At 43.3% G+C, this 206,871-nt stretch overlaps 11 protein-coding genes and 2 long non-coding RNA genes across 24 annotated transcripts; 6 read left to right on the forward strand and 7 right to left on the reverse strand.

Annotated features, from left to right (window-relative positions):
- Window positions 1-8,121: 8,121 nt before the first annotated feature.
- On the reverse strand, window positions 8,122-10,619 carry LOC128754386 (early growth response protein 1-B). The gene is made up of 2 exons (XM_053856967.1): window positions 10,311-10,619; window positions 8,122-10,226 (listed from the first exon to the last, which is right to left on the reverse strand). The coding sequence occupies exons 1-2, from the start codon at window positions 10,441-10,443 to the stop codon at window positions 9,031-9,033; spliced, it is 1,329 nt and encodes a 442-aa protein (XP_053712942.1). The 5' UTR covers window positions 10,444-10,619; the 3' UTR covers window positions 8,122-9,030.
- Window positions 10,620-23,891: 13,272 nt separating this feature from the next.
- On the reverse strand, window positions 23,892-29,325 carry mogs (mannosyl-oligosaccharide glucosidase). The gene is made up of 5 exons (XM_053856122.1): window positions 29,249-29,325; window positions 27,750-28,107; window positions 27,406-27,629; window positions 27,141-27,334; window positions 23,892-26,620 (listed from the first exon to the last, which is right to left on the reverse strand). The coding sequence occupies exons 2-5, from the start codon at window positions 28,090-28,092 to the stop codon at window positions 24,856-24,858; spliced, it is 2,526 nt and encodes an 841-aa protein (XP_053712097.1). The 5' UTR covers window positions 28,093-28,107; window positions 29,249-29,325; the 3' UTR covers window positions 23,892-24,855.
- Window positions 29,326-29,767: 442 nt separating this feature from the next.
- Window positions 29,768-43,510, reverse strand: pdcd4a (programmed cell death 4a). 3 transcript variants are annotated; one of them, XM_053857097.1, is made up of 11 exons: window positions 43,215-43,510; window positions 37,407-37,670; window positions 37,243-37,340; window positions 35,378-35,491; window positions 35,081-35,302; window positions 34,904-35,001; window positions 34,721-34,835; window positions 32,863-32,970; window positions 31,672-31,782; window positions 31,040-31,179; window positions 29,768-30,959 (listed from the first exon to the last, which is right to left on the reverse strand). In XM_053857097.1, the coding sequence occupies exons 1-11, from the start codon at window positions 43,258-43,260 to the stop codon at window positions 30,908-30,910; spliced, it is 1,368 nt and encodes a 455-aa protein (XP_053713072.1). In that variant the 5' UTR covers window positions 43,261-43,510; the 3' UTR covers window positions 29,768-30,907. The 3 variants fall into 3 exon arrangements, with proteins under 3 accessions (XP_053713072.1, XP_053713071.1, XP_053713073.1); XM_053857096.1 differs by having other exon boundaries at window positions 37,407-37,673; window positions 43,215-43,509; XM_053857098.1 differs by lacking the exon at window positions 43,215-43,510 and adding an exon at window positions 42,509-42,548.
- Window positions 43,511-44,589: 1,079 nt separating this feature from the next.
- LOC128754990 (uncharacterized) lies at window positions 44,590-52,902 on the reverse strand. 2 transcript variants are annotated; one of them, XM_053858050.1, is made up of 6 exons: window positions 52,550-52,902; window positions 50,816-50,860; window positions 50,562-50,606; window positions 50,146-50,263; window positions 49,302-49,463; window positions 44,590-49,131 (listed from the first exon to the last, which is right to left on the reverse strand). In XM_053858050.1, exons 1-6 carry the CDS (start codon window positions 52,598-52,600, stop codon window positions 48,218-48,220), a joined length of 1,335 nt encoding a protein of 444 aa, XP_053714025.1. In that variant the 5' UTR covers window positions 52,601-52,902; the 3' UTR covers window positions 44,590-48,217. The 2 variants fall into 2 exon arrangements, with proteins under 2 accessions (XP_053714025.1, XP_053714026.1); XM_053858051.1 differs by having other exon boundaries at window positions 50,146-50,260; window positions 52,550-52,901.
- Window positions 52,903-68,420: 15,518 nt separating this feature from the next.
- mxd4 (MAX dimerization protein 4) lies at window positions 68,421-84,749 on the forward strand. Its single transcript, XM_053857215.1, has 6 exons — window positions 68,421-68,670; window positions 69,162-69,264; window positions 71,292-71,321; window positions 81,469-81,583; window positions 82,557-82,719; window positions 83,180-84,749. The coding sequence occupies exons 1-6, from the start codon at window positions 68,607-68,609 to the stop codon at window positions 83,350-83,352; spliced, it is 648 nt and encodes a 215-aa protein (XP_053713190.1). The 5' UTR covers window positions 68,421-68,606; the 3' UTR covers window positions 83,353-84,749.
- Window positions 84,750-87,290: 2,541 nt separating this feature from the next.
- LOC128754669 (PRELI domain-containing protein 1, mitochondrial-like) lies at window positions 87,291-93,279 on the reverse strand. Of its 2 annotated transcripts, XM_053857469.1 has the most exons (7): window positions 93,113-93,279; window positions 91,809-92,003; window positions 90,812-91,037; window positions 90,411-90,524; window positions 89,563-89,641; window positions 88,535-88,560; window positions 87,291-88,384 (listed from the first exon to the last, which is right to left on the reverse strand). In XM_053857469.1, exons 2-7 carry the CDS (start codon window positions 91,898-91,900, stop codon window positions 88,349-88,351), a joined length of 573 nt encoding a protein of 190 aa, XP_053713444.1. In that variant the 5' UTR covers window positions 91,901-92,003; window positions 93,113-93,279; the 3' UTR covers window positions 87,291-88,348. The 2 variants fall into 2 exon arrangements, with proteins under 2 accessions (XP_053713444.1, XP_053713443.1); XM_053857468.1 differs by lacking the exon at window positions 88,535-88,560 and having other exon boundaries at window positions 87,299-88,384.
- Window positions 93,280-93,689: 410 nt separating this feature from the next.
- On the forward strand, window positions 93,690-95,779 carry ndufb6 (NADH:ubiquinone oxidoreductase subunit B). The gene is made up of 4 exons (XM_053857470.1): window positions 93,690-94,054; window positions 94,423-94,515; window positions 95,396-95,440; window positions 95,622-95,779. The coding sequence occupies exons 1-4, from the start codon at window positions 93,875-93,877 to the stop codon at window positions 95,685-95,687; spliced, it is 384 nt and encodes a 127-aa protein (XP_053713445.1). The 5' UTR covers window positions 93,690-93,874; the 3' UTR covers window positions 95,688-95,779.
- Window positions 95,780-96,599: 820 nt separating this feature from the next.
- Window positions 96,600-99,784, forward strand: toporsa (topoisomerase I binding, arginine/serine-rich a). 2 transcript variants are annotated; one of them, XM_053856723.1, is made up of 2 exons: window positions 96,600-96,745; window positions 97,327-99,784. In XM_053856723.1, the coding sequence occupies exon 2, from the start codon at window positions 97,330-97,332 to the stop codon at window positions 99,544-99,546; it is 2,217 nt and encodes a 738-aa protein (XP_053712698.1). In that variant the 5' UTR covers window positions 96,600-96,745; window positions 97,327-97,329; the 3' UTR covers window positions 99,547-99,784. The 2 variants fall into 2 exon arrangements, with proteins under 2 accessions (XP_053712698.1, XP_053712697.1); XM_053856722.1 differs by having other exon boundaries at window positions 96,601-96,755.
- Window positions 99,785-100,039: 255 nt separating this feature from the next.
- Window positions 100,040-109,508, forward strand: mtap (methylthioadenosine phosphorylase). 4 transcript variants are annotated; one of them, XR_008413898.1, is made up of 9 exons: window positions 100,040-100,161; window positions 101,499-101,585; window positions 101,693-101,751; window positions 102,001-102,168; window positions 105,441-105,543; window positions 105,610-105,849; window positions 108,286-108,408; window positions 108,523-108,713; window positions 109,134-109,508. XR_008413898.1 is itself a non-coding variant. In XM_053856436.1 (8 exons), the coding sequence occupies exons 1-8, from the start codon at window positions 100,138-100,140 to the stop codon at window positions 109,170-109,172; spliced, it is 843 nt and encodes a 280-aa protein (XP_053712411.1). In that variant the 5' UTR covers window positions 100,040-100,137; the 3' UTR covers window positions 109,173-109,501. The 4 variants fall into 4 exon arrangements, 2 of the variants coding, with proteins under 2 accessions (XP_053712411.1, XP_053712412.1); XR_008413899.1 differs by having other exon boundaries at window positions 108,580-108,713; XM_053856436.1 differs by lacking the exon at window positions 108,523-108,713 and having other exon boundaries at window positions 109,134-109,501.
- Window positions 109,509-110,074: 566 nt separating this feature from the next.
- cdkn2a/b (cyclin-dependent kinase inhibitor 2A/B (p15, inhibits CDK4)) lies at window positions 110,075-111,875 on the reverse strand. The gene is made up of 2 exons (XM_053857493.1): window positions 111,625-111,875; window positions 110,075-110,894 (listed from the first exon to the last, which is right to left on the reverse strand). Exons 1-2 carry the CDS (start codon window positions 111,745-111,747, stop codon window positions 110,613-110,615), a joined length of 405 nt encoding a protein of 134 aa, XP_053713468.1. The 5' UTR covers window positions 111,748-111,875; the 3' UTR covers window positions 110,075-110,612.
- A 53-nt stretch (window positions 111,876-111,928) lies between these two features.
- Window positions 111,929-139,724, forward strand: LOC128754692 (uncharacterized). Its single transcript, XR_008413951.1, has 4 exons — window positions 111,929-111,946; window positions 119,097-119,192; window positions 137,014-137,133; window positions 138,731-139,724. It is a non-coding gene; the product is annotated as an uncharacterized LOC128754692 (long non-coding RNA).
- Window positions 123,880-129,735, forward strand: LOC128754691 (uncharacterized). 4 transcript variants are annotated; one of them, XR_008413946.1, is made up of 4 exons: window positions 123,880-124,021; window positions 125,101-125,383; window positions 127,738-127,864; window positions 127,968-129,735. It is a non-coding gene; the product is annotated as an uncharacterized LOC128754691 (long non-coding RNA). The 4 variants fall into 4 exon arrangements; XR_008413947.1 differs by lacking the exon at window positions 127,738-127,864; XR_008413950.1 differs by lacking the exons at window positions 127,738-127,864; window positions 127,968-129,735 and adding an exon at window positions 126,265-126,313.
- An 18,818-nt stretch (window positions 139,725-158,542) lies between the features above and the next one.
- Window positions 158,543-189,339, reverse strand: cxxc4 (CXXC finger 4). Its single transcript, XM_053855051.1, has 3 exons — window positions 188,972-189,339; window positions 184,468-185,406; window positions 158,543-159,345 (listed from the first exon to the last, which is right to left on the reverse strand). The coding sequence occupies exons 2-3, from the start codon at window positions 185,290-185,292 to the stop codon at window positions 159,301-159,303; spliced, it is 870 nt and encodes a 289-aa protein (XP_053711026.1). The 5' UTR covers window positions 185,293-185,406; window positions 188,972-189,339; the 3' UTR covers window positions 158,543-159,300.
- Between the last annotated feature and the right edge of the window lie 17,532 nt (window positions 189,340-206,871).

A 206,871-nucleotide genomic window follows, 5' to 3' on the forward strand; every position in this document is an offset into this window, starting at 1 on the left:
CAGAGAGTCAGGTGACCGAGCTGAAGTCCGACCATGAACAGCTATAGCGGAGCTGAAAGTGTGACCTGAACATTGCTGGCGGTGTGGAGCTACTGGCCTCGGTGGTGCTGAAAAAAAGCCGAAGAAAAACTTCTTCAAACACATTCACCGTGTGTTGTCGTTGCTGCAAACGTGATTATTTCACCTGGATATTCTGTAATGTGCTGAAATAACTGCTGCCATGGAGAAGGCGCCCTGCTAATGCTGAAGTAGCGACGTTTTGCATACATCTCCCGTCGCTCCAAAGTGACGGATAATTTAGATGCAGAATAGACATTGTCGCTGGCTGCTGTGCACATGCAAATCATCGCCCTGCTTGACGGGAGGCTGCTGAGCATTTTCAGCCCACTCAATTTTTATACTACTAGTCTTTATGTCCCAGCCCAGCCTCCTCTCTCTGATTCCCATCTTGGCAATGACAGACACACACAAACACCCTCTCTCCCAGGCCTCCTTCTCACTTCTTTGTCCCAGTGAAAACACACATGCGCACACTTCCTTCAACACTGCGCCTCTATCTGGGTGAGCCATCATTATCTGGAGAGAGTTGCCAGTGTTTGGCCACACTGTGCTTCCTTCCCAGTGTTGGAAGTGAACAAGCCAGACAGTGGCTGCCGCCGGTGACACATCTGTCAGAGACATGCCTCATTACCGCCGTAGCAAATGTCAAAGCACTGAAGTAATCACTCAGGCCTCTGCTGGACACGTGCCTGTTCTCTGGCTTCTGTTGAACAGCTGTTTGCGACGTGCTGATAGATATTTGGCTGCATGCTAATGTGACAGCGGGTGTAGGGGAATTTGCGACAGGTAATATAATGACAGGCATTTTATACGCTGCAAACTTCCTTCAGAGTCATTACTGTCAATCCGGGATGCATGGATTCCTGGGTTCCTCAGGACCACAACAGGAAGAAGAACTCAGCCTCTCAGGCTGCGGCGTGAAGTTGGAGGGTTGTTATAGAGGTTACAGACAGATGAGTGAACAGCTCAGGCCAAAAGTTTCATGCAAATTCGGGATTCAGCGTTAGCGCCAGCTCGCAAGTTAGGCTCCGCCCACATGCAGTTGTAACGTCGTAATAATTCAAGACTTTATTTATATCGGTTCCAGGGAGTTTGAGTTGTGAATCCTTTGTGAAAACATGTGGCATTTTCACCTTACTTCAGTCCAATCTGGACCGTGTCCACTTCTGATCTCAGAGCTGAGATTTAAATGTGTCTGCATTCACACACTAGACGAAGATGGAACAAGACCTCTGGTGTAAACCCGAATGCACCAGGAATTATTTTCTGTCCAGAGCCGACCTGGCAAAGTGCAGCTTGGGGACCACATGCATTCCTCTGCCTGTATTAGTCTGGGTCTCATGAAGTCAGAGAGAAACTGAGCAGAGAAGTTTTGGACACTTTCTGTAGTGATGTTGAAGGAGTGAAGCTATTTCAGTTTATTACCATTCATTTTCTACCTCAATAAAATAAAAAAATAAACCCCATTTCAATCATTTATATTTATTTTAAAGCTTTATTCTCTGTATTGTTTTTTTTATTTTATATTTTGTATAGATTTATAGATAGTTTATAGTTATAGATTTTTTTGGTTAAAATAAATGTAACAATACTGACAGGATTGATTTCCCATAATTTTTTCATCGATATAATAAATGTGAAAAGATATGCTCTGTATCCAATTAAATTGTCAGTCCTAACAAATAATAGTCTGATTTATTTTCCTGTTAGTATTCTGGATTCTGTTCATTTTATTGTTTTTCTTTGCTTCGATATTTGATTTCCCAACTTCATAGATTTATATTGACAGTCATTACAACGATTCCCACTCACTGTGTTTTACTCCCCCCCCCAAAAATATTCCTTTGATATGTGTACATGATGTACTAGCAGTGGCTCTACTAGCACATCATGTGACCCCTCTGGAAATTGAATTGCCCACCTCTGGTCCAGGAGATGTCATACACGTGCATTGGTGAAATACTAGTTACCTGGAGGTAACTCCAGTTCTATGAGGGGGCTACGCATGGTTTACCCCTGAACTGTTCAGTCACCGGGTCAGGTAGGAGAGTGAACAGCGTCGTAGCAACACTTTGGTGCATTTGTCGCGGTCTCATATCAAACAAAGGCACCGTATTTTGCATCAGAGTTGCCAGAGATCGCAATGATTCAGATCTTGTGTATCGTCATTTTCTGAGGTGAAAACCTTTGCCTTGATGTGTGTGGTCTTATGAAAATGAAATCAAAAACAAAACAATATGGGAATAAAACATGGATTATAAAGACAACAGAATTGCTTTAGTCACAACGGTTTTAAATGTTAACATGAGTTGGCAATAGAATAAAGGGAGTTTATGGACACCCTGATGTTGTGCAGCGTGATCGGTGTTTGTGATGAGAGAAAGTTTCACCTTGCCATGCCAGTTTCTGAAAGCTGTGTTTACAGATGTTCAAGCTTTTAGTCTTTCATCTTGTGTAATGAAATGTTTAGCACTTCAGCTGCAACATGTGCGACGGTGTCTTGTAAGTTGGACGCTCACTCTTCACTGCTGTTCCTGGCTGAGAAGAATTTAGATTTTTTTTTTTTGGAAAACATCTGCCTGCTTCTACAGGATCAGACTCAGAACCGAGGAACCATGAACTGCTTCTGAAGAGGGAGGACTCTTCACTGTGACCTCCAGCGAACATATATTTACAGATACTAAAAATACACTGCAGGAATATTGACCCAAGCTGCTTTTCACAGTCGTTTCTCCGCGTCTCAGCGTTCTTCTGTGTGCGGCTGCAGACCTGCTGGGATTGTCGTCAGCGGTCTAACTGAGGTGGACCCCTGCCGTCGCTATTGAGGGGCAACATGAGATGAAATACCTCTTTGGTTTTCCTTTCAATTCAAGCTCTTAAATACATTGCATTCATGCATATTTTGCCATCTTTTGGATAAATACTAAATTCTGTATGGCCCCTGCATGAAGGAGTTGGACCCCCCCAGGGCACCGAGGGTGCAACACCTGGTCTCCAGGCTTGCAGCATCTCAGAACTTGGGTGGGCCTCACTCAGGTGGCTTCGAAATATGAGGTGTTCAAGCGTGAGCTGAGAAGTCGTGCGTTTTAAAAACGCCCTTCAACGTCCTGTAAATCATTCAATGGTTTCTCTTCCACTCACTGCTACCTCTCAGACTTAGTAGTCAACTACTTGTACTCTCATTTCTGCGGTCCCGAGGTTACCCAACACGTAGTTTTCGGACTGAAACTGATGTTTAAATGTGGAGCTCGAACAGAAACGTTAAGGTTAACTATCAGTCTTCGTAAGTCGAGCCACATTGTGTGCACTCATTGCACTTAGCGGAGAAGTGCACTCTGCATCCTTAGATATAGTTACCATAGCGATAGCGTGCACATTAGAACTACACTCCTTGACCTGAGGTTTGACTTATAGTTGGAGGGAAATAAAAGGGAAAAAAAGCTTTTGACTGTCTTGTGTTCCTGGCGAACCTAATGCAAAACATGGAAAGCGGAACAATGAAGGGAATTAGGTTCTTTCAAATGTTTGCATAACCAGGCCCTTCTCCAGTGGTTTTAATCACCTCGCCTCTCCAGACCACCTACACCCTTCTTCATGGTCCCGGGCTGGACCACGAGCCGATGAATTAATCCGCCGTGTATGATTGCTATTAGCGCTCCGTGATTATACACCTTGATTGGCGAGTTTGCCCGACACGGCGGCGTTCATTCTTCAGGCGCGCGCGGTGATTAGCCGAACATCCAGCCGACGTGTCCAAACACCAAGTCTGGAGTGGCTCTGTGATTATTAATGGGTGCTCCAGGTCACCTGATACCTGAAGCGTGGACCCTGGAAATCCTTCATCTAAGCAAATAAATGTATTCTGAATGTCATTATAGGATTAGCGGTGTAGATGAGGCTAAAAGGCATGATGGGCCCTCCAGAGACGACGGGGGCCGCACTTGTTACTCTCAAGATGGTCTTCGAATGTTCAGATGGCTTCGATGTTGGGGAGCGAGCAACGCTCTTCTGTCATTTACAGCCACAAGAGCTTGTCTGTCTGCAGTGGACGGCCCTCAGGAAAGCCTCGGGAGGGAGTGTGTCATCTTGATCTTGGAACCATTCTGTGCCATTCTTGCCTTCTTCATTCTTGACCTGAAACTGTTCAAATCTGGCCTCCATCTTTTCAAGTTCTCCTCCTAAGTTGGGAAATTCAAAGTTCTATTAGCTCCCCATGCTATCGGTACTTTTGGTCGTAATACTTATGTGTTCATTTTCCTATTGGTGTACAACAAAAGTGAAGAGGTCATGTGACTCGCGCCATCCCAGAGGTGGTGCAGTCAAAAGTAGCGACAGAAAAAAATAGGCCTCAAAGGGCCACATGATTCAGCAGTGCATTGTGGGCGGCCAGTCTTTTTTTACATTCGTTGTAGACAAACTGACCAATGGAATGAACAAAAGAAAAAGTCAATGGATCAATAGACGTGAGGTCAGGTGACAAAACAAACCTGGGGGAGGATGACTTCAGACTATCATAGACCCATTTACGCCATCCAAAAAATAGACTCTCTGACAGTTGCTCTTAGCTCCACCTACATCAGAATGCAAGTGAGTGTTCATTTGGAAAACAAGTTTTCAGTTCTAAATCTGTCCGGTTGTTGCGTGGTTGGTTGGTTGTCAGAACCAGGACTGTGTAACTGTGAACTGAAGTTCTACCAGATCCCCACGGGAACAATCACTGTTGCTGTTCGGGTCACGGAGCCTTCTTCTGTTTTTGCAGAGAAAATTAGCGATTCCACACTCGCATTGGAGCAAACACATTTTCACTAAAACTAAGGTTGACATCTGTTTTTTAATATTGTGTTCACATGTTTGGGTGGTTTCAGTCAAACCCATGGCAACTGCAGCCACAGCCCTGACCACCACCTCTATAGAGAGGGGTAAAGTAAAATATGAACATGAACTGTAAGAGCCAAGGTAAATAGCAGAACGTTGACAATATGATGTATCACTATATGCAACCTCAACCTTTGTTTTGAGAGGTGGTGGGGGGCAAAAACCATTGGCAAAAGTGACCGTTGAGAACAGGTGGGGACGATGATCATAATGGGATTAGGCTGCTATAAAACAGATTTTTACTTCTGTAAATATCTATCCTTTCACACAAATCCTTGTTCAGTGAGATGTGGCTTTTGTCCATTTCAGGCCACCGTAGATCACGGTACTTGCACTACCGACTTGATCTGATGAGGTTGAAATAAACGGGGATTAAACATTTCTTTTACGTGTGACGTCATAGCTCCTGTTTACTCTCACTACTTTCTTCAGCCCTTTTGCTCTTTCAGGTGGAGCGTAGATCTATGTATCTCGGGTCTTGTGTGGGTGGAGTGTCGGAATTTTCTATACCGCTGACAATACGATGGAATACTGGATGTGTGTGATGTGGGGACAAAACAAAAACAAATCTGGTTTGTGTTTCATCTGGAATGCAAATTTCATTCAAATATTTGGCTTTTAGAACCTAAAAGACTGTCCTGTAGAGAAGTGCGTTATGGGACATGTCAAGCTAGAGGTGGAAGTGTCCAAATGGAGCCAGAACTTGACTTTGACCTGTTCAAACACTTCCTTTTTCCCTTGTTTAATGGATGACCGTTTCTTATATCAAGCTACTTTGCTATTTATTCTGCTCTTGACCGCAGTCTGCAAATAGATCGTGTGACTTTTTGGGTTGGAAGCAGTTATCCATGAAGGACAAAAGAGATGTATCTGTGACTCTGGGGTGGACAAACACAACAGAGGCAAATGCAGGTCTGAATCCCTGAAGCGCAGAGCTAAAAACGTTGGGTTACAAGAGAAATCTAGCGAAACTTCAGGCAGCCAGCGAGCAAAAGTACATATCATTCTGTGTTGACATTTATCCTCAAATGTCGCTCCTGTCTAATCCCTCCCAGTGAATTTGAGGATGCTTTCCTATTTCATCGCGAGCCAAAATAGTCATTTGGTTGAGCAGATAAATAGTGGTATTGACTTATCCTGAAGCAATCCTGCATCAAGCGATTAATTGGATGAGACAATGAAGAAGTGGAATCTCATCTTTTTATGATTCGTCCCTGCTTCCACGGTGAATGCATCAGTCACACACAGACACACGGGCGCACGCGCGACTCTCTTCCCCTTTTAGAGACTTAAATGTTAACATGTTTACATTAGTAATAGCACGGGAAGGTTAATGGACTTAATGTGGCACTATTCACAGCAGAGGTCTGCCGCCTGAGAAATCATAGATCTCAGTAGCGATCACACGTCCTTCCTGCTTGAGTGCTTAATGGCTGCTGCAATTATGCACATTGACTTGAATTGAAAACATAAATGTCAGTCGCGGAGAAAGAACTGATTAATTTTTTTGTTAAAGATTCAGAAAATTCGGGAGGTAGAGACGTGCAAGCGACAGGCTGAAAGAGTGAAACACGCATGCTGTAAGCACCATTGACTGTATGCAAATGGGAAAAAGTGAGCCTCTGAATGCACAAAGGCAGAAATTCCATCAGTGGCCAGAGTTCAATAACTCTTCAGTCTTCAAGTGTGGAGATAATGGTCACTGCGGCGAAACGTTAATGCGATTCCCAAGCGCAAATATCCATCACCGGACCACGTTTGATACCAGTGAGAGTGAACGTGTGTTTTGTATCGATGAGCGATGTAAACACGAGCGAGGGATAGGTTGTGCGCCTCCTTACTCACCATGGTGGTCAGCAGACAACTGTTTACCCGCCGGCATCTCACACATTCAAACACAGTCAGTCAGTCAGTCATTCATTCTCTCTGGCTTTCAAAACTAGTCGTCTCCAAACCAGGGAAGCAATGACTGACTTGCATTTTCAACGACCAATAATACAAATTTAAAATGGTATAAATAATAATAATAAAATTGTATTTACTATTTTTTTGCTATTATTTTGTTTGATTATTATTTTAAATAAATGTATAAAACCATAACAAGAAAAATAAATTCCATTAAATATGGATGAATTTTTTTTCAGATGCCATTAAATTGACTGAAATCGGGATGAAGAATTGTGTATATATATATATATATATATATATATATATATATATATATATATATATATTTAGAAATAACAGTCTTATATATATTATATTATATATAATATACATTATATGATTTTTTTATGAGAAATTTAGCTGGTTTCTTTGTATTTAAGGCATGTGTTAGTATTTATGTATATAATTAAAATATTGAATAAACAGTATTTTAAAAAATCACTGGAAAAATTCCGGTATGAACTTAATATTTTACTTGGGTTCAGTGAAAATACGTCATATAACATATTAACAACTGGAATGTAAATTAGATGAAAGATATGACAGTGTTCACAATACTAAATAAATACATGTAAAAGGCATTTTCTACTAGACCATAATTTTTACTAAAAGGTTTAAACAGTCATTCCACTCAATTCTTATGGCTTTGAAAAGCCCTTATTTTTGTCTTCTATTATTCTTTCATTTTGAATGTTTGAATGTATTTTGAATGTAAGAATACAGCCGCATGCGTGACTTTATGACCTTGCTACACGTCCTAGCAACAGGCACTTTTTTGACCACGTGCTGCTTTAAACAAGTCGCCTGCTTGAGTGATGAAGACTGTACAGAGATCACATCCTGCAAACAAACACACAGCGAACGGTGTGATTTCCTGTCGAACAGATTTTCCGCAGAGAACCCAGCTCTTTCTGTATTTCTATATTCATAGCATGCGAAAACAGTTTTTCATTCAGATGCCACTGAGTAATATTTACTTTAATGTGTCAGAGTCAAAAGCCCAGTGAGTCAGAGGAGCTGTGAAGCCTAATGTTGGGGCTGCAGCGTGGTGCCACAGGTGGCCTGTTAGCATCTATATTTTGGGATGGAACTGACTCATCCTTATGCTATCTTTAGGTAAAGTGATCAATCATATAAAAAAACAAAAAACACAGAAGTCCCTGTTTTCAGAAAATGTTTATTTTTTTTTGTTCATAAACTTTTCATAAAAATAACAACATCAATAATTTAATGTAGAAAGTGTGTATGTACAAAAAATATTGACAGTTAATATAACTTAAGGCCAGTTAAATAACCTTTTTTGCAATACTTTTTGTGACAATCTCACAAACATTTTTATTTTTATTTTCAACGATCTGAACATTTCAACACTGTATCTTCAGTAAAAGATACCAGGAGTCAAAAAACGATGCAAAAAAAAAACCAAAACCTTGCAGCAATGTGTGCTACCTGATTACTTAAAAGCAATTAAATGATGCTAGCTCACTCTAGCGTCTGTACATACTGTAAAATACTCTTGTGGAAAATCTATTACACCACCAGTGCACGGTTTGGTTTCAGAGAAAAGAAAAACAAAACCGTCAACGACAGGATGAAACTGCATCTCAAGTCAAATAAACATTTAAAATTTACTCAACAATAGCCCTCGAAAACATGTCACCTTTAGAAAGGACGCAGAGTAATGTAAAATATACACTCAGCTATAAAAATACAAAGAGGTACAGTCATACAAATATATTTATTTCCCATTTATGATATATCTTTCACAATCGATATTAAAACACAACACAAAAGATGGTGGATGAATAAATATGGCGGCTTACATTCATCTCACCGTGTAGTGTGAGTAGCTTGAAAATAAAACACGGTCATTAACATGCATTTTAAAGTCCGAAGAAGCAGGAAATATTAAGTGCAACTCCTCGCGTGGAGAGGAGGAAAGAGCTGTCCAGGTGCTGAACAGCTGTCATGCAGAAAGCTTCACCACCGGCAACAGTCTTGCATGACGTCATCAGCAGGAAGTCTAAGACCCTTTCTCCAGTCGGCCCCTTCACACGAGGCACCGAACTCGCCAGTCGCTTTGTTGAGCCGACGCATCTTCCAAGACGGAATTCAATCTGGTGAAACCCAAAGACGTCCATCTTCAGCTCAGATGCCCTCAGGAAGAGTGAAGGGCCAAGTGGCGGGGGTCCCCGGGTGCTTCAGCTCCATCTTCTCCTTCTGCTTCTGGTGGACTCGCCCGTGCCGTTTCCGCTCGTCGCTCCGGGCGAAGCGCTTGCCGCACACGTCGCAGGAGAAGGGCTTCTCCCCTGTGTGAGTCCTGGTGTGGGTGGTCAGGTGGTCGCTCCGGCTGAAGCTGCGCAGGCAGATGCGGCACTGGAAGGGCTTGTGGCCCGTGTGGATGCGGATGTGTCGGTTGAGCTCGTCCGAGCGGGAGAAGCGGCGGTCGCAGCTCTCCATGGGGCAGGTGAAGGGCTTCTCCTTGGCGGGGCCGTGGGAGGCGGCGCTGGGAGTCTTCCGAGCTCTGGGGGGCTTCGCTGGACGGGGGGTGTAGGTTTGCGAGAAAGAGTCTGGTAGCAGGGAGGAGTAGAGGATGGAGTCTATGGTGCTGTGCGCGTACTGGTTGGACGGCTGAGGTTCAGAGAAAGGCTTGACGTTGCTCATGGGTGGGGGGAGGTAATTGTTATAAAGGGGGCTCGAGTAACTTTGAGAGCAAGTCTCGGAGAAGGACGGCTCCTGCTTGATGCCCCCTTCCACTTTGAACTCTTGGTTGTGGCAAATGGGGAAGGTGTCCAAAAGTTCCTTCACGTCCACCTGCTGGTCAGGGGGGAAGTCATTGGACATGGGGAAGGTCTCAGTCTGGAAGGTGGTCTCCAAACACTCGGGCTTGTTAAAAGCCCCCCACTCGTAGCTCTCAAACTCGTTCTTGACCACCACAGGGAAGGAGGCCGCCTCAGACTTGGGCTCCGACTTCTCCTGGAAGGTGGACAGGTCGTGGGTTTGACCGCTGCTCTGGTCCCCGGCGAACCTCTGGTCGGTGGAGTAAACCTGGGAGGTTAAAGGCTGTCCCCGTTTGTCCCCAAAATGTGCCCCCGCGCTGTCCATCTGGTAAGTTCCACGGCTGCTCTGCACCTCAGAGATGGGCAGAGTGGAGATGCCCACGATCTCGGTGATCATGTTGAGCAGAGTTTCGGTGCTGCACGGGGCTCCCTGAGTGGCCTCCACATAGAAGCTGCCGGAGTAGGCGAGAGACGAGGGGGTGTAGGCATCTTTCGGACCCTCGCACGGATTGAACGCAAACTCGGAGTTGGAGGCTTCAGTTTTCAGTGCAGCGGGCGCTCCGTCTGTCAACAGAATCGACATGAAAACTTACAACTGCGCACATATTTTTCCCCCAGCTCAACAGCTGAATTCCGCGCGTCACTCACCGTGTCCGAACTGTGCAGGGGCCCCCCGATCCGCCTCGACAAACGCCTCCTGGTTGTCTTTCCCCAGGGAGGAATTGCTGTCAAACTGAGGATAAAAAGAATCTTTCGCGTTCAAATCCATATTGTTTAACATGATGCTGTGAAGTCCGCTCTTCCAAAATATTCTGCTTGGTTTCAACTCCCGCCTTGTCGGATGGATTTCAGTCAAAGATCCCAAGCGCTTGTTTGTGTGCCTTCAGTAAAGAAGTAATAATTCCGTGCGCTCTCCGCTCCTCTGTTGCGCGCTGTGGATTTCACATCAGCGACTTCGCTCCTCGCCGCTTTTATACTCTCGAGCTGCACCTCGGTCCTCCTCCCCATTCATCAGCTCCACTGAGAGGATTCCCCGCTGCGTGTAAACTTCATGCCCATATAAGGACAGAGGATGTGACGTGGCGCCCCCTCCTCCCCGCTGCTTTGATGGAGAGACCGAGTCTGACGTTGCAACAAGTGGCAGGAATGTGGCCACGGCGGCGTCTGAGGGCACATTGATCGTCTCATGGAGCGACGTCCAGATGAGAGCGACACCAAAATATCACATCGGGGTGGGGTGCGGCGGCGTCACGTGATCGCATGACCTCAGACGACCAAGGGGGGTATTCCGGCTCCTGAGTCAAGGCACTGAGAAGCATTGGATGTCTCGGTCTCAACGGACTCCTGAGCAAATATCAGTTTTGATCCTCAGCATGAAAGAGTTTGACACTCCTGAGCCGCTGGCTGAAACAAGAACCCCTTCTGCTTCAGTGTGTGTGTGTGTGTGTGTTTCGAAGCTTGGTCACCTGTGAGAGGCTCTGAGTAGAACCACACTTCAGGTATGATTTAAAGACACTACCCAGGAGTAAAAGAGGCAAAAGGTACATCTTGGATACGTCACCATTCAAGGACAGGATCGTCACAGCACCTGTTTTGGAACCATAAGGGCCCCGAATTGAACCCATTCTTTGGACACCAGTTGCATTTGTGCTTTGTTAAAAAAAGAAAGTAATAATAAAATAATAATGTCAAATTACATTACATTACAAATAAAGATAAAAAGACAAATAAATAAAAACAGTCATGGTCATAACCCCCTAATAATATGGCCCTGGCGTGAAACCGTATTATCTATATACTGCATACACATGCCACCCCATGGTGGACTACATGCACTGAATTTGACACATAATGCATCTGCAAATGCATTATATACTTTTTTCAAATTTGGTCATCAACATCAAAATATCACAAAATAGGTTTCTTATTTGAATAGCATTTTATCACCTGTTACAGGGTTATGGACGGTTGATATCTGTACAATGACTGCATCTTCATGCATTTCATTTGAAAAAAAGCTTCATTTGACTATAATTTAATTTAAAAGCTTTTCATTCATTCTGTTGAGAAAACACTGATGGCTGCTAAACAGCTGGCAAAAATGAATCACATCATTGTTGGGGAACTTGCTTGAGTCTCGGCCTCCTACGAGGGTTTGAGTGATGACCTCTGCAGTGACTGTGATTCCATAACATCATTCCAGTATCAGTCAGTTTTCTAGTTTGGTCCTACCGGATGAGACGGTGATGTGATGTCAAAATAAGAGCGCACCGACAATGTATTTTGGTTGAGCGCTGCAACAAAACAAATGGATTCGTCAAGTGTCGGTTTCAGTACAATACTCTTTGTTGTTCATTCAATTTTCTGGTTTATACCTATGGGGTTGTAAAAAAAATACATATTTTGATTTGATCTATTGATTGTTTTTTTTTTTTTTTTTTAATAGAGCCATCTTGAGCAGCAGTCAACCGCCATGTCCTTCTTTCCAAACTCCACTGTGTGGACCAGATAATAATAATAATAATAATAATAATAGCTGAGATTAATTAGAGAAAATACATTTCTATGATACTGATAATACAATAACAAACATACAATAACTTGAAGGGAATTATGGAAATTAAAACCATAAATCTAATGACTTATGAATCGATCTGCTCCAGCCTCAGAAGAAAATATGACAGTGACTCTCAACATAAAGGACCTCACCCAGACACAAACTTACAGTTACACACAACCACTAGAAAGAAAAAAAAAATGGAAAAACGTGCAAAGAAGGAGCATAAATTAATAAAACAGTTCTCTCTTTCCTTTTCCATCTCTATGAAATGTAACAAGAATTATTGACTGAAGCATATGGAATGGCCATAATGTAGTAGTGTTAGGTAATGGACATATAAATATCTCATGTATTTATATTTGTAGTGTGTTAGAGGAGATTGAAACAGACATTCATTCATTGACATCTGAAGGTTGTTCAACGTTTGAATGCCGTGCTGCAGACAGAATCCCTCCTGCCTCCGAGAGTCCTCCGCTGGACTCCACCGTCTGCAGGTTCACAGTTTAAATGAACACATCTCGGTGTCACCCGGCGGTCAGATTGCCTTTAACAAACTCACTTCCTCCACGGTGGTTGTAGAAAATTGTGGTCAGTCACACCGCCAGATGGAATAACTGCGGCGACCGGTGTACGCGAACCATTGGCCTTTGAAAGCATTAAAGGGAGTCAATAACACCCCTGAGTTGTTCAATGGTTGAACCCAACTGTTCACATGACATTTCATCTCCCAAAGCGCTTTCCCCTTTTCACTTCAGTTGCAGGAGGCATGCGGCGGCTGCACTTCCTATTTCAAAAATACTCTTTCAGCTGTGGACGCGGCTCCGGGTTCAGCACCGGGGACAGCGCCATCGCACTCCCGAGGAACACCAACGTTCACCCTCCGCGCGCAGTTCGAGGGAGTTTAATCTGAGGCATCTGCATAAATCAATCCGCCCCAGACTCAGAAGACGGTGTGAAACTGTATGATGGAAACACTGGCCTTGAGGTTGGAGTCCTACAAGACACATTCTCATTGTCAGTGAATAGCCGATGAATAGTTGTGTGTAATTAACAGGTTTAAGAGCAGTTCACATGTCGACACAGAAGCTTGGCTCATTGGAAATCAATGAACATGGAGAGCAGGACCACAGCAATGGAACTACTTTCACAATCTCAGTAAATTTTGGAGCAAATATTCAACCCGTTTTGTAAAAAGTCGTTGAAATTTTATACATATATATATATATATATATATATATATATATATATATATATATATATATATATATATATATATATATATATATATATATATATATATATATATATATATATATATATATATTTGGCGACAAACATGAAGTGTGCTACTTCTGAAGAACTAAAAACTCAGACTAGAAATATTTGAAATATATAGATTTTATGTGACTCAGTAAATATTTTAAATTAAAATGTGCTTGAACTATCAGCTACGACTTGTGTCTGAGTCCATAAGTAAATCTACAGTAAGGATAGAAAAGGAGGAAAGCATGTTTAGCTCTGATGCTAGTTTGATGTCACACCACTCCATTCATGGATCGATGTTTAATACGCACCTTCTGTGGCTTTCCTGGATTCCCACAAGTCCTATTGAGTCTGTCCTGCCGATATGCTGAGCAACTTTTCAAAGAGAAGCCAGTTTGATGTGCCTTTCGCTCCATGTGTACCCAGTGACCTTTTCGGCTCTCCGTATTTCTGTCCGCCGTGCTGCATCAGGAGAGCATAGACGGCACACCTGGAATCAACAATCTGCCGTGACATTTCTGCCGGGGAGTGAGCGATCACCTTCTGTCCCGTCACCTTTTTCACTGTACATTTATTTTATTTCAAAAAGCAAAATGTCACTTTTTACCTAACACTACTTTTACCGAAACAATTTCCGCTCCTGGAAGGCTTTTTTTGCAGACTGACTTTGTACTTTTTAAGAATTGCAAAATTCGTGCTGGGGACGTTCAAGACAATGATTCTCAAATTTGGGTGAAAATTGAACATGTTGAACATGAAGATCAAATGATTTTCGTCTTTTCATCGGACCAAAGCAATATTCTATAAAATAGTACCGAAATAATCTTTCTTCAACTCAGATTCCCATTGTGCATTGTTGAACACCAACGCTACTTTGTTAGCCATCAGATGCTAAGTGCAAAATAGCAGCCAATTTTTTTCAAGGTGACCGTGGTGAAATGAGAGGAAAACAGCAACAAAACGTTGCACGTGTGCCAACCTTGCATGTTACTACAGAGTAAAAGAAGAAGGTTATATGAAGTTTATATTCCTTTATATTATATTGCAGTCACTCACTGAAATGAAATCTCTGTGACACATCGTTCGTTGCTACATTTCAAAGCTGAAACTTCAACGTAAAATGTAGCCGAAGGTGTAAGGTTCTTTTAGCAGGCCACGCCCCCTTGCTGTGTGCTGCAGCCAAATGCGAAAATGATTTACTCACACCAAAAGTCAGACTCGAACTACAGACTGAATTGTTGAACTGAACTGATGGAAAGGTACGTCGACTTTGAATGAGATCATGAGGTGATTTTTGTTTTGGTGTTTTTGGTGTCAAGAAAAAAATCCTCAGGTTGACATCGGAGGACATTTTCCTAAGTTTGAACTTTAGACTGCAGCGTTGCCCTCTGCTTCACGGGTTGATGAACGCGCTGTACGGCTTAACTGCGTTGTTGTACTTAGAATAGAAATAAATATCAATAAAAATGTAAGTAGATTGTCATAAACAATTACATTCTGCTAAATGTTGTTTGGGAACTTTATATTTGAATTAGAATTGCTCAGTATGTGAGGTGAAAGGTATGCGTCCTTTGATGTGTCCTTTGATGTACTTTCTATGCTTCACGACTGGTCGACTATTGAATGGTGCGTTACAGTTGACTATGTCGACCAGTCGCAGCTGCCCTATTTCAAGGCTATTGTGTCCGACGTCAGACCTCGATTAGCGTTTCAACACCATGTCATTTGGAGATTTCTCCTCTCCAGTCGACCACTCTGCGACTGGCAGACCTTTTAAAATCAGCTCAAAGTTTTCTCTAATTAACTGGTCAGGCCGAACGTGTCGCCTGAAACCATCCTCCCCGACACCTCTGCGGCGGCGTTTTGATGTAACTCAGAGCAGAGATGGAAGGAGGAACGCTGCTTGAATAACAGTCTGTGTTTGATCCTCAAACAGGAATTGTCTGTGAAGCAGAAAACGATGACAAAGCGGCTATAATAAACAGGCGTCTGTCATTACCGGACGATGGAAGCTGTATCTGGGCATACGAGTCTGGGGTCTGTCATCTTCTTAAGGTAGTGTATGATAATAGCATATGAGCTCTTTGGCTGCGCTGCTGACATTCTCCGGCATAAATCGCTTTCACCTCAGATGTGCACTCTCGATGTTTAGCTTTGACGAACAGCCTTCAAGTGATCGAGAGTCTATTAAAACCAATCTGATCACACAAAGTTCAGATCAGGGGATGCTGTTATGATAACTGCGCTGTGACTAACCTCTCCTCCATAAATGCCACGCCGCTCAGACTAAGTAACACATTTATGTAATGTTAGCACTTAATGACATTGTCGTGCTGCCGGAACAATGTGCTGTGGAAGTTTAATGAAAGCCTTTTCAGCCTCCTTACATCTCCCAGACGTCCAGAGATTCCATATGTCGACTTAACGTTGAGTCTATTTTGAAAAGTCAATAAACATTTAACACGCCTGGGTATAAGAAAATTCCATTTTATGTTCTCATAATAATTTCTGGTATCATCTAGTATGCATTCATCATTGGTCAGAGCTTGTCCATCAGCGCCATCTCCTTTACTTCATCCTGGATGTTTTGGTGATCTATCTATCTATCTATCTATCTATCTATCTATCTATCTATCTATCTATCTATCTATCTATCTATCTATCTACTGTAAGTACTGTATCTCTCTTCCTATCTATCTATCTATCTATCTATCTATCTATCTATCTATCTATCTATCTATCTATCTACTGTAAGTACTGTATCTCTCTTCCTATCTAAAGTATCTATCTATCTATCTATCTATCTGTCTGTCTGTCTGTCTATCCATCTATCTATCTATCTATCTATCTATCTGACTGTCTGTCTGTCTGTCTGTCTGTCTATCTATCTATCTATCTATCTATCTATCAATCTATCGATCTATCGATCTATCTATCTATCTATCTATCTGTCTGTCTGTCTGTCTGTCTGTCTGTCTGTTTGTCTGTCTGTCTGTCTATCTATCCATCTATCTATCTATCGATCTATCCATCGATCGATCTATCTATTTATCTATCTATCTATCTATCTATCTATCTATCTATCTATCTATCTATCTATCTATCAGTCTGTCTGTCTGTCTATCTATCTATCTATCTATCTGTGATCCATCCATCCATCTATCTATCTATCTATGATCCATCCATCCATCTATCTATCTATCTATCTATCTATCATCTATCTATCTATCTATCTATCTATCTATCTATCTATCTATCTATCTATCTATCTATCTATCTATCTATCTGTCTGTCTGTCTGTCTGTCTGTCTGTCTGTGATCATCCATCCATCCATCCATCCGTCTATCTATCTATCTATCTATCTATCTATCTATCTATCTATCTATCTATCTATCTATCTATGATCCATCCATCCATCCATTTAAGAAACCATCAGATCACAACATGTCTCCACACTCAACAGTGGTGCGCTGCAATTGTGCTTCGCTACAATTAAAATCCAGGCTGCGAAAGTGCAGTGAAGCCACAACGAGAAAACATGATCACAGATCCAGACCTCTTCTGAACCCGCAAGGTTGTTTACCAGTGTGAATGTTACAATCGTCTCTGCAGAGCTGCTGATGGGATGGCAGAACGCTGCGTGCAGCTTGAGGGAGAGCAGCATTCTTCTCTGTAAACTGCACATGTAACCTGGTGGCCGTGTTATTTTCAGGTTCTCTCCTGGACTGGAAGTGGGAGTTCTGCTTGCAGGTGGGTGCCTGCTGGAGTTGAGAAGGCAGAGCGATATCACTGCCCTGCCAGAGCTGCTCAGGCATTTGTTTTGGTTTCCCTTCTCTCCGAGCAGCCCCCCGTTCGAAGCAATGACAACAGTATCTGGTGAATATAGCAGTGTGGTGGCCACGATGACATCACACGTGCCATTGATTCTCATTATCCCGCTCATCCCACTTCTGGCTGAGGATTAGCCAATGCTGTCGCCGGTAATCACCAGCTGCTCACATGGATCTTCAGCAGGCGTCTTGATCTATTGAGCAGAAAGCGATGAGTTTTAATGGCTGGTAAAACGCTGCTAATTAAACTCCTCAAACAAGGTCGGAGACATGCTGGCTGCGAGTCAATGGAATATCACTGAACATCCACCCAGGCGGAGAGATGGATGGATGTTGAGAAGAGATTCATCAGCCGGAGTGAGGTGGTCTCCTTGTTCGCTTGTTTGGCCTCCGGTTATCCCAGGACTGAGTGACGGTTCGGTTTTACTGTGAAAATATAGCACCTCAATAGGGACCACCTGATGAGTCGGCATTTTATTTCCAAACATCTTGCTCAATATCTCAATTTTATTGGTCATATTTATTAATATGTTTGTTTGAATTTTTCCCACTACATTTGCGCCTATGCTCTCCCAGCAATACTGCTTAGTTTTTCTATGTAAAGCATTCAGTATTTATGCCAATGTTCCTTTATGTTCTCATTTTTGTTGCTAGTTCATATGTCTCGTCTTAATGTCTTCACTAATTTCTACAGTTTTTCTGTCACATTTTTAATATTCTCATCCCTTCTTTTTTTCAACTTTCTTCCTTCCTCCTCGCTCGTGTTTTGTCAATCCAATATATTATATTCATCTATTAACATTGATAACTTAGTACTATTTGCATCTAATTTTCAATGTTTTATTTATTTATTATTTTTTATTATGTTTTTGAAGTCATAAAACTAGATGGCAACGTTCCATAGCAACAAAAGCTATTTGGATTCAGGTCTTGTCCAGGCACTTTTCAATGAATAAGCGAAACGTTTCTTTCTGTGTATTTCATTGTTTCAGAACTTCCTGTTTATGGTCAGGGAAGCCATCTTGGATTACGCACTATGGGTGCAGACGATTCTCCCACTTTCTTTCATGGAAATCCTACATCAGGTGATGTCACTGAAATTTCCAAAATCCAAGCACAACTGCTTCTCAGATGGAAGAAGGTCAACGGTCTGGTTAAGTCTCACCCACAGATCATGTATGAGGACTCTCCATCAGTCTGTCCTGGCGCAGGATGAGCTGAGCTAAAAGGCAAAGCTCTGGAGGTCCACCTCCTCTCAACTCTCCCCCAGTGGAGGAAAGTCTGACATCCCCTAAACAACAGCAGCTAATTCGCCTCATTCCAAAAGTACTTTGCCACCACTGACAAATGAAGTGTCAGAAATGGATGGCTCCAGCGCAGGACTTTTTGGACATTCTCCGGTTCTGATGGTTCCTTTTGTCGACCCGACTGTGTTGCCTGACGTCTTCAGCTCGACACCACTTTTCGCTTCGCACCGACGTCTCAGCAGACTTGGATTCTAAATGACTGCCGACTTTTTAAACATTATAAATAGAGAGCAGGTTTTAAAAGCTGTTGCACAAGGATCCAACCTCCTCCCCCAACATCACAGTCTGACATGTCTCACAGTCAAATCTCCCCCCGGGGCGTTTGATGAGGGAACATCTTCAATCCAAACCTGGATACAATAGGGCCTTAAAGACACGGCAGAAATGGATTGGGAGTGCTAACACCACTGAACAACCTCTGCCGGAAACACGACTTTCTATAAATACAAGACATTCGCCTCAGTTGCCAAATTGTTATGGTCTCCCTCCCTCCCCTCTTTCTTCTCCTCTCCTCTCTCTCTCTCTCTCCCTCTCTCACTCTGCATAGTTATATATATATACGACATCATCATTTGAATGTTGGGCAGAAGAGTAAGGAAAATGAAAGCGGCGGAAGCGTGGTCCCGCTTTTTGAAGGAGCGTCTCTCTGCTGCTCTTCCTCTGAGAGTGGGAGTGGGTTAGGGAAGCCCGGTACCAGGCCCCAATGCCGCTGCTGCCGCCGCCGCTGCCGCCGCCGGAGTGGCAGGTTTCCCGTGTGATCCAAAAATACTTTCATTCTCGCCCACTATGGTCCCCAGCTGCCTGTGCTATTTGGTTCTACAACAGCGATGGCTGAGAATCACAGTCAGTGCTGCGGAATGCCCCGGTGTTTCTTTCACCAGGATGCCCCCAGACTCCTCCACACACACTCGCCTTGCCCTCTGCTTTGCTCGCAGCGCTCTGACAGGAGAAATCTTGGGCCGGATCCAGCTCCTCTACCTGCTGTTACCTAACATTTTCCAGTCATAAAACCCACCAGAACAATTGGGCTGATTAAAGAACCACAACAAAACGTCTCCATGTTAGATAACCCAGATTAAGGTGCGAAAACCTACCCATATACAAGGAGTTTTCTCCTCCACAACTAAGTCACTGAATCCTCCCTGATGGCGATTCGGTTTGAGCGTCTTAAATGAATCGCTCAACATATTCCAGTCTCTGACTCATCTGCACCCACACGGCTACGTGCAGCTCTTCTCACAACATACATGTCAACAATATGACGGTCGCACGAGCAGGACTTGACCAAAGCGATAATGAAGAGCAGACGTGAGGAAACAGATGAAGAAGAATGTTAAGAGCTCGCAGCTAACAAAAGTAACTATGGAAACGGCCGGCTCTACATTGCACTAGCTTCCACAGCTCTCTCCAGAAATAAAATCTGTTGGGCTAAGAGTGAATCAGGTAAAGACAAAAGATCCCGGGTGAAGCTATTTATAGTGGCACTTACATAACATACATAGACCTATGTGAGCCGAGGCAGGTTCTGTGCTCGGATGCTGGGATCCTGGAGGGCATATACTGAGGGCTGCGGATCGGGGATCCGTTCAGGAAACCTTCAGAGACCGACTCAAAAGAGCAATTAGTCCTGAATGCATGATGGAATTCTTTTCATCAGAATGAAAACACTTGGGTGTCATTTTGAAAATGGAGGTGAACAGAAATGTTTAGAGGACGAGGAGGACGGAGAAGCTATGAGGGAGATGCGCGAGAAAGGGTCCAGGAATGAGGAGGGTTCCAGGTTAAAGATACACTCAGGCTGGTTACGGAACATCACAGCTTTATATAGGACAAACAGGTGGATGCACATCAGTAGGAAAGCAGCTGGCTGTGACTGCAAGTCGTCACCGAGAGAAAGGCATCTTCCCAGAGTCCATGAGAGAGCGCAGACATTTACATCCTTGTTTAAGGCTATTTACATGGATTTTATCAACATCATTTGATGCCTATTTCTGAAACGTTGTTGAGAGCCTGCTCCGTAGTGTGAATCATGTTTTTCTCATCCCATTATTATGGTTTCCTGGTCATTCCATGAAATCCCTTTGATTTATTTTGTGTTCTGTGTTGGAGGCAATTCACAACACAAACAAAAGAAAAACTGCAATAAATATGCAATTATTGGGATTCAGTTAATCTGTAGGTCAGAATTCAGTTTTATTACTTTGCATGCACATTTTTGTCCTTTTTATTTGAGGTTATTTAGCTAACTTAACACCGTTTTTTGTATTTATTTTTATACATGTTTATTGTTTGCTGATTGTTATTTTCTAATATATATATATATTTATATATATATATATATATTTTTTTTTTTTTTTTAATTCACCTACTTCCTCAGTTTTCTATTGTTTAGCCAATTTTGGGTCGTGGGGGCAGCACTGACAACAAAGACGGCCGGGTTTGCCTCGGTGCAGGAACCTCCACTTGTTCTATAGGGGCTCCCCATCAGTCAGACACAGCCAGAACACCACCAGCAGGGAGGCAACCAGACAAGCTGGGATTCGAACCCACAAAACCTGTATTATACTCAGAAGAGCTCCCTTCCGGTTAAAAAAAAAAGACAGACTCATAAACCTGAACTTTCATGTCCATATCAGGGGAAACATTTTCACACTTCTATCTTTAATCCAAAATCTTTAATCCAAACAGGGCCATGAGTCTAACTCCCCGCAAGAGTTCTCCTTAAGCTGTTCCACAGTCGGTAAACGTCAGTCAAGCTCTACTGAAAGAGTCATTTACGACTTTAATAATGAGCCGCCTCTCGCTCAAGTTTACACGCCGTCCATTCTTGAAGAATTCGGGAGAGGAATCGGTGGAGTAGCCAGTGAGATGAAACTCTGCACGGATGCTCGGTCGAGGTTAAGTTGAAATGCAAATCTGTGACTCATCTGTTTATTATTCAGTCATATTGGTTAGCTCGGATGCTGTTTTGCTATTACACCATTCCACGCCGGGACAAAAGAGGGTCTTGCTGGAGAGGGCTGGATTGTGTGATGAGTGCTTCGCTAACATATTCCGCTCTCTTCAACCATGTAAATGCATTTGTGGAATTCATTTCCTTTAATAGAAACGGCAAAAGGCAGAGGACGCGGCTCTTGTGAGTCCAAATCCCCCGGCTGGCACGATGTGTTCTCGCAGGTCCAAAAGGTCAAACGACCAAAAGATCACCCCCCTGTCGTCACCCAGAAGGTTTAGAATGGATCCATTTGCCTTTGTTTACGGTGAAAGTGGGCTGGTGTCAGGCAGATTATTCTGAAATGATTTTGAAGTTTAGAGGAAACTATTTCTGGCAGCTGTATTAGAGGAGACTGTATTAATGAAATGCATCTGAGAGGTTAGTATGCAGGAGAGCTGGAGTCAAGCCCAAGTCATACATTTATTATCTTCTGTTTAATCCTCTGATGGGTCATGGGGGCAGCCACGTACTGAGACACCCGACACAGGTCACCAATCCTTCACATGGTACTTTCAAAGCCACCCCTCAACTGGGCCAAAGTCTGAGGCACCAGTGTTTGTATTCCATGACCGTATGAATCTAAAGCTCTTGCGGGCCATAAAAAATGAGTTCGAGGGCCAAATTTGGCTCCCGGGCCATGAGTTTGACACATGATTTAGGGTCATCAGCTAACCTCTGTATTTTTCCTTGCTATGGGAGGAAATTGGAGTGCCCAAAAACCACACCGATAGGAAGCAGGTTCAATCAAAATCAGAACCGAAGTGGAACCTCATCTTTCGCACCTCCGAGTGAAAATAATCTGTGAAACCTCGAACAAAGACGCGGATTTATGATGGTTCATAACACTGACATCTCTGAGTGACCAAGAGGTGAACACCAGACAGACAGCACTAGAAGGCGCACACATCCTCAGACTCCTCCATCAATGGGGTTTTGCTCACAAACACCAGACAGCGCAACAGCAGACGCAGCAGCATCCAGTATTTATAAACCAGGGACAATTGTGCCGTTAGAACTCAGGTAGTATGTGAGGCTTTGTCACCGATGAGCAGGTAGAAACAGTCTTTTATATTTAGTGTCCAGATTTTAAATAAAACCACCGCCGCTCCATTTGTGTTTGTGTTGGAAGTGAAAGAGAATTGGCCACCTCTCACCTCCCTGCCTTTTCATGTCCGCTATAATTAAGCCGCGAGCTTTTACAACACTTTGCTGACCATGGAAACGGAGAAACGCTGTGAAATAAAAATGGCACAACTCGCGGCAGATTGACGTCAGCTGGGAGCCTTCCACTGTGGCAGATGACAAAAGACAGCAGACGAGCTGGAGCTGAGGTCACACTTCGCCAATACATGGAGCAGCACATGCTGCAGTGGCCGCCTGAGCGATGCTCACTGGATTCCTACCGACTTATATCGGTCACCACACTGCACCCAGCAGACCGACAGCAGAGACACCGTGAACTTAGGGAAAAGATTTATTTGTCTTGTCGGAACAGTGTTGCTGACTTCAGCGTCCCTGTCCGTCAAACCACGAGCCAAAACACTGCTGAAACCGGCCAATCAGACGACAGATTATTACATGGATGCAAGCTTGACAACGTCACAAAAATCTCTGAGAATAACAAGAAATAGAAAAGAGGGCCAAGCCTGTAACAAGTCCTGTTTCATACTTCACAACTGTGATCAGAAGACACATGTGAAAACACGTGACTGAATCCCATATATTAAATTCATATTTTTAGATGCATTATGGACTGGTTCAAAACACAATTTGTTTTATGGAAAACATAAACTTCTTAAATATAAATGTGACACCCTAAAGGTATGTTCACATATGCACAATCTAGCTACGTGCTACTCCAATCAATTTTTTTTTATTTAAAAAAGGTCAATCTGCTGGGGCTGGGACTACAAGTCAATAAAACTTGTAGCTGGAAATGCAACAAAGTCACGATCCTCCCAGCAGAAGGTGTCACACAGACCACTCGCAGGTGGTCGACATTGACTTGTCATGTACAAATCGCTCGCTTTTGTCACTTAAATCGTGTGTGTGTTGTGAACATACCTTCAGTCAAAGGTCACAGAAATATGTTTTTTAACAATATCCCAGGCCCCAAAATGTGTTTTAATGTAATTAAAACATAATGAACTCAGATATACGGGATTACAATTTCACCCAAGAGAGAAAGACATGACTAGACGATTTAAGAAAATGTAAATCGGTTTAGAAGAATAGAAGATGTATGTATATACGTATTTAAGAAAGATGTGGACTGACACTTGAAAATGACCTGTAATGAATAACAAAAGCCTTTACAAAAGGTTTTCTCCTTTTGACCAGTGTGTGAGAATACATTTGGAAAAATATGACACTTTTTGTACAGATACTGGAGGCATACAGCATTTATAAAACAACAAAAGAATAAAGTCTTCTTTTGGAAATTATATCAGACATCCAGGACAAACATGGCAAAATCATTTTTGTTGGCGTTTTTGATACTTGAGGCAATGCTAGCCACTGTAGCACCGTGCTGCCTAATTTGTCTGGGCTCTTTTTGGAGGAGGGCACTTTTGTTGTTGATGGATGAGGAGTGTGACACAGGCACAGAATGATGGACGAAGCCAAGAAGATTCATGCTGAAAACACCGTGTGAAACTGGTGGATGTTGACGGCGGTTTCCAGAAGATGACTTTTCCGACCCTGACGACTCAAGAGGAGAATGAACATGATGGTAAAACTGTAAGATGTGATTTTTAAATGCACTAAACAAGTCTCTGCTTCCGTCGTACTGAGAGGACAAAACAGGCACGCTGCCTTCACTGACCTTGCAGTCGTGAGCCCAGTGAATAAACATAATATTTATCAATGGTCATGTTCACATAGATGTAGTGAATTACTATCAAGAGCTGGTGGTGTGAGGGGAGTTTTGAAAACACTGAGACTCAAGAACCTAATTTCCTTTTAAATGAAAACATGTACCACTTAAAATAAAAGTCTCAAAATAAGCAGATTTGAGAAATTAAATTTTACGTGATCAATGGAGATGGAGCTGAGTCAATGAGGCAAACCTCGTAATTTAAGTATAATTTGTGTCTTGACAAAAGTGGTCATGATTGACTTCGGCTTTCAGCGACAAAGAACATGAGATTGAAATGATTGCGGACAGAACTGCGATGGTCTCACAGCTTTGTTGTTTTAAGGCAGAAATCTATGGATCAGAAGCTGCGTTTCCTGAACTCAGTATTGCTCCGCCATCATGAGCACAGTCAGCGCCGACCAGCCGGTAAAGGGGTGGCTGCCCTGACCTCGTCCGGAGCTGTCGCTGTACTGCTCCCAGACGTAACCGGTTTCCACGTACTGTCTGTAAACATTGGTGACGATGTTAGTCCTGAGTTCTTCATAGAGAGCAGCTGCCTTCTCCTGATATGGCCCCTGCGTGTTGCCGTAGTGATGAAGGGCGGTGACGGCCAGGTAGTTGATGTTGATCCAAACGGCCCCCCTCCAGTAGGGGGCGTCGTGCTTGGTGTTCCGCTTCATGTACAGCGGGTCGGCCTTGGAGAGCGACCGCAAACCGTAAGGTGTCCACAGCTTGTTGGGGTCTCTCATGTCCCGGAGAATGGGCTCCAGTTTGGGGGAGTCCGGTTCGAGGATCCGCAGTAAGAAGGGGAACAAGCTCACGTACCCCAGAGCGTTCACATATCGGAGTTTTGGCTCACTGCCCACCGCACGCACGAGCCGTGCCACGGGGTACTGATGGCGAGGTTGTCCGGGGGGAACGTAGACCTTCTCCTGCTGGAGGGAAACATTCTCAGTGTGGTTGCCAAAGTCGCTGAAGGCTTTGAGTGTTTCGGACCAATGGAGCTCATTCAGCAGACTGTTGTTGGTCAGGGCCTGGTGGGTGAGTTGGAAGACATGGTGCTCCTCACCAAGGAGACGAGCGATCTGCGCCATGATGCCCGAGGCCAGAGCCATCCAGCAGTGCAGGTCCACATGCCTCTCCTCAACTGACGGGTGCGACGCCCGAGGGTAGTCGTCCAGGCCCGAGGTCAGGGTTTTGGGATTAAGAAACAGGTTGGTGTCCTTGTCACGTCCTCGCCAGCGGTAGGAGTTTGGCTTCGGCCCCGCCTGGGTTACGTTGTACCAGCCGAACCAGGTTTTCAGTCGCGGGAAGAGCCGTCGGAGGAAAGGCAGCGTGGATTCTTCTTGGTCTGGATTGAAGGAGAGCTGTTCAATCAGCTCCTGCAGGGCCAAGAAGAGTGTGGGCGGGTTGGCGTTCTCGTTGTGCTGAACTACAAACTCAGCAGGGACTTTACTGCGAGCCTCGTCTCCCAAGATCTGCTCGCGGGGGATCCAGCCCTCGATGTTCATCAGATCTACCCAGTGGGAAATGGACTCTCTGGTCACCTGGGCATCCCACTTGCTCAGCAGCAGCTGGTGAAAGCCCTCATCCCACAGAAACCCTCTCGGGAAGAAGGAGCGTGACGGGACGGCTGTGAACAAAGCGCCCTCCGGATAGAGGAGTGGGTACTCATTATACACGGACTTCACCACCGACTGACCATAGAAGTAACCCATCCCGCCCAACATGTTGCTGAGCGCCGCCTTGGCAAACCGCACTTGACTCGCCTTGAAGCCCTTTTCCTCCAGGCCGAAGGTCTTCTTGAACTTCTCGTCAAACTCAGCTTTCCTCTGCTCCAGCTCCTGAGTCATGACGGCGCCGACCAGCTGGTTGGGGCGAGAGCGAAAGCTCGCCGACTCGAACAGAACCTCGATCTGAAACGGGGTCTGGACGGTGACCTGGTGCACCACAAAGTCGCTCTCTTTTCGTGGGTCGGCGGGCTGCTGTTGGTTTTGCCGCTGAGGAGGCTTGTAGGTGTCCACAGCAATGTAATGCCTTTTCTCTCCAGAGGGGGGGCTGTAGACGAACCTGCGGTTCAGGCTCTGTCTCACAATGTCAGTCAACTTCTCCAGGCCGGGGGAGACGGTTTGAAGGTGGTTGTAACTGTCGAGACAAGAGACAGAATTGCTGATGTCATCTTGTTTACAAACATCTTAATGCACCTTTGTCCTGATGGCTTCACTTAGAACTGCGACATGTTGAACATGACTCTACTAAAAACTACAATACTGTGAGATAATACAGCTAAAAACATTCTCAACATTAAAACCAAGCCACTCTCATCATCTTCAGAGTGACATCAAAGGTGCACGTGGTGAGTAATACTGTTCTCAGAGCCAAGTCACTGCAACTGCATTGCTGGCTTGTGCTCATCTCTCTCTAGGAACTGTTCATAGAGATTTGCGTTTCCTAAAATCAAGGTTACTTACCGTGAGTAACAGTTCCCATTTACCAGACCCACTCGAGGGAAAAGTTAATTTTGACTGCCATCTAGTGGTGAAACTCTGAAGTGTTGCTCTTACAGACTCGAAGCCAATAAGAAGTCATATATCGCGAGAGGTGCTTCACATGTTGAGCTTCTTCTGGCATTAACAGAGTGAAAAGCTTCCAGTCATGTCATTACCTGGCATATTTAGCGCTGGATACCTCCCCGGTCACAGGTTTCCCAAAGGTTATCTTGAAATTTCCAAGCTCCTCTGAGAACCCAGTGATGGAAGCAAGACGTTTTTTGTCTTCCACATGTGCTTCAAGAAAACCTTGAGTATCTGCTGCCGCATAGAACATCAGTGATATGACAGGTGGTTGAGGGGCGGAGCTCTAAGAAAGGCAGACATGAACAAATCATCATCGAGTCCGGACACTTGGATGACTTGCAAAGCAGGTCTCACATGCTGTTTTGCCGTGATCCTCCAGGTCCAGTCACCTCCGTGATCTCCACCCATCCTCTTCACAAACTCTGTGGTCAGGGTGAAGTCGCTCTCTTTGATTTCCTGGACCCCAAAAGTCAAGCCGTCATGCATAAGCCAACCGTAACCCTGCAACCGGTCTCCCTGCTCGCACGTGTGCCGCAGATTCACATCTGTGTCAGAGAACTGCCGCATCCACATCATGCCTGTACACAAGAGACCACTGTATGAGGTATAATCAATCCAGTATTGACCCAACAAATTCACAAGTAGCGAGCAAAATCGTATAAAATAGATTACAATGTAAGCAAACCCCCCGTCCTCACCTGTCACCATGGATCTTGGGCTCCTTGTTTTCATACCAAAGTACACTTGTGGCCTGTACGAGCCCCAGAACCTCTGTGGGGAGACCTTGGCGCTGCTGCTGTCGACGTCCAGGACGGAAGGCGAGGGGTGTAAGGTCATCACGCGTTTAGCTAGTGCTGAATGCATGTACAGGGCGTAGAAGAACCAGATGAGACTGAAAATGCAAAGGCCAATGGAGATGTTGATGAAAATTTTGCCAATATCAAATTTCTTTTTCTTGCGGTGGAGCGCAGGGGGCCTCTCATCTCTCCTTGGTGGGGGACCAGCATCGCTGTTCACCACCCTCTTCCTCTGCCGGCCCATCCTGCCTCTCTGAAGCTGGAGACACAAGGGAAGACTTATTTGGCGGCAGAAAACACTTGCAGGCTCTAAAAATGTCAACAAATCAATGACATTTTATTGGTGTTTTCTGCTGTTACTTGCACTGTTCCAACAGATTTCAAACCATTGCAGCAGCATGGAAACGGAAAGATCAATCTAACCTCCCACTGTCTCTTCTTTTGTGAACAAAACTACAGGACACCAACATTTTCTGTCATACTAACAAGCACACAAAAGCATCCAGTTAAGATGGAAAGGCAGTAATAGAACCACCCTCACGGTATTCTTCAGCAGTTGTGGCAGTGCCCATCGCACTGCAATTTTGACAAAACGTTTATACTCTTGAAGACAGGAGCCAAAGCAAAGCACTACTCTGACAAGTCGATTGCCCTTCATGCAGCTGGATTTAGCTGTATCTGGAGTAACTCAACGCCCATATTTTGCAATAATCTCAGGTAGAGGAGGATGACTTGCTGTGGCAACGTCTGATAATCATCAGGAATCATCTGATAATCAGGATAATCATTTTGATGTCATTTAATAGAAATGTGAACATTTTTTATTATTTTATTTATATTTTAATTTTCACTCAAATGTACGTATTTAAATGAACATTCTTTCATGAATACTAGGGTCTTACTTTTCTTTTATTCTTTTAAACACAGTATAATAGCATTTCTTTCTCTTGCACCTACAGCCAAATATTTCCATTTTATGTCTTTTACCCAACGAATGTTAAGTACTCACTGTTATCTTTCTACAAAGTTAAGACGGTATATCAATATCGATGCAACACACTAATATAAGACGTCAAGCCTGAAGAACTAGAATGAACAGACGGTTGTGTTGCTTGGCTGTAAACGAATGTAGCAACGTGAAAACAAGCCTTCCTTAAATCTCAAGTCACCACTCGTTTATCCGGAAGATGACGAGAGGTTGTACGTACTAAAATGCTTAAAAAGAAAAATAAAACTGAAGCAGATGAATACACGTCTCATTCCGGAGTGGCAGCATGTACGGTATGTCAGTCATTCAGAAACACGCTGACTTGAGAAGAAATGTTGTTTTCAGTTGCGAGCATTCCAAATTGCCGATACATGTTAACGGTTGATATTAATTCAAAGCAATGTTTACCAACCTGCCAAAATAGGAGCCGAGTCTAGTCAGTCATTACTGCTAGTAGCTTGTTAGCATTAGCCACTTCCGGGTTTAGGTCGGTGACGTGTGCAACACACAGTAACGCCAAAGGGCGTCCGGGTATTGACTACAAATTCAAATCGATTAAAAAAAAAAAAACAAATAAACGAAAGGTTTGTTACAGTCAAAGAGAAGGTTTTGCTGTTATATATATATATATATATATATATATATATGGCCCAAGTACATGTTCCAGTCGCTGTTATTTGTCTCACAGAAAATATGAATACAACCCCATCCGAGCCACATCAGATTTCTCAGTATTTCCGTCCAATAATAATATCCATTGGTGACCACATGTATGATACAATGTTTTTATTAAGAGACTCACCAAGTCCCGGCACCTTTAAATTACTATTCATCTTGATCAGCCCTTATGTTCTCCATGTTTCCATTCAATCACTTGTGTCAATGACTGTTTCATTCATTTCTCGACTAAACTGTTCGATGACTCAATAAAAAGATGGCAAAGACACTCTTTTGTTGCCTTTTTTTAATAATGATTTTTTTTTAACCAACATTTAAACTTTGGTCAACATGTAAGACAGTTACAGATGAAGAAAGTTCAACAAGTTTCCCAGAACAAAAGAAAAAGTGGCTTTCTTTACAGCCATATAAACAAATTGAGAGCACAGTCATGACTGACTTTGAAACAATCCAGACGACGACATCAAGCAACATCCAACCACAAAACATTCCTTACTATTTGTACTACTTTACAAATAGTCTCCTAAAACCAGCTGTCTCACTCCGGCTGCAACAATCCGGGATATTAATAAATGGCAACAAAAAAAAAAAATAACATGGAAAACAATATTCATTTCAAATTATTTGTGTCAAAAAAAAAAAAAAAAAAAAAAAAAAAAAAGAGTTTGTTGTTGAATTAAGTGCATCCCCACCCACGGCTCTGAATGAGCTCAAAGCGTAAACAAAAATAACGTGTCAAAAATAAACTGACACAAAAGACCCCTGTTGGTTTTTCTCACAGCTCTTACAAAAGACAAGACTGTAGCAAGAAGGTGAATGGTGCTCAACGTCCGGGTCACTGGTCATTCTGCGGTCGTCTAGCTGGTGCGTGTCGCGCTGCCATCATCAGGAGAGGAAGAGTCACATCACATAACACGCTCCTGCTTCACACTCCAGCCTTGCATCCTTGAGTCAGTAGTTGGACAAACTACGCTCGAATGCAGTTAAATTACAAGGGCTTTTAACAGCAATATTGTGTTTGGTACAATTTTTTTTCATCCACTGACATTTTCATATGTACATCATGAAAATAAATGTATATGACTCTAGAATAATGTGTATTCTGAATTTAGATGCTATAATAATGCTATAATACAAAAAGATATTCCTACACACAGACGGATCAAAAAGTTCCCTCGTAACCTTTTCCCTGTGTATTATTGGCGTTTTCTTGTACACACAGATGTAAGTGAATCTCCACTGTGGTATGAAATATATATTTATATATACGTATAGTGTTCATATAAAGTCAAACTGAATCACTCCTTCACTGGTGGCAGCTGAAACCAGGACTCAAGTGCATGTGTGGATGAAGCTGGAACTTTCCTGATGATGACGACCCTCTTCTGTTGAGCTAGTTCTTGATGGCGCCACCGTCGCCTTCACTTACAAAGCGTTTGCGCCCCCTAGTGGAGAAGATAAAGACTCGTAACTCAGAAGTGAAACCAGATGTTTTTTTTTTTTTCTTTTTCTAAATGGTGTGTACCTGGATGGGCAGTCGTCCCTGAGCTGTTTGGTGATGATGGACTCCTGGTAACAGAGGTCCACGAACGTCTCCATGATGGAGTGGGCATGTGGCACATCCAGGTTGATCTCTGGGAGCTCGTCGTACACGCGGCGGAATCCCTAAAGAGCGGTACAGGGGAAGGTTATTTGACGAAAGAATGGGATTTTCTAAGATCATCCACATCAAAGAAAAACATTCTCTGTGCTTCATGTTTCAAAGAGGTCATGAACATTAAAGCAAATGAATCCTTTGTTCTCTCAGTCTTGGTTTTAGGTATGAAAATTACAGAACGCTAAAGGTTCTGTTCATCAACAGCTCGCCCAATGACACCTACACACTGCTGAATTAGATCCGCAATCTGAAATCTTGGAAGCACCAACTGATGCTTGAAGGTCTTATGTAAGACTTCAAAATCAGAGACTATCGATTTGCCAACGGTGATCACATGACTCTGTTGAAAAACTACAGATGACAGATTGTTAAATTTGAACTCCACACGGAATCCAAGATGCTTATAATTTATTCAACTGCAGAACAGAGCCAGATCAAGTCCATCTATCTATCTAGCATCAGCCCCAACCACCGTCCTTGCCGTCAAATAACCGACTGACCCTGTTCATCTGATCCACGGTGATGAGTCCCGACTTCCAAAACGACTGCAGCAGCTTCATCATCATGTGACTGACAGTGTCTCCTTTGGACTCCAACACCATCACCACAGCCTGAAAGAAGATTAAGGACTGGAGTGACGCTGACGGAAATAAACACGACTTAAACATCAACACACATTCAGTCAGCAAAGCTCTCTCTCTTGCAAGACGGCAGGACTTTTAGACAAATGGCCCCGTGTCAGGCAAGTCACAGGGTTTGGCTGGACCCACTTGGTCAGCTGACAAAAAAGCAATTGCCAAAGCCATTTTGTTCCTTTACAAATAAGCAATGTCATCGTGAACACTCAGAATGAAGAAGATCCAGCAAATTTTCTGTCACAGATACCCCCAAAAAAATCTTAAAAAAAGACTATATTCAATTTTGATAATTTTGCAACCACTAGTTACGAATATTTTTTTTGGGGTGTTTAGAGCTTGTTTATCACTGGTAAAGATGGTGTGAAGGCATCTTTAACTTAAGGTTACAGGCTACATCACGTCATACCGTATAATATTCATGACCATGACACACAACCGTAATGCTCTGCAACAGTTGAAGCCCCTGTAAACATCAGAGCTAAATATCAAACGCGTTAGCCTTCTCCTTTTTATAAGGATATTTAGCAATACACTTTCATACAGGTGTGATGCAGGGGTCATTCAACAGTATCATTAAGGTTTTAATAAGACATTTATGAAGTCAGATTGAAACTTCAAAAGTAATAGTACTTTTCCAATTGTATTTATTTTAATAACTCCTTGCTATTTGAATTCAATATATCTGTATACATTACTGAAAAGTTACATTAAATATAACACATTAAAATAAAGAAAAGAAAATAGAAATAATACCATGTAAAAAGTGCCTTTGAGAAGCTTTAAATGAAAATAATACTGGAAATGATAAAACCAATTTGATGTGTATAACATGATGCCATAATTACATTATTCTTCCGTTTTCTTCCCTGTTTTTACAATGTTATGACGAAATTTAAATTAAATTTAAGAATATTCTTCTGCTCTTTTGGCTCAACGGCCTCCCACAATCGTCTCAATAATCAAGATGGTTTGTTTATCCCAAGAGCAACTGATCTCTTTCAAACAAAACAAAAAAATGGAGCATCCATTGTAAAAGTCAGATGAATCTCCAACCTCGTAGACCAGCTCATGGTGGAAATGTGGGACCTCCAGCTCCTTCAGGCACCGCTCCGCCTCAGGCAGCTCTCCTGACACCAGAAACTCCTTCAGCAGCAGGTTCATCTGATGGAAAAGGACAAAAATGCAATGAATGTTGTCGTGATTTCTCATCCAACATTGTTGTGTGCAGCCTTCAGGATGGAGCTCTGACGGCTGCCAGCAATTTCCTTTGGAATTTTGGAGCAAAGAATGTCAAAGATGATCAGAGACATCTGAGATATATACCACATGTTATGAAGGAAGCGCAAATAACACTTTGCAGTCAAAAATGTAAGCAATAAAGTTTCGTGAGGCACTGGGCGAGAAATCACCAGAGCTCAGCACGGCTGAATGAGACCCACTAAATCGTAAAAAACGAAGATCTGACTCAACTGTCTTAAAAAAATGACAGCAGGAGAGACGGCCTGAAACTCAGAAGGCAAGAAAGGCCAGAGCACAGGAACACAAGATGTCGGAAGTATGCAGAGAAAGATAAAAGATGAAATCAAAATGCAGAAAAAAGTACATGACGAAGAGAACTATAAAAAAAGCAGGTAATGAACATTACAAGAAAGCAAAACACTGGAAGAAAAGTCAAGAACAAAAAATTTAAAAAAAAATGAAGAAACAAATAGCTGGACGAACATGAATATGAAGAAATCATAGTCGAGACTGAAGGGCAAGGCTCGAGTAGAGAAAATTATGATTTATTCTGTGTAGGGATGCACCAAACATTTGGTGGATGAAGTGGAAAACAAGGCAACATACAGCTTGGGGGGCAACGTGTCATCGACAGTACTGACTCCGCAGCTCAGGGGCGCCCAGGCGGCTGCTGGGCGAACAGAAGGAGGTCAACTCAAGTGGAGATGATTTTGACTTTCCCACCTATGTGTCACACATTTCCTCTTTATTAGATCATTTCTTTGGTGTCCACAATGTCAAAGTATTAAGAGTGACGGGGGGCTGACCAGTGTCGTGGCAACGCTTCTGTATGAAGTGTGATCCAAAGTCGGCATGTGTGTCTTTTAAAGCACTGAAGCGTAAGAATGGAGTTGAGAATTGAGTGTTCAACCAAGTTATCTAGGTCCTTCTGTTTATATTATCAGCCTATTATACAATTGAAAGCTGTGTTGTGATTTTTAAAAATGATTATTATTTGAAAGTAAGATCTGAAAAGTGAAAAAAAAAAGCCAAAATTATTCCATCATCCCAGCGATGCTGAGAGTTCAATTTCAAGATGGTAACATGGAAACCTACCAAACTACAGAGGAGGAAAATCAAGCCTATTGGCACACAATCCATGGAATATGACAAGAATAAGGCGTAACGCTACACGTTTAGAAACAGTCTCAAGTCGACGAAAAATGGATGGAAGTGTAACGAAATGCCACTCACTCCCATTATGTTTTCCAAGTAATTCTAAATCTATCAACATCACTTCATTAAAGTTAACTTAGTGGACTCTGAATGGACATTGCAAAAGAAAAAAAATTTGGAAAAGAAAAACAAAAAAGGCAGATATAAGATTTTTTTCTCTCTCAGGTCCAGTGATCCTTGAAACAGCACCAAAATGGAAGAGTTGCTGTTGTCACATCCCATGTAAAATGCGACAGAAATAAGCCTCTATTGTTGCAACAAAGTGATCAGCCAGCGAGAAGAGCCTGCATCTTTTATGCCATTGCACTCGTGGTAGCATAGCAACAGGCTTGTGTGAGAGCTCTCTTTCCCATCATGCCTTTTGTTTAGATTACATAAAGGCCCAAGGAGAGACGGTGATGATGCGCTGACCTTACTTTTCAAATTGCCATCATCACCCAACCACAAGGATTCTTACCTCCTTAACCAGATGTTTGACCGGTCTGAGCCCCCCGCCGACACCCCAGACGTTGTCCAGGCGAACCATTGCCCTCTTCATAGACAGCAGCACGGCGGCCCGATCTAAAGCCACTCTGCACGAGGAGAGGAGAGTGTTTAGTATGACTGACGTTGTTGCGGTTAAACTCCTATGGTAGCTCACCGGGCATGCTCACAGTCCACTTTTCCCTTGTAGTTATCCAGGAAGGACATTGGTAGGACATGGTCGGCGATGGCTCGGGCTATGAACTGGCCCAACATCTGCAACAAACACAAGTGGGTCACTAAACATCACAAGGATTTTTTTTATTTTTATAATGATTTTTTTTTTTTTTTTTACCTGAGGTGCTTCGGGCGTGTCCAAGATGAGATCAGGCAGCTCTTTCAGCATTTTATCAAAGGCCCGTCGCATGTCATTTTGGGACAGCACCTTCACGGCAAGGTCGGACAGGAGGCGGGAGGTGAGCTCTCGGTGGCTGGCCTTTCCTTCCAGGGACAGAGACACGGCCATGGACGAGAACTCGTACCGCTGAGAGCCCAGGTTGAGCCCCTTCAACAATGCCTGATGAGAGAAACCACAGGGGGGGTTACTGCTTTGCACAACCAGCAACCAACACTTCCAGCATGAACTTCATACCTCCACCTCCTTGGTGTCTCCGTGTTCAAAATATTCCTGTACAATGGGGTTGACTATTTTCTCCAGCTCCTTCTCACTCAACTCAGGCACAACTTTGGCGTAAACTGTGTCTCCCTGGAAGATGAAGAATATCACTTGGTAAAGACATCAAATCAGAGATTCTTTATTTTTAGCAAACAAAGTACTCAAGCTAGGTCTTCCTTTTATATCTGAAACTCTTATCACATGGCTATGAATTTTATTATATTTTTGTCTTGAAGTCTGAGCTTTTAATATTGACCTTCATGGTTCTGTTTCCAGACTTTTAAACAAATGTTTTCAATCGCATCACTTTGAAAATGTAACTTCCTAGGGACACTCTCACTCTAACTTTAAGCTGATAATTATGATTTAGATCTAATGACTACAATCATCAAAGAGAGTGTGAGTTGCAGAACTCTCGACAACAAGGTAATTTCAAAGGCAGCTACTGGGCACAGACTCACAATCCCTCCTGACCTGAAACGGCTTCCCCTTCCAACAACTAAATGATCCACGCGAGCAAACATTTTGTCCTAGTTGCCTAATGACATCATTCCAAAGAAGGTTAGAGCCCAACCACTGTTCTGCCTGGAGGGAATCGCGGCGACAGACGCCCAATTCTCACTGAAATGTCGGTCAGTTTGCTCTGTGCTGGAGCAGCTGTAAGTGCTCAAGGACACAGATGGAGATGATTATGATGGGACTGGTGCATCTGGACCATCATGAGACCATGTTTCGGCAGGCGTTTCAGGACACTGGAAGAAGGTGTTACTAGCTGCAAAGCATTAATGGGACGTCTAGCACGAGTGCTTTTAGGGCAAGGTGATAGTAGACATGAAGAAATGGTTTGGAACCACTTGTCCAAAATAGTCAGCAACAGCACCTACTTACACAAGATAGACCACCAAATAACACAAGTCCTACTCTGTAAATAAATACTGTACTTCCTGTTTCCCATTAAAGGAGTGTCATGACTGATAAAACAGTGAATCATCAGGTCGACTTCTTGTGCGTACACTAAGGATGGGATATGGACCAAAAAAGTAATCGCAATAAATGTGATTTCGGCACGATAATTATCACGATCAATACATACATTTCATTCTATTCTATGTGTTGGACACTACAGTCTCTCTTGAAACTGTTTTATGATGAAAGTTATTAGTGGAGTTTGTCTGAAACATCATTATTTGTTGATGTTTAAATATAATAGTGGAGAAATTCAATGTTTATAAATGATCGCTTAGTCATAATCTATTCTGAAAATCGATATACAAACTGTCAGTCCTTTGTCTTGTGTGATGAAAAACCCTTTCACAATTCTCTCTCCTAAAATGCTTGTTTTCCATTGCCTTATTGAAGACTTCACTAATACTTTGAGCGCTTTAGAATAGAGAGAGTGAGTCATGTGTTTATCAAATTTATCGTGAGATGCAAAATTGTCATCTTGGAGATTGTGTTTGGCGGTATATCGTGTACGATAAGATTTCACACATCCCTAGTCTACACCAAGTGATACAACAAAACCTTGCTTATGTTGCTGAGAAAACACCACCAACCGAAACCACCTTACGGCTATGTTAGTGATGAAGAGTGTCAACAGAATGAGTTGTGAAAGACTCTTATTCAAAGTTAAATATCTGGATCCCTAGCCACCACCTGCTTCTTATTCTGCAACATATAAAATATTTTGAATATATTAGCTCAGAAAACATCTTGCCAGCACTTGTTTCATGTAGATTGAATGATATTTTATGGATGTATTCATTGTCAAGGCTGAGGTTGTGAGGCATAACTCAGTCAAAACTGCTGAGCAGCCATTTTGAAAAGTGTGGCAGACTAACCTGAGCTGACTCGTCATAATTGGGGTCCAACACGTCAAGTTCTTCATCTTCATAAACCATGCCTGCAGCACCCCACACACCTTTCCCACCAGCTCCACCTGCAACAGCAAACATAAAAAGTGCTATCTGAAGAAAACACCAGGGTTCCAGTACTGAAGACAAACCTTTCTTCGGCAGACCTCTCCCTTTGCCGGTCCTCGACTTGCGGTCATTGGTGGGAACTTTGCCTTTGGGACTGTTGGGGTCACCTCCCGCCAACTCTCCAGACTCCGAGAAAGAGTCGCTGGTGGAGTTGCGGGACGAGCCCTTGCGTTGGCGCCTCTTGGCCTTGGCTCTGAGTCGGGCCTCATGAAGAGCTTTCTCTTGCGGTGTCCAGTTACCGTTGACCTCCAACTCGTTCAGCTCATCATCTTCGTCGCGCTTGTTCTCTGCTGGTTTTAGAGAAAACACACTTTGCTCTTAGTACAGCGCCACTTACAGGACTGACAAGAGCACTACATCTCTATGCTCGTCACCCCGATCATTTTGATATGTTTATTAAAATATTAGGTTAAAAAGCAAAGCAAGCAACGAGCGTTTATTCAATTGATCCTTTGAGCTTGTATTTGTTTTGTGGATTAAAACATCTTTTGAGCTGAAAACACCCTGCTGTGATTTCTATCACAACACAACAACAACAATAAATAACTGTGATAGCACAAAGACAGTTCTTAACTTGACTGAAGAGCTGAACTGTCAGTAAAGTGCATTTCACTCAAGTTCGCAAGTTCACTCGGGACACAAACCTATGACCTTTGGGTCGAAGATCATTTCGACTCGACATAAACAACACATTCAGTCACATGGAAGCAGCTTTATTTCAGTGATTCCACTGTATGTTGTGCATTATAAAGTTGAGTTTATGCTCTATTTGGACACTGATCTTATTTCACTGTTTGGAATGGGACTTGATTTGATGAGAGAAAGTGTCGGTGTATCAGTTTGACACAGAGATGATCTTTGCTACTGATCACGGTGGATTGCAGCGATGAAGAAAAGGCATGTGCAAATAATGAAATCGTGTCCGCTAACATTGCATCATACTTTTAAGAGCATTCAGGGACAAGAGAGTGAAAAAATTGTGATTGCCACATAGCGGTCAGTTTAATCAGTGCAAACTCTAGACGGCAAAACTAAGTTCCTCAACCTGAAGAAAAGCTTCCAATCAGAATGTGGCACACTGCGCCATAAAGCTCACAACAAACCCACAATAGACCACATGGCAGCTCAGATTTACACCTATTGTTGTGACACGCAGCAGCAGCAAGTGTTTACAGTGCTGCTAAATAAGCTCCTCAGGGAGCAGTAGCGTGGTGGAAGTGTGTCAGGATCGGCTTGTTGTGTTTACAGACGACGGCAAGCAGGAGCAGCGTGTTCCTCTGGGCAGAAGGGAGGGAGGGGCCAAGCGGAGCACATGCCACAGAAGTGCTGATGCTTGCTTTTTCATCGAGATCTGGTTCCTCACGCGCTGACGGTGGAACCTACTACATATGGTATGGTTGGGAGCACGAGCGGTCATGTGACAGGCAGGGCGGGTTTGACTCTGAACACGTTCGGGCTTATACCAGAGCAGTAAACAGGGTGAATATATACTTTGTTTGTCAATGCATATGCGCAACAACAAGCTGACTTTTGCTTAGAATAAAGACCTTTGAGTGCACAGTTAGAATAATTTGAGGAAACAACCGGTGCGTAATGTCGACACCTTTATAGTAACTTGATATGTATAAAAATGAGGTCAGAACTTATCGGGTGAGCAGTCTAAAGTCAACACCTTTGAGCAGCAGGGGCAGTTCAGGATCAGCGTGCGCCACACCCAGGCTCTCATACCAGTACACAACAGTCCACGTGTCAAACTCCTTCTGGCCCTCCCTTTTCTGTACGGCAGCGGGGGTCAGCCTGCCAATAGCCACCTGACAAGTGCTGGAAAAGTGCAGTAAATGTTAAAGGGCAGGGACTGCAGCCAAGACCTGTTGCAAAACAAGGAAGAAAAAGACTAGGAGGGACTGGTTAACAGCGACCACTGCTAAACTAGAATTCATGTTCCATGTCGCCGTTATTGACCTGCTGATGGCGCACACGATAGCGGCCCTACTGTAACTGACATTCCTAGTTTTTAAATAGACTACACACTGTAGGAAGATCGGCTCATAAACAAACCTTTGACCTACATATGAGCGTACACCATGTTACTGCCACTGTGCACGCTTTCTTGTGAGACAGTGCTCCAAAGTTCCACATATCTGCACAGCTACATTGTATATTCATTGACTTATATGAACTTAATGGGGGTTAGTATGAAATGAGAAACACAGAACAAAAACGACTTTCTGGCAACATGCCCTGAAACGTTTATAATCTTGAATTACTGTGCGCTATTCGACAAAATTCCAGGCTAAAGGGTTAGAAGGTTAGGGATGTTTTACTCAGAAGTTTATTCTTACAAAACAATACATTCTTTTTACTCAGTAAAATAATACTTTTATTTTACGGACACTTTAATGAGATTCTCATCATCAGCAACTTTTACATTTTTATTAAAATTGCTCTTTGCACTATAAGAATCTATGAGTAGGAAGACATTTTTTATGTTTTTTTTCCAAAGATTGTTTCTCTGTTTTGAGCACCGATTGTGACATGCCAGGGTGGATTACAGTCTCATATCCATTCGTCTTGATGCATACGACTTTAAATCTTTGACATTAATCTGAGAGAAAATCAAAGCCACGTTGCCAGAGCTGAAGTGGCTAACGGGCAGAGACATGACTGCTCACATGATTAATATTACTGTAGTGCGAGTGTGCAGTGCACTGAAAAACAGAGGCTCATACTGTGTTGGTTGAGCTTCAGAAAAGCAGAAGCGATCACTGTATGAAAGGGCAGGTAGTAGTAACTTTACCATTTGTCTCAAAACAGTTGAGAGTTCACACAAGTCATTTCAGAGATCATTTGCATGTGGTGATTGGGACCAATCAGTGTCAGTGCAAGTTTTTCTCTTTAATAATTTATTTCCTCTGGTTCCCAGACTGAAATACAGGCAGTTTCAGTTCTGGTTGAACTACAAAGCATTCACAGGAGTTCCCTCTATTGTGCTTGTATGCACTCACCACTCTCAGGCTGATGCAGACACAAAAAGCAGTCAATATTCATGTTAAATTCAAGATGACTTTCATCCTCCATGAGGTCAAAAACACAGTGGCACAGGGGTATGTGGAGCTAAAACAAACTTCAGTTACACATTGCAGTTAAACCTCGCACATTAACCAGGTACAGGAAGTCGACCGTCTCAAAAAGCCGCTGATCAAGTTTGCCAGATAATTTTATCAGCTCGCGCAGTTCTGCTGAATGTGACTTTGCTTGACTACGTTCTTCAGCGTAGATAATGAGAAACAAAGGACACAAACGAAGTTATTTTCTAATGACCACGAAGTGTATGTGTACTAACAGGTTTTTAGACAAAAGGAGGTGAAAGAAGTTAAGCTAGGGTGAGTCCGCAGCAACGTGAGAAAGTGAGAAAAACACGAACAGATCCAGCTTTACAGTTTGATGAAACTCATGATATTTACAGGGAGTTACACATGTTTGAGCTGCTGGAAAGCACTTCCTCCTTGTGAGCAGCAGTAAGACTCAGCGCCCTTTCAAGAGGGAGAAAAGATACATTTGTTTTCAAGTGCAATGCATGTTGTATTCCACTTGAAACAAAAGGAAAACAATGGGATAATGCATCACGTGCTTTTGAGGCAGAAGACAGGTGCACGCCAGGTGAGTATGGAAGGCCAAACACTGGTAGTGGCAGAGATTCAAGTTTGGTTCTCTTTATGTCTGTTGGAAAACTAGACAGTGCAGAAATGGAGCAGCCGTCACAATGGAAAAAAATACTGGTGTCACTTGACCACGAGTCAGAAGATGTGGAGCACCTAGATACCAACACATCTTACACCAGAAAACATTCATTTTTATTTTGACAAAATTACAAGATGTTTTTCCAAGTCAGAGTGTGGAAGGCAATCAATAACTTTTCAATTGCGTGTGTGCTAACAGAATCATGGCAGCACTCATCTATTCAATTTATTCACCACATTATTCACAATTCAAAACGGGTTGTAGAAACACCTAATGAGCAAACTGACAAAATCGCTTGGCAGAAGAACAAACACTATTAAAGCCTGCAGTCAACTGTGTGTGTGAAAAGGTTGTACGTGAAAGGTTGAATGTTAATCATAATTAATTAATCGTGATTTTCCTTTTGAAGTGAGGTGCAGAACTGCAATGAAATTAGTTTAATTAGTTTAAACCAACTCTGCTATGTTTTCTTCCATTGCGTCTGAGTGTATTGGTCTCAGATGAAGCACTGCAACAATTCAGCTTCAACATTTTACCTTCCTTATTGCACACAATTACTTGGCGTATTTGAGAAAATAAAGTGTAATAACAATGCTAACTTGTACTCACTGAACCCTTGTCAAAAGTGTCGACAGAGATATCGGGCATTGATAGTGAGATATGGAGATATGGCCACATGGTTCAGCCCTAATGCTCCTGGTGGATGTCTCTGCTGAAGCAGGTCCTCCTCTGTTTAACAGGGATTAAACTGTGCTGAGACATTTAGATTCCATGGATTACATTGAACACACATAGAATACATTGAGTGCCTTCAAGCAGTTCATCAAACACTGTTCTATATGATTTTATTTCAGAAAAACACCCTATCTAGTGCAGACTTCCGTCAGGAAACAGCTTAACTGGGATAAAAAAAAAAAATAAAGAAGTTATTCTGTTACTTAACTCCATGGTTGTAAAAAAGCATAACATATTGTTTTATAATGTTATTTTATCTGCCACATACTTGTATTTTCTTATTAAATGTACTAATTAATGTGAGTGAGAGGGAAGCCAAAATACATAAAACATATGTTTAGACAATACCACGCCTACTGACGTCATAAGCATCACATCACAACCATTTTTATGTTTTGCTTTCATGCCAACTACTCTTTGAAAATACGTGACCAGGAGCGATTTTGGGGTGAGAACCTTTGCAAGGCTTTCTATTGACACAACAAACACACGTGACCTGATGTCCGTATGCACCACTATTGTATGTGGTTTCTGATGGAGGATGATACACGGCATTGCGTCCCGTTACACATCACATGCACGTGAACGCGCTTGAGATTCAAACGGTCAGTACGTGGAGCAGCTAAAATTTGAAACAAATATCACTCACCAAAGCCCGTCGCTTTTGGCGCCATCGATATATTTGTAGTGACTTATGTAACATTTAAACGCAGATATTACGTAATGCCTCCCTATTGACGCTTATAGTAGGGTATAAATGTTGACGTCATCGCCTGGGCTGAAGGAACACACGGATGTCAGTGAGGAAACGCTATGTTTGCTGACATGAAACCGAGGCTGACGCTAGAGTAGCATGTGCTGCATCCAACCTCATTCCGAAAAAATATATATTCCAAACGCTTAGGTCGGCGACGTCAAATAGTGAGGCTGAATTGCTTTTACAAATACGTACAAGTGGTGCACTGAATAACGTGATATGCCACTGGACGATACGGTGTTTTGGGTTTTTAAAAGGGCTTCGCCTCGTGCATGTTTGTGTACGCTGAACGAAGCGGAAGTGGACGTCGTCCAATCAGGAGCTTGAAGGGGTTAAAGCAAAAGCAGACTAAAAACATTAGAACATAAAAAACATGGATACCCCAGCGCACGTTTTCCTGTGTGTTGCATCGACGCTCGATACGTATCGCAAGGTCAGGAGTCGGGAACGCAACCGCGTCCCAAAGGTGTTTGCAAGTGTGGGTTCGGGAGCACATGGCGGCGCATGGCTGGCGCTGCAGCCCATCCCAGGAGGGGACAATGGTGAGCAGCAGCAGGCCCCGGGGTCGCCCCTGGTCCGACCACCGACAGCTACTCACCGTCTGCTGGGTGAGCGTTGGACCAGGTTTCCACTTCGGTCGCCATGACGCTCTGGAAATTCTCCACGCACAATCTGCAAAAAAGGCTTTTCTTCTTCCAGCTGCACAGCCACCGTTAACGTCTGCAATCTCCAGTTGGAGTTTTAACTATAACTATAGTTGCCCAGGTGTTGAATTTCTGCACAAAAATTGACTGAGGAAATCCGATTTGCTTGCGTCGAAATTGCGTGAAGGAGGGAAGCCGTAAACGTGTCAGCGAGCGCCCAGCAATAACAAAGTCTGTTTTTAACTTTGAGTGGAGCTCCGAGGTGGGTCATGTGACCAAGACGAGGCCGGGGATTGGACGGAGGAGGGGGTGGGTGCTGGTCCGTTATAGCCAATCAGAGGCCATAAAAATAGGACTTATTATTCATCGTGGGTGACGTCATAGTTTAGCGCGTTGCGCCTCAACTCCACTTTAAAACAAAAACAATTAAAATTGAGGGTTAAGTACTTTAGTTAGTAGCTCCTTCTCAAGTGAACCGTTTATGGAAGATAAAGGTTTGCTCCTGGTGTCCACTGTTTATTTACAATGTGGTGCCACCCTGTGGTTCAATAACAGAATCATAAAAACTTTATTAATCCCAGAGAAAATTGTGTTTGTAACATGCACTGTACACAACATATCGCAATAAATTAAAAAGATATAATATTATAAAGAGCAAAAAAATAAAAAATTACAAATACATTTGTCCCGGTGCTAGAAAAGTTTTGCTTGAGTATTTCTGTGAGCTGACTCATTTGTTTCAGCATTTCAGTGAATATTTTATGCATCCTTCTCGGTCTTATCGATCATCATCATGAGCTCCTTTATCACACCGGTCTCATGTACTACTGTTGTATAAACGCAAACCTGTGCTGCAGCATGAGCCGCAAGGTGCTGACCAATCAACGGCTCGAAAAGAGTCGGCGATCGGCCAATGACAAGCTCACGCTTCAGTCCGAACCGTTCTCATTGGTCGACTGTGCTTTGCCCCCGCCCCCCATTCGCTGTCTATGCAGCAGACCGGATTGATAAAGATAAAAACGTTTTTTTCTCTCGGGTACATAGAAGCGTAATTCGGAAACACGTTTTAGACCAACACGAAAGTGATGAAGGGTGTTTAAATGCGAGATTACACGTCTTTCTGTATACAATCTAATCTGTTTACACAGTCTTGGGCCCCAGACAGTGAAGTTTTAGTGGCTTGTTCATTATATTTGTTGGCTCTTGATTCGTCCTTCCTATCCACCATTTTATTTTTGTCTCACTGAATGCGCAAAGAATGCGGATAATTCACCAAACTGACTTAAAAAAAGAGACACAAGATACAACTGACTGATCTGTATGCACTTGGTAATTTATTCTGACACAAAATACACAGTTTAATTTGATCAAAGTAGCACAGATGTGAGTATCCAACACATTAAAACAACATCTGGTTGTAAGTTGTGGAAGTAGTCACACAATCTTGAGAACTAAAAAGGCGACAACACAGATGTACAGAACTAGATTTTCTATCAAGTAGTTCTATTCAAACACCACTATGGTTTAAAATGAACCGAACTGTTATGGTGATATAGATATATGAATATTCATATGAAAACACACAACGACAATAATAACATTTAGACTCAAAATAAGCGACATTCATTTTAACACTGCAGTAACAGCACGTCACACTGTTGAACTCTCCAAACGCCGTCACAGTTACTTCTAATGTAAGCCACATCTTTACATTTATGTACAGTTAGTAAACCCTAGTGTCTCAGAGGGGACAAAATAAAAACATATTTTCTCTGGAGACGAACAGTCATGAATGATCCTGAATCTTCGTATGGTCTTCTTTTGTACCTGTCATACAACTGTCAAAGTTAGTACAAATATAGTTCATTGTGAATCAAACATTTTTGCTGTCAAAATTGATAACAGTCTTATATCAGTCCTTGGCCTAGATTGGCATTGAGTTTGGGCTTTCTCCACGAAATATCAAACACTTCATCTATGAGACAAATGAAGCACCTACCACTGACAAAACTGCTAACCCAATATGAAAGTAGAACCCACTTCGGGTGATAAGAGCTCAGCGCCGCTGAAATGAAGGTCAATAAATATAATCCAGGATGATTATACCAGCATCCATTTAGTGTTTAACTCTGATTCTGTGCTTTTGATGATCACTTTTAAAGTTCAAAATAATGGCTTTGGTTTGTCCAAAATAAAACCTACTTTGGATAAAGTAAAGTGGAAGCAGCCAGCTCTCTGCATTTGACGCTTTAGCTGGCAATGCTACTGATGCCAACAGGTTAAACTCACTATATCAAAACATATTGCCCGCAATTTAATTCCGTAATGCCAAATACAAATGGTGCTTTAATAAACTCCACTCCACTTTCCCAGTCCACTCCAACAGTCGATGCTTTTTTGTCAGATCAGCATATTTATGGGACTAAATACTGATGGAACCTTTGGTAATACTTTTCCTATTAGAGTTGAGTTGAATGCCTTGTTGTTGTTGTTTTGCCGGACATAAGTTATTTCTTGTCTTTTTCTTTTGGCACCAGTTTTAAATATTGTGCAGGAGAGAAATGTAGTACTTTTTAAATAGATTAAAGATCGCTTTTATTTACAATACTATAATAATATTTCCAGTTATTCTAATAGTAGTCATGATCTCTGAGTCAAATAAATATAAAAGAACCTACGTAAGATAAAACCACAAAAGTTTCAACCTACAGGCGTTTCAAAAGCTGCCTCATACAATCACGGGCGACTGCCCAGCACAGCTCTTCAGCCAGCCGAGGTAAAAGATTTATTCACAACAGTTTGATTTCCTACCAACTGCAGAAGGAAAGAAAAGTGTGAATACTATTGCTAAATACACTTTTTGCATGTTTTACTTGAGAAATGCTAGATCAATAAAAACAGAGAGCACGAAACACACACACATAGCAGCGATCAACAGTCTAACTTCTTTTTTGTTTTCGTCGAGGCACCACAGACCTTAAGAACAAGAAGTGCTTGTTAGAAGGTTGAACCTCAGTTTAGACCAGAGGATGCTTTGCGAGGACAGATGTGTTGCTTGCGGAGATATGAACGTGGAGGTTGTGAACCAGCTCACATTCAGACTGCCCTGCCTCTAAGTCCATATGAAGTTTTCCCCTCATGAGTCAGAAAAAAAACAAATATGGGCCTATATGTTTGGACTTTGCTGTTGAGTACATGGGACGACCAAGCACCAGAGAGACTGTAAAGACGAACCACAACACCCATAAGAAGGCGCTCTAGTGTTGTGAGCAAGTTGGTTCCCAGAAAACTGCTAAGTGAATGTGGTGTCAGAAGTGGGATGAAGTACCGTTAAAAACCTCAGTGAGCAGGACCCGAGCAAAGGTGAATGAACCAAACCTACCAGAGGCCAAGCATTTGTGGGAATTTCCATGGCCTGAGTTTAGGACTTGGTTGAGGTATGTACAAATGGTCTAAGCAGTGGAGGTCAGAGGTCACTCCAGGTTTATGTTCCAAACCTGTGGGCCGGATCAACACAACAGAACACTGGAAAGGCCCTCCATAGATGTGTCGACCTGGTCAGACATGGCTTCTGAAACTGCTTAAACATAAAGTGGGCTATTTTTGTTAATGTGGGGTCACTGACACGGCTTAACAACACACCGTCCCACTTCCGCAAAAAGACAAGAATTAGTTCAGACTTGGAGCTGTGGTCCGTTACGTCCCAAACCCAGCAAATGTTTGCCATGCCTCTTATAGACTGACAGAAAGACCGTTGACTGCGTCGACATCCAAATTCAACTCAGCCACAGTCACCACCTGAGCATTTTACCCATCGCACTCCAGGAACACATTTATGATATGAATTGTTCTACTACAAAAGATCTACAATCAAATATAAAAGCTCCATCTTAAGCCAAGATATTGGTATAAATGTCTACGAAAGATTTATCACTTCAACGAACACCAGGCACGTGATAAATTCGATGAGAAAAAGATCACTTGGACGAACAACAGGCACGTGATTAATCCATTCAGAAACAGATGGATGAGTGAATTCTCATGACACTTGCTTCATGCGGCTGTTTGGTAAAGACTACCGAAAGGTAAAGATTCACCCAAAGACTCGCTCTGGTGACTCGCTGCGACGACCTCCCGCGTCACAGCAAGAACAACAGCAGCCCCCTGATTTCTTAATAGCCAAAACCACTACAATGCTAACCACCCGACATCCAAGGGCCGTAGTTTCCGGGGCACTTCTTCATCTATTTACACTCAATATACATTCATAACATTCTAACGGTTAACAGTACATCCATGGCTAAGTCGAACTGAGCAACTGAAATGAAACTGTCATTCAGTTTTCAATAAAGTGTGTCATATAACAGTCTTCAATGAAAAGGTACGACCAAGAGGTGATTTTAGTCACCAACTGCAACCCTTCTTTAAGGAAGAAACAAGACGCTTAAAAATGCCGGCAGGCAAAAGATAAAAATGATTCATCACGGAGCTGTGAATGTTTCATGAGAGTTGAAACTTTTGACTGAAGGCAGGTCACACAAATATTCAGCAATAAATAAATAAACCTTTTTTTTCCCTAAAACAGGCTGCAGAATAAATGTGTTCTTAAGATACTTTCGTACAGAAGAAGCTGCTACACACCAGGCCGGAACACAGAGAGACAGCTGCATCGTAAAGTGCGTTACGTTGAACTCCAAATAGTAGTCGTCATCCCCAATACGTTTGAGCAGAGAGGAGGAGTTGAGCGCAGAGCTAGGATGATGGCGGTAATCTGGGTTTAATCTCAGAAAACAAGAGGCTGTCTTTATTTAGATTTTAGGAGCAATATTCATCCAATTTCAGTTCCTCCACAGCATTCAGTCCAGATCCCTCCAAGACTTTACTTCAGTGAATTCCCACCTACTAGTCTTGATCTACAAATGCTGCTCAGCAAAGACCCTTGTTCTGCAGTAGCCGTTCACTCCACGGCGACGAAGGCTTCGCTGCTCCTCTTGCTGAAGCTGGAGGTTGAAGGGATGAAGCCGTGTTGTCCGGGTGACAAAGCAGCAGCTGCAGCTCGACTGTTTTCCTTCTCGGCCTCTTTTTCCGCATCTCTCTTCACGTGACAGCGGCAGACCTCGATACCCGAATCCCCGGTCAGACATCGATGTCGAAAGTGGTCCTCTTCCTCGTCCTCTTCGTCGTACTCGTTCCTGCCGAGCAGTACGACTGACATGTTGGAGGAGTAGCTCGCTTGGTTAGGAGGAGATGGAGTGCCTTCTTTTTGTTTCCGTGCTAAAGCGCCGAGTGGATCTGGGAAAGCCGGGGTTTGGACTTGCGTACCGGGAAGGGCCGAGAGCAGAACGTGCGGTGAAAGAGGCAGGCGATGATGAGAGGTATTGAGAGGCGGCAGCGGGAGCGTGAGAGGAGGCGTTGTGGTTGAAACCTCTCTGCTGCCGCTGTAAGAGGTTTTTGGTATGAACTCTGACGCCGATCGAACATCACAGAGGACTTGGGGCTGGGATGGGCGTCCAGAGGTGAAGCAAACGGCCAACGATGGGAAGACAGCGCTGTCGCCCCCTGTTGGGCTGGGTGAGGACACATGGCTGCTGTTGCACGTCTCGTCTGTGACCTGAACAGAGAAGGAGGTGCTGCAGGGGGAGCTGAGGGAGCAGGAGTCGCAGGAGCAGCTGGTGAAGTTGTCAGAGCTCTGGGAGGAGGCCAGGGTACTGGGCGCCAGGTAGGGAGGGCAGTGGTGATGTGGGTGAGAGCAGCAGGGGTCAGGAACGGCTCCCCCCCGCAGAGCAAAAACAGAGCTGTAGGGAGGAGGTGGTGTCTCTGGCTGAGCCGCCACCTCTTCATATGAGGGCAACTTGAGGGAAGATAGGAAACCTGAGGCAAAAAAAACAAGACGCACCCCAGAGGTACTTCAGTTCAACCGGTCTGCCAATGAAAATGACTGAAAGCGTTTGACAGACAGGAAGATGACTCTTGGCAGGACACGTCAGTGTTAAGTAAAGCATGCAAACAGACTGGAACTCAAACATTGTAAAGCCACATACTGAGGTCCAACATGGAGGGCGGGTAGTTGCTGGCGCCATTATACGCAATCAGATTGATTTCTCTTTGTCTTTGCTGCTGCTGAATCCTCAGTTTGGCCCGGCGATGACGGAAAGCACAGAGACAAATGAACAGGATCAGCACCGTCCACAGCAGCCAGAACCCTGCAGCCAGGGAGCAGATGCAATATGTTTATTTTGTTCACATAAACACAGGTCAAACTCAAATTCCAGGTATCATCAAAGGCTGAATCAAGCCGCGACCACTATGCACTGCAACAGTTGAAGTGTGTGAGTTTCTATGGAATCTGATTTGGGTCAATAATAAACAAGCAAAAGTTTGTACATTGCAAATTGAGAACTGCAAACAAAAAAATGATCAAAAGTTACAAGGAAGATTTTCATTGAAAGTAACGTTTCTTTAAAAATATATACATATTTTGTTGTTTGTGTCAAATTTTTACTTTGCAAAGTAAAACATTTTGCTCAATTATTATTGACCCAAATCGGATTTCCATACATGTCACCGTTTCCCAAATGATAAGGTAGTTTGAAAGTTAGCCACTAGAGGGGAGCCAATGAACGCAAATAAAAATTAAAAAAAACTATTGAGCACAGTTAAAATGCTTGTCACCTACTTGCACCACATTCGAGATGGGACATGAGAATGAACGCAGCAAAACATGAACAAAATAAAACACGGACCACGTGTCAACATCTGTCCATGTCATTTATAACAAAATTATAAACCATGAAATTATTTAACTCGGGCATGTTTTCAGGAAATATCGGAGTTATGCAACGTCTTCTTGCAGACTGATGTAACATTTGGAGATCAGTAACTCACACCAGAGCTCGTAGTAGTAGGTGCAGCAGCCACTCTCCCCGCAGCAGTGTCCCGTCTCACAGAGGTAACCAGGGTCGTTGTCTACACCAGGGCAGTATTTGGAACTGGCCACCACCTGCTGGACCATTCAGACACTTAGGAATGTCAAGTTTAGGCTGGTGAAATGTAAGATTCAAAATGTATTAAGTAAACTATCTATCTATCTATCTATCTATCTATCTATCTATCTATCTATCTATCTATCTATCTATCTATCTATCTATCTATCTATCTATCTATCTATCTATCTATCTGTCTGTCTATCTATCTGTCTATCTATCTATCTATCTATCTATCTATCTATCTATTCCATCATCCATCCATCCATCCATCCATCCATCCATCCATCTAACTATTTATGCTTAACCAGGTCACACCTCATTAACTGCACGAATGCCAGCGTCCTTTGTAGGAGTCGCCATCTGTGGAAGAAAAAAAACTTGTTTACTTGTAGTTTCAAAGAAATGTTCTTCACTACAAAGCACGAGTCACATAGGATCTACACACAACAGTGTGCAGGCTGACTCGTTACTATGGCAACTACTATGTGCTGAAGCAGATCTTAACACCACACAACTATTTTTAATCAACACATGGAGACAAGCGAGGGAAAAAGAGCCGATTTCCTTACAGTGACAGCTTTGCTCCGACCCAGTTCGATCAGAGACATGGTCATCTGAAAAACAACGCAAGGAAAATGCACAACAGATGAGAAAGTATAAGTGTTGTTTTTACAAGTCTTGTATTTATTTTCTATCTATCTTCTATCCCCATGAGTTCACACCGAACACTGTGACATGCTCCAAGGAAACTTGTTTCCCTCAGTAGAGGTGTGAAGGTCTAGCATCTTTTCAAACACCCACGTGTTTGAGGGACAAGATGATCAATTCAAAGAGTTGCTGTCTTTGTTGTTGTACCCGATTCCTCACTTCCTTCATGCCACCTGACTGAGGGGGGCGAACAACAGTGTCACTGGAGAAGTACAATGTGTGAACACCTGTCTCCTCTGCAGACGTGGCCCTGAACATAAAGAGAACAGACGGGACACAGGAAGCTGCCTGGATCCTGACATGCATCTCTGTGGTCCCACTCTCTTCATCTGTCATGAATATTTTATTAAATATAGCCAGCCAGCAGGTGATGAAACTGAATTTTAATTTTAGTGGAACCCTGTGGTGTGAGTTAAGAGGAAAACATCATGCGACTTTAACACATTCAACATATTGACCATATGAATATTACATTTTATGGAGAATGTGTACCTGAATATTCTTGGATATATTTTCAATATTTTTTTCCACAAAAAACTTTATCCATTAGTGAGCTATCTTATTTAAAGGATAAAATTTACAAGTACTTAAATATTGTCTGGCATTCCTTGACATTTAAAAGGTCATATATTTTTATTAACATATGGATCATGAAAAAATATGATCTTTATATTAAATTAATATTTTGCTTACCTTGACATGTCATGTAAAAGAAATAATAAATTAAGTGTAAAAAATAAATAAATAAAGCAACCAGATTACTACTACTACAACAACTACTACTTCTACTACTACTACTAATAATAATAATAGTAATAATAATAATAACAAGAACAACGTTTTGTGATTTGATACGATACATTTCAGACATTTAGAAAAGGAAACTTTGATTGTTGATCACAGATATTTTTTTAATTTAATCTGAGGCTACACAAATCGAAATACAATCATTTGGATTAATACTTTGGATTAATATCCCCAAATCTACTTGGGATGTGTTTTGGAAGTTGACATTTTTCACTAGAATGACGCTCAACGATTACACGAAGCAACTAAAGTACTACCGTCAGTGAAGCGCCACGAATTCTCACAGATGCCAAACTACCAACACACCGTTTTAATAGCAGCAGTGTAGGCGGAAGTGTAGTAAATGTGGAGCAGGTGAATCTCAACACAACCTCAGTAAAATGCACAAGAAGTCAGCAAACTCGAGTGCTACACAGAGTTCAGTTTTTTAAAGGCTTTGACAATAAATATCTTAAGCTGTAATATATCATGGGTGAAAAACACAAATTCAGAGCTGAAAAAAAAGCCTTTAATATAAAGATAAAACGTGAAAAGCATGCAGATTATGATACGGCGACGTGAAAAAAGCTGATTCTCCGGGTCACTGATGTACAAGTATCATGGGACAGTGTAATTACTAAGTAGTAATCGTGTCCTTCCCAAGTTTTAAAATGGAGTCACTGCCACAGACTCTCACGCATCCAGCACACATGTGATGAAAGGGTGGCATGAGTCTGCTTTGTCAACAGTGGAGACCCGAAGGCAGCATGGTACGTCAAGTGTGTGTAGGCGTGTGCGCGTGTATTTACCTCCTCAGCCTTCAGCCCGAGGCAGAACGTCAAGGTTTTGTCCGGATCCATGGCAAATATCAGTTTGAGATCAGAAGTGAGACATGGTTACTCTGATCCCCCATCACTGCTGTCCCACACTGAAGACGCGGTGGGCTGCGGAGCCGCCATTCCCCTGGACGGTCGCCCCCCGACTCGCCAGCCTCCCTCGCTGTGTGGACGGATGGACCCGCCTCGTTCAGCCGCGAGGTCGAGGTTGTTGCCGACAGGATTTTTCCTTCACAATATGTCAAGACGACGTATGACTCCGGCCGAGGAGGGTCGGGGCTGCCTATGATGTCACGCCTCTCCAGCCCCCAAACTACTAGGATGAAGCGCAGGGGCGGTGATTGGCCGGAGCTCCCAGCAACAGTCGGTTACAGCTCCACGCTGCTGACTTGCTCTCGGCCGAACTCAATGCAAAATATCAATCATTCGTATTACTCTCAATGAATGTGACCCAAAACGCACAGCTAGAATGAATAGCCATTCAGCGACATTTCATTAAAATTCGGTCGAAATCGGCGAGGTATTTCTGACGTTTTAATGAATATTAATGTGGAAGCATCTTGAAGTTCAAGTAAAGGCGCGTCCGATGTCTGACTCGCAAGCCATTTGCGGCCCATCATCTGATTTCACGGTCCCTGCGGCCATCCTCTTAAAACGTATGTAGTTTGTATTTGCCAACCACAGAAACAAACACAAAATAATAAATTCCCAGGATTCCTAGTCAGTCAAATGGAAATGTTTACTAGATTAGATGCTAACTTAATTCTAGAGGGAAAATCAAATTTGTTGTTGATAAAAACTTTATGTTTTAAACTCTGGATCAGGATAACTGAACATTAATAAAGCGTAAAAGTCATGTCATTTAGCTATTAGTAATCTCAATCGCCACAACGCTTACACGTCTGATTAAATCTCAAATAAATAAATGATACATAAATGTGTCCGGGGAAATCGAATGTGTCCACTGGACTGACTCTGTCTCTCAGGAGCCCTGGGAATGTTTTAACATGACCCTAAAATTGAGGGAGGCTGTAAATCCAACTCTGGGCCTCTTTGATTTTGGCTGGTGTAAATACAACCCACCCTCCATAATGGATGGAAGGATGGGCTGTGCAATCGAGCTCATTTTTTTAAAGCTTGAAATTGAAGATAGAAAGCAAAACATAGCAAGAGTCTGAAGGCAAGATATATTGATGCTAAAAAAAATAGTAACTTTGGAGACATTCTTTGTAGTATATTCATAGTATATATGTAGAGCACAAGACAAAAAACACAGAATAAGTTGTAGCATAAACCATCCCGTTCTGTGGTGGGCAGGAAGTCATATGACTCTTTTATCCACTAGAAGGCAGCAGACCCCAGTGTTTCACCAACCAGCCTGCAGGCCTCAGCCATCCACTGCTTTCGCACACACATTTACGACGCGCGTCTCGTTTCTCGCAACCAAACCACTTAGTAAAGCCAATGCAAAAGTTGTGTTTCAGTTTCATGCTCACTGTCAATCACTTTCTGACCTTGCACAACAGCTTTCATCTGAATCTGAGGGATGGAGCTCAGCACCTTGGTATCTGAGGCCATGACACTCCGTGTCATGTGGTCATCTGCATCCCAAACAAAGAGATCAATCTCTATTTTCTTTCTACGGCGTGTCTACTGCTGTCTACAACAACATTTCCTGTCAAGAGTTAAACTTTCCTCTGGGGAGTTCCATCAGAAAAACACAGCGAAATGCAAGCAACCACAAGCACAAACCTGTTCATAGTATTGTTTTGTTTTCGACTGTCAAATCCATCAATAGAAATACAAAAATATATACTTTTAAAAGTATGAATTTTACAGTGGAGAAGTGAAATAAAGGATAAAGCGTGAAACCCAGTTGATTTATCATCATTTAGACTGTAAAGACGGCAGCAGGACGTGGCACTTGTTGATGTCCTCTGATGACATGTCACTTGCACAACACACACACTGCTGTATTGTGCTTCACTGAAACTCCTCAGGTCACGTGTGGAGCTCCAGCAAGACAACAACTCACACAATTGTTACAGTCTGACAGCACAAAGATGACAGACCAGCAGTTGTTTGGAGAAGGATTAGACGCAGCTCGGCCTGAGATCAGGACCTCAGACTCTGACGCAGCTGTCAAAATGAAAGAGCCAGGAATGTTTCTTGCAGCTCCACGGTGGCTTGTGGTCCCCCAAGAATTCAAGAAGCTTCCTGTTGACTCTATGTATTTCTGGTAATTAATTTGTGTTTCATTTGACCTCTATATATGTAAATGATGATATGATGATATTTTATATCTTTATATAATAATGTAGCAAGCAGATGGTTGATGGGATAGAGGAGGGTCAGGGGATGTGGTATTTTTACATTAGCTGAGTTGGTCAAACACGTAGACAGTTGATAAATATATGGACGAATGTATAAAATATTAATTGAATTATAGAAACAGAATAATATATACAGAAATATATACAAAATACATAAATAATAGAAATAGAAACACACACACACATATATATATACATATATATATATATATATTCAGAATAATTGCTGCGGTCAGCAGATGGATGGATGGAAGAATGGATGGAGGGGTGGCTGATCTGTTTTTAGATTAGAGGAGGTGAGTGGACTGACAAATAAACAGATAGCCATGAAAAGATCAGTCACATTCAATGAACTAGCCCCATTTTAACATGTTTTTGTAAATGATGCCGACGATTCAGGGAACGAAACCTTGGAAAGTCTGAGGTTTGCTAACGCAGGAGCTGACGCTGGACTTGGAAGTCCGAACCAAAAAAACACGAGAAACCTGAGGGGACCCTCACGGTCAGACGGGAAGTAAGAACCAGAAAAACAGATGAGCTTTACTACACCGCGACAGAGGAAGCCCGCTCAGAAGCAGAAATGCTGGTTGTGCTTCCTCATCTTTCGTGAGTTCAATGACACAGGGTCCGACCGTGTTTGCAGCGGCAGCGTGTTCTCAATAGTTGACATTTTTGTCATTGTTCAAGAGGATGGATTGTCTCCTCAAGGAAATGAGGTTGCAGGGTTCTGGGCCGTGCTTAAGGATCGGTCCTCCTTACCCAAGTCAGGCCTCATCCAGATAATGTTTGGGTCATAGATCATACAATATGGTTCACCTTCAGATTCCACAGCACTGTTGAGGTGCCAAGTGCTGAACCTCAAAGAAAGAAATATAGAGATAAAGTTGCCCTTTACAGCAGTATAAAATCCTATAACAAGCTCTGAATTGAGCAGGTAATGCCCAAGGCTGCAGTGCTCAGGACCCCGGACAAGACACACCCAGCAGAGAAATAAAATAAGCTCACCTCTACAGATGCTTTCAGGAGGTTCATTTTTCTCATGAGTTTGAGATATTAAAAGCAGATAATCTGTGTGAGCAATTTGCTAAATGCAGGATACGACTCAACATAATTATTTATTTGGATCCATCGGCCTCTATCCCTCGCAGCCGTTCAGCCTGTTTGGTCGACAGGATGAAAGCCTGTCTGAGGTTGAGACATTGTGCAAACAAAATTAAACTTTCTATAATTTCTAAATAAACCTTCAGCCACTTGTTGCTTTCTCATTAAAATCCAAGACTCATTTTCCCGTCCTCTACCTCATCAGTCCTTTTTCCCTGAGACACAGTGACCTACTTCCAGTTCCTTCCTCTCGCAAAGAAAAAAAAGCAGAGTGGAAATGTTCACGCAAACGGCTAGAGTTTCTTGTTTTTGCAGCCACTTGGCAGAGCAGGCGCACTCCGCCTATACAATAACCCCCTTCGCTTATTCAAGCCTTTTCTTCACATGACCCGGGGACGTGTACTGTTGGAGAGTGGGAGTGGATAGGGATCTTTGCCATGAGTCATTACCCGGGGACCCCGAGCACTCAGCTGTACCCCTCCTCTGCATGCAAGGAATGCTGGCTGGATGTTTTCATGAAAAGCGCTGGTCATTTACATTCAACTTATTGGGCCTTCTGCAGAGAGCAAAGTTTAGTTTGAAAAGTGGCTTCCAAAGAGTTGTTGAGTGTCTGAAAATTGATAGTCTTGCGGGGGTTTATGAGGTGCTTTTCCTCTTTTTACTTAGGTGTGCACAGCTGCATTTCAGTGCTGTGAGAATGTTTGCAGAGCCACTCTGTCATTAAGCCCAGCTTCACACATGCGTCTGTGTTGGACTCATACCTGCATAATTCTGCATAAAGATAAAACCAAATAAGAGGGGAATATGTCTGGCTTTGCTTCGGCCTTTCTTCTTAAAGCCAGCGTCTCCTCCCACTTGTTTTTCTCCCTCAGTCCCGCTACCTTCCCCCATTGCTGAGTCTAGCAGGGGCGCGGGTTCAAAGATGCACGAGCTCCAGAATGTAGGTCAGTGCTGAGTTACCGATTAGAAACAGCTGTGCATCGGTGGACCTATTCTTTCTGTGTGCTGAAGCCAGCAACCATCACATATGTCCATTTATTGCAGCTGCATTTCCACTCACTTGTTTTTGAAGCAAGAACAAATGCGTTTGGCCAAGACGTGACTCAAAGCACATGAGCGCAGGCCCTTTCTCGCACCATCGGATCATTCGATGCATGTGAGTCGTAAATTATGGGCGTGCATGGAAATTGAAGTAGATCTTGGGTTTGGTTCAAAATTGAAGGAATCAGACTGGATGATATATATATATATATATATGGGGATAAATAGATTAAGGCAATTGGAGGAGACCAATTTGATTTGGACTTCTCAGTGGGGGACAGTGTCTGACTTACAATGCAGAAGTATTGTCTGTAGGAAACTTTTTCAGTGTTTGAGCTTTCTTCATGTGGCCACAAGTTACAGCTTGATGGTTTAAAAATAAAATCTCCCCCAAGAAATATTTTATGTGAAGCCACTGTCACTCTACAGTGAAGCCACACTACCTGATACGGATTATTGACGTGGGCCAGTGTGCCCCTAGTGTTATTGCACAGCAACATCACATGACCCTGGCAAACGTTACCGCAGGTATATGCGATTATTTGGGACAAAAGAGGACAGAGGTGCAATTATCTCAAACTTTAATGACACCATCACTATTAGATTAGATTATACGTCTTTTATTTGATAAGAAAATGTTTTCGTTGGACTCTTTATTTGGTCTCAGGTGATAAATAAGTCGTAAAAAATGAAGAAAAGGGAGACAAGACCACCTGCAGGTAAGCCCAGGTGTATTCTGTGTATCACCTTCAGTGTATCACTTTTCAGTGCATATTGTGTCGGGCTGTTGTTTGTCGCGGTAAACTCGCTAATCATGCTAAAAAGATTAATAATTTAAGCACATTGCTGTCAGTGATGAGGTCAAAGGTCTGTTTAATGGTGAAGATACAGGACGGCTGATGTAATCAATTCACCAACATGGCCGCTAAGGCTCATCTACTTCCCCCACTCCTCACAGAAGGGCCTTCAAGTCTTGTCTTAAGTTGGACAAAAGTCAAAGCTGAGCTCAGGTGATCCAGAGATTGACGCCTGGATTCATCCTGAATACAGCCACATAAACCAACAACCAAAGAAGGACTGGAGTTTGACTCTGGCAGGTATGATAAGGGAAATAAAACCGGCGATTAAAAGGCGAAAACTGTTACAGTAGGCGGCAAGAAAAACGCAATCACGCATGAGTTCAAAGTCTAAAGAAAAGGTGAGGAAATGTCATGCAAGACTATACAAAAGCATTTAATGTTTACGATGTAAACATAAAAAAACATGAATACAAGCCGCTTCCCATCTTTAATGGACAATCATCCGATATGGAATTAAAACTCGCAACTGTAGACTCTGCTTGTGTCTGAAAAAGAAGGAACTTCAAAACTGCTAGGTAGCACTGACTCACACTTGCATGACCACGTCATAGATACTGGTGTTGAAGCACCACCCTGGGGTAGTTTACCAGCGATGAGTAACTGGAGAAACACCTGAACAAGACAGGTGACGTCGATACTACAGCAAAACTTCCAGTTTGCTCAGATGGACAAACGTCAACTCCAACAAAGTTGACTTGTTTGCGAGGAAATGTTGTCTTGTTTTTGATTTGACAAAGTTGTTTTGACTGTACAAGATAAAGATTTGGACGAGCAGTCTTGTGTCAACATAGTCTTCGTGTAAAGCCAACACCCTTCTTTGCTCGTGCTACGCCCAGCTGCCGACACCTAACGTGTCAAATAAAGAACTAAATGATGTGAAATCGCTCCTTTAAACTTGAACCTTGGAAATGAGAGGCCTGTATTTGAAAGCAGTCATTTTTTAAATGTATTTTTATCCTAAAATTCAGTCATTATTATGCAAAATCATGTATGTTAATGATATACAAGCTGACTGAGCGCACATGTATCTTTATTTAAAAACCATTAACAGGACATCATTTCTCATATAGAAGGCACTTTTTGGCTTGATAATAAAAATTCACAAACTGCTGAAGATACTGCACATAACCTCATAGCATAAAATTTATTCCACATCTAACTTATATTATCGAGGTCCATGCCATCAAGAGCGTCCAGATAGTCCACACAGCCAAAGGTGGTGAAGGAAGCCAAAGACGGGAACGGGTCCACAGGCTTAAATAAAACAACCATATCGGCGTCCATGGCAACCTGTGAACTTGAGCTAATTCATACACTCAAACAGCAGGGCTCCAACAACAAACATCCTTCCTATAAGTATGCAAACAGCCCTATCTTCTCTTGTGAGTTGGCAGAGGGGACAGCGAAGGCGGACCACCCACCGACGCATGATTTTCTTTGTCTAACTAAGAAGCAATATTCGACGAAGCGCAGAGAAACACAGCTGAAGCTTCTCCTGCAGTGTGATAGTCAAGTCAGAGATCCCACTGAGAGTCCATGTCAGCTGTCTAGATTTACAAATCCCTGCTGCGCTGTTCTTGGACCGTCCTGAAATGCATTTGCCATGAAGTCTTTCTCACATGTTGATTTACTGTTTCTTTGAAAGAGAAATTAGAAATATGGAAAACGAAAGAAACATGTTTGTAACTTCAACGGCTTTGACTCAGGAATGCTCACAAACCAGAGAGGAGATTGAGTCTACTCTCCAGACTGCCCTCTTGACTCCTCCCAGGAGGGCATTTGGAAAACACACAAAACAATTGAACCGGTCACATTCTTTAAACATGGCTCCACATTAAAAAAAAAAGGTGATCGGGACCGAGAAGTTAGGCTTCTGCATCGGCAGAAACATCAAAGGTGAAACTACACATGTCAATATTTTGCTTTGGGATGTCAACATTGGCGCCATCTCGATGAAGTCTGGCTCGAAACCAGGAGATGTAAATGATATTCATCCTAACACAACATTTACTTTTAATTTTAACAAGATTGCAATCTTCACTACTTATTTGAATGATCAGAGAGCAAATAGAGACTTGAGAGTAAAGTAAACAACGTTGTTTCGTGGAGAGACACGTGTATTTCAGCAGTAGCATGTTTTTGATTTCTTGCACAACCTTGTTTGATAAACAAAACAAAAAATATTCCATTCTAAACGCCACAACTTCTTCCTGCTCTGCCGCAGTCATGTGAAGTGTCGCCTGATGTTGCCACGCCACACGTGACATCACGTCCTGGAATTTGATTCATCATCAAGTTGGTAGGTGTAATGACAGACAGATATAATCTGACTGAAGTCAGGTGGTTGCTGTCAGAGCCAGTCAAGAAATAGAAACCGATACTTAGTAATGCTCCATAAATCGCTTTTAATCGCCACAATGTGTCACACACCTGTAGGTGCCACACCCGCAAGACATACCCACGTTTGAGCATAATAAAAGTGACCAAGGGAGTAGCCTGTGGGCCCTTACACAAAAAATAATAATTCCAATTTTCATGTAATAAAAAAATAATGTTTTGTGTCTTAGCTAGCATCATACTTGAATGAATGGTGGGAGAGCTTCTTAAAAATATATCAGCGACCATAAATAACTATGTGGCTCACAGCCTCGGGCAAAGTAAAGGCAGAAGGTAAAGGTTGGTTTTATTGTCAATTCTGCCATATGTGCTGCATATAGAGGACTGAAATGTCGCTACTCTGCTGCCTGTGCGGTGACATATACTGTACGACATTGAACTATGTATAAAATACAACATAAATAGCAAAAACAACATACAAAAATACAAGTGTTGAGGTAACAATGAGAGTGCAAATAAATAAAGTGGGTTTGACTATGACTATGACTGGTGGGTGGTGTTGAGTATGAGGCCAATACTTCCCTGATGAACATCAGTCGCAGCACACATAGATTCCAAAACCTCCCACAGCTTCCGGTCTAAATAGGCCGCTGCAACAAACGTGTTGGGGCAGTCCAAATGTCATATCATGGACATGTGTTTGAAACTTATGCCATACATATTTGAAAACCACCATCGGTCTTGCAAAACTGAAGGTTACCGCAGCTTGTCAAATGCGACCGTAACATTTAGTTGTCCAAAAAACTGCAGTGTCTTGGTGTAACTATTCGCTACAAGCAAAATGTACTTCATTGCAGAGTCGATTGGACTCATAATAAGACTGTATTCATCGGAGTGCCCAACCTAAACGCACACAAGCATGGGGAGTACAGAGTCCAGTCATTTACCCGCTCCTTCCCTTCTTTTTAATCTTCCACGTCGCTACTAAAGAGCGGAAATGTGTCATTCAGATAAAGCAGGAACAAGCTGACAGAGCCAGAACGACTGCCCAACATACTGCCAGCTCAGCTCTCTCCGGCACAGCACCCGTGCTGTACCTTGCAGCTGTATGCTGAAAATACCCTCCGGGCAAAATAATGCTCATAGGCAAACACAGACACCCAAACACACACATCTACAGCGCACCAGTCTGAGCGCTGGCCTACGGGCAGCGTAAACAAAGCCTCACACGCAATGCCGTGTATGTGACGTGCTTGTAATTAAAGCCTTTGATGTGCTGAATATTGTCCTCCTGGTAGTCAAACTGCTCATTAACGGCACAGGCACGAGCTGGTGTATTCCTTTTTTTTATTTTATTTTTGGAGCATACACACTTGCCTCCGCATTAATTACAGGAAGAAGAGTAAACATGGGACTAAATATACTTCCACAGCTGCCAGAGCGGCACCAGAAGTGACTCGGGATCCTTTTGTTGAGTCTCTTCACGAGCGTATCACTTCCTGAACTCAGAATGAAATCATGCCGGTAGAGTGAACCAAGATACTGACCTTATTTTCCTCCGGAAAGAAAGAGAACTTAGCGAGGGAAGTGTGGAGAGCTGTTAATACTGTCTAGATAGTTCTTTTTTTTATTCATGCTTAGTAGTATATATTATTTTGTCTTTATTTTTAAATGTGAATACACTGTAAATACTCTTCAGATGGTTATTTTTCGCTTCGTAGTATATGTTATGTTTATTTTTATTTTTATCTTCCATGTTTGAGTAGCATTCCATGATAACTTCTCTCTCTGTTTTCTTTTATTTTCAGCAGGAATTGTGGTTGTAATGAAAAGCAATTTCCCCCCAGGTAAATAAAATGATTCTGACCTTGCCTATGAGCTTAAAGCTTCATCTGTTGCTCGAATCCACACCTTTGTTCACAAGCTTTGGTACTAAAACAAAATGGCAGGTACAAGGATTGAATACTAAAAAGATACAGAAAACCATTGTCCCCAGCAAGACCCTCCTCCTAAACGGATGATAGATACTTATTCTAATTTAATTCTAATTTTCTTCCACTGGTCCCCTGAATCACATGAAGATGAATGATGACATCAGTTTGAGAAATTAAAGTAAATGTGTTAGCTGTTTTTAGCTCCCTCACGAGTACATTTTGACAGAGAAAAATATAAGAAGTGCAGAATTATCATTCGATTATGCATCATTTTTATTTCATTGCAATCTCCATTAAGTCTCCAGAATGTGTATGAGGCGATACATTCATTTCCTGAACTTTTACTATTATATCGACAACATACTCCAGGTTTAAGAGTCACTGCCCATACAAAAACAAGCTTTTTAGGGTGCGACTCTTGCCCTCAACTGGCAAATTCTTCAACTGTTGTCATCATATGCCACCTGACTCTCAACTCACTATCATAGTCTCCTTGCATCTAATTAATTTTCCATGCAAACAGTTTCGGCCAAATAAAATCACACCCATAGTTATTAATTTCTGCAAAGACAGGGCAACAGACAAAGCCATGTAGATCATAAATCTTTGAGGTTCTACAGAGAGGGTTTCAATTTGAAGATGGACACGGTGGTGGGAAGGGAAGTGGTGGTTATATACATCTGTGACATTCTGCTGAAAAACAGCACAACAAAGAAATGGTTTAGGTTTTGAGGTTAGACATAGAGCGACATCAGATGCTTCAGCTGAAGTCTCAAATGACTCACAGAGCTTCTGAAAATGGCCCGTATACCATGCTAGCTCCCCGTCTTGGTGGCAGTTGAACGCTAAATACAAGCAACAAGAAAAGGTTTTAGAGACGACTCACTCACTACGAGCACATTTTAACCTTCAACTCAACACATGTGACGCTAATAATCAAAACACTCTCTTTCACTTGGGTTAACTCCTTATATGTGGACATCCTTGAGACATGATTTTCTCTGCAACTTCTATGTAACTTGCCACAAACAATCTAAGCTCGTGGTTTGAAACATGCATTAAATATCTGTTGCTGGTGGGTGTTAAGACTCTGAGTCATCTCTGTAGCTCCACCATCTGATAAACTTGCAGAACTTGAACTCAGGTGCTACAGAACCGCGAGTATGCAGGGTAGGGAAAAACATGGAGTGAAGGGGGACGTTTTTCCCTCATATTTATTAGTTCATCTACTAATCTTTTCCCACATGTACTTCCCATAAATCTTACCAAATCTATGCGAAACCTTCTTGCTGTGAGGCTGTCTTGTGCTCTTCCAAGTCCACATAGACAGAAGAGCCCCTGACCACTCAGGATCGGCGTATTGACCTCAGTACAAATGACCAAAGTGTCCTTGTCTGTTCAACTTTATTCGCCTTGAGATGGCTGTCACATAACTGTTGAGGCCTTATGCAGTGGACAGGGGTCAGCCCCAGCACCATGACAGGTCTGCAGTGTCCTGACCTCACGGACAAAGCTCCACTCACCACGCGCCTCAATAAGCCTTCCCTGAAGGTCAGAGTTCTGTCAACTGCTTTTCAACATTTCGGCTTCAAATGTAATCAGGATTGGGGTTGTTGATAAACACAGCCCCGCCAAAATAGCAAATGACCTCAATGGCGCTATACCCATCCACCCATACAGCAGCAGATTGAGCAACATTTGAAGGCCTATTCAATGTTAGGAACCCAGAGACAAAAAACAAGTCAGTTAGGCAAGCATTTGTTCTCACGAAGTGTTTGTGTAACTGGGCTGCATCAATCTGATCAGTGACTTATCACGCTGCCTCAGTGAAGGAAGTTAGAAACATGTGTTCCTGATAGTTGGTTCCTGAGTCATGACTGAAAATGGAAAGTGATGCTATTGAGATGATTCTTTTGAACTTGGAGTTCTGTTGTCTTAGCTGTTTCATTCACATGTTTCAAGAGATCTGACTGCAATGTTAGATTACTTTTAACTGTCCTTAGTTAAAAGTAATGGGAAAATACATGGCGGGAAATACATTTTTTGCATGAGAATTTTATTTTCTAAAGAGAAAACAGTACATCTTTCGACTTTGGGTATATAGCGGGTCGACTGGTGCAGGAATTATAATACAGTGCTAATGGCGAAAAGATGGAAACATGAGTAGAATTAGTCAGGCGGCTTTGATCAGTGCTCATGCAAATGATAGGTCTAAAATTAGAAACTGTGGAGGGGAGGGTGGGGGCAAATCCGAGTGACGTGAAGGTTAGTGGGATATCTCAACTTTTGATGGATGGTTAGGATCAAGTTTCCAGAGTTTCGGGCAAATGAGACCAAGCTGTTTGAGGAACTTACTTTCATTGTTATATATGTCGAACTGTATTTGTTTTTAATAAGGAGAGTTGTTTAAAATACGGGCAAAATAACATATAAATCAAAAGCACCAGCAGCTCACATCTGTGTAGGGTAAGTGCAAAGTTTACTCCCAGCGTGATTTAAGCGGCAAAAGCAACGTATTACCAGGTTATGTGGTTGCATTTTTGTCCACCACAAGTGCAACACGATTAAGGTGACAAAATAACGCAGTGTTTGCAGTCACATATGAGAGAAATTCATCAGCAGGTTGAAGAGTGTACACAATGGAGATGTGCTCGAATGATATTTTGCCAAACAAGTCGGTGGAAACAGGATGTTTTAGACATAGACATTCATTCTAAGAAACACATGCGTCAGCAACTATAGTCGGTTCAACACCTGGGCCCAGTCATGTTGGAGTTGGAGCTTCAGAGTCAAAGTCCAAGCAGTAGTTCTTTGCATTAAGGTTTACCTTTTGAGAGATCATGTTTGACATCTGTATTCTTGTAGCTGTGGCTGATTTTTCTAAAGCATCAAACACATTACAAGACCTAATTGTTTGGCCAAAATATGGCACACAGACGCCACTGCAGCATGTCTTTCCATGTAAGGTCCAGCAATTAGTTTGACTGCTTCATTCTAATCAACATGATCTAGCCGACATTTGTTTTCAGTTGTGGGATGTAAAAAGCTAAATGTGCGTGCATACCATCACGCTACATAAGAAAACACGCTGCTGATCAAAAGGATGTTTGCCTCAGATTCCAAATAATCCACAGATGCCTTCAAATGCCACATTAGTTCCATTTTGGAAGCAACAAGCAAGTACAAATGCTTCACTTGTAATAGCATATAATAGCTCTTCTTGTAGATGTGCATCATATGTGCTCAGAGCCAGATGTGTGTGTGTGTGTATTTCCATATTCCGAGGACCAGACGGCCTTTTTTTTTTTTTACTTGACTCTTGTTAACCACGGACTACTGGAACATGGTCTTCAATGGAAACTGCCACCAAAACCGACAGAATTGTTGAATCATGTCAGTTGGCTGTGACGGCAGGAGAATGATCTGGAGGCCACGTCCGAGTTGGTGACGCGCACATGCTGATGGAAGCTCACGTGCTTCATTACTTTGACCTGCGCTGAGGTCAGGTATATTTGCCTAAACTTTCCGAAAGCTGCGGCTGACTGCGAAACTAAATGAGCAACAGATGTACAGAGTTTAGTGGTGCAAAGCAATTACGTCAGCGCACATGTGAAAGTGAGATACCAGGCTCGCTATTTTTCGAGTTTCCTGGCCTGCACTATATTCTCAACCTGCTCTTTAAAAATAGGATTTTCCGCAGCAAGGATAATCTATAAATAGAATAAAAAATATTATCTGTTGGGATGTTTCAAAAGAGGCAACATGGTGGTGGTTATCGCTGCAGGTGAGCGTTAAAGTATGAGGCAAGCCTGGAGTTGCATGCAAATCTAAGTTGTGTGGAGACTTCCTGTGCTTACAGGGGTTGGAAACCGGCAACTTTCCACCCTGCCTGCATTCTCCTCTTCACCTCCCTTGATCAGTCAGGAGTATCAATTCCACAAAGACAAAATCCCAATGTTTGGTTATACTTTAGATTGGAGTGGGACGGTCTATACGCAAACAATCGTACTTATCCAGGTCTTGTTCCAATGACAATCCTTGGATAAAATGTACAGTATGTGTGCCTGTACAAGTGGCTCATAATTACATCATAATGAATAATGACTGGCTAATATGTTGCTAATACATATGCATGAATAAGTCATTTATTTACGGTAGTATATGTTCCCTAATCTAAAGTGTTAGCATTGTTGTTGTTATGAGATGGAAACTAAAATCAAGACGTTTCAAAAAGGTGATAATATTCCTGTTCCAACGTTACTTGAGTAGTGAGCGCAAACCACCACCAAGCAGCTGCAGTCCACGCCCAGCACTATCCTTGCAAAATGTGTTATGAATGTATGTGGCATTATGTATGATTATGTTTTGGCTCGGGGGTGCGTAGGAAAGAAAAAAAAAGATTTGTCAGCAAATATATAAATAGGAAAATGAGTCCCTGTCAGAGGCACGGGCAATGAGAATTTAAAAAAATCCCGGCTCCAGACGGGATAACTCCGAAAATTGAGTCATTTGTTCCTTGTCCCACATCACATATTTCTTGGACATTTCATCCAGATCTGTCGATAACTTTTCAAGTTATACTGAACACAGACAAACCAACACCTTCGCGTACAAAACCTCCTTACGGAGGTGATAAATCATTTGAGGTATTGCCAGGGTTGGGCAGCTACCATTCAGTTGTCAAAGGATGGGTGGCTGCCAGGTGTGACAAAATAAAAGGGCTAATTACATGACAGGAAACATCCTGCTAGAGACTCCGCAAGAGCAAAATTGAAACTGTCAATCCAGATTCACCAGTAGATGACAATGTTGCTAGGCATTGCACTGTCATGGCCCTATTGTTGGTGGGGATGGTGGTTGGTTCCATTAACCCACCTTAGCTTTTTGTCAACACAAGACAGACTGTTGATTCATGAAATATGTTTAGCCACTGTTCTAACAACAGCGCAGTCATTTTAATAACAACTTGGCCTCCTAATCTTAAACAACATTGTGACAATCTCTCGAAATTTTAAGGCTAAATGTAGCTTCATGTTCATTTATATAAACAAAATTACTCAGTAGTTGCTCCAATCAAAGTGATGACAACACTGACTACACTAAAAATGTCTCCTTAAAATTCCTTCACTTTTTTCATCTTGCCATTTATATTTAAAATAAGAGCAAAAACATACTATAAAATGTATGTCATTTTAAGATTTAGATTGTGTCACTGGTGATCCGGGCATCCTCAGTGCATGACATGCAACAGGAAATTCAAGGTTTTGATGGTGACAGTCTAAACAGAAGTGGCATGCAGAAACGTGCGAAACGTGCAAGTATGATCTCTATTTATGAATATCCCCTGATTATAAATGGCCAAGAACCTACTTTCAGTTTCATGCAGGAGGAAATACAATCCTCGATATCACTGTTGTGTGGTTTGCCTGCTCAGCAGCAGCAGAGTTTAAACAAATCACGTGAAACACAAGCCAAGTATGACAATAATGTTTGATACAGTGAACCTCCAAGGCTTTTTTTTCCGCTCTACATCAGTGCTTTCTCACAGCTGAGACATCCTTGCCATTTACTTCGAGTCAACAACATCCGGTTGTGGATACAACTGCCAGTATAACCCACATTTCACAGCTGCTCCCACTGAGATCTTCATGAAAATGAGGTTGGTCAGGTAATCCTGTCACTCAGTCAGACAATTTTAAACACAGCGTTGCTGAAAAACAATCATGAAAACATTTCTAAAGCAGCACTGACTGTGGTTTCAGAGACTGATTGTAGACACGGTTTCAGTGATTTTTGAGCAAAGTGTGGTCACAAAACAGTCATCACCAATGACCGCTGTCTTTTGAAACAAGTAATAACTTTAACCAACAATGAAGCACAACAACAGATACAGTTTGATCTTCCGCTAACATGAAAAAAACAACAACATGGATATGACGTATACCTTTGCGTCCGTCATCTCAAATTCACGAGACACATAAAAAGTATAAAATAACAAGTTTAATGGTGAGACACGCCACTTAAAATCTCACAACCAATCACATCGTCCTCTCCGGAAAATGAACCAATGAGCTACATAGAAGGCGGGCCAAAATGCTGTTGCTGGGATATGCCCCTGATGACTTTTCGACATCACAGCCAATGGAATCATAGCCCATCGCTTTGAACCCTGTTATTGGTTTAGGTGATGATAAAAACTCCGCCTTTGGGCTTTCTTGAGTGGACAGTTCCGCCGTCAGTCATCCCATAGAGTTTTACTTCGGTGCTGATAATAGTGTAGTTTGAAGTCTCCAGGACTTAGAACTGACTGTAGCGGCACACATCACCTGGTTACATCAAGAATTACGTTTATACTATTACACCTTTTGATGATTTTTAAATTTGTCTAAATTGTTGCTGTTTTTAATTCCACGTCAACGGCAAGATGGAACTTAATTCTCTTTTAATTCTGCTGGAGGCTGCAGAGTACTTGGAAAGAAGAGACAGAGGTAATTTAAGATTCAATGACAACATGACAACAGACCACAGCCGCGTATTTCAGACGTAGACAAACTGATAACACGGTAAATGAGCGAATATTGGCCTGACATTGCTTCGGAACAACAGTGTAACGATGCAAACGCGATGCCACTTTCCGAGTATTGAAGTGTATTAAGTTAGCCGGGCCATACGTGTATCGGATATTCGTGTTAGCGGCGTTGGCTGTTTGTGTTTTATACGCGTGTCTTGTTCACTCTGCTGTCGTGACATTGACATTCTGAGCCCGTTTACTGCACGTACATTCATACATTAGTAGTGGAAACACACCGCGTTTTGGTGTTGTATAGTTAAATTATGGGCTCATAGTACTCCGGAGCATTGATGGACGACCGCCATTTGTAGGAACATACTGTACAGCTATGTGCCGTATCGCTAGTTCGTGCGCTGTTTTCGCCCGCAGCTGATGTATTGATTCATGTGTGTCATGTCTTCTCAACAGAGGCAGAGCACGGCTATGCTTCTGTTTTACCGTACACAACAGACTTATCCAGGAAGAAAGCTAAAGCCAATTCGACCATTTCCAGAAAGACTCAAAACAATAGGTTGGTGCAAGATATTTTGGCTTGTTTGTTTGTGTACACAAAGTGTGTATGAGTTGTGTTTTCCGTGCCGTGGTGTCTGGGCTGGTCTCTCCAATAAACACTGCCACGCGTACACTGTCAACTCCGCTGCTCCCACACTTTTCAGTTTCACGCACACACTGAAACGGGTCCGAAGCACAGAGCGAAACACACCCAGCCTCCTCCACCAGACCCCTCCAACCCACTTTCACGGGTCTTACGAACTTACAAACTGACAAACTTCTTTCATCAAAGAGGAAGTGTCCTGAAATGCACCCAGACTGTCCCATAAGATCCACTGTCACCTCCTTGTGTTGAGAGTCTGCAACATGTTTTGTCGGAATAGTGTTTCAAATCTTTACAAGCCAACTTTCTGCTTACATTCTTGCTGATGTTTCCTGACAGCGTAACACAATTATACATGTGTGAGCTCTGTGCATGGGGATGTGGCAGGTGGGTGTGGTTGCTGGAAAAGACAGCATGCTTTGACAACACGTCCTCACTGAAACTGCGCTTGTTTCTCTCAGAATCCAGTGTTGAAGTTTAGGTTTCACCCCCTACTTTTACAAGCTTCCTTTATTATTGAGTGACAAGAATGTTGTTGTACTAAACATCCTTATTTCTAAAGTAATAATTTCTCCAAAAACAAAACCTGATTTGGTGAGACTGAAATGAGTGATGCAAAGGAGGATTCTGAAAGGTTATGATATCCCGATACATCCATGCTGATACTAGATTTACAAAAAGTTTCCTTCCCAAATTTGAAAATGTGCTGTCAACTTAACATAAAGAATAATATCTACTGTTTAATAGACAAAAACAACTCAAATATGACAAAAATATCCAACATACTTCACAGCTTTAATGTAGTGATTAAAGACTCCCAACTTGATGTCAGATCAGATGGTCACTTTGCATGCCATGCATTACATAATATTCAAAGGTGTGTGTGAGCGTGTGTGTACGTGTGTGTCTGCCCTTCAGTTATCTGGTATCTAATTTCCTGGCCACGCCCATGTATTAAGAGTTGCTTCAATCTGTATGTAATCGTGCAGCTTTTTGAGGGAAGTTTAAATTTAGTTCCAGAGCTTCCTGATACAGTAGCTGTCACGTTGGACCTGCTTATTATCAGACGTGAGACATCATCAGTATGGGCGGACTCTCCATTGCTTGCAGTTGTGGGAACCACTGCTTTACAAGCATAAGGGCCGTCCAACAAACCTTGAAAAGCCTTGTTGTCGCTTTGTTGCCGCTGTTTTTGTTTTTTATTGCCGTGGTATCCATGACACTCTCATGAACAGAGGGCCTGTTTCAGATGGACAGAGGCTGCTCTGCACATCATAATAGTGCTCCCATTGGAAAAGCCCACATGCTGAGGAATTCTGCAGCGTCTGGAAGTCCCAGACGTCTGAGTGTGTTTTTGTCAGGCAGTGTGCGGCAAAAGTGTGTGTTTGTTTGTGAGCCCAGGGGCTCACGTGCAGTGTCACTGATCCGCCCTCATTCTCTCTCTCTCCCTCGGTTCTCCTCTCCATGCACTCTGCCACCTCATGCAGAAGCAGGACAGATGAGTCAAGTCAGTTTGTTTTTGTGACTGCAGCCTCGGTTAAAAGTTCTCAAAGGGTTTTCAGTGCAAATTTATTATTTGGAGTGAAGTCAGTTTCTCATCAAGGATGAATATAGATCTGTATGTAAGCAATTGGACGTGACATTTTCAGGATGACATTAAATGATGTGGAAAAATTAAAATACAGCAGACGGGCTTGATTTAAATCGAGCTTGATGCCCGCCTCCATTTGGAAGGATCGCAGCGACCTTTCTCTGTCAACAATATTACTGACTAAAAAACACCTTCCTCTGAATTCCGTCAGTAGACACTTTGAGAGTAGATCCAAGACTGGATAATCTGGCTGAGGAACATCTCATGGCTGAAGCTCAAGTACATGCACTATTCATGTGAATCAGAATGCTCCTCTGCAAAAGTTAAACAGTCATATTGTTTCTCTTTCCAGATCGTCACACAATGAGCTGGAGAAACACAGGTAAGCTCTTTGCTTTTTACTGCTTTTGCAATGCTGATTGTGTTTTCCAGGCACACTCTTTGTGCCTGAATATGACAACTTTGGATACTTCAATCATGTGCTGCTTATGGGATGCTACTTCTAAGAGGTTTTCCAATCACATCGTGCACCGTAGACTGAGCTGTGAAAGAGTCAGCGTGCCATTTCACACCTCCACAGCTGGGACTCACCCTGGCACTGCAATCGCTACTTTGGGTAACACTAAAATGGGAAATAACACAGTCTTAACACATTCTGTTCATTCCACATAACATTTCATCGAGGAATCATGTTATGATTGATATAAAATGGATCTTATGAGCACAATAAGGCTATATATATATAAGATCCATTTTATATATATATATATATATATATATATATATATATATATATATATATATATATATATATATATATATATATATATATATATATAATAAATGGCTTCTGTGATTTTAGTTCCATACGTTTTCAACCTTGCTGAAACCCATTGCCTTGTTGACACAGATCTGTCATGCACTGCTTAGCGGAGGTGTTATGCCAGAGTCAATATTAAATATTAACAGTAAACAGCGACAGTCTACATTTCTGTAAGGAAGAGAAAATGGGTTAAGAAGAACGCGGAGTGTAATGCTGTTCCGCTACATCTCAGTAAAGATTACACTCAGAGGAAGGGCATTTCTTTCTCCAATGCTTCACCAAGATCTGACCTGAAATTATTAACAAGTTCTTGGGAATCGATCATCACGTACCTAGTAAGCCGTCCTTTCCCCTCGCCACCCGCCGCTTCTCAGAATTGTTCCATTGATTGTGTCGCTGTTGGCAATCTAGTAAAGGTAGGGATAAACCCAGAAAATGACTTCCACATGTGTAGTCGTGCATCCGGAGAGGTGTCTCAGCAGCAGTTTGCCTTGCTCTGTTTATTCTGAAAGAAGATTCACTGATCCTGCATTAATATTTTTGGTTTTTAGTTGGTATTTTTTATAAAACTAGTAATGTACTGTAGTTCCCTAAGTCAATCCTCTTTGCTTCTTCGGGATTTTTTATTTAATGTATTGAATTGAATACATAAACCGAATTTTAATACATAAACCGTGCAGTTTAGTTACAGTAATAACAAATATTAATTGATAATATATACAATTTATTCCTTATTTGTTTGTCGCAGCTGTAGAATGCCTACACATCAAGACGGGGTCAATGAGTTTTTCGAGGGAAGTTCAAGGACCAGGTGGCGAGATTACATCTCCACATACTTCACTGAACATTTCAGGAATTTTGCCCTTGCTAAGTGAAGTTTGGGGTTCCCTTTCAAAGCCATCGAGTGGCAGAAGGACCAGAGTGCGTTTTGTTTTTGCTGCTCCTCTGCAACAAGGTCAGTCAAGCTGCCATAAAAAAAAAAAAAACAGTAGCGCACCAGCCTCAGAGGATTTAGGACACAGCTGATGTGACTGTCAGCATGTGAGCGGAGGCCGAAATGGGAGTGTAAGGCTGCATCTGCGTGACACACTAACACCCACAATGAAGGATCGGGGGTTTGCCAGTCACATGTCTGTGAGTGGAGAGTGAGTAATGGGTGTGCGTGTCAACCAGCAAGAAACATGCCCAAGCATATTCTTCTTTAACCTAGCACACACACACTCACATACACACTGTGTGTTGACTAACAGCAAGGTGTTGAGACACAATAGCTTCCCTATGACGGATGACAGGCGAGGTCTGGTTGACGTAAGGTGACGTCTTGTCCAAAGGACACATTTCCAGTTGATTTTTCTTACTCACTTCCCTTCTCATCAGCCGCCACATTTCCAAAGACGTGAAAGACGTTTTTTTTTTGCGACATGCAGTGTTGTAAAAGTTGGTCATGACATTGAATTTAGTAATTCGCGTTTTATAACTGAAACAAACTACAATTTTCAAAAGGAAAATAATATTTTGATTCAATATTTAAATGTTACCATCTGGATGGATCAATGGACTTCCTTGTTTTAGTTATGTTTCAGGGTGATCAAAGGTCGAGTGCTCTCCATAAAATAGTGAAAAAAAAAATCACTTGATTAAGCAGTAGTGTTGCTGTTATTATGTTTATTGGTTACAGTTTATTTTGAATAACAGTTGTCATACATTTAAGGGCTTTGAGCTGGTGGACAGCCGTTAAAGGATATTTCATTTGGATGTTTATCAAGGCCTTAAAAAAATCTTCAACTGTGACACTACAGTGTAGCATCCCTTAGAAACACCCTTATCTACACAATCAAAAAAGCCTTGTTTATCTTCTATCGTTTTCATGTATCAAAAGTCTTCACTCGTTCAACCTGTTCCAGGGTTTCCGCCAGGATTTTCTGAAACTGTGGCAGAGCCCCCTGCAGCCAATCGGAGGCGAAAGAGAAACAAGCTGAGGGCAACATTTTGACATTTCCTGAAATATTTATAAATAAATATGCTACTTTTTAGTTATGAAAAGTAAAGCACTCTTCATTCTGCAGCCGTCCACAGGCGATCCGTCTCTCATATTGTCCGACCAGAATGTGCGACTTGAGTTCCACGAGCAACAGACTTTCAGTCATTATGACATTTCTTTTAAAGAATCAGATCCGATTTATTGCCATGGTCAGTGGGGATCCCACCAACTAGGAAAGTGCTTTGGAAAACGTGCAGTTAAAAACATAATAATAGTAATAATCATAGTCATAATAAAATAAAATAAAAGGCATGGCGGCTCTCATCATTTACATATAGCGGAAACCCTGTGTTCCGTTTTTGCGAATTAAAGTGGAGGTTGTTTAGTCACGTGTTTCCACACACACACTATTTGCTGGTCGCTACTGTTTAACTCCTCACTCATCGTTGGACACAGTGTCACTGTGCTTAATCTAGTATCATCGAGCTGTCCGTGTACTGTGTGTACACAAGGTAGCTGGTTCTGAGACCTTGAGTACAGTTATTATATTTGTAGATCGCAAATGCTACTCCCAGAAGGCTGCAGCCAACAGCTTTTGACAGCAAATCTTCTCATCAACTGCAAAGAATTGTGTGTGACTATGTTTGCTATAAAAAAATAGCAACAGTCAACCGCAGTTATTTGAGCGCCAGATGTTTTTGCGACTGAAAGAGGAGATAGAGGATTCTGTGATGTTGTCAATTTAATCTGTAGAACTGTGGAGCTCTTTTGCATTCCCTTCCATTTTTGACTTGAGTATAGTAGATTCAAATGACTCATGTGATGAGAGAAAAATGAAACGTGAAATTAGCAACATTTTTAGTCACTTGTGCCATAAAATCGACCCCAAACCTTCTGTGGTTCTTGAAGGTACTGCCCATCAGAAGCCCACATCTGAAGTAGTTTGACAACTTTTGACACAGTTATGAAGTTGCTCCTGCTGACAGGTGTGTATCAAGAAGTACATGTGAAAAAGGGCCGTCATGACAGGCAGAGTGAGCCATCTGCACGGGTGCTAGCGGCACCCCCTTGAGATCGTCTGTCCTGATGTGATCTCCTTATCAGCTGCAGCCTGACTGCGGCAGTGACAGCTCTGTGAAGCTAATCAATATGATGACTTTGCTACTTGCCCACCCCCTTCATGTCTGCGCTGGCGCTATAACAGCCTGCTGACATGTCTGTGAAACCAGATGCATCTCAGCGTCCTCTGTCTTCCTTCCCATTTCTGACTTCAATCACCCTCAATCACGCTTGTGACGGCTGGTCCATGCCACAAGCTTCCTTTTTTGGTAACACCATGACATTATGAAACTTGAGACGGTTTTGTTTTCCCACGTATCACCTATTTACAGGAAATTTGACTCTCTTGGTGTCAGCTGTGGTCTTTTTGCTGAGAGCAACTTGATCCATTTTTAAAAAAATACTGAGTGCATGAATAATAACGACAAAAATGTAGCTGTTTCCTTTTCTATTTATTTGCTTATCAATGCGGTTCTTTATGTGTTTTTAATTCCCCAAATTGAAATAGCACAGGACAGATCCCTCTGCAGCAACTGTGCAGCAGCACCTGTTGGAATGAACTTTAAATTCAGCGAACAGAGGAGCACTCCGTTTGTCACGCTCTAATCTTCTCTGTAATTAAATTTACTCTCAGTGTCTCCCACTCCCAGCTGTGATGAATGACTTATTTGGCTTTGAGGACAAGGCTCTTTACCCTTGAGTGGAGCTGCCCCCTGTGCACAGCCTTTACTGGACAGCAGCAGCCTCTTGCAGAGCTCTTGAGTTATGCTTCGTCTTCTCCTCTCCCTCTTTTTTTCCACATCTGTTTTTTTGCTGCTGTTTTTTTTCTTCTCTTCCCCATAAAAGCTCCTGAGTCAGCAGAAACCTGAGGAGGAGTGCGGCCCTCCTCGCACTAAAAGGGCCTTTATCACTTCTTCAGTCCACTTTGCCAAAACTCGTCGGGCCCACTGGTTTGTGGTCTTCGTGGTGGTGTCTTTACGGGCAAGACTGTGGGTGTTGATTGTTCTGTCAATCTTGGGGATCTTCCTTTTAATCCGAGTGCGAACTTTCAAATCTGCTCGCAATCGCAGGCGTTGAAGATCATATTACAATCTGAGTGTAGGAGTTGAAGAGTTCGACTCGTCATCTGAGCTTTTCAGGTCTGTTTAGAGAGCTTCACCCGGCTTAATGGCAAAGAGTAGTACTGTTAAGGAGTGGATTATTTTTGTGGTCTGGAGCCAAAGCTTTTAATAAAATCACATCATATATATAGGTCAGACGGAGTTTGTGTCGGAATTATATGATTACCGATTCAGTCAGACACATTCAAAACATGTATTTGTATGCATACAGTCTCATTTAATGTAGGTGGGAGAAGTAACACTAACCACATCCTTTAAGTCAAAGTGGAGTTTTGATTTTAGGAGGGTTGTGACATTCTCTTGTCAAAAGACAAGTTCCACTCTAAGCCTTTCACACACACCAAGCCAAGAGGGCCTTCCCACGCAGAACACAGTGAGATCAGAGTGTCATATTGTCACTTAGGTTGAGAGACATGATGACTTGTACGTACTGTCGTTCACTAAATTTCTGCTGAGGGCAGCCTAAAACATCTTTTAGTTGAACGCTGACAAAGCAGATGGATTGCAGTTTGAGGGCAAATCGTGGAAGCCACATGTGGAATTTGTTCTCTACTTAAAAGGCCATTGGAGTAAAGCCCTGTCGTTGTACTTCTTCTTTTGCTGTGTAAATATTCAAGTAGTTTAGCGCAGCCACGTTCGACCTGCAGGTGAGAACGATCCTGTTTCATCTCAGGTGTGATGACTTCAGGGGACAGACTTTTTCTGTGTCACTAAACCGGCCTCACAGCTGACGCCGTAAAAAACCTGCAGTATAGGATGGACTTTAACAAGGGGGGAGTTTCAGAGTAAGGAAAAACCATTAAACACAGACATGAACTGGCAAGGGAGAAAAGTGTGTTTATGAACCATCGTTTCGGGCAGGAGAAGTAGAGGCGAAGCTGACATTCTTGAACGTTGCCGAGAGCGGAGACAGCAGGCAGCGTAGAATGTGCCTGCTGCAGACAGCTTGAAATTCAGGTCAGCAGAGTATGCACACATACGCAGGAATGCAGTGTTAGGTAAGAGAGGCAGTTTAGGATCACCCAGCAACGCAAGAAGAACCAAACAAACTAGTAGACCTACTAGCACTCAATGCCATTGAGCTATTCGTGCAAGATTTTAATTTCCAGACTTGGCAAAGAAGAAATGATGTCTTTAACTTCCCTGTGTTTTTCTTGTCACTGAAACAGTGGTGTCTTATGAGTGGATTAAAAACCCTGCTTGGATTATAAACATCTCAGGGTGCAGCGACAGGAAGCTCTCATCATAATTCCCCCCAAAATATCACAAATAAACACTGTTTTGGAGTCGGTGATCCTCTCCCCCACTGCCGTGTTCTGATGTGTTAATCATTGACAAGCAAGGGCCCATTATAGAACCAGAACTCCCGGCCTCAGGGGAATGTGCTTACTGGTCTTGAGGAACTTGTCCCTGCTCGTCCATTTAGCATTTGCAGACGGCGCAATTACGGTCCAACTTTAATTGCCTGCTAATATAAGGGGGAAACTTTTCTTTAGCTCGTGTTTTCTTTCGCCTTTTCCAGTTCCCTCTGACTTGTGTTGTGCTGTTGCATGAGAGCAAGTCAGCCTGCGGCACTGAGGGAGAGCTTTTGTAATGAGCCGCTCTCAAACGCGTTTCATTAGGTTTCACAACAAACTTCAAGAAATCCGATCAGTCCCACTTGTCCACACAGTTTCCTTTTTCACTATGAAAGCGCATGCAGTAGTGTGTGTGTGTGCAGGATTCATTCTAGAGTTGTACAAGTTTTAAGCTGGGTTGTTCAGGCTGCTGCTGCAGTTTCACTCATGTTTGCTGCTTGCGTGAGGGACTGCAGTCATGTGAGGGAGAGCTCCACCTTCATGCCGTCGGGACACTGCGTTTATGTAGGACTCTTAGCCATCTGTATCCTCTCACAGTTGTCACAGCACACAAGGGTAGGTGTGGCATCCAACATGACTGAATGCAAACACAGAATAGCCCTGTCTGTTCTCCTTTTGCTACTCGTCTGCCTGAGTATATTTGCTTGTCCATAGATGTAGTCACGCTGACGGTCAGATGAGTTCGGCAGCACCATGTTATATTCCTGAGGTCATCAGATCGGAGTGCAATAAACCCTGTTGGGGTGGAAGGTTGTTGTTCAGCCAGAGTTCCTCATCACCTTAAGGCACCTCGGATTTGCCCCCACACATCTGAAACCTGTCAGCCAGATGTGGATTCACTTCATGGGCAACCCGTAATTCCCCTCTTAGAGGCCATTGAAGTTCACACTTGCACAGAATCGTCTTAATAGTCTAGGTCTCATGGCTGTAGACTTTCACGCAGAAAATTAGAGGTCTGCAGCCTTTTATTTGCCCAAAATGTTTTACAGAAGATACATCAAGACGTACCTCCACACTGTAGTCCAAGCTTGGTACGGTCATAGCTGTTCTGTTTTAATGTAAGTTAAGCAGATGTTGCTTGTGTTTGAAGAAATAAGAGAAACAAATGACTATTTTAACAGTGACAAAAATAGAAGATTGTTGTTTGACGATTGAAATTGAAAGTCTTCAAATGAAAACAATTGCCTGCAGCAACTCAGTCCCTCTGGAAACTGAAAACACCAATGTGTTCTTCACAGGGATTTACATACTCAACGGCATAACAGGGTGGTGTGATCCCATCACAAGATGCTCTCCAGATTTTTGCGATTGCTACAAATGTTCAGATACGCACATGAGAAAGTGGAATTGACATTTCTAGAACTTAAGCCTTTCAGTCAGCAGATCATATGTAGGTGTCTGAGGAGCTTAAGTCAGCTGGTTTGTCGTGAAGAACCGTGGCACTGGTTATTCAGGTGACCTTTAACCTTACTTTAGCTGCTTTGGCGGCTTGCCAGAGAGCCACTTCATTCTGTAGGTTGGGGTCCTGGAATGCGCTGGTGCGCTGTAAGCTCATTAACCTAGGCACTGAGTGAGAGGTGAAGTCCTGCTGTTTGCACTGGCACACCCGCCTCGGCCTTGCACCACTTTGTGACCATACTGCTTGGTTTTGGCACAATCTCACTTTGTTTGGAGCCTGGTCTCGTATTAGTCAAGCATTCAGGAGGTGTCACATATATACAACTTGCTCTCCTTCTACTTTAAAATGGTAAATTTGACATCTCCGTAAGAAAGGCCCGGTCTGTACTCTGTAACCTTGGGAGTTCAAACTAGCCATTCAAATCAGTTGTCACAGCTTCAGCAGCTTTTTAAAAAAAAAAAAAAACCTAAACTTCCTTTTCTCTGCTTTGCCTTAGCTTTGTTTTGGCTGTGAGCCTGTGGTGGAGAGGGGAGGGTGGGGGGGGTCAGAGATCAGACACCAATCATCCCGTGGTACTCTGCACGTGAGTACAGTCAGGTGGTCAGGGCCCTGCAGTCACGACTTAACAACAAATTACATTGGGGATTTATTATTAAACCCTCGAAAACAGAAACTGTTTTTGTGGTTTTGCACAAGCACACCAAGAAGTCATTTTGGGAATAAAAATAAAAGAAACATTTCTGGGGATTTTGTAGCTCAGAGCATCGACAGTATTTTAGTTCTGCTCAGAGAATCCTCTTCTGAGTCAAGACAAAGTGGCAAATGAGCTGTGATGCAGAAGGCTCTGGATCAGCCAGTGCAGACTGTCAACTCTGCTCAATGTGGCACCACACTCTGCACGACTGTTTGAAGCGATCTGATAAACATTGCGTGACCAGGGCTTGGCTTAGGAATAACAAACGTGAGCAAAGGGAGGGTCCTGCCCTGCTCCGAACAGACGACACTCTTGAAGAAAGTAGCGAGAGTGTTGCTGCTGCAGGGGAGCACGTGCTGCTGGGAGGGGGCTGTCAGGGACACGCTGCCAGGTTTAACCAGCCCCCTTGTCTGAGCGATACGCATCACGCCAAGGAAGCCTGTTGACAGAGACACAATAATGGCAGGATAGAGAAGCACATGAGAGGCTCTGCCCAAACTTGTTTGTACCCATGAGACTTTTCTTGTCAACATGAAAAAAAAAAACAAATGCACTTGATACAACAAGTGGCTGATCGCATGCCACCAAAAACTTTCATGAATCTCCTCTAACTCTTAAGTCTTAAATAGCCCTGTGATAGACGTGAATGTTTATTTTGGTGAACAGTTTCGGTTCTATATTAATTGAAACAATTGAAAGGTCACACTATACACCTCAAATGCAGCCTTGCAAAGGACCTGTGTTAAAAACAAGTTTGTTGCATTTGTCAAGAAGAGACAATCCATCACAGAAGTGAAACAGGGACTTGATTGTATTCCTGGGTTGAAAAAAGAGGAGGAAAGTGCATCTTGGGCCCATTTCCTCTTCTTGCATGCCAGGTAAAATATGTGGCGAGCAAGCAGGTGTGCAGTCGGATGAATAAGCCAGTAAAAAGTTCAGGGTTGTCTTCGGGGGGTGGAGGGGGAGTCGTGGAGGACCATATTCAGGGGAAACGCCTTGTTTTTGTTTTTCAAGCGAAGGAGAGTGGGGGGGGGGTGGGTTGAAGGTGGTTGCCCATTGGCTCAAGTTACCCAGCTGGATGGTGTGTGTGGATGACTGCCTGGTGCAGCTGAGCACACTGCACTCAAAGAACCCCTTTTTCAATCCAAGAGAAAGTCATCCACAAGCTCTGACCGCGCTCTTTTCCAAAAAAACAACCCCTTCCCCCACCCCCTCAATCACATACGCTACCCCACTTCCCTTCCCTGCTGCAGGCCCCAGCTCCTTCCTGCCTGCTTCCCCTGGCCAAAGTCCAAGTGCTTCATGTGGCTGGTCTGGAGCAGGTTGGAGGTGGAAACCCGCCCCTGACCCGAGAAGACACTTGTTGTTTTCCAATGGGACCAGAGGGTTACGGTGTCGGGTGCGAGGGGTGACGGGGTTCAAGGGGTGGGGGGGGCGAGGAAGTGCCTCCTGGGAGAGCAGGAAATGAAAGGACGTATGCTTTCACACGCCCTTTTTCCACGAATGCCTTTTGTGCACCTGTCGAGAGGTAGAGAAGCATCACCTCATTCTTGGTCATACAAAGCTAAACATGCTATTCTCATTCAAGAGCAGACTTGGAGAACTAATTGGACCACGAGATGAAATTGACTTACTCGTGTGAAAACACTGGAAACGCCCTTCCTGCAAAGAATAAACAAACACAAAGAAGTCTGTGTGCGAGAATGTGTGCGCTACTTTGTGCCCAACTCTTTAAAGACTTGATTAGGTTTATTGTGGTAGCAGCGAGGGCCGGTGGAGACCTTCTATTGACGGAGTTTGTTTACTGTTCAGACAGAGTTCACAGAAAAGTTTGGAACAAAGAGAGGCTTCATCGACTTACCTAACTGAGTAATGGAGGAGTGAAGGCCGAGGAAAATGCTAGGGCAGACGGGAGGGCTGCTTCGCAGATAAGAGCGCGTTTTGTTTAATCGAGGAAACAAGAAATACATGTTGAAAGGCGTTACTTTGGATGCCGGACAGACGTTGTCTGCATGTTGTCTGTAGGATTATCTGCAGCCACATCAAGAAGATCGGCTGTCTGTGTTGACTTACTTCTGGCTTTTGTGTTTGCAGACGAGCCAAACTGCGGCTGTACCTGGAGCAGCTGAAGAAACTGGTGCCTTTGGGTCCAGACAGCACTAGACACACCACACTGAGCCTCCTGAAAAGGGCCAAAATGCACATCAAGGTAGTAGAGAATTCACGTGTTTAGTGACTCTTGACAGCCGCAGGCATACACAGTGACGCCGCACGCTGAGGTTGTTTATTTTGCACAGAATGGATGTCTCTGTTCAGGAGGGCCAGAAATACCCTTGTCAGTGATATTGCATCATGCTTGTACACCATAGGAGCTTTCTTCTAGGCCGAGATAGAGCCAGGCATTTTCTCCAGCATGTCCTATTTTTGGGTGCCATGCTGAAAGCTTTTTTACTACTTAAATCTAACCTTCTCCACCGTTTGATCATATCCAATCTGCTTCTTTGTTCAAGGTTCTCCAGATATACGCTCCCATGCACCCAACAAAATCCTTTTTATCTTAATAGTTTCAGGATGAAGTCACATGAGACAATGCACTCTTGTATTCTGGTTAAGCCCCAACATCAACAACACTGGTGTTCGGTTGGTGAAAATCCAGACCAAGCAGTTTTTTTTTATCTCATCATTTCCTGTTTATGACAAACCTCCTTGCTGCTCACATCATGCGTGCTTATTTTTGTCCTTGCAAAGGCGCTTCTGTTCTCATGGTGACCAAAATCAGACTTGAAATTCTCCGGCTCACACGTTTTGAAATCACGAATTGAGTCACTGTGCTCACCTCCTCAGTGCTTATGCAAAATTCTACCATGTATCTTACTCTATGAACAGTAACGTGCATTATTTGTGTAAAATCCTTGCGATGTTTACCATTGATATTCTTTTGTTATTTATTTTGTTATTTTGTTGTCGTGGTCATTGTGTTTCCTATGATGACTTTTATTCGGAAAAATAGATAAAATTGGAATCAACATGTGACAAATGTGCTATTGCAACGGTGGCTTTTGTGCTGATCTACGTCGTCGCATGAAGGGATTAAACTGGAGTTCCTTTGCGAGGAGTCTCTCCAAAAATAAAAGGCAGTGACGGCCCGTCACCCACCTCATAACGTCTGTGTGTCTGTGCAGAAGCTGGAGGAGCAGGACAAGAAAGCTGCGAACTTGAAGGAGCAGCTGCAGAGAGAGCATCGCTACCTCAAACGTCGCCTGGAGCAGCTCTCCGTCTCGGGATCCGTGGAGCGGATCCGCACTGACAGCATGGGCTCCACCATCTCCACTGACTCAGAGCAAGGTACGGCAAGTTTGTGGTCAGAGTTATTCCTGTAGTTTAGATGCATTTTAACGCAGAGGTATAAACATTCTTACAAGACATGAAAGTTGATACGGGTCACTACAGTGGTGTCCAGGTTAATCTCAGTCTCTGTTTAGTGTTATCGCAGTAGTTTGTCAACTGACCTCTAACCCTTGGCCTTTGAACCGTGCAATAATCAGCACCTGGTATGTTTGCAGGTCAAATCTAGAAGCTCAAACTGCAGATAAAGAAATGCTGCTACCAGAAGGAAATTCAATATTTGGTTATGTGGACACTCGCTCTTCTCACACGTGTTCGTGTGAAGAAGCAAAGCGCAGTTGGTGACATGAAGGAGACATAAATTTGGTCAAAGTTATTCCCTTTTAAAGACGCCAATGATGTAAATGTAATGCCCCGTATTGTGCAGAATCCCAATAAGAAGGTCTTGTCTCTCCGGCAGAGGTGGATATCGAAGGCATGGAGTTCACCCCGGTGGAAGGGGACAGCGTGGATAGCATTAGCGACGGCGAGGAAGAGGAGGAGGAGGAAGACCAGTTCAGCCTCCAGAGCAGTTCCAGCGACAACAGCTACACAGCCACACATTCCCACAGACTGCAACCGCACCACTGCTGAGCTCAGCGGACCTGACCTGCTAATCCAGCGTCCCGCATCCCACCGCCGTCTCCCTCCTGACAAACTGCAGCTGACTAGTTTGCCAAAGTGGTACCACCGGACCGGTCGACATGCCGCTGCAGGAACATGAAATGCCACTTGATGTCCCTCCCTCCTTCCTGGACTACTGGCCCTACCTCACCCTGCTGCATCCTGCCTCGCCTGCGCTGGTGTCTAATCTGCCGGGCAGCTTTGACTTGTTGGTCAGTGTGAGTGTGAAAGCAGTTACTTCACACCCAAAATATGAGTATATATATATATATATATGTATATATACATACATATATATGTATGAAAATCCAATCTGTACTTGAGAATCGTGTGAGGGTCCGCAATGTGAAATTAACCTGAGGTACCTGTGTCAGCGGAGATGCTGGATTTAGACCTAAATATTTTCATCTAAACTCCTGGCGAGCTTTGGTCTCAGTCGGTTCCTACAACTCTGACCCAAGTGCTTGAAGTCCAAATCTTGCTGTAGTCGGGTCGCATGAAGGCTTTATTCTATAGAGGTCCAGGTCTCATCCCCAAAACTTAAAATCTTCACTGCAGACCTGAAAACCCCCATGAAGTCTTCACGTCTTCGAGCTTGTCTTGTTTTGGTGGCATCTGCTCGATCTCTACTTTTGTTTTGTCAAGCCTTAAACCCTCAGACCAGACTAGCCTGGATAGCATGGACCCTGATACTCAACACTACTTGTCATCTCTTAAATTTGATCTGACTTTTTTGGAGCTTCTCCACAGAGGCCTTCTGACCACTGCCCATCGCCGCCCGACACTCCACTTCCTCTCTATGAAAAACTCCAAATATTTAAAATTTGCATTCAAGTTTCCTCCTCAGTAGCAAGTCGATGTAGCAATAGACTTTAGGAGACTCAAGTGAAGAGTGTTTACCAGCAGCCCTCTCACACCACAGCTGGTTATTTCCTCACGGAACCTGTGCGTACGTGTGCATAAGTTGACGCCGGCTCACAAGTCAAAGCTGCCGCTGCTGGTCAGGTTGTATTTCCTCGCAGTGACACTTCACTGGTTTGCTTCTGCTCCTCCATAAGACGGGCCTAATGACGGAAGAGGCGCTTACGGCGCTCTCTGACCTGTGCGGAATCCGAACCCCTTCCCAAAACTTTACTAAACAAGACCAACTGAACGGGTCTGAGCAAAACAAACAAACAAAGAAAAAAAAAAAGAAACTGTCACTGGGGGTGATCTTAGTCAGACTTTATTTCTCTTATCAAATTTTGTATTATATTTTCCTAACAGCTCCTTCATATCGAAAAGACAAAAAAGAGTCATATATGAATATATATATATATACAAATATATCTATAAGTGTAAAGTGACAGTATATATATATATATATATATATATATATATATATATATATATATATATATATATATATATATATATATATATATATATATATATATAGTATGTGTGAGACAGACAGGGGGCTTGTTGGAGGGGGGGCAGAGGAGATGGCACCCCCCTCCCGTAATGGACTCTCCTGCTGTCGTTCTGTGCCTTGGTGAGCCTTCGTCCTCGTCCTCCTCATCCTCAGGCTCCAACTCAGGTCCTCAGAAATCCCCCCTGCTTCCCCCTCTTCTCTCGGGGCCTCGACATGACCAAACCCTAACCTCGATTACACCACCTGAAGAAAATAGTCATTTTAAATGCTTCTTTTCCAATATTTCAAGTGAAAATAAGAGTTTTCATTCAATTATTTTTTTAACCAAATTGGTGGTGAAAAAAAATGAGTTCACCACCTCAAATATTTCTAAGATTCAGAATTTATTAAGTTCTAAATAACAATTTTAAAGATGATGATTTTAATGAACATTTTTTAATTCCACTGTTATGAATCTGAGCTTTTAACATCTTGAAAGATTTAAATCGATTTTTTGAATGATACAAATTGACTTCATTTATTCATAAATTAATTGTATGAATAGTTGTGTATTTTCATGAAGAATTTCAGTATTTTCTACAGTCATCATTTCAAATTTAAATCACATAATTGAATACTTGCTTCTTCAGCTGGTGTCAGTGACAGGTTCCCAGCAAAGCCCCCCCTTCCTCCTCCCCCATCGCTGCCGTGACCCGGCCGACAGCCAGTGAAGCTGTGGTCACAGAAACATTTTGTACAAAACCACACTGGTGAACTAAGATGGCAGCTTCTGGTCACCCTGAGCGGTCACCTGCAGGGTTTGGAAGCTTGCTCCTTCTGTCGATTAACTACTATCCAGTTGTCCAGCGGGAATCACTGGGAGACGAGCGATACACGAAAAATCAATGGCAGCTCTCGGCGAAATCGTCTTCCTGGTGCTGTTTCCCGCCAAAGTGTTACGAGGAGACGCCTCCAGCAATATGACCATCTTGTGCTATCCGAGTTTCTACTGACAGCTTTGTGGTGGATTTGTCGACCAACCTCCTAACTGCACTCTCTTCAAACACTGCAGGAGGCAAAAAAAAAGAAAAAAAAAAACTTTGTTTACGTTCATGTGCACGGTGTGTACATGACTGCTTGTAGCAAATGTGTCCTTTGTTGAGAGGTCAAATGAACAACTGAGTGTATCTTGGCTTTCTCTGCACAGAACCTCCCTGCCAGATTGGGAAGGGAAGGGGTGCCGACCATGAGATTACAATGTTCAGGGGTGTCGCCGGGGAGGTTTGGCTTGGACTGTAACGGATGTGCCTTGGAAATAGTTCTGCAGTAGCAGAGATTGTGACCCTGAACTGATCCACATGATGCTGTCCAAATGTTGCAGTTGAGATTTTGAGGGTCTGTAATGGGGCGGGGGGTGTGGGTTTTGAAGGCGTCAGAAGACTAAATTGTATGAGTGTGAAGAAAAGATGTTTTTGTGTGTCAGAAGATTGAAACGGTCTGGATGGACACCTGCTTGACCCAGGTAGCCACCGTCACTGGAAGCTACAAAGCTATGCAACTGTCAGCATCAATGCTTATATGTGTGAGAAGGGGACTGGAACCAGTGACTGTAGCTAGCAGGAACAAGCAGATGATGATCAGTGGTTTAAAACCATCAGGTGTTTCAGTAAGAGCTGTTTGAAAAACACATCAAAATCATTCCAAAATTAATTTAAATTTGTCAGAGACAGACATGTAAAGGTGTTGTTTTGTTTGACCTGCCCAATCATCACTTTTGAACTTTCCTTCTCAGAGTTGTATGTCGGATTCCAGGTTGCTACTTCAGCTGTCGTTGCAATGAGACATGAGTGATCCGCCCCTGGGGGCAGTAGAGAGCGCTGTGCTGAGGAGGGAGAGTTCTGTGCAGAGACCTGTGAACTTCCTGTTACGTGGACGCGGATTAGGCGTCCAGAAGTGGTTATAAACGTTCCTTCGTTTGTGTTTGGACTGGAGTACCTGGTGCTGACCACACAAACACTTGAAGGTCATGTCTCTGTGCTCTCATTGTAAGATAATTAAAATGTTTTATACATAAACTCTGACTGTTTGCTGACTTGAAAAAAGTCCTCAAGCTGTTGCTACAGCCACGGTCCTACTGGGTGTCTCGCCTGGAAGTGTGATCCTGCCTCCCGTGTTGAGCTGTGTTACTTTTGAAATTCTTGAGCCTATTTCGGATGAAAACATCCACTAAATGTAATGTACTTCAAATCAAAACATATATTTTGGACAGCTACATATATAGATACATTTATGGAAACAATCTAGTTTATTGTCACTACATATATTTGATATAACAGTTTTCAACTATTACCAGAAAGGAATTATGAGAGAATTAGAATTTTTTTATTTGAACCTCTCAACATAAATACATTAAAAAATATATTGAATTATCCATTGAAAAAAGGACAACCAACATTTAATTTAATTCAAATAAATGAGTTAATTGATTATTCAATTTCAATTCTTAACTAATAGTATGTTTAGTTCAACAAGTCTATTCAGGGAATATATATATATAATAAATCAACCATTAAAAAAAAAAAGTTGAATTTAACTATTCTAACAAATATAAAGATATATACACTATCAAGTCCACCATTTAAAAAAACATCTTTCAATTTTGAATTTAACTATTACAAATTTAACTATAACAACTCTAACAAATAAAACGAACAATATCAAATATTGGCTATTAACAGTAACAGCCCAAAATGAATCAATTTGTTAGACACTCGACAACATGGAACTAGCGCATAGCATTCATTGCTTAAACAAGAAGAAATAAACTTCTATGACCAGTTCTAAAACGATTCTTTATTAATAGATTCTGATCTCATTTGACTTGAATCAAACTTTAGAAATATCAGACACTTCATGAAACTCACATCACACACAGAGCCTGTAATGTAAAAGTGTCACTGAAAATCGTAATCGTTTTATTTTATGCAAGAGAAATATTCTTTCTGCGCAATAATAAAAATCTCACAGAAATGATTCACGACCGACTGAGGGCGCCCACACGCACTATAACCCCGCAGCTGGAGAACCAGTCAGAGCACCAGCCGCCTGCGAGAGCTAGAGTTAGGTAGACTTTGGTCACATGGTCGCTTCAGACATGCACAACCGAGAAAGCATCAGTCTAAGTCCATACATGGTTCCGTGAAAACACGAATGAACATAAACTATGTTATTTTAAATATTAAATAAGAACACACGCGTCACATGATCAGGCAGAGACACTCCAGTACGTTCATGGAAATGAAAAGTAGGTGGGTCACTTCCAGTGTAAAAGTCAGAACATTTAATTAGCTAAAAACAAAACGAAAGCGATTGAAGTTCAAAAGAAGAAGGTGCTCCTCTCTTTCTGACTCTCACACAGACTCTCACACAGATTGCTCGGTCGGAATCTGAGCATAAGAAAAACAACACAGAGGCGGAATGAGAGCAGAAACCTCGGACGTGACGCCGGCGAGCTTCAGACGAACTGCGCAGGCTTCTGCGGAGCGGAGGCGCGGAGGGTCTTGGCCGCGTCCTTCACCGAGTCTCTGAGCAGCCGCGGGGACGTCGGTCCTGACAGAGCAGGGACACACACACGAGTCAGTTGCTGTTTCAGCCTGCCACACTTCTAACTTCCGGTTCCTACTGCAGCTCTAGGGAGGCGACACATTGGAATTCACTTCTAGTCCAACACTAACACCCAGTCTGCAAGCACCGACTCACCATGACACTCAGTCTGAGGCTGATTTCTGGAGCGTGTCAACACAAAACACCAGCACAGAGTCACGACACGATGATGAAACTGCTCACACACTCAGGTTATAAGACCAGCTGTGTAGTTAACAGTACTGTGAAGGCTGGATGAAGTTTCATGACACAGTATTGAAGGGTCGATGAGGTTTCACGAAACAGTGTCATGGTTCTCAGAGGCCACCAGATGGCACTGTCTGCAGTAAAATGTTTGGACCTGTACAACTAATTCAATGGAACCTCACATCATTTCTGAACCAAGAGCGCCATCTAGTGGCCACTATTTCAGAGGAAGTAACTTCAGTGAAGTTACTCCACGCTACTGACGGACATGTTTACCGTGCTTGATTCACAATGATGGTTTGACAACAGCAGCACCAGTGTCACCCTCAAGATCTGGGGCTGCAGGAGCGAGAACCACCTGTCCTGGTATCAAGCATGGCAGTGCTTTGAAAGTGACTAGAGAGAAGCTCAATGCTGTCAGAAGGAAGGCTGATATCACGCGTGGAGCTCTGACGTTATGATTGCTACGTGCCTTGGACAGTCTTGAAAATTCCCTGCTCTGTTCGAAACACCTGCTTCCACATTGTGAAGTTCAGGGCCAGAACAGGTGGTCCAGATCTCCACCTCTTATGTTCCACTCATTTTTCAACATCTACATTTAAATAAAGCCTTTCAGTGTATCCTTATATGAAGATGTGTCACTTCCCTTTTCATGTAAACGGGGGGAGTGAGGAGTCTCAGAGAACATGGGAGTGGTGCAGCTCCAGCACGTGTGTTGTCTGTTGCAACTGTTTTGTAACCAACAAAGAAGCAGCAGCAGAGTTTTATTTTTGGGTCGACCGTGAGAGTGAATATAAGAAGCAGGCGTCTCACCACAGGAGAGTGGCTTGGTGGCCACTGCTGTCTAAGACAACACAGGAAGTTATAGGCGAGGAAAACCATGTCAAGAGAGGACGGTGGAGAAACGCGCAGGTGAGGAGGCCGGAGGCAGTACGTACCCTGCAGGTTGGACAGAGCGAACTCCAGGCCTCGCATGGCCTTCGCCTGGTTGCTCTTGAACCGCGCCAGGCCGAACTCCTGAGAGAAGACGGGACAGAGAATGACAAACAATGAATGAGTGAATGAAAAACAACATGACGCCTTTTTGTTTCCACGGGATTCCGGGGGCTGAGATCCATCTGATCCCCTGTGGCCACATGCAGCCCTGTGACTGTCTTCATGTGGCTCACAAGACATGACAAAAGACATTGCTAGTTTCCAAAGTGTAAATAGAAACATATCATGCTTCAGGTCTTTATTTTCCCTTCTTAAATGGGATTTGTCCAATGAGAGAGGCTCATTTTAACAGTATTTTAACAGTATAAAAAAAAGTTTCGAAGATATTACAAATGTTTATTATTTTAAAATATTCTTTAGATGTATATACAACTCAAAGAATAAATATTATGAAATAACTGAATACTGAAGTAGTAAAACTCATTTACAAAATTCATTATGGTGTACACGGCTGCACTGAACTAAATTTCATTTTGGTTAAAATTGTATTCAACAAGTCATTTAAGAGACCAAATGTTAAACGGACTCATTTTCTGTTTATATAGTGTTTCATTCTTTTGAAATGATCTTCATTATGAAGACAAAAATGTTGAATATTTACAACTCAAAATACAGTCAACAAGAGTAGTAACAGCGATGGGCGTTACGAGGGCGCGGGGGCAAAGAATTCAAGCTCAAGCCTGCTTCTCCCCACATTTTCTAGAGTTCAGAGGTGCTGCATTATAGTCAGTGGCTAGAACGTCCTCCTGCTATCCAGGGTGTCCCCCACCTCTCACCCTGATATGTGTACCTGGATGGGCCTGGAGAAGCCATAGATGCCGGAGGAGATCCAAGCTTCCCGTTTCAGTCGAGTGGTGGCGGGTTGATCCTCTGCATCTTGGAAAACACAACGTTCCTCAACTGACTGCAGGAGGAGACACAGCATGGAGAGAAGTCAGATCAGAATTGTGGCAGGTACTTTTACCCAATGCTGCGTACTAATCTGCTTCCTTAAAAACAAAAACAAATGGCACACACGCCTCCTAGCTTCCTGCCAAGATTAGCCTGTTGCAGAGGCCCTTTGAGGCTCAGGCTTCTTGAATAAATTCTTTTACATTACTAAGCTCCAGAACAACACACCAGAAGCAGGGAACATCTTCAGTTATCCAATCCACAAAGACTGGTAAACACCAGTCACCTGGTTCCACTCACCATGAGGGTTGTGTGGTTGAGGTTCCAGGTGTAGGTGGTCAGGCTCCGGTTCACAGGGTCGACAATGGAGTCCTCGATGATGTAAACAGAGCGAGACATGCCGGAGGGAAAGAAGCGCTCAGCCCAGCGGGGGAGCCGGTTGGTCTTCATCAGGAGGCGTCTGGAGAGAAGCCTGTTGTCCGCCGTCACCTCCCGGTACACCACATCCTCGGTGAGAACATGAGTGCTACCAAGACACAGCAACAAACTCTTCACAGCCACATATGATACACATTAGTTGGGGTTCATCTAGTAACTTAAAACAGGCTTCTGTAGGAGTGAATGTAGAGTGTCTGCTGCAGGTGGCTGTTCCTCTATGTGTGTGGCCGCTGCATGTGGGAGGGGTTGCCGAGTGAGTGAGGTCTCTCCAGAAGTGAAGAGGTGCCCGGTGCGTGTCCAGCTCTGAATGTGCGCTTCTGTGCAGTTTGGCTGTGACAAAGTCATAAACCAAGTCACGCTCTGTCCCAGACTGGCCTCATCCCTGTCCCAGCTCCAGCCCACAACAGGACATCAAACCCTGGAGTGAGCGCTCCAGCACCTCCCCTGTGACACTCTACCACGGTCCAGTGTGGAGACAGGAAAGGTTTTACACCTCAATATGAAGAAAAAACAGTCAGTAAATGCAGCTAACGGGACACGTCTGCATACAGAGGCTGCATTATACACAATAACAAAGCGTGCTGTGGGTCAGCTGATCGGTCCGCGCACGTTATGGTTTTTCCAGCTTTTTTCAGGGGCGTTAGAGTTCTGGATCTTCGAAATCCGAAGCAAAAAAATCTCGAAATTTTCGTTCGAACTCCGATTTGTTCGAAGTCTGGGATGTTCGAAAACCGAGAGCGGACTGTATTAGGTTTTGTTCATCATTGTTCCAAAGCACTTCCCTAGTTGGTGGTAGCCTCACTGACCTTGGCTGATTCTGATTCTGAACTAAACAATCTCATTATAAGTGATACACTACCTGAACGGATTCGGATACCTCTGCCAGAAAGCAGAGGCAACTTGTTCCCAGGTGCTGTTGATGTCCACCTTACTGCAGAAGTACTTGACCATTCTCTTGGCGATGAGAACGGCTGTGAGACATGCAGCCACTTCCCAGGTGTGAAAAGAGAAATGAAACCTCAGGAGCTGACTCCATCCAGACGCCACCTCCGGCCTGCAACCGTGACAGATATTTTAAACATATACGACTCAAACTTAATGGGAAAATGGACTATGGTTGCGTAAAACAAAAGAGGAATTCTCACAGCATATTCCGCGTCTGATATATTCATCTTCTACACCGGTCATTCTCAACCATAGGGCCAAGGCCCGTGGTTGGGCCGCGACTGCCACTTAGAGGGCCGCTAGAAGTTTTTGCTTTACACCTCTGGGCCGTGAGACGCTCAGTTGAAATACATTTGCCGCATATGGTGGCAGTGATGAGTCACTGAATTGACTTGGCAGCTGCAAATTTGTGATAGTTTCCAACTATGCAGGAGCTCTTGAAAAGAAAAGATTTATTTTTAAAAAATTATTAGAAAATTTGATGGCATACTTTCATTTACACTTCCCTTTTATCTTCTTTAGTTTACATTTTGAAATTAAATCTATATTATTTTATTTCATGATATTTAGACATTGTTTTGTTTTATTCATGATGTGTACAGTTTTTCCCATTTTCAAAGTGTATTTTTTTCCTTTTTTTCTTTGGTAAATTTGATGAATATGACTTGCACCTGCTTTTGTAGCTGCTTGGACTTTTTTATGACAAATATCTTTGCGATGATCACGTGGCTTCACGTCATTTCACAACGACTTTCATGCCATTTGCTCTGGAAAAGGTTAAGTAACCCGGGTTCTACACCGTCCTATATCCTGATGTATTTTTATTTTTGCTCTAAAAGACTTTGCTCATTTTGAATAACCGGCAGATAATTGCCATATGAAACACATTTTCGTGTTTGATGACAGTATAATGGGTTTTATCCCTGAATTTCGAACGTAATTCCTGTCCCTCGTCTCCTTAAATCTTCTCATTTTGAAAGTCAAATAGACGCACGCGAGGAGGAAGAACCTTGACGCTTGTTTATCAGCTGTTTTGACAGTAAGGAGCGGACAGTACTTTTGACTTGTTGGTGAAGCGCGCAGAACTAGATATCCACTTCCGCTTCGCCCTCGCCTGATCTGACAGACAGGATCGCGGTGAGAAGTGCATCACTGGAGAGCGTGGCAGCTGACCGACGGTCAAGTTTCGGACTTCGCCAAGAAAGATGGTTGTCTTACCTGTTGTTTCTTGGACGATCACATCCAGATATGCTTGTTTTTCATAGTCGGCGTTACAAGTGGCCCTCGAAAAGCGATGCCCGGACCGATTTTTACATGCAACACAGGAGTCAGCAGGAGATTACAAACACAGTAGCCACCGGAAGAGCTCAAGTATTAGCAGTGTCACGTGGTTCTACTCTGACCAATGAGATTACTCCTCGCTGTATTCCTCCCGCTCCGTTTACCTCTTAATTTATTTAAATAAAACTCATATTGAATGATAATAGTTTTCTCTCATGACAGACACTGGCTGTACTACTCCAAGCTGATTTTTATTACGTGTTACGAGTAGTTTGTAATGTTTTATGTGTAGCGATTGAGCACCTAAATCATGCAAATGTGAAGTTGAACATCTTCATTTGAATGGTTTACATATCAATACATTCCGAATCACATCCTCAACTCAAGTTGCTCAATCACTGACACGAGGTTGTGGCGTTCGTTAGCGTTTTTAAAGTGCGAATTATTATACTGTGTAAACAGCTGGTCGAAAAATATTTTATTCTCTCTTCCGCTTCTCTCCATATGTGATTAAATAGATACTTTTAATTCAGTTTGCATTTGCGTTGAAATAAAACAACGGCGTAGTTCATCCCCCCCCCACCAGATGGCGCGCTCTCCCACACGTCAGTTTCCTGTTTTGGAGGGTGCACTTCTTCGCTGTTGTGTCCTCCATGGTGTCATTGCGTTCTGTCGAGGTTGAACCTTAAGTAAAACACAATGACTGGTTACACCCCGGACGAAAAGCTCCGTCTCGACCAGCTTATCAAGCTGCGAAGGCAGTGGCTGAAGGACCAAGAGCTCAGCCCGAGGGAGCCGGTGGTCGAGCCCAAGCCCCGCAACGCCGTGGTCAAGTTCTGGAATCGCTTTCTGGAGCCAAAGAGCCTGTGGAGGCTTTACGTGAGTAAACCCAACTGTCAGAGTTGATAAGTGTTTCACGATACCTACATTTACCCTCACTTAGTTGACAACACGTCTCATCCAGTCAAATGGAGAGATGCGTTGACGTCTCATGGACATCGCCTTCACGTGGTGTGTTCACAACAAAATAGGATTAAATTAAATAGAAAATGATTGTGTTGCCTTTAGAGGTCTTAATATTTTAAGTATATTGGTGTCTTGTACTCAGGTTTTCTGTTCTTGTTATCCTATGCACTGTACCATGAAATTAAGTAGCTTTTATTATTATTATTATTATTATTATTATTATTATTATATTTTGCACTTTTCGAGTTGGAGTTCTGATGTTCTCCCCACTTTCATTGCAGGCTTATAAAGCATACTCAGGAGGAATAATCGCGCTCACACGTGTGTTGATTCCAGCCTGGATCGTTCACTACTGTGTGAAGTACCACATTTCTGTAAGTAACAACTGGTGCCGAACATAATGTTTTTAGTTTTAACAACTGTGATTTAATGCAACAAAATGCAGGTTGTTATTTATCGTAATGTTATGTTTTTATTAAGTGGACCAAATCTAGATCTAATACTATCGTTTTACAGTGGCACCTCGGTTTTCTTCTGAGTTCGAACAAAAATTTCGAGATTTTTTTGCTTCGGATTTCCAACGAAAATCCAGAACTCGAATGCCCCTGAAAAAAGCCGGAAAAAATATAACGTGTGCGGACTGATAGCTGACCCATGACACGCTTTGTTGTCTATAACGCAGCCTCTGTATGCAGACGTGTCCCGTTAGCTACATTTACTGACTGTTTTTTCTTCATATTGAGGTGTAAAACCTTTCCTGTCTCCACACTGGACCGTGGTAGAGTGTCACAGGGGAGGTGCTCGCTCTCCACACCTCTCCTCCAGGGTTTGATGTCCTGTTGTGGGCTGGAGCTGGGACAGGGATGAGGCCAGTCTGGGACAGAGCGTGACTTGGTTTATGACTTTGTCACAGCCAAACTGCACAGAAGCGCACATTCAGAGCTGGACACGCACCGGGCACCTCTTCACTTCTGGAGAGACGTCACTTACTCGGCAACCCCTCCCACATGCAGCGGCCACACACATAGAGGAACAGCGCACCTGCAGCACACACTCTACATTCACTCCTACAAAAGACTGTTTTAAGGCTTGGCACGCATTAGTTCTTTTTCCATTCATTGTAATGGGAAAAATCGATTCAGATTTCAAACAAATCGCTTCTCAAACAGCCGTCTGCAACGAATTGTGGTTGAGAACCGAGGTACCACTGTATTCTTCATTGTTCAAAGTGTTGACGTGTTTTGTTTCTTGCAGCAAAAGCCATATGGGATAGTGGGAACAAAACCCAAGTTGTTTCCTGTGAGTAAGAATTGTTTTTGTGTTCTGTATTCCCTGTTTGTTGTCAGTCTGGTTGGCTTTGTTCCGTTCACGTGTGTAACAAGACAAGACGATGCTTCTGTGGGCAAATCTGAATGTAGCTGACTGAAATAATGCTTGTGATTGTTGTTTGCTCGCATTTTTAATGTATGTTTTTCTTTAGGGTGATGTCATCATGGAGACAGGGGAAGTTATTCCAGATCTTCCAGAGAGTCATGGCCATCACTGAAGACGAGCTTCAATAGTTTCTCTGCGCTTTTGTTGTAAAAACTGTGCATAAATCATTAAAATATTTCAATTTAAATGTTTTTTTTCCTTGATTGTTTGCATGACTTTCCTGGTTGAATGCTATAATAAATCATGAACATTCTAAAAAAAGAAAAACACATTATAAAACACAGTACTTTATTTTTTTATTGGATTATTTTACATTGTTTATATATATATATATATATCATTGTGCATGTATGATATCTTGAGCTTTAGGGCATGATATAGTCAATAGAAAGAAATGCACAAACAATATTTTCATTTTTATTTGCATACAATAGCCTAATTTAATATGCAATGTGTTGCAGTTTTGGCCATCTATGAACATTCTCTGGCAGGTTAAGGTTTTATTTTGGTTAAAGTTCAACACACTTTTTTTTTATTTTTTATTTTTTTTAAGTGCTTAACATTTACTTAACTTATGTTAACTTACTTAAGTTATGTGTGTGCTGCAGCTGAGACGAGTGCTACTTGGGGAAGCTGCAATTCATATATCGTAATTGTTTAACTAAACTGTACCTTTTTGTTACTCTAAAATGTATGAAAATGAAGAAAAGGTAGTTGGGATACAGACTGAACACAACTGCATGTCAAGAACAGGTAACATAACGTGCATAACACAAGTTCAGCGTTAACTTTGGTACTTCACCACGAGCGGAAGTTTAGATCACCATCTGTGCCCTTTCAATATAGCTGCAATTTTTACTGCTAAAACGTGAGGGAAATGACTGCAGCTACAACTTGAGGGATCAAACGATAAAACCCGATTAAAATGTAAAGCAAAGACGACAAAACTCCCTTAATTGTGGATATATTACTAAATGCTCATGACAAACAGATGGGCTTTTAGTTTGAAGGCCGGAAGTTCTCAGTTGAATTACAAAACAACAGTACACGAGGCTACTACTATTTCCACCAATATTCGCTATGTGTTGCTTGGACTAAACAAAAACCGGGTAATTGGTGTGGTCATAAATGACGGGTTAATCTCTTTAAGCGGTTCCTTGAGCTAATCTGGTATGTTAAGGTAATTCTTTGAACTTTTACCACTACATGCTACATGTAGCATCCTAGCTTGTTAGCATAACGACTAACCGGTTAAGCTCGCTTCCTATATACAGGAACGAAACAACACACCGTATTATCGTGGATATTGACGTCTTTTCATGCGGCATTCATGTATTATGTTGTTGAAATACGCTTTAAAGTGAAGGCTAACATAAATGGGGTAGTTGTGTTTTAGCCCCACCGAGCTAACTGAGAAGGAACAACAGGAATTAACCTTTGAAATTACAGTAGCTGTACACAATACGGCTGTTAGGTTTTAATAGGACACCGTTTCTGGCATATCAACGTTTAAACATTCTGATCACTTTCGTCCAGAAATTTTTAAAACTTAAATAATGATATTAATGTGTTTTTGTATGGAACAGTAAACTACAGGTCACAATTTCAGTTAAAAAGCGTTTGTCTTCCAAGGCAGTCTTGATGTAATGTATGAGCGGTGGATATGTTCAGTAATATATATACTATTATGGATGTTGCATTAATAAATTTTCCGTCTGAGTCTGATTGTAAACTAAATTTGTTTCTTGCAGATCATGTCGGAAATGAAGATTGCCTTGCAGAAGAGTTGGAAAAGGGACAGGAAAAAAGCATCGGCAGGAATTTCCGAGGACATTTCACCAGACTCCAAGTGTCCGATATGTTTGGATGTGTTCAACAATGTGTCTTACCTGGACCTCTGCCTCCACAAGTTCTGCTTCCGTTGCATCCACGAGTGGTCGAAGAACAAGGCCGAGTGTCCGCTCTGCAAACAGCCCTTCAACTCCATATATCACAGCATTAAGTCTGATGAGGATTTTCAGAAGTATGATCTGCGACCGGTGGAAAATGGCTGTTTTGGGACTTTTGGCGGCGTGCGCTTCAGATACCGCACCACCCTCACTGGAATACGGCAGCAGAACCTGTCTCGGACTGATCCGCTCCCTGACAATGGAGTCATGTTCGAAGCTCAAGCGAATGCCCAGCGCCAGCGGCGGGACCGTTATCTCCGAAGCATCATGTCCAGGTTAGCCGCCGAGAGACGGGCTGCCAGTGAAGGCCGGGCCATGCAAAGTCTCAGAGAACAGGAGATGATTAATTTCAGGAAAGAACTCTATCGCAACGGGATGAAAGTCCGAACTGTTACGGATGGCGGCCGCTCTCGAGACACCTCGGCCGAGTTTTACCGAAGGAATCCCGCCTGCCTTCATCGACTGGTTCCGTGGCTGAAGAGAGAGCTGCTGGTGTTGTTTGGGGCTCATGGCTCTCTGGTCAACATCGTCCAGCACATCATCATGTCGTCCATTACCCGCCACAACATGGAAGATGAAGCCATGCAGGAAGCATTGCAGCCGTTCCTCCAGGGCCGTACTCAGCACTTTCTGCACGAGTTCATCAGCTTCGCCAAATCCCCTTTCAACATGGAGGCCTACGACCAGCATGCCGTCTACGACTGCGCGGCGCTGTCCTCCTCTGAGAACAGCAGCGGCAACTCCTCCGTCATAGCCATTTCAGACAACGAGGAAAACTCTGAGCTGGAGCAACCAAGGACTCCAGGAACCTCCATGTCTGCTCTGAGCAACTCTCTGTGGGACGATGAGACACCTGGCCCGTCATATTTCACCACGGCCGAGTCCCACAGGACAGAGCGGCTGATGGTCCGATACCCGGACACTGACAGTAGTTCAGAAGATGATGAACCTGTTGCTCCTTGTCCACCGCGCAGCAGTCTTCAAAACCAAAGAGATCTGAGTCCCAGTGATGCTCCTAAGGATAGTTTGTCTTCAGACAGTGACGACTGTGTTATTATTGGATTTATTAAACCAGTAAAAGAGAGAACTCCAGAGCTTGTCAGGCTTTCCTCGGACTCTGAGAGCGATGACTGTAAGGAGGTGGCTTCTGTCCCTCAGCACATTCGCTTCACCAGTCTCAGTCCGTCTGCATCGCACATCAGTGAGACTTCAGAAGACACGAATCACGACCCTCTGGTGGATCCCAAAGAAAGGTTGTTGTCCGCTAACAAGTCCAGAAAGTCAAGTCGAAGAGACCGAGAGGTGAGGAGTGATGGATTGAGAGACAGCCAGAGGGCAGCAGAGAGCAGCCATAGGAGGAAAAGGCAGCACAGGAGTCCGCTCACGGCCGCCAGAAGTGATAGAACTGGCTCCAGAGAAAGGAACAGTAGAAACGTCCTCAGATTTGATCGAAAGGAGTGTTGGTTTGGGAGAAAATCACCACAGAGCTTCTACAGCCGAGAGAGGGAGGCAGGGAGCAGGCATTACTCTCGCCACCACAGGCGGAGACACTCCAGGAGCCCCAGTCGAGGACCGCATCATAGGGACAGGAGGCGCTCCCGCTCAAGGACGTACTCTAGTAGTCGCTCCCCTTCAATGAGAAGAGGCTCTCACAGTGACAAGCCAGGAGGGAAGAGGAAGTACAAGACCAGGCACTTGGAGGAACCAGTGGAGCACAGGAAGAGGAGCAAAGAGAAGCACCGCAAGAAGAGCAAGAAAAGCAGCAGCAGGGAAGAGAGTCCGTCCGACCGCAGCAAACGACACCACAAGAAAAAGAAACACAAAAAGAAAAGCAAGAAGCACAAAAGTAAAGACCGGGCAGAGAAACTGTCACCCGCGCTTGTTAGCACAGAAGGTATCGGTGAAGCGGAGGCCTGCCCTTCCAATGAACTTGAAGCTTCTTCTATTGACACTAAAGAGAAGGAAGAGCCAATGAGCAATGAGACTCCAGTTGCTCAAGTGGCTCAACGTGACTCATCCTAAGCTGACTTTGGATCAAAACCAGATACGATGATCACTGCCCTTTCAGTCAAAATGTGTTTTTTTTTTGTTCACACCAAGTGCCATAGTGCCACCACAGACTCACAGAGAAATGTTGGAAAAGTGTTTTTTTTTTTTTTTTTTTTTTTACAATCCATACAGACTTAAAATTAAAAGGTGGTGCATTTGAGATACATTCTCAGGGATCACAATCATCTGGAGTGTTTTAACATGTATGAAAAAGCTGTAATTTGCATTTAATTAAAAACAATGAATGATGATATTTTAATTCCAGTCTTTGTGTGTTATTGATACAACAACAACTTTGAAGGTCGGTTTTTAATTACAAACATAAACGTATTTCGTCAGAACAAATGTGAGTTTCACATGTAAAACCACGCTTTAGATGTATAAATGCGATTTTACGGCAGAAACACTACGCTTTAACAGCTTTTATTTTGAAGGTGAACCCATGAAACGGAAGCAAAAGGTCCACCTCCGCTTTTGGATAAACAAAACTTGACACCAGAGATTCAAAATCCTTCCCATCATTCACTGATAAGTCATTTGTGATAAGGTTAGAAGGGAACCGTCATGGCTTCGGCTATCAACATTAAGGTAAATAACTGTGACGTATTGTTGTGAATGGGTGTTAGCCGCCGCCATGTGCCCACACATGCTAAAAGCATGCGAGAAAAGCCCTGGCTTTTAGCGCTCGGGCTCGTTGACGAGTCTCAGTATCGCGTTATACGGTGAATTTGCAGCGTGTTCAGTGGCATATTCCGTTTCCGAGATTGTGTCAGTTAAAGCAGGAGGTGCGGCTGCCTGGACACGTGGTGGGCTCTTGTTAGGAACTGGCGTTTTGCGACGAGTGGCAGTTGTGATTCACGACATATGTCGTGAATCACAACAAATTGGAGAATAAGGAAAGAAAAACAACTCGAGAAGTACGTTGATTTATCCACAATAAAAGAGTGCAATACCGTTACAGCTGCTACGTTTTGAAAACGACAGGAGTGGACACGTTTTGAAGTTTTGTTTGTCGTTACTTTGTTAATGTCTAATAAACGAGACCGCCGGTGCAAACTCAAGACTCAAGGCCTGAGGTTCAAATCCGGCTCTTACTAGCTTTTCATGAAGGATCAAAGGTCAGTGATGGACATGAAGGACCAAAACACTTGGAACTGGGAAAGAAAGTAATGACCTTCTACAGATATATGCCAGTAAATACACATGTACGATTAATATTTACTGTTTCTAACGGGCTGAAATGGTCCTCTATCCGTTTAAAAATCATCAATGGTTGGTTCAGCTGGTCTCTTATTTACTGCTATTTATTTATTTACTACTACGTTCTGCTGAGAAGGTGATCGGTTGCAGCCTGCCACCTCTTCAGGACCTGTATGTCTCCAGGACCCAGAGACGTGCAGGACGGATCAGAGCCGACCCTTCTCATCCTGGACGTGGACTGTTTGTTCCTCTTCCCTCTGGCAGGAGGCTACGGTCCATCCAGACCAGAACCTCCCGTCACAGGAACAGCTTCTTCCCCTCAGCCATCAAACTGTTGAATTTGAGATCAGCCTTTGTGTGTGTGTATATATATATATATATATATATATATATATATATATATATATATATATATATATATATATATATATATATATATATATATATATATATTAACAGCACTTTATTTCGAAGCACTTTCCTAGTTGTGGAACCCCCACTGACCATGGCAATAAATTCTATTCTGATTCTGATTCTGATACTGTATATCAGAACTTTATTAATCAGGAGGGAAATTTTGTTCGGAACTTAACATGCTTAAACGACAAAAATATATTTATAGATTGTCAAATACAAAATACTCTTGTAAGTCAGTGTAAGAAAGAGGAAACTCAATGTAGCACAGATTTGTTCATCACCAACTCGTCTTTCATTTTCCCTCTTAGATCGGTATAATCGGTGGTTCTGGTCTTGATGATCCAGATATATTGGAGGGAAGAACCGAGCGTTATGTGGATACACCGTATGGAAAGGTGAGTGTGTGCGCCCTCTGCTGCGGGGGTTTTGGAATCACACTTGACTTGCAGTATCAACAGATTGAAATCCATTGACTAATATTTGCGTTGTGTTTTACTCATAGCCATCAGATGCCCTCATATTGGGGAAGATTAAAAATGTGGAGTGTGTTCTTCTTGCAAGGTAAGTTTTCTTTTGCATAAGCGTCATTTTCCCTTGGAAAAAAATCAAAATTAAACTGCCAGTGTAATTATTTATGTTAGTTTTGTCATTAATGAATGTATTGTAGACATGCTGTTCTTCAATTGTTTTGAGTAAAGCGATGTCTCGGATGCTGCATTCTGACCTCAGAGTTATTATTTCCAGATTTGCAGGTCATTTTAATGTGTCAGTGTTGACTCTTGCAAATGTATTTAACGTTCCTATGGACAGACACGGGCGGCAACACACCATCATGCCGTCGAATGTGAACTACCAGGCGAACATCTGGGCCCTCAGAGAGGAGGGCTGCACACATCTGCTGGTTACTACTGCGTGCGGCTCGCTGCGGGAGGAGATTCAGCCCGGCGACATCGTCATCATCGATCAGTTCATCGACAGGTGAGACATTTTTAGGGTTGTCCTGACATTTCAAGAAGTGAAAGAAGGAAGCAGTACTCACGGTATTTACCCTACGGCTTACACAACAATGTGGCTAATAAAAGGGTTTTTACAGGCTAAAGAGCATCATGCTGCCAGAATATTGACCCTCACCACATCAAACCGATGAAATCACAGGTGGTTTATTGACCTTAAAGTGCTCAAAATGCGCTGTTTTCGTCCGCGGGTCCATAGCTCCGTGCACAGAGCCGATCTCCTGGAGGAGCGGAGACGAGAAGCAGCAGCTGAGACCGGCTGTGGTGTCAGTACCCACATTGTAATGTACAGACATTTGAGCGCTTTAATATCAATAAAAGATGTGAGGAGTTCATGATTCAAGTTCAGAACATTTTGTTTCATGGCAGTTTGTTTCATGAGTTAGCCTCCATGCTGGACCCTGTTTTCCAAACTAGCTTATAAGTGATCCTCATGCGTTTTTAAGAACCACTGACCTTTGTAAGGCGCAGACAGCACCACTGCACCCACGGCTTATAGACCAGGGGTGAAAAAAAGTACTGATACACTCTAATATCGCAATACTTCATTGCACAATATTGTATTGCTGTTTTTGCTGAAATATCACAATAATGTGTGATATTGTATTGATATTGTATTATGTCAATATTCAATCCATAGACACTTGACATGCAGCTGCATTTGTGACCTGTTTAATACTAATTGTGAATTCATTCTTCGGATGGAGTGCAAAATATAACTAACTAATTGATGAAAGACTAACTAATAATAAACTCATTTTCAGGCACATCAAATAGTACTGCATTATCTGATTTTCCCATTTAAAATGATGGCTGTAATTACATTGTAATGTCTAAACAGTATGACAGTATATTGTATTAGCACTTCAGTATCGAGATATGTATCGAATCTTATGATACCTGCCAATACACAGCCATATTAAAGACCGGTACGGCTTATCTATGAACAAAACCTATTTTTTGTCTTAAATTTAGTGGGTTGAACATTTGGTTTCACAGATGTGCGGTTGAAGAAAAATGTCTTGTAAATCCTGACCTCTGCTGGAGTTTAATAACTTCTTCCTTAAGTCCCCCTCTCTCTCTGTAAATATCTTTTGACATAATAATATAGAATGGAAGAGTTTCAGTATCATTCCATATTTTCAACTTTCAGTGTTGAGCGTTCATGTGAATTAGAATTTGGCAACTTCCTCTCATTGTTTGTTTACTTCTTCCTTCAGTGTTGAAATTTCCTTTATTTCCGTCTTCATCAGAGGCAAACTAGAACTCCAGTTCGCCGTTCCTTTGATGCATGGCAAACGATGAGCTTCAGTTGCGTAATCTTCCCACACGTCTCTCAGCCTGAACCTAACTGTGTGAGAAAGTTCTGCCGGTGAGAAACTGGCCTCTCTAGTTACTTGTCTACCGCCCTGATCGTCCAGTTTAACTATTGACATTCACCCTTCACTCACGCTGTGCTCTTGAGTGTGTGAAGAAGGTGACATGATGATATTCTCCCAGAGGGAGCAGATAAAACTATGACACAACGATGCATATGCATTTGCGTAAGTTGACCTCTTCCTGTGCGTCTCAGGTTTCATGTATCACTTTTCTGAGAATTAAAGCTTCTGTTGAGCTTAGTGAAGGTATGAAGGTGGAGGTTTACATTCATTAGGTCATAGTGTACGTGCACCTGAAGTGCCTGTGCTGCTAGTGTCCAAATTTAATGATTATATCATTTGCAAAATGCGGCCCTTTTGCCTCATCTGTCCTGTTTGGTTTAGATTTCCTTGTTGTACCAGCACCAATGATCTATAAAGCTAATTCAAACATATGTGCGTGTAAATGAGAAAAAGCCACGTCGCTTTAATAATGAATTAGAAGACAAAATAACACAATATAAAATTGAACAATGCAATAAATTCACTTTCAAGTAACAATGGTGAAAAAAACTTACTAGCAGTTGCTCGTTCATTCCCTGCAGAGTGGCTGCTTCGTCACCTCCCTTGTGTGTATTAGAAGAACTACATTGGGTGACCGCTGCCTGCTGTCTATTTAAGGTCATTGCATTTGAAAACTGGAAATAAATTGTTGAACTAGATTAGGTTTGATAGCTTCTACTCATGTATTCATACAATGGGGGTCTTCAATGCATGTAGGACCCGAATTTGGGGTTAAAAAATCACAGTGTGGATGCAGGTGCCAGGCTTGCCAGAGGTCAGTGCGCTCCCTGAGCATTTTTGTGTGTGATTTAATTCAGTCTGAGCTAAATGCTAGTTCTGCAGTGGTGAACAAAGAGTCGCTCCGTATGTACGAACATATTTCAAAACCGTACTTCACAGATGGATGATCTTTGCTGTTTTTATTTGTGTCACTGGCGATATCACATACGTGATCATATTGAGTACAGTTCACACCGTATATAACCTTTTCTATAATGGCACTCTTAAGACGAGAAATAATTCTTTAAGATTCGAATCACTTTGTCCAGAGAAGTTTCACCTTTCACCTCCAATGAAAAAAGGAACATCTTGGAACCTCAGGAGACAGACCAGCCATGGTGTTTCGCAATATGTATAAAAGTGACTCAGAAAAACAGATGTTCAGGTGAGCCTTGCAGCCTATCCTGCATCTTTGTAGAATGTGGATCTTTTCCACCACACTGTCAAACAACGTGGCTCTTAGCCTCTGGCTGGTTGGCCACCACTGCTTTACTCATTTGGTGGAAAAAAGCTGAAGCCTCCTTCACTATAATAGAAAAATGAAACTGTGTGTTCATATCAAACAGAGGTCTCAGTGAAATAACCAAAACTGTTGCCTCAAGTGTTTGTTGCTGCCAAATAAGACACTGAACATCATTTTATTATCACGTAAGGAGGAAGCTGCTCTTGGGGAGATGTTCAGACTTGCCTCACATCATGTGACTTGTTGATGATGACTGTGTATTCCAGCCATGTTATTTTAAGTCATTTGTCGAGTCAAAATGTCAGTGGTGGAAATGTCAGTGGTGTTGACGCACATAAGACTCTTCCTGTCCACGGTAGTCGGCTACAGAGGCAAAACCACAACAAAATTTACTGTCACTGAATGTATGACATTTAGATTATTTTTTTGTGTGTGCACACTTGTTTTATTATAGAAAGCTTTTGTTTTGTTTTCTTTCATTGTAATGTGTTTATGAAGTCATGTGATGGGGTGTGACTGGAGGAACTCGCTGTTTAAAATGTGATTGCTGAACCGTGAACTGTCCATCTCCAGGACCAGCAAGCGAGCGCAGACGTTGTACGACGGGCAGCCAACTAGTCCCGCCGGCGTGTGTCACATCCCCATGGCGGAACCGTTCTGCAACAGAACCAGAGAGGTGAGTGTTTTCAGCTCCTATCAAAGCAGCCGGACTGGTTGTAACCGCCGTTCACCTCGCGACCAGGTCCTGGTGGAGGTCGCGCGCAGCCTTGGCATCAAGTGCCACGTCAGAGGGACCATGATGACCATCGAGGGGCCACGCTTCTCATCCAGAGCAGAGAGCCTGATGTTCCGCCAGTGGGGGGCTGACGTCATCAACATGACCACTGTTCCTGAAGTGGTCCTGGCTAAGGAGGCTGGTCTGTGCTATGCCAGTATCGCCATGGCAACAGACTACGACTGCTGGAAGGAGCATGAAGAGGCGGTGAGCGTCTTTGCTTGCTTGTACTTTGGATGTGAAAGTGTCCGAGCATGTTTTTACACACAGACACACAGAGATACAGTATACTTATTATTATTATTATTATTATTATTATTTCCAGGACTCAAGCGACATGAACTCAAAAAAATCCTGCTAATCCATATAATAATAATAATAATAATAATAATAATATGGATTAATAGGATTTTTTTAGAGTTTGTGTCGCTGGAGTCCTTGAATTAATAAAATAATAATAATAATAATATACAATAATAATAATATGGGTTAATAGGATTTTTTTAGAGTTTGTGTCGCTTGAGTCCTGAAATGATTTCAGGAACTAGAAGATCCTGTTGAGTTCAGGTGCAGTGAAAGACATGCCTTGATACGAGGTGTTCACATCACCCTGGTGTTTGAGGCTCAAGTTACATTTCATCCATCTCACATTTGTGTCTCTGTGACTGTTGAGTAATGAGGCTGCAGTCTACTTTGAACGCTTCACTGCTGCTGAATCACAATATTGTTTCCTCTCGGAGATGTAATGACCTCATAATTGAACGGTTTATAAATAAATGTTCTGGGTTATTATCAAAGAATCAGTTGATTCACGTAGAATGACAGCAGCTGGAGCAGTTGCTGGTGGCGGATGTGACCATATCTGGAAAAGAGTTCCTAATGATGACTTAGTTCCAGATGCTTTTTAAATTCTCCACTTGAATCCGTGTTAAAAATGAAGAAACATGATCAGAAAAAAAACACATCTCTGTCAAGGTAAAAGTACCATGAAATAAGTGACAAAATCTGCCAATAGAAGAAGTGAAACAACAACATGAATGAATTGAGCTGAGTTGTCACTTACAAGTGAATGCATCTTAAATCAAGGCGGATGAGATATTTTGACTGAATATAAGGCTTAACAAACTTGGTATTTTTATTAGACTCTTTTCAGTGGAGCAGCAGCTAAACTTTACCTTCTTCCGGCAGCTGATGGAAGTTGGTCGTTCTACTGTCCCACAAACCGCGGAACATCTGTACCCTTCTCACTTCCGAGTGACTCTCCTCCTGTCAGGCTCTGAATAATGTGCTTGATTTACTGTGTGTGGGCAGCATTCGCCTTGTTTGTCACAGATCCAGCACATATCTACGCTTCCGAGTTCCTGCAGCTGACCTCTTCCCCCTCCGGTTGTGGAGCCATCACCACATCCTTCCTCCCACCACTCTCTCCCACCTTCCCTCCAGCGCCTGCCTCACCCGTCTCCTTGCCCTCCCCTGTTGCGCCTGCCTCCGGTGGAAGCCCAAGCCGGAGGAGGTTTAGTCACACTGAGTCATCGACTGCAAGCCAAACAGCGACACTGTTGTAACCGGACGACTTGCAGGTCATCCGAGGTTGCACCGAGCAAAGTGTGTGTGTGTGTGTGTGTGTGCGGATGTCAGCTTCTGCACACAGTCGCTTTGAGCTCACCGTTAATTATTGCCATGAACTTTGACATGACACACAAAAGACAGATGCTCTTTTTGAATGTACTGCAATTTGCCTTATAGCTGCTTAAAATAGCAGCTATGTTTGATGGGGAACTGAAACATGACTGAAGTATACTTCTTCTAAAGTGGAAGGGGGCCTTGTGAGCCGCATTATATCCTGGTGGTATTGTGATGGGCCGTCAGACTAAAGATAGGAAGGTGGAAAAAAATGACAATGTAAATAAAAAGTAACAACAATGCTGCATATTCGTTTCATTCTCATCTTAAATCATTAATATGTATCTAAGTTATTAATGCCTGTGTGAAAAGAATTACTATTGTTAAGATCAAAAACATTTATTAGGACATAATGCTCACTAAAAGTTGAATGGAGAAAACCAACCATTACCTGTAAAACTACGGCACATGAAGAAAAACAAAGTAAATTGGGAAAAGAAAACATATCAACATTTCATCATATCAGTGTTTCAGAATAGAGTAGCTCCATTACGATGATAGTCATTGTGTGGATCAGCAGTGAAGCAGCATTGGGATTTCAGGCCACATAAATATTGACCTGAAATCGTGGATGAATCTCAGTCCAAAATATTTTTATTTTGTGATGACCAGCTTTTCACATTTTGGTGTTTTACATACAGTATTTACAGTCCTTTACTGCTGATTTTGTCCAGTAGCTTAATCTACTCTTTTGGCCTTTGATCTGCTGCGGCCTGTTTTTGGTGGCGGAGTCAGGACTGTAGACTGTTGGTCTTGATATCCAAGTAGTAGTGGGTCTGGTTTGTGATGCGGGCTGTCTCATATTTCCATGATCGCTTGTGTATTGCGGTATCTGTCGCACTATGACTGTCAGTTTCAAAATAATACGCCGCAATATGAGTGCGATTATTCATCTAGCGATTTAGTGGTTCAGTTTCTTCAGTTTCAAGTTGCCTTTTTTTCTCGGTCCTCTCCTCTCAGGTGTGTGTTGACAACGTCCTGAAAACCATGAAGGAGAACGCCAACAAAGCCAGCAGCATCCTGCTCACAGCCATCCCCCAGATCAGTCAGATGGACTGGGCTCAGACTATTAAGACGTTAAAGGTGAGTTACTGGGTGAACTAGCTTTTTCTAAATCGCACTATTCAGGAGTCGATACTGTAATGGCATTAATGTGAGTCTAAAGCCCTGGTACTGATGTTTGAATGTCCTGCATAGGAGAAATCTTGGAAGAGTTTCGGTAATTTGAATGTCAAGTCCCGTCTGCGCCGACAGGAACGTCAATAAAGGGTTAATGGATCCAAAATGACTAAGCAGCGCAGAAGAAGGAAGCAGATAGCGGATGACAGATGGAGGCGGCGAATGAGGGAGAGAAGAAAAAGAGCTCAGTATGAGCACATCGAAAATAGGTACCCAGTTCTGTGGGAGAGCGCAGGGAAAGAGCAGTGAAAGTTTATGGCTTAAAAAAGTTGGGAAACAGGTTTGAATGTGTGAACTATAAGCGCAGTGTGTCTCAGTGAGTGCAGATGTTGACGTCAGGAAAACGTGTGGCCTTGTCTCTGCTGTGAGCCTGAAAGGTGGTGAGATTGTGTGCGACATCTCATTGGTCACCATGAAAAGCTGGTGTTCAACTAGAAAGTGCAGGTCTGTGTGTGAACATGTGAAAGGGCTGCATTTCTTCGTGCCTTATGTCTTCCTGGAACACAGAGCTACCACAGTTCCCTGAAAAATAATCGTTGCATGCGTGTGTGTGTGTCATTGTGAAGCCCTGTGTGATGAGTCAGTCAAGATGTTCGTTAACAGCACCAGTGTTTTCTGTCTCCGTACAGTCGATGGCTCAGTCGTCCGTCATGTTGCCTAAACACTGAAGAAACTGTTGGCGACAGCCACCTCACCTCTCACCTCCCATCAGATGTTCTTTTCGACAACAAAGTGCCTGACACAAACAAAGCATGTGACTGCAGCAGGAGCTTTTGTGGATCCACTCAATCTTCTGCATTTGAAGTTTGACGTTTTATTACACGTTCAACATTCCTGATTCTCTTGCACTCACAGGTGCGTCAGGAGTTTTTCAGTCTTCTTGTTCTCATCTGCCTTTTGTTTGCCTGCCGTTTAGTGACATAATAAACCACTGAAATTGTCTTCATTTTTTTCATGACGCATTAAAAGCCAGTTATTGTGTGAAGCCAAATCTGATGAGTCAAAATATCAACATATTTCCTTTTTTTAAAGTTGTATTTAAAAACATTCTGATCTAAATCAATTAAACGACTTCAATGCTTGAGATGAACCAAACATTTGTTCATGCTTGGTTTCCTCAACTGCATTCAAATGTGGCTATGCAACAGGAAATGTGATTCATTGCAGTATAAAAGGGAAATAAAAACAATTAGAAAATACATAAGGTCGAAGCACAACAATTTATTTTAAAATAATTAATACGTAAATCACGAGATTAATTATTTCAACTCCCAATTCTTTTATTAACATCATTCAAATTGTCTTTTAGTTGCTTCAACTAAAGATATATCACAACGTAATCTCGATTTAAAAACGAATTTTAATTTCGGTCAAAATGAATATTTGATTTTTTTCCGCCAATGTTTCTTCTAAATGACATGAAATGCATCGAAATACAGAGGAATAACTTTATGGCAAATGCTTTTTATGACGAAATAAACAGCGACTTAGATAAATATTGCTAAAACGCATTATTAAAACACAATAAACGCAGCAGAGTTCAGGAAAAATAGTTTATTAAATGGCATATTACAGAAGACATTAAGACTTAAAATTCCATCCTTTCCGATAGTGCAAATTTGAATTAAGCCGTCGGTTTCATATGTTATTTTTGGCCTGAAATGTTTATATAAATAAACCTAGATCGTTTTAAAAAAAATAAATATAAGAGCTTAAGTTCAACACGCACGCACGCACACACACACGCACGCAAGCAAGCAATTTCCCTGCAAGTATTTGCAGCCTTGACTTGCTTAAACCCAATAAAACGGCCTTTTTTCAAGTTTTAAACCTCAAATTTAGGCGTGGCCTTTCCGGTAAAAAAAAAAAATCCGTAGCTCTGTCACTTGCCACAAACGCAGCAACTAAACTGATGTAAGCAAATGTAAACGTGGTTTGTTCCTGCTGTCTTATTAGTCCAAAATATTAATGCTTAGAACAGAGATGGGTCAAGCTGACTGTTGATATTTTCATGGTTCAAAATCACAAAACATGTCATGAAGCGAGGCGCCGATTATAACTGCGGAGCCTTCAATAAATAAAACAGAAGACAAATAACTTAAAAAAGGTCATTCAAGTGCTGCATGATTGCGTTCGGTTGTCAGAGTCTCCAGAAACTCCACGATGTCACTGTGGCCCTCGCTGGTGGCGAGATCCACCGGTCGTTGGTTCCTGTGGTCCCGGGCCTGCGCGTCAGCTCCGGACTGGACCAGCAGCCGAACCGACTCCACAAAACCCGCCTGGGCCGCGTCGTGAAGCGGGGTTCTACCGGTGCTCCGGTCCGGCACGTTTGGCTCGGCGCCCTGGTCCAACAGAACCCGAGCCACCTGCGTGCTGCCCATCATCATCACCTCCAAAAATGAGAATTACAGCCGTTTACTAAAACAACCAGGAGTCGTTTTTATCCCCACATTAAAGCATCGTCAAATGACACCACGATAAAAAGATATTTCTTAAATTAAATCGGGACGTACTTTCAGGTCTAGCGAAATTATATATATATATATATGTGTGTGTGTGTGTGTGTGTGTGTGTGTGTGTGTGTGTTTAAAGTGTTTTTTTTTTTTATGAATACAATATATTTCTCGTGTTATTTACGCGTTTTGTTAATGACAGCAGTTATTATCAAAATACAGCATGATTTAATTGTGAGGTGATATTGAATTTAGTACTACGATAAATAACTCATTAAGTAGTTTTAAATAATAAAGACTCCCGGGTCGTTAAAATGACTTGCCACTATCAGACTGATTTGTTTATAAGGGCCAAATGCATCGCAGCGCCGTAAAAGAATTTATTGTCGCAAACAGAGATACAAGCTGCTGATGGAACACTCGTTCTCTTTATCAGGTGCTGTCACAAGTGGAGTCTAAGTTTCACTTCCGTGGATATTTGCGTCCTGTCACTTCGACAGGAATGACAGGTCTAAAAAGTCAAAATAGTTGTACGAACGGCGTTGTTTTAAATGAGCGAGGTTGTTTTGTATATTTCTATGAAGGGCATCTAAGGGAGGCGAAGAGGAGATGTGTGCGCGAGCCTTCAACAAACGGGAGAAATGAATGGAGAAAGAGAAAGATCCACCTGCAGCGCGGTTCTTCCGAAGCTGTTGACGCCGTTGACGTCCACCCCGAGCCGAAGAAGATGCTCCACTTCGGTCGCGTCTCCTCTCGCTGCCGCGCTGGTCAGCTGGTCCTGGAGCGCCATGGTTGGGAGCCTCCTCCCGGATCACCCACTACCGTGTCTCGCGTGGACGTGTGTTCGCCGGTGCAGAGCCCGCGCGCATCGGTATATCCGTCTCTCTGGCTCCCAGCTTGGTGTGTGTCTGGACTTGCCTCAGCCCTCGCAATGCGCATGCGTTAACCGAGTTTCACTTTCGTTCAGGTGAGGGACATTTGTCACCGTGGTGAGTCCGTTCCTCAGCTATAACCGGAATAAACTGCATGTATAGCATCTTGACACCAGCATCAATGCTGGTGTCTGTCTTTAATTGTTGTTGTTCATTTGTTCCGCCCGAAAACGTTTCCTTTCAGGAGGGGTGAACACACGTTTGCTAACAAACGGTCGTCTTTGATGTTTCTTACATGTTAGTTTCTGCTCCATGTTTCAAATGTGTGGCTTTTAATGCATATAATTGGCTCACATTTAATAATTAACTATTAGCTTGACGAATTAGCATTGAAAGCCACCAGCGTTGGTGTCAGTACTCGTCTGATAAAGTGCAATAGAGAAGCCGCCATGTTGGAGATACTCACTGCTCAGCACAGAGCGGTACTGAAGGTGATTCTGCTGCGTGTCCTAGAAAAATGGTGAATTACGGTCGTGTTTTGGGTTGTACGAAACGTTCCGATTGTGAAAAACATTTGGAATTTTAGCGACTTCCAGAAGTTATGACAAATTAAGGAGAACAATACCAGAAGTTGTCGGAAGAAAGGAGTCGCTTGTGGTTAGCGAAGCTGACATCCGACTATTGTGCTCATTTAAAAAAGAAAAACTATACCCTAAATGACTGTTAAGTACAATACAATGTTAATTTGCATTGTATCGCCTTGGAAGAGAATACACAGAATTTTTATCAGAACATGTTTATTGATGCCAACCCACAGTGTTCAGAACATTCCCTTAAAAAGCTCTCTCTCTCTCTCACACATGTACACTCATCAAAATATTTAAATATGTCTCATTCTCATATCGTCGATTACTCAGCATCACAGTTCCCTGACCCATTCGCACACCATCTGGTTATGCGCCTCCGAACTCCGGTGACATTTCAGATCCTCAGCGGTGGATGGAATAGGCTAAAAAAACAGGATATGACATCAGGTTACGTCACCGACGGCAGAGTGTCCGGATCGTCGTTCACCCACGACGACGGAGCCAACTCGTACGGGTCTGCACCACCAATAAAGCTCAACTTTTCCAAGTGTTGCGCATTTCCGTGTTCATTAAGTCCCTCTCTGTATGTCATGTCACTCCCAACTCATTTCAACAAGCCTTTCTGGGTTTATTTTTGGCGTTTTTCCATCGCACTCCATTCACAATCTATAGGGATGTTTACAAAGAGTATCTCCAACATGGCAGCTTCCAGGTTGGATGACGCGGTGAAAACCCTCTATACACTTATATATTTGAATGGACTCTCAGAATTAGCACGTTCTCCTCTTCATAGAAATGAAGTGTTATGCATTGCAAGCCAACTGAAATATCAGCGTCCATACTATGTGTACACACTTAAACAAAATGGCAGATACATGCCAAACATGGGCAAGTCTGTACTCGCCGGTGATGTCAGGAAACCCTGATTCAGAAAGACAAAGAACTTTCGTACTCAAGGATGATTTATTGACATCCCAGTCCTGTAGGAATAAGAGCAAAATAACAACATTAACTACTTTAAACTGCTAGCAAAATCATAACATGAATGAATTGCCACATAATGGGCTGTTCATGTTGTGTGTCACACGGTATACATGTGCATGTTTGAGCATGAGAAAAAATTGGTACAAAATAAAACATCTAATAATGTAATAAAAATCTCTATTGTCATTCCATTGCTGTCAATTCCCGAGCTTTGACACTAGTGTTGTACATGGAGCTTATGGGGAAGTTGCTGACAAATAGAGGTTGGTAGCCTTTGCACTACCCAAAAACACAAAGTTCATTTTTTTGGTTGAGAACACTTAAGAGGGATTTAAGTTAGGACGGACGATTTCCCCTAGCCCCATCAAAAAATAAAAATAAAAAACTTTCAAAAACAGTAATTCATGATAGATATTCAGTATTCTTATATGATGGGTATATCCTCTAAAATTTGTCCTCATGCTTGTTTTATTACTTGTTTTAAGTTAAGCGTCTGCTGTAGGAGTCGCACGGCCTAAAGCTACCTTCACACCAAGGTTGTAATGTTTTGGATTTTACATTCTTTTTCATATTTATTCAGTTATCAACTGTTGTCTTTCAGATTCACTTAGTTTTAATTAGTTTTTAGAGTAGGTTGGCTAGTTTTAATTATTTTTAGGTTTTACAAAATGCATAGTCTCTGTCTGGTGTTAGTTTTAGTTATTTGGTTTTTTTTTTACAGTCAGTAATAAAAACTCAACAAAAGACACCATGTAATAAAAAATGCATGAAGTTCGGAAGATGACGATTTTGCCCAACTATCACTCAACACAAGTGACGGCACAGACATGACAGGTCGTACCTGGCCGACAGATGTCCTGAAACTAGCCAAGCCAAAATAAATAGATTTTGAATCATCTCAAAATGCTTCTTTATGAAGTATATAAAGAGGAAAATGAAGGAAAATTTCACTATAAATGTATGTAGTTTTGATTAGTGTTGTAAACAGACAATGTTTCAGTTAGTTATCATTTGATGAAAAACTTTCATTTTTATTTTTATTTCAGTTAATGAAAATTATTTACAATTCTAGTCCTGATAAGTCGTGTCACCTGCCTGGCTTGAACACGTCACCAGGTCAATAACCAAGGAGCATGGTCCCAAGTTGTGGACATCTGTGTATTGAAGATGGTGGAGCCAGTGCTCAAACTATTGCTACTTATTACAGTTTTTCTCAGGCACTTAAGTACATTTCTCTTATCATTCTTACAACTGGCAAAACAGAAAGTGCATTTTTAAATCTCTGTCATATCATGATGTCAGAATCTTGTCACAGAATATCAAGTCCTTGAGTCATTGTCTACAGACAAGTCAGTCAAATTGCTTAGTCATGTTGTCAGTGTACTCTGGAGGGATGTTTTGATATGAATGATGGATATAGTTTTGATGACAGTTTGTATATTTGTATGTTACATCGTAGTCTATGTCAGAGTTTAATTCATATGTACATTTTTACAGTACTGTAATTTGTTGACTGCTGCAGAAAGGAAAAGCCAGTGTTCATCTAATGCTTCATACATTTCCTTTCATTAGAAAATGTAAAGATTAAACATGTCATAAGCAGCTGATAACATAGAAAACAGCAAAGAATTGTACAGAGCCATTTGCATGGATGCGCTGAAGCATTTGTAACTGAGAAAAAAACGTGTGTAAAAAATGGAAAAAGGGACCTTTCTCGGTTCGTAGTGTTCTCCAGAGGTGCTCACACTGTGGTGTATTCAACCACCTGAAAATAAATTCATTTATTCAACCAAAATAAAATCATTCACTCATTAAGTTATACACCCAGAACCATAATCGGAGCTGAAGCGAACTGTGTACTGTGTTTTGAAGGCTCTGGTGAGAGTGATGGGATCCCTTTGATACCAGGGATGCGATGTCAGACCTCTCCGACTCAACAGGCCACATGTGGCCCGCAGGCCATACCTTGCCCATGTCTGCCCCAATCTATGAGACGTTTAAATGGAAGATGGAATGCAGAACCCTATGGAGAACAACCAGAGCATTTCTCATGTAATGAAATGGAGCTGGTGGTGAACCAGATGCTAAAATACCCCGGCAACTTAAGGCAACTCCTATCATGTCCTGTTTACTTGCTTTCTGTTAAACAAGTGCCAGTTGTTCAATAAATATGAATGGCTTTCTACTCGGATAATGGCTTGAACTATGACTCCGTATTCAAAGTGTGTGACATCCATGAAAGAGTTCTCACCACATGCAACTGTCAGATTCCAACGGTGCCACTCCTGGCCACCCCTTGACACCGCCCTGTTATGACAGTATAGAAGTCTGAATCTCAAGATCCTCCTGATGATAAAATGATCCAAATGAAATTGTACATGAATGGAGGGCATGTTTTAAGCCATAGCCTTGCACCTCCAGCAGACTTGTGCTGCCCATCTGACACACTTACTAACATCTCTAGTTAATGGATTTGTGGAGCAGCTGGATAGACACACCACTGGATCGAAAGAACAATCGAACATTCGCCCAACAATTACAATTCATTGTGTCACGTTTTCCTGTTAAACCAGTTGTGGCTAGAGAGGCAAGTGAACATAGCTGTATTCACCCGCTGTTAAATTCATCTTCCTGTTTCGCTTTTAGCAATGAACCGCGAGTCAATAATTGGTGGCGGGGAGAGGATCTGTGAAGTGAAAAGCTGGTGAAGCTATAGAGGCTTTCAAAAACACAAATGCAGTGATGTTTTATCTGTTGTATGTCATGGAATATATTCATGACACGATATTCATGACGGTAGTTATGTGACTTCTACATGATGATCTATTTCATGGTTATCTATATGTGGGTGATGGAGCTAGACATGCACAAATTTACCGCTTGTATGTATAAAAAGGGATGTGGTCATTCAGTGAAATAGACTGACCTCCTCCAGGGAGAGACAGAACTTATCTTTTTGCTAGTATGAGTTTGTTTGTGATGACAGTTGTGGTTAGAAACTTGTTTTTGCGTCCTGGTCTATTCAGAACTATATACAAACGGTGAGGTTCAGACCCCACATATAATTCTATCAGTCAATTTAGCGGTGTATTATTCATTTGACAACATGTTGGGGAGTTGGTGAGTACAATCTCGCATGATATTGGAAAAAAAAACTGCCATTCTGATTTATTTTTCATTGCGATATTAACACAAAGTAACAAGAATTCTCCTACGCTTCGGTTCCAAATCCCCCTACTCTTTCTACCTCGCCATGACTCTTTGACGCCCCTCAAAAATCCTCCCTTCACCAGACGCCCCTCCTCTCATCACATCACCCCCCGTCCTCCAACAACTGGCTCCTGTTCAAATGCAGAATCTGCTTCGAAATTCTCCTGTTCTGCATATAAGGCCGTTCATATCATCTTGTGTGTTCCAGTACCCTTGAGTGCTCAGGCTTTTAAGTAAAATTAGTATATCATCTGTGTGCTTTTTTTAGTTTGTTAGTTCACTGCTGGTTGTGTTAATGTCGTTTCCCTCTGAAAAAGTGGCGCCTTCACATCATAATCACGATTATTCAACGATTTGCTGTCATTTGAACTTTCAAACTTTATTGAACAATGATCTACAATAAAACAGAGACAGTTATATTTAACCTTCGTCATGTAAGACCCACATGTTCCAAACATAGAGTCTATTTGGACACGGGTTGTGAGAACGTGTGGAATTTCTCTGCACTCAGCGCTATTTCCCCACATCAGCTGACTAATCTCACTGTTTCCTCACAAGCTCTAACAGGAGAACAGCGCTTTTCAGAGAGTGAGTCAGCGCACACTTTCATGCCGAGTTGAAATCGACAATGGTTTCTTTCTTTGGAACGCTTGTGTTAATACTCCAAGTGCAGATGTCTAAAACAATGAGGTTGCTGTTCTAAAGCAACAAAGCTGACACGTTTTGAGCCGTTCACCTTGATCTGAGGTGCTGCGGATGCAAATCCTGTTTCCTGTCACTCCGCCGCTGGCTTTTACTGTCTTTCATGTCTCAGTCAGTTATTATTTGTCATGTGGACATGATAAACACACAAGGGTTGGACGCTTCTGATCCAAATATTTGTTAAAATGCATTCACTTATTCAACAGGAAAGGCACTGGAATGCAGGTTATCTGTGTGACTGTCCTGTTTTCAGGAGCATGCCTGTCGATACGTAGGTCGTGTGTATTTTTTCAAGCGATTGCAGGAGATTATAAAACCGCAGAGGAGCAGCAGAGAACGACAAGTTATGGCAAACACAGGCGGTCAGCTCTAATGATGGAGGACAAAATAAAGGAGGCTTTTGTGACCGCTTAAGGAATGTTTGGGGAATGTAGTTTAAAGTTGTGTTCAATAGCAAATTATCTTGTTGTTGTTCTCTGTCTGTCCACGGATGCGTCGTCTGAATATGCGTGGAATGTTTCAAATTTGATCTGTATCAAGAAGCCACTGAGGTTTTTGGTGTTTACCAAAACTTGCTTCTCATATTTCCCCTTTCCACAGTCCAACTTTGCTCTTTACCTGCCTGCTAGCGTCCATGTTTTTTATTCAATACAAGAATACATTTTTATAACGTTTTTCTTCCTGGTTTTCAAAAGAAAAATCACAAATAGTAGCTGTATCACTGTGCCTGAACATCTCAATAACACCTGGCTTTGCAGAAGACCACAGTCTTAGACCGGAAGTAGGGTGAAGAGAGGAAGCCAAAAAAAATTCCCACTAACCACTAAGGTAGGTTAGGCAGAGCGCAACTGTGCTTAGTCAAAAATCTTGTAGAAAATGCATTTTAATTTGTGAAAAATTGCTTTGAACATGTTATCTGTAAATACTAATTGCATGTAAAAATGTCTCCAGAAAGGGGAGGCCAATATAGCAAAATATATCATGATTTATTTATTTTAAATAACACATATAAATGACACAATCTCTCTTGCATTATTATTATTATTATTATTATTATTATTATTATTATTATTATTATTATTATTATTATTATTATTATTATTATTATTATTATTATAGTTTGGGGAGTTACCAGTAAACACATTCTTTGCCTCAGCTTCATTACAAAAATGATTCTTTCTGCATGTCTTCTGCATTTAGTGTTTAGCCAACTCAAACTTTTATAGTCTACAAGTGTTAACAAAGTTTTGAAGTGAGATGTCACGTTTACCGTTAGCTCTGTCAGCTTTGGGTCCGACAAGGAACACTCCAACGTTCTGTTGTGAAAAGGTCTGGTCAAGTTCATCAGGCGCATCAGGTTTAAAAACAACTCAAAGTTGGGCTTTTGATCGGCTTCTTCACTGTGAATATAATAATTTTATTATAACTAATATATTTCATATTTCCCTGTCACATGAAGCTGCAGTCTTCAATGTACGTACGTATTCTGGAAACTTCAATCACTCTGGAATTCCCCTCCGTGTTCCCCTCCTGTGTCTACGTGCCTTGAAGATGCAGTATTTGAGTGTGGTTTCTGAGTAATCTTTGAGTGTGCTATGATGATTTCACTAGTTTCCGTTGCCCGCTGCTGAACACCGACCAAGTATTTAAAATTTCATTGAATAAATTGAAGATTTCTTGGTGGGTATGCATGTATGTTCATTTGCCATACGATCATGGAATGATGTTTTGTTAATCTCTCTGTTATCATCAAAGATGGATTGCTACTTTGTATTATCTTACAGAGAGGAAGTGTGGCGCTGGATGAGGAAGTCAGGAGTGACATGCAAGTGAGTGTGACATGTACTGTATGAGGACGCCGGCAAGAGAGAGGGTGATGGGTGAGATAACAGTTCACATGTTTGGCATCCATCAGCAACGGTTTTCTGTCTTTAATTTTCCCAAATAGAGAAAATAAACAACACTAAATATTAGAATAAAGGCCAAAAAGTTGCAAAAAAGTTTTCATACTTGGAGGAGGGTGGATTTGTTGCGTCTTTTTGCTACTGGAAATGCGAACAAACAATGACTGGACCAGATACCACATCTGACATGTACGTTGTGGTCCTAAAAGCGGATAATAAATTATGTATATTAGTATATTACTGACAGGTGGATCAGGAATGTGAACCTAAAGTCACATTTTCTATTTTTACGCATGTTCACTAAACTTGCTACCGTCAAGACATTCAGAGCTGACCAGCAATGGACCGAGATAAAAGGAGGAAGGTGAAGTAGGGAGTGCAGGCAAGGTGCACCATTGAGTTGTTGTAATGATGATGTCAGCGTTTTGAAAGAGTGTGACAGACAGGTGCTGGGCTTCATTGTGCAGGTGGTGCACACTGAAATATCATGCTTGAAAAGTAGTTTTAATTTCACCTCATGGGACAATTGTGGTGGGGAAAACCACATGGATGTGCTTGACCTTTTCAGACATATTTTGAGGTTGCTGGTGTAGTTATTATATATATTAGGCAAAATGTTTGGCCTTTCATAATGAGGAATTTTCTAGTCCCTGTGTCCGAGGTGGGACGCTTGAGTGAGGACGTTCGTGGGTTGGAATGATCTCAGGACGAGATGGTTTAACTCAGAGGAGTGAGGGCAAAGTTTTGTCTAGTTCACGCTTCCCAGACACAGTGGAGTCAATACAGTTTCACCAACTTCTGTTTACGTCCCATTATCAGGAACAGAGCATTAATCATAAGCACTTTTCGCTTTTCTTATCAACCTTATCAACCGTTGGCTCACACTGGGTAATAAAACGGCAATATACTCTCCAGCCGTCGCAAATGTCTCGGTAGTCATTAACCGGGAAATGACGTTATCCCCTTCCCAGCAACTGTACCTGCTAAAATGGAGTAAACACGTCTGTGACTTCAATGGTCATTTTGAATTTTGATATACTGTGACAGTTGTGTTCTTTTATTGTTGAAAAATACCATTCAAAGTTGATGTTTATCATGTGAACATCTATTACAAGTGAGTAAAAAAACATTGTGGCTGTAATGAGACTGTTGATAGATGTGAGTGGTTTTGGCAAGATTTGTAATATTTGTTTTTAAACCTCTCATTCTCCTCCGAGTGTATCACTCTTAAACCCCCTGAAAAAGATTTCAGTCAGTCATTTTTCACTTAAAAAAAATTAATTACATTTTTAAAACAGTTGAATATTTGTTTAAAGTAGTGTTGCACATGAAATATTCAGTAATGAAGTTAAAAAAACAGAAAAAAATGAAATGTATTTATTTTAATAAAGCGATATTATATTCAATATGTTTTGCTTACGTAGTAAATGATCTCTCACTGTTACTGTAATACTATTAAACTTAATTGTTTAACAAGCTATCCAGTCAGATTCCAAAATACTCATATTTACATAGGAGCACAAAAACAACAAAAAATAGACGATTGAAATCTGCGCAATTTGGTCATTTTATTACAATTCAAAATCAAGGTAAATACAAAAAAAAAGCAACAAATAGCTCCAACGTTTTATAAAAGAATAATTTTCACAAAGTGTATCCATTCGAGTTTGATAAAAATGTATGTAAATGTACTTTTTTTTGTTGTTGTTTTCGTTTGTTCGTTTGTTTTTATGCAATGATCCGACATGTTCATTGAGCATTTTTAAAAGTAAACAACGATCTAAAACTTATTTTTAATTCAATGTTTCGATCCTTGGCGCAAAATAAAAATGTTTCAAAGGCAATATTCAATGAGATCACTAATTGTCCTTGTTCAGTGTTGAATTTCGAAAGATGTTTCTTGTAAAACAAATATCTGTCAACATTTATTGCCTTTACTCCCTAAATAATGGTAACGAACCGAATAACGCTGCGTACAATCTTGACAGCAGGTGGCGCTTTGCTCAAGTACAGAAGCGACAACAATTTTGCCGAATGAAAACGTAGTCGTTGTGAATAACACAAGTGTGAAGGTCCTGCTTCGAGTCCGCTTTCCATCTCTTACATTTTGGACACCATGGTCCATAATTCAGGTTTAGTTTTACACTCCATCTGGTCCAGTTCACTGTCGTCTTGTGACTTTTTTATGGTGCATTATATCATGCAGATCTAGTGACTTAATCCCGATGCTATATGACGCACTTGAAGATAATGGGTTGGACTTTGCTTTTTCATGCAATATAAACGAACTGCGCTGTAAGGCGCGTGTGCGAATCCTCAAATAACAGTAAGTCAAAGATGACGCACCATCTGTTAGTGCACTACATTTTGTTTTATTTTGCTGCTGTTCGTGCCAAAATACTTGACATAAAACAAGGAAGCGTTTTGCATTAATAAAAAAAAAACACAAAATAAAATATGATACAGTAATTTATAATTCTTTCTTGCTTTTTGGCGGTTTTTTTTGCCACTTAGAGGAAGTTCCAGCGTCTTAACCTAAATCAAAAGTAAAGGTTGATCAAACAAAACAAGCCTGTCACCTTGGCTTCTTTTGTCAAGCTTTATGCTTTGAACTTTGTTTGACAAACTAAATTGGTCGGTTAAAAAAAAAGAAAAAAAGTATTAAACAGTATTACATCGAAAAATAGAGCTGAAACGTCGACTTATTTTCAATAGATAATACATAAATAAGGTATAATAATCCACAAGAAAAACAAGGTGGCTTCCAATACGCCGCAGTACTTTTGAAACCGCGTATAAGAACACAATTTTAAAGTCAGATTCACTTTCAAGCATTTATTACAAGGTGCATTATGAATGCTAAATATCTGAGTGTATTAAAAAAAAAGCTGCTCTTATGTACTTTTTTCACAAGAGAGTTACATTAATAATCGTAATTGATAATTGCAATTGTCAATAGATCTAAAATATAGTTTTATTTCTATTTATTTTCATAATTCTCATCCAGTTTGAAAACAGCGGCTCCTCTGTTTGTGGCCACCAGGAGGCAGCATTGGATCCAAATTGATTAAACGGTATTTTCAGAATCAGAATAGAATTTATTGCCATGGTCAGTGGGGGTCTTTCAAAATGTTTCAATTGCAGTTGCAACCTTCTTTTTCAGCTTCGCACACGCATGTCTAATATTCGTCAGATGGCTGGAGTTCACAGATTTTTTAAAAGTTTATTCTTCTCCTGACCAAGTTTGCCTCTACACCTGAACGCAGTGACAGAACTGACCATGTTCATCTGTTGCCAAACTGCACATGAGTGTACTTGTCTTTATGAAGCAGTAAATTACACCTCTTTTTGAATTACCGTTTGAGTCCTGAAGCTCAGTGTCAGAAATTCTGTACAGGTTAAAAACATGACGCGGGTCTGGTCACCTCAGGACTAAAATACCATCTCACCATTAAGAGGTTGCAGTCAAACTGCCGCGTTGGTGTCTGAGCTTCTCTCAGACAGACGCTGTGTGTAGTCAGCCGCCCTCTGCCTTCCACATCAGCACCCTCCCTCCAGGCAATAGGAGACGTCTGAGAGAGCACAGGGGTGAGATGGGGAGACGACGCAGCTACTGGCCCATGTAATGGAAGGACAGCGGACACACACACACACAAGCGCACACACACTCACATAAATATGCTGAGCAGCTCATAACACACCACCGCCGACTATCTAGTGAAATCATCGTTGCTGAAGGTTTAAGATTGGAGGTAGAAGAGGACCAGGCTTGCAACAGAAATACCTGGTTTAAATGGAGAAGAACAATAAAGGGTGTGAAGTCCAGTAAGATGTGGCCGACGAAAGTTTGTCTGTCTCTGTGCTGCCGCCATGGGAAAAACATACACCACTCCTGTGAAACCTGTTTGATCCTGCCATGTATTTATTAACTTACTAATGTTAGTTTATTGTATTCCTACATGGAAAGGGAGGCGTTGTACATTCACTGCATTAACAGTTAATACTGCTGCATATATTTTTATATTGAATTATTGAGAAGCAGAAACTACATTGACTTTTTTAAATGTAAATTGTTACCAACAAATCCAAACCCTTATCAATCGCAGTCTGACTATGGTGCTGACTCCTTCATTCACCTTCCTGCTGTTTTTTAAACTGGCTCCAGTCCCAGCTAGGTAGGGCAAGAGCTGAGTCCACCTTGAGGCACAGAAAGACAGAAGAGGAAACCAGAGAACTGATTTCTCTTGATGCATCCGGCAAGGAGAAGTGGCCTCCCGCGTGTGATTCCGTGGGTGCCATCTTTATTAAGGTGTAGTTACCTGGTCCCATTTGGCTTCAGACCGGCCATCAGGCAACTCTGATTTGCTTACCTGTCTCTTCATCACGCTCACAGACATCTAATAGAAACGCTTGAGATTGCAAAAGCACCGGCCATCCAGGATCCTCATTCGCTCAATAGAACAGCTGTTCACCAGAGACACAACTTGTTGTCGTATTTCGTCTCAGGTATAATTTAACTTCACAGTACAGTGAACTACACTGTTGGCCATGACACAAGTCAGTGACAGTTGGTGACATCACAAAACATCATCATTTGCCTTTTTTTTGTCCTCAAGATTGTTTATATATATTTATTGTCGAAGGTTTTTGCTGTGAAAAACGCATTACTTTTAATCTGGGTAATTATTACCGCAGAAACAATCAGGTGTTAATCCCTGGTGAGCAATCGTGAGATGCTCTTATGTTCAACCAGTCGCTACATCTTCTGCATTCAACACGAGCCACTTCGAGCAACAACACATGTTGTGAGTGGTTTTCTCATACTCTCACTGCTTCTGATATGACATATTCGCATGCTTTTTAAATGTTCTTTTAACACATTTTATATTGCAATAAATCTATACTCATTAATTATGTTAAACATTGATTTGATAAATGGATGAAAATATTGCATTTTGCGGCTTAAAAAATGTATTGAAAAATCTGAAATTTGTCTAGAGTTTTCATGTATGTAGCTTTCCTCCAGAAACTCTGGTTTCTTCCTGCAGTCCAAGGCGTTTACAGTTCATATGAGTGCTTCACTGTCTCCACATGCTGTATGATGGACATGCATCCTTTCCAGGGTGTCCACTGTGTCTCATCCTGCGCAGCTGGGATTCGCCCCCCCCCACTGGCCCTTTAAGTTTATTCTCCAGTCATGTTTTTTTCCTTCCACAATGAGAGTTGTAGCTGCTTGGCAGCACAGCCGACTCCACCTGATGATAAAGGAACCTTCCTCATCACTAGATGGCACTGTGATGACAGACATCCCCTCCCCTCAGAGACCACTGACCCTATTCCCTATCTATCTAATTACACATTAGACCCGTAATATGCCATTCCACATCCGTGGGTCTCAGATGAATGGTTTCCCCTCCGTTCCTCTCTTCGTCTCCCTCTCCTGCGATCCTTCCTCATCTTTTTTTTCTCCACCCTCCCCCCATCTTCGCGCGGTTCCGGCCAGCTTCCCTCAATTACTGTCACTGGCAGGCCACAACATTGGGGGAGGAGTGGAATCTGGGAGGAGGTGTGTGCACGAGTGGAGGAAGCACGCCCGAGCGACACATGTATTCAGGTGTCTTTTTGTGGTCCGGACCCATATTGTAATTCTCCTTTGGGGCAATCGAAAAAACACATATGACTTCTGTGGTTGCATGAAAGTGAAAGCATCGACCTCAAAGTCCAAACAGAAGCAGTGCTCTTGTACAGGGAGCACTTTTTAAAACGCCCTACACATGTGTTTTCTACGTTGATTCTTGAGCTAAAAGTGTTTAGTGTTACATATTGTTGGGAAACGGTTCGACTTGCTGGTATTCAGGGCTTCCTCCTACCTCCTGTCCTTCAGGCGTGACTGCAAGTCCGGGTCCTGGCGATCCCAGTCTGGTGGAATGTGCTGTCCAGTTTGGAGGAGAGGTTCTTCCTCCGAGAGTGGAGGTCAAGGTTCACAGTTCAGGGAAACCTGGAGCATGAGATTGATAGATAGATTGATGCGGCATCTTCCCTCATACACAGTGTTGGTGAAGAAAGAGCTGAGCCAGTCATGGAGTTTGGACCTGCCCCGCGACTCAACTTCAGATAAGCTGTGTATATATTTGGAAGTTACTCACCAAACGAAGAATATATAAAAGGTATGTTCAGGCCTCACACAAGAATAACCCAAAAATAATATATATAATGGCTTTAAAATGCGTATCATTGTAGAAATACTGCGAATGAGTTGATCATTTTACAGGGGGAGGAACTTCCAAAAACCTGCTCTCACCTTGTGTGAGCAGCGTGGTGCTCATGCACGCTCACAGGTGTGTGTCTGCTCACGGTCAGGTTGCCATTATTCTTCCATTTGTCACATATCTTCATTAAGAACTCTCCCTGGTTTGCTTCATTTAGAAGCCTGTTCATGCGCCGCCCCCCTCCTCCTCCCTCTCACGAAATACTTCATACATAAAATCTCTAATTTCCTGTCTGGGTGATTGTAAGTAATTGAATCATTTGACTCAGAAAAGGAGATGAGTATCTCAGCGCCAGAGCTGTCTGAGGCGACTGCAGGACGCTGTTCATGTGAGGAGAGAACTGTCAAATTGTCCGGCCAGGATTGTGTAATGTAGTGTGCAGTACAAACAAAAACTGTTGCTTGGTCACGTGGTCCAGACTAGATGTAAGGTACCGCAGGATATATATACAAACATCACACAGAAAAATGTCATAAAAACGTAATATTTATAATATTTTCTCAGATGCATTTTTATTTTAATTTTTTATATTTGTTGCTCCCGGGGTTCCTCCGTGTACGTGTATGCTGAGAAGATCCGTCTCCAGCAGATGTTTAGAGTGATGGCAAGATGATTCCAGTTAGACTCAGTCCTGGGTTGTAAACTGGTAATTACCATGGATTCTAAGACATTTGTCTTGAAGTTGACCAGCGTGTCATGATGCAAGTGCGATGTTACTGCGTCACGACTGACTCACTTTTTCCTCCCTTTGTTGTTCTTTGGTCCGCTCTTTTGTTCAGATGGACCCAATAAGAATAAGTGAAATAGAGAAACTTAGACCATGACAGCAAAGTGCCATCTAGAGGGGAAACGCAGACATGACAGGTTTATGATTAAAACGTAGCCGTACTGTGCAGAATGTTCTGAGACTGAAGTGAACCACAGAAAGTGGATTTTTTGAACAATTGTTGAGTTACAGTAAGCTAAATCGATTAAATCATGCTTCGGTGTTTTGTCCGATGTCTTCAGCTGAAGCGGCGTACACATGTAACAATAGTCGGGCTGTTTTTGTCCCAATTTTCCCTGGCGAAAGACGGCAAAGGCTTGATTATGTTAGACAGTTATTAGTCTGTGTGGAGTGAATCTGTTTTTAATGGTTTAATCGTAGCCTTTTTAAGTATGTTCAGCATTTACAATTGAATTTTTGAGTTCTGCGTGAATCACATCCCCATCTGCTGCCTTTTTCTCCTGGTTTCACCCGTTATTTTCTTACGTTTTTTTTCTGAATCTTTCTCAGTTCAAAACATTCCGTCCACTTCCACGTTGCATGTTATGTTTTCAGGCTGTTGCGATGTTTCAGATGTTCAGGACAGGATTTTAGGACAAGCTGAAATGAAAATTTCATCCCAAGCTGTGGACTGTTGTGTTTTTTCGCTTCCTCTTAATTTTTGCCTGGAACCCTCCAGAGGCGCTGGTGGTGAAGTGCGGATCCAAGGTCGACGGTGAAAGGGTGAAGAGTGGCATGAAACTATGGCTCATTGTGGCGTTGCATGAAATTGAATTTGCCTGAATGACCAGTTAGGAATGGCGGTTGAAGAGGGGCTCCGTCGATGCTGAAGTGGAGACATGAAGGACATCCACAGAAGCACATGCCTCTCAGTGCTGCCGACTGAAAGGGCTAAAGAGACCTTATTGTGCGATTGTGTGATGATAAATCATGAAGGCAGCTGTTCAGGGTTGTTGTGAAGCCTGACTTGGTTCCTTCATTGTCTGGCTGTAGATGCATTTCTCTGAGGTCACTTTGAATCAGAATTTGGTTCGCAGCTGAATGACCTGCTGCGTGGCCCTTGATACAAGTAACATCCGACTTACGCCCGGGATCGGTTCCGACCAACCGGTCCGAAGTCGGAGTAGTGGTAGATGGCTGTGTGAGAGTGATCTGCTGAGATACTGTGCTGCCGTAACTCATAACCGTCGTACGTGTTGCCGGGGTGCTATGTGCTGAGACGGAGATGGATAAGGATGGACATTATAATGTTGTTGAAGAAGTGCAGCAACGCTTCCATGACCTCATCATCAAGTAAAAACTGGTCTCGCCCATCACCATTTGGTGCTTTGCTGCAACCATATGTACCACTTCACCAACAATAGATGACGAACCACTGTTTTAGCTGTAGCCAGATGCACTTCAGTCTTTAACTGCCCTCTCTTTTGGGCGGCGGAGGACTTGACTGCGTTTCATGCTCCGTACTTGAACTTTTACCATCTGACAGAGTATGAGGTGATTCAGGATATGAAGCCCAAGACTATTGCACAGAGAGCGCCATCTGTCTGGAACACAAGGAGGGCTGAAAAATCAAGGCCATTATCTCCAACATGTCGAGAGAAAGCAGGAAATCGGTGGGATGAATCGCACGCGGCCACATCAGACTGAGATTCCTGGCAGCATGTTAATGTGTGTTTATCTGCTTGATCAATACCGTCTCCGGCTGCCGTCCTCCAGGTGCATTAGAGGACGACGTGGAGCATCAGCCGCGGCGGGGATGATGGGAGCGAGTGTGCGAGAGCGTCTCTGCGCGCGTGTGTCACGCAGAGAGACGCACAGCTGGATCCGCCAGGACAACGGTGTCAGCCAGCCAACGAGCCGGCGTGCTCGCCGTCCCTCGCTGTTCTCCCTCGCCGACCTCCTGCGGGCCTCATTAGGAGAGCGTGCAGATAGCTTCTCCTCCCCCAACTCTCACTGCATCACGTTGAGAGAGCGAGAGCGAGGTGGAAAATAACAACGAGTCAGGTGCTAAATGTGAACATGGATTAGTTACTATGCCAACGGCGCGAGGACGCACTCGCAGAGCCAGCCAGCCAGGGTCCCTGCAAGACACTTGTTTTCTGTCCCTCTTGTTTTCTTTTCTCCCTTCCCCTCCCCTCCTTGCTCTCTATCGGCCGGGGAGATAAGACTGAGACTTGTGCCTGGTATTAAACCTTATCTCTCCAGATGGGGCTGAGGCCTGCTGCATTTGACAACACAGACGCTCCGCTACATCTAAAACATGCCTCCGTTTAATGGCCACCCATTAGCATCATTTGCCGACGACAATCTGTTGAGTTCTGACTGGCAATATTTACTTACGTAGGTGCTGTGATACCGTTCACGTCATGCTCACACGACGCACTCAGGATTGTTTTCATTTTAAGAAGTTTATTTGGACGTTAGTATCCGAACAAAAGCTGTATTTTGCGAGGATATTTATATAGTATTTTGAAGTAAAATAAACAAGCATACAACGTAGCAAAAAGCAGCTCAGGTACATCCACATTGGAGATTAATATCAGTCCAATTGCTTTGCCCAATACTTGTTACTTCATTTATATAAACTTTTTAAGCATTAAAATAGGATTAGTGTGAGCGCCGGTAGTAGATTAGGTGGATCCATTTGTGCCTCCCAAAACCTGCCTGATTGATTGACCAATTCTCCATTTAAAATAAACTTAAATAGCTACACAACGAAATAAAATCTGAAAATGTTGATGTTTACTATGTTGTGTTTACCTACAATTTACTCAAAGGAATAGCAACAGGGACTACAAAAATGGCCGCCATGCAGTGCCTGTGATTCTGTTGCGGTTTCAACTGATTAAAAACCTCAGTCCCTCAAGCATTTTGAGCAACCTAAAAAATGTCCACCTTACACGGTCACACGGTTCGAGGAACAGTGTGTTCTCTGGGAATATAGTGGTTCATTTGTGTGAAACTGTCCATTGTGGATTGTTTGCTGCATAGGCAGAGTTGAGTAGAACTTGGCTGCATCTTGAAAAACAAACTTGATCCACTGAGCCTTCGAGTCTTTACGATAGACAAATACACAGTCCTCCTCCTCATTGCTGAAAACACACTTCCTCTCCTCTCAGGAGAAGATGTAACTGTGGTAAAGAGGCAGCCATTAGCGCAACAGTGGAGGTATTTGGAGGTATTAATATGGTGTGGCGCATCATTGATCCCATCATTATTGAGTTGCACTTGACCTCCTGACGTCATGACAATCTGTAGTCAAATGAATTGGGTAAAATGTAGCGTATCCGAGGCTTCAAAATCCATGTTTGACCCATGTGTGAGCTAGATTTCTTATTTCAGTGAGAAGTGACCAACATGCAGCAAGTAGCAATAACATTTTTCAAAAGTTCTGGTCCATTACTAAAGACCTGAAGACTCTCTGCAGGTGGTCACGGCAGGTGTACACCCTGTCTTTCAGGTGTTGCCTCCTCAAGTGGTCGCCCAACATTCCGATCCATGGAATGCAGCGAGTTCCAATTACTTCCTATGGTTTGGCTATGTTTTTGGGTTTGGCGCCACAGTGCGGCGCTGCAGGAACAGAAGAGAAGTGGAAAAAACAAGAAGAAGTAGGAAAACATACGGACGAAAACGGCGCATTTTAGCACTTTAATGTCAGTAAAATGGCTGTAACTTCCTTGGTCTGAATCTTGGCAGCATGAAGCTTGTTTGCCCGAAAAATTCCATAAAATATCCATAATATAATGACTGTGATTGGTTGACTGGGCTGCAGAGCATCATGGGAAGTCAGCATTACTGAGCTTGCTGTCGAGGGTGATGGCACCTCAGGTGCAACTTCACTAACTGATGTGGCTGAACTGGAATAAAGTCAGAGGAACTGCAGAAATGAGCCAGACTCGAGAGCCATAAGTTCCCGACCCCTGCCTTAATGGGGCATCACCTTAAGGGAAACCTTAGTGGGGCAGAGCTGATGGGACACCTGTTTTATATTCTGGCAAAAACACTGAAAAAATGGCTAGAAGGAAGACAGGATTTTTCTGTTGCGAGAATTCTACGCGGGTTTTAACTAGCAGCTCCATGTTGCCACTGGAAGCACAATCTGCGTTTCCTTTGTGTGATATTTCCGTCTGATGCCGCTGCCCCTCTCTGGAAGACTTGAGAGAGAGAAGGCGAGTAGGAGGGAGCTGTGCGACAGACTGGGTAGTGGAGAGACAGGAAACAGAGGAGAGACGGGGAGACGCACACACACACACACACACACTGGCAGAGGAGGAATGGGAGTCAGGCAGGAAGGGGTTAAGGTGAAAACAATAACAAGGGGAGCGGGGAGAGTGCGTCTGTGCGCGGCTCCCTGGAAGTGTCAGGCTCTGTGTTCATTGACAGTGTCGTGCACCCGCCGCCCCGAGTGTGCCGCCAGCCTCACAAAGACAGACAGCTCGAATTAATCCCACGGGGGGAGTGCGTGACAGTTTGGCAGAGCGGAGAATTGAAAGGGAGGAGGATGCTGAGGATGGCGAAGGCGCAGGCATTTGTCAAATCATAATTAAATGATGAATCACTATTCCGTTATTAACGATAGGCCCACCAGAACCTCCCCTGCTGCTGCAAGAAAAAAAAGAAGGAAGAAAGTTGGAAATAGGAAAATGGACCGACACATGGGGCTGGAAAAATAATTTCTGTCCACGTTTAATGCCGATCGGAAACGTGGGAACCCATCACAGGCCGATGAAGTTCAGTTACCAGTTAGTTCCATGGTCCCAGAACAAAACAGAAGCCCAGGTGCCACATGCTCTTCAGCACTCACTTTTCTTGATAACATTTGTTGTGCTTCACTACTTTTACCCTGCACATTTGCTGTAGTGTTCAAGGTTTTTCCCTTTGCTCTTCTATCATTCTTTTTTTTTATTAGAATTCACTTCAAATTCCTTCTCTTTATGGTTAGATTTGGTCTTGTTTTCAATTGTTGCATTGGAAATTGAACTGCCTAGAATTGATTGATTATTTTTACTTATTTATCATTTGCAGAAAATTGTTTTAGTTTGACTATTTATTCATTTTCAGCTCCAGACTGGTGAATCTTTTGTCTATGATTTAAAGCTTATTTTCATCTGTCAACTTTCCTCAATTTATTATTATTATTTGTTTTAATTTTATTGGTTGCATATATATTATTGGTTAATGTCATGCAGTTAAAGTAAAAAAAATGTATTTAAATGACTAAATTGTAATAAATTGACCATGAACATCTATCGATCTATGTAGATCGATAGATGTATATTATACTTTTTTTCTACATATACTCTGTTCATTTTACTACATTTTGTTAAACAAAATTCTGGATCACTTTTCTTGTGCTTACTTTGCTGACTGGTCGAAAACCTGGTTGTTCAAATGCACTCAAGTCTGTCGAGTTTCTAAAACAGCGTTCGAGTTTCGAGGGCTAGAAATATCACTTCCCATCTTGGGATTAATAAAGTAATTGTTATCCAAAGATCTGACAAAAGTTTCTTTTAACAAGGGCAGAACACAAAGTAAACAGTTGAAAAGTGAAAGTTTTCCTGACGTATTCAAAGAGTCAACATAAATGCATGAAATAATTCACGTGACGTGGTAGGAAATAATTCCATGGCTTCATGAAAACCACAAGATGAGAGCATGACTGGCTGCAGGACTTGAATGATGTGAGTCCTTGAGAATAATCATGGTAAAAACCCAGGAATACTGGGACGCTTCAGAGATGACATGAAAGTTTTCCGTTATTTTTAAACCTTTATTCTCCGCCAAGATGTGGCGGCTTCATAGCGGGGGTTCCAATCGTCCCTTTCCTCAGCCAGCTCTGCTCTGGAGAAGTTCTGCGATGTAATCCCTCCATCTGCTCCTGGATTTGCCCCGTGATCTCCTCAGGCTGGTGCCACCACTGGATATACCAGAATCGGTTTGAAAACACGCTGCCTGTCGTAGTTATGGTAAATTCCATGCAGACCATAAATACATAAATGTGTTTTGCTCCAGTCAGCAGAAACGCCGTCGCCAACACGTTAATTAAAGCAGTATTGATAAGACATCAGGGCTTGTGCTGGTTCAGCAGGGCGCACATGATTAGGAAAAGGTTAAGAGCTTGGCCGACATTTCATTTCCTTCCATCCCTCCTCTCTTTCTTTTTCCTCCTCTCCCTCCACTCTTTCCTTGTTTTCTTCCTGTTTCGGAGTGAAACTTGACTCAGTGTGTGATATTTTATGGAGGGCTGAGATGAGCTCCAGAAATGGCCAGTGATTGGTTCCTCACGGTTGCTAGCACACAGGCACGCGCCCGCGCACGCATCACATCAGCCCTCGCTGTCATTTAGCAGCATCCTCTTCAGCAACACTCGCAAGATGGATGCCCTCTCACACGCGTTTATCCGCCAGCGCCGCGGTGCTTTATTATCTAATTTTGACAGGCCGGTCCCTCCCATCTCGCCGCTGCACCGACGCCGTCGCTTCCCCCAGGGGACAGTCTGGGCGAGGCCTCTGCCGAACTCAATCGCAAAGTGCTAAATGCGCGGCGCCACTAGAATGCTAATTTACTGTAAGCAACGCGCTGAAAGACCCGTTGTCATTGCAGCGACTCCTCCGTTCCATCTCAGGTCATCTCATCACTGCTGCCGCTAAAGCAGCCATAAAAAGACACATAAACCGTGTGGCTCCCTCCGACCGACTGTCGTGTTTTTTACTCCATAAAAAGTGGCTTTTCCGAACACGGCTGCGGGTCCAAGGTTTACTGGGGCTGATAAAAATGATGATTTGGGAAGAGAGGGTCCGTGCACCTGTTGGAGGGAGACAAGACCTCGGAGGATCGCGGGAAGACTGATGGCTGTTGACACTGGAGACGGGCGGAAGAAAAATTAAGACACGCTAGAATAACAGATGATCATGGTTTGCATCATCACCATTAATCACGCAGAGCCTCGCCGCCATCCATCAACTCTTCTAGCATGCACTCGGATTAGCGCCTGCCTGATTGACATCTCATCCATACCTTTATTTTTTTCTGCCACGATCTCAGCGCACCTTTTAGAAACATATAAATCCACTTCAAAAAAGTATTTTCTCCGCTCTTAAAATGTCTTTTTTACTCTGTCTCTCTGTGTTCTCTGCTTCTTTCATTTGTCAAATATCGGATTTTGACTGCTTTCAGGTTGAGATCATTTTACAGATTATGGTCGGTAATTCTGTCAGTCATTTCTGAACTTTTTAGAAGAAGATCATTTATAACATTTTTCATCATTCTTTTAAATGTGTGAGAGGAAGCTGGAGTGCTTGGAGTGAACCTGCGCAAGCATGGGGAGGGTGAACACCACCACACAGAAGGGACTTGGGTTCTCTACGAGAGATGCCTGAAGCTGACATTGAACCCACGACCTCCTGAATGTGAACCTGCAGTGTTAACCACGAATCATTAAACCACTTTTAGTCTTAGAGCGGGTGTGAGCAAAAACCTGAAGAGAACCAGACTCAGGAAGCATGAAAGCCTCGCTTCAACCGACAAATAGAGATTGAGATTTTGAGGAAATGTTAATAAAGGGACCCATGACTGTTAGTTACATTCTGAATTGTCATCTGGATACACAAACCTTTTGAAGAATTTCCCGCTTGTTCAGGCACTTTCTTCTTCAAGAACTACTGCCACCTGCTGTTCCACTGAAGTCACTCCAGCCAATGATATGAGGGCAGTAGTATTGTTAAACAAAACAAAACAAAACAAAACAAAAGGCCTATTTCTGCTCAACATTACGTACGCATCTGGATACGGACGGAGCCTTTGGGGCGTTCCTTTCGTCCGTATATCTACACATATCTAGAAAGCTTTTGACTAAGGACCAAGTAGAGCAGTACCACCGGAAACCATGGGGGGCAGTGTTGCTCTTACTCCCTGATACGTAGCTGAGAGACCCGAAGAAGATGCAACAATGCCGGAAATTCTATATTGAAGGACCTCAGTGACCACCACCTCCGTTTTTGTTTTGTTTGTTGTTGTCATAAACTTTTGACTCTGGGCTGCTCCCCCTGGTGGATATATTGGTGAACAGCATTATCATCACAAAGAGCACATGGAAGCATGTGATCAGTGGCGATAACATTTGAAACAGATGGGTTCATTTTTATACGTTAAAGGGAGCAAAAATGTGCCTTTAGACTGGACTTGGCGAGACGCCTGAACAAACCGCTCATGATCATCGACTTGTGGCTCAGTACTGCACTTCCTGCTCACCTCTGAAATCTTCTAATCCTCAATTTATGTTCATAGTTTTCCTCGCCAGTGACTCACTTCAGCCATTTAATTTCCTGCTGGCCGAATAACTTACCCTGCGGACCAAACTGCACCTTGCTCCCATTTCCATCCCCACGTTGGCGCTGCAGTTGGTAAAATTGCCCAGATGTTTCAGCAATTGTAATTTCTGGAGAGTCTTGTGGATTAAGAGAAGATGTCGGGAAGTGAGAGTAATTTGTCAAAGGCGAACGATCATGTCGAGGTTGACGGTGAGAGGAGGGATAAGTGGATGGAGGGATGGAGGAGCTTCGAGGTGAGAGCCTGGTGACCCTGAGCAAAACAATGCATCACAGAATTCCATCTTCCTAGAGATGGAGACAAGATGGAAACCTGCTTGGAGAGGGACTGTTAAAACTGACTCCTCGGAGAAGCGAGGGACATCCGTGGAGGAGTGCAGCTGCCGTCCTTTGTAATTCCCGTGTTCATTCCCATCGTGTTTTCAAAACATGGATGGAATGAGCCATGAAGAACCGTGGCACAAGTTTGGAAGCTGGGAAGTGATTTTGAGCCAACCATGCAGCCTGATAATGATCGCCCCAGATCAAGTGCTCCTCTTCCACTTTCTGCCTGCATCCTCTTCTCTCAAGCAATTAACCTTTCACCTGGACAAGTTCATCATTAAATCCCTCCCTTCCTTCCGCTCCATCATCACCACCTCCACCGCCTCCATGCTAATAAGACCCACCACTACTGGAGGAGAAATGCTCGCCACAATGGAAGAGAGAGTTTTTATTTGTCTCTGTGACTGCAGAGGTACATTCAGTCCCACCAATGCTGTTCAGAGGATGTGGTCGCCACCTTCACGACTCTGAACAAGAGCTCAGTATTTTGACTTTCATCTCTGTCAGTTATTATACTTACTATGATTTCTAACAGCACCGTCACAAGGCAGCAGGCTGAAGTGACGCAAGCGGGTAGTGGAGTTTCATGACACAGTATTGAAGGGTGGATGAGGTTTCATGACACAGTAGTGACGGGTGGATGAGGTTGGTTTCATGACACAGTATTGAAGGGTGGATGAGGTTTCATGACACAGTAGTGAGGGGTGGATGAGGTTGGTTTCATGACACAGTATTGAAGGGTGGATGAGGTTTCTTGACACAGTATTGAAGGGTGGATGAGGTTTCATGACACAGTATTGAATGGTGGATGAGGTTAGTTTCTTGACACAGTATTGAAGGGTGGATGAGGTTTCATGACACAGTATTGAAGGGTGGATGAGTGAAACAGTGTCCTGATTTTCTGAGGCCACCAGATGGTGCTGTCTGCTGTAAAATGTTTTGACTTGAACAATTGATTCAATGAAACCTCATATAATTTCTAAACCAAGAGCGCCATCTAGTGGCCTCTGACAATTACGATGCTGTTACGACTGTGATGGGTTGAATTTGAGGCTGTCATACAACCGATGTCAAGAATACTATAAGTGTATCATTTGCCATACAAGTTTGTTTTGGGTTTTCACTCATAAATTTTGTTGGAATTTTCACTTGACTCGGCGTTGGACTGTGTAGTCCAGCTATGAATGGACCACACAGCTGTCAGTGGGAAAATAAACCAAGGCCCTGCTTTCTTTGTCACATAGGGAGCCTAAGCTCCACCCATCTACCTCTGCCTCATGGAAACTAAAAAACTGTAGTAATCTTGGGACAAGCTCTACTGGGTCACAATATGTGTTTAACAATGTCAGCAAGATTCTACTTTAGATAGTTAAGTACCTTTAGCATCTTCTTTGTTGGATTCTGCTGGGATGTCATACATTTTTGCAAACAAATGAATCATTAATGACACGTCAAACATAGTCAAAACTAACTCCATCCATTTTTCTCCCGACGTTACGTCCCATGGAGTGACCAGAAGGGGCGGAGACTTCCTAAAGCAACTGCTTTCATTGCACCAACCTGCTGTCACTTAAAACAGCTCCTCCACATCTGATGCAAATAAACAATGACTCAACGTTGTTTTGGGCTGTGGGAGGAAATCGGAGCGCAGGAGAAGGACATACGGGCCCCAAACAAAGGACCAGGGCATCAGTCCAATACAGTTTGCCCTTGCTTCTTCCCACCCAGGCTCAAGTATCTCAGCCATATTACCGTCCTTCTCGCCGCTCGCTGAAACAGTTTGGCTCAGCTCTACTGTGGCCGTGTGTAAACCCGTACAGGAGTGTGTGTGTGTGTGTGTGCCTGTCAACAATTTGGACTCACACATGGTCCTGTCAGGGGTCTGCGCGGCTAATCTTTATGCACTCCGTGACCTCCGCACTGCAAACCCTGCTAAATATATTATTCCCCTGGGCCTTTCATTGCTGCTTGGTGTCAGAAATCAATATGTATGAGGCGCGTAGATGGGAATTTCTAATAGATCTCCGCGGCCCTGTGCTGCTCTTCAATATCTGCCTCGGACTATTAGTGCCGGCTCAGTGGCGGTGAAATAACCGAGATAATCTTTTAAGGTGCCTTTCTTAAGGTGGAGCTGCAACTCCTGCTCCTCCGTCGCCGCCGCGAACGCCACCCATGGATTTCCTGTGACGCGTGTTTACCACAGGTGGAGAGGCCGTCTGACTCACACGCAGGTGAGATTGATTTTTTTTTTTCCTTCTTTTTTTCAAACCTTCTTTAATCAATTTGCAAATACGGAGAATCCATTTTTGCGTGTGTGCTGATGCATGTGAGTCTCAGGACGGATGTGCCACAGCGCTAATTGCCCATATTTCTAATGTGAGGATGATTTGCTGCAGCACTTAGATCCAGACGCCCAGGAAACTGACTCACCCCCCCCCCTCCTCGAGTACCACACACACACACACACACGGCGTCCAACTCTCCGCCACCTTCCCGTTGTCTCTCTCAACGCTGGCGATGAGAAGAAAAGACATCCTGCTTGGCGAGGCAGTTAGGGGAATAGGAGGGGGTGAGGAAGACTCAGATGGGGAGGTGGATGTGAGCAGGTTGGCTCAGACAGCGTGTGGTCTCCAGGGAGTGAGGCAGGCTGAAATTATTCTTCGGTCACAGGCTTTTTTTTTTTTTTTTCTCCCTCCCTTGCTCTCCATCTTCCGGCAAAGACCTCGTGTATAATCCTCTGCACTCGCCTGTCTCGTATATCTGCCGTCCCTGAGACAAAGGTTATAGCTCTCCCCCTCAGCACTGCCCACAGACCTGCACCATTATCACCACATCATCAGACCTCGAGTCGCTCAGACGCAACCACCAGAAACCCACTGAAATTATAAGCAGAGAAGACAACGCCTCAGTAGCAGTTCAGTCCTTCAGTGTGTCGGGAATTGAGGTATGAGTCACGGTGGACTCCGTCAGCGGCTTAATGTCTCACAAGGTCGTCCGGCTGGTGACACCCGCCCGACTTGGTCACTGGCAGACACAGTCCGGGGGCAGAGTTGCAGGATGGGAAGCTTGTAACAATGTGACCTCTTCCTTGTGCTGCGTCATGCAGCGTCCCTCTGACCACCGTGCGGACACTCAAGTCAAGATGTGACATAGAAAAATTAACAAATTTCCATTATAAAGTTGAAGTATATCAAGAATATAATAAGTAAAGGTTCTATAATCGATCAACCACATTTTAATGTTTGACACCAGAATGATCAAACTGAAGTTCACACAGGGTGGAACAGCTTTGCTGTATAAAGAGCACAGAACCACGTTTTCTGCTTCTAACCTGAAGTGTTTTTTAAACATCTGCACAATTCCATGCACAATTTCATCATGGATGTTTTGGTTTTGACATCAGAGATTGGTGCCCTGAAAACAGTGCCCCGTGAAAGAAAATTGAAATGTGATCAAGCCGCGTTATTCACATTTTTATTATATATATTTTTATTTTTTTTAATACTACTTACATGTGTATGTACGTGTAGGTATTAAAAGAGTCGCCTATTTATCTTAGGTCAGTAATTTTACGATTAGGACACTGTTTTATAATATTTCAGCTTAATTTATTTCATGACAAACACTTGAGTGGAAAAATATGTTTACCTTGTTTATAACTGTTTCATACTAATTGAAACGGAATATGACTTTTTGATTCCTTTCTATTTATTATCTGCATGTTTGTGTTTTGGTTCTACTTTTCTTCGACATCTGTTTCCCTTTCAGCAGCGTCACTTGTATTTGGTGAGTGATCCACCTTATCTTTTTTTTTTTTTTTTTTTGCAGGCTCCCAGTTAAATCACAGCTCAATGAAGGAAAATGTTAAATCACTTGGTGTAGCTCTTCACATGGGACCTAGAGTTGAGCAGAGTCAAAGGAATAAAAACAGCTACATTCAAAGGCGATTTTAAAACGGCAAAAGGCCCGGTGATGTCCTCAGAACTGTGGCTGGTCTGACCCCACCGTCTCACCTCATCACATCTACACCTCGGCTTCTGCCTCCTCAGATCCTCACGAGTCCTTGTACGCTCTTCCAAAGTCAAAGCTGCGATCCAAAAGGTGATCGAACATTTGCCATCAGGCCAACAGGAAGCCGCCGCCGCCGCCGCTGCCTGCCTGAGGAGATAAGACTCACCAGAGCTGTCTTTATCTTCCCAGGAGCCATATCTCGGGGGGTATACCAATAAAGTTATTAAACATTTCACGCCGGGGTCTGAGCTGTGCTGGGATGTTCCATTAGTTAATCTAACTCAAAGTCATTTAACGCTGAGTTTATGAGCGAAAACTGAAAGAAGACTTGAAAGTGTTTTGGGATATACGAATATGAATATTGTAAATATTTCACCCTGCACCCGAACACACCTGCGCCTGGGTCCGTCCCTGGTGTCTGGGCTCGCCACAGAGCCGCGCGGGTGGCTGCGCTCCACTTGACACGTGGCTCCATTTTCTCAGCGAAGACACGGAGGATGAGCACGGCTGCACGCTGTGATGGCTTAATTATGGCGGCACTGGGGAGGATGTGGAGGCGACTGCGAGGAAACAAGGGGAGATGTGCTGATAAGCTGCTCCTGGACCGTTGGCATGAGGCGGCGGAGAGAAGTGCCATGGCTGCGTTTACACAAGGAAGAAAAAGGTGGAAACCAAAAAGACAAGTGATTTCGAGCGGACTGGACTCGGAGAATGCATGAAAACGTGACGTGTTTTTGGTAACGTGGCTCTGTTCACGTGCATTTGGATGGATGCCAAGTTCAACGTTCAAACAATGTGTTGAATACGAATGTGTCGACCATTAAAAACAATATTTCTACGGTGAAACCATAATCTCTCCTCATTTGTTTCCCCTTCGTTTGTCCACAATGGTGATGGTGATCCAACTCTGCTCTGTTGGACCCGACCATATCCCAGATCAAAAGACCCTGAGGAAAGGCCGGCCCGTGGGCCATATGCGGCCCTTTGCCTGTTTTTTTTGCGGCCCTCGTGAAGTCAAACTAAAACAGCCCTTCACAAATAGTGGGGCGTGGAGCGGTGCACTGGGGGTACATGTGACCGCGGAGCATACTTTGTTGCCGTACTAGAATAAAGTGTAATTGCAAATCCACTCATGATTTTTTTATTTTTTTATATCAGGCAAATTGATGCACTTTAAGTTTTTCTGTTAGAGACAAAACAATGTCAATAAAGTTCTTCTTTATAGTAAGTTTATCTATATTACTTTCTTTTTTCTTGTCTTTAATGTTAGTAATGATACAATGTTAAGCAGAGGTGCACTTATAACAATTTTATAAGTGCATTTTATCATTTATTCATCATTTTATTTATATGTTTCTCAATAATTGAGTATGTGTATGGAGTCATTTTTTAAAACTTTGTTTTGTCTTTTTTTGCCATTACTAGGTATACAGTATATGACATGCTCTTGTTTTAAGCCTAAAATGTATTTTTCTTCTTTTTCATTTGCCATTTTTTGTGTTCATTTCTTGTTCCACAAAATTCATTGAAGAAAATATATTTTTAAATACTTTTTTTTAATCTTTCATCAATGTCAGGTCCCTAGTTTTATTTTTATTTATATTCATGTAAAAATGCATATACATTTTTTATTTTTTATAGGTTTCATGCCATGACATTTTATTTTTTTAGGTCTCTATTGATCTTGTTACTTATGTGTGATGCTCATCTTTCTATCTGAATGATGGCCCCTCACAACAGTCATAATGTGGCCCTTTAGCCAATGTTAATTGCCCACCTCTGTGGTACAGTGATGGAGGGGTCTAAATTCCTGACTGTGGGTTCCAGACTCAAGTCCTTTGGACCATCATACCTCAGTGCTTTCTCTGTTTACATGGCCCAGGATCAGGGGGAGGTTCCAAGGTAGCGGACCCCAAATTCATACCCTCTTTACCTACACGAAAGTCAACTGAAAAAGTAAGTTTTACGGTTAAACCAGCCGACAAACAATGGAAAATAGTAATACCAGACTGTCAGAACTTTCCATACCTTCAAACTGTAAGTATGGAAAGATGCTAGTGCTACGACCCACCTCCACAGGCCTGTGCGTAACGCTTGTACGGCCTGAGAGACCCGGGTCAAACGCCTCGGACCGCAAACATCAGAAGTTAATTCTGCACTTTCCAGTCAGGCCGAGTACACAACCTGCAAACTAAAAGAAAAAAGTGTCAGCGCGGCGATTAATGAAGTCCGGTGATGAAAAAATGATAATGGCATTGCCGCTCGCCATAAACTACGGCGGCATTCGGGCTGCGTGGCAGGAGAGTGGACCATTTATCTTGAGGTGTTCTCCGAAGCCCATCTGTCTCTGGATGGAGGTGGGGGGTGTTGTGGGGTCAGGCTCGGTTTAATTGAAGATTATCTGCTTAATTACTCAAGCACAGCCAGCGTTTAACAGCCACGGATTTAGAAGAAGAAGAAGAAAAAAAAGCGTCAGCGAGGCAGGTGCCGGTGAGGTGCTCAATTAGCAGGAGGATCCAGATATGGCGCACCCTTCTTCACCCACCGCTGGACTGGAGGCGCCATACAAATGAATAGTGCTGAACAATTCCGGTTCTTTATTGTACATATAATAAGAAACAGAAAAAATATGTATCACCAGAGACCCCAAATGGAGTGAAGGTTCTCTAGTCTGTTGGGACTCGGGCGTGCGCTGGGTCCGACTCCCCTGTTCCAGGTTCTTGCTTCCTCAGCTGATTCATATTTTCAATGCGTGTGACAGGAAGCTGCAAGACTCTTCACCTGGGTGTTTTGTCAATGCTGAACCCCTCGGCCAATACCAAGTCTGTGAGACTACGGGAACACAAGTTGATCTGTAGATTTACTGAGCACATCTCTGGAATGGTAAGCTGGCACTTACTGTAGGTGACTGTCGCAAGAGTAACACATGCGGATGAATTTATTATCTGCGTTTTATAATTCCCAATGGAGTCCAGGGGTAATAAACATCGTGGAGTGAATGCTTTCTTAGACGGTGCTTCACTTCTCCTGCTCACAGAAGTTGAGGTCTCTCTTCTTCTCTGATGTAAATAACCAGAGCAGGTGAGCAGGGAAAGTATCCATCAGACCACGGAGAGGAGCGGAGAAGAACCAGGGACGGAATTAATATCTATCCATTATCTTTCACGTAACGTCAGCACTCCAGGGTCACTGGAGCCGATCTCAGCAATCATGCTTTGAGAGGCACAAGTCGACAGCCCATCACACCAGAAACGCTCCAGCATGCTCTATGGAGAAGCTGAATGGCTGTTTTGAGAGCTAAGGAAACTGAAGTGCTTCTGTGCTAGGCAACAAAGTGCCAAGGTTTTTCCTTAGACATCATCTTTCTTGAGTGGATTCTTGACGCTCAAATTGCTCCCACTTCCGGCGACAGAAACGGAATTCATCCACCTCCGTAATTGCATTAAAAAAATCTGCTGGGAGGGCGGGTCTAACCCTAAAGTGATTGGGAAATCAAAATGGCCGATCGGACAGGCAGGATTCTTGCCCTCTATCTACCATGGAAGCATGGAAGGAGAATATGCTGAAAAGAAAGAGCGTAAAGTTGTCCTGACATTTGAAGGGTAAGTGCAGGGACACCAGTACCAGTTTGCGTGGAACAAATACTGGGCTTTTTTGCGCTGAACTTCTAAGACCAGGGTAAAACTTGAGTGGTCAAAGGGTTCTTTGAATCTAAGAATGATATAGATAATACCAAGTTGGAGTAACAACAATGCATCCCTGCCTCAAGCTCAGTGGATCTCTGTGATAGGCCTCCTACTGGTCCAGCTCCTTACCTTCTCTGTTCCTCTCTGTCAACCTCCTCACAGATCTGTAGTGCTCGTCCTGCACATAAGACCATACTGCACCTCTCAGCCACCATGACTGCATTCCAAACAGAAGATTCAGAACAGAAAGTCCACCGATACCGAAGCACCAGTTCTGATGTTGTCTGGGCCATCCTATTAAGAACTGCCCTCACTTCCATCTCACCAGTTTGCACAACTACCTGATCCACCCGATTCGCATCCCATGTTCATGTACCGGTCCTAGGCAAGGTTTCTTGAGCTTATGGTGACATTGCATCGTGACTCTCATCCAGGAGCAGAATCAACAAGCTTTGCGCCTCTTCATCATACCAACAAAATTGTTCGCTGCCATTGTTATTCTTTTGTGGTTGCTACATTTACGTGATGGTGATTGTTTTGTTGTGCGTCCGTCCAAGCGCCCCTGTGTGAATGTGTCACCAACCGTGCCGTGCTCAAGGGCACCTCCATCCTCCATGACACATTGCCCTTATGCGAGCATCTCTCACCCTCCTCCCGTCTTTCATCCTTTCCCTAACCCAGTCTCAGCCTGTCTTTGCAGTAAAGTAGTCGCCAAACTCTTCTGTTCCTTCACTGCCAGCCTTGGTTCCTTCCAGCTCTCCTGTCCCCTTATCAAGCTGACATCTATGGTCCAATTGGACCCTCCATATGTGTCCTTCTCAACATGAGAACGCTGGAGGGTTTATATTCCGATAGTTAGGGACAAAAGGTGCAGGTGGAAAGAAAAGGCACAGCTGTAGGTAAAAGGCTGAAACCCTTGTCAGTGCCTTTCCTCGACGCGGCAGAATCGCTGAGGTCAGTCGGCAGCCCCCCTCTACCCTCTCCCCCCGCCTCCCCAGCACCTTATCTGCACCAGTATTTCCTCTCCTCTCGAGCCACATGCCATTTTGACAAACGGATTTATTGCTTACGTCATATTTCTTCCCTGTTTTAATCAAATGCCTGGTTGCTGGCGCTGACTGGTGCTCAGATTAATATCGCCATTGATCAGATTGGATGGAGGTGTCGTCGCACCTTCTCCATATACTCCCCCCTCCTCTCTCCTCAAACACTTGCTCAATCTTTCATTTGCTGGGAAAGAGCTTCGGAGATTTCCAGTAAAATGTTGTTTCCCTCGGCCGACTGAGGCGCGCGCACGTTTCCCATCATTTGACGTGGCTTGTTATTTTTCTGCTAGTTTACGGTCCAGTTGTGACTTGTTAGTGAAATATATTGATTATGGGATGCCTTAAATCTGGAGTGTGATAATACACACAACTTGTTTGTGCGCGTGAGCATCTTCACACAAACATCCCAGGTAGCAGCCGGATCCGGGTCGGATTGGATCCTTCGGTTTTTCACTGTTGTTTTTTTATGGTTACACTGCAGCATGTAATGTTAGAAATGGAAGTACAGGGAAAAGGAAGAGGAAAACAACCAATGAGATTCATGGATGTGATTTTGGAGGACATGAAGAGGACAGGTGTGACTAGGGAGGATGCAGAACAAGGCTGACTTGCTGTGGCAAGTCGATGGAGTCTTTGTTCTCAGCTCAGTACTGGTTTTATCTAACTAAACATTCCTGAACTCTCCTCCTCACCAAGTCATAAGAATGTATCATTAATGCTACACTTCTGTTTAACACAACTTACCTCACACGAGTCGTGGCTGGAGTTAAGATCCGCCTCTCACCAGGAATCCCTCCTATCTCTCCATGGAGAATCCCAAGGCCGTCTGGAGGTCACCGTGTGATGGGACAGGATTTCATTGAAAGTTTCAGGAAATGACGATATTGGGAAAAAGATGATAAAATGTAGTGATATTTGGATCCAGGAAACTTTCAAGTGGAAGAGACAGGATAAAATCTGTTTGTGGTCTTGTGTCTCGGTGGCTTTTTTTTCCTGTCAAATTTTTATTGGAGATTTTGTCCGATTTATTCCTCAGATGGTAACGTTTTGGAGACAGTCTCCTGCATTGTGCCAGTGCCTCTCTTTATCAAATGCAGTACTTGGCAAATTGAAAGACACAGATTTAAACTATTAACTCCACCATGGTCAATTGGAGCTAAGAGATGAGGACTTGGCTCCTCCTGCAGTGAACATAAATGTGGCCCGGTGGTGACAACGCTTCCTCTGGAAGTCATGCTGAACCCATCATGTCGTCTCACAGGGTCGCCAGTCATTCACCCTCTGTCCCGTGTGTCGATCATGCGTGACATGGAGGTCGAGCAAGAGCAGAGTGCCCCGCCCCCACATCAGCCCACAGGGTGCATCTGGGCCGGCGGACTGCGACGCACGCCTGGACATTACCACGTGCCCTTTGTTGCTAAGTGCCTAGGTGAGTGATGAACACGAGCCACCTCAGGCAGACACAAACTGCAGGGGTGTTGACGGAGGTGCAGACCCTCGGAGAGGTGTTAAAAAATAAAGGAAAAAAACGGAGTGCTGTAAGGTACGTGGCGGCGGGTGGTGAAAGAATGAAAGGAAGGGGGATGGTGAGATGAGGACGGTTAGGGGGAGCGTGCGGAACTGCCGGCTCCTGATTAAGGGCGAAAGACGTGCGTCTGAGGTGGCGGAGGAAGAGGAGGAGGAGAATAGAGTGAATGAGAAAGGGGAAGAGACGGGGAGAGCAGATATATGGAACGGGAGAAGGTGGGGGAGGGGCGGGAGGGACAATTTAACGAGGCTCAAAGCTGTTGCCATCGCAGAAAAACAAGAAAGAAGACAGACGTGGAGGAGATCGGGCCGTGCTGAGGCGGCTGTTAACAGCCTGTTAGTTCTGGCCCGCTCTTTCTTCCTCTGACACGCCGCCATTCGCCGCTCCCAAAATACGTGAGGCAGCCTTTTCTGTGGGCTTTTTGAAGAAAAGTGCTCTGCATCAAAGACGTCCAGCAGAGGTCAATGACTTTTTTGTCATGCAAAGACGACACCCAACAAATCTGCTCTCATCCTGAACATGCGGACTCGCAAACACAGAGTTTGTCTCTCGAGTTGCCTTTTCTTCCTGGAAAGTAAGTGTCGCCCTTGACAGATTCTGGGTTGCACTCGACTTGATTTACTTACCCCTCCACTTTTGGCCTTCCAAACTCCACCCGATGACCTGGTCCCGCTGTGAGCCGCCTCAACCCCGCGCTGTCTGGGGCCTGGGACGTGAGACTGAGACGGATTCTGTTTCCACGAGTCAGCTGACTTAACCCCCCTACGTCTTCTGCTTCTCCTCAGCCGGCCCAAACGGCTTCAGCTTGCCTGCCCTGGATCTGAAAACATTCTGATGTCTGACATTTTCTGTTGAAGGAAGGAAAACAGCCAAGAAAAGCCGTTTCATGTTCTCAGACGCTGCAGCCTGAAACACACCTGAACTACACTGCTCAGGCATATTTGCACATTCACAGGCAACTTGTGTCAGAATTTTGGTTTAATTTCTTTATAAGTCAAGTCCCATTGTTTGTGGGAAAACTGCTGAGTCAGCCTATTCTATCTCTGGATGTGCTGATCCCAGTGAGAGCTCATACTGGAACTTTCCAGGACTCATTTCACAACTTTAGATGAGGGAACATTTAGAACTCCAAACAAATGACTTAGTATTATGTGTATTTGCAGCATATTAACAAGTAATTACTGATTAGAAAGTATTGAATTGTGGCTTGTTAAGACTGACTTGATTTAGCCCTGGAATAGTCACTGGAATTTCACTGTAAACAACGCCATAAGTATTGAGCATTAATCGTAAATAAATCAGTTTATTAATAGTTAATGTGTGACCGAAGACGCTTCTGCCGCCATATTGTATTCTCTTTTTCGGAACCTGCTGCAGAGACAAATAGCCTAACGCAGTCATGGTTGGGCCGTGAGCGCCCCCTAGAGGGTCGCAAGAAGTTGTTTTGTTTTACACCCCTGGGCCACGAGCTGCTCAGCTTTAATACATTTGCCACATGTGGTGGCAGTTGTGTGTCAGTATATTGACTTGGCAGCTGCAAATTTGTGATAGTATCCAACTACAGAGAAGTTCTTGCTTGCTGCAGTTTTCACTACACTTACAATTACACTTTACGTACATCTTCTCTAGAGTTTATTTTGAAAATAATATTTTTATTCTATGATATTTTGTTTGCATCAAGTGTATTTTTTTTCTGTAGTAAATTTGATGAGTATGACTTGCACCTGGTTCTGCTACTGGTTGGACTTTTCTATGACAAATATCTTTACGATGATCACGTGGTTTCAAGTCATTTCACAAGGTTTTGGTTTGTTTACATGTAACTAGATTAAATATGGTTATTGAACACAAATAAAATCAGGAGTAATGAATCAGTTCTAGTACTTGAATGGGACCCGGGTCCATTTGTTCTGGGAAAGTGGGCCCCCAGAGTGAAGAAGGCTCAATATATTTATTCATAAGTGCATATTTTGCATTGTTATCAGACTAACAAACTCTTGAAGTACAGCTTTGTGGAGGATGTCCACAATACGAGTCGGGAAGAAGCCCTTCAGTCCTGCAGTGCATGCTGGGATGCCTCAACACGTCGATCCAACAGGCTGTAAACCAAGAGTGCAACCACCATTGAAAATTCTGCGTGTTCATGAGAGTCACGTTGCGAAATCTAAATGAAATTATAAGTGGAGAGAATGCGGATGGCGTCATGAGTCACGCACGCAGCCAAGCCTCCGGTGGGGGTGAGTAATCAATGCGCAACCTTTTATATAAGGGCAGCGGAATCACGCTGAACCTCCATGAGTGGCTTTTAACATTTCCGAGACGGCGAGGTCGAACCCACGGAGGCGGCACGGCGGAGACACGACACCTGTGTTGTTGTTGCTCCTGTTGCCAGGTAACCACGGCTGGCTCAGCAAGGCAAGGCCACGGAGGGAGACGAACACGCACGGACGGAGTGACTCTCCCTTTACAGATCGATAAACAATGGTTGGTACGGTTCATAACCAGATGTGCTCAAAATATTAGGAAGGAAAGTGACTGTCAAAATTGACATGGGAAGTTTTTTTTTGGATGAAATACAATGAAAAAAGGAGTCCATGATCATTTCCACTATTCCTCCACCTGGTTTCCCAGTGAATGGCGGTCAGTCGCTGCTGCTGCTGCTGTCATCAGGATGAGCCTCAGAGCGGCGCGTGTGTGAGCTGCTGGTCAGTGGCGTCAACAGAAACGTGTTTATCCCCTCTTCAGTATGGGACGGGACCATCCTCAGGTCTGGTGCAGGACCAGCCACTCCACTGGCTGATGACTTTATCAAGCCGTAATGATGGAGACAAAGTGATTTGCATGGTATCTGCCGGCCAATCGTCAGCCGCGGTAACGACCGGCATCCCGGCAAATGAGCTGCTGCCCTCAACGCTTTGGCGCTAATGACCTGATTACTGGCTCATCAGGATTATCTGATGGTGTGCGCGCGAGCGTGTGTGTGTCACAGAAGTGTGTGCTGCTGCTGCGGCGGCGGTGGTTTTGCAGGTGGTGGAGCTGATGGCGCTTCTTCACGCTGATCTAAACTTCTCCACTCTGAAGTGCTGCCTCTCGTGCCATGACACGTCCCACAGTGAGGCGGGCGGGACGTCTGAGAGAAGGGCAGGGAGGTCAGCCAGGTCAGTGGCTGGAGGATGGATTTTTAAATGTCTGCTACCCTCTGTGGTTCATCCCACCAGTGCCAGCAGGGAAACATGGTTCAGGACCTGTGGTGCATCAGGAAGGAAGGATCGGATCAGCCATCCCTCCTGCACTCCATTCATTATTATTATTGTTATTATTATTACCATCATTCTTCTTCTTCGTCTTCTTCTTCTTCTTATTATTACCATCATTGTTCTTCTGCTTCTTCTTATTATTACATCATTGTTCTTCTTCTACTTCTTCTTCTTCTTATCACTATTATTATTATTATTACCATCATTCTTCTGCTTCTTCTTCTTTTTATCACTATTATTATTATTATTACTATTATTATTGTTGTTGTTGTTGTTATTATTATTATTATTATTATTACCATCATTGTTCTTCTTTTTGGTCTTATTATTATTATTATTGTTATTATTATTACCATCATTGTTCTTCTTCTTCTTCTACTTATTATTATTACTAGTAGCAGTAGAAGTAGTACTAGTAGTAGTACTATTAAAACCTTTTTAAAACTGAGGTACCAAACTCGTGTTTTTAAATATAATAAAAAAAATCAAAGAAAAACTGTAAAAAAAAAAAAAAAAAATTAAAAAAGGAAAAAAATAGACACCTTTTATTTCATGTATCTTATTCTAAATGTATTTGCGACAGCCTTATCCATGGCCTTTGAAAGGCTGATAAGGTTTCGTGAAACAGTGCCTTGAATTTCAGAGGCCACTAGATGGCGCTCTTGGTTTAGAAATGACGTGAGGTTTCACTGAACTAGTTGGTCAAGTCCAAACCTTTTACAGCAGACAGTGCCATCTGGAGAATCATAATTATTTCGAGAGTGGTTTTTCAGAAACACCTTCATGAACAGGTGTGTTGCGTACGTACTGTCACAAGTTGAAGGAGCAAGTCAGGCTCTTCACAGAGCCTCCACAGACCTCATGGTGTCCACACTGCAGGTTACACAGCTGTTGCTCAGGTGTTGTTCACAAGCGAACACAGTTGTCTTCCAGTCCAAGACAGTCAAGTTAGACAAACTTTCCTCTGTCTCTGTTTTCACCTGGAACATGAATCTCCCCAGAGACCATCAATAACAGCGCATCACAATACTCGTGCTAGATGCTGCTGCTGAAAACATGACTCCAATCAGCTTGACTCATTTAAATAAACTGTATTTCATCAAGAGAAAATTGACTTTCTTCTTCAACTTGACAGGAAGTGAACGTCTGACAAATCTGATCAGCTCTCCAAAGGTTTCAGACTAAAATATGTTTACGGTTGGATTTGATTCAAACTAACTGGAGCTCACTATTATCAGTTTTGTTTTTTATTAAAGTTAAGCTGGACACGGTGCATCGGCATTTTTGTAGTTCATGTTGTCCTTTTAAATGTTATTGTGAGGCATGGCTGCTCAAAAAGTGCGTTAGATTCAAGACAAGTCAACAAGGCGGGTTGAAGCATAACAGCACAATATAATAGATTATATAAGCAGGTTAAATAACAATTTTGCTCTGTTTATAATGTAGCCATCAGCACTGTTTTTAGAGTTCCCTGCTTCTTCTGTCTCAAGGATTCAAGACAGCTCTATTTCTGACACGAAATATATATCGAACGCATCGTCGACTCACGCTGACCTGCTGTTTGATCTATTAACCGACCGATAGGCCAAATAAATAGCACTGTTTTTGAGTTGTGGATAAAGAGACGGCGGTAAGATTTGAGACTCGTGCAAAAATCCGGCCCATTCACCCGCTAATCACGGCAATGTAATCACGATAACTACTGAACTCTATTTAAAAAGGAGAATTATCTTTCATGCCACGCGGCCGCGCACATAATTGTCTGGATGTTGCCAACCATTAGGCATTTGATTTATTGTTCTCCGGCAGCCGGGACGGCGGGTTCTCGCCGCTGCGTTCGACGTGTTTGAAATGCACAAGTCTTGAGGGCTGAGTTGAATACGAGGAAGTGAAAGCCATATGTCTGCGCTGTCAGGGAGCCACTTGTTAGAGGAAGTTTAGCCTCCCTGTGCCTCCAGCCACCGCCTTAATTATTAATAACATGTCTCCCTCAGAAGAGCTGTGTGAGGGCGGCTCGCTGGAAGAGAAGGTGCCGGATCTCACACGGAGAGAGATCCGTCTGAGGCTCTCTGCCTCTCCTGTCAGCTCCAGTGAAGCCTGGTGTCTGAATTTGGTCCCTGGTTCAGCAAACAATGGGCGAGAGGTGAAGCCAAACAGCAGAAACCCTGCAGACCTTTTGCTGAACCGAAGTCGATGTGGAGCTTGTTCGGCAGCCGTGAGTCATGAGAGAGGCAAACCCTTTGGCTGATGCTGAGTGGGCGGCTTGACCAGAGTAACCGCTGGACTGGTCCCTTTGCGGGCTGGTGGGCAAGAATCAGGCTTAAAAAAGGAAGTCGAACTATTGGAACGGAGAGAAGGGAGGCGGGGGTGGGGAGTGGTAACATGTTTAGTGGTGAAGAACAAGAGAGGGGAGGACTCGAGTGTGACTGAGACCCAGTTTGGACGCATGGAGGGGAAGATGATGGAACGGAAGACAACCAGTGAGAATCATGGACACGTTCATATTGGAATAATGTGTAATATCTAAAGCAATATGGTGAAGATGGTGATTTTAAAAAATGAATAATTTAATAAACAAACGTTATGCTACTGAAAAGTATTTCAAATCATCTGAAGACAATTGAACTGGCCCTGGTCATGTGACCTGTGTGATCCAAGGGTATGAAAAAGTGACATGTTTGCGCATCATATCACGTGAATGTAATCCGTTAGGATATCTGCTTGAATCGGCAAACTTTCTTTAGTGAGGGTTCACAAGGTTGTAGTCGTAACTGTAAATACAACATGTCAACATTCTCTAGATGATCATCACCCTGTCACTTTTAGATTTTTGGAGAGCACAGAGTGCTGGCTTTCCTCTCCTCTGGAGAGAGAGAGAGAGATGCAGCCCTTCACTGTGGAGCAGCCATCAGTCATGGCGCGCTGGCACCACAGGTCTGGGCGTATTTACATAGATAGATGATGGAGAGATTACGGGCCACCGGGGTTATTAATCACAACGCCACATGGAAGAGGAGGGACTCCCACCTGCCACTCTCCAGGGACAACACCGTCCCCTGGCTGGGCTGATTCTGGGCCACAGTTGAGGTCCCTGTGGGAGCGAGGAGATTGACACCCTCATGGCAAGGAGCCAGTGTCTGGAACATGCATGATTCAGGGTTGCTGTGTGACACTCCAAGATGATAAGTCAGTTTCCTCTTAATATCTAAAAGGTGGTGAAAAGGGTCCCAAGCTGCAGGAGGCAAGGGACACTCTGGAGAGGTGCCCTGACAATAAGGCGACGCATGGGAGGGTTGTGGAAGACTGGGTTTGAACTTTCCCTTCCCTTCCCTTCCTTTACCTTACCTTAGCTTAGCTTACCTTCCAAGTCCCTTACCTTACCTTACCATGCCTTACCTTATCTTACCTTACCTTACCTTATCTTACCTTACCTTACCATGCCTTACCTTACCTTCCAAGTACCTTACCTTACCTTACTTTACCTTACCTTGCCTTACCTTACCTTACCTTACCTTACTTTACCTTACCTTGCCTTGCCTTACCTTACCTTACGTTACCTTGCCTTGCCATGCCTTACCTTACCTTACCTTACCTTACCTTGCCATGCCTTACCTTACCTTACCTTACCTTACCTTGCCTTGCCTTACCTTGCCATGCCTTACCTTACCTTACCTTGCCTTACCTTACCTTACCTTGCCTTACCTTGCCTTACCTTACCTTACCTTGCCTTGCCTTGCCTTACCTTACCATGCCTTGCCTTACCTTACCATGCCTTACCTTACCTTACCTTACCTTACCTTGCCTTGCCTTACCTTGCCATGCCTTACCTTACCATGCCTTACCTTACCTTACCTTACCTTACCTTGCCTTACAGTGCCTTACTATACCTTACCTTACCTTACCTTACCTTACCTTGCCTTGCCTTACCTTGCCATGCCTTACCTTACCATGCCTTACCTTACCTTACCTTACCTTACCTTACCTTGCCTTGCCTTGCCTTACAGTGCCTTACTATACGTTACCTTACCTTACGTTACCTCTTACCTTAGCTCTTACCTTACCTTATCTTACCTCTTACCTTGACTTACCTTATCTCTTACTTTACCTTACCTTACCTACATCTCATCTCATGTCATCTCATCTCATCTCATTCATCTCATCTTATCTCATGTCATGTCATGTCATGTCATGTCATGTCATGTCATGTCATCTCATCTCATCTCATCTCATCTCATCTCATCTCATCTCATCTCATCTCATCTCATCTCATTCATCTAAAAAGAAAACCTTCAAAGTTCAAGTACAAGTCTCTTATCAAAAGCATTGTTGGTCACGTTCATTAGTCTCGCTCAGGTTTTAATACATTAAATTAATAAGGAAGGTAAACTGCGCTTGGTCATATTAGATAAACCAAATAAAATAATCCCCATCAATATAATTGGAGATTAAATGAAACAATCCAGTGCTGCAGATGTCCGACCAGCAGAAACTGATGAGCTAAAACAAGAAGAACGTGAAGGAATGAATGACCAAAGTGGACGGTGCAATGACTGGTCAGCTCCTTCTCACTGGCTGACTAATGGATTTGGAACTCAGGATGTAGAAGAGACAGCACTGTAGGCGGAGTCAGGCTGTGGCTTGGCTGGTGGCTGTGTAGGTTCTGGTACTGGTGAGACCGGCGTGACGGGAGGGAAACAGAAGTTGGGGTCACATGGGAGGCAAAAAAAAAAACACTGTAAGGTGAAGGGTGGCAACCGATCCGAGGCTCTAAATCTTCAGGGCTTCAAGTCGTGCAGCGTTCAATATTCAATATGTCTTTTCAAGTTTCACAGCAGTAACATCACCATCCTTCAGCATCTCCAACTTTCTTTTCAGATTCTCTGTTTCACTGTGAAGCATTCTGGATGGTGGATTGTGAAACGAAAACCCATCATCACTGCTATCGTCTTAAAGTAGCATCCATGTGAATTGGGACCAGAATATGAGACCCGTGAAGCCGGTAATGAAGTGATCCACAGCGACAGGTGAAGTCCTCTGCTCCTCTGGGCTGTTTGCTTTGGTAAGTGTCGTCCTCGTCCTCTGACCCCAATGGGAGCTGACACCTAGACCGTTGCCGTCTTCCCACCTCACTCCTTGTCTCCATGGAAGTCAGATGCTTTTTCCTGTTTCCTCAAAATATAAGACCCAGAAGAGCAGAACGGTTTTCATTGCAACAAAAAAAAAGTTGAATTTGAAGCAAAAAAGAATTGAAAATGTTACACTCCAGGCCAAAAGGGCATTTTGTCGCTCCTTATTTTTACAGCCACAATGCAGTAACAACTCCCACAATGGCAGTTTTTACTTTTATCAGCTGTTTAAATTTGTTGGTGCTGCAGTATTGACATTTTTTAAAATTATATTTGTAGTTCATTTTATCCCCTCCCACATTCAAAAGTGAATCGATGAAAAATGTGACTCACCATTTACATACTGGAGCATCTAATATGCAGTTTTGTTGACGCATCTAAATTTGAAATAGCTTCATTTAAAACTGAACAAAACGGGTAGAACAAACGCGATTTCAGAGGCGTTCAGGAACCCAGCCTTGACTACTGTGATTACCTAATTCCTCAGAGATCACGGCGAGACTCGCGCTGCCAGAGCCGTTGACACGATGTGGAGAAATGTCACCAGCCGTCATGAAACCCATCACCCCAATCAATCAATCACCGCGCTCCCCCCTGCTCACGGGTTGGTGGATCTCCTGTTGGGATCCGGTTATAGAGGGTCCCTAAATGCAGCATCTTTCACTGTCAACAATTACTGCGCCTCTGGAAGGTTGAGCTTGTCAGAACCGGCGGATTGTCCGGGTCTGTGTGTGTCAGGCTGAAGGTGCAGGAACCTGCCAGACTGAGAAAAGTGATGAAAGAAAAGCGGCGACCAGAACAGCGCGAGATAGAGATGTGAAGACGTGTGAGGAAGCCCGGCGCCGATGTGTTGGGCCGAGAGAAACTCGATCGTCTTACTGCTGCAGGAAAGCTAATCGATCAATAGCTGCCTCAGTGTGAGCCTGAGGTACAGTCAGACAAGATTTGTGGGGAAATGAAGTCCTGCTATCTCCGGCAACGGAAAACAACCCAAAAAGGGTGATGAAAACCGAAGCTCTCAGTGTGAGAAATGTGCGTGAAACGCTCAGAATTATTTTCAGGTATGGATCCTGCTTTAATCGATTAGTTTCCTGTTTTTATTGAAGCTGAAGGCAACGGAACTTCACCTCTGTCACACCTTAATGCTTAAACGTTTGACAAGAGATTCATTTGGATGGTGGTTTTCAAATATTATAAAAGAATAAAAGATAAAATAATATAGTTTTCAATAGTCTTGATCAAGTCAGAGAACAGGATCGAGACAAACGTCTTTTTATGTCGGTAAATTTGAGCTGCAATCACAAATGGTATGGGAACAGATGAAGTCAAAGTCAAAGGAGCCTCTTTTGCAACTGGTCACTCGATCAACACAAAGACAGTGTCAGTCCCAGGTTTGATAACAGGCCTTTTGACCACACAAAACCAGTGTTTTTAGCAGCTTTTTCAAAACGCCTGTTTCGCTTCTTCTAGACAACCTGTGATGTCATAACCCGGGGCTCTGGGTGCCCAGTCACAGAAAGTCGTCACCACCCGGAGTATGCTATCCAAGATGGCCTCCCCGAACGTAAACAAGTATCAGAAATTTTACATCAATGAAATTCAAAACGTGTTTTGTCTTTAACTGGCGGGTTTTCTACTCGCAAATGCAGTGCGTATTATATCAAGACGATGCAGACAAGGCACATGTGAGAATAACTTTTGTGGGTTAAGTTATTTTCTGACTGCGGCTGCAACTTCCCACTTCCAAAGGAAGTATAATGCAGAACTATAGCCCAGTCTTTCATACCAAAAGTCACAAAATCTTCGGATCTAAATGTAGTTTCCATTTTATTTGCACCAGATTTGTGTTGTTTGTCTGTGGTGTGCGTAAATCCACTCCCCCTCTGCGCCACATAGAGGCCTGGCATGTGCACTACATCATCTTTCCTGACCTCTGAGGCCCCAGATTTCAAATGTCTGGTTGGACACTTACACCTGTTTTAGAAACTGATCTCGCGTGAATTTGACTGAAACCTCAAATGTAAACTCCTGACACAGCAATTTTTCAGACCCGTCAAACAGCCTGGGAATCCAATCCTCTCCTTTGCGAATCTTTGGAAATTACAGTCAAATCTTTCTTGCCATCTCCTGCTCTCAACTGCGGTTCTGCTGCTGTCATACTGCATCAGTGCGCTGCTGATTACTTCCACCTTGTCTCCCTCGTCAGGAAATGATTCTGACACGCACTCACACCCTACTTTCGCCGCATCAATATGCGTGCGATGAAAAAAGAAAAAAAACTGCAGACAGTAAATAAATAATGAAAGGCGAGTTGGGAGGGAAGAGTCCCAGCGATGTGTGCGGCTCCTTTTACTCTGGTTCTGTTGACCTCTGACTCATTCAGCACAGTGATGTGGTGCGCGGCGTGAATATGCAAATTCCCCTTCAAATTTTACTGGACAGAATTTTTGTCAAATAAAGCTGAGTGGATTCCACAGAAAGCTGCTGTATCCTGAGTTTTGACTCCTATGACAGTAGAGTTGATGGTTCCTGTCCTCCACTGGACTGGTCGGTAGCACACTTGTACCTGTATGTCTCCAGGACCCAGAGACATGCCGGTTGGATGAGGGCTGACCCTTCCCCTGGTCATGGACTGTTTGTTCCTCTTGCCTCTGGCAGGAGGCTGCGGTCCATCCAGACCAGAACCTCCCATCACCGGAACAGCTTCTTCCCCTCGGCCGTCTGACTGTTGAATTCGTGAAGAGCCTTTGTTGTTATTCTATTTATTTTATTTTATTTTTTCTGTCAGCACTTTATTCCAAAACACTTTCCTAGTTGGTGGGATCCCCACTAACCTTGGCAATAAATTTGATTCTGATTCTATAAACTGCCATCATTGCTCCGAAAAGTAATTCAGATCCTGGTAAGGCAAGCAAGGTGCACCCTCCTTGTGTTGTTCTGCTGTCCCACTTGAGTCTGAGCTGCCTTCACACCAACCCTTCAGTCGCTTCAGTAGCTCACAGTCAATTGTCATAGTCAAGTCAGAGACAGGATTGAAATGTTTTTAATGCTAATAGAAACACTTGGAGATACTGGTGAACTTCAACAAAATGAAGTTAAAGTCAGCCAGGAAGTTGTTGGCTCATTGATAACACGCTAGGTTGCAACTGAGCTTCACTCCAGCTACAGTACATCTGGAGCTTCAGTAGCTTAGCAGTCGTGGTGTTTCAGTCAAGAGTGAGGTGGCCCTGGGTTGATGTTGACCTGAGACTTTACGAATTGGGGATTTTCATCCAGTGTAACGTTGATCTGAATTCGCAGTTGTCATATTTCTGACACTGAGTGGCAGCCACTTTTAAAAGAGACTGACAGAATTTCAAGACGCTGCCTTTCAAGACGTTCTGACCTCAGAGTTAGTTTCCTCCTCGAACGTCTGCGTGTGGACTCTACTTGATCCCCGGCCTCTTAGCCTGACCCTGGGATGCCCCCCAATACAGCCATACAGTGCCAGCCTCCTGTCGTCCAACACGCCTCCAGCTGACCGCTACGGTTTCCAGCTCTTCATTCTGTAAGTTTCTTCTGTGCAGAAGAAACTTATGTCCTGTCAACAACATTGTCAAGTGGACAAGAAGTGTTGATTCATTTCTTTATCTATCCACTGCGAAGCCTCACTCCAAAAATATGCTGGGAAACCACGACATTTGGTCATGGTGAGACGGAAAACTGCGCTACAGAAACATGCAACCACAAACTACGGCTTTGTACAGGTACTATGCGGTGTGCGCCCCCTACTGACCAGCCATCGCTGCTCTTCCACTCTCATCAGGGGAGGATGCTGTGCAGTAGTGTTGGGTCGATGAGGTTTCACGAAACAGTGTCCTGATTTTCAGAGACCAACAGATGGCGCTGTCTGCTGTAAAATGTTTGGACTTGAACAACTAGTTCTAGTGCCCTCGACTGGCCTCGGAAAATCGGGACACTGTGTCATGAAGCCTCATCAGGCCATCACTACTGTGCAGGGTTGTCCAGGTGAAAGACGGCCATGTGGTTCATCTCCTCCCACCTGTCACCACACGCCGAGGACCATGACGGAAACACAAACCTCGCCCTCAGATGTTTGGTGAACGACTTTTCTGCGGTGCTTAATAAGCGCATTGTTGGGGATGCTGTGGCCGTGAGGTGCGAGCTGAGCTTTAGATCATGTGGTCAACATGCTCAGGTGGCCGGCGCCGGTCTCCAGCAGGAAACCCATCAGCACCGCTGAGGACGCGGAACTTTAATCCCGGCTCCGGAGGGCAGAATGGGAGCTCGGGGAAGGATTAGAGAGAGCCGTCTCAGATATTATTTAATCTCAGCGGCGAGGGGCGAGAGCGAGCCGCCGCATCCCTGATGCACCTTATCAGCCCGTGATGACCGGCGAGGGGGATTCAGTGGCTGAGCGCCACATTACCAGCACCACCACCGCGGCGGAGCATTTGAAGTCTCGCCGGCCTCCGCCAGTCAGCGGCTCAATTTGGGTGTTGGCAAGCGTGTTCAGTCAGGGGAGAAGTCCGTCCCGGATGATTTCCTCCTCCTCCGCTCGCTCTCCTCAGCACCATCTCCCCCTCAGCTACCACCCAAATAAGCCTTCCCCTTCACCACTCACACACACACACGCACACACCCTCCCCTTACCCGTGAAACCCAAAGACCCAGCAATCACTCAGTTGCTCACGCTATCTCAGGAGCACGTCTTGCTTCATCCCCCCATCCGCCATCCCCCCCGCCCCCCCTCGCCTCCCCTAATGCATTCCAGCATGACAAACCACATGGGATTTCACTAGTCCTTTAAAGTCTGCTGCCTCTGGGAACCGCACTTCTCCATGCAACATTTTAGTATTCCAGGAATACGTGACTGGGAAGGCAACCGATGCCGCTATTTTTCTCACCATCGCCGGTTTTGAGTGAAAGAAATCGTCCTCTTCTGTCAAGATCTGTTTTTATTATAACACATAAAAGCATCACAACAACAATATACAAATTTTTTGTAATTCTTGAACCGAAAAACACGTTTTACACATGCAACAATAGGGTTTAAGACAATGAGAAACTGATTTCAACTGTTTTGGAATGTATTTCTTTGAAGAAGAAAGGTCCAGACTAGTCATGGGGTCGAGTGTTCCATAGGCTCCGTGTTTTAACTGCCCTCAAGAATCATTTAAGTGCTTCGGTAAAACAGTGGAATTAGACGTCCTGTCTTAAATAATAAGGGTTTTTTTTACAAGTTTTCGCCCAAGACAATGTGCCCTGAATAGCAGCGCGTCAACACAAATTCAAAAAGCCACTGAAAATGTCAATTATATCTCCAAAATGCTGCTGCCATCCACGAACCAGTCCGCCTAATGAGAGGATCAGCCAAAGAAAAATCCAAAATAAGTGGATGAATTCTTCAAATCAATAAGCAGAAGGTTCCAATCCGAATAGATTATTGCTCCAGATTTGCGTGAGTTTGTCGTCAATCCTTGTGGCTGCTTCTGTTTTTGTCTGATTGTCTGTGTGTGTGTGTCCTTCGCGCAGGATGGGCTGTCGATCGACAGCCACGACACTAAAAACACATTCATAGACACCAAAATATACATTATGATACTGTCGTAAAAGGTACAATAATTACACAGAAATGAAAATTACAGAGTTAAAACAACACCGTTAGGGTTTTCTTTTCATCTCAGTTCCGTTCGTGTGTCAAGAGTCCGATCGTCTCTGCTGACGGATGCCGACGTCCTCCTCTAAAAGAACCACCTGAAAGCTTCTCCGTTGTTGACCGGCGTCCTCTGCGGGAGACAGAAAGCAGAAAGAGAAACATCATTCCACGAGTTCAGGATGCAGCGATGGCGCCATTTGCATGTGTTGATGCGTGACTCAAGGGCACCTGTGAGGAGCTGAAGTTCTAACAGTACAACTGATGCCGGCAGAGTTTCACCTTCACAGCTGAGTGGAGAAGCTCTGCCCAGTCAGGACCAGCACATGAGAAGGAAGATGAATGACACAGCGCCGAGACGGCAACTTCATATCGAGGAAGAAAACTCACCTATTATGTAAACTACTTCAAAAGTGATGCACCGACATGTAATATCAAAATGTAATGTTTCACTTGTGAAGCCGCTTGTTTGGATTTCACCTGGCAACAAAAGATCCTTCACTTCAGAAAGCAGCTCACAAAGGACTCAGTAAAGCAAATCCACTTTCATGTGTCTGCAGCCATAAAACTGTTATCGTTCATTCACCAGTTTTAGAGTTGCAGGGTGATGCTGCTACAGTTTTGACAGCTTGGGAAATACAGCAGTGGACTGCCTGTTCACCAAGGTGACGCCGGTTCGAATCCTGGTCATGACATGATTTTTATTTTGGCACGAGCCAACAATATTCTTGGATACTGGAAGGTGTTTCACTGATTCGATGGTAAACAAGACTATAATAGTTTGGGATTTTTCATTAGTTTTTGTATTTATTTAGTTTTGAATTTTTGTCTTTCAAATTCAGTTAGTTTTAACCAGTATTTAAAGATGGTTGGCTAAGTTTTTTTTTTTATTTTATTTTTTTAAAAAGCTTAGTTTCAGTTTAGTTTTAATTAGTTTTAGTGTTGGTTTTAGTTTCATTTTTCCTTCAATATGGGGTACTGGAAGAAGATTGAAGATTGAAATGGATCACAAAAATAGTAATAAAACCTCAACGAAAGACACCATGTAAAGAAAGTTTATACTTGTCAGGTCATCAACACGTGACGTCATGAATAGTCGTAAAACCAGCTGAGCCAAAAATGTTTCTTCATGAATTAAAAAAAAGACAAAAACAAAGGACAATTTCCCAATAATTTTAGTTTCATTTGATTTATTTCGTTAACTGATAATGCTGTTACTTTTTAAAATGGTTATTTCATTTAACAAAAAATGATTTTCAATTCTAGTTTTCATTTTTCGCTAGTTTTCCTTAACAATAATAACCTTGATGGTAAGTCCTATGTGAAACCAGCTCTTAGCAACATATTAGGTACTTTACATGAAACAGATATGGGATTTAAACCAGTTTAAATGAAGAAGAAGAAGAAGAAAGCACAAAACACACAACAGAAAAATAGATGAAAACAGATGCAACAGTGACATCATGTTGGTTCAAATGTGTTTTTAAAAGTCGGCACGGACTGGGCCACTCTTATCTCCTCGGGCAGACTCTCGGATGGAAAAAGCTGGACCCGTCCTTGAGTTCTGCCTGGTCTTTGGAGCGACTATTCAGGACCCACATGAGGATCTGAGCCAAGCGAAGAGAATCTAAAACAGGAAGCCAGTGGAAGGAAGCTAAAACTGGGCACATGTGTGGCTGAACGCGACATGGTGTTTGCATCAGGGTCGAAGCCCAGCTCACAGTTCAAAACTCCAAACTCCCAAGGACGAAGACAAGAGCCCTGCCAAGCGTCTCCTCCAGCGCCAGCCGAGGTGATTACATCCACGTCCCGCCCACAGCCACATCATCATTACGTGGGGTGAGATATTCAACACAAATTCCCAGGAAGCAACAATGAGGCGTTTAATTACTGCCAGCTCCAGACGCAGTCGGGGGGAACAGAGCACGGTTTCAATTTGTGCTGAAGCCAGCAAGCACCCCACGTCAGGTGGCGTCAGCCTTTTGGAACGGCCGTACATTTACGTTGATGCCACGGCACGTGAAGTGACTTGAACACCAGTCGGTCATGTGATCTGCACGTCCACGGACACACTTTCGCTTTGTCGGGGAGAAAAACACGACCCTGGAAACCAGAGCCTTTGGAGGGAACGTGTCCCCGACGCAGGAACTCTGACCGCACGCTTCTCTCCACTGCTATCGTGCCATCGTGTGTATGATGATAATAGTCATCATTTAAGCCGCTAATCTGTAACTGGCTCACTACACATGCAAGACTTCCTCTATCACCCTGCAACTCTCACTCCCAAGAGTTTCATGAGCAATAGGATCCTGGGAAGGACGGGCCGTCCACTGTCGCCCAAAAAAGTTAACTGCAATGGAAAGACGAAAAGAGAAGTAGCAGAGGTGGAAGAAGACGTTGCCATTTCGGCGAAAGGTTTCCCTTTGTGCTTGGAACTGGGTAACTCCCAGTTACGCCGCCTGGTAACAATCCCTTATGCACGATTTCCAAGTGGGATAGTGGGAGAATTGTCACCAACCTGAGCGCACAATCCAAGATGGCTTCCCCAAACGTAAACAAGAAGTAGAAGTTTTGAAATGGGCTGAGAGAAACAAATCCAATCCGATATTTTTAAGACGTCTCTCTGGAAAAGGCTTTTGCGGACGTCACTGTATTGTTTCTGACTTCGGTGTGGGAATGTGTGAGACGGGGAGACACTGATGGCAACTGGATGTCAGTTGCTATTTATAACTCCTTTCTCTTCTCCTTAGTGACGGTACTGAAAGTCACCGTGACTAAAATGCACGGGCGTTTGATGGACTTTAAATAGTAACTGACACATTTTTAAACATATAATGAATGGAGCGCCATCCTCTGTGTGTTTTTTTTTTTTGTGTTGCGCTGCCAATGCGTCAACAAGCAACGCTGCAGGCTGCCTTATTCGTCAGTATTGGGATAAACCTGGCCTTATATTTCAGGAGGAAGTGCCCTCAAACCGAGCAGTCCTCCAGGCTGTGTTCACCTCATGCAAGGTCTACAATACAAGTTACACCAACACATTCTCACTCTCAAATACTTGATATATTCCAGGGGTCTTTTGCGGTCAATGTTGGTCGCTCGCTATTGTCCACTTCAATAGCGATATTTGGTGCCTTGAGTGTGAGAATGTGTTGGTTAAAAAGTGTTTTTTTTTTGCATTTAAACAACGTAGAACTGGACAAGAACCATAGTCAAGGGTGAGGTGTGTATACTACTAGATATTAGAAAGAAAATATGACAACACCATTCCAACCACCATTCCTCAGACCTATTTTGATCAATCATAGTAACCGAAATGGCAGACACAAAGTTATTTTTACACAAAAAGGTGATTTCACATTTGTTATTCCACTTATTTCCACTCTGACACCATCATTTACCCTTTTTTTCCACACGACATGAGGCAGCTTCAGTTATTCTTCCAAGTGAGCTGCCCGGAACAGCAGGACACCTTCATCTCCAATTTAAAATCTCCAACCAAAGAAGACACCACACGTCCACGTGACGCTTCTTTGGCCTAATTGTGGTGACCACACACCGTCTGCTCCCTGAAATGTACATTCATTAGCACTGCTGTTCTTTTTTTTGATGCAGAATTAGAAGCTGGGAACATTTCTCAAGACAGAGAAAACCTAATTGGTGACTGCAGTGTGAGAAACGCTGCGGCTGAGATCAAAGCTCATGCTCGGTTATTAACATGTTCTCGATTGTCAAACATTAAGTGATTTAACAGGCGATTTGTTGTTATTTTCTTGACACTGTTAAATAATAAATTGCCTTTTTTGATTTTAGTAAATGGACTTGATGTGCCACATAGAGTCTGAGTCAGATAAATATCCGTTATATGTAGGTGTTTGTTGAAAAAGTCTCATATGTTTGTTATTTACCTCACTGTTTTAAACGGAGTCTCGTCTGGACGGAGACCCACATCTATGCTTTCTTATTAGCTATAGCTAGCACACCACTTGTGTTTAGCAAGTTGCCTCATAAATGTTGGTTTAAAAATGCAGAGAGAAGTCGACCTGTAACGTCTTTGGTTCAGTTGCAGGTCGACTCCTCTCTGCTTTTTTAATGGAAAAAGCACAAGAAAGCAAAAGGCTAGTAGCTGCAGCTAATGGTGAATAACACAGCATTTATGTTGGTAACAGCAAACACACTCCACAACTGTTTTAAAAACAAGTCTTCTGAAGAAAACAAAAACAGTTTTTAAAAATTGTTTTTTATTTACTGATATTATATTTCTTTGATCATTCACCTACAGTGCTATTTTTTTCATGTTAATATAAATGCGTTGTTTTTCTTCCCTTTATAGCATTTATATTTTATTCATTTATTTTTTTTAAATGTGGAAAATGCTGTTGAGTTTCAGTATTGTGAGAACCCCAATTCCCCACTCTCACAAAACAAATAAAATCTTGACCAGTACAAATGGTTTTCAGAATGAATTGGATACCTAAACTAGTCCTATATGGTCAGAACCTTCCAAGCACAGCCATCACTCATGCTACAAATATTTCATTCCTATTTCCGATTCCTCTTCTTTCGGTTAAACACAGGCTGTCTGCCATTGAACTAAAGCAAAAGGGAAGAAAGATCCACTGACCTTGAACACAACTGAGAATGAACAATGTAACCAAACATCTCGGTTCAAATTTATACAGAAGACAAGCAACAGATTTTCTTTCAGGCTCTCCTCCTTAAACTTGAATAAACTACCTCTATAATAGTACCTCTACCTGATGACATCATCATGTTGCAACTTCATGCGTACATATCTTCCTAGTATCTTCACATATTTGGGGTGAAATCTTAAAGGGCAACATCAGGTAAGAAACAATTTCATTAAAACAGTAACAAGTGAGATAAAAAATTGGACGTGCCGTGTTCAGTAAGACAGTAAAACTAGGTTTTCGAAGGAAGAACATGGAGACAAAGGAGCAGAAGCCGCTCAGAAAAAGTGCTGCTGGGAAATTGTTTATCTTGATCTATATTCCGCTATTGATCAGTCCCTGGTGGAAGTGTGGCTCGCCAAAGCCAGTAATGACCCTGATCTGGGCACTTGACATGTCTCTGTTTTGTTAAGTTCTCACATTATCGATCCAGCGGGGCTCTTGAGTGCAGCTTGGTTCCACTCCCGGGTCTCATCAGCTCAGCGCGGCGTGGCGACCGGCACAAGAAGGCTCAATTAGCACGACCCGCATTGTCTGCTCCGCCACCTTCATGTGCCATTGGTGCAGTCTGTCACTCAGCGAGGTCGGAGAAAACTGCACTGCACTGAAGCGGGTCACCAAGATGGCGGCGCGGAAAAGAAAGCGATAATCTTAAATCTAAATGGTTTCCGGGAATCAGAGAGTTAAGATATCAGAATCAGAATCAGAATCATATCCTCTATTGTCATTGTAGCAGATGATACAACGAAACTGAGTGGCATCTCCCTTGTGCAACAGCATAGTAATAAAAACTAAGTGGTAATAATAATATAAGAATGAAGAAAAAGTGTGGCATGTCTGCCTAAACATCTTTCAGACCCTGCGATGCCATAATATTGAACTGAATATATCAGTGTCAACAAGCTTTTTGAATACGTCAATTTAATAGACAAACATTTGACATATAATCTTGCTCTTTTCATCATATATGTTTATAGGTTGGAATATCTCAACAAACAATAATTAAAAAAGCATTTTTAAGATTTATCTTTGACTTTGTTTTGACCGTTTCATTGTTTTATTTATTGTTCATTGAGCACAAGAACAAGATGGCTGCCATAAATCCATGAATCATTTCCATATCATATTTTTTTCTCTTCATTCTTTTTTTGTGATCAGTGACTTTTGTTATCTATTTACTTGCTTTTGATAAAATAAAAACAGCAATAAATAGTAAATAAAAAAATGATAAATTTGGACTGTTTTGTTTGCTTGAAAATAATTGAATCATCCTTTGTTGTGTTAGTTGTGACACCGCTGTTATAAGCATTAAGTAGTTCCAGGTGAGGAGCCCGAGGTTCATCCCATCGCCTGCCTGTGTAGCTGAGAGCAGCCAAACCTGACGTCCAGCACCGGCACCACTGCCTGGTGATGGAGGAGGGAAGCGACTGAAGGATTTGCTGAGAAGCCTCCGAACCTCAGATTAACCCCCGGAGCAGCGCAGAGGTGAGTTGGCGCCGGTGGCTTCCAGCGATAAGGACGCGGCTAATGCTGACCCGAGGAGACGATTCTGCTGGAGACTGATCCTCCCCGACCGCGACCGCCGAGACGTAAACACGATGAGTTCCTAATTATAAAGGACTAATGAGATTTGTAGCGACTCCTCCTCTGAACTCGCCGGCCGCATTTGAAACCGAGCCCATCCCGACGCCGAAGCCGATTCCTCATCACTTCTCATTTAGAGCCTCACGTTTGGTCATGAACTGTGAGTCACGCTGTCGGAGGAACTAAAGCGCTGATTCGGGGAGAAAGTGAGTCAACGACTGCAGTCAGCTGAAACTCTGAATTCAGCAGATGAACTCACATCCACAAGGATCCAGAAATCCTCATGAAGTCAAGGTCTTCCACGTGTCTTTTCCGACACTTTCACTCAAAATCTCCGATATATTTGGAGTCCATATTTCTCCTGTCAGAAGGTGAGTCCATGCAAATGTTGTATTTATTGACCTGCAAGATCAGCTCAATCCTCCGACTATATATTTCCAACCCATGAAAGACATGAGAAGCAGGCAGCCCTGCCCTTCCCCCCGCCCTCCCCCCACCATCCACCCGCAGCCTTGAAGCCACACGGAGCTGGGGCCGGAGATAAACCACTCACGACGATGAGGATGATAATGGCAGACGCTGCAGCGCCTCAAAATTCAATCAGCGCCGGGACGTCAATGCGGATGAATGTAAAAGTGAAATATGCTCACCAGCGTGTGTTAAAAGACGTCACACTGGGCTGGCGGAAACAACAACAGGCGATGAAGGGGACGATGAAGGGAAGGGAAAAAGTGAGGGAGCGGAGAAAAAAGAAGCAGCTAGAGGAAAAAAAAAGGAAAAAAAAGGTCTCTGCTTCTCACAGCAGAATCACACTGGCATTTAGAGCAGCCCTGCTTTAACCACAGACTGAGAATAAATTAGCCTTTTGAACTCGGGGTGATTGCAAATGTGCCCCGCTTTCTCTCGAGACATGTCTGGCACTCACCCTCGGCTCTGCGCTTACAGCCTTGTCAGCCCCAACTTCTCCTCTCCAGCCGACACACATCCCATCATTTAACCTGAATTCTGCCGTCATCTGACAAAATCACGTCTATTTTTAGTCCAGGAAGTTTCTCTGCACTTGAGAGGGACTTTTGGAGATGAAATAGGTTCAAACATGAAGCCTGTACCTAGTGGGTAACTGGCGATGTGATCGACTCAAAGAACCAGCCGATGGCAACGTGTTTTGGCCTTGTTCAACTACAACAGGTCAGTTACTAGGATTTGAATGTCATGACTCTTGGGGCCAATCTGCATGTGCCATTCAATGGTTCAACCACTGGAACAGTTGAAACCTGATCAGGCAGTAGGTGTTTTATGAGTTCACTTGAAGCTATTTAGGACCTCTGACAGCACTGACGGAGAACTGGCTGGTTGAACGTCCATAAAAAAACTATGAAGTTTCAACAAGATCACTATGTAATTATAGTGTTTTACGTAAAACAAAGTGAAGACATCGTCGCACCGCTGCCGTTTCCCTTGCAGATGGATGCCCCACTCACTTCCACCCGGAAGTCATCTCCATCTTCCTCAACAGATCGAACCTCATTTCACAGACACACAAGTTGACACCGAAACATTCTGGTGTTGCCGCCTGGAGGTTCTTTGCTTTTAATCTCCTCATCTTCCAAGGCCGTCTTTGATATCACCAGCCGCCAGATAGCTTGTTTGCACTCGTGTTGCATCAACGTTGACAACAGTCCTTCACCTACCTCTCAACGAAGTGAGACCAAGCAAAAGGTAGCAATCGTATTGGGCTCCAAATTCGGTACTTTTACTGGCCCCAACCAAATTCCATCGGTACGACTGAGAACTGATTCCTGTAAGTCACATGGTACCAACTACGATGTCACAGTACCAACAGTGGGAGGATGACTAGCTATGTTTGTTAAGGATTATGTGTAGAGAAATATATTGACGATAAAAAAAATGCTGTTTAATACCTCGTAAACACACAAAAACCGACCAAGGATTAGGACCATTGAAACCTGACACACTGTATTGGTTCAAATGCGAAAAGTTCCCATCCCTAAATAGTGTAAGTGTCAACAAACCTCACTGCTAAATGTTGTCAAACACAACTAACTGGACAAGCTGTGCTTCAGCATTGAGGTTGAGGCCCCGAACCCGAGATGGAGTCAAGACCAAAACATGAGCAAGTCAGAACCAAGACAGGGACGAAACTGGGACTGATCTGAAACTGAATGCAGAACACAGTAGCATTTGTTTCTGTAATATTGACGAATACATTTATTCCGTACATGGGAAGGACATCCTGACAGTAGTATATCACTTGTCATTTCTTCCAAAATAATTCACGAGTGGCGATGCACCATGACTTAAGAGCTGAAATCTTTAAACTTACAATGTGATAAAGACACACACTGTGGAAATAAAGCTAAATACTGACTGCACTTTGAGCTCTCTATTTCCCCTCTTCTGTAAGACATGTTCTTCAAGACGGTGTGTGTACAGTGTATATCAGACCTGGGCAAATTGAGGCCCAGTACTGGTTCAATAGTAAACACAACACATTCATGACTACATTTTTGATGATTTTTTTCATACCATATTTACACTTCTAAATATCCTTACTTCCATTGAACCCGGTTCATTTCGTCCTCATTACTTAAGATTGTTTCCGTCTCGTTTCATAGTCATTCGTAGTCATTTCTTACGGCATAATGGTCTCTCACAGCAGTCACAGTTGATAATGTGGCCCTTTAGGAAATTTAACCGCCAACCTCTGGTGTGTATGGACACATGCTGGGAAATTGGGTTGGTGTTATGTACACAAAAGACTTCAAAATTTCACACATTTTTGCCGTTAAAAAAAGCCCAGACACCTGAATTATATCCAAAACTCAGGTTCAGCATCACACCAACCTTAGCGCTGTACGATCTCGCAACTGTAGCGTGTTTGATTTTCATTAAGATGGTAAATATGGCGGCACTGTGAGACTGGATCCCTCGACTGGTCAACCGCAACTGACTTCATAACAGCTGGTGATGACAAGTCGTAACGAGTCAGGGAAACTTGAACTGGCGTCTGAGAAAACCTCGAGAGCCTGTCAAAAACTCACCGTGTCGCAAGTATGAGGAGAAGAAGGTGGAACTCTCAGCAACTCACTCGGCCTTAACTGATGCGTTATATATTGCCTGTCACTCCGTCCTGAAGGAAAATTGGAGCGGTGCCGAGCTCAAGCCTGGAAGGCAATTTATCACATGCATCCCCAACGCTTGGTGGTGGTTGAAATCTCCTCTCTTTGCTTGTATCCGATATTGAAGCTACCCAGCGCCATTTATTAAAGCTAAGGCTGCAAGGCCGCAGTCGCAGACAGCCAGCCCCGCTTCGCAGCCTTGGCCGCGAGTACTGCATGCAAACACACGCTACCACACCCTGGATTCAACCAGAGTACAGCAAGTCTAGTCCAGCCGGGACGGAACAAATGTGCGCGAGTTAGCCTGCCTGTCATTTCGCTCAAAAACGGATGCACAGATTCCAGAGAAAATTTCAAGCGATGGTTACTAAGAACAGATTATAAAATTTTGAATTATCATTAGAATCCACCAGTCATTTGAAGATTTGTCACTCTCTGTGGTTCAGAAGGAGCTGAGTGAACTCGGAAACCTCCGCCCCACCCGCCAAGTTGTGTCACCGGATGTAGGATTTCCAAGTCAGAGAGTCTCACCACCGAGAGTATGTCATCCAAGATGGCTACCCCAAGACATAAACAGGAAGTAGAAGTTTTAAATCAACGGAATATGCTAGAAACAAACATCGGCAAACTAAAGTTTCCTTAAATTCCTTAAGTAGCTCGAACGATCTGTGACGTATTTCCCAGTTCCGACTTCCCACTTCAAGACTGGAATGCCAACCCATTCTCACTTTCAAGGCATTAAATAGTGACCTTTCGTGTCCTACGCTGGCGCCAAAGTCAGCGTATCGTGTTTCATGTTGACGCATAGATGTTTCAATGGCATTAAAATGTTCCCCTCTCACGTTATGTTCCATACTGGGAGGTTGGGATCCACAGAGACGGTGAGGAACTCTGGTATATATGGCACCTTATGTAGCTCCCCCCGCGCTATTAGGATGCGCTTCAATTAAACACCTAATGTGAAAGTTGCTTGAAGATAATGTGTGTTTGTGTGATGCCTTGGGAGTGAGAATATGTGACTTACTTGCGACTAATGTGCGAGTCACTGAACGCTAGTGCCTCCTCCTGTCACATTAAGCTCATAGCTGTTAACCTTATCTTCAAACAAAGGTACGGCAAACATGCAGGACAATAATATTGGGTGAAAAAAAACCCAAAACAAAATGGTGTCAGTGAGCAGCTGTGATTGTTTAATGTATGCGTGTTGAGGTGCAGCAAGTACTTTCTGGAATAAGAAAAATAATTGCTGTGCAGACACATGGAGCCAGTTCTCGAGTCTCAGCAAATTGACATGACTCTAGTCGAGGGGTTCCAATTTGTAACTCGTGGAATAAGGCAGGTAGTGTGTTGCGGTAGAAATGGTGGCTGACGCACATCAATGAGAGTCAATGGAGTCACAGTGAGCGGGGCAAGAACAGGGTGTCCTCACCGCTTCCATTCTGTTTGTATCCACACAGAAAGACTGAAAGATTTGTGACTTTTTGCGATTGCTGGATGCCACAGACGTCACAATTCTTGCCTGTGTTTCGCGGTGATAATGCTCATTTCAATAGCTGGAGACATTACAGTGCACCTCACATCTTCATTCCCGAAAAGTCTCTCCATCCACAGATTATTTCCCTTCTTTGGTGACAGAACTGCCTTTTGCAGAGCAGAACCAGATGTGAATTGTAGACGAAGGCACGACATGTGCCGAGGGAGCGCTTGATTTAAATTCGCTCTGAGCACGGCGAGCATTCATTAGTGTGCAATCCTGGTCGGGCGGGGACATGATTTGTTTAGGGAGCGCTTGATTTAACTCTACTTTGCAACCAATCAGGGAGCACGCTCTCCGTATGTCATTGTGCCGTGGGCGGTTCTTTGTTTTGGGGGGTTACAATTCATACTTTCGTGACAAATATTTCACCAATATTGGACCCACGATTGAATAAATCCGATCGCACTGCTTCAGTTCAATGTGGAATTCAACAAATATGTTTGTCCTCTAAAAAGACACATTGGAAACTGACAGCAGTCTCATTCAATTACAAGTTTCAATATTTCAAATGGTTTGACAAAATAAAAATCTATGCAATTTGAAGCCTCACAACTTAACAATGCCACTTGGTGTCTGCACTTTAAACAAAAGAAAGTCTGGCAGGTAAGAAATCAAAGGCTGTCTACAATACAGTAGTGACGGGTTGGTGAGGCTTCATGAAACAGTGTCCACCAGATGGCGCTGTCGGGTGCAAAATCTTCGGACTTGAACAAAAACAACAATGGAACCTCACGTCACATCTAAACCATGAGCACCATCAAGTGGCCTCTGAAAAATCGGACCACTGTTTCATGAAGCCTCATCAGAATATCACAACTATATAGACTATAGTACTATTTGTACCTCCCCCAGGAAGGTTTCATGATGGTAAAATTAGATATATATAAGACAAGGAACAGAGGACTATGATGTGGATTCACAAATCTTTGAAATGTTTTGGCGCGAGCGAGTGAGTTCATTGCGATCGTTGATGTTTCATATGCAGAGTAAGGGTCCCAGTATAGGGCAAAAAGGCCTAGTCGGCTTTTCTAACAGGGTTATGGGTTTTGTTCAACCTTCCTACTGTAAGTTAATGAACAATAGATCAAAATGAGTCGGGTCAGAGTCAGAGACAGGAGGGTGTGATCTTTTCAAAATGCCGCGGAGACTCCCAGGTTAATCTCCCAGAACATTTCTCCAGTCGACAAGTCACCCAGGCACCCGAGACTTGTCTAGGAAAACACTAATAAATTCTGCTACTTCCATCATCGACTGAGGAAATTCCACCACACTACAACAGCACATGGCATCAGTTGTATTTGCCACAAACAAATTCCCATTCCTTTTTGCTTTTAGTTTTCCGATACGGACAAGAGGAGGCAAGCAAAACCAATATTTTTTAAGCAAATGTTAATATTTGGAGAGCAGCAGCGAGTCCCATGGTTTATTCATCAGCGCTCCGTATTTGTCACTTGAAACAGGGGAGACACACAAGTTCACACCCAACAATACAACACCAACCTTCAGCCACCGCGGTTAGATTTGTTAGCTCCAACCTTAGAAAATATCCACTTAAACAAATCATACTAAGTGTGATGCGGATGTTTGTGAGTAATGAGGAATTTGGGAGTTTTTCGCTGACTGGGCACATAAGACGCCGGGAGCGCGGGAGGATGGATGCTTAAGAGCCGAGCCAGTGAGGGGCGGGCTGGTCACAGAGGAAAGATTAGGCTGAGGGGCAGCGGAGGGAAACCAAATCCATCTCCATCTCAGAAACATCCTAAAGCAGATTACTCCGTTCAGTGGGAAAGCAGGAGAGGGAGGAGAGCAGATGAGCTTGAGATGGATGAGGAGGCAGGAGGAGAGAGCGGCGGAGCCAGCGCCAGGGAGAGCAATTAGCATAGATGTAATTCTGGCACAGTCCTCTGACTTGATATTTGACCTTCTGCAGGAGACTTGCCAAATATCGCCCAAGAAGTGCAGATGGACCATATGGCAAAGTGCTGCTGGAGGCTGCCGCAGTGTGACTTCCAGCCTCCGTATGCTAATAGGGACTGTAATTATCGCGCAGTATTTTCTGCAAAGTATATTTCACCCGCCCTCCGCGAGCTGCACTCCGGCAGACCTCGCAACGCAACAGCGCCACTATTTATCGAAAGAAAAGAAGCTCTGGATAAGAAGGGCGACGTTAAATGTTCATGGGGACAGAAATACGGCAGGGTAGACCAGGGAAGAAAAATGACCATAAATAATCTACTTACTCATACTCAGACTATATTTTACCATGGAACGGTCGCTGTAAACAACACCGTTATTACTGATTCATTACAGTACATAAGCAAGTAATTCATTTATTAATGATGTCATCCGATGAGGATTTCCAAGTGGGAAAGTGGGAGAATCCTCACCATCCCGAGTATGCAGTACAAGATGGCTTCCCCAAACGTAAACAGGAAGGAGAAGTTTTCAGTCAATAAAAGAAACAAATATATTCCACAGATTTGTGTTTCCTCTTCCTCCATCCTGCTGGGTTTCTGTTTGTAAACCGAGCACACATTTATCAAGTACAAGTGACATCCGACTTGCAACCTCCTCAACTTACGTCCACGTGTACGACAGTTACGGCAGCACAGTATCCCAGCATCTCACTCTCACACAGCGATCTACCACAACAATAGTACCTGTAACCCTCGCGTCGGCCATTTTGAATGGCATTCGACTTACGTCCAATCCGACTTACGACCGATTGGTCGGAACCGATCCCGGTCGTAAGTTTGATGTTACTTGTAGTTGCTTATTCCCAGACAACGCATATGTGAGACTAGCTTTTGCGGACGTCACCGTCTTATTTTCCGACTCCACTAACTCAGGTGTGATGTCACTGTTCAACCTGCCACTCATAACACTTGAAATTCTGCAGTTTGCTGATAGACATAGTTGATAGTTTTTTCTATTTTAATGACAAAAGAATGTAGTTGACTAAACAATAAAATTATACATGAAACACCAAGGTGTTTTAATTAGAAGTAGAACTAGATTCAAACAAGACATGAAGTGAGTCCCCTGCTCAGCAGGTGTATAGCACCAGCCTGTCAGAGCCACTTGTAACTAGCAAAGATCCCTGGCTGGATCAAAGCTCAGGTCTAAGGTCATCAGGCTTCACGAACTGGCTCCACCCCAATGAAAGCGCTGGATATGACCCAGATGTTTGGCTCTCTTCGGTCAGTCCTCACTGAAGACAAGGCTCAGCGAGCAATCGCTGCCAGACTGTGTGAGATAAGCTCGAGAGGGAGGAGACTCTTGGAACGACATTCAGACATGCTGCCGCTTCCATTTATCATGCCCGCGAGATCCCTGCCCACACAGACGGAGGCGCCGCCGAGCGCATCCTTTGGTCAGAAAACTCGCCTTTAACCTGAGAACTGTCTGCGTCTATTTTAATTCAGTAATTCAAGGCTGTTAGAGGGCGGAGGGAACGGCGTTGCAGGCGATGATGAGGAGATATTTTGAGCTGTGAGACGCAGAAGCTGAACATGGTGAGCGCGGGGAGGAGCAGGCAACAGCGATGAGCGGGTCGATACCTCAGGGATCTGTTATGGAAATCCCCAATTTCCCCCCGCCCCCGACTAAGTTGCATCCCTTTTAGTCGCGGAAGACGTCAGCCAGTGTGGCGAGGGGCCATGTGGGTGTAACCATCCAGGGCTGAAGCAGCAGCAACAAGCTGCCACCTCTCTGAAATGTTAAATTGAAATGCAAAGAAGGAGCAGGCCTCCTTGTTTTGAACAGATTTCTCAGCATCTGTGTGGGAGACTTTCAACTCAGAGGGTCTATATGAAAAGATCTGCATATTTGCCGTAAATCAACACCATATTTAGAATGGAATTAGGAAACACAAACAGCCAAAATGGAGTTTTAGCAACAGGAAGTGGAACTTGGGTCATTCTCGACTTTGAATTGCTGTAAACATGAATTCTCATACACATCATGTTTTGCTAATAATATGGAGACCACAGCTGCATTTGCTTTTAGGATATATATATATATATATATATATATATATATATATATATATATATATATATATATATATATATATATATCTGGGGAGGTGTTCCGGGCATGTCCTACCGGGAGGAGACCCCGGGGAAGACCCAGGACTCGCTGGAGAGATTATGTCTCCGGTCTGGCCTGGGAAGACCTCGGGATCCCCCGGGAGGAGCTGGAGGAGGTTTGTGTGGATTGGGAAGTTTGGGCTTCCTTGCTGCGAATGCTGCCTCCGCGACCTGACCCCGGATAAGTGGCAGAAGAAAGCTATATATATATATATATATATATATATATATATATATATGAACTACATTTTACATTTAAGATCAAGAAATACTTGATACTTCATACATTACATTAATGCAAAACTTAACCATGAAAATGACTGATTAAAAAAGAAAAACACAGATAAACTGATGCAATGAACAAGAATATTAACAAGACAGTGAAGGAAAAAACAAGGTTTCGAATAAGGAAAAATGTAATATATAATTGGCAACAGTCATGGAATAAAAACATAAAGAAGCCAATGTGGTGTTCGTCTACAAGACGGTGAATGTAAAAAATAAATAAAAAAATAAGATTAAAAAAAAAAGACAGAGAGAGGAAAAAGTGACCCTACAGTTTTGTGATCTCAGCAGAGTAAAAAAAAAAAAAAAAAAAACAACTCATCATCCAACAGAGGATCTTTGAGGAGCGACAACGGCTCAATACTTCATCAGAGGTGGAGGACAAAGAGACAATCCGATACAGGAGGGCAATATCTACATGATGTCATAGACAGGTATGTCATAAATCTGATCTGCTGCCTTGGAGCGGCAGACTTCACGCCTCTGTGACACTCTCTGACCTCGGGGCTCTTTTTCACGTGAACGAAAAAAAAGGAAAAAAAAAAACCTTGAAATATCTTCTGGGCTCGGTGTCAGATGCTCGCCATGAAATATTCATAATCTCAGCGCAAAGCCACAATAGAGGAGGTGGCCGCACGCAAGGATTTGACTTGCAGAAACGAGAGACGCTGGAAACCTCGCTGACCGATTCCTACCATCCGTCGGTGTCAGTCAGGAATTCGCTTTCACGTCAGAGCTGGGGACGAATGGCAGCTCGCTGCCCTTTAGCCCAAACAAAGACACCCATCAGTACGTCAACCGCAAAATGAGGGATTTAAATGATAAAATACATCATACAATACAACATTTTCAATTAAAATTTGGTCATTCATGCCCTGTCAGGTCACTTTTTACATCATCATTTAGGAAAAGACGAACATTGCAGCTGAATTTTTCTCAAACACATATCAATAGTGTTCGACCCTCGGGGTGAAGGAGCAAGAAGGTGGCTGAGCCCACAACACATGGGTCCAGGTATCTCACTGAGACCAGAAGATTTTTTCCCCCTCTGCCTTTGTATTGTACGTTTAAGAAACATTTTACAAGATGAAAGGTTTGGCTTAATAAAAGGGGAGACGAGACACGGTCTCATCTCTCACATCTCTTTCAGAGAAGATAATTTTTTTTATGACAAAGACAGCCAGCCAAGGAGAGTTTCGGAATATTTTAGACACGATTCAGACACAAAGAGGGACAGATCTAGGGGGGAAAACAAGTGTGGGGCCACAGTTCCACCTGAGCTATTTTGTGACGGTCTGGAATGGAACCAAACTTCAAAACATGCTTTTCAAAAACACCTGCGAAACGAACCACATCACACACAAGATTGATCTGAGTCAGAAGTTGACAGTATAAAGTGAGTATATGCTTTAAAAATCTTCATGTTCAGTTTCAGTATGTATTATTATTATTGTTATTGTATTGACTCACGATTGATTATTCACCCAAATTCCTATTTATGTCCAATATTTACCTTGTGCAAACTAGAAATTGAGTTCTAGTTCAGTATGAGTCAAACAAGGGCATTTGGATTCTTAATAGTTTTCCATCGACAGAGGATTCGGAGTCGGTGCCCCAGTGACAACTGTTATGGTGAGGATGGACGACACCGTTGACAGTGTTTAGCTTCGACACCAAACCATCCTCCCAAGATAGATTCTATCACGCCTCACCGCACGGCTCAAGACGCCTAAAATCTTTCAGACGCCTCTCTGATCCGCTCACAGAAGCCTTTTCCTCTCCACCTTTCTCACACCAGCTCCTGGTAATGACGAGATACCTTTTAACTCCTTAGCCAGCGTCGGCATCAATTATTTATTCTCATCTGTTTAAAATTTAAAGTGCCACACATTAACGTCCTCTCGCACCTGCTCTTTCACGCTGTTTGCCCTCTGCTGCGCCGCCGTCTCAGCACATCCATATCTCCTCTCTCTCTCTCTTTCTCAGCCTCGCCTCGCACTACAGTATAATAAAAAAACAATGTTCTCCGGCTCACCACTGAAGCAGGGATGTTAAATCAAACGAGGGGCAGAGGAGGCGACGGACCACGTAATGTAAGGGCATCATTGGGACACCGACGATTACACTACACCCTTAATTGGTGGCTGTGGCCAAAACAATGAATTCTTTAGCAGCCGCGCTGCCGTCGAGCCTGTCCGGGCGGAGAAAAGGCCTTCAGACGGAGACAGCCATTCAAATGCAAGCTGACAGAAATTCCAGGCGGCGCAGGCAATCTCAGAGGAAAAGGGCTGTGACAGAAGAAGGCGGCTCTTCGAGAGCTCAAGGTAGTCGCCGGCGCAGTCTGTATAATGAAGTCATCTGCATCCTGGTTCAAATGGTGCAAACCCTATTGTCTTGACAGGGGGCTTAAGGTTGCCCTTTAGGTGGAGGGCGGGTTTCCATTAAATCTGCTGTTTTACGCCTCAAATTAATCCACTAAGTTAGAAATCTGCAGATCTGAAGAGCGTCTGTCCCTCAGGCTTTTTTTTTTTCCTCCACCCCCCCCTCATTTTTATTTACGTGCCCCCTCTCCTGTGCCGGCGGAGATTGGCTGGGAGCACTCAACGTTATCTCCGGGGATGCAAAGGTGGAGGGGGAGGGGCGGGGGCCAGAGATTTGCCCTTATCTATTCCGAGCACACCTAAAACAAATTAGACCTGGCTGCCGCCGCTTATTTGGCTTCCGCGCTCTCATTAAGGGACTGAAACCAAGATATTTTCCTCAAGGTCCTGCTCGCCGGCGCTTCGGGTCTTTTATCACAATGGCTGAGGTTTGCAGGCGGACGTGGCGCCTTTTCATCTGGTCTATTTGGTGGAGTCATATCAAGGCGGCACAAAGAGGAGGCCAGGCCCAGTCGCGTGACGCGGGCCGGAGGCGTCTCTCTCCAAATAACTGGATGTCTGGCCAGAGATCCTACTTTTTATTTTGGCTATCTTTCCCTCCGCTTTCCGAGCCAGTGCTCTGGCGCCTTCTGGAACCAGAATCAGAATTCAGTCTAATTAAATAGTTCAGAAATCATGGGTCTTTTACGGCCATTATGACCCTGAAATTCATTTTAAAATGCCGCGAGGACGGCTGGTTAATGTGCAGTAGGGGTTGGTGACATGCGCCACTCTTCACAACCACTGGATAAAAGTCTAGCAGATGTTGACTCAGAGATGCATAGACAAGCTCTCTGAGTCATTCACATTATTTGGACTGGTTTATATACAATTTATTAAGAGTCAAACTGCCTTTCACACGCCACATGTTAGCACTGGGCCACACACGTGAGTAATCCATGTCTATTGGGAACCATGAGACATTTTCAACACAAGCAACTGCTTGAAAACAATTTCATTTCCATGGACGTATTTTCGCCATTTCATGGGTTAGAACCACCAATTTCCGCTGTATCAGCGGTTCCCCTAAAATGGTTGAACTATTTAGCGAGTTGAAACAATTTCCTTAAAATCTACCGTAATTTCCAGACTATTGAGCGCATCACAATATTAGCCGCAACCAGTACGTTTGTCAATGAGGTCTGCCATCAAGACAGGATATAAACTGACCAATGAAATAGCAGGTTTTTCATTCCCATTCAGGGCTCAACGTGCTGTTTCGCCCACGTGTATTACTCCCAGACATTTCTCTTCTGTCACAGAGCTTCACACTTATGATGAAAGTGGCTGTGGAGGCGGAGCATCGGGAGTAATACACATGGTCGAAAACGTCGCATTGAGTGCTTTAATGCAAATAAAACACGTGAAAGAGAAGACCAGACTTAACACTGAATTCTCCCACAAGTCTCCTGATGCGAAAGCATTTAGTGCAGGGGTCTCACACCGGTCCTCAAAGGGCCAGAGTGGGTGCAGATGTTTGTTCCAGCCAATCGTCTTTTCACCAGTCAGGTATAAGAAGACTGTAATCTGTTGTTTGTCAGTCTGGTGCTGCTGGAAAAACTGAGGTTGCACATTTGAATAGCTATAAAAAGACAGGTGGTACGTCTCCTTCCATATTCAATTCCTTTCCTTCCTTCCTTCCTTCCACTTATTATGATTTTGTTATCATAAATGGACACAAAATTTCCCCACTGTGGGACTAATAAAGGACGTCTCATCTAATCTAATGTATCAAATTTATGAGGTTGCGGAGTGCTAAATGTATCCTTGCTCCATGGAGCGAGAGCCAGTTGACTGACTTGAGAAACTCCACACAGAAATGATGCCGGTTCACCCTGAACTGAAGGGGGATTCACCCCATGAGCCAGCTGTGAGGCTGCAGTGTGAACCACAACACTTCCCTGCTCCCTCCAGACAGTGATGTCATAGTCCGCTGACGGACGAGGAATTTTAGGAAGCTGCTAGAATCCTACAGGTCTGCTGAACATTCCAGGACATTTCTCACTCCGAGTTGATGCAGCTGCACCAGATAGGGCCGTAAAAAAAAGCAGGGGGTGTCCAGCTAGATCAGTCACAGGGGCAAAACCTGAAGCAATGTTGAGGTGTGGGCCAAACAAAGTGTGTGTTCACTGAGCAGCCTGCTAATGGCAGAGAAACACAAGTCTACTCAAGATGTGATGACGGTGTCTATGTAGATTTTTGGAGGCTAAATTTAGCAAACCTTACTGTGCCATGTGTCAAACTACATAAATTGTGTTCCTTCGCTATAGACTCTGGCTCAAAGGGTTTTTGCCTCAATGCACAAACATACATCTACTCGCCATCCGCCCTTCGCTTTGCATCACATTTCTAGTTCACGGTTGACATCTATCATCTTCCACTTGTTGACGACAAAACTGCCATATTGTCGTGTGATAATTGTGCGCTTCAAATTAATATTTCCAATTTCAGCCAGCCTTGTCAAGTCTTTGCAGGCCACATAAAATGACTTGGCAGGCTGGATTTGGCCCCGGGGCCGTGACTTTGACCCACATATTACGTGGTAAGTCGTGGCATTTAAGGAAATTGTTGCACTTGACACAGCCAGTCAGGATCGACAACAATGAGGATATTTAACTCCCACGAAAAGAATTCATTTCTTATGAGGCTGTTCCTGGGAACGTGCGGTCAAGCATTTTTTTAAATGGAATTCTTACCGCAAGAGAATGGAGTCATTTCGCAAAAATTATCTTGATGTTCTTTGTTCACTGCAACAAAAGGAAATTCCTAGTCCATTCACTGACTATAGCAATAAAGCTTTGCTTTCACTCCTGGTCTACATTGAAATACATAATCTTGATATTAATGTACTATAAAAAGTAAAATAACTGTCAGTTTGTCACATATAGTGTGATAATGTTATTGGGTGATTCATAATCCATGCAATAAATATTTCTGAAAATACGACGCAAATTTATTTCCCTTAAAATGTTGCGTATTAATACTCGCCTATGGTTGTGAGTTGAGACAACAGAGAGGTTTATTCAACATACATGATCCGGGGCGCGTCACGAGCGCCGGGAAAGAAAAAGTGCGCTTTGAAAACAGCCGTGCGGATGTAGCCTCAGCGATCAATCAAGCCGCGACTTCTATTTTTGCAGCTCTCAGCCGGAATCAACGCTAAGTTGAGGCAAACAGGTGAGATAAACAGCGGCGCAGACGGCTCACGCGCGGATGAGTATTATTGCATTTGAAAGTTAATCAAGGACCTTTGAGCTAGCGGAGCTCAAGCTACGCAAAGGTAACTGCTCTGGAAATGTTAGGTTAGATGAGATTCCGCTGCCAGACTAATCCATCCTGGAGCCTGAGAGCAGCTCAGAGATGAAGAGGGAGGGAAGTGGATGGGGAGAGCCAAGCGCAGAGCGGCACAGCGGTGACACCGGGGCAATTCTCCAGGGCCTCGCATTAGCGTGCTAAATTAAAGGGGGTATTAGATTAAATTGGCTCTCCCATTTCAGGGGTGTGAGTAAAATTCAGATTTGCATTTTTCAGCGCTGCTTAAGATATAATTAGTTCAGGGTGATTCCCATGTGGAAAACACTGACGGGCAAATCTAAGTGGCTGCCAGTAGCTTCTCGCCTCCTCCGAGCGAAGGTACGCGCGCCTCTCCTGTTTGTTTGTGGAGCGGCGAGTGGTGGATGGGGGATTCACAGTATGTTTATGTATGTCCATGTGTGCTGGCTTCGGTGTCACCCACCACACATGGGATGTGTCAAAAACAACACATTTGGGATGAGCGCGTTCTCCCCATTAGCCACGTCTCAGCCTCCCGCGGTTTCTATTGCGACCTGTTTCAAATGAATCCTCTTCACCTGAAAATGTAATGCTCAAGCTCAGGCTCATATAGTTCATCCATTCATTTTTAATCACTGGTCCACACTGGGGTGGCCATTAACATTTCATCAATGACTGATGGATCTGAAGACGTTCCAAGAGTGGAACTGCGATCAGCGCTTCAGCTGGTCGTGGATATGCCATGTGGTCTCTTCACAGCTGGGCATGTCTGGACTCCATCCAAGACCAGGCGAGTCGCCCCGGTTACAGGAATAAATGCTAGATCCCGTTTCCTAACCCCGACACTTCTCAGTTATAGAAGAATCGAAACTTCATAGGGACATGCCACATCGTTCGGCTTCATAGGACAAAAGTACGGTACATCACGAAAGACAACCACAGACAAGAAAGAAAGCAGACAAGTACCGATATTCACACCTATTTCCAATATTATTGCCTTGTATTGTATTTTAGTCAGATGACTTAATCTTTTTTTCGCATTTGAATTACCATGGGAACAGCGGGTGGCAGCAGCGTCTCTTAACCCGCTTGCACTACTCAGTAGTGGCAAGACTCTGCGGCCGCCCTCTGTCAGGAAGATAGTGACAAATCTTCAGCACCAAAATGTATCAGCAACGCCATGAAATTTCATCGAAATCTGTTCATATATTTTAAGGCAAATGCTAACAATCACTCAGGCAGTAAGGGAAACAAACACTCTCCTTGGCGAAGGTCAAAATGCTACTTTTGCATCTCATTGTAAAGTGAGTCAGACGTAACACCTATAGATGACGTGGTTACTGATCTAACCAGGTGGCTGTCGCTCGGAACTCTCTACATTTGTTCATCCATGGCGATTCCTCAGTGATTTTGTGCAGATGCATTCAAAAACTGCTGCCTCCTCGCTCACTAATATCGTTTGTTGTGCATGTCTCAGCGAACCTTTTACGTGGCGGTGACGTAACTTGGCCGCCTAATCTGTGCGTATGAATATGGACTTTGCTCCAAGAACTAAAAATGTTTCAACAGGGTTGTGACTAACTGTCTGATGAAGAGGTTCACTCGCACATTAGATAGTACTTCAGTTTGGTGGATTCCTGACTCACGCCAGCGGAAAGAGGCCAAAAACGTTCTGTCATTAAAACTCCGCACTTCACACATTCACGGCGCCTGTAGACCCATCTCCACCGGAGCGGCTGCACTTGTAATCACAGGTTCAGAGTCAAAAATAACAATTACACGTGGAGAAGTCCAATAATATAAATTACTGAATTCAGTCAAGGTGCTCCTAAGAGTACGTCTGCGCACAGTTCACACCCTCCCTAAAACCAACTGTCTTTGCAGATGCATGCTTTACCCAAAGCGAGACAAACCCATGCATTAAGGATGTTTCCTGGACATCTGTTCGCGACACCTGTTGGACCATAATATGGATGTGTTTCCGAAGGAACCTCAGAGTTTAAACATGGCCGTGCACATGTTCATTGATGAATATACAAAAATCCTGTTGCTAAGATGCACTCACTTCTGCTAGCAGCTCTTGACAAATTGAAGGAAATATTGCGTCTGAATTGACGAAAACCAAATTGCAACAGTATTAATTTTTTGCTTATGACTTGTATTTAGAAAAATGGAAGTGATGGTTGGTTTTAATGTTTCTCATAACAACAAAAATGTTTCTTCAGCGTTGCAATGCTGCCAAGAGCCAGCAGGGGCAGAAGAAATGAGTAGTAAAATAATAGCATCTTGTTTCACTTTTTGTGAGAAATACATGAATCAGTGGATACATACATTACAGAATAGGTAAAAATAATAAAGAAAAAATGATACACTAAATTATTTGCTTAGTCATCACCTTAAAGCAGCAGTTTTTTCCAGCTCATTGAATTGTTTCACCTGTCAGTTTTATCGTTCCAAAAACCCCACAGTGTCTTGTACAACCTCATGAGATCATGGGATGTTAAACTCAGATTACTGTTCTGGTTAAGAAACAGCAGAGGTAAACATAAAACAATGAGGCGGACACTTTGGAACGATTAACAACAAATGCTATTATTACTCATAAAATCATACAAACGATAAAAACCACGTCAAATCTGGCAGAAGCAGAATTGTTGTTGCCGACCAAGCAGATTCTAACGGTACATTCGCACGTGACTTTGCCTAATTTGAAATGACAACCTGATTCACTGACCCATCACGTCATCTGACCTTCCCGATTCCAAATTTCCGTTTCCATCCTCCCTGTAAATCTTCTTTCTCTTCGGGCATCTCTCTTCAGGAGTCGCCACAGCAAGTCAGCCTCCTCTACCTAAACTGCTCGATCATCCTCCCTGGTCACACCTGTCCTCTTCATGCCCTACATGTCCATCACATCCATGAACCACAGCGCTTGTCATTCGCTTCATCATCCCAAATAGCAGCCATGGTGTCTATATATATATATATATATATATATATATATATATATATATATATATATATATATATGAAGTATATATGATTTTCTATTCTGCTCCCTTTAGTCTGGAAGTCTGGCAGGAGCGCGAAACCACACATCCTCACTCCCATGGCGTAATATGTTGACGTTGGCAAGTGGACTTTTGCGTCCCATACTGACGCTGAAGGCAGCCTTCAGCGTTGCATGTTGTCACATTAGGCTTTCACTTGAAGCACATGTTCTGCCTTCCACGGCGTATTCTGACACTGTTACGAAAAAGAAAGACAAAGGTTTCGTAGTCTATTGAAATGCTTATCCGTCAATGGGGGTCAGAATGGGATGAAACATCCAAAAAGACTGACTCCCATTGACCCATAAGCATTTCAATAGTGTATGAAACGTTTCTTTTTCGTGACAGTGTCAGAATATGCCGTGGAAGGCAGAACATGTGCTTCAAGTGAAAGCCTAATGCTTCTGATTCTGATTCTAATGCGTCAACATGCAACGCTGAAGGATGCCTTCGGCGTCAACATATTACGCCATGGGAGTGAGGATGTGTGGTTTCGTGCGGCTGCCACATGTAAATTTCTAAACTATGGGATACGTAAAGATGATCTAAACTAGCCTAATCTCTTCAGACAGCTCAACCTCACAAACATCACTGACATGATCACGATATTCGGATTGACTGACTTCCGTCATCCCTCACGACGACGACCTTCATGGAAACGTGACTTCACAGCAAAGGCCCCTGGTGAACAGATCTCACCACTGACCCCCAAATCTCGCAATATGTTTGGACGGGACCCCCGTCCGTGGCCTGCCATCACCTCCACCATCTCTTGGTGGTCGGAGGTTTTGTGGGATATTGATTCTTCCCATCCGCAGACGGTTTCCATAATTGGTTAAAATGACCGGGTGCAGAGAGGGACGGCTCTCTGCTGAAAACCATTTCCCAGCTCGGCTTGGAGCTCAGCCAAGCTCAGGGTTGTTCGGATGCGTTCCAGCCGCAGCCTGACTGGCAGCAATTAGGGGTGTCTGAGCCAAGCTCAGCTTGCGCTCTGCACAAACACCCCTAATTACTGCCAATTAGAGCAGGCGGGTAGGCAGATTTGAGGAGCCGGCGGGGTGTTCAGGCATGGGTGGGCATGGAAACAATTTTCCAGGGCTTAGAACGTGACTGGATGAAAAGGTTAATGCTTTGGAGTGCGAGGGGGATAACAACAAAGGGAGGGGACGTGGAACCCCTGTTCTCACCTCCAGTGAGGAGCCAGGCTTCTTCTTCAGCTCCTCGCATTTCCTGAATTTGCAGATCTGGTGGCCCGTTTTGCGGTTCCGACAACTGCTGCAAACACCACAGTTGATTAACCGCCTGCAGGGCGCACAGACCCCACACCTTTTCCTTTTCTTCTTTGCCGGGTTTCCACTGGATGCGGAGGAATTATTCTGTGGGCAGTCTGCCAGATTGGCAATTTGAAACGCACTGTCTGTAACGGCTGCTGAGGCTGCGGGGGAGTGAAGGGCTGTCATGACGATGACCCCGGGAGGTAATGAGATGCCCCCTAAAGCCGGAATAGCGGAAAAAGTTCCAACGCGTTCTGGGAGATTCATTATCTCTGCTTCAGCAGCGCCGCATTTCAGCTTGTTCATGCATTCTCCTGCTAAAGGTCTGCAGTGTTCGGGGGATAAGGTAGAGAGGAAATTATTATTTGCCATTTGCAGCGTCTCTGGCGGCACGCCAGGCTTCCCCGGCCTCTGGGAGTCATTTCTATGCATGCTGGTCCTATTAGGGTTTATTGCCGCTGATTTCCTCCCCCAGAGCATGGCGTTATCGCAGTTCCAAGGGGCCATGCCAATCCTCGCGCTGGGAAAAATGGGCGTCGTGATGCGGGCAATCTTGGCAGTCTGCGGAAATGCCCCGTTGGCTTTATAAAAGTTAGCAAAAGACCTGTACCTTTCCATTTCCGCGTTATAATCCAACAGCTGGCTTAATCCACCGTCCTGAAGATTATCCTTTTGTAAGAGAGACACATCTGCGTTCTGTCCATTTTCAATGCAGAGCGCACTGTTTATATTAGACATGGCTGAGAGATGCGTGTCAGTGTTGAGAAGATTAAAACGAGGTTTGTGTGGTCTTTGAAGAATTGGAGATGGTTAGGAACAGTGTGGCACCATCCTGGGTTATCTCCTCCAGTGCTAGAAGAACAAGACAAACACACACACAGTTAGATATGGCTCTTGTCAGCACACGTTTTTTTTTTTTTTGTGAGTGTTTCCTCATATTTTACCGACAGTGCCACTCAAAAATAACTGATTTTCGTTTGGCGACAACAATAGGAAAGTCCGAATCCAGGGTGCTGTAAAGTCAAATTTCGCATTTTCACAGGTGAAAAATACATTCCAAGAACTGTACTTTGGAAAAGGTGAGAATGAAGGTAGTAGACAAGGCAGAATCAAACTTCAAGAAATGTTTTTACTTTGATATTTTTCATGGATGTCATAGTATACAATAATGTCTGAATAAGACTTTGTCTTTTGCCTCAAGTCCCACCTCCATTGATACTCACCCACAACCATAACAACGCATCGTAACGGAAACAACACAATTGACAAATCAAATTATTCCTGTCTATAATTTCTGAGATTAAATGTAACATTTTGCGGCTTAAAAACAGTAAAGGTTCAGAAGAGCTGTGTCCACAGGCCACTGAATGTGTTGTCGTACGTATTGGCACTGGGACACATAATGGAGGTTTAGTCCACAGATCAAGCTGGATCCAAGCCGCTTCCTATAAGGTGCTTATAAATATTACCAAGAAATACACGACTAAATATAAGGTCTGTTAAGCCATCTTCCAATGACTACGCCCAGATGTACCCAGCCAGTCAGACAAGATTTAAATCCATACCATGGATGAGGCCTAACATTGTGTTGTTGTAGGTGCTTCCAGGGAGGCGGGGGGTGGGTCAGTGCTCAATTTCCTCTTTCTCTACACCAGCCTGCCTGGATTTGGTTTCCACAGATAAAAGCCCATTAGACACATCTCCACTCTTCTTCCATTACCTTTTTTTTCTGGGCTTTCTCTCTTAATTGCCAGAGCTCATCCATTTCAAATCACCTCAGGATGTTTCAAAGAGTCTGTCTATGAAAACGTATCAGTGCGGGTCCCTTCTGCACCGGCACTGCCAGGACAGCCCAATAACTTAAAACAACTCTGCATAAAATTAAGCCAACAGTGGAAGCTCAGATGCGGACCACAAGTGGAGCCAGGACAGGTGGGGACGAAGCAAGAAGACCACGTGCGAAGAGACGCCAACTGAATATGAAATATGTTTTCCACACATTTTTAACAGACTTTTAAAAGCTGTTGTTGGTCATACACTAGTATTCAGAACATTCCTCCTCTGTTCTCTTTCTCGGCTCCAACGCATCACCATTCCAGACACCCTCCACTTCTGTTATCTGGGGCACTTACACAGGTGGGAGCTGATCCCTACCAAGCCTGACCACGTCATCCCTCCTGTCTGCCCAAATCAATTATCCTGCCTGTAAAACAACCCGCAACCAAACTGCAGGTTGAAAATCGGAACAGCATCGTTGTTCCAACAAAATCAATCGAATACTTTGTTGGTTTCATCGTCACTTCTGGAACTTCCTGACGGGGGTCAACCGCATGCTGTTTTCAAAGAAACCATTTGTCAAGACGGTCTCTTGTCAAACTTATGCCAAGACACGTCACACACGCCAAGACGGCTTGGTCCAAAACTAACAAGACGACTTGTGTTTAGTTCTGGTTCTGGATTAAGCCATCTGCTGGCCGTGAAACAGCTCTGTCAGATGCCATTGTGTTTTAAAACTGTGTTGACACAATGCCAAATAATGCCCCCCCCCAACCCTCTTTATCCAGCCAACATCGTTTCAATTCCAAATACAACTTTAGGTGGCGCTGATCCATGGATGGCAGGTGATTGACGCGACTCAAAAAATGCGTGACATATGCGGCCCTTGCCTCAATCACTGGAAGCAAGTGTGCACAAATACGAAGCACTAAAATTGAATTGACACTCTATTTTGAACACATCGGATGAACACTATTATGCACATCTATATATGTAGCTTAGCTTTACAAGACTATTTAATGCAGCGGGTTTAAGATAACTGTCTTCACAGTAGACGCCTTTAGTGGTGAACAAATTACATCATGAGCTCGGGAGGATTGACTGATATCTAGATAGTATATTACCTTGAATTTAACAAACATTGCAAAACACTGACACTCCTTGGCTCTACAGGAGAAGGGGCGATAGGACCCTGAGGCAAGGCAAGCAGAGAAGTCTTGGGCATCTAACTATAAGGTCAAACCCAAAATGTCACTTTGTTTAGTTGGTGATCTATCTGTCTATCTATCTATCTGTCTGTCTGTCTGTCTGTCTGTCTGTCTGTCTGTCTGTCTCTAATAAATGGTCTCAACTTTTCTCTCTGTGAGAACTCAACCATGCTTCTGGTCCTCTGAAAGTCAGTGGAAAACCTTGTTAGCATCAGGCTCTTGACCTATTTTCATTATTCTAACCCGCTAATAACCACCCATCAGTTGTACATGATCATTTCTTTTTTCTTCTTCTTCTTCTTCATTTATGCATGTCGTCTTTGTTACTAAGAAAGTGTCATGCTCTGTGATGGGTGGACTGGAGTCCTCTCCAGGGTGTCCCCGTCCCTCTTTCTTGAATTTCTTTGGACTGAACGAGTTTGTCTTTTCTGAATGAAACCAATGAATGGATAACACGAAACACCGACCAAACATTGACGGGAAGAACTTTAAGATCTAAAACAACATTGCAACATGCAAGTCAGAATGTGCAGCAGAGACAACTAATAAATAGATGAAAGCATCATGAAACAGAAAAAAAAATGCCATAGAAGCTGTCGATGAATGTGGAGTGTAAGGTTCAGAGAAGAATATAAATTGTGGTGTTTGTTTCAGAGCAGTCTAAACATCAAGAATATTATTTATCTCCCAGTGACTCACTTAATGATAATGGTGAGGGCTGCTTTCCATCCCAGCTACACGGGGTGAGAGGCTGGGGACACCCTGAACAGGTCGCCAGTCCATCACAAAGAAACACACCTCAAATAACCTCGGTAACCAGAATGTCCAGAGGACAAAAACTGCAAAAATGAGCTGCATGTGGAAGCACCCGTGTGAACATGTGAAAATGACACAAGTGGATCAGCGGAAACTCTTTGATCCCAGGTGAGCACAACAAGCGATTGTGAGCTCCTGTTATGGATGATGTCATTTGGAACTTATCCTCTGGCCTTCCTCAGAGGACATCTTTGGTGGTCATTCCACCAGCAGCGGCGTGAGGCCAGGACTCAAGCCGCCCCCAGCAGTAAACAAAACCTGCTCTGCGTCATGATGAGCCTCCTGCGGGGTCATTATTACTTAATCAATGCGCCCCTGGAGCGACATACCCAGCCCAAAGGCAATCAAGTCACGGACATTGATTTTTCCGCCTGTAAACAAAGTTTAGAGAGACAGACATGCTCAATAGTGGAGGGCTGGAGAGACAGAATGGGGCAAAGTAAGGACGCAAAACACCAGCCGAAGGGGACGGTCACTGCCGTCTGCTCTGTGGACCGTCGGTCCACTATAATCTGAGGAATAATCCACGGTAATATCACCGGAGATTACCACCAAGCAAGGGCGCATGCAGCGGGACCAAACACGAGACAGACGCTCCAGAGAAAAGCGGCATCTACCTGGATCCGGGTGAAGACGCGCTCCCAAGACGCTACCAGCGCCACATCACCGCGGGGAACAAACACGCCTGGAGAGCCGCGCACGAGCGTCCAGAGAGCGCTCAAAACAAAAAGCGCATGTTTTTGTCTCATCCACAGCAGGGAAAGAGTGTCCAAAGCTCCGCGTGACGGGATAAAGGCGCTCGGCGCAAAGTGTTTTCCGTGGATCCGTGGGTTGTATTGTGCTGGTGCGCGCTCGGTCTCCTGTCGCTGTGTGTGGCTGATTGGTGCTGAGGTGAGGAAGCAGGGATGCGGACACCTACTGATCATTGGCTGGAAATTACTATAGAAACACCCGCGAGGGGGAGGGAGCGAGGGACTCGAGGCGAGGAGGGGGGCATCTCGCACCTTCACTTTGTCTCCTGAAGAAGTGTTTTTCCTAATCCACCGTCGCTCAAGAGCAACTACCGTTGTAAATAAGTGGAGATGAACGATGGACATGTGCTTTACCAGGAAGAGAAGGTAAAATACTGATGAGAGATGACCACGTGGGACCTTCTTAAGGTCTCAACTTGTTCCCCCTTTAGGACAATATTGGAATCATATGAGATTTTTCTGAAAACGCATATGAAAAAATGAAAAATGGCCACCCAAACCTCAACTCCAGGTATAGTATATAGTGAAAAACACATTCACTTGAAGAAGATTTGGCCGCTTTAGAGATAACGGACGGCTCTTTGCCCCCCGTTTAATGTAGTGTGTCACTTGGATGAGCTCTGTCCCGACGCACTGGTGCCATAACTTTCACTGCCAGGGCTTCCTGATGCCAAAAATGGTAATGGTTTAAGTTCCTTAAAGAGTTGTCTAAAGTATTCTTCTCAAGTATTTTTTGGTGATGGGGTCAGTGCTTCTTTCACCAATGCACAAAATATCCATAAAAATGAATGAAGTTCACGGACAAAATGAATTACCAGCAAAGTGTGAAAGGTCCCCTGTGCCCTTGGTTTTTATTTTGGAAGCAGGAGGAAGTGGACATGAGTTCTAGGTGGGGATCGGTGACAAAGCTTTTGGTGCTGATGGTTGGGAAAGCTGTGGAAGCTTCTTCACCATGACCATGATGTGATCATGGTGAGAGACAGCTGCCACTATTTCTCTGTTTATCGGAGCCTAACCCAGTTACTTGAGCTGAAAAAGTCAGGGACCTCCCTCAAACAGGTTGTCAGCATTCAAAAATAAAATAAAAATAAATACTAAAAAAATGTAAAATGAGGTGTTTTCAGACTGCAGGGTCATGCCAAGCCTTTATATTCAAGGGATCGCCACCCTTGAACTCGCCTCCTCCCTGTTGGATCAATATCTGTTTCTAAATCAAATGAAGGGGAAAACTGACTTTAAAGTGAAGCTGAGCCTGAAAGACAATCATCCGCAGCACAACGTGCCATATCCATCTCACTGCCTCAGTTGACTGGGCGGCGGACGTTAGTGGAACCTGGTCAGAGCAGCAACCAGCAGCGCCTCTTATCTCCTCAGTGACTGCAGCTCTGTGATATTTGTGGGCCATCTTTAATCTGATTGGCTGGAGTGGACTGCTGCTGCTTCACAAGTTCAACATATTGAACCACAGACAACTGATTTGAGTTCCCAATGTGAGTCACCTGCAGTTCTTTCTGCCAGACCACGATCAGAATGATCTGGAAGTTCAAGTTCCATGTTGTCGAAGATTCAAGATCATTTCAATGACCAGATCAACCATAATAAATAATGTATGTCTCTCTCCCCCTCTCTTTCTTCTTCTTCTAGACTACTCTGTCTGTAGTTGCTGGTCCCTCCATATGTGCTTTTGAATGGAAATACGGACAAGTTTATGCTGAAAATCAATGATTTATTTTCTGACTTCCATCAACAATATTGTGTTGAAGCTACTTATGTGTGTCAGGATCAGTTACTGTCGCCACAAGAAAATACTGAGTCGTCGTTGCGGCTACGCAGACGAAGAAAAGGTCCACAGCGAATTAGGAGAAGTGACTGGTGAAGAATAAACAAGCCAACAGCCGCCACTCCAGAGTCACCCGTCACTCAAGCCCATCACGCCTGTCATCCAGAGAGAGGGAAGAGGATTCATGCTGGACTGGTTGCCAGTTTATAGCAGGGCACCAGGTATGGACAACTCAGAGTCACCAGCCTGGTTGGATGTTTCCCCACAAGTAACAGGATTTATTAATAATAAAAAAGTAAAATACATCACTGGTAGTGAACTACATCCCAGAGATCTGCCCATGTTGAGCATTTACAGGTGTCACCCATCAGGAACTCAACTGAAATGTAGGCATTTGACACACCAACTTACCCAACAGACACAAAAACCATAAAATTCTAATCCCAAAGCATGTTCACAGGACAAGTTAATTTCTCTTGAAGTTTTTAGTGAACAAAAAAAAAAGCCCATTGTCATTGACAGTCAGCGGCTGTTAGAGCAAAACAGGAGGAAGTTGAACACCATCCTATATTTAAAAATAAATCAGAAACATTTTTCTTCTTTTCAGCTTAAATATGATTGTTGTGAGGGAATTTCTTTGTGCGGCAAATAAATGATGATACTTCATTTCATTAAGATTTTTTTTCAATATAATAATTGACTGCTAGTTTTACATTCGCAGCTTTAGCATAGCTTAGTGACATAACGTCGCCAAGTGAAGTCAAGATGAAATCTGACTTGTGACACGATGTAATACGGACCGACTACGTTGCTGTGATATCAAAGTGAAACTAAAAGAGCTCTTTTGTCCTCAATTATCCCTAAATTTGACAAGAGTTTGAAGATTCTATGTTGTGAGAAACAGCTCAAAAGTTGGTTCTTTGAATATTAGTGTACATATTACTATTGTTTTGAATCAATGAAAGGTGGCTGGAGTTTCCTTTCATGGTAAACACCAAGGAGGAAGTGAAGATTACATCTGGAAAGGTAGTAAGAGAGAACAGTGGTAGCTCCGACTTCGAACAAATCGGAGTTCGAACAAAAATTTATAGATTTTTTTGCTTTGGATTTCGAACGAAAATCCAGAACTCGACCGCCCCGAAAAAAGCTCGAAAAACCATAACGTGCGCGGAGCGATCAGCTGACCCACGAGGCGCTTTGTTATTGTGTATAACGCAGCCTCTGTATGCAGACGTGTCCCGTTAGCTACATTTACTGACTGTTTTTTCTTCATATTGAGGCGTAAAACCTTTCCTGTCTCCACACTGGACCGTGGTAGAGTGTCACAGGGGAGGTGCTGGAGCGCTCACTCCAGGGTTTGATGTCCTGTTGTGGGCTGGAGCTGGGACAGGGATGAGGCGAGTCTGGGACAGAGCGTGACTTGGTTTATGACTTTGTCACAGCCAAACTGCACAGAAGCGCACATTCAGAGCTGGACACGCACCGGGCACCTCTTCACTTCTGGAGAGACGTCACTCACTCGGCAACCCCTCCCACATGCAGCGGCCACACACATAGAGGAACAGCGCACCTGCAGCAGACACTCTACATTCACTCCTACAAAAGACTGTTTTAAGGCTTGGAACGCTTTATTTCTTTGTCCATTCATTGTAATAGGAAAAATCCATTCAGATTTCGATCCAATCGCTTCTCGAATGGCCGCCTGGAACGGATTGTGGTCGAGAACCGAGGTGCGACTGTATGACAATATGTGACAGACTAGCGCCCCCAGTCGACAACAGCAGAAAATGAAGGAATGGAAGAAAAAACACTCGAGTCTCACCAGCTATAGGGGCCAATAATGAATTGTCCCCAGGGTGTCTGGACTCCAGAGAAAGGTTGAGAAGCTCAGCTGTTGTGGAGGGACTCAGAGCAGAACCGCAGCTCCTCAGGATAAGTTGAGTGTCTTCTGGAGGCTTGCCTGCTGTGGCCCTGGAGCCGATCCAGGAGACACTGGTGAGATCATGCCCCGCGGCTGACCCGAGAACTCTCCGCCCTGAAGAGCTGGCGGAGGTGCTGTCCCTGCAACCTGACCAGGGACGAGAGGACGCAAATGGATGGCTGGATAACCCAGGAATTTCATTACGTTTCAGGATTTTTTCTCAATCATTTTTGTTGATTTAAAAAGAACACGTCGCAATACGCCGCCGTCGACACGTCTGACGTTTGGATTAGAAAGGGAGGAGGGATGGTTGTCACTTGGCAAGCGCTTCTTGTTTTTAATAAGGATTGGGGAAACTTGTCAAATTAATTTGAATGGAGCTGAGCAGTGATTAAGATAAAATGCCTGAGCCAAACACACACACACACACACCTCCCTTCATCCCTCCATCTCCGTACACAGACAGCCGTAATTACTTAGACCTCCGGGATTCATCACGGTTATAAATCCGCCTGCTGGCCACCCGAGCCTGTAGCTCCCACTGGGTGGCACACACACTTTCACATTTATCCCGCCAGCCTCCCACCCGCGCGTGCTCGCGTGCGCTCATTCATTTGGATGCCGGCTTTGAGTTTAAATGAAATTATGACTTCAATCACAGCCCTGGATTATTTTTCCTTCTGCTCAGCACTTATCTGGACTTGGACTTCGCCAAAATAAACACATGGCCGTCACCTCTGTTGCTTCTCATTAGGAGGTCATTCATCAGTGACACAGGTGTAATAATACATGTATTCATCGCTCACGCCGCACTACAAAGGTTTTCACATCCACTGAATGTTTGCAACTTCGCAAAAAACACAGGTGTGTTCTTCTTTTTTTTCTAGGCAGACTTCAGCACAATTCAAAAGCATCCTATGGAAACTATGATCCCTGTTAGCCTGAAGTTGGGATGACTTGGTGAGGCTTCATGAAACAGTGTCCGGATTTTCACAGGCCACCAGATGGCGCCGTCTGCTGTAAAATGTTTAATGGAACCGCACATCATTTCTCAGCACCATCCAGTGGCCTGTGAAAATTAGGGCACTGTTTCATGAAGCCTCATCGGGCCATCGCTAGCCTGAAGCAAAGTTAGCGACTTAAGTGGACTTAACAAAAAGAGCTTGTCAGTTTGGTGTTGTCGCATTGTTATCATTTTGGAGTTGGAAGTGGCTCTTAGCTCCATGTGGGCAGACAGCTGCCACCACTTACTTGAGCCGAAAAAGGGAATCACCCACAAACAGTTTGTCAGCATGCATTTAAAAATAAAATATAAATAAATATATAATAAAATTTGTAAATATAATATCAATAGAATATAATAAAAAATATAAAATTGTTGACCGCAGGGTCACGCCAAGCCTTTATATTGTCGCACTGTTGGTCAAAGGATCACCACCCTTGAACTTACCTTCTCTCTGTTGAATCAATATCTATTTCTAAATTAAATAAAGGGGAAAACTGACTTTAAAGTGAAGCTGAGCCTGTGCCATCAAGTGGCCTCTGAAAATTAGGACACTGTTTAATGAAGCCTCATCGGGCCATCGCTAGCCTGAAGCAAAGTTAGCGACTTAACCAAAACAGCATGTCAGTTTGGTGTTGTCTTTGCAGCATTGTAAAACATTTTGGAGTTGGAAGTGGCTCTTGGCTGCATGATCACAGACGGGAAGGTTTTCAACAGTGAGTATGTCTTGTTGGTGGTCAGAACCGTCATTCGAATGTTGGACTGAAGTTCTACCAATGTATATTTGAAGACTTAGAGATAGTCTGCGTCCTCTTGCTGATGTTGTGCGGCTCCCTTTTTTCATAGGAAGCCCTCTCACATAGCTTGACAAACAACTGTACACCGCCAAATTCCAGTTGCCAAAATGCATGCACACTGACTACTGAGACCATGGGGTTTTCAGGTGAACTTCCAGTGCAAGTGGAGCCCTCCAGTCACCAGCACCAAGACCTGGGATCACCTCATCAGCAGACACCATCTAGAGGAAGTTGGAGAGCAGACTGATCTCCTGAAGGGGGACCTTCGACCTGAGCAGCACTGTCGTCGCCCTAACTGTTCCTCAGAGAAGGAAAGTGCCTGAAGGCTGCGGAGGCTTGTGAAGAAGGCTGTGTCAATGTGCAGGACAAAGATCAGAGCTTGACTCTTCACACCCCCAATGGATCGCATCTCAAGTCCCATTGACACCAAGATCAGCACTACATTCCTTGATGCCAGCACATATCAGACTCTATAAGAGCAATTAATCTTCACTGGACGAGTCGCTGATAAACATCTCTGAGAACATGAAGCGTGATGAAGCAAATCATAGCGTCGGATCATTGATCTGTTCCAGCCTTTGTGGCGCCCTGTTTTCTTCGCGAGTGGATGACTGACAATTTCTTCACCAGAAAGTCTTTTTTCATTTTGGACTCAAATATTACTAATATGAAAACATCTGTTTCGAGAGCAACCGTGACATTATGACCACCAGGTCGGTCTGAGCAGCAGAACAATCGGCCGACGAAGGACAGCAGACAAGTGAACGACTGTCTGGCTCGTGTTTTCCAGCTGAAATTGCAGAGAAGGTTCATGCTGTCCCTGACAGAAAGGTGTCAGAACACAAACCGCAACACAGTTTGTTGTGAAATAAGATGCTGCCGCGTTTATGTAGATTGAATTCCAGCGAGGAAAGAACGGAAAAATTATGAGGATGGTTTGAGAAGATAAAAATGATAAAGGATCTCCAACTGAGACGCCTGACCTGGCCTTCTCTGACCAGCCTTATTTAGTTCCTGAGTCAACATGACACAAAACGCCATGTTTGACAAACACCTTGCCTTGAATGAAAGTGGAACTTACGGTGGTTGCAATATACATGAATTCAGGACTTCAGTTTCCAAGACCTGATGGTGTGACACGCTCAAAAACATCCTTGAAGCTAGATTTTTTTCACCCTCGGAATCAAACCCCGTACATCTGCGTAAGTGGAAGCTCTGCTGTCTGAAAATCATTTCATCATCCACAGATAATAGCTCCCAGGAGAAATCTGCCTAGGTGGTCCTAACCTCTGTCGGCAGAGCAGCGGCAGTATGTGGGTCTGTAGCAGTGGGAGGCATGAACCCTCGTGGCGGGCCTTTGTTCCCGCCTGCGTGCTTCGCCGTCTCTCCCCATGTGTCTCCTCCTCCTTCGCCTCCTTCCCAGGGCGTCTGAGTCAAGTCGGAGGAATAATTAATAACCACCACGGCGGATTTAAATGTTGCTCGCATTTAGTCGATGGAAATGGAATCACAGAGGAGGGAAGTCATAAGACATGGGTGTTGGAGCGGTGATGGTGTGAATCCATTGATTTATCCGTCTCAATTTGATCCGCGCCCATCTATCAGAGCGGGCTCTGAAGAGAAAGAGATGCAGCCATCGCTCTTTTTTTTTCCAGGAATCATCCTTCATTTATGATGAATTAGTGGAGGATTTTAAATGTCATCGATTATCGACTTCATTAATCGACCCATTTGCACACTTGATCTTGTAAAAACGGAATCTATTTTCAGGTTATTTTAGATCTTGAGCGAGATGATGTCAGTCAAGGTTGAGGAGGAGGAGGCTGACTTGCAGTGGCTGCCCCTGACAGGACACAAGAGATGGAAGAGATAAAGACGAGTTGGAAACTAGGGCTGCACTGAACCATTATTTTGATGGTCGACTGGTCACCGACCACCTCAACGACTAGCCGACCAGTCGGTATATGACGTGTACAGGTTGACAAACACGCCACTGAGTCTGCTGATGGGGTTGTAAAAAATGCATGTAAATTGTTGTAAACACTTCTATAGTGTTAAATGATGGTTGGAATTTTATTTACTCAGAATGCGTTGAGGAAGGTAGGTGTCCTTTGAGAAATGGCCCCAAACGTCTGTTCCGATTCATGAACCTGTCTGCGATTATTTTCATAGCAGATTATAGTTTACTGTGTCGGCTATATATATATTTACTACACCTTACAGTTTAGAAGAGACAACTCAATCTGAGCGCCAAAAACACAAGTAAAGCTTGCAGAGAAGCCACTCTTATTAAACTCACTTACTTTAATCTGATCGTCTATATTCTCATTTTATGCATGGACCTGCTTCCTTCAACCTCTTCTTTCATGAGATATTTGCCGCGATTTTAATAGTTTTTCTATGCATAATGATGTATAAGCCGACGCTGATGCAGATTCTCAGATAGGCGTGAATTTTTTTTTGCGCCGTAAATCCTCTTTTGGTGAAACGCCTGGCTTCTTTGAAGACAGGCAGACGCAGTTGTGCTGCACGACCCATTCGTGTGAACCGGAGCGTGACCAAAGTCAAATCTGCTCTGGTCAAGCTCAGAGTTGAAATCCAGGTTTCTCTTCACGACTTGCTTTAAAAGTTCAGAGCTTGTAGTCTGAACTTGGACGATTCCAAATGTCATCATCTGTTTAGAAATGCACTTGTGGTGACATTTCTATGTTGGCGTGCGTGTTGCTGTTGAGATCTCCCGCCGGACCTGGAATAACCTGCTGAAAAATATAGTCATGGCTGTGTGAGGGGTGTAGTCATGTGTGTCCTGGTGCTGTGATGGATAAAAACACAGCGGCAGGCTGCTTTTTCCTCCGTGTGTCAGTCATTCCAGGAGGCAGAGAAGCAGAGGGAGGCATCGATAAAACAAACATGGTCGCAGCAGTGGAAGGGCACAAGTGGCAGGAAGGAAACTGCTGCCAGACACATTACAAGGAGCTCTAATGAGGGAGCCTGCTCTCCCCCCACCACCACCACCTCCACCGCCGTCACCGCCGCCGGAGAGGAGCGCGAAGCGGGAATTAATTGTGAGGGCGATGATGGCGACCGAGCTGAGGAGCAGGTCATTATTGCACGCCTCCTCTCGGAGCGCCGCGGGCAGAGCGTGGAACGCCACGCTACTTGCTCAATTCCCATGATCCCATGGAGGGTGGAGGCGAGGGGGGGGGGTTGTCGGGAGGAGGGGGATTGAAAGAGCAGAAAGAGAAATGTGGAAAGACACGACAAGAGGGCTGCAGCTGGCTGCTTGTTTTTGAAACATCATCTCTGTTCAATTGCAGCGCACCACAGCTGATTTTCTCATTAGTCACCATATTATTATTTAAGATTCACTCCTGAACACTTGTCATGTCGAGTTCATTCATGCACAAATAAATATAAACATTTAGCTGATTTACTTAAAACAGAGACAAATACCCAACACTAAGAGAAAAGACACATACTGACGAGCTGTAAATCCATTGTAACATGCACAGAAGGGCCTCCACCTTTTCATTCCCAGGTGCTGCCATTTTTGAACAACAAAGCACCAGGCAGGCTCTTCCTGTTGTTCAAAATCACATGAAAATACAAAACATTGCCGTTTTTATTTCATAAATTGCAGTCTGAGTTTAGGGTGATGGCATAATTAAGTGTGAAAAACAGCAAGGAAGATGATTTCTTTGTGAGAGTTGAGCCTCAAGTGAGGCACGTCTGGGTGAACGCGTTGGACACATTGCCCTCTAGTGGTTAACTAAGGTATATCAAAGTCATTTGAAAGGAAGATGAATGAGTGCGTGAAAGTTATTGGATGACAGAGAAATGAGTTGTATAAATGGCTGAGGAGAAACGTGAAAGTAAAGTGTGCGCATTACTAAAGAATTGTCTGGCTATTTCTTCTTCCAAACTTGGTTCCCATTGGCTCACCTGCCTATTGTGTACAGTTAAGTAAGAACACTGCATTTTTTTGGGAAGGAAACTATGACTGTTGAGAGCAATGGGGACAAGTGACTCCCATCTGCAACTCAAGACGTGTGAAAACGCCTATCTCCAAACTCCAGCCCTTCTGATGGTTTTCATTTCTTAAACTATATTGTTTTCTTTTTCTTTTTCAGTGATTGAATCACTTGCAGAGTAGCTTCCCATCGAAATAAATAAAAGTTTTATTTTGCTAAAGTTTGGCCACCATGCTCAGAACACTGTTTTCAATAGGAAGAGCAGGAAAGACTCAAGACTAAAGAGAGAAGCGACTCACATGTCATCTTGTTTTTCAGTGCTACATGTCAACTCGTGCGTGGAACCATGTGGCGTCATGCCAACTCCCTTACTTCAGTATAGCAACATTAAGGTGATGTCTTATCCTCCTAAACCAGTGGTTCTTAACCTGGGTTCGATCAAACCCTAGGGGTTCGGTGAGTCGGTCTCAGGGGTTCGGTGGAGCCTCCGCCGCGGAGGTCCACCCCTCAGTCTAGTCTGCAGTTAGTGTATCATATTTTATTTTTTACTAAAGCAGGGTTCGGTGGATGAGCATTTGAAACTGGTGGGGTTCGGTGCCTCCAACAAGGTTAAGAACCACTGTCCTAAACACTTAAGGTCGCTCTAAACATGGAAAGCATCATAGGGTCCCTTTAATGAAACACATTTATTCAGATAAAGTGGACAAGAAAAGGTGTTTTTACAATTACAAGGCGTGAAGCAGAGGTTAGGGATGAAGGCTTGATGGAAGCAGATGAACCCCTCAGTGAAGTCAAGAGTTCATACTCCATTTCTATTCTGCCCAGGCTTCCACTGGGTGTTCAGGTTTCCTCCCACAGTCCAAAAAGTGACACTGTGTCTGTTTTTTTTTTTTTTTAACCACTGATGAACTGGTGACCTATTCCGGGTGTCGCTCGCCTCCTGTCCTAAGTGTGACGGCCTGTCGATAGACCGCCCATCCATCCACCTATCTATGTACCTGAAATGTCAACTGCAGCTTCTGGCATGGACACATTTGGTGTCCAGAGGACTGGACAGTTCACCATCCAGACACAAAGCTAGGTCAGAAAGATTGGACCCAAATTTTGGCACCAAAATGGCACCCAAATTTTGGGCTGAGGTGACTGATACGGCAAAGAGTTTGGTCACCAATCTGACCCACTACTCAAAAGGTAGGATGCTATGGATTAGGGGAGTTTTGTTTTCTTCCTTTAGGGATTTATCAGATCAGGTTTTCCACAAGTGGAGCAGGGTGACTAAGCGAATGTCTCGGTATGATGATGAATGACACTGTTCCTCTTTGTGACCAGGTAGTGAACATAAGGTCGAAGAGGAATCTTGATGTTTTATTTCTTTTGAGCATGACAGCTGCTGGTCGCACCTCAGTTTGGAAGGTAAGACTGTATTAGAATTGTTATTGATTCGCCTCTTCTCGCGCAGCTTTCCTTGTTTGTTGCACACAGCAATAAACTCATCTTGGCTGTCCTCTGGAAAACTCAAAACCACAATATTGAAAGCAGAGTTGGGGACACATCAGGGATGGCAGCTGCCTGTGCGTAAATCACGACCCAGCGGACGCTTCACAGCTGAAATGAATCGCAGACCATCTCCTGCTCGCAACAGCGCGGCCGCGAGGTCACAGCCAAGGACTCGCCACAATCAGAGATGGGTTGCAGGGGTGGGGGCTCACGTGTCACAGCACAGCTGTTCGGCGCTTCGTGCTCTGAGTCAGAAGCGTCTCCGACGCACAACATCCCCGTTAATTACCTTAATGCCTCACTGTCTGTCCCAGTTTCGGCGGATTCTACGGTGAATGCCTTAATCTGAGCTCCTGCACGCACGCTCTGGTTTGAGACTTAAATTACAGCTTTGCCTTTTTTATTTCCTGTCAGGGTAAAGTGGTTTTCGGCTCAGCAGTTTCCGAAGCTCGTCGTCTGCTGTGACAGACAGCGTCGCTGAAGGTGGCTGTTGCGCCGATGATCGTCACGCCGGAGAGACACTGAGGCGGCAAAGGAACATCGCCGCTATCTTGAAGGACAGTTGCAGTTTTCAGTTCAAGAGATAAGAGAGAAAGAAACAGCTGCTGAGGCCCAAAGCTTTCCCAACTGAAAAGGCTCCTGGCAAACAGTCACAGATCACAGTTTAAAAGGGAAACAGTGGTAATGATCCAGGATGCAAAGCGTGACAAAAAGAGGAACAGGTCATCGCTGGATAAGAGATTGTTTTATGCCTTAAGTTTCGGTGGTGAACTAAGGTGGAGTAGGTGACAAGTGGGCCAAATAGAAGAGGAGCAGTGAAATGATACATCCACACAGTGATACATCTTTTTCATATATCAACATTTTTCCCTGTCTGTTCCAAAAAAGCGCTCAGTAGAAAATGCGGCCTGAATATACACAAATCCACTGAAAATGACCAGAAGTTATGTGATATTCATTCCAGGCCTGTGGGTGGGGTTGGAAAGGATTAGTAAAAACAAAGAAGGCTCCATGCAGTTTCTGCATTGCTACATAGTGATACAAATGCTGCATTTCCCGATAACATCAACCTTTCTTTGAGAAATCTTCTGTACAGATGATGGAGGCATGTTCATTGCCAGTAGGGGGTGTGGTCTAAATAGCCACGCAGTGTGTTCTGTCCCTGCGATGGAATTGTATGGCTATTCAAGTGTATTGGAATGGCACCTGTTTATTTAGTCAATATTATGCTAAAACTTCCAAGTATTTCCACAACTGTACTCAGCTTCCTACCAGCCAATGTTCAGTTAAGAAAAAGCTCAGCTTGCTATGGTTTATTCCCATAAATTCCCTCTATCTCCCATGGAAAGTTTCCATTTTTGAAAATGTATGAACAAGTGCAATCCTTGCAGTGATAATCATAATTCTGAAAAAGTCAATTGGCTGTGAATATACAGTTTTCATTTTTCAAAACGCTGAATCGGCGTGGATGAAAGGCCTATCAGACACAAAGCACTGTGCACAGAGCTAGAGTGTGTTGCTCTAGAAAGGTTCTCTCTGTGGATGATGCGATCCAGAAGGAACTTGGGCCACTAAGAATTGGGACTCAGTTTCAGGTTATGGTTGTGAATCTTGTGTTGCTTCAGCGGCTGGAGGATTTCAGAAAACCTGCACACAATTGTAGTCACTTTAAAAGGAGTTAGCTTTTTTGTCTTTTGGCCAGTGTGCAGGAAACACATACATTTGGTGCGGTAGGCCGATGATTTGGAAACATGAAGCACCATCTGGCAACTTCTTTTGAGTCCTGGTTTGAGGCCAGAATCAGAGGACACCTGTGGTGGTAGTTTTCAGACCAGGTATGGTGGTGGAGTCAGAACTGCAGACTTGTGGTAATAGTCTGGAGCAGCTTTTGCTTCTGCAATAATGGTTACAGCTTTGGAGCCAGGACAAAAATAACAACCCTTTATTCCATGGCATTCTTCTTCTTTGTCTTGGGGTTGCTGCAGCAAGTCAGCCTACTCCAATGTAAGATATCAAGTGCATCCTCCATATCATTTTCATGTCCTCCTTAATCATGTTCCTATCCTGTATGACAGCAAATATAATCCGGACTGATTTCAGTTTTGCTTTCTTTGAACTCTGAAGCAGGTTTTTTCGAAGGAAACGTGATATATTTCCTTCAGACGTGCAGGCAGAAGACCTTCATCTGGTACTGACAAGTGTGTGATGCCGTCATGTCATGTTAAATCTACATCATACACCACCTTCCCTCGCCGTTGTTGCCATCGCACTATTCTTTTTCACCAGCAGAGGTCATCATCAGCTCAACACCGACACCGACAAATACACTAAACCAGGGGTTCTCAACCTTTTTGAGCTCGGGGCCCACCTTTTCCAGAACAAATGGGCCCGGGGCCCATTCAAGTAATAGAACTGATTCATTAATCTTCATTTCATTTGTGTTCAACAGCCATATTTTATCTACTTACACGTGAACAAACCATTGAGAAATGGCAAAGATATGTATTTGTCATAGAAAAGTCCAACCAGCAGCAGAAGTAGGTGCAAGTCACATTCATCAAATTTACGGAAGAAAAAAAATACACTTTGAAAATTGGAAAAACTGTACATGTCATGAATAAAATAAAAACAATGTCTAAATACGAAATAATAATAATATAGATTAAAAAAAAACTAAAGAAGATTTGAATAAAGTGTCAATGAAAGTATGGCCATCAAATTTTCAAAAAACAAACAAAACAAAAAAAACAGGTCACAGTGTTTACTATTGGGGGCGCAATCACTTTATCATTTTTTCTTCTCCCCACAGTTAGTAACTATCACAATTTTGCAGCTGTCATTTCAATTCAATGACACACTACTGCCACCATATGCAGCAAATGTATTCCAACTGAGCGTCTGAAGGCCCAGAGGTGTAAAGCAAAATACTTTTAGCAGCCCTCTAGGAGGCGCTAAATGGCCCTATGGTTAAGAATCCCTGCACTCTACACAACAGAAAAAGACAACACAACCTAAAGCGGCTAAGATTAAGTTCAACAAACAAACCCCAAAATGCAATGACTATTGCATTACGGGTATCTCAATAGACTATCCTTGTGCACCCACCAAAGTGTCCCCCTCAGCCTGAGCAGTATGGAGAAAGCACCTGCAGCTAGAATGCGGGAACCAGCACTAAACCTAATTGCGATCGCCACGGGAACAGAAACAGCTTGCGACTGGCATCATCCAAATCCCTGCTGTGGCCAAAGAGGAACTCAGCTGACTGTTGGGGCGACTGGCATCCAAGGAGAGGACGAGCGAAGTCAGAGGTGAAGACAAGTGGGTCATAATACGGGATGCGTTTGGAGACTTTTGGGCCACTCTCACTGTTTTTCATGCCGCACTTGTCTCCACCACACAGAGCCGGAACCCCCGCTGTGGCCTAAACAATTAGCCTGTGTGAGAGCCACACTAACGACTCTCTCTTGTCTTTTAAGATAACGGCAGGAGGAGGGGCAGCGGTGGGTGACATCTTGTCAGGAGGCACCCTGTGGTCAGAGGGTTGTGTATTAGGCCCAACGCAGGACACCTAGTTATTACCCAACATAAAGAGATTGTGTGTGTTTGGATAGCCCCAGGTGAAATGTGTGTTAATCCCAGTAGTGTATTTGAGAAGTGCTGCTTTTCTCAGGTCCGTGTTGACAAGCGGGAGCAGGTTCACGCTTCAGATGTCACTTTTCCCATACGATTTTTTCAGTGTTGTCAATCATCACACATCAGCACAACAATGGAACTTTAAAAAGTGTTATCTTCTAATGACAAACGGCACAATAATCTCAATGGTTATTGGTGTCCAATTTTAAGTTTCAATGCTTTGTGTCAAAGAATGAGTATTCATAAATCTGCAGAGCTGCATTTGATATTATCAGCTATATGGACTACCAAAAGAGAAAGTGCTTTAAACTGAAAAAAACATCTCCAGTCATGTGACCCTGCAGCTACAAATCCTTTAAATCTCAATGTTTGTGGTAATTCTAAGGTGTGACATCTGTCAAGTCATAAGTGTGCCTGGATTTCCGTCACCTTGGGTCAGCGGGAGGCCATAGTCCTGCAAAAACTAGGCGTCGGAACGCACCTCCAGCCCTTTGAAATTTGACAGGCCGACAGGGATGACATTCAGAGATAATCCGTGATTAGGATTTACAGTAGCTTCCAGTTCAAGCAAACCCAGCAAGAGGCTCACAAGTTACTGCAGAGCAACAAACAGGCCAAACTTGGAGGCTCGATCTATCCCTGGAATTTCAGTCTCAGTTTCCAGTGCCATGGAATACTGGAACTCAACAACATCAGTCAGTCACACGTCTTAAACCTTATTAACTTAAAAACGTGTGACGGGCTAATTAAAATGCAGCGTAAAAGAAATCATTATTGATTTGCTCCACTTTCTTGCATTCGGCCTCGGGGTCCACATCCAGATGGAGAAGGAAGCCCGACATGTAGCAACAACCGCCCAGCAGTGCCCTGCAGAATGGCCTTTGGGACCTTTCATTGCTGTAGTTGTTGGTTAACTGCCCTGCTCAGGGGCACTTTGATGGCAGTTGAAGGGTGGGGAAGTTAAGTTAGGCTATTACTCGACACCAGGATATTCACAGCTCCAGTGTTGTCACTTCTGGCTCTCTATCTGTTGAAAGGACCGGATAGTTCCCCTCCACTTATGTGCAGATCAAGGACATCTTGAGGCTTACCACACAGACACGTCAATATGAACAGAATTAGATTTTTTTTTTGATGTTTTGAAACACAACTGACCTTTTTTACACACACACAACAAAGGATGACAAACTTGTATAACACAAGGGTGATACTTAAAGGGAACACCCGCAAAAAACAGTATGTAAGACAAAGTACATAAGCATGAAGAAAAAGAGGAGATTGTTTTTCTTCAATTTGCATCTACAACTAAATTCTGTATTTCAGAAGAACTGGCAAAGCCCCCCCAAAAATCTAGAAAATCACAAAACAAAATACTGCTACTATTATGTAAATTAAAAGAGGCAAAGAGATAAAAACTGATCCAATCAGGAGGCAGTATTTCCAGGCCTAGGAGGAGGAGAGTCGGCTTCTGACTGCACGCCTCTATTTTAGGATCCAAACAGAGTAACTTTAGCTGCGCTCCGGGTAAACCACAGCTAAAAAGACAAGTTGACTAATGATGTCAGAAGACAAAAACAGTGGAGCACTGAAATACTACACTATTCTGCTCAACCATTACAAGGCAGTATCAGACAAGACTACTATCTTAGGTATTACTGTGTAACTTCTAGCGCTACAGCTGCAACTATGGCAAAGTTAAAAGCAGGACTTTAAGCTGTTTAAGATGCTGCAATGTGCACTAATAATTCAAACCAAAAATGTAATGGTTGAAAATATGAAGCCTACATAATTTAGTTCTACAGAATTAACCAGTAACCGAGTGGTGGGGTGGGGGGAATGGGATTACTGAGAAGAAGCACATGTCCTTGAGAGACGGGAATGCAGGAGTATTAGGTCATTGAACCAGGACAGAAAGGTGCCGAAAAAAAGAAAGAATATTACTTGAATATTACTAGAATTTGCATGAAAGCATAATCTTATTGTTCTCCTCTCCTCTCCATTATCCAGCAAAACAACTAACCAATCACCATTCGTCACTCTCTGTGGTATCAATGATATTTCAAGTGATAGATGAAATAAATATAACACAACAATATTGGGCAAAAACATCGCCATGTACTGTTACAATCGTGAATCTACGAGACATGGCTAAATATTAATATCTACTGCAGAGAGAGGTTTCTTTGCATCTGGAAACTTATATTATCAGCAGTTCAAATTAATTTCAGAAGCAGCTGATTGGAAAAACAAGTATAAAACTAAGACATTTTACATCTCAGATAAATATATATTTGAAAAACAATCTGTGCCCTCTGAGTAAATATTTTTTTATTTGTCCTGGCCACATATTTTGACCTTAGTGATCCGGCTGGGTTCACTGGTGTCTTTAGTAAATGTTTGATGCAATGTTATGCAAAATGACATGGACAGAACAAGGCAGTTGTTTACAGACACGAAAACGTGTGAAGTGTTTCAGTTGAAAAATACCTCCCATCAGCATATTTTAAAAACACAGTCACTTTGCGGATTCAGTTGACTTCTCCTTCCTTGCTGCCACCTCCCCCAATCTGCTTGAAAAATTTAGTTTTCTGCTCTCGGCCAGAAACCATTGAGTCAACAAATGTCAGTGCAGGCTGCTGGAAAATAGAACGGGGGTCTCTATTTAAGCCGCATTACATCGAAAAGAAGATTATTTTAAGGGACCACCTGTCAGAAAATCAAAGTATAAGCAGATCTTACTGTTGTCTCATTGGAAGTATGATGCAATTTTGTCACATCATTTGGGTGTCAAAGAGATATAAAAGTATTACAGTATAAAACAATTGTAATAACCTTAGTGAGATGAATAAATAGATGGATTCGAGAGAATGAACTCAAAAAAGTATCACTAATTTAAATGGGGGTTTTAAAGGACTGGAGTTTACTATCTAGCCCACGTGGCCAGTGTAAACAGGAGGCAGTCCATTGGCAGTCACATGAAAAAAATGCAGCCTGTGTGCGGCAGGAGAGAAGTCCTACACTCTGCACTCTAAAAATGAGTCAGCCAGCAGAGGTGGTGCCAAATAAAGACACAGCCGTTGGAAAAGCTCAACTGGTTGGACTCCAAACTGGACAGAACGCTGCAGTTGAGCAATTGTTTCACCTAAAAGACAATCTTGTGCAA

This window comes from Synchiropus splendidus, chromosome 2 (genome assembly GCF_027744825.2).
Source record: "Synchiropus splendidus isolate RoL2022-P1 chromosome 2, RoL_Sspl_1.0, whole genome shotgun sequence".
NCBI lineage: Eukaryota > Metazoa > Chordata > Actinopteri > Syngnathiformes > Callionymidae > Synchiropus > Synchiropus splendidus.

Excerpts from the sequence above, each read along its gene's own strand:
- pdcd4a (XM_053857096.1), bottom strand. The coding sequence starts at position 43,260 with ATGGCGACCGAAGTGGAAACCTGGTCCAACGCTCACCCAGCAGACG. Across the intron at positions 35,303-35,377 it reads GAGACACCAAGGAGGTGGAG|GCATTGTTGAAGGGGCTCAA; the intron begins GTATGAAGTTCA and ends TTCTCTCATCAG. Across the intron at positions 30,960-31,039 it reads AGGGACGACTGCCCATCCAG|GGGGCGCAAACGCTTTGTAA; the intron begins GTACACACCATT and ends CTTCTCCACTAG.
- mxd4 (XM_053857215.1), top strand. The coding sequence starts at position 68,607 with ATGGAACTTAATTCTCTTTTAATTCTGCTGGAGGCTGCAGAGTACTTG. Across the intron at positions 69,265-71,291 it reads AGAAAGACTCAAAACAATAG|ATCGTCACACAATGAGCTGG; the intron begins GTTGGTGCAAGA and ends TTCTCTTTCCAG. Across the intron at positions 71,322-81,468 it reads AATGAGCTGGAGAAACACAG|ACGAGCCAAACTGCGGCTGT; the intron begins GTAAGCTCTTTG and ends TTGTGTTTGCAG.
- cdkn2a/b (XM_053857493.1), bottom strand. The coding sequence starts at position 111,747 with ATGGCGCTCCAGGACCAGCTGACCAGCGCGGCAGCGAGAGGAGACGCG. Across the intron at positions 110,895-111,624 it reads TCGGAAGAACCGCGCTGCAG|GTGATGATGATGGGCAGCAC; the intron begins GTGGATCTTTCT and ends TCATTTTTGGAG.
- mogs (XM_053856122.1), bottom strand. The coding sequence starts at position 28,092 with ATGGGCCGGCAGAGGAAGAGGGTGGTGAACAGCGATGCTGGTCCCCCA. Across the intron at positions 27,335-27,405 it reads GGATCACGGCAAAACAGCAT|AGCTCCGCCCCTCAACCACC; the intron begins GTGAGACCTGCT and ends TGCCTTTCTTAG. Across the intron at positions 26,621-27,140 it reads TCCAGCGCTAAATATGCCAG|TTACAACCACCTTCAAACCG; the intron begins GTAATGACATGA and ends TTGTCTCGACAG.
- LOC128754386 (XM_053856967.1), bottom strand. The coding sequence starts at position 10,443 with ATGTTAAACAATATGGATTTGAACGCGAAAGATTCTTTTTATCCTCAG. Across the intron at positions 10,227-10,310 it reads CCCTGCACAGTTCGGACACG|ACGGAGCGCCCGCTGCACTG; the intron begins GTGAGTGACGCG and ends TTCTGTTGACAG.
- toporsa (XM_053856723.1), top strand. The coding sequence starts at position 97,330 with ATGTCGGAAATGAAGATTGCCTTGCAGAAGAGTTGGAAAAGGGACAGG.
- LOC128754669 (XM_053857468.1), bottom strand. The coding sequence starts at position 91,900 with ATGGTCAAGTACTTCTGCAGTAAGGTGGACATCAACAGCACCTGGGAA. Across the intron at positions 91,038-91,808 it reads AGGTATCCGAATCCGTTCAG|CACTCATGTTCTCACCGAGG; the intron begins GTAGTGTATCAC and ends GTGTCTTGGTAG. Across the intron at positions 89,642-90,410 it reads GCTTCTCCAGGCCCATCCAG|GAGTTCGGCCTGGCGCGGTT; the intron begins GTACACATATCA and ends GTCTTCTCTCAG.
- mtap (XM_053856436.1), top strand. The coding sequence starts at position 100,138 with ATGGCTTCGGCTATCAACATTAAG. Across the intron at positions 101,752-102,000 it reads GAGTGTGTTCTTCTTGCAAG|ACACGGGCGGCAACACACCA; the intron begins GTAAGTTTTCTT and ends TCCTATGGACAG. Across the intron at positions 105,544-105,609 it reads TCTGCAACAGAACCAGAGAG|GTCCTGGTGGAGGTCGCGCG; the intron begins GTGAGTGTTTTC and ends CCTCGCGACCAG.
- LOC128754990 (XM_053858050.1), bottom strand. The coding sequence starts at position 52,600 with ATGGATCCGGACAAAACCTTGACGTTCTGCCTCGGGCTGAAGGCTGAG. Across the intron at positions 50,607-50,815 it reads GTCGGAGCAAAGCTGTCACT|ATGGCGACTCCTACAAAGGA; the intron begins GTAAGGAAATCG and ends TTTCTTCCACAG. Across the intron at positions 50,264-50,561 it reads GCATTCGTGCAGTTAATGAG|CAGGTGGTGGCCAGTTCCAA; the intron begins GTGTGACCTGGT and ends TGAATGGTCCAG.
- cxxc4 (XM_053855051.1), bottom strand. The coding sequence starts at position 185,292 with ATGTCTAATATAAACAGTGCGCTCTGCATTGAAAATGGACAGAACGCA. Across the intron at positions 159,346-184,467 it reads AGCCTGGCTCCTCACTGGAG|AGGACGCCGGTCAACAACGG; the intron begins GTGAGAACAGGG and ends TGTCTCCCGCAG.
- ndufb6 (XM_053857470.1), top strand. The coding sequence starts at position 93,875 with ATGACTGGTTACACCCCGGACGAAAAGCTCCGTCTCGACCAGCTTATC. Across the intron at positions 94,055-94,422 it reads AGAGCCTGTGGAGGCTTTAC|GCTTATAAAGCATACTCAGG; the intron begins GTGAGTAAACCC and ends CTTTCATTGCAG. Across the intron at positions 95,441-95,621 it reads CAAAACCCAAGTTGTTTCCT|GGTGATGTCATCATGGAGAC; the intron begins GTGAGTAAGAAT and ends GTTTTTCTTTAG.